General features: G+C 52.4%; 1 protein-coding gene across 1 annotated transcript; it reads left to right on the top strand.

Annotated features, from left to right (window-relative positions):
* The first annotated feature begins 84,721 nt into the window (after positions 1–84,721).
* Positions 84,722–238,258, top strand: SRRM3 (serine/arginine repetitive matrix 3). The gene is made up of 16 exons (XM_067537687.1): positions 84,722–84,802; positions 142,132–142,260; positions 164,558–164,811; positions 186,197–186,298; positions 196,658–196,792; positions 199,357–199,437; positions 201,560–201,589; positions 202,766–202,834; positions 205,882–205,917; positions 208,474–208,524; positions 208,878–208,982; positions 210,111–210,288; positions 229,479–229,816; positions 231,442–231,669; positions 233,041–233,178; positions 238,048–238,258. The coding sequence occupies exons 3-16, from the start codon at positions 164,588–164,590 to the stop codon at positions 238,256–238,258; spliced, it is 1,926 nt and encodes a 641-aa protein (XP_067393788.1). The 5' UTR covers positions 84,722–84,802; positions 142,132–142,260; positions 164,558–164,587.
* The last annotated feature ends 5,535 nt before the right edge of the window (positions 238,259–243,793 follow it).

A 243,793-nucleotide genomic window follows, 5' to 3' on the forward strand; every position in this document is an offset into this window, starting at 1 on the left:
CGTCTGCCCAGGCTGGGAATCACATCTCCTAGCTGCTGTGCAGATATACCGTTGTTTTAGTTCCCCTTCCTATCCCAATTTTGCTGCATGCACCAGGAGGGTCTGCCTGCCTGCCTGCGCGCTCCAGTGTGGGACATTGCTTTGCTTCTCTTTCATTTGCTGACATTCCTACTCTCTCGTTACCATCTTCTACTGCTAATACTAGGTCGCTGAGCGGCACGGATGTCAGGGCCGGGCTTTGATAGACAGGATGATTCCTGCCCCTCTAACACCACACACCTCGAGTTTCATAGAATCATAGAATCATAGAATATTAGAGTTGGAAGGGACCTCAGGAGGTCATCTAGTCCAACCCCCTGCTCAAAGCAGGACTAACCTCTGCTATATCATCCCAACCAGGGCTTTGTCAAGCCGCAGCTTAAAAACCTCTAAGGATGGAGATTCCACCACCTCCCTAGGTAACCCATTCCAGTGCTTCACCACCCTCCTAGTAAAAAACTTTTTCCTAATGTCCAACCTAGACCTCCCTCCCTGCAACTTGAGACCGTTGCTCCTTGTTCTGTCATCTGCCACCACCGAGAACAGCCTAGCCCCATCCTCCCTAGAACCCCCTTTCAGGTAGTTAAAGGCCGCTATCAAATCCCCCCTCACTCTTCTCTTTTGCAGACTAAACAAGCCCAGTTCCCTCAGCCTCTCCTCATAAGTCCTGTGCTCCAGCCCCCTAATCATTTTGGTTGCCCTCCGCTGGACTCTCTCCAACTTGTCCACATCCTTTTTGTATTGGGGGGCCCAAAACTGGACACAATATTCTAAATGCGGCCTCACCAATGCCGAATAGAGGGGAATAATCACTTCCCGTGACCTGCTAGCAATGCCCCTCCTAATGCAGCCCAATATGCCATTGGCCTTCTTGCCAACCAGGGCACACTGCTGACTCATATCCAGCTTTTTATCCACCGTTACCCCCAGGTCCTTTTCTGCAGAGCTGCTGCCCAGCTCGTCGGTCCCCAGTCTATAGCTGTGCATGGGATTCTTTCTTCCTAAGTGGAGGACTCTGCACTTTTCTTTGTTGAACCTCATTAGATTTCTTTTGGCCCAATCCTCCAGTTTGTTTAGGTCACTCTGTATCCTATCCCTACCCTCCAGGGTATCTACCACTCCCCCCAGCTTAGTGTCGTCCGCAAACTTGCTGAGGGTGCAATCTACCCCATCCTCCAGATCATTAATAAAGATGTTGAACAAAACCGGCCCCAGGACCGACCCCTGGGGAACTCCGCTTGTGACCGGTTGCCAGCTAGACATGGAGCCATTGATCACTACTCGTTGAGCCCTATGCTCTAGCCAGTTCACTATCCATTTTATAGTCCTTTCATCCAACCCATACTTCTTTAACTTGCTGATAAGAATACTGTGAGAAACCGTATCAAAAGCTTTGCTAAAGTCAAGGTATATCACATCCACCGCCTTCCCTACATCCACAGAGCCAGTCACCTCATCATAGAAAGCAATCAGGTTGGTCAGGCATGACTTTCCCTTGGTGAATCCGTGTTGACTGTTCCTGATCACCTTCCTCTCTTCCAAGTGCCTTAAAATGGATTCCTTAAGGACCTGCTCCATGATCTTTCCAGGGATTGAGGTGAGGCTGACCGGTCTGTAGTTCCCCGGATCCTCTTTCCTCCCTTTTTTGAAGATGGGCACTATATTTGCTTTCAATAGCTACTGTTTCAAGCCACCTTTTCTGGTGTCTCTTGAACTTCATGGAGCTTTTGAATCCCAGCATAAATCTTCTCAATTAGACCCTATTCTGATGCCTTCCCCACTTGGGTTCCCTTTAATTATTTACTGCACTTTTCTTTCTCTCCCTATCCTCAGTTTCTTTCAAGTGATTATCTTCTTCCATTTCCCTTCAGCTGTGACTCTCCCAGCTTTGCTGCAATTAATGTTCTTTCTACTGAGTTGTTTTTATCGCACCCGGCCTTTTGCTCTCTGCAAGATCTCTCTGTTCATGCAGCTAGCACAGCAGGACTTTTCACATAGCTTCTCTGGCCTGCCTCGTAGTTCTTTCTTGGGATCTTCTTTGTTTTCCTACCCCAACCAGTTTTTCTTCTTGGTCTCTTGGGTTTCTTCATGGCTTTTTTCCTCATCTATGCTACATTGATGGAGCATCTATTCTATTCTATTCTATTCAGGTTCTTATACTACTTACAGATCAATGTCTGCTCTTCACCTATCCTTTCTGTTCTGAATTCTTGTACTCCCAGGGAACTGAGTTAAAGTCAAGTAACTTTTCTCCTGAAGCTACCCAGGATTGTTAATGTGCAACAGATTCTCCATCACTGGCAATTTTTAAACCAAGATAGGATTTTTTAAAAAGATATTGTCTGGTTCAAAAGGAATTATTTTGGGGAAGGTCTCTGCCCGGTATTATGCCAAGTATCAGACTAGATGATCACAATGGTCTCTTCTGGCCTTGGAAGTCTATGAATCTAGCAACAGCATTGGATTTGTCCTCAGCAAAACAGCCTGTTTACTTTGGGCCCTGTGAAATAACACAACCAACCGTGCTCCTTTTCTTGGCAATCCCAGTCAGGTAATGTTCCCACTAGAGATGGTCAGAAAATGAGTTTTTCCTCCTGGAAAATTTAGACCAAAATGTGTTTTCATTTTGGTCAAAATTCTCAGTGGAAAAGTTTGACTATTTGTTGAGAAAAAAAGGGTTAGCTACACTAGCTGGTCTAGTGGGAGTTCATGTCTGGGAGGTGGCTATGTAACCTCACATCCACTGAGATATTTATTTGGAGACAAAAAGAATGAGCGTGGCACCATTCTACAATGTCATGGGCTTTTTGTTCGTGCTTACCTTAATCCTGCAGAGTTCTACAGGAATTGTGACAACCACTGAGGACCACCCATCTCCTGTCTTATTCACAACGGGTAAAATTCACCCCTGTACAGAGGCCTATGCACCACTTATGCTTACGTCCTCTGAAAAAGCTTTGCCAGTGAGACTTAAGGAGAGGACTTGTGTTGCCCTTCAGTGATGTCAGCAGGATCAGTTGGAGAGTAAGGCCTGGTCAACACTGGGAGCGCTATGCTAAATGGATGTGGGAATACTGGCAAGAAAGAGCCACAGAAAAAATTCAAGGGCTGAAGAAAATGCTTTCCAGTGAGAGACTTAAATTACTCCATTCTGTAAAGCTTATCAAAAAGAGGACTGCATGGTAACTTAATGGCAGTGTATAAATAACCACACAGGGAGAAAATACTGGGTAATGAATGGCTCTTTAATCAATCAAGAAAAGGCAGAAAAAGAACCAAGGGTTGGAAGCTGAAGTCAGATACATTTCACTGAGAAATTAGGCACAAATATTCAACAGTGAGGGTGATTAACCACTGAAACAAACTCCAAAGGGAGGTGGTGGATTCTCCACCAAATCAAGACTGGAAGCCTTTCTGGAAGAGATGATTTAGCTAAACACACGTTATTAGGCTAAACACTGGTGACTTGGTGAAATTTAATGGCCTGTGTTAGCCAGGAAGTCAGACTAGATGATTTAATGGTCCCTTTTGGCCTTAAACTCTATGAATCTATGAATGCCTGTGTACTCATGTTGGGGTTGGTCCTGTTTTGAGCAGGGGGTGGGACTAGATGACCTCCTGAGGTCCCTTCCAACCCTCATCTTCTATGATTCTATGATTATACTGGCAAAGTGCTCCTAGTGCGGACGCAGCTATACTGGAAGTACTGCACTTTTGCTGGGATAGTTTTTCTGGCGTCCCATCGAGCCAAACAAGCTACACGGGTAAAAGCACCATTTTGCCAGTATCAGAGCAGCTCCACTTTTGTACAGTGCAAAAGTGCAATGGGATCCATGGCCTAGGCACTACCACAATACAAACAATAAATATATTTAGGGGCTTTTATCGGCACAGCTGTGTCAGTCAGCGCTCACGCCTTCTCACACCCCAACTGACATAGCTATGCTGGCTGAAATCTGTAATGATACTCCTCATTCTACTTATCTTGACTAGATACTTAACATGGTCACGGGGACCAGATATCTGCGTGCCCCACAATCCCTCGTGTGTTTATCCTCACAATCCTCGCTGTGAGGCAGGGAAGTGCTGTTCTCCCTTTTGTACAGAAGGGGAAACCGAGGCACAGAAGGGTTACGTGACTTCCCCAAGGCTGCACAGTGAGTCAAAGTGTGGGCTAGATCCGAATCTCTCTGATTCAGGCCTTGCCTACACAAAAAGGTGGTACTGCTTTAACTCTCCTGGTAGAGTTAATGTGGTACCATCGCCTAGTGTGAATGGTCCCAGACCAGTATAATGGTGTTTATCCCAGAATGAGGGAGACAAGGTCGGTGAGGTAATATCTTTTATTGAACCAACATTTATTGGTGGAATGGACAAACTGTCGAGCATTCCAGTATATCTGTTCACTTATGGGAAGAAGAAAAAGCTATGTGGCTATAAGGCACTTTTAGAGTGGTACATATCCACCCTCATGGTTGTACAGCTATATCAGTACAAAATCACACCACTAACTGACTCAGTTATGCTGGTACAAAACCTGTGCGTAGTCCAGGCTGTAAACCCTGCACTATCCACTAGACAATGCTGCCTGCCTTCCCATTATTTATGTAGACGCAAGAGGTGTCCCCTGAAATCTAACTGAAGTGTGTGTTTGAGAACATTGAGTCAAAGCACTGCCCTCCACGGCTGATCCAGCACTCCAGCCTAATAACGCTTTGTGCTAAAGTTGGGTATTTCCCCAGAGATGCGGCGCGTGGAAGCTGCCGCAGTGAAAATGCTGCAAGAGGCCCAGGCGCTGTAATATTCAAGGTGCACCTGGGTGGAAGAGCTGGCGAGCCAGTTTCTCTCTGATCTCATTTGCTTTCGAAGGCTGCCTGATCAATTATTCAGTGCTGCAGCCATGCCAGGTGGTTATAAAAAGATAACTGCCGAGCGCAGGGCAAGGTGCCCACTCTGGGGACACCGGCTCTCTGTCTGTCTGGGCTCACTTTCCCTGCGTTTGGTCTGTTCTGCTTCCGAAATGCACACAGAAGAGGAATGATCCATGAAGCAGTTTCTTCCCATGAGAGGGCATCTGCTCCCGCTCAGTGGAAGACATAGATGTCAGTGACAGCAGCACAGGGAAAAGAGAGCAAGAGACGTTTGCAGAGAGGCAGCGTGCGGCGTAAATGAGAGCGAGATTCAGCGAAACACAGTCAGGCTCCCCCCCTGGGCGTCTCGTGAGCCTAATTTTGCTGAATGAATGCCAGCAAAGTTGTGTGTGTTTTCTTTCCCTTCCTCTTTCCCCTGAGATTCCAACAGCAGCTCAGAGAAAGCGCTCTTAACTCTTTACCTCCAGGCAGCCCGACCGCCATCCCGGTGGGGCTGATTGCTAGGTGCTGCACATAAAAGAAACACCCCCATAATGCAGCAGTCCCCGCTCCCCAGATTTCTCTTTCATGGAGGTGCCTGGTCGGGGGGGGGGCAGCTGCCATTCACTGTGCACACGTGTCTCAGAGAGGCCTGGCTGGGTTAGTTGGGGAGTAGGAAGGTGTGATTTTTATCCCAGAGGACATGTCTACACTAGGGGAGTTTCAGTGGTATCGGAATACCGGTGTCCTGTACCAACAAAGCTCTCCTAGCGTGGACGTAGCGATAGCAGCAAAGCTGTGCTTTGTACTGGTATGGGAAAACCAACCCCATGAGCAAACCATGCTGTGCTAGTAAATGTGCAGCACTGCGTCTGCACGAGGGACTTCTGCCGGCATAGCTGTATTGGTCAGGAATCTCACCTCTTCACCCTGACGGACATAGCTATGCCGGCAGAAGTTTGTAGTGTAGACGTAATCAGAGAATCGCCCTCTTCCTCCCCCACCCGTCCACGGATAACAGCTGGGTTCTCACTTCAAAATCCTTTTCTTGGTTACAAAGGAGAGATCGGAACCAAACCCGCTGGATCGAAACCCTTCATCACTGGGGTGTCCAGAGTGACCGGAGAGCAAGTGTGAAAAATTGGGACCGGGGATAGGCGCCTATATAAGACAAAGCCCCAAATATCAGGACTGCCTCTATAAAATGGGACCATCTGGTCACGCGAGGGGTGGCTGAAATTCTAACCCAGATCCATGTTCCACGCCTGGCTTCTCTTCTGTATTGGGGCAAATGCTCTTTCGGGCCAGTTGACTTTTCTCCTCATCCCGTTCCCTGTTCTCACGCTGCCAAGTTATGCCTGACCCTGGGAGCTGCTAAACCCTGACCTTGTCCGCTGCTGACAGTGGAAGTTGGGGCAGGGTCTCGGCATCTTGCAGGATCCAGCCCTCACAGCATAAAATCTTTGGCCCAGGGACTTTGTCTTTTTATTTGCAAAAGGCCTGATTCTTTGGCCCTTACTTCTGTTAGTTTCAGGCCTGCCCTTCCTTCATCCACACCCTGCCACTCTCTGGTGCTGAAGGAGGGAGCGGGTGCGCTGGAGACCCAATCCCATTCATTGCAGAGGGCTGCCCCCCTGTGCTTACCCTGGCACCCTGGCATATCTTCCATCTGCAGGCGATAGTCTTGCAAGCACTTGCAGGATCCAGGCCCACATCTGGGCATATTCAGAACAGGCCTCTGCTAGAAGCCAAGGGCCAAGATCTTGCCGGCCGGCCGCATGTGGCGCAACCCCCTCAGATTGTGCTCTTGGCTACCCAGGGACATCAGGAAGCAGAACCTTCACCCCTCAATGGCCCTACACATCCTCTCCAGACCTTGGGTTCCGGGTGTGGAGTGGCAAGCAGGCGCTACACATCTCCGACTCCCCCCCACGTGCAGGCGGGCGAAGAGTGGTGGGGACTGGCTGGAGCCCTGGCTGTGCTCTCCCTCCAACGTGCCAGCCAGTGCATTCGAGCCAGCGCGGCGGGAGGAGAACAGTAATTTGCAGCAGCAAGGAGAGACCAGGGGAGTGGCACTGCTCAGCACCCGCCAGGTTGATGGCATCGGACACTAAAGGGGCTGAGCCAGCAGAAGCCCCTGCCAAGGATGAGCACCGAGCGCCCTGATGCCAGCTGATCTCTCCACCCTGTCTGGCTGTCACACACACAGCAGGGTTAAAATGGAATTCTTCCAGGTCCCTAAAGGAGCAATTAGAGGGAAGAAGGGGGAAGGCTGGCTGCTGTGCTGAAGCTAGCTCGTTAGGGACGCTCAGTTAAATACACTGGGCCAATTTTGTCCTGGGTGTAGCCCCACTAAGTCGGCGGAGCTAAGCTAGGGGTGAGTTTGGCCCCTTGTTTATTTTGTGTGGGGCTGGGGCCCAGTCTATGCACACTAGGCCTCACGTCTGTAAATCCCAAGACCTCAGAAGCAGCCTGGGGGATTCCCCAGGCTCGCTGTCACCCCCGGGGTGATTTGTGCATGCTTTGTCTGAGAAGACGGGGGCCAAACCCAAGTGTCTAATCCTGTTCTCTCCCCGGGGGGATGCCTTGCGATGGAGTGTGCACACCACGCCGGCAGAGAAAGAGTTAACGGGAGCCCGAGAGCAATTAGCACACTCAGGTGCACCTGGAGGGTGGGCCAGGCCCAGTTAAGGGTCCGGCTCAGCTGAGGTGGAGCTGGCAGGCTGAATTAAGGCTGTGTGGCTGCTGAGGGGAATAGGGTGACTGAAAAAGGAAGGACTTGAGGGCAGTAGAAGAGAGGCAGGAGCGAGAGCAGGTGTTGGCATCCTCTCCTGGGATGGGAGCTCTGGCAAAGGGCCGGGAGAGACACTAGGAAAGGACAGGAGAGGAGCATGTTCCTGTGGTGGGCCTTGCTAAGAGAGCTAGGCACCATGGAGGTGCCTGGGGTGGGGGAACAGAGGTAGATCACCCCAGAGAGCCTGGGGAGAGGCAGACAAGGAGCCAGGCCTCGAGCGAGAAAGCCCTGGGCGGCATTGCTTGGTGCCAGAGCAGGGAAGAAGTCTGCAGAGCCTGGCCTGGGGGGGAAGGGTCTGGGTTCCAGCCCAGGAGGCCTGTGGCAGTCGGCTAAGGCCTGCTCCCTCAGAATCCCGGATGCCTCCTGGCCCCTGGGGAGGGTGGTGTGAAAGCCCCCCTAATGCAAGGGGCGTCTGGGCTCTGGAGCCCGGCGTTGGGCTGAAGACCTGCTGTGAGGTGGTGGTTTTGTGGCACACTGTTACCCCAGAAGGGCTGGGACTGAACGTGACACGGGCCGAGTCGTGAGAGGAAACAGCCCAGGCTGGAGCGGCTGTCAGCAGTGCTGGAGGGGAGCCGGTGATGTCACGCCAGCCAGGAGGGGACACGCCAGCTGGTGAGTCACTCTCCTAGATGCTTATTGACATTTGGCTAGATTCTCCCGTGGTGTAAATCCGCTTTGCTCCATTGAGTTCAGTGGGCCAACGGCACTGATGTCAGCATAGCTGGGCTGATTGACGCCAGCTGGGGATCTGGCCCAGTGCACTCTGGTTTATCTGCTTTGCTGGGTTAGCTAGCTGCATATATCTGCCATGTGTGACAGGCCTGATCCTGTGGGGTGCTGAGCCCTTCACATCAGTGGGAGTTAGAGATATTCAGCCCTGCTCAGGATCAGGCACTGATCTGTTCTGGTAAAGGCTGTACGCCTGATGCTCCAGTCACTCACTCACACCTGTGTTCACGCCAGCGTCACTCCTCTAATCGCCGTGGACTCACTCCTGACTGCGGAAAGGCAGACCCTATCCCTGCAGTGTGACTGGGATGAATTCCCGCAGGTCCAGTGCCCTCAGCTAGCCGTGTCGCAGAACCTTGCTCCAGGGGGAGAGAGCAGTCATCTCGGCCCAGATGGCATGGGTGGCGCAGGTGCCGGGATTCTTTGGGGACGCTCAGTGCTAGTTAGGAAACCCTCTCTGCAGTGATGCCAAGGCCCCAGGTTTGATTCAGCGACCACCTCAGTTCATCTGGAGCTGGTGCACTGCTCATTTCATTGGCTGTGAATGCGTGCTGGATTTCTTGCTTTAGAAACTGGAGTGGGAAGGAAATTCAAGTGTATTTTTCATGCACAGCTAGGAAAATCCCTGACTAGCACAAATCACCTGGTATCCTGGTTGGCTAAAGGCTCTGAGATGACACTCTTTTTCCGGTTAGAGTTCTGCTTACCTGCCCTTTCTGGGTTGTATCATCCTAGCATATCGCTATACGTTAGACCTAATAATAACATGGGCGTGATGATGACAGTAGGACTGTATAGCTGCTGCCACGACCGTGTCCTATTGACTGTGTGTTGCAGGGGGTTGAGGTTCTTGATAAAATTCACTGGTTCCAGTAACTTCGCTCCAGCCACAGCTCTGTGAATACATGACTCTCCGCTTTCGCTTTTTTTAAAAAGTCCCTAGCTCTCATGACTGGAGAAAATCTTAAGAATGGGAGGAAGGAGGGCCCAGTGAGTGGAGCATGAGCTTGGGACACCTATGGTCTTGCTGTGTGACCTAAAGCAAGTCACTTAGACCCAGATCCACAAGGTCTTTACGGCTCCTAACTTCCATCGCCATCACTGTGGATCTGGGCTTTAATGACTCTGTTTCTGAGTTCCGCCTCTGCCCAGCGGGGTCGGAGCACTGTCCTTCCTTGGGAAGAGAAATGCATTGACGATTGTGAGGCGCTCAGGTATGATAGTAATGGAGATCCTACAAGTACCTTGGGTAGAATCTGGCTCTAATGCACCCTGAAGGCTCAAAACCCAGATGGTGAAGAAAACACCCCCCCTGCACATTTTAAAAACAAAACCCTCCTTCTGGGGGCCCGACTCCTAGGTTTTGAACATTAGGGGTTGGCAATAGTGGAAGATCAGACATTAATTGACTGTGGTAACATCTGCTCCAGGAAGTGTGGAGGGAGAAACACTGGCCAGCTCTTGATCCCTCCCCAAAATGGCTCCACCCAGAGAATGGGGACAGCCAGGGTTGGATCCTGCCCATAAAAAGCCCCTTCCTCTGCAACACAGGGCTTCAGCTCCCTCCAGAGGGGCTGAGAAGGAGGGTGGGGAAAACACTGAAAACTGTAATTTGAAATCAGGCTCTCTGTGTATGTCTACACTGCAACATAAACCCAGGCTTGAGTCCAGGCTCCAGCCTAACCCTCACTTACATCTACACTGCAATGGCGCTAACCCGGGGCTTGGACCCAGGGTTCCAGGATTCTGGAGGGTCCAAGCTCGAGTTAAGCCAGGACCCAGAGTCCGAGCCCTTTTGCTTTGCAGTGTAGACGCAGCCCCGCTTGACTCGGGTCTAGGGAGTCAGCCAGAAGTATCCCACAATTTCATGGGACAACTTCCTTATCCCTCTTTATGCCAACAACCTGCAAACCGCTCTAGTGAAAATTCCCACCCCCCCTTTGCAAAAGGCGGCAGCTCAGGTCAGCGTTGACCCTTTCTCTTCTGGCCACCGATCTGCAAGCGCACTGTCAGAGAGCCTCCTGGGTTCGCAACGGAGAGTTTGCCTTTGGCAAAGTGAGCTGCTTCAAACCTCCTGTAATGTGCAGGGCGGGCAGTAAAGCTTTCCCACAGTGCACCACAGTTGTAGGGCTAGAGCAGCCCTGGGTGGGGGAAGCGGGGGTGGGAGGGACTCTGGGATAGTGTTACTTTGACTCGGATCGGCGCACTGCAGTGGGGGCACCAGAGCCCTAGGTTTGAGCACAGGCTAGAAAGGCCTTACCGTAGGGTTAAAATACAACATAGATGCTCAAGCCCTAACACGGGTCAGCTGACTGGATTCCCACTAATCCTGGGCTTCCACTGCAGTGTAGACATAGCCTAATAGTCAATAGTGGGTGTGTCTCCATTTAAACTGATACAGTGGCACAGCTCAGTGCTTCAGTGTAGACACAATGATGGGAGAGGTTCTCCCAGCGGCATAACTAATCCACCTCTCTGCGAGGAGGTAGCTAGGTCAATGGAAGAATTCTCCCGTCAACCTAGCACTGCCTAGACAGGGACTTAGGTCAGCTTAACTACGTTGCTCGGGGTGTGGATTTTTCACACCCCTGAATGATATAGGTGGGTTGATTTTTCTAGTGTAGACCAACCCTTACTCTCAATGTCCAGAAGGCTCCTTGGCATTGGTACCAGCGTTGGGTGCGTGAAAAGAGGGATGCCTGGTAGCTAATTTCACAATCTTACTGTAATGCCAGGCTGCTTCCTAATCCTCTTCATCCCTTAGCCCTTCTCTTTTGCTCTTTGAATCCTCTAAGCGTAACAACAGAGCATGACTGTCCAGAGCGGTCAAACGGGGCATTGTGGGATAACTCCCAGAGGCCATTAATGTCGAGTTACATTATGCTCTGTCTACACTCATGCAAAATCAACTCAATAAAATCAAATTAGGCGCTATGCCACTTGTGGAAATGGTTTTATTTCGTCGACTTTTGCCGCAGTTTAAGTCGACGGAACTGCAGTACCAGTGTAGACGCAGGCTTTTGGAGATCGACGTAAGTGACGTTACGTCAATCTCCGTTGCCAGTGTAGACCAGGCCTGTGTGTGTGTGAATTCATAAATGGTTGAAATCCTTGCATGGAAGTGCTTATTGTCTCCTGAGGTTTGCAGATAATGGAAATTTCCAAGAATAGCAGGCGGTATTCCTCTGCTAGTGTGCACCTAGCAATGCCATTCCTTGCTTTAATATGTTCCCTCTGAGTACCTTTTCAGAATTTTCTCAGAAACTTCAGGGTATTTATTCTATACAGTAGAATAGAGCCCAGGAATGGGGCATCAAAGATCTGGGTTCCATTTCCAGCTCTGCGGCTGGCTGACCTTGGACAAGTCATTCCTCTGCTCTGTGCCTCAGTATTCCCATCTGTAAAATAGGGATATTGATCTCCTTTGTAAAGGGCTTTAGGATCTACTGATAGGAACTAGGGTTTATTATCAATGAATCATTTCACAGTGGCATATAATTCAGTGCAACCCTGCATTGTGCTGTATTATTTGGGGGAGGGAGATATCCTTGTTACGTAATGTAGGGTTACCATGTCCCACCCATTGGGGGGTGGGGCTTATCTACTGCTAACCCATCTGTGACCCGTCCGTGCCTAGTAGCCAACCTGTAAATGCCAAGGTCAGGGCAGGCTGCAAAAGGAGAGCAGATTCTCCCAAACTGGTGACTAACATTTCAGTTAGATTCACCGAGTCATGAACAGTGTTCCTGATTTCCCACACTTGTTATCAGGAAGCTACAACAAGAAATGCTCAGCCCCCCTTATTGCATTTCAGTCTCTGGCTCCCAGTCAGCAACTAGGTCCAGTAAAGAGATACGTTATTTAAAACTCTATTCCCTTTATCAAAATGTTCTTCTGATCCCCAAAGGATCAGCCATATTACAGATCAATACAAGTTTGGATCTTACCCAAAATACCACGCTGCCAGCCAATCCTTAATAATAAACCTTTAGTTTTAGTTACATACATCTTCTTTCTTTCTTCTTGTAACTGATTGCTTTGACCATTTAACATCTAAGTGACTATAAAGTCCATATATATCAGATCCTCAGCAGAATTGTGGAGTTGGCAGGCTTGTACAGTCCCTCTGGTGCACATCCAGTACCTGGAGGGTCTCAGTCCTTTATTTCACAGCTTCAGTTGTAGATGAGCGGATCCAGAGGTAGGAAGCAGGAACGAAGACAAGATGGAGATGGTGAAGCACTGGTATGCCATGTGGCTTGTTTCAATCAAACATAAGCTCACAGCACGTGGGCAGGGAAAGGCATTTGCAGTCCCCCTGAGCACAGGTACGTCCCTACATGTCCTGATCATAGGTGCCGTACTGGCTTCTCTCTCCCTGAACTCATTGTAAAGATAAGAGCCCTCGATGAGTCATCAATGCTGACACTGATCTGCCTGGGGGCTGTAACCCAGAAATGACAGCTCAAGTTTGAAATACAAGGATATCCTGCATATTTAGAATTTATAACACAAAACTGATACATACATGTAAACGTGCTAATCAATCTTAGCGAATCATGACTTTTCCATCGGTACCTTGCGTGGCCTAGCCTATACGATATTTATTGCAATTCTGTAATGTTGGTGTCAGTAATATTATAAATGGTCCTTCCTAATGCAGACAGCGTCACACCTTCTTATTCCAGCATGGCTGAATTAAAAGGAAGGAGTGAAAAGTAAAAGACTCCCACAGTTGTTTGTTTTTCGGTGCGTAAATCCAGATGTTTTCAAGATGGTTTGATTCCCAAGGGCATTAGCTCAATAACGTGTGTGATTCTGAGCATCACCCCTATTATTATGACAACGTGCCGTCTCACATGGTTTTGTCAGCTGTTTGTTACAGCAGCAATGTCTTTGCCATAGAGCTAGTCCCGAGTTTTCAAATATCGAGTCCCCCCATTAGAAGATTAGCTTAAAAATGATGAGATTTAAAAAAAAAAAACAAAAAACAAATGTGGGGTTCTCAACGCTGTGGGGTTCTTTCCTCATTGCTGCTTTTATGCATGGGAGCCAATTACGCTGATCTCTCTGCACATAGCCATGGAATTGCGACATTCATGCTCTCCTATGGCCATAAGCCATGGAACCCCCAGCAAGCAGTGCACCCCGGTAAGCAATGGGGGCCTGGGGGTGCAGCTGGCACTGACATGGCTTGCCTAGTTTTGATCCCACATGCCCCGGACTTGATTTCATTGATGTAGAAGTCTGCTCCTTCACGGGCATGTTTACAACCTGGGTCACTTTTACCTCGCATGCAGTTCTGCCACCCTGCCTGCCCCGTGTCCTCGAGCCATCCCTACATTTGGACTAAGGATAAGCCATGGTAAGACAATAGCTGGGCGTGGCTTTGTCCCCTGCTAGCGTCTGAGCCATGCAAAGGGGTCTGTGAGCCAGCTACTGCCTGCAAGCTGTGGGAAAATGTCCTTTTTAGCTCAGGCAGCGAAGATGCTGTTTCTAGGTCCAAAGTTTCCCAGGGTCAGTCTCCACCCATGATCCAACCAGCAGCATCTCTGCACCTGCCGGTGAAAAATAACTGCCGGCTTGTTCCCCCCTCTGTCCTTCAGCTCCCCTTTCTTAGAGCCTGTGCCGATACTGTCAGATCAAACACAACGGGCTGGGAGGTACTGGGACAGGGACAGTGCTGTTCAAACTTCACTCTGATTGTGAGCTTCTCGGGAGGAGGATGGCTGCCCCAGACATCCCCTTGCTGTGTCTCGAGCAAGTACTACATGTCTCTTCAGTGCTTCTCATCAATCACCGTGCAGGGGGAGAGCAATCCCTCAAAACTGAACTAAAATCTTTACCCTGTAAAGCGGGCAGGGAACAGTGGGGACAGGAGAGGTCCCTTTGCACGTTAAAGTCACCCCAGGATGAGCAAGATGAATGTCCAAGCTTGAAAGGCAGATTCCACTCATTTGAATCTGCTGTCCTATTGTATGGAGTCTAGGCAGCCAAGCGATGGCCAAGCCTGGCCTTTCGGCTCTGCACGCGGACTCCAGGGTGAAATCCTGCTCCCATCAGCTTGAGAGAGGATTTCACCCACAGAATATTGGGCCCAAAAGGACTTCCCAGTAGGAATAGGGCAGGGGCTGGAGTGGAACGGCCAAAGAGAACACACATGAGCAATGTGACGTGGCATTCAGGCACGAGATTCTCTGCAAGACCTGGGCAAGGCTCGGCACGTCTGTCTGCCTAGGATGGAGCCATGCTTTCTCCTGGTTTTGGGTCAAGGGGAATCACGACCTGCCAGAATCAGCTGAGCCCATCCCAAACCGGGAGTGATGCTGCTAATATGACCCATGCAAACAGCTTGCTGGCTTGCAGGTTCATCGTTTGCTGTGTCTATGGGAAACAGCTTCCTTCCATGCTCCTTCAGTGCAAGAATGACAAATGCCCCTGCAAGATAAGAAGGGCCACACACACTGTAACATGGGCCCTTCTCCCCGATTGAATCCATGTGGCCAAGAAGGATGTTCTCAGAGCACATAGGAGCAACACACAGAGGCATCTCCTTTCCCTGCCAGCCACCTCTAGACTGATGTTTCATCTTTCCCAACATTAGGCAGTGCTATACAAGACCGATAAAGATCCTTCTTAAAGGGACAGCAGTCTGCCCACCGTGATCTTTAGTTTTGAACCAACTACAAAAAGTGACCATAGCACAAGTTTTTGCCTGAGTGTAGGTTGAAACGGCATACAGATGCAGTTTCCCTTAGTTTGTAATGATTTTCCATCCCTCTAATTTTAGACTAAGGGAGAAAACAAAAGTAAAACGTGTTTTGAGAGAGCATGACACGTATGTCTCCTCTTTAACATGCTGCATTAACCTCACCTCACAAGATGGCAACTACCTTCTGCAAATAGCAGTCTCGTAGACAGTGAGAGGTGCTATTTAGAGAAGAGAAAATATGAGTTATATACAACATGCAAACATTGCTGGGAAACGCTATTCCCATGAAAGTAAACTGTTTTCATTAAAATTAAAAAAATGATTGTGCCAGATGCTCAGAGGATGGAACTGGCCGTAGCTCTGACTGCAAAAGACCGATGTTAATTTCACAAGATGGGGCTCTGGGTCCATTGAAATTAGGCTCTGTTTCCTATTTTTATTTTTTAATTACAATCTAAATGTGAGGCCAGGCAGTGTCCCTGTAAATGCCTCTCTAGTGCAGAGATATTGCAGCCCCATTCCTCTGAGGCCCTTGTGATAACATGAAGCAGAAGACCAGCGGCTCCTCTGAAATTCCTGATACCTGTGGATTTATTCAGATCCTTAGCACTGTGCAAATGGATTTCTCCTCCCCCCCACCCCCTGCCACCTCCACCCCTTTGGTATAATTATGCTTTTAGCCGTCAGCCACAGATTGAAAATGCAAACCCTTTGTCTCTATGAGCAAGAACCTGGCAGTGCTAGAAAGAAATAAGCAATGGGAGGCAGGGAAAGTTAAATGAGCTACAAAGACTTTTTGTAAGAGATGCAAAGCAAAGCGGCCTGTGCACGTTTCAATCCCAAATGCTTTATAAACTTGTCCTACAGCAATGACCCAAACTCTTTTTGTTGCATTCAGTTACTGTGATAGATGACAGCTGGGGAGGGGAGGAGGCACACAGGAGCTGCTGTCTTCAACTGATGTTTGCTGCTAGAATAACCTGCGGAGAAATATGCTGAGACCTCTTGTGTGTTGTGATGCTGCCCACTCCCCGCCTGGCTTCTCTCCAGTCTTTAGCTTCACTATGTATTGATTGGCAGGTTCCTAGAGTCACTCCCCTCCCGGGGACTGGACTTCAGTCATTCAGGGCTAAGGGACTGGAAGAACCACACCCACTGTTGCCAAGTGCTAATCTGAGTCTTCTGGAGCACCCAGATGTCACCGTTTGGCTGGATTTTGGACCCTTCCATCCTTCCCCTGCGACTTCATCCCTGTGCATCCCAGTCTAATCCATGGTATTGCTGCAGCACCAACTCCTGTAGCATCTAGGTGCTGGATATCTCTGCCTGAGGGATGGAAGTGCCCACGTGGGTGCTCTGTACCCAGGGCTATTTTATTTCACGTCAAGTTGGGTAGAACGGGGGTTGCGCTGAGTGTACTGCACCGGGCACAACGGGGCCCTGACTCTGACTGGGCTCTCAAGGGGCTATCATGAGACCCGTGTTTGCTGTGCAACTGTCCTGGATCTAGGGTCATCACCTCCAAAAAGCAGAAAACCCCGATGCTGCCTGCCCTTAACCACACCCCTGATGCAGGTGGGGGGGCTGGTTCAAGGCCTCTTTGCCCCTTTCCTTCCCATGAGCCCCTTCACTCAGCCCCTCCCCAGGAGTCCCTGCCCCAGATTCCTCCCTGTGGGCCCATCCCACGTCCTGGGCCCTGGTGCTGAGCATTGCTGCTAACATGCTTTGGCAGATTGAGGGCCCGGCATGCAAAGCGGGGAGTCTGGTGCTGCGCCAGCTGTGTTCCCAGCCATGGGACGTGCATCCCGTAGCTGCAAGATCGCTGCACGGCTGCTGCTGTGCGTGCAGATTACAAAGCGAACGGGGGTCCCAAATGGCGGGGAGGCACCTTTTCACCTGCGGCCGGCAAGGCAGTACAAAAACCGGCCAGGAGGTGGCCTCACATAGGTCATGAGCGAGCAGAGCAACCCTTCACCATCCAGAAAGTGGTGGAGGGGGCTCTTCTTTCTGCGTACGTCTACGCCAGTGGCTCTCAACCTTTCCAGATGACTGCATCCTTTCAGCAGTCGGATTTGTCTTGTGGACCCTCAAGTTTCACCTCCCTTAACAACAACTTGCTTACAAAATCAGACACAAAACTACAAAAGTCTCACAGCCCACTGTGACTGAAAATGGTTTACAGTCTCATTTTTACCATATAATTATAAAAAAAAAAATCCAATTGGTTTCTTTACAGTTATATAGGCGAGGGCGCTGAGGTGGTAGCGAGAATTCTCTCTCTCTCAATCAGGTGCTTGGCTGGCTGGTTCTTGCTCACATGCCCAGGATCCAACTGATTGCCATGTGTGCGGTCAGGAAGGAATTTCCCCCCCAACCCCTCCAGATCTGACCTGCAGTTACCTTGGAGGTTTCTTGCCTTCCTGTGCAGCGTGTGGGTGTGATCATTCGCTGGGATCAGTTGGTTCTATTTCACTTACTCAATTCCCTTTCTTGGGCACTGATACGCCTCGGTCTGTCCTGTTCTCTGCCTGTGGCGCACAGCGGTTCAGCCTCCTGAGGGCTGTAATGTGCTGGGCTTGATGTGCAGGGGGTGCGTTCGACTAGATGACCCCTTGGTTCCATTTGGCCTGCAACTCCAGGACCGTGGGCACTGTGTGGCCTGAGCATGTACCCAGGGACTGCTCGTGTTTCTGAGACCCGGATGAGGCAGAGGCATGCTCGGCAGAAAGAAGGACTTTAGCCCTCCCTTTTGCCCTCTGCTTGCATCCCTTCTGCCCAGCTCCAACTGAACACTGCGATTATTTTGTCTTTTCCAAGAGGTCACCTTCCCGGCCGCGCTATGTCGTCACGGGGGGAGCGCCGAGGCCCATTCTTCCAATGCACTGGAGCCCTTTCTGCAAAAGACAATGATAAATGAAGACTCCCGAGGGGAGAGTGTTGGGTGTGGAATATTAATTCACCCCCTCTCCCTGTAGCTTCCTAGCATGTTTAAGCCTTTCTCCGTTCATCTTGGCTTATCTTTCCCACAGAGTAACCTTCCCTCCCCTGGTTCCCACCGCAGCCCTGAGAATGGCCATACCTAGCTCCTCTTTGTATTGCACTCCATTTTTATGGTCATTGATCTCTTTATATTCTGCATGACCACAGGTGGAGAAGCCTCCCCCAGGGTGGGGGCAGGGGAAAAGAGGAAGTCCAGCCCCTTTCCGCTTGGTTATATGGAAACTGGTCCTCCGCACATCTCTTCCTGTGCATAAGAGTGGTAAAGAGCTGCTGCTAAATTCCCCTCTCTTACTTTTCCTCTTGCCTACATGAATCACTGCTGGGCAATGCCATCCGGAGCGTGAGACCTAGCTATGCACGGAACAGGGGTGCTGGCAGGGCTAGCGTTCCAGGCATGGCCCTGACTGCGGCCTTCAGTCCTCACGTGCATGGACCACTTCTAGGGCTAAGGGGTAGCTCTGGTCTCTTTGGCCTGTGTGTGGAGAATGGCTGTTATGGGGCTTATGGAACTGGACACGAGATCTGGATTCTATTACCGGCCCTGCTGCCGGCTCAGAAAGCAACTTGCGCAAGCTCCCACACTTTCTCTGTGCCTCAGTTTCCCCATTTGTAAAACAGGAGGAAGGGAGGTTTGATACTGGCCTACATGGGTGTTTGCAAGGTCTAATTCGTTAACTGTTGTGAGGCGATGAGGACCCTAGAAAGGCCTGTGTGTGCACCTCTCTCATTTGGACTGGGAACCCAGACTCCTTTTGCAGAGACAAAGGCGCTGGTCGGACTGTAATGGCGTTAGTGATGTGGAAACACTGTCCAGTCACTGGGCCACATCCATGGTAGGCAAGTCTTGGTGTCACCCCCTTTTGTCACGGCTGCTTGTCGTTTCCGAGATGCCAAGGCTTCTCCATTAGGAACTGAAGTGCCACGCTCTTTGCACAAAAGGGCATCCCCAAGTTGTAACCACATTCAGTCACAGACCGTTTGAACCCATGACTTAGCTGTGAAAGGAATTACAGCCCTGTACCAGCCTGTCCTCCATTTCATGTTAACAACTGCTCCCTTTCCCCACCCCGGTCTGTCCCACTTGGTGGTGTCTCTCTAACCAACGTGACTCAGAAGCAAAGGGAACAAAAGGAAACAAGCGTAGATCCTGCCAGTCCAACCTCCTCACCTTTTCTGAGAGGATAACAGATTTTTTTAGACAAAGGGAAGGCAGTGGATCTAATTTACCTAGATTTCAGTAAGGCATTTGATACAGTTCCACATGGGGAATTGTTAGTTAAATTGGAAAAGATGGGGATTAATATGAAAATTGAAAGGTGGATAAAGAACTGGTTAAAGGGGAGACTACAACAGGTCATATTGAAAGGTGAACTGTCAGGCTGGAGGGGGGTTACTAGTGGAGTTCCTCAGGGATCGGTCTTGGGACCAATCTTCTTTAACCTTTTTATAACTGACCTTGGCACAAAAAGTGGGAATGTGATAATAAAGTTTGCGGATGACACAAAGTTGGGAGGTATTGCCAATACAGAGAAGGATCGGGATATCATACAGGAAGATCTGGATGACTTTGTAAACTGGAGTAATAGAAATAGGATGAAATTTAATAGTGGAAAGTGCAAGGTCATGCATTTAGGGACTAATAACAAGAATTTCTGCTATAAGCTGGGGACGCATCAGTTGGAAATGACAGAGGAGGAGAAGGACCTGGGCGTATTGGTTGATCACAGGATGACTATGAGCCGCCAATGTGATGTGGCTATGAAAAAAGCTAATGCAGTCCTTGGATGCATCAGATGAGGTATTTCCAGTAGAGATAGGGAGGTGTTAGTACCGTTATGCAAGGCGCTGGTAAGACCTCATCTGGAATACTGTGTGCAGCTCTGGTCCCCCATGTTTAAGAAAGATGAATTCAAACTGGAACAGGTGCAGAGAAGGGCTAATAGGATGATCCGAGGAATGGAAAACCTGCCTTATGAGAGGAGACTCAAAGAGCTTGGCTTGTTTAGGCTGACCAAAAGAAGGCTGAGGGGAGATATGATTGCTCTCTATAAATACATCAGAGGGATAAATACCAGAGAGGGAGAGGAAGTATTTAAGTTCAGCACCAGTGTGGACACAAGAACTAAGGGATATAAACTGGCCATCAGGAAGTTTAGCCTTGAAATTAGATGTAGGTTTCTACCCATCAGAGGAGTGAAGCTCTGGAATAGCCTTCCAAGGTGAGCAGAGGGGGCAAAACATCTAGCTGGCTTCAAAACTGAGCTTGATAAATGTATGGAGGGGATGGTATGATGGGACAGCCTGGTTTGGCAATTGACTGATCTTTGACTACTGGTGGTAGATATGCCAACGGCCTGTGAAGGGATGTTAGATGGGTGGGTTCTGAGTTATTACAAAGAATTCTTTCTGGGTGTCTGGCTGGTGAGTTTTGCCCACATGCTCAGGGTTTAACTGATCGCCATATTTGGGGTCAGGAAGGAATTTTCCCCCAGGGCAAATTGGCAAAGGCTCTGAGGGTTTTTTGCCTTCCTCTGTAGCATGGGGCACGGCTCACTTGCTGGTGGATTCTCTGTACTTTTAAGTCTTTAAACCATGATTTGAGGACTTTATTAACTCAGTTATAGGTCAGAATTTTATTACAGGAGTGAGTGGGTGAGTTCTGTGGCCTGCATAGTGCAGGAGGTCAGACTAGATGACCATATTGGTCCCTTCTGACCTTAGAGTCTATGAGTAAGCGTGAAAGGTGCATAGCTACCATCCATCATTACTTCCTTGGGACTCCGCTGAAGAGAGCCAGAGGAATGTTGCTAGGCTCTGTGTGGATGGTAAAATTCAGTTCACCCGCTGCCCCCTGCCCGCCATGGTGCATTACAGAAGATAATAATAGAACAATAAGCAAATGTTCACACAGAGTGTCAATGAAAGGGGTCTGGATGGAGGAAGACACTGGGACTAGCCAAGCTCCAGAGCCTTTCACCTCTAGGTCACTGATTACACCCAGCCCATGGGAACAGTGACTGATTGCTTGCCTCCATGGAGAGTGGCCCCAGTTAACCCGCGGTGCGACGTTCAGCAGCACAGACACTCTCATTCCAGTTTAAGGGTGGCTTTTTTCAATGTAGCTTGAGTTGCCTGGGAACAGGTTTGCTAACCTGCAGTGAGCCGCTCTCGAAGTGGAATAAGAGCATCCCCCCCCAGGGCGCTGCACCCCTTTTACGAGGTGCGTTTAGAACCTGAGGGGTGTAGCTGTCCCCTGGAGACGAGACCTGAGAGTTGTTGCTTTTGGCCACACGCACTGATGGGTCTCAATCCAGTTCCTGGTGGACACATCTCAGAACCCCTTCCCGCCTCATGTATCCATGAGTCAGGCTAAGGGATGCAGGCTGATCCAAAGGCCAACAGAGTCCTTGGAAAGGCTCTGATTGGTTGCAAGGGGCTTTGGACTGGGCCCAGGTGAACCCAGCCACTGAACTAACTAACCTCTTCCCTATAGTGATGTTCCTGGTGATGGAGAGGCTCCATATCCCCTAGAAAAATACCTGGGTAACCGCTGGAGCCGTACAGTGCAGCATAATCTGGGTGGATGCCCATCACTGGGGAATCACAGCGGGGGCTGGGTTGGCCCTGCTGCTCTCCCGTTCTGCAAGCACGGAGAGGCCTCCAAGCGGCAGAGCCATCAATCCATCACCTCTCACCAGTGCTCCATTTCGTCCAAAAACCACTTCTAAAAAACAAAACCAAACCAGTTCCGTTTACTGCATTTAAAAGCTCAGACACAGGTATTGCCAGTGGCATGCAGAATCCCAAACACAAACCCATTAGAGAAGACAGTGAGCAATTCCAGGCGGCTGAAGGCTTAGAGGAGAGAGGCGAGGGCGATGACTGAGAGCTCCGATTAGGGGTCTGGGTTTTATTGCTGGAGCCTACATCTTACATAAAAGAACACGTGCCGTGGCGAGGGGCGCTGCAGAGCGACCCGCCAGCTGGGATACGCAGGGGGACTGTGAGATATGTGAGAGGGATTCAATGGCGAGCAGGCCATCCTCTGTCCCAGTGTGTGGAGGGGCTGATGCTGGATATATTTTCAATGAAAGGGGAAAAAAAAAAAAAACTGGATTCATTTCTTCCTGGGTGTCACCATTGGATAGGCTCTGTGAGTGTGGTGCCCTCTAGTGGCTGGTTCTACTTCCTCACAGCCAATGGGGTCGTTCCCTCGGCTTGTGGGGCGACAGGTCCAGGGTTTCAGTCTGGGGGTGGGGGGTGGGTTGTTGTAGACATGGAAGTAAATATAATGCTTAAAGCAGCTGTGAGCAGGGGAATGGTCCCGGGGGGATTGGCTAGCGGAAGGATCTGAGTCCTTGCTCCTACTCCTTTTAGCCAGTGGCCTGCCTGACCTTGAGGATCCCCCTCCCGCTCTCCCGTGTGGCAAAGTCCTTGTAACCCCAACAAGGCCGGGCCCAGAATTCCTGGGGGCTCGACTCCTGATCTTGTCATGGTCACGTAGGACGGGGGCTAGGGTGTCCTCACTCCGGGATGCTCTCTCCCCACCGGATGCTTACCTGACCCACTGATCATTGCATGTCGTTCAAAGCGAATACAATGTATTAAACAGCCACCAATTAAGGAAAAAATGGGAAAACCCGTAACCCCACTCTGTGGGCACAGAGACACCACTATCAGCCAGCTCTGGGGTGTAAGAGAAGTTCAGTCTGCTCCTCACACGTCCCAGGCCACCTTCCCCGGCCCTGGGGACTGTCAGTGTGAGGGTCCTGGTTTCTAATTGGCCCCTTCCCCTTTCTTTTGGTACTGGGAGATGGTCAACCAGTTTCAGTAAATCCTCTTACACAGCCAACTATTCCGCTGGCAGAGAAAACAGCTGCTATCTTGGAAACAGTGGGGTGCAGGCATTAGTGCTGGAGCTGTTCCCATTCTTTAAGGGGCATCTGCAGTTTAGGGGATGAGCTTCTAGGTAAGGCAACAGACTGGGTCTTGGAAGATGTAGATTCTGTTCCTGCCTCTGCCACAGACTCCCTGGGGGATCTTAGATGAGTCACTTAATCTCTCTGGGCTTTGGTTCCCCATCTGTAAAATGGGGATAATACTCCTTCCTCTGCTTGGAATGGGGTGGCTGTCGCTTTGTATGTGCAGCACCTAGCACAATGGGGCCCCAATCTAGCTGGAGCCTCTAGGAGCTACCTTCCTAATATCAAAAGCTGTGCTTCAGACAATACAGGCACCCTTCCATAATCGCAACCTGAATGAGTGAAACAAGAAGGGATCAAACACAATACATATGTGGGGAGGCAGCAGGGATCTAGTGGATCAGCACTGGACTGGGAGAGCTGGGCCCTGACCTGAGCTCTGCCACTCACCCATTGAGTGGCCTTGAGCAAGTCACTTTCCCTCTCTGTGCCTTTGTTTCCACTCCCAAGCTGGGCCTGTCTTGCCCATTTAGATTGCAGGCTCAGTCTCTTGCCACGTGACTACACAGTGCCCAGCATGATGACATCCTGATCTTTGCTCTGGTCTCTGGCTGCTGTTATAACACAAATCCACGCAATGGCCGAATACTTCTGAACTGTTCTAGTCCAGACCCAAGAAAGCAGCATTTCCCCTGAGCTGGGACAAAGAGGGCCGTGTTTCAGGAGGCACCTAGTTTGCTGTGTCACCAGGGGCTCCGGGACACAAGCGAGGGCCAGTCACCTTCCACAAACTCTCTGCCGCCTCAGCATGTCCCATAAAGATCTCTCTCCTACAGCTCTGCCTGCCAGCACCAGCACCCCTTAGTGTTACTACTGAAACAAACCCAAGCCGGCATTGTTCGCCTTCCTTTGGCCCCCATCCAAATGCCAAAGAAAACCTGACACTCAAGTGCCTGGCAGGGATGTCTCGGGGCAGAAGGAGCCCTGGTAACCGTGCCATCCTGGCGTTATTCTCCCTCCGTGACTGCCGTCTCAAATCCACTGGCTTTGCGGGCTTCAGCGAGATCCTTTCTCTTGGCTCAGCTCCTGCAGCGCAAGTTCAAGCTAGTGACTGTGCAGGGGGACGGTTCCAAGCTGCCCTCCTTCCACTCAGCACCTCCCCAGCTGCTGCCACCAATAAAACGGAGGGCTCTGAGAGCAGCTGGCAGTTTGGTGGATGTATGATGCAAGGTAAGGACACCGGTGGTGCTGAGGGGAGTCTTGCTTTTTATCAGGGAACTGAGTAGCTCGGACTGAGGAGATGAGATCAGTGAGCCGAAATGTGGCAGCAAGAAGGCGGCCGGGGTCAGAGCCTTGCATCTGAGCACTGCCACCTGTCAAAACAAGAGCAGGAGCCCACTGTCTATTGCTTTCCCTGCCCCTGCGGTGTTTGCAGCTGATCCAGAGATGGAGCTGAGCAGATACAGGACTGGAATGAATCTCTAATCCGCTCAGCACTGCAGTGTCTGTGTGGGCCGAGCCAGGCCAATGTAGTGCACGGGGATGTCGGGGTGCGGGAGGGGGGATGGCAGGGGTATGGAGAGGCTGGGGCAGGGGACAGAGGGTGGGGCAAGCCTGGCACTGGAGCGGAGGGCAGCCGGGGAGCTGTGAGCCTGAATACCACACCGCTGTGGGACCAGGCGTGCGTACTCGTCAGCGGGAAAGCAAGGCTGGGTTGGCTTCATTATAAAGGTCCAAATCCAACGTCCATTAAATCCATCCGAACATCTCTCTGTGACGTCAATGGGCATCGGAACCGACTGGCTCCGAGAGGGGAATTTAACCCTGTGTGTCCCAAACAGCAAAACTGGAGAGCCGGGGTCTGAGCCTGCTCCTGCTGAAGTGAGTAGGAGTTCTCCCTGAGTGAAGGCTGCGGGATTTGCTCCACACCCAGCAAATCCTTCTCTCACATGCAGCCAGAGAAAACACTCTCCCACTTGATTGCTAAGAAGATACTCGACCCTTTCCAGTTTTCTTCCACCTCCCAGCCTTGGCATATCATGCTGCTGTGTTCAGTTTCCTGGCATCTTCCCAGCATGTAATAATTAAACTCCATTTAGCGATCAGGCCGGATTTCACTAGGAACAATTCCTTTGTTTGGGGTTTTTTCCCTTCCTATAACACGAAGACCAGCTAAGATCAGCACTCACCAAACTGCAAAGGGAAAGGTAGAGGCCAAATCAGTGTTTAGATTCACAATTAATTGCTGCATCATCTCCTTCCGAAAAGACATCACATTAGGACAAGGCCGTGGCACATGTGATAAATCTGTGCAGTCGTCCTTGCAGCTCCAGCATCTGGAGTTATTACACGCATTAAGTTTGAGCGCTCTGGCAGGGAGCCAGCAGGGCCCTGACTGTCTTTGTTTAGCCCCACTCCTAGCAAGGATCTGGTAATAGTTCTGCGAATTCAAATCCATCATTCAACAGAGCTATCGAGGGTTAGGTCGGGTTCCACAACTGTTCCTTCACTTGATCAGGGGAGGAGAGAAGAAGAAACCATCTCAGCTGGGTACCATGCACATAGCTCTGGCAAAGAGTTATAAAGAGGGGAAAAGGACAGAGCTGCCTTCATGTGGAAAGCTCATTGCATTCAATGGCACGCTCCAGTAGCATGCAGTGACGCTGTATTTGGTCTCTGCATGCACCCGTCTAAGGCAGGAGTTCTCAACCCTTAGGGAGGGTCATGACCAGGGGTCATGCGAATCACTAGATCCTGGCCAGATGGGAGGTGGCCCCCGTAAGGGACAGGCTGAGACGCACTCCTCTAAGTCTGTCTGCACTAGAGAAATGGGTCGTTTTACCTACCACATGCACACCTGTTGCCGGGCCTACCAACGGGGGGAGGACGGCAAGGGGGGCAATTGCCCAGGGGCCGGCGATTTGAAAGGGCCCAGGCGGAGGGGAGGATAGACAGACATGTATCCGCCTCTCCTCCACACCCCTGCCTTCCCCTGACACCCCCAGTGCTCCCGCTTTCCCCTGAGCCAAGCTTATTTAGTATGCACCATGCGGGTTCCCAGGTGGCTGGGCTGGTGGCATCTGCTACTCAGCTTCCCAGGTTCATCCGTGATCTCCGTGGGGAGCCCAAGAGCTCTGGGAAGCTGAAGAGCAGATGCCGCCTCCTCAGCTGCCTGGGAGCCTGCACGGCACATAATAAATAAGTAAAAACTTCCGGCGGCAGCCCACTCGGACCTCAGCCCTCCCTTTCTAGGGGGGCCAGTGACTGTTCTGCCCTGGGGCCTGGAATTGCTTTTGGGGGGGCCTGCCTGTAACACACCTCGTGGGCACATTCAAGTGCTCACAGCAAGTGCCGGACACCATCTGAGTTAGGCTTGCTTCCAGCCAGGCCGTCCGCGCCAGTCTGGATGGAGACCGGCACTGTGACAGCGGCAGTGGTGCAGATGGTCCTCCAGCTACCATCCTGGTCGCTGCAGATGAGCTCTGTCTGGACTGTGCTCTATATTCCTCTGCTCAGCAGCTGCTTGCCTATGCACGTAGCGTTACACGTGTCATGCAGCCCAGTTAGCTACTTCCACGGCCAGTGAATTCTTCTGCCGTGTGCTATCGAACAGCCTCACAGGCCTGTCTCAAGGGAGGCGTTAGATGCAGGCTGACAGCTGGCCAGAGGCTGACGTTTGGGCCAGGAACACTTTTAAATCCAAACGTGAAAGGTATCTTAGCCCAGAAAGGGGTTGAAATGGGAGCCTTTCCGTTAAAATTCATCCCGGGAGCTCCACCCATCAAGGAGAAGAGGAATATGAAGCACCTGAATGACAACTCCCATAAGGGACCGTGGCAGCATTTCTGAATCGAAGTGTTTTGATTTGGGGCCATTCAGCTTTTTGAGGAGAAATCAACCATTTCCCCCGGAAGCAGGCAGTGCTGCGAAAAAATGTGTTTCCTTGAAAACCCTTTTATTTTAGCCAGAAACAGTTTGGATAGACCATTTCCCAGCAGCCCTAGTGCTGAGCTGTGTGGAAGTCCTGCCCAGGCGTCACAGTGGCAGCTGTTTAAAATCCAGCCCGGTTACGGGGGCTGAGCCCTGGAAGTTGGGCCCTGAGAGGTTATCGTCCAGGGCAGTCCATCCTGAACTTTCATTACCAGCTCCAGAAAGGCACACAGCAGCTGGTGCACGATCACATGAATCACAGCACAGCTGTGATTCTGGGCTGATCAATCCCAAGGCTTCCATAGGCAGCAGCGTTTCGGAACAAGAGGGTCTTGCTTTTTCCTCTCTGCTGATGTAGAAGTTCCTCAAATATTAAGAGGAAAATAAGAGTTGGAGAAATGAATGGGCAGAGAGCTAAAGACATCCCACTGCCCGTGGAGGCTGTTCTGTCAGTGTCAGTTCTTTATTGCGCCTAATCTGGGGTCGGGATTTAATTTCATAAGATCTTTAAGACTATTCACTAGATTTGTCCCCAAGATATTTGTAATTTATAAACTGCCAGCCTGCAGAAGGAAGAGCTAAAACACTCTGCAGAAACCAAGCAATTTCGGTCTTTGAGCCATCATATCCTAAGAGTTACAGTGGGAGACAGTGTGGTGGAGTGGTTACGGTTCTGGACTAGCAGTCCACAGGCTTAGATTCTCTTCCCAGCTGTGACTTGGGTAAATCACTTCCCCTGTCTAGACCAGGTTTGGCAAAGAGTTCCCCTCCCCTTTAGGCACCTAAATAAAGGCCAGATTTGAAGTGTAGCCAGGCAGAAGGCAGGCCCAGCATATTGGGTGCTGAGCTTTTCTGAAAGTCTAACCACACTTGTGGGTGCTGAGCCCCTTCTGAAGGTTCTGGGCTCTGTGTCTCAGTTTCCTTGTTGTAAATTGGGGATATTGGATGCTTAGTCACCTCTGCGGAGTGCATGGCAGGCTGCAGGTGAGACACTCCACTATACATACCGAGGATGGTTATTTGATATTTGCATTCTTTAAGTGTTCGCAGACTGACATGTGGGCTGATGTCTGTGAAAGAATGAGGGTGCGACCTTGTGCTTTCCCACTGAAGCCTCGGGGCCAGGAAGAGGTGGCAGACTGGCAGCCCCAGGAACGGTTTCAGACAGTGTGGGCAGTGGCAACACCAGCTCCTCGCACAGAGACGCCTGGACTGCTCAACTCTTGGTTCTTTGCTAAAACCACCCATTGAGGAGCCGGTTAATGCCAGCTGTGGTGGTGCCTTTGCGAGACTGGCAGTGGGAACCGGTCTGAACCCCACCCGTGTATTTCTCATCATCCATACCACAGGCTCAGCAATTCCTGCATCAAGCCCATAACCTACAGTTGAGCTAGATTGTGATTTTAGAGACATCCAACCTGGATGTAAAAACTGCAAGTGGTGGCAAATCCATCACAGCCCTCGGTGATCTGTTCCAGCTCTGATTACCCGGACGGTTACCAACAGGCAGCTCGTTTCCAGTTGGAACGTCGCTGATTTCAAATTCCAGCCCTGGAATCTTTGGGCTGGTTATCACACGGTGACAAACGTTGGCTGGGCTTGGACTGAAATTCCTCCTGCTTGGCGTGATGGGTGCCTCCAGGGCTGGGTTAAGGCTGTCAGGCTAGCTTATTAGCCGCACTTTTAAAAACAAATTCATGTCTGGCCAGTCAAAGCCCTGTTCCTTGGCTATTCATACTCTGTTTGTTTGCCGTCACTTGCTCTCTCCTCTCTTTGGGTTGCGCAGCCCTTGTTCTGGGCTCCTTTTACCAGGTGCTGGCTTTTATTTTTCTCTGGTTCTTTCGTTCCACTGATAGAAACGGCTCAACTATTTGCCCCTGTTGTTTTCATCTCCGTTGTATCCAAGCGTCACTGATACAGACTCTGTGATCCAGGCTGCTGTTTAGCCCTATGCCAGCTTTTCATTGTCACCCAGGGTTCTCTTGTTTTTAAATATCAAGTACAAACAAAAACACCCCAGACCAACAAAAAGCCTACATTTATTTGGTAGAGATCTAGGAACAAAGCTATTGATACTCCGGGGGCCTGGCTCTTGACAGGATGGTGTATGAAGTACAGAGCTACTAATGCAGAGCTTGGAAGAGTTTTGAAGCAAAGAGCGGCTTTGTGTTCTGTGTTTATACAGTGCCTAGCGCAATGAGGCCCTGGAGTGTAACTGGGTCTCCTGGGCCTCATGGCAATATGGATAAGTAAATCATAAGCAGGATGGTATAAGAACCTGAATGGAATAGAATAGAGGGGGACATTAATTTGCCGGCTATTTGGTTTGCAGCTTGAATGATCATGTCCCCTGCTCACACACGCCTGAATGTAGAGAACCTGATGTCCACATTGACTCCAAGCATCCGCTCTGCCCACGTGGCACGGTGCATGCGTGAGTTTCAGTTGTCACACCCTTCCCCACACTGGTGTTTGTGTCTCATCGGAAAGGTTGGCGAGCTGGGCCCGAGCACGCTTTGTTTCAGGAGTCTCGAAGCATTTCATGACCCCGCTGTGCAGAGTTCGCAGACTCCCTCTGCGCGCGCGTATGTGTCCACACGTAAGTGTATGAGATAAATACAAACCCATCAAAACTCAGCTGCCCACTTCAGATCATGGCTGCAGTCGACATTTGGAATGAAGCAGCTTTCTCCTGGAAATCTCTTTTCGATCCCGAGGGTTCCAACCTCTTGTAGCCATTAAAGATCCCGCTGAGCTATGGAAAGGGATTGTGAGCCCTGGAGTCCTGGCTCTGCTCCAGTTGCTTAATAACCTTCTCTTGGCCTAGATTCCACTCGCAGTTTCACCTGGCTGTGTTACTGTGCCTCGCTTTGAGTCCTGAGTGCACGGTTGTTGTGCGGTGTTAAACAGCTGACACGTCCCTCCCCAGAAGTGGCTGCACTTCAGCGGTGAGTGATTTGCCGTAGGGTTGGTAAATCCCCTTAGGATCCTTTGGGATGAAAGGCATGATAGAAATGTATTTAGATTTCCAACTCAGGGGTGGGGGGAGGAAGGAGAGGAAAAAGCTCTTATCCAGGGATCAAGGCTCTCTGACTTAATTTTAAAGAGACAGTAACACAAAACCAGCACATTTCCCCCCCCAGCCCCAAGCATGTATGCATCCAGTGATTATCAGTTCAAGCAGGATACACACAAATAGCAGCCTCATTGCACACCTCCCTCACTCCAAAAGCCTCGGTGAAGAAATAGGCCATGTATCATGCCCTGAAAATCAAGATAGTGTGCAATCAGCTGACTCCTCCAAGCACGGGCTGTGACTCAGGGCTCCCTCTGACACAGGGCCGCACTGTGATTTCAAACTGATTTGGCTAAGCTGGTGAAAAGGGCAGTATAGAGGCTCTTAGAGGTGTCGACACAGAGTTTTGTTCTGATTTAGCTCAATCCGTGTTAGAAACTGACATAATTATTACAGGGAAACCCGCTCCTCTGGATGCAGCTATAGTGATAGACACGTATTGACATCAGAGCTTGTTCCCATACATTTACAGAGGCAAGCTCACATCTTTTGAAGGTATTTTTTCTTTATTTCGTTACCTAGATTTAAATAACCATGAAAGACGCCCCGATGGACAGCTGTCACCGCTAATTAGATTCACCATTGCATATGATGACCATCCAGCTGCGAAAATGTAGCTAGATGATCATAATAGCTAGCGCTGAGATGGATCTCCACGTGCTTTACAAAGGAGCTCAGTGTCGTTATCCACATTGCACAGATGGGGAAAGTAAGGCACAGGGAAGTGAGGTGACTGGCTCAAAGTCACTCACCAGGCTAGTGGCAATGCTGGGAATAGTGCCCTGGAGTCCCAGTCCATGGCTGTATCCACTGCCTCCCTAGATAAATATATTGTAAGCTCTTTGGGGCAGGGACCATCTTTTTGTTCTGTGTTAGTACAGTGCCTAGGTTTGTGGTCTGTACCTGGGGCTCCTAGGTGCTTTAATAATACAAATAATTATAGATAGAGATTAATTAACTTAGCCAGCAAATCAAAGCAGCCCCTGTCAGTCTCCTGGACCATGCCTTAATCTCACCTGGATGTCCTACTGAATAACACTGAGCCATCCGCAGACAGGCAAAGCACATGGCCACACCAGTGCGCTGTGTATAGCAGTCTCTTTCCCTGCTAGCTCGCCTCCTGTGATTCTGCATTCAGTGTGTGGGAAGAGCATGTCTCAGTAAAGGGGCAGTAGGAGTTTTCCTATCGTTTGAACAAGCGACATTCGCTCCGCTTCCAGAAGCTCCTCGTGGCATTGTTCAGCTGCCAGCTGTTCCAGTGATTTGTTTGAGCAGTGATTTGGGTTTTATGTGGACTGGACACACTCCCAGGAGGTTTGAGAAAACAAGATCTCTGAACAGAAAGTTACAGGAAGGGAAAGAAAGGAGATGAAGCGTCTCTACTGGAGATTTTCAATGAAACACAAAAAAGAGTCCGACAAAAAGTGGAAACTAGGTCATAATACAAAGGATCAGTAGAGTGTGTGTGTGTGTGTGTGTGTGTGTGTGTGTGGGAAGGAGTTTCTTTGTAAGGGAGAATGTTAGGTCTGGGGAGCAGGGCTCTGGACTGGGAGAACAGGAGATCGGGTCCCCAAAGGGCGTCTGAACTGATTTCACTTAAAAGCCGACGCATAGGAGGGTCCAGTGCTCCGCTTCATGAGGCAGAACCAGGGCTGGACGGACGCACACAGCCTCTCCTTTGTCCACTATGCGACGCTTGTGATGCTGTGCCTGGCACCGCATTACCCACTGTCGCCCCCTAACGGCCTGTTGAAGTGCCGACAAACCTAAATTATTCTCAAATGTCTCTGCTAAGAAAAGAGGGTGGTTTTCAGAGCTGGTTGGAAATTATTCGTGGAAAGGGTTTTACGAGGAAAATGCTGTTAGTTGAAATCAATGTTTCAAAAAAGTCTCAATTTCAAAGACATTTTTGTCATGAACGCCTCTCTGAAATGCAGCATTTTGTTAATGACGAAATGTCCCATTTCGATTTTTCATTTCAACGTGATTTTTTGCAAGGCACTCATTGTTTTATACATGAAAGGTAAAAAATCAGAACAACATGTTTCCATGTCATTGAAATGGAACATTCCGATCGACACAAAACAGTTTTTTTTAAATTTAGTTTCATGGAAAATTTTTATTATCCCCCCCCACAATGAAACAGAAAATCTGGTTCTTGCCCAGCTCTTGTGCTTTCGCTGCAGCCACTGGCTTTCAGTGTTAGTTTTGGACACTTTACAGGTCCTGGATACTCCTTAAAACAAGATGTTCCAAACCTTTTCCATACCAGGCCCCCCTCCGTCTAGTAGCACCCTCTGATCTAGCCCAGATCTCCTAGGACCCTCCTCCCATTTACCAATATGCAGAGGGCAGCATGATTTTGGCCCCCAGTTTGCAAATACAGTTTGCCGGGAGTGGTTTGCCTTGGAAGGACACTGGTGAAATGTATCTTGAGAGCCCTGTTTGCAAAAGCAGTATTAATACCCGGGCTACAATTAGCAGCAGAACTCCCCAGCTGGCGGGGGGGGGGGGAGGTTTAGCCCAGGAAATGTCAGCACCTGCCTGGGAAGGGACCAGTTTAATCCCAGATTCTAACAGCGAGGCCGTCAGATGGCTCAGGAACCCCTGGCCGCACAGACAGAATGATGTGTAATATTGGTTCCTGGGAGACCTGGCCTTTCAAAGAGTGGCTGGAGCCTCGTGCAACCAGGGCTTCTTAGCTCGTTGTCTCTCAGCAGCACCCATGCACCAGCGTGTGTGTTGGGATGGAGGGATCTGGAATCCAAGGGGTTAATTGTTACAAAATTGGGTGACTGGGCAAGAAAATGGCAGATGAAATTTAATGTTGATAAATACAAAGTCATGCACATTGGAAAACATGTTCCCCACTATACATACAAAATGATGGGTCTAAATTAGCTGTTACCACTCAAGAAAGAGATCTTGGAGTCATTGTGGATAGTTCTCTAAAAACATCCTCTCAGTGTGCAGTGGCAGTCAAAAAAGCCAACTGAATGTTGGGACTCATTAGGAAAGGGAGAGATAATAAGACAGAAAATATCAAATTTCCTCTTTATAAATCCATGGTACACCCACATCTTGAATACTGCGTGCAGACCGGGTCACCCTCAGAAAAGATGTATTGGAATTGGAAAAGGTACAGAAAAGGGCAACAAAAATAATTAGAGGTATGGAGCAGCTTTCAGAGGAGGAGAGATTAATGAGACTGGGACTTTTCAGCTTAGAAAACAGACGACTAAGGGGGGATATGATAGAGGTCTGTAAAATCGTGACTGGTGTGGAGAAAGTGAAAAAGGCAGTGTTATTTACTCTTTCTCAGAATACAAGAACTAGGGGTCACCAAATGAAATGAATAGGCAACAGGTTTAAAACCAACAAAAGGAAGTATTTCTTCACACATCACACAGTCAACCCATGGAACTCCTTGCCAGAGGATGTTGTGAAGGCCAAGACTATAACGGGGTTCAAAAAAGAACTAGATACGTTCATGGAGGATAGGTCCATCAGTGCTGTTAGCCAGGATAGGCAGGGATTGCTGTTTGCCAGAAGCTGGGAATGGCTGACGGGATGGATCACTTGCTGATTCCCTGTTCTGTTCATTCCCTCTGAAGCACCTGGCATTGGCCACGGTCGGAAGACAGGATGCTGGGCTAGATGGACCATTGGTCTGACCCAGTCTGGCTGTTCTGAAGTTCTAGTGCTGAATTGCTGAATTGCCTCTGCCTTGTGTTATCCATCGTTATTAACAAGTGATACACTATTGCAGCAAAAGGTTTTCAGGAGACCGCGTGATTCACTGGCCAGGGCACTGCTTTGAGACCCAGCTGTCCTGGGTCCTAGCCTGAGCTCTGCTGCTGACCTTGGCTGTCTCCGTTGTACCGATACAGATTGCGGGCACTCTGGGGCAGGGCCTGCCTCTCGCTAGATGTTTGTACAGGGCCTAGCACAACGTGGCTCGACTCTCACATCCAAGGGCTTGTTTAGATGGACAGTCAGTCTGCTGCAAGTTCCCTAGCATGCTTTGATCTGCTCTGCATTGACCTGGGAGCAGATCAATAGGCACAAGGCCAGTTCCAGTGCGCCGTGGCAGGGGCCATGTGGACAGTCAGTGTGTGCTGTAGATGTACAGCCCAGCTTACCATGCGCTAACTGTTCGTCTAGACAGGCCCTAAGTGCCTGCAATGCTCCTGCGAAGGACGACGAGGGTCTGGAGGGGGGGAGAGGGCCACCCCACCTGGATGTACCCTCTCGGCTTGCGACTCGGTCCCTTTACCCAGGCTAAATAAAATATAGGCTCCAAGCAGGGAAACTTACAAGATGCATCCCAGCTGGCGCATCCCCTCGGAAGGCAGCCCCTCCCCTGCAGCGATGGCGTGTGAGAGGCAGGCGCAGGCCCTGCTGTGACCAGGCTGACGGTGATTACCGCAGCCGTTAGCCAGCAGGCGAATGCTGAGAGGGATGCGAAGTTCAGAGTCGCCCTCTGCCAAGGGGGAGCTGTAGCAGCTTGCCTGACCCCAGTGCCTCTTGCTGCTGTATCTCTTATGCCACTGCTTATGTGCCTTGTCTCCCTTAGCTTTGTGATCATTGCTTTGGCTTCTCGTTTGGAAAAGGTTTTTCACTGCCTCTGATCATCAGGGAGCGTCTCTAGTCTTCCCACGGGGGTGGGATCATTGCTCCTCAACTTGTCAGGGCTTGTCAGGCCAGGTCCCTCGCTGGCCTACGGGCTGTGCCATTGCAGCTGAAACGCACGTCAGTGCTTTATCTGGGGAGCAACGCTCAGTCCCTGTGTTAGGGGTGAAAGGGTCAGTCCAGGTGCAGCACGGGTCAGGAGCTCTCAGTCGTCACTGGGGTTTGAATTTAGGACCTTTAGCATCGGCGTCCGGCTTGCTCTCACTAGAGCCAAAGGAAACACTCTGTTTACTGGTAGCAGTAGTAGGCTGTTAGCTCTGTGCACGGCAGGGTGGGCTAGGGCAGCGGTTCTCAAACTTTTTAAATGGAGCCTCCCGTGGACTTTTGTGTAACAATTGAACCCCCCCTTCTCCCAAACCTCCTCCCCCCACTTTCAGAAAAAAAGCAAGGCCTACATATCAGAGGCGGAGTTTGGGGGGGGGCAAGGGGTAGCAGCAGCTCCCCCGCAGCTCCGAGCCTGATGTGACCCACCAGAGCAAATGCCACCTGCCTGGGGCTGCCCATGTGAGGCGCCGGGGTCCCCACTGCCGCCTGGCCCCTCTCTCAGCCCGGCGCCCCTCACCCAGCGCCCCTCACCCAGCAGAGGGAGACGGCTCCATCATCATAAGTTTGGTGGGGGCCCCCCAAACTCCACCCATGGTGCCCCCCACAATCCATCTCGCACCCCCTTAGGGCCCACCGCCCAGTTTGAGAACCGCGGGGCTAGGGTACTACTTTACCAATGGCTCACACACAGGGAAGGGGAGAAATGCCCATGGTCAAAGGTCACCAGCAAGACACCCGTGTTGATGGCTCCACCCTGAGCTGACAAGACCGGCTGTAGCAACTAGCTCCAACCAGCCAGCTGCCCTCGTCACATGGCATCCAATGCAGGCGGCACTAAAGAATTGCAGCCTTTAGTGCTGAATAACACTATCTTAGTGTCCATGTGTCTAGCATCTTGCCTTGTGGAGGATCCTAAAATGCATTCAGAACAGCCACCCCTTTATTCGCTACTGAAATGCGGCTGCCTCTGGGTGGAGCGGGGACACAGTTCAACATTGCACAGCAGCTATTATTATTGCTTGCGGCACTGTAGTAGCTAGAAGGCTCCAGCCAAGATCAGGGCCCTACCGTGCCAAGCACTCTGCAAACACAGTCCATGCCCCAGAGTGCTTGTCATCTAAATAGATGTGGCAGAAAGGGGGAAACTGAGGCACAGAGTGATGGGACGTGCCCGTGGTCACCCAGTAGGTCAGTGGTGGAACTCAGGGCTCCGGGCTCCCCGTCAGCCCCGTGCCCAATCTGGTAGACTCCTTTCCAGGTAGGAGCTGTAGCAGGATGCAGAGAAGATTCTCCTACCCAGCTGTAAGTGGAGGGGCGTTCAGAGAGGCAGGATGGAATGGCCCTGGGCTAGGATTTGCCCAGGGGCCACCTTGACATTAAGTGCCAGGGGCTCTTCAATGCCCACAAGTGCTCAGGAACTCAGCTTCCCATCTCTTCCGGAAGGCAGTTCCATGCACTGTGAATCAAAGAGAGATGTTGCTCTGTCACCATAGCGCTCCCCCCTGGAACAGGGCTCCGCGGGGTCTCGGTCAGTGGTAATTGATCTGACTCCAGCCTCCTGAACCGCCTGCGCAGGCCGGGAAGAGACAGCACACATTTCAATTACGTGGCGGAGCGGCGGCCAGGATGAGCTTTCCAGGCAGCGCAATCACACAGCATTTTAATCTCGCTTGGCTGTACCCTCCCACCCGCCTGCCCCTCTCCCCCCCCCATCGGCCCCGTCACCCCCAATCGAATCCTGAGTGAGCAGAGAGCACCCGCCGGTCACTGGCCGGACCCTGCCTCTGTTCTGGGCGGCCTGGCAAACTGAATCCACTGGGAGCACAATGTGATGGCAGCTGCCACGGCCGGGCAGGCCTGGGGGAAGGCATAGCAGTGTAGCTGTGTGCTCTGGGCCTGAGGGTAGTGCGTATTTGGGGGTCTATAGATTTATTTCTGTTTGTGTGCGTATGTGGGGGAGGAGGGTGTTTGGGTTGTCTCTGTGCATATACACGAGTGTGTTTGTGCATGCAGGTCTGTGCGTGTGTGAGGGTGTGTAGCTTCCTGGATGTTTGTGCCCGTGTTGTGTAGGTGTGGGTGCATTCGTATGTGAGAGGCATGGGCCAGATGGACAAGATGCAAAACTTGAGATCAAAACTGGAAGGCATCGTCATTAGTAAAGAGCCTGTGGTACTTTTTGTAAAACTGAGTTGCTAACACTAGCGTCCTCCTGGTCAGATTCCAGTTTGAGCAACTCTGTTCTGTTCTTTTACAAGTGCCTCTGCAGCTTTGATTAGATATTGGGTTCTTCCCTTCCCTTCCCTTCCCGTGACAATGACTTCTATAGTGTTGCTGTAAGGTGCTGAAAAGCTGCTGCCTTCTTGGGAAGGAGCTAGTTTTGTCCACCCACGCTTTGCAAAGCTCTCTGGGATCTCTCAGGATCATCAATGATCCATCGACATTAGATTTTATTATGGGTCGTGTTTGGCCCTTGGATGCAGACCCGTGCCGGCTCTTGACTTCAGTTGTGCCATAAACACAACTGAGTGCAGGCTGGCAGTGCTTTATTCTCACCTGTGAGTCTCACAGCACAGTAAAGCATCAGGAGGATAAATTGAATAGGATTGTCAGTCTGTCCATAATATCCTCAGATGATCTTTCAGGCTAATGCATCATCATCATCATCGTCGTCGTCGTCGTCATGTGATTTGTAAGTGAAAACATTTTCCTGAAAGACAGTTTTGAAGATAGGGACTGTTGTTAAGAACATGAGGAAACCACAGGGGCACAACTGTGTTCCAGATAACCATGTTTGCTGACTATATACCAGGCCTACTGACACACAAACCTTTTGAAGGGGCATTATTCAATTCCTATGCGCTGCAGTGACCTTAAAACGAAACAAGCTCCCATGCATGGATGGGGAACCGACAGCAGTTCAGTAGGTTGGCCTTATACTGTGAAAACGGGAAGCTGTGCTTACAGCCTGTCTGACATGCATGCTGTTATAGAGCAGTGCTTCTCAAAGTGGGGGGCAGGGGTGTGGAGCAGGGGACAGAGCCGGTCCAGCTCCACGCTCCCCAGGGACGGAAGCAGCCGCCGCCCACCTCCTGCAGCACAGCAGCAGCAGCCCTTTGCCGCTGCCGGGCATGCTCCCCGTGCTGCTGCTTCCCGTGTTGCTGCTGCCGTGCTCCCTGCTTCCCACGCTGTAGGCCCTGGTTTTTTTCTGAAAGGGGGGGCCCAGGGGAAGGGGGGCACGATTGTTAGACAAAAGTCCACCAGGGGGGGCTCCATTTAAAAAGTTTGAGAACCACTGTTACAGAGACTGGGTCTGAATAGGGACTGGGAATGGTTCTCTCATTACAAGAAGTAATTGTCGCTGTTCACACATCCTCACCTTCTGTGAATAGGCCTCAGCTACCCTAACTGAATGGATTTTGTTAGCACTTGCCCTCCCCGTTGTTGTTTCTTACCCTTGGATGTATGTATATACACACCTCCTATCTGTGATTTCCACTTCATACATCTGACGAAGTGGGTTGCAGCTCACGAAAGCTTATGCCCGCAGGAATTTGTTAGTCTTTAAGATGCTCCAGGACTCTTGTTGTTTTTACTGTTCTAGAGAGCGGATAAAGCAAGACAAACTTCCCAGAAACAGGAATAGAGCTTGGGAAGGATGCCCCAGAAGGACGATAGTTGATTTCATCCAGCTGCACTCTGCTATATTAGTCCTGTCGTGCCATTTGCTGCTAACGTTGGTTTTCCTGGCCGGCGTGTGGTCTGAATGAAATGCAGGGGAGACTCAGCCATTAGCGAGTGCTGAGCATTGCAGTTTCTGGGGCTAATTTAGATTAACGCTCCACTATTTTGGCCTGTTACAGTGTCTCGCCACACTTTTTATTTATCGTGATGTAATGTTTAAAGCACTGGCGGATCGATAAAGGTTTCCAGATGGCTGCTGTTTTTGCCTTCCCCGTTATTAGCAATAAGTCACGCAGACAGCTCACTCTGTTGTGTTTGCTTTGGAGATGTGGTTTCTTTCTTTGCAACTGTCTAACTTTCCCTCTGCCTGCCCTCTTGCTATTGTTATTTATGTTACAAGTAGAGCCCAGCAAATAACAGAGTATTGTGGTTTGTTGGCACTTCCAAACAATCAGGAAACCAGTTAATATCAGGTCAAATCGAAAATGATTTTGAGGGGTAAATTTTTGGCAAATCGAAAAGTTGAATAAATATTTCTTTGGGCTGAATGCAACATTTCACTTTGACTTTGAGCACTTTTAACTTTAAAAATTTTTTTAATATAAATTTGAAGGAAATTTTGAAATGTAAAAGTTGTCTTGAACAGAAACTTCCCCCCATACAAACAATTTGGCGAAACTGACATGGATTTGTGAAATGTCTTGGTATTGTCAAGGCTGCATTTTTTGCCAAAAAAGAGTTTCTGCTGAAAAATTTTACCCACTTCTAATTACAGGAGTTGCTAGAGACTGTGAGCAACATCTGAACCCCTTGTTCTATTCTATTCTATCCTATCCTATCCTTGATAGGAACGTATGCTGCCCTCATCACTACACTATCTGAGAACCTTTCAGTCCTTCCTAAACAATATGATTTAGGCTTTTAATCGCAAATTATTATTATATTTGTATTATCGGAGCAGCTATGAGCCCGTCATGGACCCCATTGTGCCAGGTGCTGTACAAACATAGAATAAAGAGACAATGCTTGTTCCAAAAAGCTCATAATCTAAGACAGTGATACTCAGACCTCAGTGATTCAGGAGCCAAATGAGCGATCAACATTACCCAAAAGAACCACAGTAGTGTGAATTCATTGCTTCATTTATTCTTTTTATATATATATATATATAATTCTCACAGCAAAATGACTGACCAAGTATTCTACCATTGATTAATAACAGAGTGAAAGGGTTAATAACTTAGATTGGTTAATCATTAAATCACGTGGTGTTTTAATAGCGTGTGCTGCAAAGAGAGGCAGGAGACACATTAAAGAGCCGCTTGTGATCCTGAGCCTCAGTCTGAGTATCACTGATCCAAGACAAGAGCCAGCCAGACAGGTGGAGACAGACAGATGAGAAGCAATGAGGCTGCAGGCTGGGCTGTGAGCGCAACATTGTCAGGTTTTTTTTCGTTGGCATCGCAGCGAAGCTGAGTTTTAAAGAGGAGTATGGAGGAGGAGAATTTCCCCCAAGATCCCCACATTCCTCACACACAAATTTGAAGCTTTCCCTCTTTGATTGCTGAAAAAACATAACAGCAGAAAGAGCAAGTCATGGAGCTGGGGTACTGTGTCGTTGACACGAAAGGAAGGACTCGCGTGGCACTTTGTTTCCTGGCATGGATGATTTTTTTTCCCACTCTCTCATTTTGAGCCTTTGTCGCACATTGTGCCCCAGGTCTGGGCCTTGGCAGGTTGAGAGGTACATAAAAGACAGGCCCTGCTCTGAAGCATTCACATTCTAAACAGAAAAAAAAAAAGGGGGAAATAGATGGATTATTTCAGTTTTACAAAAGGGGAAACTGAGGCACAAAAAATTAAGGGGCTTCCCCAAGATCATAGCAGGTGTCTGTAGCAGAGCCAGGAGCTGAATCCAAATTTTCTGAGTCTCAAGCTCATGCTTTAACTACAAGACCATCCTTTCCTCTGTTGTTATGCATAGATATTGATAACCTCCATGGACAGATCAGGCCATACTGTATCCGGTTGCCTCCATGTAAAGCTAGGATAACTGACGGATGCCAGTTGAATTATTCTGGATTTCCGTGGTGTATGAGACAGCAGAATTTGCTCTAAAGTGAACACAAGGCTGCAACTTGGGGTAGTCTCCTAAAATGGAAGGCAGCCAGCGCTGGGTATTCTCCCGAACAGGTTTTTGCTTAGTTAACTTGTAAAAGGAAGGTTTCCCTGCTGCCAGCACTGCAGAGCCGATAGAGCTGTGCGACACGCTGAGCTAAAGTCCAGACCGCCTCATGCATCATCCCCAAAATTGCCAGCGGAGTTTGCTGTCAGTGATATACAAGGTAGGAGCGAGCAGGGCTCAAGTTTTAAATTCCACCTTGAGCTCGCAGAGGCTGACAGCGAAATCTAATTTGGGCTTCTAAAGCAAGCACATTTAACTGGGGAAGATGCTGCTGAATAATAAATACGTACCACTGGGATGCTGCTTTTACAGAGCAGTCTTTCAAAACCAAACCAAACGGGTATTTAAGGCTCATGAAAAGAGCCAGCTCAACGTCCCGGCAGATTGAAATCCTTCATTCAGCTGCAGAATGGCACAGCACCGGCAACAGCACTGCACGTCTCTCCTGCCACGCCAATGGATTTCAACCCTGCACTGACGTGGACTCAACCAGGAGGAAGGCTGGTGCAGTGGTTAGAGCCCTAACTTCAGACTTAAGACACCTGGGTTCATGTCCCTGCCACGGATCCGTGGCCCCACAAAATCGCGGGACCTCCTCATCGACCTCCTCCTAGCCCTGGCCAAAATGGCCATCTAGAAGACCAGGGAGAGGAGGTTGGCAGGGGGGTGCTCTGCAACTGTGGGGCCTACTTCCGGTCCTCTGTCCACTCACGCATCCAGGCAGAGTTCCTCTGGGCAGCGTCCGCTGTCTCCCTTGACACCTTCTGGGAGCAGTGGGTGCTGTCTTGGGCTCTCTGCTTGGTGTCCCGTTCTGGTTCCCTCTGTTTGACCCTGTGACTCCCACGCCTGCTCCTTTTTTTCATCCTTTGTCCCACATAATCGGTTGTGTCCTGGGTCCAGTGACTCCCCCCCCCCCCTCCAGGGGGAGGGCCCTTTAGCAGTGGGTGGGTGTGACCGGATCACAAATAGTATGTCCTGTGTAATGCTGGGCAAGTCTCTGTGTGCCTCAGTTTGCCATCTGTGCAATGGGGATAATCGCACTGCCCTGCCTCGCGGGGGTGACGTGGCAGTAAATACATTAAAGATTGCGAGGTGGTCAAATATCATGCTGATGGAGCCCTGTAAGAACCTCAGCAAGCTAGTCTCCGTGACCCATTCAGCCCTGGTTGTTCTGTTGCAGAGACAGCCATTTGTGGCAGTAGATTTCATGACTTGGACACTCCCCTAAGAGCTAGAGTCAGATCACCCACCAGCCACTGTGAGGAGGTCAGGGCTGGGATTGGAAGCGCTGACCCAGTCGATCCCCGGACCTGCTTTTTGACAGCAGCCTAGTCAACATGCTGCCTTGAGAGCGATTCCGTCTGTCCTCCCGGCGAGGGGATTTTGTGCAGGGCTGTTCTGAAAAGCCTCTGGGGCTCCAAAGGGGATGACCTAAGGGGCCTGGTAGGGAAGCAGTGACAGAATTGGCATGAAGGGGCCCACTTCCCCGTTCCTCGCCGAGTCCTGGTGCTGGTGCCCCTGGTTCTGTGTGGATGGAGACACGGTCCAGGCAGGAAATGGTTCCTTTTCTCATTGATGAGGGAGCTGGGAACTGGCCTGTAGCAACTAGAGAATCTTCTTCCGGCATCTGCCGGTGAAGAGCACCTGGAACGGCAGGCCGTAGTGCAGCTGAGCAGCCCCTCGTCAGCACAATTAACCTGCTGAGGTTTCTCATGGCTACAGCTGAGGAGTTTCTTAAAGGCCGAGCATGTGGACGCCTGTTTCAATGGAAATGTAATAACCCAGAGTCCTCCCAGAGTCCTTCTGAGCAGTGCAGAGCTCTTCACGAACCGCCCGGCGTCTCAGCCCCAGAGCTGCAGGTGGGCGTGGGCCAGCCTTCTCAGCAAAGCACTCGCAGCTTCGCTCAGGGCATCCAAGCCTGGCGAGAGGGCTATCGCGCCTGAGACATAAAGCCAGTGTCCTCAAAGTGCCCGCAACGCCTTTTTGGAAGTGTTGGCGTGTTAGTTGTGAGCCAAATTCCAGTGAGGGGAACCACATTCTGTCTCCAGCATGGAGCATTTCTCCTTCCCATCTCACATCTGTTCAACATTGCTGTGTGCTGGGCAGATTCCTGCCATGGCACACCCCAGAGGCAGCTGCATTTCAGTGCTGTGGCGGGAGCGATTCCTAGGCGGGTTTATACAGTGCTTTGGGGAATGTACTTGGGTGAACAGTGCTGACCTCTATCATCTTACGTCCTCTCCCAGCATGCCCGTGGTGAGCATGCACCGGGGATGGATTGTTCAGGACTTGGCTCTGATCCAAAGCATGGACGGCACCTTCCCTAGAGATTCCAATCCCTCTTTCTAATGAACTCCTGGACCGTGGGGAGGGACGGGGGACGCGTTTCTTCCTGGTGAGAGCAGGGTGGCAGTGAGCCGCACACTAAATGACACCTGTGAGCCATCAGCCGCTTCTCGCTCCCTTTTTATTTTTAGTTCCTGCTCATTAACGTCCGAGGAGGGAAAATGGATAGCCCCCCGGGGAATGGGGCAGAGCGCCCGCTCTAGGAGCCAATGCTCCATCTCAAGGCTGGTACTGCCACTGCCTGTCAGAAACCATTTGGAAGATGAATAACTTCCCTGCTCCCCAGGCTCGCGGGAATGAGAGTAATCTAGTCACCTTCATTAATTTGCCACTCGGAAATACGGAGCCAAATGAAGGAGGGAGCTGCGGCAGGAATCCAGGTGTGACACACAGCATCTGTAATAATTAATGTCAGGGTGAAAGGCCTTTTCCATTCACGCTTCTCTCTATTTTTCTCAGGAGGCGTGTGTGCGGATGATGGGTCTGTTTGTTCCCTTTTTTCTTCTCTCCCTGTTCTCTGCCTCACAAACTGAGTTGTGAAATCACCGCCGCCGTGGCCAGGCTGTGGGGGAATCTTGGAAGATGTCACACTTGCCGTGTGTTAGTTAGGGCTCTGAAATCATATTTTAAAAGGAGAGACAGAGAGCTGGAAGAAAATAGCAGCCAGCCACCTGATCTGAAGGTAGGAAGGGTGGCTAGTTTTGGTTGGACGTATTCCTAGAGGTTTCATCACATGACATAATCCTTAATTAAAAGCGAATCTTTAATTCCTGGAGATTCCAGCACAATCCTGGAGGGTTGGCAACCCTGCCTGGGGCGGCTGGGTAGCTACAAAGGAACTGCTCTTAATAATAAGCCGTGGGGCTTTAAGGGCCAGATCCTCAGCTGGTGTAAACCAATGACAGTGTAGTGGCCTCCGTGGAGCTTGTGGTTCTCCATCTTCAAATGGACCGACTGCAATTAACTCATTAATAGTGGCTGGCCGTGAGTCTCCCCCTAGGTGTTCAGATCTGCAGATTTATGTTGGGTTTGGACCCCGCTCAGCCCCATAACAAGCCTTGCGAGGTGGGTATTACTAAACTCATGCGAGGGAGGAGAAACTGAGTCACAGAGGGGTGAGGTGACATGTGCAATTCCCCAGACGGGAGGCAGGGCTGGAGCAGAACTTGGGCGCTCCTAGCCCCATGCTCAGCCCACTAGACCATCCTGTCTCTCTAGTGGGGTGCATTCCTCTCCCCTGGGTCCTCACCGTGTCATCCGATTAACCCATGACCCTTGCTGCCTCTCCTGGCCAACTGCTGGTGTGGTGCCTGCTCTGCGCACCCTGCTGCCATTGCTGTGTTTGAGAGAGACCTGACTGGCTGCCAAAGTGGTGCCTGGCTCCTCTAGTGTCAGTCCAACTCCTTATTGCCAGCTGACCCCTGAGGAGAGCGTTGGGTTAGGGCCCCTTTGCGCCAGTCTGCCCCTGTGCCCCGGCTGGGAGCACCCAGAGACCCTGCCAGCACGGCTCTGTTGGCGCTTCTCCCAGTGCCGACCTGATTCGCAGCCGGACTGGTGCCCGGGCCCTAACGTCCCGCCCCCGAACATTCAGCCCTTCCTCAGTGCTAGGGTAGCCCTTCGCACGTGCGTCGTAGATGTCCTCTACCCCCACCCGCTCGGATTACATCTCTTTATTCCCCGGCAGCACCGATCCTGGGGAACTACTGCGTGCGCTTCCAAGGAGAGCAGATCTCTTCCAGCATTAACGACGTAATGAAATCCTGTCGTCATGATGTAGTGCCAAAGCAAGCGCTGGAATGGTAGCTCCAAAACATTCCTAGTGCGTTTGTTGCACATAACTTACCGGAGGGAAGAGAGAAAGTCCTCCATAGCTCCTTACCCTTCCTAGGTCTAGAGCATCGTACTGGCTGCCAAGGTAGCGAAAAGCCGCAGGCCAGGAACTCAGGGGTGTTGGTGGGTGTGGCAGTATTGGCTTCAATGGAGTTAGGAGGCTTTGCACCAGCCGGGGATCTGGCCCCTCCAAGATGACTGGCAGCTGATGGAGGAGAGTCAAGGAAGAACAAAATGCTAATTCATAGGCTGGCGTCACCTCATCAAGCCTGCAGGCCAGACTCAGGCAAAACTCCCACCCACGTTGTAACCGCACGGGATGTGTGACAGCAGAGCCTGCTACCAGGCCAGCCTGATCGCAGAACTAGCCCCCTCTGAGGGGAAATGGGCACAGAAGAGCAGCGGGTGGCTGCAATAAAGGGGTAGAACGAGGCTGGGGTGGTGACGAAGGCCAGCTGGGAGAAGGGCTGGAGGGAGAGCCAGGTAGGATGCTCAGAGCAGGAAGGAAAGCTCTCTGGGCCTGGGAGAGACCCTGGCTGAGCAGGGAAGAGTGGGGTAGGCGTGTAGGAGAAGCCTTGCGATAGAAAGTGGTCCCGGGAAAAACTGCAGCACTGGCGAAGGAGCAGACCTAGCTGCACAGTGCAGGGCCGTGGGCTGGACCCCTACGTAGAGTATGGGACAGGTTCCCTATGGGCCTCAGGGGAAGAGGCCTACAAGCTCAGCACAAGGGCTACTGAGCCCAGCAAACGAGGCTGCAAGCTCAGCCCTGAGGACAGACTGAGGAATAGCTCAGAGAGCGCAGATGGATTTTTTTTCTGTTAGGACGCTTTTGGATCCTTAGTTAGGACAACCGCAACCCTGGAAGGGGTGGACTGGAGCTGGGAGAGGGCTGAGTCCCTGGAAGAGAAGCCACCGCAGTGCTCGAGGGTCTGTTGGTGGGGGGGCGTGAGAGAAGTCGGGGAGCTGCTGCACCACGCTGGGTCGCGAGGGGGTGGCTAGCAGTGAGTGAACGTGGTTACAGATGGAGATCAGTAACAAGGACGTATTAGATAGAGCCTGACCATGGCCAAATCGCTGTCCCTCATTTGGAGCAGGCCAGGAGTGTAATGTCATTATCTAGCCGCTCATCCTGTCGTTACCTGGGTCAGTAACGATGAGCTGGGGCTGTAGGGACACTCGCGCACGAAAACCCATCGGTTATTGAAGCTGAATAAACCCACATCGGTATGAAAAATGAGACCTGATCCCAACAGCACCATGTGGGCTCTTAGTGACGGACTGGATTGGCGGTGGGTTACAGAGGCTTTCAGCACAGATCACCGCCCTGGATCTGGACTGGGCATGCACTAGAGCCAGTGATCAGGGTGTTGTACTGGGCTGGTGCCGAGGACCCGTATATTCTATGGGGTGACTGTGGCTGTCGTCTTGTGCTTCAGAGTCCGAAAAGCCAGTAAGCCTTGAGCCCTCTTGATTGCAAAGATAACCTTCAACGTGACACTCGGGTGCTGTCTTTGGCAAAGGGATGGGGCCAGCGTCTCCCGCTTGTTGCCCGGCTCTGGGTGATGGCACGCCAGCCCTGCTCGGGTGTATCCGCCCATGTTGTCTGCTGGGCTGCAGAGACGGCATGCCGGCCTGACCTGTGAGAGTGAGCGGAAATTCTCCTTTAGCGTGAGCTGTGCAGGCGGTATTCCTGGGGGGAAGGTTCTCCGTTGCTGGCATGTCTATGCAGCGGTCAGTGGCGTGACTGCAGCAGTGTAGACAGACCTGAGAGAGGTTGGATCTAGCTAGTTTGAGTAACGACGGCAGTGAAGCTATGGCAGTACGGGCTAGTTGCTCGAGTACATATCAAGGGTACCGGGCAGGCTTCTACAGCCCTTGCTGCTAATGTTACCGGAGCTAGCTAGATCAAATGGAGCTCAGGTCTGTCTATACCTGCCACACCTCTGTTACAGCATACACCCACCCATAGAGGTAATTGCAAAATCCACGTATGCTTGGTGCATGGGGATGCTGAGGACTGGGAAGCTGAGGATGGCCCTGTCTGTGCAGCCATGGAATTATGTTCTGCAGATGGTGTCTATGGCACATCAGCAGGAGAGACCTGGAACGTGGTGACATATGAACCCCTAAAGGTTCAGGCGTTCGGCTTGGTTCCAGTGGGGAGACCTCCACTTCTGAGCGCAAAGAGGTGCAGGAAATTCAAGGTGTCCAGAGGTCCCGATGGGAAGTTGGGATGAAGGCCCGGGTCAGTTTTACCTTTGTTATTATTTTGACACTAGAGCCAAGAGGGCCCCAACGTGTTAGGTGCTGGACATACAGACAGTCCCTACCCCATTTATCTTGCCGTCCAAACGCACTAGACAAACGAAGGGTGGGAGAAAGGAAGGATCATTATCCCCATGTTACAGATGGGGAACTGAAGCAGAGAGAGATTAAGGCCCAGATTAGGAGCCTAAATACCTTCAAAGATTTGGGCCCAACTGACTGTTTTACTGACTCACACGGGGAGTCCGACCAAACAGGGATTCCTGCATCCCAGGACAGTCCCTTAACAATTAGCTCATCCTGCCCTGAGCTGATGCAGTTTGCCCAGAAGGCACAATTACAAAATGCAGGATTGTTTTCCTCCAATGGCTTAAATTACTTGTCCTTTGCGGCAGGTCTCTAGTTTTAGACATGCTGGCTTCTCTTTGAATGGTTGGTTCAGGTGGGCTAGGAGGTTTTTTGCTAACCAGAGAAATCAAACTGGGCCAGCTCTTGGTACCAGAATCCAGTTGCCATCTGAGCATCTGTTCCTGAAGCATTTCCTCTCTCCTTCTCCTGGCGTGCATGGTCACGCCCTCTTCCCACCTGCACATCAAACCATTTTGGGACAATCGGAGGAAAGAGAGGAGAGTTTGGGAAGGAATGACACAGAGCAAAAGCCTGGAAGGAGCCCGTGGCTGTAAATCCACCACGGACAGGAGGATCAGCACAGTCCATGCTGTCACTGCACTAGCACGCAGCCAGGTTTGGTGATATGAGCAGCTCTCACCCTCAGTCTTACATTTCCAAAGCCCTGGATGGGGTGTAGCTGGGGCCCACAAGTCATGGAGCCCTGCTGCTCAAAAGCCCTTCCAAGTTTAAGTGCTTATGTTCAGGTGTGGAGAGGGTTGCTGTGCTTTCTGCAATAGTGACCTCTCTGGCTGATTCCAGAACCACCGTGGTGGCGGCTGTGAAGGGTGTCCCGGAAAGTAGTCTTGGCTGGAATTTAAGGATGGTGATCCTGACATGGAGAGACATGGCTTCTGGGACACCAAACTCTTTGGAGTATCAGACCTGGGGACTTCTGAGCAAGGAAACTGCCTGCTGCTGTTTGTTTCTGCTGCATTCAAGGAAACAGGATTTTGTTGAAATCACAAGACCTCACCAAGGAAGATACCTGGCTCGTCTCAGTGATTTACTCCCAGCAGAAACAACCCTGCAAGGATCAGAATATTGGCCAACAGCTTCAGCCAAAGGGGTCAACAATATTTATGCCCATGCTTAACATACCAGACTTACACCATGGGCCCTCACCGCTCTCCCCACCCTGATCTCTCGTTTCTACCTGTGACAAACCTCCATCCCCGCTCGTTTTCCTGCTAGGAGCAGCAGACGTGAGAAAGCAAGCAAGCAAAATTGCCCCCTAATAATTTAAATGGAATTTAAGCGGTTTGCTAAAGGAAACTGGGTCTCTTTGAGCAGCTGCTTTTGAACTCCAGCTTCTTTGATGTGTCGCGGGGATGGCATGTCGTATCGAATGGTGCGTGAGCAAATTACCCCGGGCAAAGCTCCAAAGGGATGCTGAGATGAAGGGAACTTTGTGCATGGTCTGTCCCGAGGCAGATCAAAGGAGCTGCACAGCCGGAGACAGAGAAAGTGAGGGAGAGAGAGAGACCTGCTCAGTTCCAAACTAGAAATGAGCGAGAAGAACCGCGAGAGTTTAAACTGGGCCATTCAAGGGTTAGGGGAGGAGAGGGGTGAAGTGGGGGATAGATTCAGGAGTCTGTTTAGATCCCAGGTCCCCACAGCCAGGCTTCCATTCTCTTTTAAGAACGGGGAGTCGTGAAAAAGAAATGGTGAAAGCAGCGGCCTCCGACCCCTGAGCGCTCCTGGGTGTGGGCACTGAGACAAGTGCCAGGGGGTTGATGAGGGGGTGATGATTGTCTCCAAGAGCTCCCAGCTGTCGCAGCACCAGAGGAGAGAGGGACCAGCCCTGCCTATCCTGGAGCTGGGGTCACAGACTCACCCAACTCTGCCAGGTGCCACCTTGGCGAGAGCAGCAGGGTCCTGGGTTTGCTGCCTCCTCATTCCCCCCACGCTCAGGGAACGCCCATCCTGGCCCGCGCGAGCTGCTCTGGGTCAGGGGGAGGCCCCTGAGCTGCTGCAACGCACTCGCCACATTGCCAAGGCCCCAGGGCAGCCAGCCTACCTCTCCATTGCTGCCACTCCTCGGCCTCTCCCTCTGGCTGGCAGCTGACAGCAGGTGGGGTAGCGCCGTTCCAACGCTGGCAGCGCCTGGGAACAGGGAGGATGAGGCTGGAAGGGAAGGTGAGAGTCACGATGGCAGGCTGCCTGCCTGCTGGAAGGTCCAGTCTTCCAATGCTCTGCGCTGATGGCAGCAAGGGGCAGGAACTCCAGTGCAGAGCCCTCTCCTAGCATTCTCGAGGTTAAACAGCTGCTGCTTTTTTCCCCAGAGGTGGATGCAGCTCAGTGGTGGGGGGAGCTACAGAACCAGCCCAATCAAACTTCCATGTAATACTGAACTAGCGATAACACTTATTAGATTGTCCTGCTCATCAGAAGTTCTCCAAGTGCTTTACAAAGGTGGGTAGGAATTCTAATCCCCATTTTAAAGATGGGGAAACTGAGGCTCAGCAGGCGTAACCGACTTGCCTCTTCCTATTGATTTTTCCCCCCTTCTGTCTCAGGCACACATAGATTGTTATTGTAGGGCTACTCAGCAGCAGTGCACTGCACACACTGGTTTGTTATTGTAGGGTTACTCACATGCCAGTTTGTTGTTTCCCACGTGCACTGACCTACTGGGATATTTAAAAATCAGCGGCCTCAGAGCACTTATTCTGCAAACACCCATAGAACCCAGCTTCCATGGACTTGGCTAATACAGTAAATACAACAGAACCTGTCTATTACATTTGTGGCATGCATCCTTGTGCGGGGTCTCTTACTGAGCTGCCTTGCAATGGTCTTGTCACGTTTGACCCCCCCTAGAATTAGTCTTGAGGGTCCCGTGTAAACAGAGACGTCAGGTGCCTGTCATCTCCGAGCTGATGGATGCCTCCGGACCGGGGAGGACGCGCTGCTTGGCTCAGCTCCTCTACCACAGGGAGCTGCCCGGAGCTGTGTTGCAAGAAGCAATTGCCACGTCCCGTGACAGGCCCAGTGAAGAGCCAGAGAGCAAAACGAGTGTGACACTTGTGGAGGATGAGACCGTGACCCCCCTCGATGGGTTCAAGAGAGATGTTGCATCTTGAGCGGGAGAAAGAAAGGCAGGGAAACAGCTGGGGAACGGAGCCTGCAGCACAGTCAGACCCCAGCAAAGGCTTGGCTGTGTGCTATAAACTCCAGCTGCACTGGCCCCTTAAGTGACGCCTGGGCTATAATCTCATGCCTTTCGCATTTAGAAGCAAGCATCATCTCTTAGAGCAGCTGCAGGGAGTGAGGATCAGCAGAGCAAGTGTTCCAGAAACTAGCCTCTTTCCCAAACACCTGTAATGCCCCCGGGGCTGACAGCAGTGAGTCCAGAGAGATGGAAGCTCTGGGCAAGCTTCCTGGTGCCAAAGCAGCCCCCTGCCCTCCCAGGTATTGTCGTTGGGGAGCCCTGCACACAGCTTGGCATATGAACGTCAGTCCTGACATGCAGCATCCCCCCCCACTTCTCTGCTAATGTGCCTGTGACACCCCATTCTGTTCTAGGGACATAGGAATTGCCGTATTGGATCAGAACCAAGGTCCATCCAACTTAGTGGCCTGTCTCCAACAGAGGGCAGCACCAGCTGTTTCCATAGAAGGCAGATGTTGTCTCCTGCTAATTCTAGTGATGGGGTTCCCAGTCCATCCCAACAATCTGGCAAAGTGCCTTGATCTGGAGCTGTAGCATACCCAGCATCCCAGGCCTGGGGATTTCCAGAGTCCAGGTTGCAAGCCATGCTACATTGGGTGTGGCGATGCAGAATTTCCGTGCCCCGTCGGGACATCTATAATACGACTTCAGACTCACGTTGTCAGCTGTCCTGATGATCAGGATTTGAACCCAGACGTCTCGAAATGATTGCACTGCTTTGAGCTCATCAGTCCTCCTCTTCTCATCAGCCAGGCCAATCAGAATAAGAATCTATTGTAAGCAGTTCCTAGATTCCCCCGCCAGAAGGCACCACTGTGATCAGCTAGTCTGACTTCCTGTATAACACAGGCCAGAGAACTGCCCCCAAATCATTCTTAGAGCAGAGCTTTTAGAAAAACATCCCCTCGTGATTTGAAAAATTCAGTGGTGGAGAATCTACCCCGGCCCTTGATAAGTTGGTGCAATAGTTAATTACTTTCACTGTTAACAAATTATGCCTTATTTCCACTCTGAATTTGTCCAGCTTCAGCTTCCACCCATTGGATGGTGTTAGACTTTCTCTGCGAGATGGAGGAGCCCATTATTAAATGATTGTTCCCCATGTAGGTACTTACAGACTGTAACTGAGTCACCCTTTAACCTTCTCTTTGTTCATCTAAATAGATAGACTCCAGGAGCGCAGTCATTCTAAGGCAGGCTTTCTGATCCTTTAATCATTGGTGTCTCTCTTCTCTGACCCTCTCGTCCCTTTTGAATTGTGGGCACCAGAACCGGACACAGTATTCCCAGCAACAGGTACACCAAGTACAGAGGTAAAATAACCTCTCCATTCCTACCTGAGATGGGTCGCGTTAGCCCTTTTGGCCACAGCCTCACACTGGGAGCTCATCTTCAGCTGATTATCCGCCACAGTCTCCAAATCTTTTTCAGAAGCACGGCTTCCCAGGGGAGATTCCCCCATCCTGTGCTCTTTGTTCCTAGATGTACACATTTACCTGTGGCTATATTAAAATACATGTTGTTTGCTTGTGCCCAGCTTCTCAAGTGACCCAGATCGTTTTGAATCGGTGACCTGCCCTCTTCGTTATTTACCGCTTCCCCCACTTTTTGTGTCCTCTGCAAACTTTCTCAGTGATGATTTTGTTTCCTTCCAGGTCATGAATAAAAATATTCAATAGCATAGGGCCAAGAATCGATCACTGCAGGATCCCACTAGAAGCCCACCCATTCGAGGGTGATTCCCTTTTACAATTACATTTTGAGACCCGTCAGTTAGTCAGCTTGCAATCCACTTCATGTGTGCCATCTTCATTTTCTGTCGGCCTACTTTTCTAGATCAGAATGTTGTGCCGTACCAAGTCGAATGCCTTAGAGCTGGAGGCGCGGGAACAGGTAGCCTCTCCTAGGAGAAAGGGTTGCAAAAGACAGAGAGCTCAGCAGTGCTGCCCATTTTCACCATTCCTTCATTATCATTAGGCTCTAACCTAGCTAGCCCGCCCCCATTTCCATTCCACAGGGGAATCCGTTCATTGTCAGCTCGTGCATTGCTTTGCCTGACCAGTTCTTTGGCCTCCGGCCTATGAGCATTGAAACCCCAGATAATTTCCACCACGGGAGAACAAAAGGTGTCGAGGCGCATGTCTGTGCTGCTGTTCACACCTGCACTCGTCGAGCGCCCATTCTGTGATCAATAAACGATGCATCGTTCCTGCTGCTGCTGCACGTCAGCTCAGATGTCGACCCTGGAGCTGCGGAGCCTTTGTGCATGACGTGTGTTCACTGTGGTGCCTTTCCACTTCCTCCGAGGTGTCACTATCTGCTCACGGTGCGGTTTAATTGGTGTGTGCTTCCAGAGTAGCAGCAGGAGTGTGGCTGTGTAGTGATAGTGATGTAGTGTGTAGTGTAGTGTGTAATGATACAGGCCTATCGTGTTCCTCACGACAGAGCTGCTCAGGCTGGCCAGGCTTCAGATCCACGGTCCACACAGACGCAGTTCTGTCCCTTTCTGGGAAAAGACGGGACTAGAATGATTGACCAAACCAGGAGCCTCCACTCGCTATTCACCATCTAGGCCTTTGCTAAGGCAACTCCTGCTATGGCAAGTTGCAAGAAGTTAACTGCCCTTCGGTGGCATAACTTCCGTGGTGCAAGCGGAGCAGTCACACTAGGGCCCATGAGGTTGTGGGGGCCGTCAAGGCAGGACAGTGGCTGCAATCTGGGGGGAGGGGGACCCTTAGGCTGGGGTGACCTCAGGTCCTGGGTGTGAGCAGCTGGCAAGGGTGAACGTTGAAGTCATGGGGGGAATGCAGCAGTGGGCAATCCATGGGGATGGGGGGGACATCCCCCCCTGAGATGGAGCACAAGATAAAAACATTGGCCACTTTCCATGGGGTGGGAGAATGGGGGAACCTGGGAGGCTAGATCAGAGCTGGGAATTGGAGCAGAGCTCAGGAGGCCTGGGTCAGAGCTGGGGGGATGGAGGGAAGTTGGGGACTGGAGCAGACTGAGGAGAGGCTCAGGAGACTGGAGGGGTCTGAAATGGGGCTGGGGAGATCAGGGGAGTTGGATCAGGAGGGGAGATAAATGGGCCTGAGGGCTGGACTGAAGCAGGGTGGGGCACTGGATCAGAACTGGAGAGGAGAAAGGGGAACATGGAGGGCTGGAGAGAAGCTAGGGGATGGGGGGCTGGATTGAGGCTATGGGGCTGGAGAGGATCTGGGGACATGGGGACGGGTTGGAATTATGGAGGAGCTGGGGATACTGGGTTGGATTGGGGCTGGAGGCTAGTATCATTGGCTCTATTTTAGAGAGGAGGAAACTGAGGCACGCACAGGGAAGGGAAACAACTATCCCGTGGGCACCCAGCGGGTCTGTGGCGGAGCTGGGACTCAAACCCAATCTCCTGACTGCCAGTCGAGCCCTCGCGCCACCAGACCACCCTGGCATCTGCGCAGACGCTTGTCATTTGGCTGATTTCCAAATGAACTGAAGCCATTCCTGACTGCGATGGCTCATGAGCGTTCAGCTGGTGTCTGGCACGTCCAGATCGGCTCAGCAGGAAGCCAGCTTGATGCTGAAGAGCCAGATCTGATTTTTATTCTAAAGAGTGATACATTTTTTTTAAGGAAACTTTTTATTTATTAAAATGCTCTGGCTCCAGCTGATCTTTCTTTGCTCAATATTTATTGTTCTTCCACCTGCCTTGAAATGGGAGCTGCTGCTTGCACTTTGATGAATGGATCAAAAGGCTTGTCTGGATTCTTGTCTGCAAGGGCTCTGCTGAGATGCTGCTTCTGACTTCTCATGGCTGAACCTGCATGAAACCTAATGCTGAGTGGGTCTCTGGGTAACTGCAGGGGTGCTTAGACCAGACTCCAGGAGCAAGCCAGTGCTATTTTAATTGGTGTACTCCTTTGGTAATGAGAGGGCAATGGTTTCAAAGTATTCCAAGGCATAGCATCTCTGCATAATTCTACTAAAACAAGATGCTGCAGCAAGACCTAAAAGGCAAGTGTAACCCGCTGGGGCGTATGCCGCAGCTGAGACGAGTCAGTTACAGTCCAAGTCAGAGAGCTTGTGTTCGAGCTGTAGCTTTCCTTCTAGAGGCCCATGGTGTGTCTTCCAAGACAGTGGCCGTCACACAAGCGAGTGCTATTCAATCACCCTGGCTATCCCTGCATCTCATAGATGATACTACAACAGCGGGGTTGTTGGTCCTCTTTTCCCAGCACTGGAGCGACATCAGCATCACAAAACATCAGAGGCCTCCTTTTCGGAGGCACGAGTGTGACCTGCACTAAGGGCCTGGTTTTTTCAAAGGTGCTGAGCACTGGAAGGTCCCATGAGATCCAGCTGGAGTGGTGGCTGCTTGATGATTCTGAGCAACGGGTCCTTGGGGCGGAATTCTGATGTCCTTGCTCATTCTTTATTCAGACAAATACCCTGTGGGCCAAACTCTGATCTCAGTTCGACTGCTGTAAATCTGAAGTAACTCCATCGGTCAGCCGGAAACCAGCACCCCAGGTGATGCTCTGGGTTGTTCCAGCGCCACACCGAAGAGATGCTTAGTGGCTGGTCCTGATTAGCCCAATGGGGCAGGTCCTCGGTTGGTTTAAATCAGTGTAGCTTCGTTGAAGTCAGTGGGCCAGACCGTCAGCTGACTGAAACAGGCATATCTTCACTGAAGTCACTGGAGCTAAGGCAATTGACGTTGACTGAGGGTCTGCTGCCACGGGAGCTTGTGGTCTAGCTGAGTAAGCATAAAGCATGGGCCACATTCATCCTTGCTTTGATCTCCATTGTCATCAAAGGAGTTACACGGGAGAGGAAATGGGCCTTCTATGCCCATAGAGGTGACGGACGGGAATCAAACTCAGGGTCTGCTTGCGGAAAGTTTCCAAACTCTCTGGCTCAGACACAATAAGCTTGGCAGGTGCTTTCTTCCAATCCGTTCCAGCTCTGGGTGGGTGCTGGTCACATGTGGGGCCCCGGCCCTCCAGAGACAGCCCTGTACAATAGGGACATTATCCACCTTACCCCGGAGCATCCCATGCTGCTCAATGCCTAATCAGGATGCCAGACTTGATGGACCCCTGGTCTGATCTGGTGTAGTAAGTCTTACAGGCCAGATCCTCCATGGCTGTAAACCCATATGGCTCCATGGACTTAAATGGGGCTTCTCCAGTTTATAAAAGCTGTCATCTGGCCCTTTGTTGGTAAAATACACTGCTTCTTCTATACACTCTTCTACTCTGATCAGATGTATTCCCCCCACCACCCCTTCGTGGATCCAGAACTCAAATGTTCTTTGCCATCCTCAGCTTTGTCCACAAACACGTCATGACACCATCCATTGGAGATGCTCAAGGACCCAGCAAATTCCAGTCACGTGTATGCAGTGAAGGCAGGTTTTGCAGAAGCCACTCGATAATACCCAGCCAGGATATTCGGCCGCATGTGCTTGGATGAGGTCAGCTTGCCGATGAAGAGCAGCTGGCGGAAGCTGAACCTGCGCAAGACAGAGGTGACGCTGATGGGCGGCAGAAAGCATTTTGAGCAGTTTGCAGCCACGGCGCAGCCTCCTTATGTTGGAGGTACACCTCCACAATCGGTCAATTCAGTCCGTAGTCTAGGTGTTCTCTGGGGCTCCTTGCTGAGGCTGAGCCCTCACATCGCAATGGCTGTGCGAGACGTTTTCTACCACCTCCAATTGGCTAGGAGACTCCATCCCATTCTGGTGGACAAAGACCTGGCCTCGGTTATTCATGCCTGTGTCACCTCTCCGCTGGAGTACACCCAATGCAAGATACCTGGACAGGAAACCTGTAGCACTTAGGACACTCCAGCTAGTACAAAACACTGCAGCGCATCTCTTCAGGCTAGTGTGAGGACATCACGCATGTTCTTAGTTCAACGGCTCAGTCCTCCTCTCAATGGCCTGGGCCCAGGATACTGAAAAGATTGTCTATAACTCTGGAATGAAGACCATGGCCAACATCTTTGCTCTTCTGGCACAATAGAGCTCTCAACAATAAAAGTGTAAACTTATCTGAACGGGATGGGAGACGGCGCCTTCTCCAGGAGGTCCTCTGCCAGGAACTAAGGACCATCACAAACCTCCACAATTTCTACTCCAAGGTGCAAGGTGCATTTCTCTGACCTGGCCTTCTCTAAAATAAACACAGAGCAGCAGATATATTTACTTAACAACCCCAAGAATAGAATAGAATGGGCTGAGGGTGTTTTGTGTGGTATCATTTCAATGGATCTCTGACCTATGTCTCTTTCATCCTCATGGTGCCTTCCTTCCTCTGCTTTTTGTTTGCCTAAGCAGCATCCAGTTGTTGGGGAGGGTGGGGTTGTGTGCGTATGTGTGTGTGTTGCTATCAGCCCTGCTCTAAAGATAAATTCCATTTAAAGCCTTTTATTGTTTCCCTGAGATGGCCGAGATTAAAAAGCATTCAAAGGAGGGTATTTTCAGGCTGCGCTGACCTTCTGTTCCCACTCCTGATTCCTCTAGAGAACGGAGCATGTTAATTGTACAGTGTCTTGGAGATAGATGCCGCTGGAAAAATAACTAATGACTGAATCATCTTCCCCGAGATTTAATTTGTAATTCTACATGTCTGGAATCCCAAAGCCTTGTCTTGGAGACACAGCTTCAGAGCAGAGTCTTGGCTTCTTGGGACTTTAGCCCTGAAAGGTGGCGGTTGTCTGTGGGGAGGGTTAGGATCAAATCATGTCTTATTGTTCATCAGCAAGCCCCTCTGGCCAGTGACTGAGGGGCTGCTGATGGATTCAGGGGATGGAGACCAGGAGGAGAGCCCACTTAGTTGATGGTACGGGTGCTGCAGTTTGCCATTTCTGTGCCGGGGAATGAACAGTGAGGCAGGGGAGGTCTTTGAGTATGGGAACGGCGGTTCCCACAGAAAGAAAGTAGTGATGTTAATGTGGCTGGAAACAAAGGGCATCTTCACAACTCAGGGTTAGCTTGGACTGTTGGCGTGACTGTATCTCCATAAACATACTTCTTTCTCTTGAACACTTGGCAGCTATTCAGAGCTGGATGCCGGACGCCATTCCTAGTTCATAAAAACCACTGTATTGAACCTTGTGATGGAGCGAGTTTACAGGCCCAGCACTGGCCAGGAGGGGGTTAACGAGGCCCTGTGGCTCCTCACGGGGCTGGAGCGTGACCACGAATCCTCTCTGTTGGCCACTCAGCCACCATCAGCTGTGACAGCTTGAATGGAAGGAAGGCTCTTCCAAGCTTGGTTTGCCAAGCCACTCCCTGCTTCTTGTTCACACCTTTCTTGAAGGCCTTCTTCAAGGGTGGAGACTACGCTGCAGCCTGTCCCTTTGTCTGGCTTAGGTGGTAAGCTCTTCAGGGCACTGGGTCTCCTGGTTTGTTGGATGCTCAGCAAATAATATTGAATTAACTGGCACCATCCAGGCAGAGGGGGTGAAAGGCTCTGTCCCCCCTTACCAGGCCTCTAAGCCACGTGTAACATCATGCAATGACCCAGATCAGTGGGTCTTGGAAAACCAATTCCAGGACCCCATCACCCCATCTAGCTATAAAGAAAGGGAGATCAGCGGACACCACCTGTCTGTGGCCCTCTGGCTGATAACCCATGCCCCGGTGTGCTGTTTCTGCTCCTGTCTCCATCTAGTGGCTGATCAGGGTAACTACAACTTGCTGCTTTCTCTGCTTAGGAGTTCTCCTTCAGCTGTTATGGCAGAGGCATGTGTGTTTGGGGCTGAAGGCCCTGGGTTTGATTCCCACTAACAGACACAGCAACAATTTGTTCCACAGGCACAGATCTCTTCTGAACTATCTGAGTTGCAAGAATGAGACCTGCATGTGAGCTCTACCCCTTTCCCACCTGTGCCAAACAGCACAGTAGATGTATAAGCGAGAAGCCCTGGCCTGTAGCAATGACCTTTGGAAAGGTTCAGTGACTGAATGACGGCACTAAGCGAATAGCCACTCATAGATTAGCACAAGGCAAAGGGGGAGGTGTGAAGCTCGACAATGCTGGCTTCTTGTTCTTAGGCAGTGGAGCTCTGAGATCGAAAGGTGTAATTGCTGCAGGTGGAATGGTTCGGAGATGCCACCTGGTTTCCGATTTCCCTCCTGCGGAGCTAGGAATAAGCCTCCATTCTCATCACCTGGACCCTGCTGCCATGGCCTAGTGACAGCCGTTACCTGGAGGGCTCTGTGCTCAGGCAGTCCCTGCTGCAGTCCTGCTAAGGTTCTCCGGGCTGTGCTTGTTCTCTGCTGATCCCTGGATTTGGAAGTTTCCAGTCCTGGGCTGTAGGTCTGATTTGTGTTTTTCTTTTGACTCAAGACTTGGAATTTTTCTTCTTTGTTCCTCCTCTGTCTCACTGAATCACCCACACTGAGTTAAGTGACAGAATCAAATCACCAGGCATGAGACATCAGCCGAGAAACCTGAGCGCTCTGCTGCTGATGGAGGGATTGCATCTCCACTGTGCTTATCTCTGAGCCGGGCACAGCAACAGCACAAGCGTTGTCCAATTCACCAATCCTGCATGCTTCTCTTCTGAGTGGCAGGGACCCCTGCGTGTATTCCAGTAGCACCTCAAGGGTCCAGTAGAGTTCAGGACCCTTTTGTGCTCTGCATAGTGAGAGATTGTCCCTGCCTTGAAAAAAGCTTGCGCTCTAAGTAGACAAGCTGGACAAAGGAAGAATTCTTACTCCTGTCTTACAGAAGCACAAATAGATTAAGTGACTTTCCCAAGGTCACACGGGGAGTTTGTGGCAGAGCTAGGAACTGAGCACAGATTTCCCGAGCCCTTGTTCAACGCCTTAACCATAAGAGCCTCTTTCTTTCATAAGAGGCTGATTCATTGCCACTTGATTTTCGTTGTCTCTGCTGAGTCTTTTGACAGAGAGGCTAAATTGTGCTGACGGGACCTATTCACTCCACCCTCTACTCAACCTCTTCCACCTTCTCATACTCAGATCAAAGGCTGTGTAGGAAGATGCTATAGAAAAAGAGAATCTCGTGCTTTTGGCCCAGCCCTTGTCGAATTGAACAGTGAATTCTATCCATGCAACAGGATCCTATAAGATGGGTCAAAAACCCTGGAGATGATCTCACTCAGTTCTATAGGCTTTTAAAATCCCTCCTAGAGGTCCCAATTAAACCTCTATAGAAGCCCATTGATTTCCTCCCTATCAAATTCTATAGGGTTTTTTTTTTATAGGGACAAAGAGCCATCAGACGGTAACAATTTTCACTTCCTGCTGATCTAGGCTGGAGTCAAATCCATGACCTCAGTGCAAAGGGCCGTATCATATTGCCTGAGTCATCCAGTCCCCATCTCCTCCTGTTTTTCCCCATTAACATTTTATTGGCTCTCTGCAGACAGTTACAGAGGACTCAGAAGTATCTACAGGCAATTACTATATCCCCAACCAATTCAGCAGACAAAAAGGATGCAAACTAGCAGGCGGTAATCAGGAAATGGCTTGGCCTCTTCTTTCTTTTATTCTCTCCCTGCTGAATGAACTGCTACATTCTCAAAGCTTAATTATCTTTTATCATCCTCAAATACTCTTCATTTAATGGAAATAGCTGAGCAGGTTGGAGAAGCAAAACAACATGATCTGTAATATTAAGTCTCAGCTGAAGGACATTTTGCTTGCTTGTGGAATGTAGATCTTGGTATGAGCTATCGCACACATCAGGCACCAGATCCACAATCCCACAGAAGGGCTGGAAAGCCAGTGTAAGTCGCCAGCTATGGACTCAGCGGGGGAATCCCTGGGTTACAGTGCTGGGATAGCTGGTGGCTATATTAAGGCTACCATGCTCCTGGCCCCAGGACAGGGGACATGTGGGTGTGATGCCCCCTGGCAATCCTTAGATGATACACTGGGCCTTCTGCATCACAGTCCAAGGGTGGCGTTTAAAGCAGCCTCGAGGCTGCTCCAGATGATCCTGAGGACAGGGATGGTGTAAACCCCAGGATCAGGGAATTGCAAACAGCTCCATTGCGGCCTATCCCCGCTGCCCCCAGCTCCAACTAGCTGCAGCTGAGGACGGAACCTCTTTTAGGAATAGGTTGGGCCTAATTTTGCTTTCGCACCGGTGCCAAATCCCTGGGCCTGACTCTGATCTCAGGCTGGCTTTGCGTGGCTGTAACTCCACTGAAGACAGCGAAGTTACTCCCAGTTCTCGCTACTGTCAGAGATCAGGCTCAGGCCCATTGAAAACCGGCGTGGGTCGGATCAAGGCCTCCCTGCTCCACTGACGTGGGGCTTTGTTGGTTTAAGTGAGTCCTTTCGGTTTCATTTTTTGGGGGTCACTGTATATTCGTTGGCTTTTTTTAAACACATGAAACATTCTGGATCACGTTTAGCCCAGATACTATTGTCAGGGCTACTGGTGTAAATCCACTAACCTCAGACACACTTCCACCAGTTATACCGAGATCAGAACCTGGGCCTTCGGCCAGCAGCTGTCCAGTGGAAACGAGGGCCGGCTTCGTTCTCTCGCTGGTGTTTTTTCATGATGTGAGCATTGACTCAGTGCAATGAATGATGGGCCGGATCCTAAGCTGGGATAGACAGTGTGGGCTGCATTGAGGGAGCTGCACTGGCTGAAGATATGGCCCTATAGCTAGTGGTTTCCTTTTGGTTACGTCCTTTTGCTGGGTCATGCAGCAGATTCGTATCACGTACTCAGAGGTGACCGTGAAAGTCTTGTGCCTAGCTCAGATTTAGGACGGTGCAGGGGTGGAAACACAGTGACTGGGCACCAGAGGCACCCTGGGTCTGCCATTGACTCGCTGTGTACATCACTTCCTCTCACTGTGCCTCAGTTTCCCCATCTACATAATAGGGGCTGGTGATGTTTCCCTAACACGCAAGCTGGCGCTGAGGCTTAATTATAAGCAGTGTGGCATAGCTGATAAAGCACTGAGTCTGTTTTGGCTTTGCCACTGGCTTCTTGGGCAAGTCATGTCCCCTCTCTCTGCCTCAGTTTCCCCATCTGTATAATGGGGATAATGATCCTGGCTTCCTTTGCAAAGTGCTTGCAGCTCTCTGGATGACAAGCTCTATGTAAGAGCTAGGGGTTGTTGTTACTTGTGATGTGCTTTTGAGACCCTGGGACGAAACATGCTGTGAAAGGGGCAAAAGACGATGACTCTGTTGATTGCTTCACCCCTGTCTAACATTACTGCACGTGGCTCCTCTGCTGTCTGCGAGCGCCGTGAAGGTAAAGTTTGGGGCATGGGGCTGTACCGCAGGGGTGAGGTTTGCCAAGCTGCCTAAGCTCTGGCTGCCCCACATCCTGTTGGAAACTGATGGGAACTGGGCTCCCAAAATCCTAACGGTGGCCTTTGAAAATCCCACACGAGGCGTTTCCCAAAGCCGTTCTCCCATCTCCTGTTTTGTGTCTGGTGCGTTTTCCCCCTCGGCCCCATCTGCTGGGCTCCCGCCGCTTGTTTAGAGGTCTGTGAAAGCGCTGCTGACGGCATTCGGCCGGCAGAGCTGGATAATTCCGCTGCGATTATCCCAGGCTAGATAATCCAGCAGAACAGAACTGCTCCGGCCGGGCTCTGGGAGGGAGGGAGGGAGGGGGCTGAGGGTTCCAGCTAGCGTGTTGCAGGGATGGGGGGGCCCCCGAGGCTTGGCAGCCTGGCCGCGAGCGTGGGCGGGGACATGGAAAAGAGCGAGCCTGGCCTGTGGGAGAGGGTATGGATTATACCCATCTCCGCCCCCTTGTCCCACTTCAGACACACGAGAGGGCAGGGATGGGGAGGGGAAACTGGGACACGCTCTGCTGCGAGCTACTCTGGTGCCCTGAGCAGTGGCTGTGTGGGTGTGTGCGTGTGTGGGTGTGCGGGGAAGGGTTTTGTATCCTGATTTACAGAAGAATCGGCTGTATAACAGGGATAGGGTGTGGGGGGAGGAAAGACAGGTCAGAGATGGGGGTGGGGAGAGGGACAAAATAGGGGGATGGGGAGAGGGACAGAGGGGTGGATTCTTCTCACCCTTACACCAGCGTCCCCAGTGGAGTCAGCCCCTGCTTCATGCTGGCGTGTGATCAGAATGAGCCCCAGAGAGCGATGGTTGGACAAGGGTCCAGGAGACACCAGGCAGGGGGTGACCAGGGAGCAGCCAGGATGTACGGCAGACGCTGGGCCGGAGTCCCTCAGCGCTGGGGAGACGCGTATGGTCTGGGTTCCCCCGTCGCTGCCGTGTTTGAGTGGGATTTTAAGATGGAGATCTGAAGTTCATCGTGCGGGTTCTATTCTGGAGTGACTGCGTTGTCTATTCCTGGCCTCCGTTGAACCGAGCGCCGCCTGAAACTCTCAGCCGGGCGTGTCACCCCACTTCCGTACTGGATTAATGCTGGGGCCGGAGAACGAAATGGCCTGTGTGCTCCTAATCTCATACAGCCCATGGCCCAACCTGCAGCACGGTCCGCCCAGGCAGCCAGCGGGACTCCGCTTTGGCCTAACTCTGCTCCCGCTGGAGGCAATGGTAAAATCCGTTCAGTCAACGCTGACTGCTTTCAAAAATACCCCTACGGGGATATTACTGAAGAAGCTGAGCAAGTGGTTAAGGCCCAGGAGACCTGGGTGTAGAGCCTGGCTCCACCACAGACCCCCACTTCTGACCTTCAGCAAGTCACTTAATCTCTGGCCTTAGTTCCTTATCTGTAAAATGGGGATAAGAAACCTTCTTTTGTCTGACCTGTCGGTTTAGCCTGTAAGCTCTTGGGGGCAGGGACGGGTCTGTGAAAAGCCTGTCACAAAGCCTGTCGGATCTCAGCTGGGCCTCTAAGAAGCCCTGCCACAATACACAGAGTGAGAAAGGAGCTGAATCCCACGGGCATTCCCAGCTCCTTGGTGAGGGAATTCCCTTGTGTTCCTCGTTTCGGGGCCGTGACTTGCATCAGACCCCACATTTGCGAGCTGACAGCATGACGAGTTCAACTCCACAGGAGCAAAAATCCCCTCCTGTTGCGGTGGGGAACCCGTCCGCTGCCCATGCTATGCCAGTGCCCGGCACTGTCTTGCATTATTGTCCACCAGGTGCTCTCCCCCTCGCTAGCAGTGGGGAGCGAATGCAGCATTCAGCTCACGTGTGCGTCATCAAGGAGCGAGAGCTGAGTGCTGGCAATGCAGGGTGTGTTAACTCGGCGCAGACGTGATCCAGATACAGACCCACAGGGAAACTGCTCCCATGTGGATTCCCCAGCAAAATCATCCCGCACACCACACAGATTCATTGACGGACGATTCCTCTGCTTAGTGAATTAATTCTGCTTCCATCTGTTCTCAGGTAACAAACAAATCTACTCTTAAGGGGCCACATCCAGCCATGGTGTAAGGAACTCCAGGGGATTGTTTCACCTGAGTGAACTGAGCTGGGCCAGCCTCAACCATGCATAGGTCTTTGATTGGAGTGTTCCCTTCGAGTTTCAGGCATTCATGAGCCGGGACTCACCCAGATTTGTCCCTGGTGCGGAAGAGCCAGCTGGCTTAAGGGATGCAACTAGTGGTGAATGACTGTGAGAACGTGTCCTGGATGGTCACGTTTGGGCAGAGCAAGTGTAGCAGGGCCGGGCCCCTCAGTAGCAGACACGGAAAAACCTGCCCCCTTCATTAGGTTTCACCCTGGTCTCTAATAGTCGGAGATTGACTTACGCCCTGAAGAAGGAGGTTAATATCCCTTCCAAAAGTGGTGTCGTTAATTATGTTAACTCCAGCTATTCTTGTGATCCATATACACAGTGAATCCCTCCATTCTTGGCCCTGCCACCTTCCTGCAGTAGTGAGCTCTGCCATCCAGTTATAGGTTGTGTGAAAACAATTGTCCTTTCATCATTTTTGCAATGCCCACCTTTCACTTTCCTTGGCCAGTCCCTTGCTCTTGCGTTATGAGACAGGGAACTTCTTCTGCTCTCTCTAGCTACGTTTGCTACCCAGGCACTATTTTATACACTTCTACCTTGTTCCTCCTTGTCTTCTCTCCAGGGTTACAATCCCAATCTTTTCAATCTCTTCCTTCATCTGAGAACTTCCCCCGGCCCTTGATCATTCGCCTCGCTCTGCTCTCTGAACCCCCTTAAGTTCTGCAATATCTATTTTGAGATGGCGTGGTCAGTACTGCATGCGGTATTCTAGATGAGGTAGCATCACCTCTTTCTATAAAGCCATCAGAATATTCTCCACCCCATTCCTTATGCATCCTCACAGCATGTGAGCTGCGTTTGATCACACAGCAGAGGCCTTCACTGAGCTGTTCATAGTCACGCCGAGTCCTTTTCATGGATTGATGCAGTTAATTAAAAAACGTGGTGCCTTGTCTCCAGTCAAGACAGGAATTTGCCCCGTTCAGAGAAATCACTCCTTGGAGCAGGGCTGGTAGCGGAGACGCTGACCAAACCCTTGGATCACAGCACCACCTTCGGATCTGGCTCAGGGGTGAGGTCCAGGAACATGCAAGCAGCTTCCATCAGGCTCTTCCAAAGAGCTGCGTGACAGACTCCCCTCGTTTTCCTGGCTGGCTGACAGTCCAAAGGGGTTATTTATAAATGGGCGACACCCGATGGTGCTGTGCTACGCAGAGACCAGCATGGCCTGGACGCTGAACCAGAGGCAGGGAAGGATTTTTCTTCTGCTGTTTGGAAACTTTGCTTGCACATTTCCTGTGCAGGGCACCTGGAAAGGGGTGGTGCTAGCCGGGAGTGGGTGGCTGCCATCTGGCAAGTTTACAGGGTGAAAGACAAGAGTTGCTCTGTAAATGGACCCAATCCTGACCTCCTCATCCTCCCCTCCCTTCCGTCCCATCCCTTAAACTCTCCTCGTACTTCCATCCCTTCCCCTTTCCCTCAGGAGCACCCGCTCCAACGGTGACACAAGCCGTGGTACCCAATGGCCTGGTTCTGCTCTCTCTCACACCCGCGTGAATCGGGAGTCACTCAGTGGGGCAGATCTTTAGCGGCTGTAAATCAGCAAAGTGCCATGTAAGTTCCGCTTCTCAGTGAGAACTGTTGGGGCCAGTGGAGCTATGCCAATGTGCAGCAGCTGTGGTGAGCTGGCCCTCTACTGGTAACGGGCCAGCTGCTGAGGCAATGCAGTCGATAGGAGTTTGCCTGAGTCAGGGCTGAATCATCGCTGAGAAGGGACCCCTAGGATCTGGCCCAGTAATAGCAATAAACACGCCTAAGTGAGGTCAAAATGCGGAGCCCAACCCCCTGGCACCCAGCTTAGTACGTTGCTTTGTGGTCTAAAGCAATCAGAGGCCAGGGACCTGAGCGAGGTGTGTGTTAACAAGCAGTCTGGGCCAGGCGGTTCTGGGTGCTCGCAGAAAGGAAGGTGTGCAATGCTCAGCGCCCCTACCCTGGCCTAGGTCAAACTGGTCTTTGCCTCTGGCTGGAATCAGTCCCAGGGAGTCGGAATCCTGGCTGTAATGAGGCAGAGGGGTGTGAGTGTGAGCGGTTCTGTCTAGCTGTGTCACTGACAGCTGGAGGGGGCCTGCTCCTGGCGCCTGTGGCACAGAGGTCAGGGCCCGGGTTCAAATCCCAGTGGGCGCCCAAGAGTGGTCTCCCCTTGCATGTCACTGATAGCTGGGCCGACTGCAACTTCTTAACTGTGATTTCAAATTCTCTAGGCTCAGACCATACTGCTAATGCCTTGCCCTCCTGTGGTTATTCACCTAAGGAGCACCCAGTGCTTGGCAGTTCATCCTCACAACACCCTGCGAAGGTAGCTCAAGGATGTATTCACTGTTCTCATTTTGCAGGTGGGGAAACTGAGGCACAGAGGGGCTGTGTAATTGCCAGGGTCCCTCAGTGAGTCAGTGACAGATCCAAGAGTCGAACCTAGTGTCTGGATGTCTAGTGCCCCGCTCCCACCATTGCACTGTGGTTATATTGTTTCCTTGCCAGAAGCCCATAATAACCCTGCTCCTGAGAGGCCTGGACACCAGACACACACATGCAGACACACCGCAAAGTCGCCAGCTCTGCCTCTCTCCACAGAGCACTCTCTGGAATGGCTGGGGCGGGTGGGAGGAGGGTGCAGGCCAATGGACACTCTGGTGGCCCAAACTCTGGGGGATAAATAAAGGGAGAGGAGAATGGCATGGGGACCTGGAAATCCCTTGGCAGAATTGCACGCCTGCTTGGAAATAAAGGATCGGGGAGATTGCAGGCCTGTAATGTTATGCAGGTCCATGGAGGGCAGCTCCCATCTAGCCGGCTCGTCAGCTCTCTTCTCCTCTCTCCACTACTGCCCTCTCTTCCTTCATCCCCTCCGCCCCCCCAGCTAGGCCATTGAATTTCTCAGGGTGGGACGGCCCCTTAAGGGAGGTGCGATTAGTTCCACCTTTCAGTATTTAACTACCTCCTCGGTGACCGGTCTGAAGCCAGGGACTGGTGATGGCCTGCAGCTCACCTGGTCCTTAGTTAAAAAGCCCCTTGTTTCCCTTGCTCCTGTGGAGCCCCTGGGCCAGGGGAATGGGGCCAGGCAGCATTTCTCTTGCAGTGTGTTGGGTTTGAAGCACCAGCCTGTTGCAGGAGACAGGCACTGAGGTTCCGCTGCTGGTGGGAGCTGCAGGTGATGCTCTGGCTGACGAGTGGACCGCTGGGAACAAAACTTTGCGAGGAACCTCAAGACACATTTCTTCCTCTGTTTCAGTTTTGAGGCTTGAGCCTTAGCTGGTCTCCTCAGCCCATTTCCACCAGCTAAACAGCTGGCCCTCTGATGGTGTCTCTCCGTGTCATGGCTTGATGGCAGCAGGTAATCACGGCTCTGCTCGGGGGCGATCAGCCAGAGTCTTGCCTTCTGGAGTGGAGAAAGTCATTTGTCTTCTCTTCCTATCTATCAGCTGTCGCTGTTACCACGGTTGCATCACCTGCAGGTTAATGTCGAAGAGGGAGGAAAGCTGCCCCGGCACTCAAGGAAATGAGAATGAATTACAGCACGCCGCGCCCGTTAGCTCTGGCTCATTGTCTTTGCCACAAAGCATTTGTGGATGGCACTGCCACAAGCTGCCCAGGATTGGATGGCACTGGGTGGGATGGGGAGCAGAAGCAACCAACTTCAAAGCTTCCGCTGAGGGGCAGAGAGTCTGTGGGCATGGAAAGACGAGCCGTGGACAGGCACAACTTGGTGAGTCTTTCCCAGCCCCACGTAGCCTCTTGCCTTCTGCAAAGTGGATCTAAAACACTCCTGTATCTGGGGCAGGAATGGAGGTGAGGCTGGTGTGCAGGCTAACGCCCCCTTCATGCTCCATGATACAGGAGGCCATGCAGGGGTCTGCCTGGTGCAGGAGTGAGTTTGAGCAGCCTTGGGGTTGCTCTACCTTACACTCTGCAGCTCATCGCTCCCAGTGGGCTTTGGGAAGTATTGCATTCCAGCCACAATCTCCCCCTGCATCTGGCCTCTATGGCAGAGCTTGAGACCAAGACGGGTGCAGAGCACTTCTGCTAATTCTGCCCTGGCTGGGACTATTTCTGCTTCATTTAAGTCCTCTTTACATTGCCAGAGCAGCATCAAAGGGGCCTGAGAATCAGGCCCAGCTGCTTTCCCGGTACATTCACAGGTGTGGCTGCTGACACAAGGCAGGGCAGACAGAGGTTCTGTGTATCTTCCAGCCTCCATCCGGTGCCTTGTCCTCATGTCACCTGCCTAGAAGCTAGAGTGAGCAGGGCTCCTGAGAGTTTTCTGCCTCGGGGGATTCCCCTGAATCTGAACACGCCTCTTGTTTTCATCCTGGAGAAAAGGGGGTAACTTGGCAAACGTCCGTGAAGAAACTGCAGGGAACTGGGGCCCAGAGAGGCTTGATGGTGTCTGTGTCACAGCAGCGCCCTGAACCCAGGTCTTACAAGCCCTCGGCCAGTGCACCCACCCTTGTCGCCCCCCTGTCTCTACGGAAGTTCTGATGGGACCAGCCACGAAGTCTGCTCCTGCTTTATGGCTCTGAATCGTTGCTGGCAGGAATCGCATTAAGCAACATTTCAGTTGCTCCCTTCCACAGCCGGCTGGTCCCACTGAATGTGTCTATGCCGCAGCTGAGACAGCCTCCCTGTCTGGCACTTGCAGGGCTCCAGCGAGCACGCTAAACAGCAGTGTGGACGGTGCCGATGGGGGCTACCAGCGCTGGGGCTCCCAAGCCCACGCAGCCCCCTCGCCACTGGAGCTGCAACCTTCGCGCTGGAGCCCGGCTAGCACAAGTCCCGTCCAGCAGGGCTGGGAAGCTCGCACCCAGCTGCAGTGTAGACATCTCCCTAGGGCGTTAGCGGCATGCAGGCTCCTGTCGGGAGCTCTCAACGCTTGCTGGTGGTGGAGATCAGAAGAGGACAAGGCTTCCTCAGACACTCTGCTGCAGGCGGCGAATGGGGTCAGGAAGGGCTTCACCCATTGCACTTCTGTCTAAAAGTTTTTGCCTTCCTTTGGGGTCTCAGATGCTGCAGATTATTAGACTCCAAGGAGCAATGATCCAATCCTCCGCCGCAGAGACAGCTCCATCTCTCCAGAGCAGGGAGCGTTCCTCCGGGAAGCAGACAGTTTGTTGTTAATTATTCACCCCCATTAACCTCCATCATTTCACATGGCTGCCCTGGCTGCCGCGCTCCCCTCGGCGTGGCTCTTCCCAGTGCTGCGTGCATGCGGGGCCGGCAGGCGTCCCAGGAGCTGTTCTTGGATGATCGTGTGGGGCGTGCGGTGGGGCCGCGGGGAGAAGAGCTGACTGAGTGCTCACCCACGCTCATCTCACGTTACCCCTCGGCTGGGAGAACGTCTGGATAGGGGCTGCAGAGAGATCAGCACCAGGAACCTCGCCTCGGCTCTGCAGTGTGGTGGGGAGTCTGCTGCCAGACCCTCTGGGGGCCCGGCCCTTTCCCCGTTACACCAGTACAACTGGAGTTACTCTGGATTGACACACGTGTCAGAGAGCTGATTGAGGCCCTAGATTTGCCATGCACTAGTAGGCACCGGCTGGGGGCTGCCTCCTGCCACGGCCCCAGCCTTCACCACCCAGCACGGTCCTGCTCGTATCCTGAGACCAGCTTTCCTTGTGAGGTGCCCCCCATGTCCTGAGTCTCGAACCCCTGATGGGGAGGATCCTGCAAGAGGAGGAGAAGCCATTTGAGATGGAGACGTGCCGCGCCTTGTTAATGCTGACGATGTTCCTATTCTATCACGACAGCGGCTCCTCGCCCTGGGTGAGATCAGGACACCAGCGCGCTAAGGGCTGGACGTTCAGGCAGTCCCTGCCCCGCTGAGGCTACGGAGACAAGACAGACAAAACGTGGGAGGGGAGATGGCTTGCCCCAGGTCACGCGGCGGAGTCGGGTCTCTGGATGCCCAGGTCTCTGCCCCGTGTGCTGGACCCCGCCGCTGCCCTGCTCTCCATTTGTAGATTGTCGTTAGCTCCTGGCGTTCCAAAGAACCTGGGAAGCATTAACTTGCTGAGCCTCTCTGAGAGGAACCCCGGCGGTGCCTGCACCGGGGTCAGAGAGCTGCCCAGGAAGTCGCTGGCCGAGCTGAGCAGAGAAGTCCGGGGTCCTTCATACGGCCTGCAGGCGGGATGACGCTTAGGAGGGGCAATGGGGTGGGGAAAAGGAGGCTGCCGTGCTTGTCTCAAATCTAAAACATCCCCCTTGGCTGGATCCCCCGTTAGATCCCCCCGGGGGCCGTGGGAAGAGAGGTGCATTCTCTAGGGGAGCACGAGGCTGGGCAGGTCTTGCAGGTGCCCAGCAGCGCTGGCAGGAGAGGGGGAAGCAGCCGGCAGCAGTATGTGTAAGCACATCTGGCAGGGCCGAGGCCCTGGCCCAGCCAATTTCCAGCAGCCCTTGCCTTCTGCAATGAAACATTCATGAAGCCGGCGGGCGAAGGCTGTCTGCGTGCGTCTCTTTTGGGTCAGCGCAGCGCAGTCCAGCCCAGATTCCACGCCGCAGCTCAAGGGGGCTCGGTGAGCCAGCTCAGGCGAGCCGTGCTGCTTCTCTCGGCCGTGCTTTGCCCGGCGCCGGTCTGCAGAGGGACGAAGGGGAAGGCCTGATCCCCAGAGAAAGGCAAGGGGCCAGCTCGGCGGGGTCTGCGGTCCAGGCCTGGAGCTTTTCACCGCATGCTGCAGCAAATAGACAGCTCAAGGAGCCCTGCTTGCTGGATGGAGACGAGGGCATGATGCCAGGCAGGGCGAGTGAGTGGTGGGGAAAGATGGCAGCGAACCCTCGCCCTCCTGTCTGGGGAGGAGCCATGCCAGGCAGCTGACTGAGCACATCCCCCGCCTATGGAGCTGCTGGGGGAAGTCAAAGGATTGCCCTCGGATGGGGTGAACCCCACAGGTCACAGCAGGCCCGGCTGCCCCAGGAAGCTCCTCTCCCCACAGCAGCCAGGCTGAATGTGGCCTGAGACATGTCTCGTTCCTACTGCCGTGTACGCAATAAAGACAGGGCCGCATCCTCAGCTGGTGTGAATCAGCAGAGCTCCACTGGCCGTAATGGAGCTACACCCAGTTACACCAGCGGAGGCTCTGGCCTGCAGGTTTATTACTTCCACTGGAATTTCTCATCCCCCCTCCAATTTCATTCAACGTTTTCTCTCTCTCTCCACCATCTCCTCCTCGTCTCAAAGTTTCTCCCGAGTGGGGCCTGGCTCCCTTCGCATTTGAATGGAACGTTCTGCGCTGCTGTGTTTGGAATTCACCAACACGAGTCCCTCCTGTGTCTCTCTTAGCCCCTTTTTGCCCATCGTTTCCTCTCAAGATACATCCCAGTTCCTATTAGGGAAGTAGCGTAGGGCACCTCTACTCTGCAGTTCACCACCCGTGGCTGGCTCATGGCAGCTGACTTGGCTGACGAAGCTTTAGCCCAAACCCCGCAAGTCCGAGTCAGCTGTGCTGCAGGTCTTTTATTCCAGGGTAGATGGACTCATAGAGGCCCTTGGCATGAGACGCCATGTAAATAAAGAGTTTCAAGGACCCAAGGGTGCCCCGACCGAGGTGGAAGAAGGTTCCTTGAGCTCAGAAGCGGCGCTGATATTTGATAGGGTTGCACTAAACAAGTTGGTGGGCGCTAGTTAATATGTTAGTTTCTTGTCTTTTTTTCTCTCTCATTGGGGTTGAAGGGTTATTATCAATTTACTTCCTTATTGCCTTAACTCATGAGAAAGGAGCATCAGTGTAAACTCTATCGTTTGATTAGTAATTACATGTTGTCATTGCTTTATTATATGGGGCATCCCTCTGGACTAATGTGTCACGGTTCTATGGATAGTTGGTGGCTACAATAGTTGTAATGTTTGGGGCCCCAACGGCTGTGAAGATCTCCAGTTTCACCTGATCCAACCACCCACTCTGGGGGAACATCTACACAGCAGTTAAACACCCACAGTTGGCCCAGGTCAGCTGACTCTTTTATTCCAGAGTAGACATTCCCTCTACGTCGTGTCTATTTTTGGACTGTTTAAATAGATTCTTCTTTTTGATGGTTGGTACTAATGTGTATTTCTCTCTCCACGATCTTTTCTGCTTTGTTTTTTCACTTATTTAATTCCTCTTTTGGTCCCACAGCTGTTACCCTCCCAAACTAGGAATTTCCTTCCCACTCCTGTCGAATATGAACTGGGAAGAGACGCCCTGTGCCCAGATTATATAACTTTTTATTCTTCGATCTGCAAGAACCATATGCTGCTCAGGAAAATTTGCAATTTCTCTTTTATTCACAAAGCGACTTTATATTCTATGAGGAATATTTTAACTATGATGGCTCTGATAATTAAATGTGTCTCCTGGTACATAAAGGATTTTAATAACCCTATTAAAAGAAAAAATATATACTCGGTGCTTAAAAAAGAGCATGTTGACATTGCTATACTCCGGAAGACATATCTGACAGAGCTTGAAGCTTGTAAACTGAATAGAAATTGGATAGGCCTCTTCGTTTCTAGTTGCTTTAATTATGCAGGGAGAGGCGTTGCTATACTGATACATAAAAAATTGAATGTTAATATTCTGAGCACGAGGGCTGATAGGAAGGACAGATTTACTGTCCTCAAGGCTGAAAATGGCAATTCTATAATAATCTTTGCCAATCTCTACGGGCCAAACCAGTATGATCCCAAATGTTTTTCATACATTTTTTATGAGTATAAATGACGTGGGCCATCATCCTATTATAGTTGGAGACTTTAACAAAAGTCTAGACCCAGTCCTTGATAAATCTTCTCCATCTCCATATAAAACCTCTAATACTCATGAGGTACTTCATACATACATGGCTGATTTAGTTTTCTTTCTGCAGCTCATTCAACATATTCAAGGTGTCACAAGATTTGATCAGTTTTGTCACCGATTGTGGCATCGGTAGTATTGATATATCTGGCCGTGCTCCTACACATAGGTCTTTGTAGGCTCCCCTGGTGTGCACCCCCAACTAAAATGGGGAGATGAAATACCTCTTTGCTGTTTGAGACATCATTGGTTAGTTCTTTCTGGCAGGAGTTAGAACCTTTTTCTAAAAAACAAATGCCCTCACCGCTTAATCAGCTGCTGTACTTTGGGAAGCCTTTAAAGCCTTCTTCAGAGGCCATATCATTTCTTATGCCACCTTTAAAAGAAATAGAGAGAATATAGAAATGAAGACCTTGAATGTGGACTGTGCTTCTGCTCTCTCTCCAGAGAATGTCAGAACCCTCATCAATTTAAGATATGAAATCAACAAACTTCTGTCCCCAAAGTCTGAGTTTGTTTTATTCTGTTTGAAGCAAAACTGCTGGGAATCTAGCGAGAGAGCTGGCAAGCTACTGGCATATATACTTCAACAAAAGGCTAAGATTGCTGCTATTCATCACAGTATTTAATATAAATAAATTACATACAACACAGGCAGCTATCAATAAACAATTTCAACAGCTTTATTCAAAACTTTTTGTAGCTGAAAAGGGAATCAATAAAGAAGCCCTAGATAACTTTTTTTGTGCATTGTTTCTGCCACAGATCCCTGACTCTCAGAAGGAACTTTTAGCGGCCCCTGTAGAAATCACAGAACTGATTCAGGCTATAAAGGAAATGAAGGTTGGAAGGATGTCTGGCGCGGATGGGTTCCCAATTGAATTTTACAGAAAGTTCTCTGAAACGTTAACACCTAGATGATTGAATATGTTCAATAAGGCCAAGAATGAGCAAACTCTCCTACCTACTCTAAGAGAAGATGTAATTTTAGTTATTTCTAAACCTGGAAAAGACCTTAGACTACGTAGTAATTACAGGCTAATTTCTTTAATCAATTGTGATGCTAAGATTTTAGTTAAAGCTCTTGCTATGTGATTGGACAAAGTTCTCTCATGCATTATAAATCAGGCAGGCTTCTTTCATAATAGAGACGGCTCAGATAATTTGCATCAGCTGACTGATATTATTGCCACTTGGAGAGATTCTAAAGCACCCTTAGCTGTCATTTGTTTAAATGCCAAAGAGGCCATTGACCGCTTAGCCTGGGACTTTTTCATGTGTTAGCAAAATTTGGATTTGGTAACCAGTTTATTGCTTTGGATTAAGCTTTTTTTATACTTTAATCCGACTTCCCGGGTAGTTACCAATGGTATTGTTTCTGCCCTATTTCCATTACAGAGAGGTACGAGGCAGGTCTGTCTCCCTTCCTCATCTTCTGTTTGATTTACTTCTAGAACCTTTAGCCGTCGCCATCCAAGCAAATCAACATATCCATGATCTCAGAGTATGCCGGAGAGAGCAGAAAATTATGCTCCGTGTGAATGATGCTCTTGTATTTGTTTCTTACCTAACCACTGTTAATAAGTTTGGACTCCTCTCAGCATAAAATATGAATTGGGGTAAATTGGAAATAATGCCCACAGAAAGGCCTTTTCTCAAATTAGGACTTCCAATGGCAATTGTTTTATATGAAATATTTAGGAATACTGATTCCCCAAAATATTCAGGACATCCCTAAGATAAATATAGAATCAGTTATTGCCCAAGTGGCTAACAATTTGGGGAGTTCGTTAGCCCTCGGTTTGTGGGGTAGAATTCGTATACGCCCAGAATTTTGTATGTCCTGAAGGGTCTCCATATTTCTAGTTCTCAAACTTATTTAAAGAAATTCAATAATATTTTCACAACGTTCCTTTGGGGTGAAGGTAAGAAACCTAGATTGGCTCTGAACAAATTACAGCTCCCCTATCCCTGGGAGGATTTCATTTTCCCAACTTGGAAAATGATTATATCTCCTTTTTGTTAAGAAACGCATCAGTGTGGCTGTTAGATATGACCACAAAGATCCCCCTCCGTTGGTTCAGATTGAATGAGAAGTTGTATACCCGCTCCCCCTTTCAGTCATTGTAGGATCAAGTTATGACAGCTCTGATGTCGCCAGAGCTCCCACAATAATGGGTGTGAGGGAAGCTTGGTTGAACTTGGCTAGAAAGTTCTGCTTCCAGCCATTCTTCCACAGAGAGGTTGTCCTATGGACCAAGCCTATTCTTAAAATCAGTGGCAAACCCTTGTGTGTGTGTGTGTGTGGGGGGGGGGGGGGGGGGGGATTGGCCGGACAGAGGAATTATGACTGTGTCACAGCTAATTGACAATGACAAATTAAAACCATCTGTAGATCTTCAGCAACACTTTGGCTTGCCCTGCTCTGAAGCATGGAAATATCTGCAGTTAAAGCATTTCCTTATGCATGTATTTGGACCGGATGCATCGGGTGCTCCAGAACCTCCAGGACTTTTATTATTTTGGGGGCAACTTCCTGGATTTTCTCAGCTCCTTTTTATGATTTTCTGGCCCAAAAAACTCTGCCAAAGATGAATAATTTGAGAGTAGCTTGGAATAGAGATTTGGATACACAAGTATTTCTGACCCAAAGGAATACAATGGTACCTAATGTTAAAAACGCAGCTATAGACCTGGGCCTTTGGCTTATTCACTAACAGACACTTTTTTGAATATACTGGTCCCCACATAGGCCAGTAGTAAAATGCAGCTCCCTTGGTGCTACATTGCCTCATATCTGTGAGAGTGCCCCTCTATCAAGAATTCCTGGTAGGAGGTGGATCAAAGGATCAGTTTGATATTGGCTGTTGAGTTGGAGGCCTGACCCTAAAGTTTCATTCTTGGATGTATCAAGATTACGTGGTAATAGGCGGTGTGGTTCCAGTGTGCAGCTTTGGTCACTAAAAAATCCGTTCTGCACAAATGGAACCGTTCATCCCCACCAAATATGTCTGACCTCGCCGCGACCGACTGACTGGCATTCTGCAGAACGGGAGTGCCCAAAAATTCAACCCAGTTTGGGGCTGACTTTTTAAAGGTCTCTGATTAATGTAGACCCTGAAGATAGATACTTCGCTTCCCCTGCCCTCCCCTTATCCTAACCCTCTATATTTACGTTGTGTAATCTGATGAATCTGGTAATTTGGTCTATTGATTGAATTTGGAAAATTCAAGAAGAAATGATAACTAAGCCCCCAGGGGATGGGTGTGAGGTGAAGGTGCTGCTTGATGTTGACCCTGAGAAAAGGGTTTGATTTAATGGTTTTCTTGCCACTTCTTTCCCGCTGTCCTGCTCCTGTCACTGCCTGCAGTGTCTCCAGATTGCCCCACTCACTGGAAAACCTCGTCTCTTCTTCCTCCAGACAGCTTCAAGGTCTGAGGCTGGGTGGGTTTTGCTGGGGGCGGGTTGACGATGTTTGCTGCTTTGCTTTCCCACAAGGTCCCTAAGTGTTTCACTGACGCGTGCTCTTTAAAGCACCCCAGCTCTCTGCTCTTGGAGTTGCAGAGGTCGGTGCTCACCACTTCTTTTTAATGCAAAAGTTTATTTATCATCAGTTGTCCAGTCGGCGAGGTTTTAGAAGGCTTTGTTCCATAGCTGAAGCAATAGCTAGTGCAGCTCTGAGCAGAGCCCAGTGCAATGGTCTGCCCCTCCTATGTGCAATCACAGATGGAAAGATGGCACTCTGCATTCATCGCCACCGAGGCCACCAGAGCCAACACTGCTGGTGAAGAGAACGTACCAGGGATGTGGAGCAGGCAATAAAGGCAGTGGTGGAAGGCAGTACATCAGCTCTGAAGCTAAATGTCAGCAAAACAACTGCATCTGTCAGGTGCAGGAATTGATGCTGGAGGCTCCAAAGTCCTGGTGAGGTACCAACATGCCTAGCGAATGGCTGGATCAGCCCTGCATGCAGGATTGGATGAGCAAGCACATCCAAAGGACTGGAGCCCTGCCAAGGGCTGATGTATTCGGTCCAGGTTGCACTGAGCATTCAGACAGACAGATGGGACCAAAGCACCGACACAGCTCCTCCAGGCTGTGCAGCCCCAGAGAGAGGAAAGGTCCTGGCAGAGCCCCGCTGACATTCTTTGCCCAGATTATAGACAACCTGAAGAACTCGTATTTGTGGAAGGTTGTTGGGTCAAATCCTGTGGCTGGTTTAATCAAAGGCCAATTTCTGAGAGTTGCTGTGCACGTGTTCCCAGGGGAGTTGCTGGCACTCAGCATTACTCAGAATTTGACCAAGTATATTTTTATTTATGCTAGGACAATTCAGTCTCATGCTTCAGGGTTTAAAACTGATCTTTGCAGGGGTCAGGAAGGAATTTCTTCTCTTGTGTATCTCACTGGCAGTTCGGGGTACTGTGCAGACACGGTTTCCTTTCTTCAGAAGCATCTGTCATTTAGCCACTGCCAGAGGCAGATACTAGATGGTGGAAAAGTACTTCACAATTATTATAACACAGCAAACAGCTGTTGCTTGATGTCTGATAAACTGCTTTTATGCTATAGTATTCAGCAGGTTCAGTGGTGGAGTGGTACAAAGGCAGCCAGTGGGCAATGCCAGGCAGGATACTTGGCTCAGCATAGACTTTATAACATGTCCTTCACTCCTGGTCCATGAGGATTAGGCACAGCCATAGACTGTATCAGGGTCAAGGTGACTTCTAGTGGGCCAGCGAGGTTACACCCTCCCCTATGGACATTTTAGGACTGGGGGTAGAGGAAAGCTGCCCACACGAGCTAAAAGTTAAAGCATGTGACTGGATTGCCAGGTTGCGGGTACAAATCCTGTTGTGGTGGAGGTTCTCCAAGCCCTTCCATGTGATGGAGATGGGTGTGGTATGCAAACCTAGGGGTGGGGCAGGTGCTCCCCTGCTCTTTGAACCACCACCCTTGGCTTATTCAATGGCAGCTCTAAAAACGGTCCTCCAAGAGTACAGAGTAAAGTTGGCACAAACAAAGGCCGGTGCCGTTCTCAGTGCCCAAGGGGTGAGGCAGAGCTTCTGTTCTCAGCCTGGGGACTGCAGCTCCCCATCTGTCCTTCCCGGTCACAGGGGCGGGGGCATGCTGCTATGGAAAGGCTGATAACCACTGGAGTAGGGAGACTATTTCTGGCCTATGGACAGATCCCTCATGCCGAGTACAGAGAGGACTGATCTGGGACAATCTTAAACCTTCTTCTGTGCCACTCTTTCACCGGAACAGGGTTTCACTGCCTGGGAAACTGTCGAGTGGTGCCACTGGAGCTACAAATGGGGGAGCAATGGCGGAGGGGGAGGGAATACAGGCAGCTCAGTGTAGCCTAGAAGATAGGGCACTGGACTTAGACTCAAAAGACCTGCATTCATTTCTTAGCTTTGCTGCTGGGTGTCCTTGGGCAAACCAGGTCTCACCCCGTGCCTCAGTTTCCCCATCTGCAAAATGAGGAGAATGATACTGACCTCCTTTGTAAAGAACTTTGAGATCTGCTGCTGCTAAGAGCCAGGAATTATTATTATATATGAAAGAATTCTTCTCACTGATCATTAACCTCTGTACTCCAAGGTACCCCATGAATCTCTCTCTTTGTATGTCTTGAGTTTTATAATGCAGCCGTTGCCCTGTTATCTCACTGCCATCTTACTGTGAAATGGATACATCAGCAAGAGCTTGAATCAACCTTGGTTTTCTCCGTGTATGTATACGGTGGTGCTCCTTCTGGCTACACAACACCCTGTAGTGGATTCACAGTGACATGGAAAAATAAGTATTGCTGCAAGCAGATTCCGATTCAAAGCTTGCTCTGTGTGTGAGAGATCTGGGCTCCGGGTTCAGCCTGCCAGAGCTGTGTTGTTTGGATCTGGTTCTAAACGCTGTCAAAGCGTCATGTGTGCAGCTGGGGAGGTGAAGGGAGGGAGAGTTTAGTCCCAGGGTTCTGGTCTAGCCTGCTAGAACTATGCAGTGCGGATCTGGTTTTGAACGCTCTCAAAGCTTAGTCTGTGGGAATGGGAGGGGAACACTGGTCCCAGGTTTCTGGGTTGGCTCCACTAGACCGGTGCAGTTTGGATCTAAGTCTGAACCTGGCTCTGGACACCCCCAAAGTCCAGGGGTTTTCAGATGCAGAGTTATGTTCCAGGCCCATCCCTGACTGGCTGCAGTAACTTAGCTGCTAGAGGAAAGACAGAGCCTTTGGCTCCCCTCCCAGTTTGCACAGTCTGGCTCTTCCAGTCAAGCCCTGTTTGCAAGAGATTTTACTTGCAAATTAATCCAATGTGATTTCCTTCACCAACCGCTATAATGCTGAGGTTTTCTCTGCCTCCAACACCAATAAAAATCATTTCTTCCCAGATTTATTCAGGTATTTAGAGATTTTATGTTTCGTATTTATTGGTTTATTTAGGGATTTTAATTTCTGTGGCTGTGATTTACCTGCTGCCCGGCAATGCATGCTGGCTTCTCCTGCGTGATTTTAAAGTTTATTAATACATGCCAAGCAATATACAGGCTTCCAGCAGTCCTATTTGATTACACGTATTTCCTTTTTATAGATGCAAGGCTATATTTTCAAGACAAATCTATTACTTCTGCGGCATAACATCTCTGATACAAGCCTACAGGTATGATAATGCTGCACAAACATCTGACACTAAACATTTCTAAGCTCATTAGAACATTAACCATTTGCAAACCACAGACAGGTATACCGCTATACCTAGAGAGGATGGATGCTTTGTGGTTAAGATGCTGTTCTGGGTTCAGTTCCCTCGTTTGCCACTTCCTGTGTGACCTCTGCCTCATTTCCAGTCTATAAAATGGGGTAATACTTTCTTTATCTTCCTTGTCAAGTTAGATTGTAAACTTTCTGGGGCAGGGACTGTCTCTCACTGTGTGTATGTACAGCACCTAGCACAATGGGCGCCCAGTCTCGGCTGGGATCTACTGTAATGCTAATAGGTCATTCTACGCTATTATTTGCTTGGTAGTTAGGAAAGTGTCAGTACTTTGGAACTCCTGGTCCTTCAGTCTTTTCATACATTCCAGGGCTGGAAGGGACCACTATGATCATCTAGTCTGACCTCCTGTGTGTGCCACAGGCCAGAAGTTCTCACCCAGTGACTTCTGCATCACGCCCATAATGTCTGTTTAAGCTATTGCGTATCTTTTAGAACGACACCCAATCTTGACTTACACAGTGCAAGTGATGGAGACTTCATCACATCCCACAGCAAGCTGTTCTAATGGTTAACTACCCTTAATATTTAAAAATTCATACCTTGTTTCTGGTCCAAATTTATCTAGCTTCAGGTTTTGTCACTGGTAGACGAGACGCCCCCATCCCTCTCTTGGGAGGCAGCAGCGTCTAGAGGTTAGTGAATGAGTCTGGCAGTCAACGGATTGGGGTTCTTATTCCTGGCTTTGCTATGGCCTTGCTGTGTGAACTGGGGGGAGTCGTTTCATCCCTCCTGTGCCTCAATTTCCCCACCTGTGAAATGGAGTGAAAAATAGCTAACTTAACTCACAGGGCTGCTGGGGGCTTAATGTGCTAAGGGGTAGAATTCACCCCTGTGCAGACAGCTTCATCCAGTACTGAAGTCCTACTTAAGTCCGAGGTGGAGGATTTAAATGGTGCACAAGCCTTGTACTGGATGCTTGGCACAGGGTGAGTTTCACTCAAGGGTCTGGGAAGTGCTTTGAGATCCCCAGCTGGCATGCACTGTAGAATCACAAGGCCAGTGTTATTATTGTACTGAGGCTCCTGGGTGCTGGGCCCTGGCGCAGGCCGCTTGTGTCACTGGGCATGTCCACACTCACCCTGGATCTTGGGTTCCTCATGCCATCGTGAGACTGGGGCCGGGGGCAGCCTCCAGCCCATGAGAGAGCACTGTCCCTCCAACAGGAGGCGCTGGTAGCAGGCGGCACAGTCGAGATCAAATGCTGACTAGACTGTGTCGGTTGCCCAAAACTGGGGGCTGCCGTTCTGCGGAGAAGATAACATAGTCTGAGACAGTCTGTCCCTGGAGTGGGAATCAAAGCGACCTTGCTAGGTGTGCGGGCATCCGCAGTTGAGATGAGCGCCCCAGAAGCAGAGGGGAGACACGCAGCCCCAGACGTCTGAGCAGCCCCTGTGCTAAGGGCTGCAATGGCTGCTTGGCTTTCCGGCATGTGGAGGGGGCGGATCTGGGGTTCTGCACCTCTCTCTGCCTACCCTGATCTGCCCCGATGCCCAGTGCCCATCCAAGCTAGCCTGGGGCCCCTACCCCACACTGGAAAAATACACTCTTAAAGGCAAGACACGTCTAGTCTCAGCCGAGTCGTTCCAGGGTTTCTTTCGCTTTCTCCGGAAGCCGGCACTGGGGGCAGGACTCTGGACTGGATGGGCCAGCGTCAGCATGGTACAAGATGATTTCAGAGCCCTCCTGTTCCTGGCGTAGAGGGAAGTGGGAAAGTTCAGCTCTGCACCATTGGCAAGCCCCCGGTAGCCTGACCCAGGCATGAGTAACAGGAAGGTGGGCCAGGCTCACATCAGCTCCAGATGTGCAGGCCTTGGATTCTTTTGTCCCTCACTTGCTTGGTTCACGTGCCCAAGCGCCATGCCTGCACCAGCGGCCTGCGGCCCGTGGCTCCTCGCTGCGGCTGACATTTCACTAGCAAATCCGGCAGAGTGTCTCAGTGCAGATTTGCTGGATCGATGTGAAATATCAGCCAGGCTGCCAATTTTGTTGGCGCTGGTGGCTGCTGGGGGAGCCTGGTGCTGTCTGGGAAGAACGCTGACCCCTGGCATGTTAGCTCATCTTATGTTTGACTTGGGCGGGGTGGGGGATTGCGGCTTGTCCATTTCTTGCTGGGTTGGAGGCAGGTATTCCAGATGCAGCTCCCCCAGGCTGCGTCTCATCTCAGTACATCCTTCCCCTGGGCCTCGCCGACACATTCTAACTGCACTAGCATTTGAACGCGGGCGTGTCTTGCTGTCTCCGTCCCAGGGCGCTGCACATGTACAAGAAGCACATCAATAACACTTAGTGCCAATACAGCCTCGGCTGCATCACAGAAAGTCATTACCGTTGCTACAGGCCAAATTGAACCAACTGGCCTGGAGTATTGATTGGAAAAAAGGGTGTGGGGAGGAGGAAATAGCTTTGCCTGGTAAATATCAACTGGGGAGATGCTTTCCTCTCCAGCCCCACTCACCTGGATTGTGTTGAGCCTAATTAAGTCTGGTGTAACTCTGTGAAATTCCATGAATTTGTCTTTAGAAGTGGCTGGTTTTTATCATGTGAAATCTCTATAGTTAAACTAATCCGTTAAACTAAGCCTTACTACTCCCCTGTGTTAAGTATCATTATCTTCATTGTACACATGGGGAAACTGAGGCATGGAACATGGCAATAATTTCCTGGAGTCACAGTGGGGCCACTGACAGAGCCAGAGGTAGAATCCAGGTCTCCTGATATCCAGTCATGCGCTTGAACCACAAACCTGTCCCTCCCTTAATAGCCTGGCCTGGGAAATAACATCTGTGATTTCTCATCCTGGACAGTCGCGTTACCTCCCCAGATTAAGTTTTTAAAAACATGATCCGTTATTGTCATCCGTGCCTTTAAATCGGGAATTCCATGGCACCTCGTTAGCTGGTGTGATCAGCTACTTTCACCGCCCTGGCACGGGCAAGCTTCTGGCAGCAGCTGGCTCTTAGTGATGGACTGGCAGGAGGGCATAGGGGGAGCCATGGCCCCGGTGCCCATGAGCTTAAAGAAAGAGTAAGTGGCAATCCCTGCTCCAAGTTGGTACCTACTGAAGGTCTTTACACGGTGCCTGTTACCACCGAATCTGAATACTTTCTAATCTTCAATGTGTTTAGCCCAGCCATACCCCGTCGAATAAGGGAGTCAGAGATAAGCTCAGTGAGAGGTACGTACCTTTGAGGGTCTGGGCCTGAGTGACTTGACCAAGGTCACACCGGCAGACTGTGGCAGTGCAGGGAATTGTAAGTCCCAGGCTAGTGCCCTAACCACTGGACCAGCCTTCCTCTCTGCATTATAAAGGCGTGTGTTCGTTGCTGCGGGAATTGTTAGTCTGGTTTAGTGGTTCAAATCCAGACAAATGGAACAGGAAAATCTCCCATGGATAGCTAGTTGAATTTTTAAATGAATTTGTTCCACCTCTGCCACTGACTTCCTGTGTGACATTTGGCAAGTCCCTTAGGCCAAAGTTTCCCAAGGTGATTAGTGATTTTTGGGTGCTCTGATTTTTGGGGCACCCAACTTCAGAGACATTCGAGTGGGTCAGGTGTTCAGGACTTTCTGAAAGCCAGGCTCCTTTCAGGTGGCGCACCCAAAATCACTAGACACTTTGGAAATTCTTGGCCTGCATCTCTCTCTGCCACAGTTCCCTAGCTATAAAATGGGATAAAAATCCTTCCTTTGTCAGTCTTGTCCAGTTAGATCGTGAATGCTTCAGGACAGGGATTGCCTCTTACTATGTGTATGTACAGCGCCTAGCACAGTACGGTCCCAATCTCAGTTGAGCCTCTAGTGCTACCATAATGAAAATAAATACTACTACTAATACTAATTCTAGTCAAGATTATCTACTAGAGAATGCTTGCGGAGAAGGAATTATGGATTTGCAGTTGTGAGCATTTGCACCAGCTGTGCGTTCTAATCAGGGAACCGAAATGTGCGTGTGCCATCCAAACAGCGGGCAGTTTGCACACTTGCAGCTAGCTGCTCACAAGCAAGCTACAGACTGGGAATTGTTCGCAGAAATGATCGAGCAAATCATTGCAAATAACCAGTAAATGCTGGGGAATTTTGGTCAGTGTGTGACCAGAAAGAGGCAAAAACCCCATCCTCACCATGAATTATTGCCTAGCTCTTCTCTCAATGCCTGGGTTCCACCCCCAGCACTGCCACTTACTAGCCATGTGACATTATTTTTTAAATTGTTATTTCTATTGTGGTAGCACTCAAGGGTCAGACCAGACCAGACCAGAGCCTCACTGTACTCAGTGCTATGCAGACACAGACAAAAAGACGATTCCTGCCCTGAAGATCTTATAATCTAAATCCAAAAAAAGTCTTTAAAAAGACTGTGTGTGAGTCAGATGTGCCTCCATTTACTCCTCTACAACTGAGGGCACCAGTGCTTTCCTTGCCACACTGGGGGCTTTGTTCTGCGAAGTGCTTTGAGATCCTCACATGAAAGGAGCTATGGTAGGTAAGTGCAAAGTATTATTTATCATTTGTACAACTAGCACCGAAGGGCACCAGCCATGGACCAGGACCCCATTGTGCTAGGTGCTGTACAAATACAGAACAAAAAGATGGTCCCTGCCCCAAAGAGTTAATAACCTCCTAAGTACAAGGCTTTGCATCTGGTCCGCAACAGCTAAATCAGGGTTCGAACTGCAACCACTGGCATGCAGAATACAGCACTGGCCGCTGCCCCCCGCACCATTGCCGTCATGGCACAGCTTTACCCTTTGAAAAACATTTAACACCCCCTGTCTTTCTTGGAGCCAGTGGGGAGGTATTGCGATCTCGTCATTTGGATTGCCAACCATTCAACAGCCTCCGCCTCTAGAAACCACTCTCTAATTTCTGTTCCTAGCCTCGTACTTTACCCTTGAGCTCACTTTTCCGCCCTGAAACCTGCAGTAGTTTGCCCCCAGCTGTAACCCCTGACTGGTTTTGCAAAAGTTGATCTGGGGGGGGGTAAGGGGGGGAGCTCTGCTTTGCTGCATCAGCCCCTCCTGGGCTCCAGGTGGCCCTGTGGCTGAGGATGTGGTGAGCAGGCGACTTTCTTGCGCGAGGCCCAGAGGCCCGCTCGCTGGTACTGAGCTGTCCAGCATTTCAGCTTTTGCATTGAGCACAGGCTGCAAAAGGGATCCAGGGACAGCGGGCTGGGCAGGGGTGCGGAGGCAGGGGCGAGCGCTGCAGGGGGGCAGGGGGGGAGTGGGATCCAGAAGGAAGGGTGGCAGGAGACGGCTGTAGAGCGAGGGCGAGGGAGAAGAGCTCAGACCCAGCAGCAGAGGCTGGCACGGACACAGCCGCCCTGCAAAGCCGAGGCGCAGCCCAGCAGGATTCTCCAGCGAGGTAAGGCGGGCAGGGCCGGCTGGCCTGGCTGGCAGCAGAGGGGTGCATGAGGAGGCCGGCTGCAGAGCCTTGCTGGGAGCAGAGCAGGGCCGGGGGGAGGGGAGATGGATTTTGGCTGGGATCCCATCTGTCGTGCATTTGTCAGGGCATGTTTTTTCTCGCTTTCCGACGGAGCGGTGGGTGGAGGTGGGGCGGGGTGGTGGCGGCTGTTGTTCTGTCTCCGAGGAGTCCTGGGGGAAAGCGGGGCCCAGGCGGAGACCGAGGGGTTTGAGTGAACCATGTTCCCCTTGCGCGTGGATCGGCGGGGGGTCTTTGGTGGCACCGGCGGGATGATTCGAGGCTGCCGGGGTCCAGAGAGCGTCTTCGCTGCCGGGCAAAGGCTGAGCTGACAGACGGGCGAGGCGCCGACTCCGCAGGGAGACTCTCGGATGTCAAACTACAGCAGTTTCCCAGCTCCCCTTTGCGGCGTGGCAGGGAGCGAAGGACGGGCAGCTCTTCTCCTGGAATGGATAAACCAGACCAAAGAGGCTGCCCACGGGCAGGGGTGGAAGGGCCTGGGCAGCAGGGGACCAGGGCATTCCCAGAAGAGAAGGTTTGCTGAACCAAGGCCGTACCCCTTGGCTCGGCCCTTCAGCCCCCAAGTCCCCACTCACCCTTGGTGCAGTTTAAACCCCTGCCGCTTCGGAGGAGCAGGTTGCTCAGGAATCCGTTTTGATCCTGGAGTGTGATTCTCTCCCCCGGTGAAAGCTTAGAACCATGCCAGCAGCTCGTCTGAAAACCCAGAGGGACGGGCAAGGAGTGGTGGGGGGCAGGAGGATGCAGGTAAGGGGGCTCCACTGACTTGTCAGAGGTGTCTTGCACGGCTCCTTCCTTGGGGGCTGGAGAATTTGACTCCTCTAATTGCCTTGGTAGGGTGCTCCTCAGTCTAGCTGGTGGGAGTGCTGGAGCACTGGGGGCGGCTAAAGCGGAAGTTTAGCAAATTTCAGGTTGGCGTGTGATGTTTCATTAATTAGTCCATCAAGGAGAGGGAGGGGCCTGAAATCTTCCTAGGAAATTGCCAATTGCAGTTTGATTTGTTTGGTTTTTTGCAGAGTGAACAGTTTCTCTTTAAAATAATACGGTTTGGGGTTTAAAGAGTTGGGCAAGGAACATTTAGGTATTATCCTGCAACAATATCGGCACACACGGACCATGGCAACACATCGTCAAGCACTAACAATACAATGGATACAGTAGAAATCCAGTATAGATGTGTGCCTGCCGCTGCTGGGGGAATGAGTGTTAGATGATAGAACGGTGTGGATGTGTACGTGTGGATGTGCATAATACATGTGTATAATGTGTGTACACATGCACACAGACACACACGCACACAGCATGTTCTTAGATCTAGGTTTTCTTCTCCTTGCTTTGGAAGAATGCTCTTTTGGCAGGGTAAGACATGTTGAGATCCAGACCTGTCTTGTGCTTGGCATTTGTACTGATGGCTGAGGCTAGCGATAAAATCCTAGGGCTCTAAAATGCACCAAAATACCGTAGCCAGCCAGCCTAAAGCCCCACACTGTGCTCTTTGGCTGGCTTATGCATAACTAGTGAAAGAGTAGGCTGGCTGGAGGGATCCTCTGCATGCCATCCAGCCTTCCCTTTGGATGCGTTGTTGTAACGGGAGACCCCTAGCATCTGAAAACGAGTGCTTGTATCTTCCAGTTCCCTCTGAGCCCTGACTATTGTGTATGCCAAGGGCAATAGCCACCTTACGCCCGTGACTGCAGGAGTCTGAGGTTGTATTTTGCATGTTTCTCCTTGTTCCAGGCTGCACGTTTACTCCCATTCCTCTTCATAATCACATAATCTGTCCGACACGTGCAGGCAACTCGCATATGTGCACACTTGGACACATATGCACGCCCTCCCTCACTCTGTCACGCACAGCACCCGCTTTGAATGACCCTTTGACTCCTCCTTGCAGATGGAGCCCAAGGAAGTTCCTCTGTGGTGACGGGGGAACTCCTGAGTTAGCCACGAAGGATGCAGAGGAAAAACGCAAGGTGTTGCTTCTTACCATAGACTCAGAGCATCCCCAGCCAGAGAGGAGAGAGTCTTAAGCATGTGGCTTGGTCTCCTAGGGGAAACCACTTCACCTTCCCAGCTGAGTCACAAGATAGGCTGCCCTCAGACGGCTCTTCCACTGAGGAGGGTGCAAGCGGGAGCTCTATTCTGCCCTCGTAGGTCTAAGACTTCCATGCAGACTCTCCTTTCTCTGGCCAGGGCATGGCTGGGCATGCTCTGAATCTCTGAAAGAAGCATTGTCTCGCATTGTTCCTCTGCATCCCTTCGCGACTAGCTGGAATGACCTCTGTGGCTTCTGCGTGGTGCTTATTTACACTTTTATTGCGTGCGAGGCAGAGACGGTGGGTTTTTTTTTAAAGCAAAGTTTACATAAATCTGCCCGTTTTTAAAATAAAATTTCCTCTTTGTACATTTCCTCTCTGCGGCATGAGAGAAGTGGCAGAGTTCAAGACTGGCTGCTTTTCAAGAGGAGACGCCACCCGTCATCAGGCTCGGCGCAGGGCTCAGTGACTGATGTGCTCTGGCCAGGGTTCTGCAGGTCAGATTAGATGGCCAGAGTTGTCCCTTCTGATGTTAAAATCTATGATCCAGTGGCCAACTAGCTCACTCCCCTGCCTCCCGCTGGACCGTAACTAGTCTCATCACTCACCTCCTGCCAGACCAGCTCAGACTACTGGCCCGTCTTATTTGGTGTCCTGCGTTTTGCCAGCCCAGAGCCATGTGGATCTAGTTCCATATCCCGCCTCGTGCCAAACTCGAACAGACCCAGGACCTGTCTAGTCAGAGCCATCCTGGCCTGTGTGATGTGGGAGGAGATGCTCACAGCAATCCCGTCTGGCCTTGACATCTATGAATTGACTCTGCTCCCTTCCCGACGGGAAGACAGCAGTGGCCTGTGTAGTGTGGTCCCCGGCCGTAGCCACGCCAGAAACAGACCCTTGCTCAGTCAACTCCCGGACCCTGCTTGTGAGAGCTTCAGGAGAGGATGCTGCCCCCCACCCCCACCCCCACCACGCTGCACACCACGGCTAGGGCCTGTGTCTCTCCCACATGGGACGAGTAAACCTCCCAAACCCAGCGGCTGCTAAGCATGCCCCGAAGCATGCGGCCCAAAAGCCCGTAATGCTGTTACCATCCCATCCTCATCCCTCCCATCCCGAATGTACTTCTCCCTTGGCCATGCAGCGCACGGGTTCATCACACGGCCAGAGAGCATTTTCCTTCCTGCTGCTTTTGAATTTGCTGTCTTTAAATTGAATGCAGTACCTCCTCTTTCTGCTTTTATGGGATACGGGAAGAGGCGTAGCTCCCCTTTCTGAAGCTCGACAGTCACACGTTTCCCTGGCCCTCCTATTCACGTGGCAATTTTGGATTCCTGACTACCGCCTGCCTCGGTCCTGCGCTTTCAGTGCGGATTAACCGGCCTGGTTTTGCTCAAACCCAGCAACATGGCCTCACAAAGCACCGTTCAGGCCCAAACACCCCTGTGTCTTCCACCGGCATCTGTTCTCATCTGGGAACAGCATGTTAGTTCCTGGCACTGTTTTGATTCTAGTGTGGGTGCTGCAGAAATAGGGACCGTTTTTGATGGTTTAATATTTCACAGCAGTGTTTTTTCAGAGAAGTTTGCTGGCTGGACAGGAACATGACTTAGTGGTCAATTATTGCTATTCCTGATTTGTATTGCAGTAGCATCTAGAACCCCCAAACCATGGGTCAGGGACCCTTTGTGCTAGGTGCTGTACAGACATATGGCAGAGAAGACAGTCCCATGGCCCCGATTGCTCACAGCCTTCGTGTCAGCCAAGGCACGACAGGTGGACGAAACAGATGAATGGGCTCAGGACAGGTTGAGAAGATGAGAGAACCATAAATCCAACAGAGTTTAGCAGGGAAGCAGAAGTCCCGGCTTACCACTTGCATACCCTGTGCCAGATGGGAGTGAGATGTAGGCACATGACAGAAGTGGCTTTCTAGACAGGGAGCCTTTGCCATGCATGGGGAGGGTGGCATGCGACAGTAGGGAGGGATTTGGAGAAGTGTGTAGGCAGGCAATTGAGGCCACCATCACTGGCAGACAGGGCCTGGGGGCTTGATTAATGGTGGCAGTTCTGACTGATAGGTTAAAGGATAAGTGGCTTCCCATGTCCCACAGTGGGGCAGGAATAGAGCCCAGCCCCTGCTCTAACCACAAGCCCATACTACCCCCCATAAACCACTAGCCCTGCAGGAGGGTATTAGTTACCAGGCCCAATGCCACTTATATTGGGCTGTTTATTTTCAAAACACCTCTCAGACATCAACTAGTCCTGGCAGCATCTCGACGAGGGAGGCGTGCAAACATTACTTTCGGGCTTGTGTTGATGGGGAAACTGAGGCACGGCAGGGCTGAATGCAATGTTTTCAAAGGTGGCCACTGATCTGGGGCCTCCCAGTTTGGGTGCCCCAATGGAGACACCGAAAGCCTGATTTTTCTGAGGCCCTGGGCACCCACGGCTCTGAGTGAAAGCAAGGGGAAGCGATTTCTTTCATGTGATGCCCACAGACACCATCTCAGTTAACCACTGGAACAGCTTTCCAAGAGTCAGGGTGGATTCTCCATCACTGGCAGGGTTGGATGTTTCCCCTGAAAGACCTGCTTTTGTCAGAGGAATTATCTTGGGGTAAGTTACACAGGAGGTCAGGCTAGATGATCACAGTGGTCCCTTCTGGCCTTGAAATCTATGAATCAGGGCCTGGATTAAGGCGTTTTAACTCCCAGCCTCTGCTGTAACCACTAATCCAGCAGGGTTATGCTACTGGTGTGTCTCTGAAGTTCCTTGCTTGGGCCCCAGTTCAGGGCAGTGCCAGGCTGCCCTGACTGGGGACGTTTTCCTGAATCAGCCTATGTGCTAGCAAAGCTCTTCAGATAAAAACCTGACTATAAACTATGTGTGGATTGCAGGCTGCGGGGTTAGGAGCGGGATAATCTGTCTAAGGGATGTATCTGGCCCCCCATACCATAGCATCCGAGCAGCTCTCAACACTCAATGTATTTATGCTCCCAACACCGCTGGGTGTAGGGTAGTGATGTCCTCCCCATTGTACAGCTGGTGAACTGAAGTACAGACAGATAAAATGGCAAAGAGGGGGCTTGAACCCAGGGCTCCGAAGTCCCACATTAGAGCCCATCTTTCACCTCTTCCTTTGGTTCAGGTGTTGCTCTGGGCAGAACTTTGCTGTGGTTGGAGGCCACTCTAAACACACACAGGGCTTGGCAGCTGGCCAGATGGCATGTCACAGCGGAGGAAATTATTGCAGGAAGGCCGATGGTACAAACGAGGGTAATCCAGCTCCCCGGCATGTCCCATCCCTCCTCACTCCTCTTGACAGGTGGCATGGACACTTATATAATCGCATCAGCACAGGAATAGCCGCCTCTGTTATGTAACGGTAATCGATGGGAGACACCTCCGGGGGGAGAGCATTTTGCCGGGGAGAGGGGCCAGGCAGCACCAGGCTTGTGCTGAGGCAGTCCCCCAGGCTGAGTGTATTTGGGTGGCTCATCATTACAAGGAGTTATGTCACTTGTCAGGGGGCAAACTTAGAAAGTCGGTGCAGAGAGAAAAATAATCACAGACTCACAGAGATGGTGAGCTGGAAAGGACCTTGAGAGGTTATTCCTTCCGTTCCCAGCTCATCAGCCCGTTCTTTTCACCGGCTGGTGGAATGTACTGAAGCTGTTTCCCTTCTGCTCCTGCGGTCCGCGAGTACGCGCGCCTGTACGTCTGTGTGCTCCAGCAGCACCTGCTGTCGCTGACGTGCTGAGCTCTTGCTGGCAAAAGCTGAGGCTGCCAAGATCGGAAACCCCCCAGGTGGGAGGGATTCAGCCCCGCGGGGGGAGCGCTTCCTTTAACACACTGTGAATGACGCGCGGCGGACGGGTGCTCGCTGGACAGCCCTGGAGACTGAAGCATCTTGTTGGCCACAGAAGAGGTCCAGCATGGGCAGCGATGGTAATGCCACTGTGCAGTGGGAGGGAGAATGGTCCGGTGGTTAAAGTGCTGCCCTGGCCCTCTGCTAGACTTGGGTTTGCTTCCTGCTCTGACTCATGCTCCCTGCCCGACCCTTGTGCCTCAGTTCCCCAGCTGTAAAATGGGGTTAATGTCTGCGCCTGCCTCCTAGTGGTGCTGTAAGGATAACATGCTAACGCTGGGAGGGGCTGAGGGGGCAGAAGTAGATAGGCAGCAGCTCTGCCAACATGCCTCACAAGAAGGTAGCTTTTTCTTGGCGGTCTAGTCACCCCTTCACCTCTTGAAGGGGGACCAATGACGGAGACAGATTCTGCCACCAGGGACCCACCGCCTCATTTCACAAAGGCTGCAGAATGGCTGCTTGTGGTCTCTGCTGACCGGCTGGGTGTGTTACTGAGATGAAAGGGTCTACATTCCCTCCCCAACCTCTGCAGCCTTCAGATACTCCTGACGAGGCTCCTCTGGGGCCCAGCATCCCAATTAAGTGGAATTAGCATCCCCGATAAGCAGCTTGTCAGCATTGCTCTGAAGTGAGCTCCTTCAGAAAGGCCCAGGTACAGGGGCCTGACGTAGTGGGGGGGGATGATTCCCCGTGTCACACGGTGCTGTCCCTGCAACGTCTGGGCAGCCAGGCGTTTTCCAGCGCTTGCGTGCCCTGGAGCCTGAGTGCAAAGAATGTAACAGTTAGAGGGCCAGAGCTCAGAGGTGCTGCGTGCTCACAGCGGGAGTTGCTGGCCCCCCTCTGCCACTGGCCCAATAATTCATAGCTCTTCTACAGCACAACGCACCTCCTCGGCGCTTTGCTGATCTTCACACCGCTCTTCTGGGGGAGGCATGAGAGGGTTATTACTTGCATGTGAGCACGTGTTTCATATACATGCTACACACGTGTATGTCCACCACACGCATATATGTCTGTGTACATCACACGCATGTGTGTGTTTGCCACATTCACATCTGCGTCCAAGAGTGTGTGTACGTCACAGGCATATTCATGTTCCTGCGTGTGTCCAAGAATGGGTTGGTCCAGTACTCGAGGAGCCAATATGTCCGTCAAAGGACTCGCCCCTTGCCTACTCTACAAGGCTCAGGGCTGGTCTACACTGGGAATGTACAGCGACACGGCTGTGTCTCTCAGGGGTGTGAAGGATCCAGTCTGATGGACATAGCTAGACTGCTCTAACCCCCGGGGTGCACAGTGCTAGGTCGATGGAAGAATCCGAGCCTCTCGGGCAGGTGGATTACCAACAGCCGTGGGAGAGCTCTCCCGTCACTGTGGAGAGCGTCTATGCAGCAGTGTTTTAAGTGCAGACACAGTGGCTGCATTGCCGAGAAGGCGGCTCTTGGTGGCTTTGAACTGAAGCCCTTTGGATCTTGGTTTAAAGTGCGCCGGTGAGAACGCTCGGGGAGGGCTTATAGCTGGTAGGGTTCCTCTGGCCTGGTGAACGTCTGCCCAGCTAGAATAGTGGGGCGTTCACATGGCTAATGGCACGTGGAAAGATAGTGCGGTACAGACAGTGCCTACTTGTGGTGTTTTGCACTCAGGAGAGACTCGACAAACTCGCACACGCTCGCTGTGAAGTCCTTGATTCCAGCATCGGGTCTGTTGCCTCCCGCGAGTGCCGGCTGCGTGTGGCAGGCAGGAAGCCTGCCTCTCAGGTAGGGACCAGGTTAGAAGAGCAAGGACAAGGTCCTCAGCTGGTGTTAATCTGCACATCTTCCCTGAAGTCAAAGAAGCCTCACAAGGTCTCTCCCTGCTACTCTACAACAGCCACCTCTCCTTTCCTCCATGCAAGGAAAATGCAACTTCCCAGGAAGGGGCTGAGGGGGTTTTGTTTGCACAGGGTCAGAGACCACTTCCTGCCTGTTCTTTGGCACTTGGTTTATCCTCCAGCTGACTGGGAGAGAGGCAAGTCACACGGGCAGAGGAGGGGACCCATGGTCCCAGGAGGGCACCGAATGAGAGAGAGAGGTGGGCGAATGAATCTGGGGGAAACATTCTGCATAACTTCCAGTGTTATTCCAGGCCCTCCATCCCAGCTCTGTTGATTCAGTTCATAGCCAGCACCTAGCACTGCTCCATTCTCCACAACTCTGCCATGAAGTCCCAGTTTGGACTTTCAGCACCCTCTGCTGTTGCAGTCCTGGCCCTCCAAAGACAGCTCTGCTCATGCCCGTCTGTCCTGTCCTGTAGGCCCCTTGGCTATTCCCTAGAATTTAAGGCCAGAAGGGATCATCCAGACTGACCTCCTGTACATCACAGGCCACCAACACCACCAGCACCTGCACCCTGAACTCAACACAATCCACCCTTGGCCTTTCGCCTGCTCTGCTCATGCCCCTCTGTCCTGTCCTGTCCTGTCCATCCGCCCCCCCTTATTCCATTCCTGGCACCTCTGGAGCAGATTCCTAGTCATGTGCAATCAGGCTTGGTACCACAGTGATTTGGCAAGATGCAAAAACAGGGATTGGGATGAGAGCCACCCGGCTCCTATCCCCATGTAGCCGCTGGAACCCAGGTCTCTGCGGGCGAATGGCTAATGTAAGGACCCCAGCACCCGTCTAAAAGCACAGCAAACTTATGGCGCTGTGGGAAGGAGCTGGGACATCTGTCCAGCACGACTCCAATTCAGGTTGGAACTTGGCAGAAGGTTTCCCACTGTCGGGGGTGAGGTTCTGGAAGAGCTGCTCAGTAGGAGTTGTGGGGGAAATAACTTAGTTCGTTTTAAGAGGGAGCGGGACAGATTTGGGAGTGTGATTGTGGAGTGGGGTTGCTTGTGGAGGTAGGGAGCAGCAGTTCTGGGGCTCTGGGCCTTCCTGTTTATGTCTCGTGTTCCTAAATCTCACGCTTTGTGGTTTCAACCAGCTGCTGGCAGGGGTCCCCCCGCCCCAGCATATTCAGCGTTTTGGGTTTTTTAATCTCCTTTCTTTGAAGCATCAGGAACGGCCACGGCTGGAGAGGGGACATTGGGTGGGATGGATCGGTGCTTTAAGATGGGGCTGAGCATTTTCTCTCCTGGGTGCTTGGCTGGCTGGTTCATGCTCACGTGCTCAGGATCTGTCTGATCACCATGTGGGGTCAGGAAGGAATTTCCGCCCAAGTCACATTGGCAGTGACCGCGGGGGTTTGTCGGCTTCCCCTGGAGCTGGGTGTGCGGGTCACGCGCCAGGATTATCTGGGTATATCTCACTTCATCAATTCCCTGCCATAGCAGGGGCCTCGGGCACTGCCACACCTCAGTCCGTCCTGTCCTCTGCCTGTGCCACAGAAAAGCCCAGTCGCCTGTAGGCTGTGAAACGTTGGTCTCACTTTAGTGTGTGGGTGGTGATGGTGGCCTGTGAAATACAGGGGTCAGACTGGACCATCTGGTGGTCTCGTCTGGCGTTAAATTCTGTGACCCTCTGAAGTGAAGCTCAGGGCAGGCCAGGGGTGAGGAGGCGAGGAGCAGCCCGTGCTGCCGTGCGCACTGGTGTGATGCCAGGTGGAGAGGCGGGGAGCAGGTGTTCCCTCTTTGCACGCTCGGAGCCCTCCGTGCTGTCTGGGCGAGTTCCCGATGAGGCTCGTAGTACTGGCAATTCAGCTAATCGGAGGAGTGACCTCGCCAGGCCCTGACAGGTTTGCAACGGGTCTCGCTCCCCTCCCGGACTGCATGGGCAGGTGACGGCTGGCGGCTCGCTGGCAATGCAGGCAGCGCGCTGCTGGGGCTCGCTGGGGGCCCCTGGGCCAGTGGGATCTGTGCGCGCTGGGGCTGGGGAATCGCTCGGGGTTGAGAGGCGGCCCTGTTACCATGGCGAGAGGCAACCGTCGCACTAGCGGGCTGCTCTCCGGGGCTTTCGCCCGCGCCACACCAGCTTCAGATTGCTAGCGGCACTCGGCAAGGGGGGAGAGACTGATGCAGGGAGAGGGACAAGAGGGGGGGCTGGAGAGAGGTCTCCCCTGCTCACATGGCTGCAGACCTGGTACCCCTGTCCTGAGGGAGCCCCCTTCTCACCTGATCCCGTTAGCCCTGTCCTGAGGGGACCCCCCTATTACCCATATGCTGAGGAGTCACGCTAGCCCTGTCTGCAGGGAACCTCTCCCCCCTGCCCTAATTTAGGCTTCACTAGTGAAACTTGTGCCGTGTCGCCCGTTGTTCTCCGTCCTCTGAGCAGGCCCCGAGATGCCCTCCTGTGAAACGATGGGCCAGCGGGTCCCACGGTGGGGCAGAGCTCGCCTCTGCCCTGGAGGATGTTCTACAGAGATCTCCGGCCTCCTTTACCAAACCCTCCCTCATCAAGTGTTACCCTTCCTATGCTGGTCCCACCTAGAGGCCTGGGCCGAGACTGGGCCCCGTGGTAAGTGGACAGCAGGGAGTCTGGCGCGCCTGTTGTGAAAGGCCTGCAGAAGCACGGAGGTGCCCCCAGCTGCCAGCCAAACAATGACTCAGAAGAGGGTTTTTTGGTGTTATTGCAGTAGCCTCTCCCCCTGCCAGGCCCCCACTGAGCTCAGGGCCCCGTTGTACCAGGCACCGCACATACACCTGGCGAGAGCCCCTGGCCCACAGAGCTCACAGTCTAAACAGACGAGAAAAGGGACGGATCCTCGTCCCCGTTTCACAGATGGGGAACTGAGCCCAGAGCACGGGTGACTTGCCCAGGGTCACACAGAGCCAGGAAGGGAATTCAGCTCTTCCTAGTCACGAGGCCCTCTGTCCTGCCCGGGGCTGGTGCTCGCCGAGCGGTGCGCTAGCACGGCCAGCACCTGCCGGGAGGCTGCTGGTTTGTTTATTGGGTTTCAATGATGTTTATTAATTGTTAATCCGGGTATCGAATATTTGCTGGGCAAACGTGGCTGCACAGGGACTGTGCGCTGCCCATCAAAGTGCGGATGGCTGTGCTCACGGCATCCTATCCAAACCCACTAAAGAGCGTGCACCGAGACGCCCACTGGCAATGGGCTGGTGGTCGACGCCGCCCGTGGGGCTGGCGCACTGCCCCTCCTGCACTTCTCTCTGCTTCCTCCTAGGGGGGCTGAAGTTCTTATTGGCAGTGCTGGCGTTTTGGGGGCCCTAGGGTTGCCCACCCTCTGAGATTTGTCCTGGAGTCTCCAGGAATTAAAGATTAATCTTTAATTAAAGATGATGTCATGGGATGTAACTCCCAGGAATACGTCCAACCAAAACTCGCCGCTCCTAGGGGATGTGTCAGCTGAGGGGGCGGAGACTTCCTCGGAGGGGGCGGGACTGGCATGCCACTGGGCCCTGCCATCTAGAAGGAAATAAAAGAACCCATTAATTAGGCTACCTTAGTGCACCTGCCGGGCTATGAATAGGTTTCACAAACAGCGCCTGCAAGGCAGATCAGTTTCCCAACAGCTGGAAGAATAGAGGTGCAGCAAAATGAAGTGACATGCTCAAAGTTACGCTAGGACAGCGACAGACCTGCATGCAGGTGCCTGGATCCCCAGCGCTGCTGCAGTAACCAGTAGGTCACGCACCCTCGGCAGGGCCCCTGGAAGGGCATCACAGTGTTTTTTGCCGTGGCTCTGGCCCTCCCAGCTCTCCATGGGGCAGTACTTCCCCTGGGCGCATTGCTGGTGCTGCTCTGTGTGTTCGTCTACCCCACCTCTCTTGCCCTGGCTGTGGCACCATGGAAGAGCTGCCTGGATTTTCCCAGCGCACCCTAGCGAGGCCGCGCCGTGGGGGTGAATGCAGAAGCACAATTGTCCCGTGATTGTGCTGAGGGGGGGAGGAAAACGCCGGGTTGACACGGCTTGCCCAGGTGTGCCGTAAACAGGGTCAGACGTGAGTGTTGCAGGCCAGTTGCTTGCTGTGTTGGAGAACATTAGCTCTCACGTATCCCTGGATCAGGCAGCGGCTGAGGTACAAGTGAGACATTGGGGTAACCATCTTGGGTGATGACCAAGTTTAATCCCCTGGGAACTCTGCGCCCGGCCTCCTCGCTGTCCTTCTTAGCGTCAGTTGCAATTTCGCAGCAGGGAGGGAGGCTCTGTGAGCTCACTGGGGAGGGCAGGAAGGGCTCGGCACTGTTGGGGAATTTAGTGGGGGAAGAGGAGCTTCCTGGGCCCTAGCGTTTCCTAGGGCAGGTTGCAGGTTGGCCCCTTGCATGGATATTTGATTGCTTTCCCTGTTGGTGGGGAGGGGGTGACGTGACGTGTCTTCCCTGCCCCCTTCTACATCCAGTTGCAGATGTATGTGGGCTAACTTAATGGCTAGCCCAGTGCACCCACAGCACTGGACAGGGTCCGTGGCAGCAAGCTGCAGGGCTGGTCTGGGAGCTAAAGGGCCCCCCATCCCTGCAGGACCGGGGCAGGCTAGAAATCAGGCAGCATTAGCATCCAGACAGGAGCTGTCAGCCCCATGTCTTAGCCAGAGCTGGGGCTGGTTGGAGTGGCCTGTTACCACCAGGAAAGTGAGCTGGCAGGGTATGTGTGTGGGGTGTGTTGTTAACCCCTCGTTAACCTGACAGCATTCACTGCATGCTAAGATGAGCATGCTAAGCAGTGACTGATGGAAAGACAATGGTTCCCCACCAGAGCTCCGTAATCCAGCTCCCTGCCACCTTAGTACTACAGGGGGGAGACGGAAAACTTCGGGGCAGGACGGGGCGGACTGTGCCTAGTGCTGGAGGGGTGTGCAATGGGACAGGCGGCCCACGAGGCCTTGCTGTACTCTTGCACCGCCCTGCAGGGGGTAGGCACACAGCTGCCCAGCACGCTCCTGGTGCGCGAAGTCCAGGGCAACCCAGCGCCGGCCTAGAGCCAAACTCCAGCCCCGTTTGCCCAGACAGCCACATCCAGGCTCCCTTTGTGACGTCCCCCCACCCCTGCGCCTGTGACTCGGAGAGCAGTGTCCTTCGGCATTGACTTTGTTAGATCAGTTACATGAAGAACCCCGGACGAGAGTGCCGGGGAAGGGGAGCCGCTGGCTCGCAGATAGCACGCGCACACTGGGGAGAAGATAGGGGCACAGCTGGAACATCTGGCTTCTCGGCAGAGCCATGTGGGACGGCTTCGGGGCCCAGGGCGCAGCCGAGCTCACAGCACAGTGCACCGGCTGTCCGAGCTGCTTTTTCTACCTGCATGCCTGGGCCCGACCCTGAGAGATGGCTGGCCCCACGGAAACCAGTGGGCATGGCAGCTGCTCAGCACCTCAGTTCAGGATCAGGCCCAGCGCGAAGGCCGAGTTTGCAGCCCCAAGCTTTAGCCCTTTTATGTAATCCCCCTACAACTTCTTATATTTCTGGCATCAATCCCACCATGCTATTTCCAGCCCTGTAATACCTCCCTTCTTAGTGTCTCAGCTGCTGACATAAATCCCCCCCACACCCGTTTATCCTGGCTCAGTTATAAACCCCTCCCTAGCGTCCAACAAAGCACTGACCCCTCTCCTATTGCCCCAGACTGCTTGCTCTGCCGTAGCTAGGACACTGGCTTTAAATCCCTTTGCATCGCTCAGATGGTCAGCAGCAAGGACTTATGCCTGCAGGCACCTTCACTGAAGGTGAAGTGTCGTCTGCCATCAGTAGCGCTTAGCATCTAAGGGTCTCAAAGCATGACCTTTACAGACGGGGAAACTGAGGCACAGAGTTAATGTGACACAGCTGAGGTTTTTTGCTGTCAGCTGCAGACCTGGGAATAGAATCCCCCTGTGACTCCCGTGCCTCTGCGCTCACCACTGTTGCTATTATTATTAATAATCATTATATTGCGCTGTAAATGAATGTGGAGCTGTGTGACTCAGACCCGGCCGTCCCACACTGCTGCAGAAGTCAGCTCAGCGGAAGGGCTGGGAAGCCGCGTGGTGATAGCAGACTAAAGGGTGGTGCTGCTGCTAATTGGGATTATATATATGTATATGCTGGAGCGCGTTCCCCCCACTGGAAGCGTGGGAGCCCCGCTGTGGGCCTGTGTTTGCTGCCATGAGCTGTGTGCGTCGACTGCTGATGCTTGCACGAGGCTTGTTTCTGTGTTGAAAGCAGTGTGATCGCTGGGAACTGGCAGGCTGCGCTGCCCACATCTGGGGCTGTGTGCTGCCTGTGGAGGAAGACACAGGTTTTCCAGCTAGCCGACTCCACCAGCCAGTTGTCTGATTATGCAACACCACGTCCCTGATTTGACAAACGTGGAATTGGCCAAACTCCTTTTAAACTGCAGTGCCTGAGAGTGGGATTTTGTTCATCCCCTTGATTTTTTGAATGTTTCCAGGGTCTGTCGAGCAGAGAATGACTTGAAAAAGCACCATGGAGTTGTATGGAAAATGTGAGCATCCACAGTTACATTAGACAAAGAGGAAACAAGGTTTAGAAGGGATATATATTTTATGTGGAAGGCGCTCAGATACCACGGTGATGGGTGACAGTATAAATTCCAAAGATGAAGATAAATCTCAGGGCTTATGCTTCAGGGCAAAGCCAGCCACTAGCTGATAGGGGTCAGGAAGAAATGCTTCCGGTGGGCAGGTTACTCTGTAGCTGTGGGATTTCTTAGCTCTTCCTTTATAGCACCTGCTGCTGGCCACTCTTGAGAGTCAGGATACCGGACTAGGTGGACCCGGGGTCTGATCAATGACTGGCAATTCCTATGGTGCTAAGGCTTCCATCAAACCAGAGTTCTAGCTGGCTTCTTTCCGTAACTGACAATTGCCTCTCTGCTGCCCTTTCCCTGCCTGGTCCATGGGCAATGGACACTCTGACTGCATAAAGTTATCCAGTCCTTTTGTTTTGTCCATGTGTTAGAACATGGAGATGGGGAGCCAGGACTCCTGGGTTTGATTCCTGGCTCCTCCAGTGACTTTACAGTGTGACCGTGAACAAGTCACTTTAATAATTCTGTGACTCAGTTTCTCTGTCTGTGAAATGGGAACAATACCTAGATGACAGGGTCGATCTCTCTCTCACACACGTTGATTTCTCTATTTAATAATAATAATGTCATAAAATATCACATTTCTAACACTCTGCACTTCCACAGTACCTTTCATCTCAGGCACTTTGCAAAGGTTCCCTAAGCACCACCCCCATTTTACAGCTGGGGAAACTGAGGCACACAAAGACATCGCTTGCCCAAGGTCCCGCAGAGGGTCAGGAATAAAAGTCTAAAAGTCTAACCACTAGACCTGCGGTTCTCAGCCTTTCCCTTACTGGAACTCCATGTTATGACAGAAAAGTTTCAGGACCCCTCTTGCTCCCATCTAGCCATAAAGAAAGGGAGGGTGGTTTTGTCTCCTCTGGACCGGTGCTTAATTGCCATGGAGGAGAACCCATTCTCTAGGCATGCCGTGTTGTTTGTCTACCTGCCCGGGAGAGATATAGCTATGTAGAGTGACTTCTCATTGCTATACTTCTGGGCCAAATCATCTGCTGGTATCGACGCTCCACCGCCTCCAGTGGGGTTACACCAGCAGGGACTTTGGCCCTTCTGAAGCTGCCTGTGTAGGCCCAGTGAAATGCACTGGATTCGGCTCTTTACCCCTGGACTATGGGGGTGGGGGGAGTGATGGGCTCCAGCTTCTAGGCCCTAACACGTGTTAGCAAGCGCCCCAACGGTGGCTGCCGATGGCAATAGCCTGTCAGCTGAGCTGAGCCTGTTCCCTGAGGGGAAGCTGACAGCGGCTGGCCGGTCTCTGGGGTCCCCACATCACTCTGGAGGCTGTTAAGCTGGGGACGGTTTTTCTCTCATCTTAGAAGCGTGATCGTTGCATAAGGAATCCGGTCGCTGGGCTTGAAAGTCACAGGATGTTCTGGGCTCTCCCTGAAGGCCGGCTGACCTCCGGGCTGGAGATATGTCCATTAGCATATGACTTTCCCCCCATATTACAGCCCATTACTCTGGGGCTGGCACCCTCCCCCCGCCCCCCACGGTTCCTGCATAGAGGCCTCGCTCATTCATTGCTGCGGGGATTTCCAGACGACTCTAACCCCCTTCGACTCCACGTCACATGAACACCCCCTGCCATCACGTCCCTTTCACGCCGATTGGGGTGAGCGCCCTCCACACACGAGAGGCCAGCGGCCATCAGGGGGGCTTTGAAATAGCTTCTTGCACTGCCTGTGTTTTAAGGAGATCTGCTCCCTGAAACCTGTCAGGTGCCTGGCCTGTAAGCTCTGCACCTCCCGGCCCGGAGGGAGGAAATCAAGGTCTGGGTTCTCAGCCCCTTTGGGAATAATGTCACATTGAAGCCTAAAGCCTGATGAACTCACCCATAGACAGCGGCAGGTGTATTAGTGCCTCTGTCTCTATGGCTGCGAAGCAGCATTTGAAGAGCATGCTGTGTAATCGCTTTACCCTGAAGCACCTCGCCTCGGCTGGGCCTGGACGTGCAGAAGAGGGTTGCCTGTTTTTAGTCTGCCCTGCCTGCCTGGGATGGGCCTGTTATCTCTGGGAGCAGATACATTGGACTAGCCGGATGGGTCAGCTGTTCAGTTAGCCAGGAGAGTGGTCTCTAAGTGGCTGTGTATGGTCAGGGTTTTGCTGCTAATTCTGGATCAGAAAAGCATAGCTATGCTCCAGGGCAGACCTTTCTCACCTGGGGAGGGGGGTCTGAAGGGGCTTTATTCCCACTGTGCAATGTGCCCCTTGCATTTTGTTTTCATTTGACTTCCTCTCAGGCCTGGGGCCCAGGCTGGGTCAATAATGTGTTATTCAGGAGGTCAGGCTAGATGATCTGGATGGTAATGTCTGGCCTTAAAATCTAGGGTTTGGAATCCTGGCCCCATTGAGTTTTGCTGTAATTTTCAGTTGGATCAAGATTTCATTTTACAATGGGGTGTAGCGAACCCACGCTGGCCAGGAGGAAGCTAATGAAGGCCTGTGAGACCAATCAACCTTCTCTTCTCCACCTGCAGGAGTTGTGGGGCAGGGAGTATGAAGGAGAGAGCTCAGGCCAGCTGGCCCCTGATCAGGAAGAGAGCAGAGCTCTGCCTTGTCCTGCGTGAGAACAGCCTGTCTATAGCTAGGACAGCTTCCCCTGGGACAGAGAGAATGCCTGGTTGTTTGAAGACAGGCCCTGAAGAGAAGGGACCTGCCAGAGCCTTGCTGGGTGCCCCCCTTGAGTTCCCTGTTTGGGGCTGTGACACACTGGAAGGGCAATAACAGGACTGTGTCTTAGGCAGAGGACTAAGACTCCACCGCCCGGACCCCATGAGACGTGGCAGTGACCATGCGAGATCCTGCAGCAGGGTGAGTAGTGCCGTGAGCATGCTGGGCCATGAGGCGGCTCCCCCTGCCACAGACTGGTATGGCAAATCCTCTGCTCCTAAACATAAACTTAGCCATGTGGCTAATGATGCCTGGGTGGTACTAATTATCCCCACATACTGATTAAACACTGCCATGAAACCCACAGCCAATAGACACAGTGGATCTTGCCATATCCCAAATTATGTAGATAATAAGCTACATGCTGTCTAGATACCTCCCTTAAACTCCTAACTTGCCGTGCCTCAGTTTCCCCATCCGTGAATTAATGATAAGGTTACACTTCACATTAAGGTTCCATGTGTAAATACCTTATCAAAGGTCAAACAATGAACAGATGCTTTAACGTTTGAGGCGCTTGTTTGTTGTGGAGTCTAAGAGGCTGCTTACAATTGCCAGTGGCTGCAAGACTGTCGAGCGATGGCTTATAACCATCCGTTCCATTCATAGACGCCAAGGGCAGAAGGGGCCCTTGTGATTAGCTGGCATGACCTCCTGTACAAGGCAGGCCAGGGGACTTCCCCACAAGAATTCCTAGAGCAGATCTTACACGCTGCTCATGTCTGTAACATGCGTAGAGCACCTGCTAATCATGTGTTCACCCTTGTAAACGAAACCTTCCTGTTCTTCCTTTCTCTCACTGTGTGTGTGTCTTGTCTATTTAAACTGGAAGCTCATTAGGGCAGGGCCTGTCTGTCTATGTAAAGGCCTAGCACCAGGATGCCTTGGCTGTGGAGGGGGAAATTTAGGGACTGCTGTTATATATTCTACTCAGGATCTAGGGCCGAAGCACAGCTTTATGGCTAGCAATGTGTCTGCATTAGGGACCATACACGCTGAATGCATGTGCTGTGTGGACTGAGTCTTCTTTATTAACGTAGCCACCTGCAGACATGCTGGCTCCTCCCGCCTGAGTTTGAAAAGGCAGGTGGGCCAGTCCAAAACCCTAGATCCAACCACCCGCAAACCTCCAGCCCCAGCTACAGAGGATTCCTCTCGCCTTTAAAAGGCCCGTCTCCTTTGGGCCTGGGTGGCGGTGGCGCCCGCTTTCCTCTTGCCCTCAGCGGTAGAGGTGGAATGGTTTGTTCTCATCCCAGCTGATTGGTCTGGAGGTGGCGGCAGGAGGATGCTGGGTGGGAGTGAGGCATTCCCTGCTGACCTGCATCTGAGCCTCACGTGAGCTGTGCTCAGAGCTGCAGGGCGAGCATAACATCGATTCCTTTCTGCAAAGCCAAATTAACTCTTCCTCCAAGTTTTCTCCCTTCTGAGATGTGTTGCTCCCCCAGCCGTGGGCAATGCAGTAAGCCAGGAAGAAGCGCTGTTGCTTAGCAACCCTCCAGCTTCTGTACCAGACGACTGATCTATTTTAGAAACGGGTCTGTATATTCTTCCTCCCCGCCCCACTGGTTCCAAAGCCCTGGTGGCAAGTGCTGGCCAAACGAGCTGGGTTTCTTAGCAACCCGGGAGAGATGTCAATCAGGGGCTATAGTTCCCGCGGCATGCCGCCCCCAGAAAGGCCTAAAAAAACATCCATTAGCCAAAGCTTTTTTTTTAAAAAAAAAAAAAGACCGAAGGTTTGATCCTCTTTGTCACTTACACCGATGTAAATCTGGAGCAATTCAGTTGAAGTCAGTGGAGTTAAACTGGTGTAAAAGAGGTCAGAATCAGGCCTCCACGGCTCTCAGTCACCCTTACTGGTGCTTCATGGCTCCTCCCAGGAGCACACGCCTCTCCTCTGCGCTTCCCTTTGTGCACGCCATCGGACGGGGGCGTTTTCTGTAACGAAATTATCACAGGAAAAGGAAACCAGCCGGCCAGCCGCATGGACTGTTCTTCCCGTGGGCCAAGGTTCAACAGGAGATCTCGTCTCGGCTAATTTCACACGTTATAAACGACCTGCCCCCTGCGCCACAGGTCACTGCTTGCTGCGGACAGCAGCAGGCCTGGCTGGCCACCAGAGAGCACCAGGACCATGGCTGTAGGCTTTGACTCAGGGGATAACTTGGCTCAGCTGTTCACAGCCTCGGCACTGTGGTGGCTCCATCCTGTATCAGCCTATCGCAGGCACTATCCCTGCGAGATAGCCCCGCTTGGTGGGCCTGTGGCATTCACGCCCCCTGCAGCTGGCTCCAGCCCTCTTCCCTGCCCCCCTGACTTGCACTCAGGAGACAGCAGCAGCCTGCGGGGGTCTATCTCCGCAGCGGGACGGCTCCCCACCGAATGCAATATGGCTCTCAGCGGGGTGGCCAGGCGGGAGAGGGCTGAAGACTCGATGTGAAAGTGCGCGGGCAGTGGGCCACGGGGAACGCGTAAAGGTTACAGCACCGCCGGCCCAGAGAAGAAAGGCTCAGGCCTTGCATCTCGGTGACACTGAGGCCCCTTTGTGCTGCTCTGGCAGGGTAAAGGGGTGGAAAGAGCCTCCGGAGGATACCCTCTGCATATGGGGCTTCCCCAGCATGGGGGGTGGGCTCTGCTCCAGGCACTAGCTGTGCTGGGGGCATGGCTGGAGTGCATTTCCCAGAGCCTGTGGTGAACTGAGTGTAAGTAAGAGCAGCCCAGAGGCTGCTCTAATTTAACCCAGGGGCTGGGCAGGCCGCACCATATAGGGGGCATACAGATGCCTTGAAGCCCCTCCCTCTGCCCCAAGCACAGGAGTGACCGAGAATCCCAGCCTGCGTGCAGTGAGAGGAGGGTTTCTCTAAAGCGCCCCCTGCAGGGATGCACAGACAGGGTCCCAAAGAGAGTCGGTCAGCTCAGGCGTTGCACGCTGTTCCTTTCCCATGAGCGGGGCCTTCTCCAGATTGTCCTCTCCCTGCTGCTCCTTTGTGCCACGTTCCTTCCTGCCCCCTGCGCTTGGGGAGCAGTGCGTTCAAGGGAACCCTGAATTATGGGGAACTGACAAAGGGGTGACCACAGCCTGGGTGGAGTGGAGTTAGTTCCAACAGAACGATCATCGTTGATTCCTTTATTCTGGAAGTGACTCTGCAGCGACTGCCGGGCCTCTCCCAGAATCCCCTGGGAGGCGCTGGACCCTCCCCTGGGAGGCTTTTTATGGTCGCACTCAGGAAAACCCTCAGCTGAGCAAGCCTGCTGCTCTCCTTTGCACAGCACCTTGCTCCCGGTTCCCTGCTGTCCTGCCTCTTGTGCAGCCATTTACCCCAGTGCAAAAGCCGCCGTGCCTATCAGGGAGCATTTCACGCCGCCTGGTTTAAAGGGGTGGGGGCCAGGCCACTGGATCCTGCATCTTTGACTCGGGTTTGGAGAGCTTGGGGGTCTGGCGGGAGGAGCCGAGGAAGAGCCAATCTCATCCTGCTGGGCCTTTGCTCTTGACACGACGACTCTGGCACTGCTGGATTCCAAATGACCATGTTTGTGAACGAGGTGCAAATGTACCAGGCCTAGCCACTTCTGTGCACTGCTGCCCTGGCCGGGTTTTGCTGGTTTCTGCAGTAGCAGATGCGGGGGGGCCCACGGGAAGGTTCTCAGACTCTACAAAGGGATAGCGGCGCCATTCGTGTACACTGCACCTCCCATTAGATTTCCCTGCGTCGTCCCAAATCTATTGATCCAGGAGGGGACTTCTAAGGTCTGTTGTCTGGCAGTTGTCGAGCCTGGCAGCTCCACAACCCCATGTGGACGCAGGCTGCACACGCTCAGTTCACCCTCCAGCCTAGACAAGCGGTGCTTGGTAGGCATCAAAAAAGGCCTACCCCTGCTCTCGTTGAATTCAAGGGGAGTCTTGCAAAAAACCAGGGAAGATCAGATTTACACACCCGATGTTTGGGTAAGGGCAAAAGAAGCCTGAAGGGGTGTAAAATTTTCCAGGTTTTTTCACCACCAGAGAATTAAAAAGAAAAAAGGCACAAGCCCAATTTTAAAAATTCCTTGGCAGGTCACCTTAAAAATGCAAAAAAAAATCTCGATCCAGGGCTAGCGTAAGGATCTCTGAAGCAGGAGATTCTGGTACCATTTTCAGCCCTGCCACTGGCTCTATGGTTGACTGAGTCCCTTGACGGGTGTGTGTGTGTGTGTGAGTGAGTGAGTAAAATTGCCCACCTCTCAGAAGTGCATGGTGAGGATAATGGGATGGTTAGAAAGGGCTTTGAAAGCTTCAGATGGGAGGCCCAAGGAAGGAGTTAAGAACCTGCTCGTCATGACATGATGCCAAGATGACATGACAAGACGCAAATTCCTGCAAAAGTAAGGGAAGCTTGCGAATCCCCTGCCAGTGCGTTTGCCAGTGTGCGAGGGGATCCAAAGGCAGTTCCAGATTTAGACTTGCTTAGGTCAATGCATAATCTGAAGTGAAATCAAGGAAGAGAAAGACCTTTAAAATCCACGCGGAAAGGTCAGTGTCCCCGCGATGCACGCAGCAATTTGCCCTCTGGGTTGACATATCAGCCCTGCAGTCCCCAGCTGCGAACACTGCAGAGGCGCCTGGAAACAGCTGCAGGAAAGGTGACGTGTAGTGACTGCTCCATGTCAAGCAATGCCAAATGTACCTTGGCTTTGCTATATATGAGCACGCAGGGCAGTAGGGGCCAGGCGCTGGTCTAGTCTAGGCATGCTCTGTCACCCTGCTGGTGCAGTGTGCAACTCCCTCTAGGGTGTGTCTACACTTCACACTAAACCCAGGCTCTGAATCAGGTTTGAGCCCAATCCCCACTTCCATCCACACACCAATCAACCTGACTTAGATCAGCAAACATTCAGGACCCGGATCCTAGGACCCTGCTGTGGGTCAGAGCCTGAATCCTGCTATGTCACTTTGCAGTGTGGACAAAGCTGAAGCCGCAGACCCGAGTGAGATGGTCCGCCCGGTGCAATACGGACACGTTAGTTTAGCTGTGAGAGCTGGGTCCAGCCAGTGTAAACCCAGGTTTACACTGCAGTGTGGACACTCAAGCGTGGGCTTGGAAACCCCAAGTTCTCAGGCCCGGGCCTCGTGTGCATGTGGACGTACCATTAAAGGGCAGCAAAAGGCCCTCCTCCCCAGCCCATAACCTCCTTAGAAACTGCTGATTGCTTAAAACCCACCGCCTTGGTGGGACGTCCGTGTGGCCCACCGTGACCCCTAGCTCTGCCATCCAACTGCCGGGTGACCTGGGGCAAGTCTAGTCCCCTCTGTCTCCCCTTCTGCAATGTGTCTCCGTTGCCAGTGCAGAGTGTCAGCAAGGTGGCCTGGCCCACACTTAAATATTCTGTGGGCATAGCTAGGAGTTGCCCCCACCCCTCCCCGCCCGGATAGAATTAGGCCAGCAAAAACCCTCGTGTAGACACGGTTACACCAGTAACCAAGCCCTTTTGCCAACGTAGCTTGTTCCTTTCAGGGAACGGCTTTAAGTTTTGCTGCAAAACCATTTGGAAGGCACTCAGCTGTAGTAATCCGGGCCAGCTAACCTGCGATAGGGGCGGGGGCTCAGGACGCCTGGGTTCTACACCTGGGGCCAGCTGCATCTGCATGAAAGGGGAGAGAGGTTTGCTTTTGCTCCAGATCCCCGCTCTGTATCTCCATGATCTCCCCCTTTCTCCCCCCCCACGGGAAAGACCTGGTACGTAAATGCCTGATGTCTCCTGCTCTGGGTAAATCGTTAACAGTATAAAGAGGCAACCCACGCTCTGTATTCCTTGGGCGGGAGGGGGAATCCTGGCATGGATCCGAACCTGACGTACTCACTGTTGTGGGCAGACGGGCTGTGGCCAGGTGGTGTGAGCGATTCGCTGCGCTTCCCCTCCCCCAGCCTTTTCTCTGATGCCAGAGGAGGCCCAGCTGTGTCAGCAAGCAGGGCCCCTCCCTCTCCATGCCCTGCTGGGAACAGCAGCCTGCGATGCCAGCCCGTGGCAGAGCCGGGCCGGACTTTCCCTGACTGCCCGCCTCTTGTGCTGCCCTTCCCTAGCGAATCTGCCTCTGACCTGCACCCGGGAGCACTCTCTTCCCCCCTGCCGACAGCGCCAGCCCTCAGCGTGACCTGCCTGCCCGCACCCCCTCTAGGGGCGTCCAGGCTCCAGGGGTGCCCCTCTGCCAGCCAAGAGGCCAGGGGTATCCGTGCGCCTCTGCCTGACCCGCTGCAGGCTGTGCCCTTGGGCCCCGTGCCAAGCTGCAGACAGAGTCTGTGGCATCTCTTCCCTGGGGGATGTTTATCCGCAGGGTGACCTGGGGACAAAAAGCTCTGTCCTGCCACGCACAGGGGCACAGACAAAACACCTTAATGATTAGCTTGGAATTATGTATTAGTTATTGGCTGCATTTGCTCGGAGCCCCCCTTCTTCCACTTCTTCGCTGGCCAGCAGGGCTGGCACCCGCTCCCCGGAGCCCAGGCTGTGTGGAGCCTACGGTAAGAGGCCAGGGCTGGGAAGGGAACCCAGCTCTCTCCCAACACCGGCCTAGTGGCTGTGCTGAATGCTGCCCGTGGCCCTGCATCCCTTTCTCGGCAGCCTGCCCCCCGTGCCAAAGGCTGCCCTTGCCCCTGGGCTATTGCCTGCTCAGTGGGCTGCCTCCAGCTAGCCCGGGGCACTGAGCCTGAAGGGGCCGGGGCTGCACCAAGGCACCCCGAAGCCTGGCCCTCCACGCCGCAGGGTGGTCTCCCGCTCTCAGACACTCGTTCGTGTAGCAGAAAGGAGCAGCGGTGACATGCCATCCTGCATGGGGCACTGGGGTCGGGTCCTCCGGTGACCTCCCCAGCCAGGTTCAGCCAGGAGCTCTGCTGGCGTCCCCTCCTCCACCCAGGTGCCCACCGTGCTGCTAGCCAGGCCGGCTGTTAGAGCCAAGCTCACGTGCTGTGCAAGGAGCTGCTGAGCCAGGAGGATCCCCCTGCGGTGAGGAAATTGCGCTGATCCGCTTGAGTGGAACGAGAGGGAAGCACCCAGGAAGAGGGCTCTTGGCTTGGCCGGTAGCCCAGACTGCTCTGTGGGCCGTGTGACTGGTGGGCCGTGCTTCTTGCTGAGGGCGGGCTATAGACCCGTGCTGCTGGCAACGCTAGCCTGTCCTTCTGTCCCTGGCTTTGCTGCCCTCCTCTTTCCTCTCTCCAGCCCCAGTTTTCTTTTTGGCAACTCTCCTTTGGACCGGTAGCAAAATCTCTCGTGACCGTTGCGTTCGCAGCCCGATCTCCTGAACGGAGTGCGGGGTGGGGTCTGGGCCCGCTGCAGGCAGTGCTCCTGGAGGTGTGGAGGCGGCTAGCATGATAGTCAGACTTGCCTCTCCCGCTTGAGATCCTGTCCCCCTGACCGGGTCCAGAATGCCCAGCTGCTCCCTGTCCGGTGCCGGCATGCCCTCCTCACCCCCGTGCGATCGCCTAAGCATCTGGCTTCAGTCGGTCAGTCTCCCAATACCACCACGGTGCTCACCTCAGCAGTGTGTGATTCGCTTCTTTCTCAGCCCTCTTCACATGAGCAATTAACGTTCCATCAGACTGTAAGCTCCTCGAGGCAAGGGCTGTCTTTTTGTTCAGTTTTTGTACAGCACCTAGCACAATGGGGTACTGATCAGGGCCCTCATATAATAAAGGTCACTCTGTAGTGCTAGCTTCCTCCCTTCCCCAAGCAGGTAATGCCCAGTGCTTTTCAGCCGTCTATCTCAAAGCTCTTTACAAAGGAGGTCATTATTTTCCAGCTGGGGAAACTGAGGCACAGAGGGGGATGTGACTTACCAAAGGTCACCAGTAGCAGTGCCCAGAACTGAACCCAGGACTCCTGAATTGCAGGCCAGTGCTCTAGCCACTAGGAAACACTGCTCCCACAGTGAGACAGTGATGTTCAATGAAGTAAGGTGCTAACTGGCTGGCACCTGACATAGACCAGGGCTGGCTACGGCCAAATAGCACCGAGGAAATGCACAGTGCGGAGGGTGAGAGGAGCAACGGAGGCACTCAAATCCATTTCGCACAGGGAAGAAATGCCAGACTGGGTTAATCCAGGGAACGAGCTGATGGAGTGTCCCAGGACAGCTAGTGCTGTGTGGAGGAATCTAGGTCACAGCCAGCTTCTCCAGCCCTGGCTCACGTGAGAAGATCTTAACAGGCCAGGTCCTCGCCTGATGTAAACTGTCCTCGCGCCATTGACTGCAATGCTGATTTACCCCAGCTGAAGATCTGGCCCTTAGCCTTAGTCGGGTTCAGGCTTGTCTTTCCAGTAGCTGGATTCCAAGCACGTTGCATGCACACAGGGTCATGCAGCTCCAAGCCTCTGCCAGGCCATGCAGAGCAAAATGCATCAGCTACGACAGAATGGGGAGTGGGGACTCTGCTTCTCTGAAGGGAGCATCATCTCAAGGTCACGTCCAGGACCTTCTCCAGTGGGGACAGATTTTTGCTTGGGAACATCACAGGTCCAGAGGCGACCCCTGGTGAAGTCTGATCCGATGTCCCATGGAGCAGAGCAAGGACTCCCTCGGTCTCCTTGTCTGCTTGGAGGAAGGGTAGGTGAAGAACCTGAGATGGATTTCTGTGTCCATCTGGACTGGATTCCAGGTATAGCCGGGGGTGTGTGAGAGGGGGACTGGGTCTCTGGGCCACACAGGCATGGTCTCTGGGGGGAGACCCTAGGATCCTAGAAATGCAGGGCTGAAAGGGACCTGAGGTCATCAAGGCCAGGCCCCTGCGCTGAGGCAAGACCAAGTAAACCTAGACCAGTCTTGACAGGTGTTTGTCTAACCCGAATCCTCCAACGATGGGGATTCCACAACCTCCCTTGGAAGCCTCTTCCAGAGGTGAACGACCCTGATAGCGAGAAGGTTTTTCCTCATGTCTACGTTAAATCTCCCTTATGACAGAGATTTCTCTTAGGGAATCGGAGAACCTATGTTGAGATTTGGAACCCACCCGAAAAAATAAGTTCTAGCTTATGAGTGTTGTGGCTTCACAGGTTCTGCTTCCGTTTGGCTCTAATAAAATGCAGGCTGTAGGCAGCTTCGTGATTTGTTCCCTGGAGAACTGGGCAAGAATCCCTGTAAAGGAGGGAAATTTTTCTGTTTGCCTGGCGCAGGCTGCCAGCTAGAGACTTGTTTTGTTTTCTCTTAATCGTGGGAAATGTGATTACACAAGCCTTTAAAATTGAAGGGGAATTAGCCACCAACTCCAAAAAACGTCCTTTGAACTTCAAAAACAGGGTTCTAGCGATCCCCTTCATCTGCAGCGTGGGGCACAGCTTGCTGGCTAGGACCATCCCGGTACGTCTCACCACGTCAGTTCCTTGCCATTGCCGGGCCGCGGGCACGGGCTGTCCTGCCCTCTGCATGTGGGAAATAATAGTTTGGTCTCCTGCGGGCTGATTTTGGTTGTTGGGCTTGGGCGTGCAGGTGCTGGGTGGGTGGTGGCGGCCTGTGATTTTCAGGATCTCAGATGATCAATGATCTGGGACTTGCGCAGGCTTGTCTGCACTAGCACTTATGCCGGCAAAACATTTGTTGCTCAGAGGTGTGAAAAAAACACCCCCTCCTCCCCGGAGCGACACAAGTTTTGCCGGCATAAGCGCTAGTGCAGACCAAATTCTCCATTGTGCCCAGCTGTGCCTGGGCTGACATCCCAGCCCCATTGAAACCAAGAGCAAAACTCCCACTGACTTCAATCGGGAAGTCGCAGCACTTCACCCCAGTCTCTGTTACTATGTGGAATGCTGCAGATTTCACTCAGACGAGTCCCGAGAAGATCAGAGGTAAAATAGTCCTATTGATTTTTCTAACAGGGCTGCTTGTCTTTCTTGTTGCAAAGACCTTAGAAGTCTCCTGGGAACGGGTTTGCTCATGTTACTAATGAGATAATGGGGGCAGATAGAAACTTTCATTGGTTTGAAAAATACGGGTCTTCTCAAACCAGTGACAGCGCTCCCATGATGACTGCTGCACCTTTTGGACATGACACATGTGGTGTGGAGCTCCTCTTACCTGAGGATCTCAAAGGGAAGCATAAGTAAGTAGCATCGCTCCTGTTCCAGAGGTGGGGAAACTGAGGCACGGGAGGGCCCAATGCAAAATTCACTAAGTCTCGGGCTCCAGCCCAGACAGGGGAAAATGCATTGTCCTAGCGGCGCACACAGCAGGAAAGGCAAGGCTGTAAACAGAATCCTGGAGTTCTGATTCATGGTCTGCTGCTCCGCCCACTAGACATGCTGTTCCCAGCCCAGAGCAGCTCAAAGTATCCCCGTCCTCCTACTTCGGACGCAGCTGAATGGTGGAAGGGAGCAAATGTAAAGGGCAGAGAACTTCGGAGCCTCTGCTTCCCCTCTAGCTTTGCAGGAAAGGTTTGCGCTGCTACAGCCATTTCTCCATCGTTAGCAGCTGCACCCGCCTCAGCGGGTCTGTCCCACGTTTGGGCCTGGGCCCATTCAGGTCAGTGGCTGAGCTGGCACCAGAGGGGACCTGTCTGAGATGGACGACCCTCTCAGCTATACCATTCTTCCTGTCATGGGGCTGTCAGCGTTGCCGGCAGGGAGAGGATGGATTGTCTAGTGGTTAGGTGCAAACCTAGGACTGGGAAGACCTGTGTGCAGGTCCCTGCACTGCCACAGATTTCCTGCGTGCTCTGGGGCAAGTCACTTAACCTGTGCCTCAGAGGGGGCATGAGGATGAACACACTGATGGGTGTGAGATGCTGCAATATGGAGGGCCGTAGCAGTACCTTAATTAGATGCGGACTGAGCTCTCTGTCTCTCCTTCGTGTGGCCGGCTGCCCTCCTTCTGCCCGAGCCAGCGAGCTGCCCCCACCGGCTGCATGGTGGCAGCCTGCCCGGTGCGTTTCCTGCGCTCGCCGCTGACGTGACCTCTTTCCAGGCATTTGGAGCCTGACATTTTTGCGTCTGGTGCATCTGGATGTGGGGAGAATTAATTAAAGGGCTCGGCTGAGTACCACGCGGGAGCAGCTTTAACCAGACGCGGACGGTCAGCTGAGGATACCTGGGCTCGGGGTTGTGCGATTCGCTGTGTAGTTCTCTGGAGAGGTGGGGCTGATATTGAGGCAGGTGGGGGAAACCCAGGAGACGGGTCTTACGCCATGATGGAGCAGGGGCAGGTGCCCTAGCTGGAGAGATGCACGACAACCCCACTCCTTTTAAAGGCTCCACATGCGACTCAGCTGTCCTTCCAGCCAGGATGGTCTAGATGCTGCTTCTTGATTGGCCAGAGAGGCTTACTTGAAGGTGCATCTGCCTCTCTTTCCCCTCAGGTGCTCCGATGCCCTGGTGATGGGCTTGCTCTGAGAACATGGACAGAGCAGATCACTGCTTCTCAGCCAGCCAGAGCCCTGAGGAATAAAGCCGGAGGGACAGCCTGGATTCCCTGCCTGCCAGACCGTGTAGCCAGCTCAATAGTCACATGCCTTGAAGGCTGTCAGTGTTCATAGGATCACAGAAATGTAGGGCTGGAAGGGATTTGAGAGTCCAGCCCTCTGCGCTGGGGCAGGATGGGACCAAGTAAACCCAGCCCGTCCCTGACAGGCGTTTGTCCAACCGGTTCTTATAAACCTCCACCGAGGGGGATTCCACAAACTCCTTTGTGCCTGTTCCAGAGTTTGTCCTGCTGTAGAACCTGTTCCCTAGGCAGCCTGGTCTGGTAGATCCAGGGCGCTGGTTTGGAATCTGTCCCTGGCTCTGCCTCTGACTTGCTGGGTTACCTGGGGCAAATCACTTTCCCCTCCCCATGCCTCAGTTTCCCCTCCTACTCTCTCTTGTCTGTTTAGACTGTAAGCTCTTTGGGGCAGGGACTATCTCTTGCTAGGCATCTAGAGGGTGGGGCCCTGATCTCGGCTGCAGCCCTAAGTATTGCTACTAATAGTCAAAGGACCTCAAAGCACTTCACAAAGCCTAATTATAACTGTCTCCCATCCTCCGTAGTGTGGAGGCAATATGAGGTAGCTGGGTATCAGCTCCCTGACACCACCAGCCTTTCAGCCATTCGCACTCCCCCCTGGGCTATGCCAGCCATCACTTCGCTGTGCAGGTTAACGATAGGTGCATTCCGGTCCCCAAGTCCCTTTGAGTCATTCCCTTGTGATGTCCAGCCCCTGACACTGGCTACTCCTAGAAATTCCAGGCCCTCTGTCCCCAAAGGAGCAGTGTACGCCAGTTTTACCCTAAAGCACTGATCCTGGATGCCCCCCAGCACTTGTGAGCGCACATGATAAGACAAAAGAAGGTTTAGTTAAGAAAGAATAAAGATTTCACTAGAAGTGAAAGGAATTAGTCAGCCTGTGGAACTCACTGCCAGGGGATGTTGTGCAGGCCAGCAATATAGCTGGGTTCAAAAAAGAATTAGATAAACTCATGGAGGATTGGACCATCAATGGCTAGTAGCCAAGATGGTGAGGCATGCAGCCCCATGCTCCAGGTGTCTCTCAACCTCTGACTGCCAGAGGCTGGGACTGGACAACGGGATGGATTGCTCAAAATTGCCCTGTTCTGTTCATTCGCTCTGAAGCATCTGGCCACTGTCAAAGACAGGATACTGGGCTAGATGGACCATTGATCTGACCTAGTATGGCCGGTCTTATGTTCTTAAAGTGATCGAAACAACTGTTTACAACCCACAACAAAATCATTAACCTGGGTCTACACTTCTCAATGGTTACCTTTCCTTCCTACCGGCTGGTTTTACAAGAATCAGGATCAAATTTTCACAAAAGCCACCTCCCTCCACAGTGCATAAGGGGTTTCCTCAGTGAATGGATACGGAGTGCTTCTCCCTCTTCTGTGTTATACTGCAAACAGACTTTTGTTTCTATTCCCAGACCGGGCGAGCTACTGCCTTGTTGTCAAGTTTCTTTTTTACCTTAAAATGGTTTTGATTGTTTGTTGCCTGTGATGGTTTCCTATTGAAAGTGGTAGTATTACGCAAGGCAAACAATTGAGCTTTGCTTTGCATCTCCGGCCAAACAGTGTGGAATGAGAACTCCCCCTTGCCTGAATGGGCCGTCAGAGAGGCACATTATCTCCTGGTGACTCATTTCTACTCCAAGTCCATAAAGCAAACTTTCAATATAAATACATTAGTCCATAAAAATTACCTCTGGGTGCCTCTCACAATGATTATGAACCGTGACAAGTTATGAGCTTTTTGTTACTCTTGCGTGTTACTCTTTATGGATATATCTCATAGGAGACATGTTTGGTGCAGTGAATTTGTCAGGTCTGAGGTGAGAACTGTTTGCAAAGACCAGGAGACCCTTTGCTGAGGGGTCTCGCTGACACGCATCCCTCTTTCTCAGCTGGGGAAACTGAGGCAGGAGGTGGTGACGTGTGACTAACCCTAGGCACAGAACCCAGGCATCCTGATTCCCAGCCCCCTGCACTGGACTTTATGGCCACATATAGGCAGCATTTCTTTTGGGACTCCAAGGAAGCAGAAAGCTTCTGAAGTGTGAGCTCCACTCCTTCCTATATTAATCAAGAATCCCCTGCCCTGCCGGGCAGTAGCTGCTCCTCCAGCCCCCATGCTGTCCTGCAGGGCTGCTTATCAACCTCTAGTACCTCATTACTTGGGAAATGTCAATATGCTGCTGTTTCCCTCCATCCAGGCGAGACGGGAGGCAGAGTGTCTGAATACCATAACATGATGCGCTCGAGCTGGGCGTTTGTTAAACGGCTGCTTGTTAATTTAGGGGAGGAGGTGGGAGGCTATGCGGGGACTTCCTGCCTGGAGCCCAGCAACACAATCTGTCTGCTGGCTGCCACGAGCCAATGGCTGGAAAGAGAGGAGGTGTTGGAAGCATCGGCTGTTTTCACATCAGCCCCTCGTTGGGATTTTTCAAAGAGAGCCGGGCCCATTCAGGTGCCTAACTCCCTTAGTTCATTTGAAAATCCACGTGTGTGTGTGTGTGTGTGTGTGGGGGGGGCAGTGTAAGGGCCTGATCCTGCAGCCTCTGGGGGCATTTAGCTCCCTTTGTAGTCCTCAGAAATAGTTAGCCAGCCTCTGGACTGCTGCTGATTTCAATGGCAGTTAGGTACCTCGATCCCTTTGGAGGATCAAGGCCTGAGTTAAGGCGTGCAGGATCGAGCCCTATAGTATACTAACTCCAGGTATTTTACAGGGCCTGATCCTGCACACCCTCCCTCCGGCCTCTCTTTGCACTTTCCATCCGTAGATGTCAAGGCACTTCACAAAGGCGATCGGTATCATTACCCCCATGCTACGGATGGGTAAACTGAGTCACAGAAAGGTGAAGTGACTGGCCCAGGGTCACTCAGCAGGCTAATGCGGATCCAGGCACAGAAGCCAGGTCTCCTGCTGGCCCGGCCACTGCTTTGTCCCCAAGGCTGCACTGCCTCCTGTGGGGGTACGTGTATGTGCAGTGGATAAAGTGATGGTTGGGGGACCCAAGTACTCTCTGTCTATGGGGGAGGGAGCGGGGCAGGCTGTGATGCAACAGCAGATTCTGATCTCTGCCAAATGCCTGCCGCAGGGCTCGGTTACCTTTCAGATTTGTTCACTCGTTACACAGCTGGCAACTCTGCCAACACAAGCAGCACAAGACAACCTGTCTGCAAACCAACCCTCGGGGTCCTGAGCCCGATCTCGATTGGCTGTGCCCCACGCCCCTGTCTGTATTTCTCTCCTCTCCGTGCCCCAGTTATGTGCTTTCCTGGGGAGATTCTCACTCTGTTCTTCTGGGTGCAAATAACTATGACTGCAAGTATCTGGACCTGCAAAAATGGAGGCTGAATTTTTGTGCCTATTGGGGTTCTGGATTGGGCCCCTCTCTGGCCACGATACAGGCGTGGGATCCAATAGGGTTGACTTCCCTGTAGGAAATAACACTTCTGGCCGTGGGTAGCCACTGGCAACTACATGTGATTCAGGAACATGCCACCAACCCTCTCCCCAGCCCAGTGCGTAAAGCTTGGACGTGGAACAATATTGCTTACGCCCATCCTTCTTCCCCTGGTTAAGGGCATGGACTGCCGGAGGCTGTCACAGGTAACGGCATGCCCTGATTTGCATAACAGCTGTTTAGAACCTGTCATCTGCTTCTGTGAGGCCGACATATTTACGGGTGCCCTCGGCCCCCTGGGACTTAGCATGGTTGATCTCCCGAGCAGCGGGTAGGATCTGTGTGCCAGTGACTGGATTAGCTGCATTAGCAGGAGCCAGGCAGTTGGGACCAGCAGCGTCAGATCACGGATTGCTCATTGTAGGAGGTTGCAATCGAATTGGGTGGCATCTTCAACCTGTCCCAGGCCTGTATTGTATTCAGAAGATACGCAGCACTGTGCTGCATGAGATAACAGGGCCAGAATCTTCTGCAGCCTCCTGAGTATGCAGCAGTGATGTCCCGCCTCTGGCTGCCCAGCAGATAAAATTCAAAGTCCTGATGTTAACTGTTAAAGCTCTCAACAGACTAGGGCCTGGTTAGGGACCATCTTGACCCCTTGAGGCACCAGGGATACTGAAGCTGTAGGTGCCTGAGGCAAAACTTTGGGTATTGTGGCCCAGAGGCCAAAGGAAACTGGACTGAGCCCCAGCGGCTCTGACGTCAGTAGCATTCAGAGCTCATTGCAAAGCCCCACCTGTCTGCAGCAGCACTCTCCCAGCAGAGCAAGTGAAGCAGGGCAAAACACCCTACTTAACAGGGTCTGCCGATCTTAGGAGCAAGGAAGGGCAGACCCTGATTGACTGACATACTGCAATGCGAGTGCCACCCGGCTAGGTGCAGCCACTCGCTGTGGGAGCGCCAGCCCAGCTGCTCACAGCCGAGGGCTTCGGATATGCTGCCTTCAAAGCAGCTGAGTCCCTGGGCGTCTGTGGCCAGTCTTAGGGGCTCTCTCATCCCATGTCTCTCTGCTGTTGTTGCTCCGTGGGTGATACTGAGCCAGCCGATCCTTTCTGCTGCCAGGCTGGAGCTGCGTGCTGCTCTCTTCCAGCACTGCAGTGACTTCGAAGTCAGCCTCTCACTTCAGCTCCGTGCAGGAGAATCATTCAGCTGAGAGAGTGGCGTGCCTGGGCTGTAGCCAGCACCACCTTCTCGCGCCTCGCCAATTAACAGGAGCCGGGGAGGGATTCGCAAGGCAGGCCTTCGCCCAAACGCCTTTCAAAGAAGGTGACCCGCTCTGTTCGGGTCACCCTTCTCTTCTCCTGGCTTGCCTCCGGCTCCCTCCAGCAGTCTGCTCCCTTGCTGGCACAAGGGCTGCGTTGGCACCAAGGCCCGGTTGTCGGTTTATAGCCAGCGCCGCACGGAGGGACTGGATTAGTGGCGTGGACTGGCTGCATTCGCCCCTGCGTCTCTAGCCCGAGCATCCGCCGCCCTCAAGCTTCAACCCGCCCTCGCTGGCTAGTCTGAGTTTAAAGCACCGCCTGCAGAGATTTGGGGGTGGGCCGGGGCTGAGTTAAGGGAAATCCTGGAGCTACACCTCACGCTAACGCTGCAGTGAAGACGAGCCGGGGAGACGCAGTCATGGGGTGGCTGCCATCTCGGCTGATACCTCAGGGATTGATCCGGAGATGTCCGGAGCTCCAAGCACGAGCCGCGTGTGGTAACGATCACTAGCTGCAGCTGTAACTAGCTCGAATCATAGAAACGTAGGACTGGAGGGGACCTTGATAGGCCGTCTGGCCCAGTCCTCTGCACTGAGGCAGGGCTAAGTATTATCTAGACCCGCCCTGACAGGTGTGTGCCTGATCTGCTCGTAAAAACCGCTAATGGTGGAGATTCCACCACCTGCCTAGGCAATTTGTTCCCATGCTTAACTACCCTGACAGGACGTTTTTCCTAAAGTCCAGCCTAAACCGCCCTTGCTGGAATTTTAGCCCATTGTTACTTGTCCTGTGGATAAGGAAAACAATTTATCACACTCCTCTTTATAACAACCTTTTGTGCATTTGAAGACTGTTATCATGTCGTGTGTGTGTGTGTGTCCGCCCCCCCGGGTCTTCTCTTCTCCAGGCTAAATAAACCTGTTTTGGGTGGTTGTTTTTTTAAATTTTTCCTCATAGGTCATGTATTCTAGACCTTTCAACATTTTTGTTGCTCTTCTCTGGACTTTCTCCAATTTGTCCAGGTTTTCAGTGAAAGAAAATTAAAAAAAAAAAAATTGTTTAAAAATGTAACTTAAAAATATTGCAGAAAATTGGCCCATTTGGATCCCTGCAAAATGGAAACAACTTTGAAACCTCAAACTTCCCTGAGGTGGTTTCCCCATTTTTCAGCCAGCTTTAGTCTCTAAATTACACAGTTAAACGCAAGAAAAGCAATCTGATCAAAAGAGTCTCCTGAGGTTCCATATTTCTTCCCTCTCGACAACTTGTGCATCGGATTACCTCTGGTGTCCCAGGTGTCGAACACACGATGCTGCGGCTGGAATTTAGACTCGTACGTGGATGCAAGCAGCAGAATCGAATCCCGCTCGGTCTCCACAGCTGCGTCAGGCCACGGAGGGCTGCCAGAGCTCATCTTCCTCTCGATCACTCTGAGTACGCAGGCGGGGCAGCCTGCTCCGCTCTGCGAGGGTAAGCGGGAGCTGTTTTGGCATAGGATGCTGACTATAGCTGTGCACTTTCAATGAGACCTTGCACTAGAAACTGGCTGCACTCCTCTACCTGCCCTGCTAATATCCCTCTGCACCAGCCATCGCCTGCCGCTTGGTAGCAAATCCATGTCCTGGGCATTATGGCACCGTGGGTCGCTGCAGTGACAGTAGGATGCTTGGGAAGGAGTTTTAGGCACCCGCCGCTCTGCCTAAATGTCTGGAGCCTGTGCTGGGCTTTGCCCAGGGCCGCTGAGGTCTCCAGCGTCGCAGCAAAGGGCCCTGCGGCCTGAGGAGCGGTCCATGAGTCCGTGGTGCCGACGTGGGGAGAGACGGCGTACATGAGCTCTGAGATGGACAGTGCGGCTGGGGTCACTGCCAGGGCTGGGGCACTGGGAGTGTATTTCCAGGAAGGGGAGTTTCCCTCAGGCTGGGAGTATGGGGAGGCGGGGGCGGTGTCCGTGCTGGGGTTGGGCGGGGAGGCGGTTCCCACAGCTGGGGCTAGCGGGCGTACACACGTGCCCATTCGCCCATGTGCATCCTCGCACATACTCGGAGGTACCTGCCCCCTGACATGTACGTGCACAGATACCAGGCCCCCACCGGGTCCCCCCTGCACAGCCGTGCCTCTGCAAACCGTGCTGTGCCTCCCAGCGGCCGGGTGCCCCCTCCCTGCCTGCCGTAACCCCCCAGCGGGGGCACCCGTGTGCCTTCTTGTCGGCTGCCCCTCACCCGGGGCCGCAGGTGGTCCAGCCTGCGCGGATGGCTGGCCGGGCGAGTGACGGCTGCCATCTCCCCGGGGAGCTCTGCGGAAGGGATTAGCTGGCTTGATGAAAATGAATAATTTAGTTGGATGCTTTTACTGCTGCCTCCCCTTTTGTTAACAAGGGGCAGCTATTCCCAGGGGAGCCCCCAAATCGGGAGGGTGGATAAGGTCGCCATCTGGTGAATGAGGTCAGCTTTAACCCCCGGAGTGCTGGGATCGCCTCTCTCGATGGCACGGCCAAGCTATGTAGCATGTTCGGGGCGGGGTGTGGGGGGGTAGGAGCCCTTCACGAGCAAGACTCAACAGTTGCCAAGTTATTCGGGCAGTTGCTGCCTGTCTGTGCTTTGTGGGAATGCACTGGCCCCCATGGGATAGGAAGGAATTGTTTCCATAGCACTGAAGGATCTGCAGCCCCACCGGAGACAATCTGGGCCAGTTCGGCTTCTGCTGGAGTCCGTGTTTGCCTGCTGGCTTCGGTTCGAACGTGTCTGAGCTGTGTTTGCTGTGCCTATGATAAGGGACGAACACCGGCAACCGCAGCTGTGTTCTCCATTGTTGCTGGGGCTGTTAAAACAACGTGCTGCAGTTTAGGACAGGAAGTGAAGAAGAATCTAGTGTCCTGTTGAAAGTGAGGTGGGGATGGAGGCAGGAGTGGGGGGAGAAACCTGAATGGGGGTGGCTTTCTGCTCATGTGCGACTTTAATGTGGATCCGTGCAAAACCTACTGGAGGGGTTGTCTGGGACAGCCCATAGCATGCAGTAGTAGTGAAGGGTCTCCCATGCTTCCCTGGAATACCATGATCAGACCCATCCGTGGGAGGTCAGGGCCGATCTTTGCGTCTTGGTGGGACTGGCATTCGTTGGCAACACCCCATCCTTCAGGAAAATCAGCTGGAGGAAAATGTGCCTGTAACTTCTTATGGCTCCATGGTTCCCCCCTCCCTCAAGGCTGTGTCTGGGAGTGGTTTCTCTGCTGTGGGGGGTCCCCAACACACAACACTGTCCCAGTGCCCCAGATGGGTCAATATTTGTCTCCTCCTCCCCTGGACCCCACCCTCCTGGAGTTTTTCCCGTCTCTTATTAGTAACTTTTCCTTGCCTTCAAAGATTCTCTTCCACTGGGCTGGGTTTGCGATTGCATGTCGGCGGCGGAGACCTCGAACCGGCCCTTTCTGTGAGCTGAGGAACAAAGCATTAGCCCGCAGGCTTCTTCACCAACGGCAGGGCCTGACCCAGTCCCCCTGTACGGCCCATTGAACTCCTTTTAGAGGAAAGCATGTTCTTTCCTTGGTTATCCTGATGGACTTCTGACTGGTTTGATGCTCATTGAAGCAAGGGGCCTGGCTCCTTGACTAGACTGACCTCAGATCTAACCTCCGGCTTCCCCTGCCAGCCCCGTGCGGGGCTGCCCAGACAGCTCTGCCAATGCACCTAGTCAGTGGCGGCAGAGCCTCCATCTTGACCTGCAGCCCCTCCTGCCATGCCTGCGCCGTGGCACAAATAGATCACCAGCGTCGGCCTTGCCATGGGAACTGATCCAGGGTTTGAATCCATGTCTCTGGAGGGAGGCAAGGGGCTGATGCACTAATACACACTATGCTTACCTTAAGCCTTCGATAAGCTGCTGCTGTCATTTCAAAGGACCTTCTATGGGGAATTATCTTTGGATCATTATTATCATGGTAGCATCTAGCAGCCCCAGTCACAGACCAGGGCCCCATTGTGCCAGGTGCTGTACAAACACAGGGGATGTTTCCTGAACATTGCTGGTCTTTGACCTTTATAAAGAGCCGATCTGGTTCTGAAGGCGTTTGGGAAATGGCTGGCTGGAAGGGAGAGCAGCTCTGCCACCTGAACTGCCCCGTCTTTGTCAGCTCAGCCTGAGCTGGGGCATGGTCCAAAATCCTCTACAGTCAAAGGGCTTTGGATCAGGCCCAGACTGGTGGAGCCATGATCCTAACTTCAGTTGCTTCTTTGATGCAGGGAAAATGTCCTTGCAAGATTCTCTGTTGGAAGCCAGACTCCTCCTGGGACGTTGGGCCTGGATCAAGTTGCTCCTGTGCGCTTGTCATTTTGCAAGTGAATCCCCAACTGCCTCCTCAAAAGGGCACTGCCGAGGACCCGGCAGAAGGAGACAATCCCGTGAACCTACCATGCCTAAGCCTGAAAATGAAATTGGAGCTCGTCCAGGGAGGTGTATAACTGGTTAGAAAACCGTTCCCAGCGAGTAGTTATCAGTGGTTCACAGTCAAGCTGGAAGGGCCCATTGAGTGGGGTCCCACAGGGATCAGTTCTGGATCCGGTTCTGTTCAATAGCTTCATCAGTGATTTAGATAATGGCATAGAGAGCACACTTACAAAGTTTGCAGATGATACCAGGCTAGGAGGGGTTACAAGGGCTTGGGAGGATAGGGTTAAAATTCAAAATGATCTGGACAAACTGGAGAATTGGTCTGAAGTAAATAGGACAAAATTCAATAAGGACACATGCAAAGTGCTCCACGTGGGAAGGAACAATCAATTGCACACGTACAAAATGGGCAATGACTGCCTAGGAAGGAGTAGTGTGGAAAGGGATCTGGGGGTCATAGTGCATCACAAGCTAAATAGGAGTTAATCGTGTAACGCTGTTGCAAAACAAGCTGACATGATTCTGGGATGTATCAGCAGGAGTGTTGTAAGCAAGACACAAGAAGTAATTCTTTCGCTCTACTCTGCTCTCATTAGGCCTCAGCTGGAGTGCTGTGTCCAGTTCTGGGTGCCACATTTCAGGAAGGATGTGAACAAATTGGAGAAAGTCCAGAGAAGAGCAACAAAATGATTAACGGTCCGGAAAACATGAGCTCTGAGGGAAGATTGGAAAAAACTGGGTTTGTTTAGTGTGGAGCAGAAAAGATTGATGGGGGACATGAGAACAGCTTTAAAGTACATAAAAGATTGTTACAAGGAGGAGGGAGAAAAATTGTTCTCGTTAACCTCTGAGGACAGGACAAGAAGCAATGGGCTTAAATTGCAGCACGGGCAGTCTAGGTTGGACATTAGGAAAAGCTTCCCAATTGTCAGGGTAGTTAAGCACTGGACTAAATTGCCTAGGGAGGTTGTGGAATCTCCATCACTGGAGGTTTTTAAGAGCAGGTTAGATGGACACCTGTCAGGGATGGTCTAGATAATGCTTGGTCCTGCCTTGAGTCAGGGGATTGGACTAGGCGACCTCTCGAGGTCCCTTCCGGTCCTACAATTCTATGATTCTTTCTCCTCCCCTGTGGAAATTTTTAATAAAAATTAGAATTCAGTGTTTGTTGAAATTTGCCACAAAAGTTTGAGTTTTCAGACTAAAGATTCTGACTGAAATTTGCCACACTGCGTTGACATGTTGCAAAAAAAATTGGTCCCAGGTTTCTGTCAAAAAAAGTCTTTTTGACAAAGTTTTTGACCAGCTGCGGTTGAGGGAAAAGCCCGACTTTTGGTGATTTCTTTGGATTTCAGGTCCCACGCCCAGAATTCTGCCCTACAATAGCCCTGTGCTCACCAAACCTTAAAAGGGAAATTCCCCCCCAGCACGACGGCTCAAGCCCTCTGCTAGTTAAACACTTGTTAGTGCAGTATGGTGTGTGCAGGGGGGCAGGTTCTACAGAAGGTGTCTAACCATCAGAGGGGTGCGGTTCTGGAAAAGCCCCCCATAGGAGTTATGGGGCAAATAACCTAATTTGTTTTGAGAGAGAGCTGGACAGATTTATGAGTGCAATTGTATGACAGTGTTGTTTGTGATGGTAGGGGGCAGGGCTCAGTTTGTCATCTTTTCTTAAATCTCATGTGCTATATGAGGGGTCAGAGGAGATAATCTGAGAGCCCCGTCTGGCCTTAAACTCTGTGACCCCCTGACTCTATCTCCTATGCTCTGGAGACGGAGAGCTTAGTGCTGGCCCAGAATAGGTTAATGTGGAGAGACGACTAGTCTCACAGCAACATGAATTCAGTGGCTGCATGGGGAAGGTTTGTGGATGGCAAAGAGCAGGTGTGGAAGGCTTGTCCTGCAGGCCAGCTGGTTGGGGAGGGATGTGCTCAGCTCCCCCAGACACAGCCCCATGCAGCACAGCTACAGCAGTCATACCGTTTAAATCATTGGGCGTCCCTTGGATTTCCACAGGGGTCCCTGAGATCAGAATCTGGGCCTAGTTCCACAGCTTCCACCTGTGCCCCATGGACTGTTGGATGCAAAAGTAGGAGTTTGGCTAACCGGAGAGGAATACTTAAGCTTTAAATATCTAAAGAGTCTGTAGAGGGGTGCAGTCATTTGGCGAGGTGGAATTAGTGCAGCATGTTCAAGAGGAGATGCACATCCCATGCTCTCTCCTGGACACTTGGCTCTTGTTCTCCTTGAGGGTTCCCCCCCTTAATTTACAGTGACATTGCGGGTCTCCCCCTTAATTTACAGTGAGACCATCAAGCTAGAAGCGTAGCTTTGCTTTTTGTGTGTCAGGAGAGGAAATCTACCATCCCATCTGCTCCTTTTCTCTCTCATTAATGTAAACCTTGTGAGTTGCAGAAAGCAATTTTACTGCTGGTGTTACATGATTTGTGTGTAATTACAGCATGTTATGAAATATTTAGCCACTCTGTTTACTAGTGTCAGTAACGCTGATTCAGGGAGAAACCTGCTGGTGTTGGTAACTTCCTTCTCCCACTCATGGAGGGCTGTCCGGGGGTGTTTTTCAGAGTGATGATGGTCCCAGTTCCATGATGCTATTACAGCTCTGCTGCCATGTTTGCAGCTTCACACTGCTGGACTACAAAACCAGAAAATGTGTCCCCACACCAGGCTAACGTGTGAGGCAGAGTGGTCACAGGGAAAAAATCCCTTCTCCCTCAGGCTATGCTGTCTCTGCAGAACCAAGGGCCATTTTAACAGGTTGCCGGGACTAAGCCTGTGGGACACCCTGGCACGTATGAATGAGCTTTAAAATGTGACCGTCCCAGAGCTTGAGGCTGTGTTTGTAGAGGAGGGGACGTGCGGTGTGGGGAGAGGACAGGTGGTCCAGGTTCTAGACTCCTCTCTTTTATATCTGAGCTTGGGTAAATCACACGGTCTGACCTTTTCCGCCGTAGTCAGTAGCCTGATGTTCAAAGCCATTGAGCAGTCACCACTCCCACCCACTCCAGCAGCGCTTCTGCCCCTCTGATGATCAGGCACTTCCACTAAGGTGAATTATTATGGATTATTTACTGATTTCCACAGGGGTCAGCATCTGGGCCTCAGTGGACCGTTGGACGCAAAAGTAGGAGTCTCCAGCTAGCGAGAGGACACAAACTTCATCCGGAGGGTTACTAGAGCCCTGCACAGGGTGAAAGAAAGCAGTGTGATTAACAGAGGTGAGGTTGCCTGTGTGGACACGTGAAGACCGATGCAAAGAATTCATTTAGTTTCTCCACAATAGCCTCATCTTCCTTGAGTGCTCCGCTAGCATCTCCATCGTCCAGTGGCCCCACTGGTTGTTTAGCAGCTTCCTGCTTCCAATGTACTTACGCATTTTTTGCTGTTACTTTTTGAGTCTTTGGCTAGCGGCTGTTCAAATTCTTTTGGGGCCTTCCTAATAACATTTTTACACTCCACTTGCCAGAGTTTACGCTCCCTTTCTACTTTCCTCAGTAGGATCTAACTTCCACTTTTTAAAGGATGCCTCTTTGCCTCTAACTGCTTCTTTTACTTTATTGTTTAGCCACAGTGGCACTTTTTTGGTCCTCTTACTATGTTTTTTAAATCGGGGCATACATTTAAATTGAGCCTCTGTTACGGTGTCTTTACAAAGTTTCCATGTAGCTTGCAGGGATTTCACTTGCGGCACTGCACCTTTTAATTTCTGTTTAACTAACTTTTCTCATTTTTGTGCAGTTCCCCTTTCTGAAATTGAATGTTACCATGGTGGGCTGCTTTCGTGTGTCCGTCCTCAACAGGGATGTTAAATTTTATTACGTTAGGATCACTATTACCAAGCACCTGCTTGTTTGTCTCATCCATCCATTGTGTCTCATCTTCTAAACTATAAGGTCTTGGGGGAGGGACTGTGATTTTTTTTACATGTTTGTACAGGGCCTAGCACAGTGGTGCGCAAACTGATTGCCACCTTTAGGCACTACTACAGTACAAAGTTGTGTTAATAGTGTATAGTTCATAAAGCACTTTGGGATCCTTTATGTTGTGCAGAAATTGTTACGTGGAGCACAGCAATGCTACACAGTTACGTGTGCCTACCACAAAGAGTCCTGAGGCGATTTACAAACCATATTCATAGAGGGATCTCTGCAGCTACTTCTGGGGTGGAACACGGCGGCTGATTAACAGTACACAGTCATGCTATGGGATTAGCAGGCTCCTGGGCGGGGTAGAAACTCCCTGCCCTTCCCAAAATGGCCCTTCTCCGCAAAGGGCCGCTCGCTGAGTTGTCCAAGCCTCCTTTGAAGATAACGGGCATCTCACCTGAGTGAGGACCTCAGGAATTGTTCCTCTGTTCCTTTTGCCGTCAAGACATAGATCCGCCCCATTGGAGAAGCCGGTCTCCATGGCGTGGGAGAGGCAGGGCCGTGCTTCGGAGGCCCTGCATTCATTTGTGAGGCCTGCTGAGGCTTTTGATTTCTCCTGGGCACCTGGTCGGGTGTGTGGATCGTAGCCTCATTAGCAACCGATGCCAACTCTTGCCAGTTACTGATTCGCTCCCTTGCCAGCCCTTAGCGCCCAAAGGCCAATAATATTGTGACGCACTTGACGTCTGCTAGCCCGGATCCTGGCAGGCCTTTTCCTCTGGATCTGCCTTTGGCTGTCCCATTAGCTCAGCAGCTATTCCCAAAGCAGCTGACGAATTAAAGCCAGGTTCAGATGCAGCAGGGAGAGCCTGGTGCAGCTGCCCTCCAGCAAAATAATCCTGCCCTGCCCAACCGAGAGCCGCCTTTCCTCAGCAGTGCTGGTGTGCCGAGGATGGCGCTGGGGCGCGTGGCGGTGGGATGGGACCAGCTGTGCTTGGCACTGCCAGGCAGAGACGAAAGGGGTGACGGGACACACCCAGCATTGCTGGGCTCGGACAGAGGGAGACGCACGGCGCTCAGCTGGCGTAAATCTGCATCGCTTCATGGGTGTCCAAAGGGCCAGTGCAGTGGTGGGCGGTGGGCTCAGGCTGTGAACAGAAAGTAGGGCCACCGGCAGTGCTTAACTTGTGGTGAAAGAGGTGCCGCCGCTCAAGCAGTTCGGTGCCGGGGCTCATAACTGAGGCACCACGCCCAGAGGTGCCGGGCTACGAACTGCCACGCCCAGAGGTGCCGGGCTACGAACTGCCACGCCCAGAGGTGCCGGGGCTCAGCCCTGGCACAAACTAAGCACAGGCTGCTGGATATTTTCCCCCAAGAGATAATTCAGCTCTTATTTCACAACAGGCTCCCCACCATCGTGGGCCCTCTGAGCCACCATCTCCTGCGGCTGGGGGCAGGCCAGGGTGGCCCGTGTCCCCTGCAGTCCCCATGCAGAGTTCATTGCGGAGTTTATTGTGCCTTTCTGAGCTGCACGGCTCCGTCGGACCCTCCTTCTCCTCCCTGTCTTCCTTCTCTGTCTCTCCCCTTCTTACTCTTCTGTCTTTTTCCATCATCCTTTTCCCCTCTTCACAGCTTCTGGGTGCATCTTCTCCTCTGCATTTCCTTCCCTCTCCTTGCTCTTGGTTTCATCCCCCTCCACTCTCTCTTTCTCTCTTCCCGCTTTCCCATTCTTCGCTCTCAGAGTGGGCAGGAACTTCCATCCCTACACAAAAATCCCAGCTGAACTTCCTCGGGTTTTCATGCTGCTCACTTTTCCATCTGACTCCCCCCGATTCCTTGCCTTTACGACTGGGCTGTGTCCGTGGGAAGCAGCGAGTTCCCAGCCCCAGGCATCCTGGTCCCTCTCAGTGTCTGGAGACAGGGCAGTTGATGTCTGTGTGTCTTTAGCTCATGTCATTTCATAGCGACTGTGGCTGCAGATGGCACGTGTCCGACTCCTCATTACGTAACGGCGCCGAGGGCTGGGAGCCATTCTGCTTGGCTGTACCTGCTGGAGGAGGCGGAAAACCTGCCTGATTATGCATTCACCCAAGCCACGGCTCTTCTGGTCTCTTGGGCAAACACACGTCCTTTCAAATGTCAGCGCTGCAGCTGCAGCTGATCAGCTTTGGGAGCTTTCACATGGGGCTTGCAGAACTGAGCTGAGCAGGGAAGAGAGAACATTTCTCCATCGACCGTGGCTGATCTTCCACTATCCTGGGGTGTCCCACATGCTGCGGTCAGGGCCCCTCCCCCACAACGCAGAGTGCCCCTGCACTTAACGATCATGACAGTGATTAGCGATCACAGGACATAGCCCTGCTGTAGGCGGGTGCAGCTCCCTCGACGTAAGTGAAGTGGGGCCTGCTTGCACCCCGTCTAAATTTGGCCCTGGAGCTTCCCAGCAAGGAGCGGATTATTCACGAGTTGGGGGTGCAGCCTAGTGGTGAGGGCACCGGTGTGGGGGTTGGAGGACCTGTGTTGTAATCGTGGCTCTGCCATGGACCTACTGAAGGATCTTGGGCAGGTCACTTTACCTGTTTCTCCTCTCTGGGCCGTGTCTGTCTTGCCTGGGCTGTCCCTGCAACCCACGGGTGGGTGTGTGTCGTGGGTCCCTGATCCACCGCGGAGGTGAGTCTGTCACAGCCTGGGCTGTGTATCTCAAGCTCTGGTACTTCAGGCTGTTAGGCAGGGGACCGTGGAATTAGCTTAGCTGTCAGACAGCGCAGGTCAGGTGGGCTGTCCACATTTGAACCCTGGTTTGGTTGGGAGTGTGGGCATCGGTCCGCCATGATCTAGGCTGAGCGCGATTCCCTGACACATGTTTATAACTGGTTGGTCCTGTCCACCCTGCAAACAAACAGCTGTTAGGACACGGATGCCCCTCGTTGTCCCAGGCCTCCATGGACTCGTGCAGACAGGCCCTAACGCAGTCATTTTCTTTGGGCTCAGTCCAGAACCCACTGACATCAACAAGCACTTGCATTGATTCCAGAGGGCTGAGCCTGCCAGGTGCTAGACGACATCAGTGAGAGCTGACGGTGCAGGAGCATTGGGACTAGAAAGAACAAGCCAAGGCCAACTGACGTGGGTGGGATGCAAAGTCCCGACATTCGAGGCTTTGTCTTATATAGGTGCCTATTACCACCCCCCGCCCCAATCCCTTGTCCTGATTTTTCACACTTGCCTTCTGGTCCCCCTCGACAGGAGGGTTGATATGGCGGGGAGGGGACTGGATGGGAAAGATTTGTAGCTGATCTGCTCGAGGCAGCCATTTACCCTGACCTTTGAAAAGGGGGAATTATCACAGCTCCTTGGAATTTCGCCTGCTGTCGGCATGAATTGAAACAGGCCGGTTAAGAGATTAAGTGGAGCATGATCATCATCCTAACTGCTACATTTGAGCTGTTCTTCCCTTCTCATCCAATTGAAATCCAGGATGGTGTATCCATTTATAAGCAAAGCACAAGCCTGGTGCTCTCAGCCCTGGGAGGCCATGCGTGGGCAGATTGGAAGCTGCTTTTGGGTGCACGACTGTGGCAAGGACCTGGAGCCAGAGACAGCTGCCAAGCGGTGGGATGTGCATTTTGATCGGGTCCCATTGTCAGTAGCGTGCTCTGTCAGGACAGCCTGATTTTTGCCTTGTGACGCCATCCAGTCCACGGAGGTGAAAGAGAAGCTTGTGTCCTGCTACTTGCCCAGGGATGATCTCGTCTGAACAGCAGAGGAGCTGAAGGACTCAATGAAAGAAGGAAGCACTTGCCTTTCCTTTGGGATCCTGTACATCATGATACGATTGTGCCAACGTAACCAGGGAGTGGATAGCAAAGTACTGACAGCCTCAAAGCACACAACACGGTGTATATTTACATGGCATCCTTCAAACCGAGTGTCACCGAATGCGTCCGAGAGAGTTAGTCCTACCATTGTCTGAGGAGGGGGCGGAAAGGAACGTTTCTAGATGATACTGAAAAGGGCACGTGATTTAAAAGCAGGCAAAAAGCCTGCTGTGGCTATAGATAAAGACATTAAATAAGTACATTAATTAATTAATTAATTAATTAACAAATGAGCCCTCACACCTCAGTGCTGATTGGCCAAAATGTTCAGGCCCAGATCTTCAAAGATATCTAGGCACCTAACACCCATGGGCTTCAGTGACTGGTGATTTCAAGGCCTTGATCTCAGGGAGCTTCTTCTGGGGTGTCCTAAAGGGGCCTGAGTTTCAGAGGGGGATTGCTCAGCGCTGTCTGCAAATAAGGGTCTTTTAAAGCATCTCAAGTTGATCACTAATCATTTCTGAAAATCTTGGCCAGAGCAGTGGAGAGGGGCAGGGAAGTAGCTGGGAAGTGTGGAATGTGTGAGCGGGCTGGGGAGAAGACGGCTGGATGGAGCTAGACCATGGAGATCTCTGAACACCATTTATAACTGGCTGCGGAGAAGGGGAGGAAACCAGGAAAGTGGATAGCAGATGGGGGCAGAATTGTCCTGCTACTTGGAGCTATGTTGTGGAGCTCTCTGGCTGCAGGGCATTGGCTCCTCTGAGGGATAGGGACTTGGGAAACACCAGAGAAGATTCACTCGCAGGAACTGAGTTGAACACAAATAAGGATTTCAGCAGAGGCAGTGTCTAAGTAAGGGTTGATGCTGGTAATGCTGGGCTGTAGCGGGATCCGAGGAGAAGGAAGTGTCTGTGTGCCTGGTGGCAGAGATGCTGTGTGTCTGTCTGATCACCACACAAAAAGCATCACGGTGTTCTCGGTGATCCATGGATAGGGTGGCGAGCGGGTGAGTCTGGAACCCTGGTTGCCAATCATCTGCATCCTCTGCAGTAATTTGCAGGGGAAACAGGCTTGTCGTCTGGATGAAAGGTCCAGTAGATGGAAGAAGCCCAGCCCACCGAGAAAGAGGATGTGTCTACACTGACTGTGGCACCATCGGCGCTGCCTGATCGAAAGTGCAAGATCTGAGCATATCCTGTTGGCCAAATGCTGGGGAAGAGATAAAAGTGAGGGTATCAACAGACAGACAACTTGTGATGGAATGATAGATATCGCCTTCCTCTACAGAGCTGCACTGTGTAGAATAGCTGTTCCTCTCTGCATTATACTACACCTGTCTATACTATAGAGAGGTAGTCGCCGTTCCATGAAGCTAAACCTATTTGATCTGTTGAGGTGTTTATGACATGCTATTCGGGTATCTTAGAGCAGATTATATCTATATATATATTCCGGTTATATATATTATTATTATTCCACATCTTAATGCTGTTATCTATCAACAGTCCTGGAGCTGTAATAATTATTTGTATTCCTTTGCATTGCAGTGGCACCTAGCAAACCCACTTGCAAGCCAGGGCCCTGTTACGCTAGGCACTGTACAGACACAGTAAAAGACTGACGCTGCCCCTTAGGAGCTTAGCATCCAAGGTCCTGATTCAGCAAAGTATTTAAGCACATGCTTTACTGAATTGGGGCCTAAATGGACAAAAGAAACAAGGTGGGAGAAAGGTTGTATTATCCCTATATTACAGATGGGGAAACTGAGGCACAGAGCAATTAAGTGACTCGGCCATGATCCCACAAGGAGTCCGTGGCAGAGCTTGGCATCTGTCTTGCCAGGGATTTCCATTGCATAACATTAAGCTCCTGTTTCTTAAAGTGAAGGATGCTTCCTCCTGGTAGGACAGGTGGGACAGGAGGCCTGCGGGAGTGCCTGAAGTGTTTCCCAAGAGCTGAGTGATGGCTGTTGTACGCTCCATGCTGCGTTAAACTGAAATGACTCTGCAAAACGTTGCTACATTAAATGTGGAATTCGCCGGGTATTTAAGCCTAATGGACTAGACAGGATGCGTAGCGGCGGAGACGTGGGGGTAGTCTCTTTTGGCTCTCATTTCCGTTATGCCCCACTCTGGATCTGTGCCCCTCCCGCACGCGACTCTCTGATGATCGCTCATCCCCGTTACTGCCTGTGGCGGTGCAGAGCATTCGCATGTCGCCACAGCTCTCAGCTCGGTACCAATTCCTGGTGGTGGGGGTGTTATGGAGGAAGTTCGTTACACTGATCTCCGGATCTATCCCCGGGGGATAGACTGCGAATCACTCCATTGGGGTTCAATCCGAATGACAATTTATTAAGGCGACAAACGATAAATATAAACCCACTGACGTCAGGAATAAGTGCGGGGATTAACCCCAGATCCACGACCCATCATGCAACCCTTGGATCCCTCAGGCTCTCATCAATAGTCACGGTTGGTTCTTCGCTCCCTCCCAGGAGTGTTGGTTTCGATCTGGTCAGTCGTCTGCTTCGGCTCCAGGTCCGCCGGTGGCGGCTTCTCGTCCCGGTCCGTGACGTGCGCGCAAATAGACGGATCGCCCTCGCCACTCTGCCGCTACGGCGGGCAGCCCCCGGTTGTGGCGCTGACGGCCTTAAATCAGTTTGGTTTGCTCTCGTGCCAGCCAATCACTGGCTAGCATTTTTCCCGCTTCGTGGGCGTTGCACACGGCACCAGTCTTTTGCACACCGCACTCGGGTGTTATGCACACTGCACTTTAACCATGGCTTCCTGCCTTTTTTCCCCTGTCTCTGGGCGGACTTGCATTGCTGGCATCCTGCCAAGCATCTTTATTTGGACAGCTCAGTGTCTGACTCCATATTGGATATCAGATCCAATCTGGGGTCTGGCTTAGTCGCCATCTTATTATTATCCAGGAGTCATCAAACCTATCTACAAACACACTAAAACAATTCCCCAGCAGGGGACGGTCCAAAGCAGTTGCATTGTTGGCTTCTCTTCCAGGAGGGAGCTTGCATAACTTGCAACTAACCCACCTCTTGGGGTCTGGGAGACCTTCCTTTGTAAACCCAGCTAGCGCTGATGCCCCAGGTTGAGGCTTGGTGCAGTCAAAGCATCAGGTGATTATTCTGTCTCAGTTATGGGTAATAACAGATGAAAGGCTTGATCATGTTGCAGGCCGTGTAATGGGGCAAAGGCATCGTTGCAGTCAGCGGTGCAATAATTGCAATGGCAGTGATGGTCGTGCTAGCCAGCTGTTATGATTTAATTTCCAGTAGCAGTTGAGGCCTTGTTGTATCAAGTGCTGTAGTGCGTACAGTAAGAGGCAGTCCTGAAGAGCTTGTAGTTTAAACATGCAAGACAAACAAGGGAAGGATTATTATCCCCTTTTTACAGAGGGTGACCTAAGTTCTCAGAGACAGTGAGTCATTTACTCAAGGTCATAAAAATGACCCACTGCAGAGCTGTGAAGGATGGTGTGGTGGTTACGGTGCTGTCTTGAGGTCTGAGTTCCAATTCCTTGCTCTGCCACAGACTGCCTGTGTGACCCTGGGCAAGTCACTTAGCTGATCTCTGCCTCAGTTTCCCCCATCTGTACGATGGAGATAACAGCCCTGCCCTGCCTCCCAGTGGGGTTGTGAAGATAATTACCTTAAAGATTGTGAGTTGTTCAGATCCAGTGGTAATGGGAGTTGGACAAGTGCTGTATATCTCCTGAGTCCCAGTCATGTGCTTTTCCCACAAGACCTTCTCTAAGAGTGGGCGATAGCCTGAGTGCCATAAGGGTGGTGACTGAGGAAGTGGTGGGATCAGCTGTGTAATAATACTCTGCTCTCCTCTGGGATGGAAAAAGGCTGAATGATTATGAAGAGATGATACATATCCCACCCAGGGCACGTTTGTCTCCCAGCTCGCTGCGAAACAAGAATCGTGTTTTGTGGAAAATGGGACGGTTTTTGGCATTTCATTTTGTTCCACATCAGGGCAAAAACCAAGAGCATGCAACATTTTTCACAACCAAAAAAAAAAAAACAACCCAACAGAGAGAGAGAATCCCCAGAATAGCTGATAGCCTGGTGGTTAGGGCGCTCCCCTGGCAGACCTGGCTCAGAGCAGGGCTCACGGCTGAGTACCCCAATGAACGGGCTATAGAGTCTGTCACGGGGCCGAAGTAAGAGACGATTTCATTATTTATACGAAGTGGCACGGCTCCAACAGGCGGCAGTCCACCCACAGTCGCCAACAGCTGCTTTGCTAGGGCTCCCACAGGATCTGCCTAACCCAGGTTCAAGTTACGCTGTTCCAACGCAGGGACTTGAACCTCGGTTTCCCACATCGCCATCCCGGAGGGGGCTCTCCATCCCGGACCTGACAGACCTTCCTGGCAACAGTTGTCCTAGATTCATAGCTTGCACGGCTAGAAGGGGCCATTGTGATCATCTAGTCTGACCCCCTGGATAACCCCCAAGGCCAGAGAACGTCCCCAAAATAATCCCTAGAGCAGACTGATACAGGTGTGTGGAAAGTTTCAGTTCTGATGAATTGACGTTTTCCAATAAAAAAAGTTATAGACTCATAGACTTTCAGGTCAGAAGGGACCGTCATGATCATCTAGTCTGACCTCCTGCACAACGCAGGCTACAGAATCTCACCTACCCACTCCTGTCATAGACCCAGAACCTTGGGCTGAGTTACTGACGTCCTCCAATCAATATTTAAAGACTTCAAGGTATAGAGAATCCACCAGCAAGTGAGCCGTGCCCCATGCTGCAGAGGAAGGTGAAAGACCCCCAGGGCCTCTGCCAATCTGCCCTGGGGGAAAATTCCTTCCTGACCCAAATATGGTGATCAATTAAACCCTGAGCACGTGGGCAAGACTCACCAGCCAGACACCCAGAAAGAATTTTCTGTAATAACTCAGGACTCGCCCATCTAACATCCCTTCACAGGCCGATGGGCATATTTACCACTAGTAGTCAAAGATCAGTCAATTGCCAACCTAGGCTGTCCCATCAGACCATCCCCTCCAGAAACCTGTCAAGCTCAGTCTTGAAGCCAGCTAGGTTTTTTGGCCCCACTGCTCCCCTTGAAAGTTTGGTCCAAAAATTCCCCCTGCCCAGATGGGCTAGAGACAAGCCATAGCCCTGTATTTTGGGGTGCTGAACCCATAGCTAAATGGATTGTGTGATGCCTGGTGATACAATATCGGCTCTGTAAGCCATTCCCCTAGGCACAGAGAGCTCATTCTGAGCCAGCACCTTTTATGGCTGCATTCTGCCGTGATTGTCGCTGGGGGTACTGCTACCTGTCAGTTTGCTGTGGATCTGCTCTCTGGCTATTTATAACAGGATTGCATTCGCGATTCCTTTAGCTTCTGTTGTGTTCATGCCTGCACCTATGCCTTCAGTCCAATGGCTGTTTTTGTTACCTAGTATTATTATTTCTCATGTCTGGGTATCTTTTCCCCCTATTGTCCTAAATCGCCTGTAACAATCCAACGAGCCTTCAAACAAGAGAAGAAAGAAACACAGAAACACCAGCACAGAATGAGTGTCCGTGACGCTGCCGCTTCTGCAGCCCTAACGCAGAGCTCTGGGAGCAGAATAAATCACAGTTAAGTGGTATTGCAGTGGTGCATCAAAAACCCGAGTGAAATTAGAACCCCATGGTGCTAGGTGCTGTATAAATACATAGTAAGAGACAACCTCTATCCCGAAGAGCTTACAGTCTATGCAAATGAACAGTGGGGGAGAAAACAAAGAGTGGCCGTGATTAGAAATGGTAGAAACTAGAATTGCTGTCTGCAGGAAATGGTGAGATTTCAACAATGAATCGGGATGAAAAGGTGAAATCTTGGAATATTTTGTGGAATGAAACAGTCCAAAGATATTTTCTTATGAAGTTATTGTTTCCGCTTATTGGCTGGCCCAGGGAGCTCGAGCGGGTTATTTCAGTCCCGTTCCTGCTGGGCAGTTTGTAGATTGATAGATGTGAAGGCCAGGCAGGACCATTATGATCACTTAGTCTGTCTTCCTGCGTAACACAAGCCAGGGATCCTCACCCAGCGACCCCACCAGTGGAAGGAGAACGGGTAAGGGGGCTTCACAGTGGGGCCAAGATGCAATGACCAGGTTTGCTGCTGCGGGGAAATGTGAGCTGTGTCTGCCCAGGTCCAACCAGCATGAGACACCTGGTTGCGTTGCCTGTAGGAAAAACCTCCCATCAGTTTTCTTCTGCTCTCCCCCTCCAAGGCCCAGAGAGAAGGGAGAGCACCAAGGGACAGAGCCTCAAATGTCGTGAGTCAACCTAGCTCCATTTAAATAAACCTCTCCATTGAAGTCAGAGGAGCTATGCAGATTTACATCAGCTGCAGATCTGGCCTGGCTGAGGGTTATGTCTACACTGCAGTGTAAGCCCAGAGTTTGAACTCAGGCTCAAGCCTAACCCTCCTTCCGTCTACACACAAAGTGCGCAAACCCAGGGCTCAGACCCAGAATCCTTGGACCCCATGAGTGTGGAGAGTCCAAGCCTGAGTCAAGCTGAGACCCAGGGTTCAAGCCTTATTGCTTTGCAGTGTAGATGCATCCCCATTGGACCTGGGCTCTGGAGTCCACCGAAAGTATCCTACAGGCTGGCTTTCTTCGTCCTCTGGACAGTCAAGTTTGATGGACAGTCAGGTTTTCCCACCCTACACCATGAACAAAGGCTAGAGCAGACGTTGTGGGAGGGCGCTCGGAAGTCTGGGATACAGGTGGTTGGACTCAGGCCCACATAAAGCAGTGCAGACACTGGAGCCCCAGGCTGGGACCCGGGGTTCAACCATTCCTAACCTGGGGTTACAGAGGAGTGTAGATGCTCAAGCCCTAGGTTATAACAAACCTGCTGACATGAGTTCCCTTAGCCCTGGGCTGACAGTGCTGTTGAACACCTGCGGCTGGCCCACGTCAGCTGACGCAGGCTAGGGGGCTGTTTAGCTGCAGTGTAGACGTTCGGGTTCGGGCTATAGTCCACGCTGTGGCACCCCTCCCGGGATCCCAGAGCTCAGACTGCAGCCTGAGCCCAAATGTCTACACAGCAATGTTAGAGCCCCGTAGCACGAGCCCAAGTCGTCAGACGGGGGCGGGTGGCGGTTGTTTAATTGCAGTGTAGACAGACCCGTAGAGACCTAGGCAAACCCCGGCAAGCGTCAGATCAAAGCTTGTATTAAAGCTGATTCACGTACAAATGGCTGGTGTGTGCACACCTGCGTGGATTTTCCTAGCCCCACGTTGCAATCGTGGTGATTTAAGCTCTGAGTTTCTCACGCCTCCCCGCCGTGTCCTTCAGACTCCTGGCAACGTTGCATCGGCTCCCAGTCTCTCCCTTGCCTCCCAGCAGAGCGACAGTGTGTTCTGCAGACCCTCGCGCCGCGCGATCTACATGTCGATGGCCATCTGAACTGGCTTTGGGCCTGGCTGCCCTCAATGTTACTCGGCATGCTTTGGTTCACTTGGCTGCTCTTCTCAGCCACAGAGGCCGTGGTGGGGGTTTTGTTGTCGCTGCCCATGGCTGGCTTGAGAGGAGCGTGGGTCTGTGTTTTGAATTCGTTAAGAGGATTTGGGCGTCTGAGTTCCTGGAACTGCTTTTCAAAGCTCCCCCTGTCATGGGCGTTTCAGGAGCCAGGGTAAGGAGGTGAGATTTCCCCGTCATTGAATGCACGACTGGCCTTTTACATACAGAGACACGGCGGCTTTATTTTAAAAACCGGGCAGTTGTAGGAGGGATGCAGGGGTTTAAAAACGTGTGTGCTGATGGGAGTGAGGAGGTAATGAACAGTGCAGGCGAGGAACTGGTACAGTGCAGTGTCAATTCCCCAACCCCATCCTGAGCTGCTGGCTCCCCCACGCCTGCTCTGCCAGTCCTGGGCTCGGCCCCCACAGCTCTGCCAGAGCACCTCAGTCCCAACCCCACCCCCCAGCCCCTGTTATCCCATTCCTGGCCTCTGCACACACCACGTTCTGCCAGCGCCCCTCCATCCTCCTCTGCACCCCCTGCTGCCCAGCCCGCAGCTCGCCTTGAGCAGAAGCAGCCAGCTTTCATACTTTGCACAATTAGGGGAGGAAGCACAAGACACCAAACTCCTGCCCCGTCTCCTCCCCCTCCACCCCCGGATCTAGGGCAGTACTTGGACCCCGGCCTGTCCAGTTCAAAGCCTGGTGTCATGGCCCACAGAGCTGCCCAAACCCGTTCGGAGAAAGCAAGGCCCTGATTAAAAGCCTGTTCGATTGCAGAAATGACCCATCAGCACAGCCGTGAGCGATCTCCATTCTCCCTCACACGAGGCAGGCGCTTTGGGGATCTGCCAGCCACCCCAGTTCATGCTGCAGTGTGGAAGGCGGCGCTCGTCAGGGAGATTTCCCCAGCCCTGTCCAGCTCTTCTCCTGTCAGGTTCCCAAGGCTTACGCTTGCCAGTTGCTCCAACTACAGCCCGTGTATCTGGATGGCTGCTGTCTCTGGAAGGTTGAAAGCCATCGGAGGCCCACAGGAGCATACAGCATGGGCAAGTCCCCCCCGTCACTGAGTTAAATAATCTGACTGGCGTTAAACCAGCCCCGGCTGCATTACCGAGCCGGAAGGGCTGCTCCTTCTAAGCAAGGAGCATGGTCGTTCGGTTCCGCTTTCCCCTCCGGCTAGATTAGCCAAGATGTTGGACGGAATTAGAGCCACTGTCCACAGCACAGACAACTGCTCCAGCCATGGGGCCTGAGCCAGGCCTGCAGTCTGCGTCTGTGCAGTTTTGCTGGCTTTGTTGCTCTGAGTCTTTCTGAGCAGAGACTTGCAAGTGGTTAGGGTCCCAGCTGTGCACTTGAGAGACCTGCCCTTGATTCCTTGCTCTGCCACAGATTTCCCGTGTGACTGTAGTGTCTCTGGGCCTCAGTTTCCCACCTGTGAGAAGGGGATAACTGTTCTTCTTCACCTCCCTGGCTGGCTGGGGGGCAGAATGGAGGCCACGTGACGTTTCTGCCTTCTTGGGTTTGCTCGGCGTGGAGTTGTCCCCTCAAAGATGATAACTCCTCGTGGATCTCACGTGCTGGGAATTTAGCACTTGGGGCCCAACCTTTATGAAGTGGGAAAGTGCCTAGGGGGGACCCGTAACATTATATGAGTGCTGCACCATTCCTAAAACTGGTAGCTGCGTGTCAGTGCTATACGAACGGATTCCTTTATCTAGCTGTATCTACTGTGCCCATCACCCTGGTATCCGAGAGATACAGAATACAGCTTAGCTCGCTTGGCGCTCGGCGTCACTGCGTGGTGGGTGCAATCAGCTACCCAGACATCCAGAGGAACTAAATCATGTTCACAAGTAACATTGGTGCAGGACTGCGTCTGCAGCTATTTCTGCCCGCTGCCCGCAAGCACAGACAAAGAGGCCCCCCTGAAAAGCTGGCCCCAGCAGAGTGCGCCGGGGGCTTTTGGGGCAGAAGATACAAATGCACAGCACTGCTCACCCCACCTGTCGCACAGGAGGAAACGGCATTTGATGGGCATTTGATGGGATTTGATGGGCATTTGATGGGCAGTGGGGGTCCCTGGGCACGCAGGAGAACGGAGACCCCTTTGAATCACCCCGTCTTTTTGGATCCACAGGCAATTCCCCCGGGGAAAGATCGAGAAGACAGAGAAACAATATAACCTCAGACACTGGGTGGAAATCCTGGGGTTCAAAGCTCCGCCCTTTCCCGCAGTGACACATTATTGCAGATCACAGGATTGTACCCCAGCTGCGGGGGTAGCTGGTCCCTGCCACCTGCTGTACACAGAGGCAGGAAAGCATGGGCTGCTGTATATATGCTCCCTGCTTTAGCACTCAGAGCAGAGCATGGCAGTCAGGGTTCCTGGGGCCAGCATCCCCATGGCCCTGAGCCTGGCGCCCTGGTAACCCTCAGGCTTTATCCTGTAGCATCTGAGCTTTTTTTTTCTTGGTCCAAAGGAAGGGAGAGGAGCAGGGGGGAGGATACCTGGATTTTGGCTGAATGTGTGCAGAAGGCAGGGTAGGGCAATTCAGAGAGAAGGGGCCGGGATCCTCCTTAGGTAAGTGTGGCAGTTCGTGGACACACTCAGTAGCTGGTTCTGAAGCGTTCATTGTGGGCCAGCTGTCAAGAGCCGAGCCCATCAGAGCTGAGGAATGAGGGGGCAGGTTATAAATGCAGGAATTAATGACAACTGTGGCTGATCCACGTGGGACTGAGACGTACCTGCTCTGAGGGTGGGGTCCCAATACCTGGATCACTTTGGATACAGGCTACAGATTCATCTCATCAGGCTACGGAGCAGACCAGTCAGCTGTTAACCCACGGGCAGGAGCGTTGCTGGGAAGGATTCCAGGCTGGTGGCGTCGGAGCGTTTGGAAAAGGACAGGGATGCTGCTATGCCTCTCAAGCTCGGAAGAATCCTGGTGACACACGCTACATGTTATAGCCACACTAGAGAGACCGAGAAATCATTTCTGCAAGCAGAGCAGAGGGCAATGGTTTTATTGGTGTGCGCTGAAGGAAGGAAGCGTAGATGTCACGTTGAAATGCCACATTTAAATACCTGTTACAGCAACAAAGTGGGGACCTGTGTATATGAAACACCAGTAAGCAGACTTACCAGCTAATAGCTTTTGTTTAAGAAGTTATTCATAAGTATCTCTTTGAAGCTGACTGGGAACTATTAACACCTACATTCAGGGCTTTACATACAATAGCCCCGAAGTTTAACTCTGTGGAACGCTTTTTGTAAAGTCCTGAAAAGACGGAGCTCCGGCCTGTGCTTCAGAGAAGCGTTCAGATCTGACGAAGTGGGTTTCTGCCCACGAAAGCTTATTCCCAAATCAATTTGTTAGTCTTTAAGGTGCCACAGAACTCTCACTGTTTTGCTGAAAACAGACTAACATGGCTACCCCTCTGGAACTCGCCAACATTTGTCGTTTAAAAAAAAAAAAATCTGATGATTTTTAAGCCAACTTCATGCCAACAGGGTTGGCAGTGCTGGTTTACACACCAGTCCTATTGATTCATGAAGAGTGGCTCAGCAACATGATCAAATGGTTCCCAAGCTCCAAAATAAGCAGGCCAGAAAACAGAACCTGTGGCTTAATGGCTTCCCATGGGCTGTGATAAACAGACCATCCTGTTGGACTCGAAGGCTCATTCTGACCTTCAAATGGATCCGTTTCCCGTGACACACATGCACCTCTGCACATGGCAGAACTCCGGCCACCCCACTCTAAAAATGAATCAATGCGATTTTCGGATGACAAATGTACCCAAAAAATGGTGGCTTTAGAGCAAAACAGCAGATCTTGGTTCAGGGAGCCCCCGTGTGTGACACAGACACCTGGCAGGAAGACAAGGCTGGGCTAATGAACAAGACATCAGACATAGTTTTATAGCTGGGTTGGAAATCACTTCCTGTGATTAGTGCTGCTGCTTTGGATTCAAAACACATGTAACCCACCGTGACACTGACAACTAAGAAAGTTCTCCTCAGCTGGGGCTGGATGGAAGGGGAGGGTCTAACCCCCAGTTTGGAAGAGAAGGATTGCCTTTAACTGGGCTGCAATGGGATGATGCACTATATTGCTGTCCCATGGCCTTTCCTTCCAGAAGCTGCAGTGGGATGTTGGCTTCCAAGATGTGGTGTGGGGGAACTGTGCCTTTAAGGGCTGAGCTTCCCAGCCAGAGAGACTGGGCACTGCTGCCTGGCTTTGGTTGTTATGTGCAGCTGACTGTAATCTGACGCAGAATAAAGCAGATCTCTGGCAAGTGCCTTCAGCACTGGGTGATCCCTGAGCATCCCACAGGCCTGGCTTCTATCTTTTCATCGTCGGCAGGCAGCTGCGCTGGGGAACGTGCTGGCCGCTGGCATGAAAAGCGGGAAATGGGAGGGCAATGAGAGGGAGAAAGAATTCCAGACACTTTGGGGTTAACGGTTCTGCTCCCTGCCTTTCTCCCAGGTGTTGAACCCAGCAGCACTGGCGCAGTCGGCCTTCTACAGGAAGAGGCTGCTGTGGGCAAGAAGTTCCCGAATTGAACTGGCTGGGACCAGAGCGGTGCAGGGGCTGATGGACCGTGCCTTCTGAGAGGTGAGCCTGGGCCCGGGCGGTCGGAAGTTGGGGCGGGCGGGTGAGTTGTTGAATCTTACTAGGGTGCTTCTTCGAGCTGTGCTCCAAGTTGGGGACACGGACGAGGCGCTCACCGTGAGAACGACTGATCAGCTCTTGAGGGAGACCTGCACGGTCTCCTCTCTGCCCTAATCTGTGGCCCCAGTCATGTCCCCACCCCTTGCTCTTGTGTGGCCTCCACTCAAACCAGCCGTCTGTCGATGGTTCGTTCGTTGCTGCAGCCACACCAGGAGTGAAATCCTAGTTGCACTGAAGTCACGGGGAGTTTTGCGCCTGCCATCAGTGGGGCCAGGGTTCTGGAGCAGTCTGTCTGCCCCGTCCCTTGTGAAACACGGATCGGAACCCAGCCGGTAACAGGCATGGGGAAGGCTGGGCTTGTGGTCGGAGTGCTAGACTGGGCCTCTGGAGATCTAGGTTCACTCCCCAGCTCCAGCACACACTCCTTGTGTGACCTCAGTCATGTCACTTAGTCTCGCAGTTCTCCATCTGTGAAATGGGATAATAATCCTCCCTTTGTTAATTGAGATTGTAAACTCTTTGGGGCAGGGACTGTCTTACTGTATATTCACAGCACTTACCCGTGGGGAGCAGCACTTGGTTGTGGGTATCTAGTTGCTACTATGTGAGTAATGATGAGAACCTGTCAAAACCTCACCGGGTCCCCTGTCCCCCTCCCCGCCCCCAGTGTCTCATGACACTGTGCATCATCACGCCATGGAGCCGTGCTGATCTGTGCATCTCACTTAGCGCCGCTTTGCCCCCATCACGGCCTTGCTGACTCTCAAATCCAGCTGGTGCCTGGCTCAGCAGGCCTCATGCAGTAAATATCTCCTTTAAGCAGATTTACTCTCCTATCGATCTGTTTTTTCATTCAAGTGGATTATCTGGAATTGCGAATAAGGAATGGCTCTGCTGTCCTCTCCAAAGGCTGGAGAGAAATATGGCTTCAGACGAGGGCGTCCCTGACCGCCAATTTCCTGGGCTGCAGCTAGGGTTTTCAGTGACACTGGATTTGCGTTCTGGTGGAATGAATTGAATCTGAAATTCCCCTGGGAGTTGGAAAAGGGGGCAGTGCCTAGGCAAAAGGTGGTGAGGTATGACTGAGCAGGGCAGGGATTGGAGGTGCATTTCTAAAAGCAATGGAGGCCCAGAACTGGGTGGAAAAATGGCTGTTCCATCCCTCAAGAGCTTTTGAGATTTTGAAATATTTCCCCAGCCTGAGTCACAATGAAACAGCAAAATCTCAAAATTGTTCAGGCACGGATACCTGAAATAAACTCTGGATCGGGTCGCTCAAAACGCTTTGGTTTTTTTGAGACCGTTGAAATGTTTTGTTCTGATTTCGACCTTTACATTTTTTTTAAAAACTTTAAAAAAAAGAATTAATGCACTAAAATTTCAAACCAATTTGGTCATGTCCAACTGAAAACTGAAAATTTTGTTTAAAAGAAGAAAATCAAAATGGGACATTTCAACCATTTTGGAATGTTTTCTTTTTTCCAAAATCATTTGGAATTGGGAGATTTGTCAGAACAGATCCTTTCCCATGAATAGTTTCAACAAATTGGCATTCCCCGACGACAAAACTTTCCTCTGAAAATTCCTGCCCCGCTCTAGGGAGAGATTCTTCCCCGCACTGTAAAAGCCCAGGGCAGAATTCCCCTGGTAGCGGCACTGCATCTGCCAGCCAGAAGTGGCCCTATGTTGCCACCTGCCATCGTAAACCTTGGCACATGGGGCAACCTAGGGTGGGAGGGAGCATCTCCCTAGTTCTTTAGGCAGCTCTTGGGATGCTTATGCAATGTTCAGCAACCCCTGGCTATTCTGATTGATGCCACCCCTGGAGAAACCCAGACTGGGGGGGGGGGGGACACAATGATGCCCTCTCTGAACCTTTTGTTTGGCACAGCACTGAATCTCAGCTTGCCCCCCACATCCTCAATGATCAGAGCCTCATTTAACCCAGATTCCCTCTCATCTGAGCCAGGGTCATGTCAACCCACGTGTCTGAATTGCATTGAATGTTCCCTCAATTATCCAACACCTCAGTTATCCAGAGCTGTCCTCTGTGACATCTCTGCACTCAAAGCTGCACTGCGTTCATGCTTAGATGAGCCCCTGCAAAGAGCTCCACTGCCAGCATTAAAATAAACAACTGCACGGATCTGCCAACTAATGGGGATCAGATTGATGCTGCAGGAAGGGTCTGTGGCTGACCGCAGAGTGGATAAATGCTGCACTGTAAGAAGATATATGCATAATCTAGACTGACACCGAACGTCCATGTTCCTCAGTCCTGTGGTCTTCAATCTTTTTTCATTTGCAGCCCCCTAAAAAATGTAGACTGGAGGTGTGACCCTCTTTGGAAATCTTAGATGTAGTCTGTGGACCCCCAGGTTGAACACCACTGTTTTGTGGTAACAACAACCTTTCAGACCCCTTAGACATTGTCTGTGGATCCACAGGAGTCCGCAGACCACAGGTTGAAAACTGCTGTCTAGAGCTTGAATACGTGTGCTCTTCAGACTGATAGTGCTACTCCGGTAAAAGCTCCGTGACACTCCTACAACACAGAAAATGCCAACATCCGGATGAAATAGACCTACATGCTCCATCAGATCTTGTGCATGCACAGTAACCTTTGGCCAGAACCTTGCGGTTTTCTCCTATGTTTCCTCAAACCCTCTCTGAAAAATCCCCAAAGTTAGGCCCCAGGCCCCTCTCACAATGCACGTTAGAAATCCCTTCGGATCTTGTTGGAGTGTTAATCATTCCGCCTACCAAAGCACTCCATGACATCTCTTTCAGTTCACCTCTCCCCCAAACCGCCTTCCAGTAATGGCTGAGTCTGGAGGCTGCTTTATGAGAAGTGAATGCAGAGGGTATTTTTATAAAGTTCAGGTTACGACCCCTTTACTCATATCGGGGGGCACCTACTAAAGTGATTTGCATCTGTTTGTCTGTCTATCTATTGCCATATGTCCCCCTCCATCTATCTGCCTGGTTATCTCCATATGTCCCCATCTAGCTAGCTAGTAGGACAAATATTATGGAACTATCATAGGAATTATTTTACTGCTCTAAATCTACATGTCCTGTTCTCTCACTCTTTGAGGTAAATAATAACATAATATTCTAAGTTCTTCTGGACAGGGCTTCTATCATTTTAAAAGTCTATGCGCCATGGAAACACAATAATAGGCTGTGGCATCAGTATTTCATAACCAGATTTCAAAGCACATTGCCAAGTGAGTAGGTAGCATGATGCTTGACACTGGAATTCATTCAGGGAACTCCTAAAACTTGTGTTTTGCAGGAGGCTAGACTAGATGATAGTGGTCCCTTCTGGTCTCCGAATCTGTGAGCTGTTCCCATTTTACTGATGGGGTAACAGAGGCTCAGAGAGGAGAAGTAACCAGCCCACGGTCCCACAGTGAACATGTCCAGGATTTCATTCCACAGCTCTTGAATCCTAGTCCCTTACTTGTTTTTATTTGTATTCCCGCAGTAGGCGGACGCCTCAGCTGAGATTGGAGGCCCATGGTGGTAGGTGCTGTACATCAAGAGAGTGAGAGATAATCTCTGCCCTGCAGAGCTTGCAGTCTAAAAAGACAAGGCGGGTGCAGGGCGGGAGAAAGGAAGTGCTTTGGAAGTGCCAATGGAAAAGAAAGTAATGCAATTTTCAAAAGCCCACAACCAAGGATCCTACGTCTCATTGAAAGTCAGTGGGACTGAGCCTCCGGGAGGCCAGATTTGTAAAGGTATTTAAGTGCCTGAAGATGCAGATGGGCTCTGAGTGGTGTTTTCAAAAGCCCTCCGGCACCTAAATCCCCTTGACATCTTTTGGAAATGGGACTTAGGTGCCTAAGTCATTTGGGGTCAAATTTTCAAAAACTCTTCAATGATTTGCCCAGGGTCAGAGTGGAACGTTTGGCCAAGTCCCAAACTGAATCCGTATCTCTGATTCCCTGTGCAGTGCACAGAACACGAGAATCCCTCCTCCTGCTTCCTGGTCAGAAACTTTGCAAGAGAAAATGCCGATTCGACAATTGAATGGGTACGCGTCGATCTCCGATTTCACAGGAAATTATAGACGCATTTTGAACAGTATGGTATGGATTCAGTTTGGGGCTTGGCCAAAGATTCCTTTGTGCAAGTTACTTAGAGTAAGATGTCCCATTTTCAAAAGATTTCAGCGGGAATTAAGTGCCACGGGGTTCCTGAAACTCCACTGGACATCTACCTGCCTCTTTATAATATACATGAAAGTCAAAACAAACCCCTATTCTCCGCCTGTGGCATACAACCGTTTAGTCTCTGGAGGGCTCTAATACTTTAGTCTGATGGAGGGAGGCATGGCAGAATTTGATTTTTATTTACTTTTTTATTTAGATAGATAATATCAAGGTTTATTTTAAGCACTTATTTTTATTTTTATCACACTTTAAATTTTCCCAACTGCAGGAAAATATGGGGGATCAGACATTGTGGGAGGGGAGACAAGTTAAGGGCAGTCGATGTGGAGATTCAAAAAGCTGAAGTTTTATAAACGTTACAACATAAATTGTTAACGTCACATGTCAAAACAAATGCCCTTAGATCAAACTTCAGTATGTTCTCAAGCAGCTTTTTCTTACTTTGCCTTGTTGTAAATGTTGATGATTATCAATGGCGGTATTTTGTCTTTGGTTCACGTGTGTACAGTGAAATCGACATTTACTGATAAAAGATCAAACCCTTCCAACCCGAAATATGGGCTATTGGATTGAATGGGCCGGGTTTACTGGCCTGTGATATACAGGAGGTCAGACTAGATGATCTGATGGACCCTTTTGGCCTTGAACTGTAGGATTCTCCGGTAAGGTTAAAACAAACGATTTGGGGAATATTTCATTTAGCCAAATATTCTGAGATTTTGACACTTCAAAACTTGGAAATCTTGGGCGTTCTCCCACATGGACATGCTGAGTTGTGGCTAGCTCTGCTGCCCACATCTGTCCAGCTGCATGCAGGGCCCAAGCATAATTTTTTCGGGCCCAGTGCAAACTTGTAACACGGGCCCCCTCCCACACACATACCATAATCCCTCATCCCAGACATGCGATCTCATGAGCCATGAAAAATTTTTCCCTCATGGTAATGGGGGTTGCAGCCTGGGCCAGGCCTCCGGGCCCCGGTAAAGTGTACCCTACCCATGTGGGGGCCCTAGCTGCGTGGACGGGGCAGAGAACCCCCTCTACACCTGGAGTAAAAAACCCAGCAAATGCTGGGGTGGGGGGAAGGGGAGCTGTATGCAACGTGTGTATTGAAGGAGGAGAGGCAGGCTGTGTGTGAGTGCATGAAATCCTGTGGGCAGGCTTGTGGCATAACAGATCTTCAGGGCATTTCCCAGCTCATTTGGGAAAGCGCTCTGATAAGGGACAGGCAATAAATACAGCTGCCTGCCTTCGCTGGTCTCTGCGGCAGCAGAATTGCCAGCTGATAGCGGTGCAATAAAAAAAAAGCCTTGTAATTAAGCAATCAGACACTGGCTTGGGAGGCAGAGTTATCACGTGGGGCAGCCCATTGCAGAGGGAAATCCAGGGATGTTCCCCAGGCGGTGAGGGTCTCTTATCAGACGGGGCCTCTCCTAACGTCTCTGCGCGTGCCGTGCCGGGCTGCGGTAGAGAGACCCTGCTTTCCATGGTGCGGGAGGCAGGCTCTTCAGTGAGGTTTGCTGGCTGCTCCAGAACTAATCTTCTCTCCGCTCGCTCGTGGCCGTGAATGAGGAGCAGTCCCTGGGGATCGGGATCGTTGTAAGCTGGCAGAGATTCAAGGCCTCAACTGAGACCAGGGCCCTGTTGTGTCAGGCACTGGACGGACAGAAAGCGAGAGACCGTCTCCACCCTGAAGAGCTGACAGTCTAAACAGATGAGACGGAGACACAGAGAGGGGAGGTGACATGACCAGGGACACCCAGCAGGCCAGCGACCGAGCTGGGAATAGTACCAACATATCCCGACTCCCACTCCAGCGTCCCACCCACTGTAGCTCCCTGCGCAGTGGAACTCCCCTGCGTCAGTGCACCTTACCTCCTCTGCACGTGACGTCCCGGTGGACTATGCCGCCATCCTCCGCTCACACACCAGCCTCTCCCTCCAGGTGCCCTTTCAAACGCCCATGGGCTTCGAATCGCTGATTTGAAACAAAGAGGCCATGTGGAGCCGGGCTGTGTCCCAGGGAGTGTTTCACAAGCGCTCGGAGCTGAAGATGACAGAGATGATGAGCCGGAGCTGGCCGTGGAGTTTCACTGCATTATGAAAGCCCATTGATTTTCCTAGCTGACACGTGGAAATCAATGAGGTTAAGTGGGATTTCTACAGAACTGTCAGCTACTGGCTAGTGCGTGGCTAATGTATTTACATACAGATGCTGTGTATTGCGGGCCATCCATATGTAGGGGTTCTGTTCTGCAGGCCCAGCGCGAAAGGGAGTGAGGGAGACAGAGCAACTATATTTGTCATGAGGCCTTGTCTGATGAGCCTAATCTCCATAGATAGACTAGGAGACCCTGGTAAGCAGCCTCCTGTCTCCCCTGCTGGTGGAGTAATTGCTGACTGCACATGATTTCCATTGTGCCGGGCAATGGGAGAAGCATTTTTTTCAGAAAAACAAGAGTCTCTGAGCAGTGAAGCCAAACGACGGCAGGAAAACAAAGTGATCTGAGCTAAAGGTGGGCGACAGTGGGTGTTGTTAGGTCCAGTGCAGAGGCTGGTGAGATGCTCCCAGTCACCGGCCCTCTCCCCAACGGAGCTAGCCCCGATTTCAGCCTCGTGCTCTTCTCCAGAAGAGAACTGGCCCAGCCCTCAGCCAGCCTGGGCCCCAAAGCGGTATGAAAATCCGAGGAGGTGGAACTGGTCTGACCCCTGGGCCGAACCTCTGCCCTGTCTCTGAACAGCAGTGAACCAGCCTGAGCCCCGGTCCCCTCAGTGCCGACTTTGGGCTCCATACAGAGCTAACCGGCTGAACTTGTGTGGCCTGTGGTAGGCGGGAGGTCAGAAATGATCCCTTCTGTCCTTACAACCCGGGTGTTCTCCTGTTGGTCTGTAGGGCTCATTTGTGCAGGTTCTGGACCAGCGTATGCTGCTGGAAACCTTGCCTGCAGGCCCAGCTGGCTGAGGGCACAAGGCCGCAGCTGCAGAGCAGCCACCATTTCCCTTCCTTCAAAGGGCGGCACTAAAGCAGAGCAGCTCCAAAAGTACTAGGCGGTGCTTGCTCAGGGCATAGCCAGGGCACTTGTCCCAGATGCTGGTTTAACCCCTCCTCTCCTGGTTAAAGGGGGAATATCTGAGGTGAGCTGGCAGGAGTTGTCTCTCCTGCCCTTTCTGCAGGACCTCGTGGGCCCCAGGAGGCAGGATCTATGCCACTGGGCACCAAGCTTTAGAAATCTCATCCCTATTCAGCAAAACATTTAAGTACGTGCATAAGTGCTTTGCTGAATCCGGGCCTCAGTGAATCTGGCCCCAGGAATCTCATTAGGATTCAGATCAAAGCTCGCCCCCTTTTGCTGTTTGAGGATAGATTATCCGGGAAAGCCGCAGAGCCGGGGAGGTTGATTTCATCCATCTTTGAAAGGATTCGGCGACACCTGTACAACGAACATTTTGCAGCCTTTCAGGAAGGCTGACTGCTGTGTAAAACAGGACAAAACACAGATGTCTGCACTGCTGCTGTGCATGGGAGATGTATCCCATGTCACAGCGACAGATTAAAATGTATTGGGGCAGGTAGGACACCTGGTGGTTGGGATCCGAGCAATGTTTCCGCAGTTAGAGTGATTTGGGCAGGTTGGGAAGTTTCAGAGCTGCTGGGAGGTAAAGCTGAGCGAGCGCGGACCCTTGTGGTGTTACGCACAACTCTAATCCCTTCGGTATACTGGGGAACGCAGGCTGCTGCAGGGAACTAGCAACACACGCAGGATGACGTGGCTGCAAGCTGCTGATTTGTATTCGCTTTGCGATTGGGCATCCTTCTTGTCTCTGAATCGGAATATATCTAAATAATGCCTCAAAAAGGGAACTATACTGAGGAGTGTGTGGTGGGTCTTTTTCTCTTAGTCGCTCTTTCTTTCACCTTCACTTTTCTTTTCTGTTTTCTCTCATTCGTGCTCCCTCTTGTCTCCTTTTTCCACTTTCGTTTTCTCTTTTTTCTTTTCTTACATTCTCATTCCTTTTCTACTAATGCTTCTCCTCTCTTTCCAAATCCCATTCTCCCTCACAACCACACCGTTTCCCCTTCGTCCCCAGCAGCTCTCCCCACGAAATGCCCCTGTGTCAGCACTTCACCCCATTCCACCAGGCAAGAGGCCGTAGGTTTGACTGTCCCCTTGAATTCAAGGAAGGAAACTGAGGACAAGATGCTCCAACTAATACACAAAGGGGTCTGGTGCTGATCTCACTGACACTGGCTTTGCACCACCAGTGTAACTGCATTGGCTTCAGTGGGTTTTTTCTGATTTACACTGGTATAAATGAGATAAGACTGAGGCTTCTAGAGGGGGTCTAAACAGAGGAGGAATTCACCTAGATAAAAGCCTAGACGTGTCTGGCATCTTTAACAAACTGCATCATCAGTGACAAAACCCACTGACTTCAATGGGACTGCTCACCTCCATCCATCCATCCTGTGTTCATCACCGTGGTTTAAAATGCTGGCAGGTCGGGCTGCTTGCTCAGAACCACACTGCAAGAAAAATTTCACTGTCGCAAAGTTCTGCGGAGGCAAAGATTCATGTCTTTTTGTCCAGCCCTTAGCGCAGTGGAGCCCAGATCCTGAGTGTGGCCTCCTAGTCCTGTTGTAATAATAATAATGAATGGATCAGACTCGATGCGGGAATAATGAGCCTGACCTCCTTTGTAAAACACTTTGAGATCTACTGATGAAAAGGTGATTAAGCTGTCACGAGAACCTATATAGAACAGAAAGAGCTGGATATTTTGATGATGATTATTTCTTATATGGAGATAACCATATCTTGAAATCAGAGGTCATATCTGATTACTGCAAATCTAGGGAAAATTATCATGCCACAAGCACATGCCCTGACCGCCAGGCCCTAATTTTCTAGGAGGAGCTCATATCCAACTGCCCCTACTTTTCAAGTGTCCAAATTATAGGCTGGATGCTTGAAATGTAGATGAATTGAGTGGGCTTTTACCAGAGTCTGCACTGGGAAGCAGAGCTGAGGAGTTCCCATTAGAGAATGAATTATTTTTTCAAGTGTCCTCTTTTTTCCCCCTCTCTTTTCTCTAGTCCTTTCTCTCTCTCTATACATATATATTTATAGAGAGCGATAGTGCTTGACTGGCACTAGCATGATTATGTACAGCAGTGCATGAGCAATATAGTTCAGATGACTGTCTAAGAGCACTCTGATGGAATAATGAAAGAAAAACTAGTATTCTACGAAAGCTTTGGCGTGCATTTTTTACCCCGAGGTTTAGTGCTGAATAATTGGCCAGTTATATTCTCCTATTTACACGTGTCTTCCTTGAAGCATGTCTGTGTTATTTATTTATGTATTGCAGTGCAGGGATCAGGGCCCCATCGTGCTGGGCACTATAGAAAAACCCCATAATAAAAAGAAGAGTTTCATCTCCCAGGATGTGCTACCTAGCTCAGTCAGAGGCGACCCCGTTGCTACATGGGAGACGTAGTCCAGCCAGCGAGCCTGTCCTGTAGTGGAGAATGGGGGTTTCAGGCAGGTAGAGAAATGCAGTTTAATGCTGAACTGACTCAAAACAAAACACTTGGGCTCATCTCAGCCAGCTGCGAGGGCTCCGTTTTATTACCCCCGTTTTACAGATTCGGAGACACGAAGAGGCCTGCAAAGCCCTGGGCACCTGCTGAACTGTTCTCACATGAGTAAGTCCTATTGATTTCAGTGGCAGTGCTCGGGTGAGTAAGTGGACCATTTGCAGAATCAGGGGTGAAGTGACTTGCTGTCACTCACACAAGGAGTCAGGAGCTCAGGCAGGCCCTACAGAGGAAGGATGGTCCAATGGTCAGCGCAGTAACCTAAGACTTGGGTTCAGTTCCTTAGTCAGTCGCTATGGGACCTTGGACAAGTCACTTAGTGTCTCCCGGGGCCTCAGTGCCCATCTGTGCAATGGGGATAAGAGCCTTGCCCTGCCTCCCCGGGCTGTTGTGAGGATACGCATAGCTGATTGTGAGGTGCTCAGATTCTACAGGGAAGGGGGCATATAAGCACTGCAGCTAGAGCGCTGGAGTCCTGTGCAGAGCTGCCACCGCCTCTGAGTGTAGTGTCCATGCCATGAAGTTTAAAAAAAAAAAGATTGGGTTCCCATCGCTGGATCTCACTGTGCCCCACAAGCCAGGTGTGGGGCGGTGGAAACCAGGAGGGAGAAGACTGGCCACGTGGCCTGGGACCCCAGTTCAGCTATCCAGAGAGAGACCCCAAAATTCCTATCCAGCTTCCCTGAATGTTATGGACGCAGACTGTGAGTGGCCTACTGATGGCTTGCAAACAGATCAGACTCCAGCCAGAGCCCGGGCTGGGTGTATCTGAGCTTCAAGGCAGGTAGTGTTAACACCACTAGTCCTGACTCCCAGCCCTGTCCTCTAACCACTGTGCAAGGCTGTCTGACATCGCTTTACCGTCTGTCCCTGAACGATTGCAAGCAGCAGTGACTTTCAGTCCCAGGAGAACCCATAGATAATTTCCAGCAGGGAAAGTGGCGGGGAAGCATTGTGGGAGGCTGTGCCGTTCCACAGTCGTGTGTGGGAGTCTGTCTCCCCCCTCTCCCCGGACGGAGCTATGCTGAGATCTCTCATGATCATGCACATCTAATACCATCCGGCTTTAAAAGTCATGTTCCTCCATCCAGTTCTCCTCTGGCACATTCAGCACTGCAAGCCTGCAGACTGCTCTCACTACCCTGTGCAGCCAGCTCTGGCCTCCCCAAACCGGCTGCGAGGGAAGGAACGTTCTCGCAGAGAATTTGGCGTTTCACGTCAAGACTCATCACACCCACAGTTAAGCTACTTGTACCATGCGTGAAAAGAAACCAATGTTTGTTTGTTGCTCTCCTTTAAAACCCGCAGAACATTACAGCCTCATACCTCTAGACCTGCCAATGCTGGGGGTGGAATCAGATAGAGGATACAGTGATGGATGGATGAGTGGGGGCAGAGAAAGAGAAGGATGTATGAGAATAAATAGATCACAGTCTAGTTTTTATTTGGAATGGCTGGCTCTTGAATCCTGCCTGTCTGTCCTCTGTGGTTCAACTTGTGGTTATCCCACCCCTCCCGCCCTCGAAAGGCAGGCTGCTCTCCCAGCAATACATTGTGATTAAATCCTGCAATTTTCACAAATTTAATTTCACAAAAACAAACTAACTCTGCTTCTTTTTTTTTTTTTTTTAATGATCTGACCAGCTCATTTAAATGCGCTAAGTGGTTATAATGGGCTCTCTGTGGTTATGTCTACATTGCAGCTGGGAGCCTGGGTAGACAGACGTGCTAGCGGACTAAAAACAGTGGTGGGGATGGTGCACTGCCAGAGGCTCAGACTAGCCTCCCGAACCTCAGACCCAGCGTAGACATATGCTGTGCGGCATCTGTGTGTGCTCTAAAGAGTTGCATTGCTAACCAGTGGGGATTATCCTAAAGGGGCTTGCATCCGGCCCAAGGAATCACAAAAAGTTTCAGCCGAGATTTGTCAAAGATTCAAGGTGTCTCGGTTTTTCACTGTGCAATTCCTGCTGTCGCAAAGGGGCCTTGATTTGCAGAAAGTACTGAGCGCTGGCAGGGCCCACGCATAATTTTTTCGGGCCCGGTACAAACTTGTAACACGGGCCCCCTCCCACACACATACCACAATCCCTCATCCCAGACATACAATCTCATGAGCCATGAAAAAAAATTTTCCTCGTGGTAACGGGGGTTGCAGCCTGGGCTGGCCCGGTAAAGTGTACCCCTTTCCCCCCCATGTGGGGGCCTTCAGCACTGGCCCACTGAGAAGCAGGCCCCTGACAAGTGTCTCAGGCTGGGCCACCAAATATTGAAGCACCTAAAATGACTAGACGTTTTTAAAAAGCTCGTCCTGCCGCTAAATCCAAGATGGAATCTGGGGAGATTTTTGATTATTCGCTACATCAGACCTCCCCATTTTTGGTGATTTCTTTGGCAACAGAAGGAATCACTGAACGTCAAAGGCAAAAGCAAAGACTCCCTGTTCACAGATTTGATTGTATTATTAAGAAGAACAATACATCCCATGAACACCAAGCACTCAGATAGGGCTTTTCAGCCAAGAATCCCGCAGCATTTTACAAAAGGAGAATAAGATGGGGAAACTGAGGCACAGAGCAGGGCAGTGACTTGCTCACAGTCACTCCCGGCAGAGCTGGAACTAGAATTCAGGGCTGGGATGTGCAAAACTAGTTACACCCCTAACTCCATATGTAGGCACCTGAATAAGCACGCAGCAGCAACTATTGACACCAGTGGGAGGTGCTGGGTGTGCTGCACTTTTGAAAATCGGGCCATTAGAATTCCTAATCACTGGAGCATCCTGCATCTCCAAATCAGGTTGTGTCCCCATTGTACAGACAAGACAAGGTTCTGCGGCTCTACTTCCTGGGTCCTGCTGGAGTTGTGGGTAGGAAAAACAAAGTGCGATGTTGATCCCCAGAAGACGAGAGCCTGACTTTCACACCAGGACAAGTCCGATCTGAGCCTAACGCAGTTGTGGATTGAGAACGTCACACCCTGCACAGATCCACAGGCTGAGCCTCTCATCTTCCTGATTGAATCAAGGCAGCCTGGATCCAAACATGTTTACGTCTCTCCTCCCGGGCCTGTGGGAACGTCAGCTGAGACCCGGAGTTTTCATTACGGCTGACGGAGCTGCTGGTTATTTTTGGAGCAAAGGAAAAGAGAATCAAATCTGATAGTGGAGGAAGGAGGCAGGGACACGTGAAGGTGAAAGAGCAGCAGAGAAAAGAGGGGAGGAGGGGGAGGATGAGAGGACAGACAAGAAGAATCGTTTGTCTTTCACTGGCTCGTCCTCTCCCATGGAAAACAGGTGCCGGGGAGGTGGGTGGCGTTGCAGGGAGACCTTGGTGCCCGTTTTGTCGGGGGAGCCTTTCCCCGGTGGGTTAGACGTGATGGGTGGTGACTGGCCATTCAAAGACTGTCCATGGATTAGATGGCAGCCGGCTTTGTGACCAGCACAGAATCGTGACTGCCTGCACTTCCACTTGTGCCTCCTTCACCTCCGCCACGGCGCTGGCTATTCAAAGGCATCATTTCCTCTCCCCCCCGCTAGCATGGTCCAGCCATTCATAATCCGCTGTTGTGTAGTGGGGAAGGCACTGGGCTAGGATTCAGAAGCCCCTGGCTCTGCCTGTTGTGCCACATGGGCAAGTTGCTTCTCCAGGCCCCAGTTTCTCTTCCCAGCCCCTGTGACGCCGATTGCGAACTGTGCAGGGCGGGGACTGTGTGCAGACCCCGTGCAGCACCAGGCGCCCCTGATCTCGGTGGAGGCTGCGAGGTGCTGCTGCAATACACACAACAGCAACAGCGACTGGCCTGCAGAGCTGTAGCCACTTCTGGGGTGGTGCGTGGCTGCTGTTGAACAGCTCATGACAACCCCATCTGATGGAGTAGGGCAGGCAGTGAAGGGTGATGTATCCAATGGGAACCACCGGGTGAATCTGAGCAGGTCGGAAGCAACCTCTAATGCTGGGATTTGACAGAGCGGCTGTTTGGGAGTCACAGAAACAGGCTAGAGGGGTCCCCCTGGAAGGCTGCAGGAGGAGGGGCTCCATGCCCATCCGAGGTCCCTGAGCAGCGCTCCTCTAGATGTGCGGGGGAGAAAAGCAAGGATGTGGGAGGACAGACTCCCTCGGGGAAAGGTGGAATTTCAGGGATGGGGGTCTTGCTTGGAGCATCTAAAGCGAACCCCACCAGGGGCCTTTAGCACCCCTCATCTTCCTCACTAGTTTGGCAAAAGACCTGCCATGGGAACGTCAGTGACCACAAGAGGGACAGCCAATCCCTCTGCACAGATCCCGAGGGCCGTGCCGAGGCATTAGGTGAGCGCCGGATCCGAGGGAGGGTTGCCCCTTGCCAACTCCACCTGGGCTTTCCCTGAAGGAGGGTCTGGAACAAAGCAGCCAGCAGGCTTGGCCCCATGGGACCGCAGCACTAAAGGTGGAGCCGTGGTGTGTCCATGGCTGATACGTTCATGACAGAGCATAAAAGGGAGGTGCGTGGATCTCTGTGCTTTCAGATCAGCTGATGGAGAAGGGGTGGGATGCCAGCGCTTGGCACGGCAGCCTAAGGGGCAGATGTTCCAACTTCCAGCTGCACCATGCGATTCCCAGAGGGGGATGGAAGGTCAGATGCAGCTGGGTCTCCCGGCTCTTTAATTCCTGAGGCCGTTAAACTTTACGGAATTTAGGGCCAACAAGATCAGGGCCCCAGTGCCCGAAAGAAAGACAACCCTTCTTCGGGTCCCAGCACTGGACAGGGAGACGGGGCCAGCCAATGAGCTGCAGAGTTGGCTAGGGATGCAGCTCTGATGGAGCATCAAGCGCATCCTGCCTTCTGTTGGCAGTCCGGCCTGCTGCAGAAGGCCTGGCGGTGGGAGCTATTTCTTCCCCCCGCCCTGCAGAAGTTGTACCATAAGCTGTGGCTGTGAGCATGAGAACACCACGGAGGGCACTGGGGGTCAAACCCAGGGAGCTCCTGGAGCTGTCACTCCATAGCAGACAGCTCTAGACACTGGTAGAAGACCTCCTCCCGTGCACTAAGCCCATTCAGTGTACGCACATGGAGCCTGGGGGTGCCCCACAGAACTCCTGGCTTAGCTGGGGTGCGGGGGAGCTGGTAAATGAACTCCAAGCAAGTGCTGTGAGAGATGAAAAGTTTAAAAGAGCATGTCTAGTGCTGAGCATTCAGCCTCCTTTATTCTAGTCTTGGCTGGGCCACTGCCTTGCTCTGTGACCTTGGGTGAGTCACGTAACCTTTCTGTGCCTCAGTTTCCCCGCTTGTCAAAGGAGGATAATGTCTCGGAAGGGGATTGTGAGGCTGAATGAGTGAATGATCGTGAAGCCGGGACATGTTTCTGTTGTCTGAGAACATTTCACTGGCAGGCTGCACCAATGCCCTCTTCCACCGATGCGCTTTTCCACTTGAGCAGCAAACGACTGGGGACCTCACTACAGCTGCATCAGAGTGCCCGAACCCCTGAGATTTGCGGTGGGGCAGGGGATGCTCCCTCTCCCCCCGTCATAGCCTGTGACAACTTTCTGTAGCTGCAGTGATTTGCTCTGAGAAGGTAGCTGGCTCCGAGCCCCACCGAAGGCCTGCCATCTCCCAGATAAGCTTTTCCTAGGTCTTCGCTGGACGTGCTGCTCCCCCACGAGTGATTATCTCATTAGTGTAACAGCTTTCCCCAGCCGTAGGCGAAACTTTGGAAGCCGATTGGGTGCCACGTTACAACGGGGCCATTTCACCTGCAATTAATCTTCATCAAAACGGCATTGCCTGGGTGGCCACTGCTGCCCCCTACACGAGTGCCTCTTGCCCCTCTTCCTGGCATGGCCCCGGGGAGAGGGCGTCAGGACCGAACTTGGAAGGGGGTAGGATGAAAAGCAGAAGAGCTGGGGTCTCTGCTGCAAGGGGAGGATGTGACCTGGGCCCAGTCATCATGGAGTCAAAGCGCGAGCACGAGTTAATGTGCAGGCAATCTGCTATTTCCGGGATGCCTGTGTCTTCCAGCCAAGTGTTCTTGCCTAGCAGTACGCCTGTGAATGTGGATCTTTTGGCGGGCACTTGCGTGTGCGAGGAGGGTGGGGAGGAGATGGACTAGACCCTGATGTTGTGAGCTGAATGCATTCCTGGTTTGCAGAAGGCTTGTGGCTGGTCGAATCACAGAGCTGGAAGGGACCTCAAGAAGGTCATCTAATCCATCACGCGGGGTCAGGCTTCAATTCCCATCTCTGCTGTAGACTCGACTGGCGGGGGCCAGATTTTTCAGAGCCACGCATCCAACGTGTTGAGCCCTTGAGAAAATCCAGCCATTAATTCTCACTTACCATTGCATCAGAAGCTCCGAATTTTCAGCTGCCCGCTGGGGCTTTCTGTCTCCAGTTTAACATTCCAGCCTATAGGAGCATCAGCTTTATCCAGGCCCAGTTCACAGGCCCTGGAAATCAGACGAGTTAATATTTGATTATAATATCAATAAACAAAAACTTTTCTTGAGACAAGAATCACCCACAAGAGAGACACAAGAGTGGGAGACTTTGTTCTGGCTATTTGAGCTAGAACAGGCTGTGCTGGATTCCCTCTTCCTCCATCCCCACAATGAAACAGACCCCCACTAAAGTATGATTTTCCTGGCTCTGACCAGGTTGGCCTTCCGGGTGGCGCCTGTGCTAAGCGGTGTGGTTAAGCCGAATTGTCCGCCATGGGCTGCGGTGACTCAGCCTCGTTTTGCTCATGCAGCTTTTTGCTTGGCCAGTGTCGGTCAGTCCCCAAAGACAAATTGTGCCATGGAAAAGGGCTGAATAAAAATATGGAAAGGGAATATTCCTGGGCCAAAGCCTCTGTGGGTGTAAATCAGCCTAGCTCCATTGACTGCAATGGAGCGATGCTGATTTACACCAGCTGTGGATCTGGCCCACTAGTGTTCAGGGCTATAGCCATGGTACGAGGCACCTCTGCAGAGCAGTGATCAGAGGTGCTTTGCCCATGGGGGCAGGGACCATTGGCCTCCTGGCATGCCGGGAGGTGTTAAGGGAGCTCCCCAAAAAGCTGGCATGCACCCCGCTGACTCTCCTTGGGAGGCAGAGCTCTAGGGTAGTGGGCAGGACGCGGGGCTAGCAGCCAGGAGAGCTGGGCTCTAGTCCTGAGTCTGCTTCTTACTCGTTGCAGGACCGCGGCCACGTCACTTCTCCTTTCTGTGCCTCTACTTCCCCTCCAGCCCTTTGTCTGTGTAGAGCGGGGTGGCGTCCCGCCCTGCTGCGACGATCTCCATGCCCGCCGTGCGGTCCCATAGCCATGCGTTGTCCCTGGGCAAACGGAGCCCTTGGAGGTGGGCCCGCCCCACACCACGGCAGGTCATGGCTGGTCCTTCCAACACCTGGCCCTCCTCCGCCCTCGACAGAGCGCCTGCGGCAGCCAGCGTCTCCGTGCACCGGGCTGTGGCGCTCCGGCCTATGGAATGGGAGGGGCTGGCTGGGGGAGGCAGCGGGCCTGGGGGAAGCATTTTCTGCCCAGAGTTGGAGCCGTCTTTCTCACATCCCCCCCCCAAACGTCCCTGCCCTCCCACCTCCGACAACGTCCTTAAAAGCTTCCGCACGGGAGACAACAGCCGGCTGCGTTGCCTGGCAACCGGCAGTACATTGGATGGAGTGAATTAAAATAGCTCTGGTTGTTGACCCTTCGCAAATAAAAACTGGAGCAGTTAACGAGCCCCGTGGCTGCCACTTATCCCTGGGACCCGCTTTTGGCCCAGAGCCAAGCTGCCAGGTAGCAGCCAGCCGGGACCTGGGGGCCTGACTCAGCCCTTCTTCAGGCCAAGCCACAGGCCCCGCTCCTGGGGTGAGTTACACCCCCATTCTCCGTTCTGCCAGGCCCCTTTACCACACCTGGGCCGAGCACCAGGGCCTTGAAAAGGGGGGAACAAACCGCAGGCGATGCCTCCCCCCAGCCCTCACAAACACACCAGCCTCCTACACCAGTCCTGCGCCCACGTGCTGATGACATCCAAGGGAGCATTGACTTCAGTGGGCTTTGGCCCAGGCCCTAGCTCCGTGGGGCCTAGGTGAATGAGCCTCAGTAGCCCCATTTCACAGATGGGAAAACTGAGGCACAGAAAGGGGACAGGCACCCTGCTCCCCAGCTCAGCCCTGCTTTACAGCGCTACAGATGCCCCTCTCCCCTTTAGCCCTCCCACACAATGGTGGCTCGCTGCCACACTCCATTTCCCTTGTGACGCAAGTCATCTAAGACATGACACGGCCCCAGCACCCACCCTCGTGGCTCTTCCGTGTTTCATTAGTGCCCCGCTCACCTTTCCGAGTGTTGTTTATTGTCTGGCCTGTGTCTCCGTCAGCTTCTCCAGCCAATTTCTGTTTTCCTTTGTGCTCAAAGCCGCTGATTCCTTTGGCCTTTCTGTGTGCCTCCTTTCCTGTCCCTTTCTCCAGCCCAAAGACGTGGTGACAAAGGAGCATCTTTACTGCTCAGAGCAGAATGTGCCCAAAGCGAAGCACCTTATCCCCCGGGAGAGGCAAGAACAAAGTGCAAAGCATTCAAGGACACGAACAATTCCTGATCTTGTAACAAGAGGCTTATAAACTGTCTGAGCGAAAGCCCCCAGGGGAATCAATATGCCGTGTGCATCAGACCAGTGTGTGTGTATGGGGGCAGGGGGATGGACAACTTTCCTTTAGTAAAATCTGGATCGAAGTCGTCTTTAAAACACCCCTTGACTTCCAGCCTACTTCTGCGCCTGTTGTATTTTGTACCAATGAGTCAGGTCGTTTAGTTGAATGATACTTTGCATTTCTCTGGCGCCTTCCATTCGAGGGTCTCAAATAAAGGCACCAATAAATCCAATCTTGCAACTTCCCTGCGGGGCGCGTCGGTATCATTCACCCTCCAGCGTTACAAATGGAGAAACTGAGTCACGGAGCAGGGCAGCGACTTGCCCAGAGTCATAGACGGCTTCTGCGGCATGGCTGGGAACAGTACCCAGTTCTCTGGAGTCTCAGCCTGGTGCTTTAACTACTCTGTAAAGACAAGAGGGCTCAGTTTGTTACCCAGCTTTAAAGAAATGCTATTCAGAGCTATGTGGGGGACGCGACAGAGAGGGCAGCAGCATCTTTGAGTGTACGCTGTTCTTAACTGGCGCCTGTAAGTACAATTGCCGTGTCCATGAGAAATGGCCTGCCCAGCTATGCCCTCTCTGAGACGCCGAGCCCTGCTGACTTCCCTAGGCAGGCCCCCATCACGCTCAGGGCATGGGAGCCGAATGGTTTTGGCTGTTCCCTGCCCGGATACGTTGGAGGGGACGGCATCCCAGCACCTCTCCCCGCCTCACGCGCTCACAGCAGGGCAGTCCCAGTCTGGCCCAGGGCACCCAAACCAGGAGTCCCACTCGTTCCCATGTAGCCCACCAGGGTGGACCCCTGGGTGCAGGCTACCTGCAGAGCGGTCCCCAAGGCTCCTTAGGAAGCGGGGGAGGCAGCAGCTGGCCCTTCGGCCAAGACAGTCTGGAGAAGTCGCTCCCTCTGGTCTCCATGAGGTTGTTTCCTCTCTTGTGCCACCGGGCTCCTGACCCCTCAGCTGTGGGCATTTCTCTGCTCACCGGCAAAGTGGGCCACAGCGTTGGGCTTGTGCTGGACTCCTCTCTGCTCCCGGGTGCTCAGGTCGCAGCAAGAAGAGCTATTGATGCCTCTGCCTGGGGCTGGCTAACGGATGGTGGGTGACCTAGATTTTCCCACAATGCACTGATACAAAGACGCTGAAGCACAAAGCAGGTGGACGCATTCTAGGGCCGTAGGTGAGCCTCTTTGTCCAGACTTCTCACTAAGCCCCGGCTCTGGAAATCACACACTAAGCAGGTTTCCTCGTCTCTGTCCTCTAAACATGGAGAGGCTGCAGGGGTTATGGGGTACTTCCTCCCTGTACTGAGAAGATCTTCCTGCCTTTAATCTGAGCTAGGCAACCTGCACCCCTAGACTTTTGCAATGGGCACCTTATATTAATAATTAAGTCTTGTGCTTAATTTCATAGCGTGCATTCCAAGAGACACACACTAGCCAGATTTCAGCTGCAGGCTGTAGGGATATGGGAGGCTGCACCGTGTGCCTGCTCATTCGCAATCTGTGCCTAATCGCTATCTCAGCTTGCAGGTAGCCATGACTTTCCTCCCAGCACGTCCAGCTCTCTCAAACCTTTATCGTTAGCAGAGGAGCTCAGCTGGGGTTTTCCTGCAATGAGGATTCAACGTAGCCATCACAGAACCTCCTAGACTTCTGCAAAATGCATGGTTTGAGCTTGTGCTTAATGAAATAATCCAGTTAGCAAGATGACCTCAGGGCCGACGGGGCTTTGCTGCAGCCAGGGAATCAAAAGATTCAGGTTGGTTCAGCAGCACAGAGAGATCTCTTCTCCAGTTGGGGGGGTCGGATCAAATCAAGGTGTGGGGAAATGGCTCTGAAGGAGGTCAAATGCTACCGCGACCAGAGGGGATGACTTACTGGTATGTGCCCACCCCCCTGCTCTGGCTGTCTGTAGCACTGGACCAGGGACCTCTGGCTCTAAAAGCATGAACTGCCACGATGTGATCTTAATAACCAGCACTACTAGCTCTTAGCCAATGACAGATTCATACAGCTCTGTGCATGGTCCAGTTTCTACAGGGAGACAGAAGAGCCACGTCGTCAGCCTGGCGATAGCTCTAAGCACCTGGGTTGCCTTTCCTCGCCTTCCTGTGAAGGCAGATTTGAATCCTAGCTGGGTCAGGTCTCCTTAGATTTTCCAGTGGTAGGTGAAATGCAGCTCTCCTCCGATGAGCTACGATATTAAGTGACACAGCCCCGCTTCCTTGTGTGTGTCAGTCGGATCTGCTGGCTTTAGGAACTAAAATGGGTTCTGGCTACATTTCACTCCTGTTGGCCCTGTGGAGTCAGCCCTCCTGGTGCATCCGCAGCTGAATCGTTTGCTAAGTTTGCATCAGTTACACTCGGGGAATCTCGTTTTAGACCAGGGGAGGAGGCGCACAGTTGTCATCTAGGGCAAATAGGAAGACGATGGAGTTGCACAGATGTCACCAACAGCATAGACAAATTGGAGGGTTGGACCAAACGAAATCTGATGAAGTTCAACAAGGACAAGCACAAAGTCCTGCACTTAGGATGGAAGAATCCCAGGCACTGCTACAGACTGGGGCCCAATGGGCTAGGCAACAGTTCTGCAGAAAAGGACCTGGGGGTTACAGTGGACAAGAAGCTAGATATGAGTCAGCAGCCCAGAAGGCTAACGGTGTATTGGATACATTAGTAGGAGCATTGCCAGCAGATCGAGGGAAGTGATTATTCCCCTCTCTTCAGCATTGGTGAGGCCACATCTGGAGTCCAGTTTTGGGGCCCCCACTACAGAAAGGGATGTGGACAAATTGGAGAGAGTCCAGCACAGGGCAACGAAAATGATTAGGGGGCTGGAGCACATGACTCAAGAGGAGAGGCTGAGGGAATGGGGCTTGTTTAGTCTGCAGAAGAGAAGAATGAGAGGGGATTTGATAGCAGCCTTCAACTACCTGAAAGGGGGTTCCAGGGAGGATGGAGCTAGGCTGTTCTCAGTGGTGGCAGATGACAGAACTAGGAGCAATGGTCTCAAGTTGCAGTGGGGGAGGTCTAGGTTGGACATTAGAAAACACTTGTTTCCTAGGAGGGTGGTGAAGCACTGGAATGGGTTACCTAGGGAGGTGGTGGAATCTCCATCTTTAGAGGATTTTAAGGCCTGGCTTGACAAAGCCCTGGCTGGGATGATTTAGTTGGGGTTGGTCCTGCTTTGAGCAGGGGGTTGGACTAAGATGACCTCCTGAGGTCCCTTCCAACCCTCATCTTCTGTGATTCTGTGATAGTTTGGCCAGCAGAATCTTAATTACTGGTGATGATGTGCAAGAAGGAAAAGAACTCAGATTGACTCAGATCCCAGGCATTTCCTAGTAAACTGACCAGGTTTGAGCTGGAAATCCTATCGACACAACAAACCCAGAGCCCGGTGCTGCCATTTCTACTGTCTCTTTGCTGAATAGGACCTCGCTTTTTAATGCTGCGGCGAGCAAAGCCAGCCAAGTTGAACCTCGCCGCAGCTTGTCCAGGGATGGAATCACCTATTGAAGGAGGGTCTTTCACGTAATGCTTTTATTGCTGGATTACATGGGGTCTGTACCCACTATACACTGTCCTTTCAAGTACACCACCATGGTCCAGAACCCCTCCTGGATTAGTATTGACTTCTCTCTCTGACTTAATGGCAGTAGCCCTGCCTGGCTGCCAGCGTGCGTCCCCAATGTACTGGGAAGCAGATTAGAACAGCTCGTCCCCCATTAAGCTGTCAGTATTAATTTGGTGCAGTGGCTTAGTGCTCAACTGTATTTTTTCCTTCCCTCCTGGTTGGCACTAGGGAGGCTGGAAATGACTTACCATGAATTTGTTTCCATCCCTCGCAGGGGCTGCGGAGTCGGAGGGCGCACTCTGGGATGGCCCTCTATAACAACGGGGCCAAGATGCCTTCCCCCCAGGAGGCGGCCAATGGCTTTCCCCAGCCCGGTGCCTCTGGCACCTGGCACAAGCCGGAGGAGGAGGTGCGGCTGGTGGAGCCCAGCATGGTGAAGAAGGCTCACCGGGAGATCCTGGATCACGAGCGGAAGCGGCGGGTGGAGCTGAAGTGTATGGAGCTCCAGGAGATGATGGAAGAACAAGGGTAAGTGATGTCCTTATAGAGGACCGTTTCTCAGCTAGCTCCCTGCAGTGCATGGGCCTTGGATGCCACCAGAACCGGGCCGCCTGCGACCCAGTACATCGCACCCCTGGAGCAAGTCATTAGCCATCCTCATCCACAGCAGGGCAGGGTCTGGGGGTCCCTGGTCCCCAGCCCCATCTTCAGTCCATGTCATATTTCTCCACCACACGCCCCGCTGCCTTCTCGGCCAGGGCTGCTCACATTACGGGCCCGGGACCAGCAGGCCTTTCTGAAATCCCACCCTTGTGCGGCTAAATGTGGATTTTGGAGACTAAGCTGAGGCTCCTCTGGTTGGAAATATTGGCCATTGCTTCATTCCACCTCTGTGAGGAAGGGGGGTCAGTGTTATCTGACACAGGTCACGGCAAAGGCCCAGCTCCTCAAGGGGTTGAGCTACCCAACTCCTGTTGATTTCAACTGGAAGTGAGGAGCCTCAATAGCATTGAGGATCTGGGCCAAAGCGACTTAGCCCACGACCACAGAGTGAGTCGGTGTCAGAGCTGGGATCAGCACTCAGGATCTCCCACCACCTAGCCCCTTGCCCATTCCTGCAGAGCTGCTTTCCCGGGGGCCTGTCTGCTGGTCAGTAGGAGGATGCAATGGAGAGGCTGGAGCGGCCGAGAGGTTTGGGGTGCAGGATGTCTCGTGCGATGGTTTCTCTCCCTGACATGGTGCTTTGCAATGTAAGACCGTGAAAGCACCAAAGTTAAGCTGTTGCTACCAAACCAGAGGTCCTGACAAGTACATGTTCCACCCTGATGCTCCCAGATCCTGCTAGTGCATGTTTCAGAGCACATCGTGTTCTCCTAGGAGCACAGCGATCGGACCTATGGCCCATCTAGTCCAGAACCCTGTCACCAAGATGACTAGCATATACCCCATGTGGGTCTCTTCTCCTTTCCCCCTTCCTCTGTCCAGACTGCTATGCTGGTCTACATCCACTGGGAATCTGTCCCAAAGTATTTTGGGGCCAAATCTTACCGATCCCAGGCCGGAGAGTGCACTGCAGAGTATGATCAGAGATAGGCAGACAAACTGAGGGGCAGTGAGAATTGTTGTTAACCCAAAACGTAACATGTCCGTGTTTTCCTATCCTTCTCAGAAGCTACAAGATGGCTAAGTGGCTGCCTCCTGGTTTTTAATACCCTCTCACTGTCTGATCGCAGGGCAACCATCTGTCGCTTCCTCACACGACCCTTCCTTTCCATTTCTGTCATTTTCTCCTAGCCTTTTCTGACAGCTTCCCACCGTAGGCATTTCTCCAGCTGGGTAGGCAGGCAAGAGGGCATCTGCACTGACAGCACCCAGAGCTATCTGGAGCCACCAGTGTGGGAATTAACACTTAGAAAAATAGAGTCGTAGAAGATTAGGGTTGGAACACACTTGGAGAGAGGCTGTCTCCATCCTTCCATCTCCGAAGGCTGGTCCAGAGAGCTCTGGACCCATGCCAGGTTCACTGACTGGAAGCATGATGGCGCAGGGTGTATCTTTTATCGGGAGGGTAGGTGGGACTGGAGAATCCAGGCAAAGTTGAGCCACAGGAATGAATCAAGAGAAAATGCTGAGCAGACTGAGGTTAGGACAGCATCCCAATCAAAGCAGGCATACCTGGGGGTACCTAATCATTAGAGCTCTTGTCAAACTGGAGGGTTTGGTTTGCGTTGGGGAAGGAGTTGGATGATCACATTTCAATCAAAGACATAGGAAACTCCAGACTGGATCACATTCATGATCCACTGCATCTAGGATCTTGTCTCTGACCGTGCCTGGCACCAGATGCCTCACAGGAAGGTGCAGGAAACCCCACAGTAGCGGATAATCTGCCTTCATGAAGGTCTCATCCTAGTTAGAGGTTGGTTTAAAGCCTGATGCAGGAAGTTTAATATCCCTTCCAAAAATGTATTAACATTAACTGTTATAACTCTGGGTATTCTTGTTATCCATCTCCATTTCCCTTCCCTCTTCGAATCTTCCTAAGTTCTTGGCTTTAGCCATGCTGTGGCAATGAGTTCCACTGTCTAAGTATGTGTATTTCAGCCCCACTTGTTCCCTGTCTGTGTTAAATTCTCTGTATGGGTAGGAGTCCTTAGTCTCCGTGCAAAGATCAGCTGGAATGCCTGAAGGTATTTTTGAGAGACGGGGCTGTAGAAATGCATGTGTTTCCTGTTTGCTAAAATTTTCTTCTCCCTTTTTGAGGGGGGCAGGGAGAGATGTGGGCACCTCTCTCAGAAAGTCATTGGCCTTACAGAGAACAAAGGCCAAATGCCTCGAGCACCTAGAGTTCATATTTTCAAGAGAGTGAGTGGACCCTGGACATGTGAAAATCTGGCCTAATTGTGGGGTGTTGAGCTCTTGAACATCTGTCCCTGATCTCTTCTGAAAACTGGGCTTTGATCCTGGTTGGCATCCAATGCTCACAGGGCCTTTGACAAGATTCAGGTTAGACATTCAGTGCTGCAGGAATAAAACAGGTGAAGTGAAGAAGGATGGAGGGTCAGCGGTGCTGTGGGTGAGGTGCTAACTAGAGTGGAAGGATGGTTCAGTGGTTTGGTTTCTTGCTTGCTTGCAAGAAGCTAGACCTGAGTTCAATTCCCTGCTCAGACCCACACTGCCTGTGTGACCTTGGGCAAGTCGCTTAGCCTCTCTGTGACTCAGTTCCCCTATCTGTACAATGGGGATAATAGTCTAACCTCGCCTCTCCAGAGTGTTGTGAGGATAAATGCATCACAGATTGTGGCGTGCGGCTATTAAGGGAATAGCACATCAGTACCAGAGTTGCTCAGACAATGGGGTTGTGATTTGTGTTGCAAAGTTCTCTGCCAAGAAATCTTGAGCTTTCAGATGGGGCACTGTTCTGCTCTCCGATCACCACAGCAGCAGGGATTCTGATCTCCCAGATAAACATTTCTCCCTCGGGTTCACCAGCTACTGGGGATTTGCACTAGAAACCCTCTTTGAAACCTGATCTGGCCATGGCGTGGCTGACCAAGTGTATTAGACCCAACTGCGTTTAAAGCGAGCCCTCAAGCTCAGTGAAATGGCCAATGCTAAGCACAGATTCAAATCTAAATGATCTCTCCGTCTCCAACTCCCCAAGCCCTGAATCTCTTTGTCAGGATTTTCCCCAGAGCCTGTGTCAGCTCCGCTCCTGCGCAGTGCATACCCCCAAGGGCTGGTGCTGGGCCGGGCCTGACGTCTGCCTGGCCTGGGCCCCCACAGCCAAACGATGCTTTGAAGCGCTCCCTCCTCCTGTAGTTCACAGGGCTTGGCAAAGAGGCGGCAGAGGCTCCCAAGCCCAGAGGCTGCGGGGAAAGGAAAGCAGCTGGGAGACATCTGAATGCTCCCCGGCTTGGTTTACAGTGGAGGTGGAAGAGGGCGTTGCTTGGCTTGCTTTGTTTACTGCTGCTCTCGGTGAAAGTAGCTGATAAATTATTGAGTTTTTCAATTATTCCCAGGCCTCGGGGGGGGCGGTGTGTGTGTGTGTGAAGGAGGCAGGGACTTGACATGCTCTGAATGCCGGGTGAGATTGGATTTCACGCTCAGCCACAGAAAATGTTCGGTGTGATTCACCCCGCTTGGCTCTCCAGCCCTCCCCGCTCCTAGCCCGGGCCTGGCTTGTGTTGTCTTGTCTCTGCAGCATTTGGGCCTGTAACAAGAAATAGCCGCAGAGGTGAGAACACAACCCCACGGGTGGCAGGTCTGGTGGAAGCCCAGGGCTGGCTTTGATAGCCCTTCCATGGAACGGTGGGGGGATGACCTGGGGGGAAATGTAACGACTACTCATTCAGTTCTGCATAGACTTGTCTGCCATGCTCGTCATCTGAGCACCTTTCTGCCATGAATCAAGCAACATGGCTAACACCTGCCATGTGTTTGTTCATCATCGAAATCCACTGAGCCCGGTCTGGTTCTAGGGATGGGGGAACCCAACAGCCTTTTGGGCGTTGGAACTGGTTTTGAGTCTGAATTAATCCCTATTACCATGGGATGGGATAAATTGGACTTTATTTTTCTGCCGCTGATCAGTGAGTGTTTAATCAACTGGCTTTGTTGCACGAGGCTGTGTGGCCTGCCATTTAGAAGAACTGGCTTCTGTCGGGTAATCTTGGGCAAGTCACGTCACTGCTCCGTACCTCAGTTTCCCCATCTGTAAAACAGGGATAATGATACCGATCTCCTTTGTAAAGCGCTTTGAGATCTACTGATGTAAAGTGGCATATGAGTAATAAGTTCTGCCCAGGGTTTTCTCAATCCTTAGTTTTAGGGGGGTTATATTTGGGGGTTGATATTGAACTTTGGGATCTAGAACTGAATGGAGAGCTGCCTCCTTAGACTCCTTCTTAGAGTTTATACAAGGACTGATAAGTTTTAGTACTAATTTGATGATTCCATTCCAGTCCAATACGGAGACGGATTTGTTTGATTTGATTTGAGTTAGCTTTGCTAGTTGAATTTTGAATTTCACAGTATTAATAAAAGCTCTGCTCTGCAGAGACGTTTTCTAGATCTGTTCAGTTTGTTTAAGAGATTTAACGTTTATTTTTTTAAAAAAAAACCCTATTCTTGGGTCACTTTTCCCCCTATAAATAACATGGGTCCAAAACCTTCGATGGCCTGGGGTGGATACGAGCCAGTCAACCTAAAACCCTGAGCAGCTCCCCCGAAATAAGTCTGTGGGTTTATCTACAGTGCAGTCAGAGGTGCATACTAGCTCCAATAACACACAGTGCAAGCTATACTGTCCGCCTGTGACCCTGGGTATGGACTCAGGCAGCTGGGCCAGCTGTTGTTGTTGTAGCAAGCCAGGTCAGAGCTAGCACGGGTCTGGCTACACACATTGCAGTCACACCTCTGATTTGCAGCATAGACATACTCTGTGGTTCTCGCATCATTGGCACCCGTAACAGGGACCCTGCTAGATTATGAATTAAAAGTTGTCCTGTGTTCCTTCTTGGAACACTGGCACGCAGACCCAGATGCCATGAGGATGGATGGCAATCTAAAACCCTGAGATGGAACCGTCATTTATCCCAGAGCCTGTCCTTTGAATCAACAGACTGACACGGCACCAGCAAGCCGTCCTGCGAAAAGCAGAACCGACATTAGTTTCCAACAAGCACCCTTTAGTGGTTTTGTGAGCGACAGAGTCCGGCTGAGAAACTGCTTTGGATTTTTTCTAAATTGCTTTATTGATGATCTGAATTTTAGCTTTGAATTACAACGGGAGGGCAAGCTCTCCAGTGCGACTGGCAAATGGACTGGGATTTAAATACTAGCAGGCTGCCATTTCTCTTTGTGCAAGGTGCTTCCTGAATCGAAACAGACAAGCATGTTCTGACACGTAAAGGGGTTTCACGCTCGTATTTCTGCCTTTGCCAGCACGTGCATTTGGAGACGCTTCGGGTCACAGAGGAAGTTACGGCTAAGAAGTCTTTGGTTCTCCTAGCAGCGCAGGATCCTGCCTTCATGACTCTTCTTGTTCAAATCACTTAACACGGCCCATCCAAACGGGTGTTAGGCACCCAACTAGCTGTCTGGGATTTGCAGCATTGCCCGTTTGTGCTTAGGACTGCAGACGTTGGCAGGTCCCGTTTAGCTGACAATGTGCTGAAATGCCCGTCCTGGCCCGGCGTGGAGCTACAGCTGGGAGAAACAGGTCAGAAGATTTGCAGAGATCACCTTTAAATAAAGGAGGAGGGAAGTGGAGCTAGAGACTGGATTATCTTCGCTGGCCGCTGGGTGTTGCTCTTACATCACAACAATGCAGCTGCCAGCACAGGTCTCTGGCTGTAAAGTAGGAGTCCCGAGAGGTGGATTGAAGGCATTCCATGCTGCACACCAGACTTCAGGGACGCCAAACTCGGTCTCCTCTGATGAGGTGCAAAGAGCTATCAGCTCCTTAGGTCCTCTCCTCATAGACTCGTAGACTTTAAGGTCAGAAGGGACCATTATGATCATCTAGTCTGACCTCCTGCACAATGCAGGCCACAGAACCGTGCCGCCCTCCCCGCTCCCACTGCTGTAATAGGCCCCTAACCTCTGGCTGAGTCACTGTAGTCCTCCGATAATGGTTTAAAATTCAAGGTACAGAGAATCCACCAGCAAGTGAGCCGGGCCCCACGCGGCAGAGAAAGGAGAAACCCCCCGCAAGGTCTTTGGCAATCTGCCCTGGGGGAAAATTCCTTCCTGACCCCAAATATGGCGATCAGCTAAACCCTGAACATGTGGGCAAGACTCACCAGCCAGACACCCAGAAAGAATTCTCTGCAATAACTCAGAACCCGCCCATCTAACATCCCTTCACAGGCCACTCGGCATATTTACCGCTAGTAGTCAAAGATCAGTCAATTGCCACATCTGGCTGTCCCATCAGACCATCCCCTCCATAGACTTATCAAGCTCAGTCTTGAAGTCAGCTCGGTTTTTTGCCCCCACTGCTCCCCTTGGAAGGCCGTTCCAGAACTTCACTCTCCTGCCTCTCCGAAATACCTCAGTCTAAAAAGGTGTGTCCTACTGGTATATAGCATAGCACCATAGACCTGAGGGATGGGCAGGACTCGTTCAATCAGCCAGTCTATCTCCCTGTGAGTGCAGGATTGTCCCCTAGAGGAATGCTTGGCCATCTACATTTTCTTGTTTAAATCTGTGCCCACTCAGGGGTGTTTTCAGGGCTTTGGGATTTTGACAGGAAAGACACTTAACCAAACTGTACCTCGGTTTCCCCAGCTGCAAAATAAGGATAATGAGGCTGGCTTTCCTCTGTGAGGTGCTCTGAAATCCAGGGATGGACATTTCTCTATAAGAGTGAAGTATAATTTATGAAACAGACTCAACAGTGCAAAAGATCTCCAAGGCAGCAACTGTCTTTTTTGTTACTTGGCTCCGCAACGCTTTGTGGAGCCCGGATCTTTGAGTTGGGTTCCTAGGGGCAGTCTGGTCTCATGGAGGGAGGACTGGAGTAGGACTCAGAAGACCTGGATTCTACTCCCAGCTCTGCCAACTGACCTGCTGGGTGACCTGCGACAAGCTGCTTCCTGTGCCTCAGTTTCCCCAGTGGTTTGATGGCTACTGGTGAAAACTGCTATATAAGAGCCAGGTATTATTATTATTATTATTTTTAGGCTCTACTAGAATAATCATTACTAAACAGAAAATACTAGCGTGCACACTTAAATAAAAAGGAATACAAAATACAACCTCTCTCTGCCTATCTTAGGTGTTTTGCTGGTATCATCCGTCCAGGACTAGATTTACATATCTCAGCACCCACACAGCCAGATTTGTAGCCGAGCTCAGCGCCCATTTAGGCACAAAAATAAGAGGCAGCACTCTACAGGTCCCTGTGGGACACAAGGCCAGATTTTCCAAAGGACTCAGCATCCAACGGACACCCAAGGCCCGGAGGCTCAAATCCTCCAGTCAGTGGAAGTTAAATGCCTAAATACCCTTGATGTGGGCCAGAGTACTTTGGAAAACGTGGCTTATAGTATTGAAGTGTGTGTAAACATAGCACACTCCCCTCTATATCCCTTTTCTGCATCTCCTGGCTTTGTTTTGAACCCTGCAGCCTTCCCATCAGATAGATGTTTTGCATTTAACGCTTTTGGAAGGGAAACAAGAAACTTTCAGCCCCCCTGGAAAGGATTCACTTGAGAGAGGTACAAAATACTCCAGGAAAAGCTCAGTCACTGTCTGTTAAATAGGCAACAAACCAGACTGTAAGTAATGGGAGAGTGGCAGCCGTGAGATGGAACTAACAGGAGGTACAGACAGCATTCAAGGGGGCAATTGAGCGTCTGAGTCTCCGCTCAGCCTTTTATGTTACCAAGCAATTTAGTCACAGGAGATCTGTCATCAGGCAGATGCAATTTGCTCTTAGAGGTCACCCTTAGCTGCATAGGATGCAGTTGTGGCCTGCCTGCTCCAGACCTAGCCACAGATTGATATAATATTGTTATTTGTAGTACTGCATGTGCGCTTAGACGCCCCAGACTAGGCTCGTGGCCCCATTGTGCTCCCTGCTGTGCAGGCAAAGAATGAGAGACAGTCCCTGACCCAGAGGGCTTAGAATTGAAATAGGCAGGAAGGTTGGGAGGAAAGAAGGGTCATTACCCTGCTTTCCAGATGGGGAACTGAGGCAGGGAGCAAGCAAGTAGGCTGTGAGAGAACCAGGATCTGACGCTGGTTCTGCTCGGAATCCCAGGTCACTGCCTTCCCCATAAGGCGCCAACACAAGGGCTGCAGAACCAGCTCCTAAAATTCCTCTCCTCAGCATGCATGGAATAAAAGTCAAACCCCGAGTTAGCTCCGTCCCTGTGGATATCACACACACTCAGCAATGTGGTCCCACTTCTCCATCACCTGCTTCAAAAGCCCTGAGCAACTCGAGAGCTTCCACTCAGCCGCATTGGCTCCTTCTGCAGGCTGCCTCTGGATGATTTCTGACACCAGCCAGCAAACAGCCATGCGCTGCGCAGTGATCTACTGAGGCACTCACCCGGCCCCAGTGCAGCAATATCTGAATGCCTCGCGGTCTTTAATATACTTACTCTTCTAATACCCCTGGGGGCAGAGCAGGGCTGTTATCCCCACGTTAGAGATGGGAAACTGAGGCTGAGTGTCTTGGCCAAGGTGATGTGGGCAGTCTGTAGCACAGCAGAGATTTAAACCCAGGCCTATGACCTAACCACTGGGCCGTCCTTCCTTCTTATTTCCTATCGCCATTCACAACCTACAGAGATGATTCCACAATACGTGCACAGCAGGGCAGCGATCCTGTCCCACCCGGTAACTGACACGGGCCAAAGTCGGCCTAGGCTAATTTCACTGACCTCAGTGGGGGTTAGACCCGGGAGGAAGGTCGCCCCACTTGTTCTGGGTGTTAGGGTGTGATGGCAGGGATGGGGTTTACACAGGATTTTCTGGGTTGGATCAGATTGTCGGTCTCGCTGATTTGGAATCCAGGCTTTGCAGAGGAAAACGAACGTGCTGCTCATGCCCCTGCTCTGTGGGTCAGTGTTGGGCAGGGGGAACATCTGCGATCGTTTCGTGCCCTGAAGCCTGGCCTACAATCGCCACTATGCTATCCATCGCCCTTCGATTACCTGGCCCTTTTTAAAAGCAGGTCTCGCAAAGCGAGCTGCCCCTTTAAGAAGGCTTCAAGGTCCAGCACCTGAGTGGCCCAGGAAAGAGGCACTCTGGGGACTTCTCAGAGGATCCCTGGGAACTGTAGGCTACACCAGCATCGGAGCTGAACCCCGAAGGCCTCTCAAAGGGACCTGCCTGCCCTGTGACACCCGGCTCCTCCTGGCATTGGCCTGGGCGACTTTCTGCAGCAGTGAATTCCCCTGGCTGGCAGATTGCTGCCTAGGGAGCGACTGCCTTATACTGGCTCCTTAGATTCACTGCCCTGCTCTTGCACTGAGCATTCCCTTGTTCTCGTATCACAGGGCAATGTAAAGGCAAGGGACTGATCGGCTTGCATGAGGCCCTCGATCATTTTCACTGCCTGACTCAAGGCCCTTTTAACTCTTCTCCTTCCCGAGCCAAATCATCCTAGTCCTGGCAATTTCTCGTCACCCCAGGACCTCTCTGAGCCTCTCTTCCCTTGAATCTCCCTGTGGCCTTGACAACAGCACTGCAGCTTTGCTGGCCCACAGCCTCACGCTGCTAGTCTGCACCAAGCAGTGCGTTCAGAGGGGAGTAGCCATCTGCTCAGACGGAGCCTGGAAGACCACATCCAGGCCTGCTGCCCCCTTTGTCAAAGGACGTTGAAAAACTGGAGAGGGTGCGGAGGAAAGCCCCACAAAGAATTCAAGGGGCTGGAGAAAAAGGCCTTACGGCTAGTGACGTACAGAGCTTGATCTGTTTAGTTTATGAAAAGGAAGATCAAGGTGACTTGATTGCAGGGTATAGGTACCTTCATGTTAGAAGCAAAGCACAAGTTTTTAGCAGTGACACATTAACCGCGGGAGCAAACTGCCAAGGGAAATGCTGGCGTCTCCCTCCCTCTCTGAATGTCCGCAGGTCCAGCCTGGAGGCCTGTCGGGAAGAGATGCCCGCCAGTCACTGGGCTCGATGCTGGAGTGACTGGCTGCAGTTCTCTGGCCTGTGATACACGGCAGGTCAAAGCAGCGGATCCAATGTCCTTTCGGTTTTTGAAATGGATGAGTCTGTGCAGGGTTCTAGGTGACAGGCTCAGAAGGGGGCTTCTCAGACCCTCTGGCTTGATGCGCTTGCTGCAGGCAGGAAGGACATTACAAGAGGGCGGGGTGGGAACGGCTGCCACGGAGGATGAGATGTGAGAAAAGAGGCGAAGGAAAGGGTGGAAAAGGCCCCTTTGAAGTGTCCAGTGGGATGGTCTTTTTGTCCTGAGTTTGTCACTTCTCTTCACCCAGGTGAAAACACAAACCTTGTGATTTCCCTGTAGGGTTCTGGCAGATGGCACGCTGGGAACTCCGGTAAACAAGAGAACGGCCCTGCCTCATCCTCTGACCAGGCATGGCACTGAAATGGGACAGTGAGAGGGGATAGTGGAACTTAGCAATAAGGCACAAATGTTCACCAGTGAGGGGATTTATCCACTGGAACAACTTCACAAGGCCATGCTGGATTCTCTTCCCTGGCAATTTGTTAATCGAGATTGGCTGTTTTTCTAAAAGATCTGCACTAGTTCAAACAGGAATTCAGGCCAGCAGGTCCTGTGGCCTGTGTTACACAGGTCCCGACGAGATGATCTCCGTGATCCCTTCTGGCCTTATATGAATCAATGTCCTGCAATGCTGAAACAAGGACTTGGTCCATTGAAACTGCCAGTGATCAAAACCTGATGTCTCCACTGGGCTGCACTCACTGGTTTGTTGTTGTAGGATTACCCTTAAAGGCTGAGTTTTGCCCATCCATTTGTTGATGCAGGGCCATACATGGGGTCTTAGCTTGTTGGTAGCAGGTCTTTTTTTTAAACAAGAACATTAGGCTATTGAGTTTGGAGAAAACGCAAAGAAAGAATTACCGGGTTTTAACCAAGAGATAAGCTGCTCTAAGGACAAAAGGTCAGACAAAGGTTGGACCGAAATAACTCAAGGAGGGTGGCATGCCAACCAAAATAGAACAGACCAGTATGTTCCTTTAGGAGTGGGGGGGGGGGAGTTGGTGGGGGTGGAGAGAGATGAGATGTTAGGGACGCCAGGAGAGAATGGTTCTGCTGGCCAGGACACAGCTTCAGCCAGTCAGAGGCTAAAAGCAGAAAGAGCTTCCCCAAGACGTCATGAGAGAAGGAAGCAACTTAGCAGGGGCTGTACAGGGAGAGCTGATGATCTACTGACGTCTGACCCCCCGTCTCCCAGTAGCATCCAATGAATGGATGAAGTGTGGCCACGGCGGAGGGGTGCGGGGCTCGGATCAATGTGTGTGCCGACAGCCAGGCTCTGAGAGCAGAACCAGCATTTATAACACGCCATGGCACGCCTTGGCCTTTTCCAGCAAACATTTTCCTCCCCTCCAGAAGTGAATGTTGTGTTTACTCTCCCCGGGACAGACGGGTCATGTGGTTCCAACAGCTCTGGGTTCGTTTTCTTCTATCTACCCACGTTAACTGCCCATCTAGCTTATTTACGTCTGTCTAGCTCATCTGTCTGCTCGGGTTTCATCTATTACCTATCTAGCTACTTATGTCTTCTCTTTCTACCTGACTTATCCTATTGACCTGTATCTACCTATGCGTGTTCGACGGTTAAACAAGCAGGAGGTACTTAGACACCAAAGTGTTGAGATAGATAGATAGATAGATAGATTGTATGGGGATGGATGGATGGATGCTGGGTGTGTATGGAGATGGAGAGAGAGACTTAGGATAGCACGTTAGATGGACAGTCTGGTTGGACAATAGACTGGTCCATGGATGCAGCTTCCTGCCAGGCCCTTTGGAGATGCTGCTCTCTGACCTCCATCCCTAGCCTGGCATATGCCCGCGACCACCCCAGCCCACTGGGCAGCATCCCACATGGGGCCCAGCTGCCTTTGTGCCTGGCCCTGACACGCGGGCACTTCTTCACACTTCACCTGCTCTGCTCCCTGCCCTGCATAGTAGCAAACCCGCTGACTTCCAGCAGCTAAATCCCCCCACTTCACGTCACCTCGCTGCTGCTCTGGGGGTTTGGAACTCTGCCGGGAACCTGACTGCCTTTGTGCAAAACCTCCAGCTAGTCCTGGTGGCCTTGAAGAATTGTCCAGTGCAGGGCTGGGGTTATCCCAGAAGAAATGGGGGAAATGATGTCTTTAGGACCGGGGCGGGAGGGTCCGCACGATGAGGCAGGTTTCAGGAACTGTCACCAGCTGGCATGCTAATGAGGCCGTCTCAGTACAAAGGAACTCATTCATATTAATTTCTTCCACACCCCTCCCCATTTTCACGAGGGGTTCTGTGAATTTCACACTTTCAAAGACAGTTTTAGGAGATAAAATCTCCATATAAAATCTGGGAAAGGGAAGGGCGGCCAGCGGTTCCGCCTGGACCCAGCCCACAGCCCTGGAAGAGGAAAAAGCTGTGCAGATCTGCTGGAAAATGCTGACCCCGTGATGGAAGGGCCTGGGTTGCTCCTGCCGAGATCCTCGCAGGCTTTTCTTTCTCTCAGTGATGGATCCTCCTTTAATCCAGCCTCAGACCCCAGGAATGGGAGAGAAGAGCTTAGCAGAGGGGAAATCATTTCTGCAGAGTTCCAGGCTTCCCTGATGGATTTTTATTTGTTTGACAGTGACTCCCAAGGGCAATCGGGGCCCCATTGCGCCAGGTGCTGTACGTACACATGGTGAGGGAGACTACGTGTGCCAATGAGTTTACAATCTAAACAGACAAGGCAGAGTAAGGCTGGGAGGGGAAACTGAGGCACAGAGGGGGGGAAAGTGAGTTGTCGAAGGTCACACAGCACGTCTGGATCAGAGCTAGGAATAGCACCCAGGTCTCCTGACTCATCCTATACACTAGACTAAGCGCCATCTAGACACAGAGCCCATGTGTGGCAGATCTCTTTGTAAACAAGCTCTACCTGGAGCCTGTCGCCGGCTGTTTCACTGCACAGCACAGAGACATTTCAGGGTGTCTCCCAGGCATCATTCTTTTATGACACAGACCAACTTTTGGGGGTCAGCAGAGGGAAAGTTGATTGAGTATGACTGCAGTCGTCAACTGCTTCCACTCAAGGGGACTCATCACATCTGAGGACGGTTTGAATCAAAGCGTGGAACCTCTGTGAGTGAGGGCATCGAAACTTTCTGCCTTCTCTGCCCCACTTATTCCTGCTGAATAAGTGGGGGAATCAGGCCCTCCTCTGGGGCAAATTGGCATCGCTCCACTGGAGTCAATGGGGCCGTATCCTCAGCTCATGTAAATGGGTGTAGCTACCTTGGAGTCAGGGGGCCGGAGCCCCAACTCGTGTAAATGGGCGCAGTTCCGTTCGCGTAAGACTGAAGCGTGAGGCTAGGTGGCAGGGTCACGCGGGAGGTGCCTGGTTGTCGGGCTGGGCTGGGCAGGGTGTGAGAGGGGAGAACTCCGTGCTCCGCCGTGAAGAAGGCTAGCACAAGGCCTGAACCTGGCTGCAGGCCCAACCCCGCTCTGTTCTGACAGATAACTACACAGACAGCACAGGTGTTATTGATCCTGTAAAAGCAGCAATGTGTCAGAGCTCCCTCTGCGGCAGCAGACGTGGGGGTCGCTCTGCGGGAGAGGGGACCTGAGCTGACCCAAGCAGAAATATTTTTCCAATCTTCGGTTTGCACAAAACGTTCGAGATTTCGACTTTTCTTCCCAGGATTGGGAATGGGAAAAACGGTCAAAACCTCGAAACACTTTCCAGGACGAGAAATCCATTTCCCGCCATCAATTCCACGGGGAAATCATGCCGAAAGGTATTACGGAAAAGAAATTATTTCGAAGGAATGAAGGAAATTGCTATCTTGGTGCCTTAATTCTCCTCCCCATCCCACCACCACAACATTTCAAAGCGATGCCAGCCATTTAAAGTCAGGGCCAGCCCAGCGTCCTTGCATCCTGCTGTTCTCGGGCGGAGCCCAGCTTGGTGCTCGGCTCCCGGCAGCTGCTCGCTTCGCAGCTAGCTTCTCTTTTCCTGCTGCGTGTTTCGATCTATATTTTAAAGAGCCATCAGTGAGTCTATTACATTCCTCTGCCTTTTCCGCTCCTGCTCCCTCCTTCCCCGTTCATTCCGATGCCTGGCCTCGCGAGCTCCCTATTATCTGACAGCCGGCCTGAAACGGCGCTGAGCCGCAAAATGTTTTCATGTGGCTCGTGTCTTCCAGATGCGGCGCTTCAGAAAGCCAGCGAAGGAGCAGGCTGATTGGAGCCCAGCGCTTTATTTATTCAAGTCTGGGCCGTGACTAAATCACTTTCTCTCCCCCTCCTGTCATGTCGATTACACAAACTGTTACTGAGCCCTGGCCCGCAGAAGCCGCACAGAGGGGGTCTGCCTGCCTCTTCCACGCGTTAAATTCAAAATACGCACTTTCAGAGCAGGAGCCGCTCCTTGCAAATGGCTGAGCCGGTTAATGAGCAGGGAACACAGAGTGCTGCTGGGCTGGTGGGGCCTGATAGATGGGGGATGCTGAGATGGGCTGGCTTTTGAAATGTGACAAATTCAGCCAGACAGGGGCATCAGCGCAGGCCTCTCCTGAACCTCTCACACCTGTTAGCTCCAGCTGTCACCCAAGACAGGATCTCAGGGAGGACGAATGTTAACTGCTTTATCCTCCTCTCCTTTGCCCTGGAACAGGCACGGGATACATCTGTGGAGAGACAGGCCTGAAACCGGATCCAAAAACCTTTGAATTCAAGGAGGGTTCCAACTTTGAACTGAATTTCTCAGCTGGTTTCTGGCTATATTCTTTGGCTCCCTGGGAACACATGACGTGGGAAGGATCATTTGCAATGGGGCTGGGTGCTGGGGGAAAGACACAATCTTGACGAGGTTGGGGAGGGATAGGATCCAGAGTGACCTAGACAAATTGGCGGATTCGGCCAAAAGAAATCTGATGAGGTTCAAGAAGGACAAGTGCAGAGTCCTGCACTTCGGATGGAAGAATCCCATGCACAGCTACAGACTGGGGACCGACGGGCTAGGCAGCAGTTCTGCAGAAAAGGACCTGGGGGTTACAGTGGACAAGAAGCTTCTTTTTTAAAACCAGTTTTTATTATATTGGCACAAAGGGCCATGTAGACTGACTTATTTTGGTTTAAATTAGCCTTAATCTAGTTTAGTTTAAATCAGTTAGGCCATGTCCCCATGGGAAAGTTGCACTGGTTTAACCTCAGTGTGAATTAAGCTGTTGTAGTTAAACCGGTGCAGACCTCTCTGTGGATAATCTGATTTCAGTTTCAGAGGGTTTTTTTCTGTTTTGCTTCCATTGATTGGGGGCAGCTTTAAGATAAACCTCAGTAAACCACTGTTACATAGAAATAAGAGCATCCACACAACTAACCTTGTGCGAACACACGTCTTGAGGGGCTGTCAGAGCTGGGACTAGAACCCCCTCATCCCATTTTCCAGTACTGTGCGTAGACCACGAGGCCTCACATAATCTCTTGTAGAAGCACCTGGATTTAGAAATCACCTCTCATCTGCTCTGTGCTAAAACTTCCCTGGCTCTCTCCCTATAGCAAGCATGTCTTTCAACCATAGCCCTCCTCTTCAAAGCTCTGCTGACTGACTTCCAGATCCAGCGCTCCGGCTTTTCACATCCGTGGGGCGTTTGAAGTTAGATGAATAGGAATAATTCATTTCCTAATTACCAGAACTTCCACATTTAGGGCCAAATCCTGGAAGGACCCTGCGTTACTGGAACACATTGCGAGTGCTCTGCGCTGCTCAGGATCTGGCCCTTAGAAAATGGTCCCAGGAAAATTAAGAGTAGGTGGGTGAAATTGCATTATAATACAGACAGGCCAATGGGACAAAAAATCAGTAGCTGAATCAGCCTCTAGGGATTTCCTCGCCCAGGTTGCTCCAGACAAGCGTGCCGCCTCCTAATCTTGCTCCAGACCCTGTTTTCTTTGCACGCTGGGCGATAGCTTCCTCATACACCCCTCCCTTGGGTTGGTAGGGTTGACTAAGAGCTCCAGATTCCGTGCTTCAAGGCTGTGGCTAGAACTGGTTCAGGATCCTTAACCCCTCTTCGGTTCCGCCATGTCCACGCGCAGCGGATGAAATCCACCCCCGTGCAGAGGAATGAATTGAGCCCCTTAAGCCGTTTAACTCCCACTTACACCAAACAATGACCATGTCCCTGAAACCGCTCCCACATCTGCCACTGATTTGGTCCCTCTGTGGCAGCCTCATTAGAAAGGCCAAGGAGACCGACTTCCCGTAATCGGCCACCCTTTTTCAGACACATTGGCAGCGGTGTGCGGGAGACTTCCACTGCTGTTCCTTCTCCCACCAATAGCAAAAACCCCAGCTTCTGGGGCGGTTGGTCTGGTGCCTTTCAGTCCCCCCGGCGGAGAAAGTTCCGTAGAAGGGTGTAGATTGTGCCTTCCCTGCTGCAGAATGGAATGCGTGAGCTGTGGCTGGTGGTGGGTGGTGGCCCACAAAGAGTTCAGGTGCGATACAGCCCTTGGCTCTTCTAATTCCACCTGTCTGGCAGGAGAGTCCCGGGACCCCAGTGTCAGTCAGCCGTGTTACCCCTGGGGGACCGGGGCTCTCACACAGATCACGCAGAATGTTAAGTACAGCTGGGAGGAAATCAGCTGATGGAAAACTACCTAGCTGGAACACGCCAATTTGTCAAAAGTGAACCGTTTCTCAGAAATGTGTTATTTCAAGGAAACTTTGTTGCTGGGGGGTGGATGGAGAATTAATAGGGGGAGGGTGGGGAAGCTTTTCCAGAAGGTTGAAAAATTGTGCTGACGTTTTTGGACCTGAATGTTTTGATTTTTTTTTTCTTTGTGTTTTGTTTTGGAACAACTTTGTTTTCAAATTTCTCTCATCTTCTGTTTATTTTTTTTTTAAAGTCAAAATCAGTGCAAAACGTTTCAATTTTATCAAAATGAAGCAATTCAACTGATTTTTTTCCCCACGATTTTGTTTCATGGGGAAACTTTGGGAGGGAGGGAAATCGCATTCATTCCATTGTGGAACGGAAGCATTTTCCAAATCCTGGAATTTCCTGCAAGACAGTAAATCTGGCTCCCATCCAGCTCGACGGCTCCGGTACTGTGGCTTCTCTACCTGAGACGTGGCTGAGTCACAGACTCACATTAAACTCTCCCTGCAGAGAGCTGGTGTCTCTGGCTCACAAGGAGAAATCGCTTTTCCATTTGTCACTTGCGCAGAGAATAATTGAGGAGATGGATGTAAAATAAACAACCTGGGCAGCATGTCTGGGATTGATTCAAGGTTACCCGAGTGCTGCCACGGATGCTTGGAGATGGCAGACGTGGGGCTTGACTCCGTGACGGGAGGAGGTGATGAGCCATGCGATGAAGGCTCTGCTGAAGGGATTGCCTGCCTGCCACCCAATTGTAAACCATCCTTGGGTTGGGATTTGACACCGAGGACCACTCAGGGGGCTCTCCAGGCTCTCTCTGCCATTTTCTGACAGGAGTAAGATTTCCGCAGAGAGCAAACCCTGGAGAACCTCCTTGCCCAGGGCCCTGCTCGAGGGTGAATGGCATGTGGCGAAGGCACTGGATGGAGCCTGGGAGTTTGTGAGTTCCAATCCCAGCTGTGCCAGTGACCTTGGTCAAGTCACACAACTTCTCCTTGCCTCAGTCTCCCATCTGTACTATGGGGATAACAAACACCACCTTCTGGGGCTGGGTAGATCCTGATGCAAAGCTCTTTGGTGCAGGGGCCGTGTCTGTACAGCACCTAGCACAGCGGGGCTATATCATGGCTGGGGCGTCTGGCCACCACTGTCATAGAAATGATTAGTGATAGCAATGCTCCGCGTTGTTAGTGGAAAGGCACCCATTGATTTCAGTGAGACTAGCTCATCCTGCCCTGGCCGGCTGGGAAAGCTGGAGGCACCGGGGGCGTAGACCATCTCCACTGAAGCCCAGCGAGTGCCCGGATGCCACGGTGACGGGCACCAAATACATGCTGGTGACAATACAGGATAATAAACCACACTCTGCTCTCTTTCAGCCAGTCGTGCAGAAGGGGGAGAGGTGAAACCGGGAGACTGAAAGGAGCCGAGCCAGCTTACCATGGCAGGTGGTGGGAGCTTTCCCACTGAGGTCTGTGGCAGATGGCCCAGGCAACAATTTGCTCTCTGCCCTTTTGGCTGTAGGCCAGACACAGCGAGCTCTGTTTGTCCTGCCTCTGCCCAAGGGAGGGGCTTCTCCCTGGACACGCACCCCCCTCCCCCCCCCCCCCCCCCAATCTGGCAGCAAGTCAGGCCTTGGTGGAAAAAGGACATCATTGCAGAGGCGGCCGGTTCACTTGGCTGCCTGCATCCCTAGCAATTCGCATCAAGCGAGCGGCTGCCGCAGCCTGCCCCTGCCATGCGTGGTCCCCTGCCGTCGCCCAGAGCGACAGGACCGAGGGTCTGGCGTCTGCTCAGCACGAGGGCCTGGAGAGTCAGTGCCCAGCGCAGCAGGATGATGAGCTGTCTCGAACCGTGTCTCCTAGGTGCCGTCTGGGTTCTCTGGCGCACAGGACACGTTGGACACGCGTGTAAAGTGGTGTTTTTAAAACTCTCACCACCTCCCGCTGCTCTTTTCAGGGCAGCACAGAAGGCTGAGATCCAGCGCGTATGTGACGGGACCCAGTGCTCACAGCTGGTACTGCGGCCCCCCCGTGAGGCAGGATGAGCATTGCTCTCAGCAGACTCACACCCCTGTGGAAGCTGGCTCCGTGCCTGGATGTTCCTGGAGGGCTCTTGGGATAGGCGCCCCTCTGTGCGGGTTGCAAAGTGGGGGCCTGGGACCCTTCTAGCCATGGAGATTCCATGGCCCCCTCACCCTAGTATCTGAGCACCTCTGACGTATTTAGTCATCACAGCCCTGGGAGGCAGGGCTGTGCTGTTGCACAGATGGGAAACTGAGGCACAGAGACCAAGTGACTTGCCCAAGGTCACACAAGGAGTCTGTGGCAGAAGAGGGGACTGAACCCGGCTCTCCCGGGCGAACACCTCACTCATTGGGCTGTCCTTCCTCTCCTCGAGCCCTGCGCTATCTTTGTGCCTCTGCAATCGCGTACGCAGGGGCTGAGACAAAAGCGGCCCAGGGCAGTCAGCACACCGAGGCCTCTCAGGAAAGACACAGGCCTCGAGAGTTGCCAGGGACGAATGGATGAGGATGGTGGGTGTGAAAGCTCCCTGGGGATCGGGCCAGATTATCCCTTTCACGTAGCATGGGCGATCAAACCCCGGCTGCATTTTCCTTTGTTGTGGACGGAAAGGCCGCTCTGGGCTCCCTGCTCCGGTATTTACGGGGTGATTCTCCCTCATTTTCTAGCTTGCACAAATTGTTAATCCTGAGTTATGGCCTCTCAGCTGGCACGGGCCATTTTTCCAGCCACCGCTCATTGGCTATGGGCTCCGGCGGGGTCCCTGCTTCCCTGCTGCATCTGCCAGCTGGTCGATCTCTCTTGGCTCGCGGTGTGTGCAGATGTGAGAGAGAGGAGAGGCACCTGTTATACTCTGCTCACTCGCTTTGCTTCTCTCTGAGCAGGCAGAGCCCTTGGGGGGGGGGAGAGCTGTCCATCCTTTCCTCCTTTGTTCTGCGAGTCCGGCAGCAAGTCCGTGTGAGAGTGTGTTGGGAAGCGGGGCAGTCCAGTGGACAGGATACTGCATTGGGACGCTAAAGACCAGGGCTCATCTTATTCTTTGTGTGACAATAGTGTGCACAGGCTGCAGTTGTGCGAGGCGCTAGATACACACTGGGCAGGAGACGGTTCCTGCCCAAAGAGCTCAGAGCACCTAGCCAAACAGACAAAGGGTGGGAGCAAAAAGAGGGGCCCAGGGAGATGATTTGATCAAGGTTACACACGCAGCAGGCTGGTGGGATTAAACCAGGTCTCTATCCCTGGCTCTGCCACCGACGCCCTGTGTAGCCTTGGGCAAGTCACTTCTCTCTGTGCCTCAGTTCCCCAGCTATGAAATAGCGATAATGACACTGCAATGCAGGGGCAAAGTGCTTTGAGATCAATGCCCTGTTTCAGAGGGTGCCTGCTTTCCGAGCGGGAAATACATGAATGGGGGGGTTTCTCTGCCTGCGCAGCCCAGCATGTGCCCTCACTGGTGGGGGAGGAAAGGGGAGAGACGGTGACCCGGAGCCTGGTGCAAAATACTCCAGTGATTAGGAACAACAGGAACAGGCCAGCTGCAAAACATGAAGCATCAGAATGGAGCTTTCTGCTGAAATTTCCTGGCAGTCAGCGAGGCAGAGATTAGCTCAATCCTAAAGAGAAGCCTCCCGAATGCCTCTGTGAAGGTGCGGCCCCGGCACTTCGTGAGCTCGGGAGGAAAGGGGGGAATGTGCACTGACCACTGGGACCATCATTCTCAGGTCAGCCGGACGGTCCTCTAAGGAATCCTAGGGGCGCAGTCAGCTCTGGTGCGTGGGGCCGGGAGCTGGGCCTTGACACTGTCTACACAAGAGTTGAGTTTATCACTCCAGCATAAGATCTACACAGCAGGAGTTAGGGGCTAGGGCACTGGACTGGGACTCAGGAGATCTGCATTCTTGGCAAGTCACCGCACCCCTGGCCCCTCTGCTTCCCCTCCCACCCGTGGTTGATTTGGGGTGTCCTCACTGCAGAGTGCAGCTGGCTGGAGTGGTCACCCTGCAAAGCCATGCTCAGGTTCCGGCTCCTCGCTGGCGCTGCCCTGGCGCATGCTGGCCAGCGGAGCTGCGCTGTGCCCCCCAGGCGGCGTAGCAGTGTGGGTGCTCTCCCCATGGAGCAGGCTGCGCTCTCCGCCGAGGCAGGGCCCACGGCTCAGCTTGTGCTGACACACGGGGAATGCTGGGGAAAGGGGCCAGATGGAGACTGCGGGGCCCTGCATTTCCACGGCTGGGGCACAGAGCTCAGCCACGCACGCATTATCCCGCCCTGCTGGCGTGACGCCCCCTGAACCTCTCGGGCTAGGGAGCGTGTTCAGTCTCCATGGCTGCCCTGCCAAGACCGCCAGCCAGCCGGGCCGGGGGACGCCCTGGCGCAGGAAGGTGGCTCCAGACCCAGGGAAGGGTGAGCCGAAGGCCTGGAGGGGAGAGTGGGGCAGGGAAACAGAGGATGCGCCCAGGGGTGCGGGGGAGGGCGTCGTCGGTGGAGTGGGACGTCCCCAGCGGGCCCTCGTGGCGATGGCGTCCCTGACTCTCCCGCTTCTCTCTCCGCCCCAGCTATGCCGAAGAGGAGATCCGGCAGAAAGTGGGGACCTTCCGGCAAATGCTGATGGAGAAGGAGGGCGTGCTGACCAGGGAGGACCAGCACGGGCGCCAGATGTGAGTATGGAGGGGTCCCTCGGCCAGGCAGGGGACGCATGGGGGGGTTGAATTCCCATCTCTCCCCCTCTTCGTCTGCGTGATCTCTAGTCACGCGAGCCCTTCTGAATCTCTCTCCCTCTTGGGAGCGGATCAGGGCTGGGATCCACTGAGCCAGGGCAATTCCCCTTCCCGTCTCTCCCCACCTAGTAAATACGAAGGGCCCCATTTAACTGGCATCAGTCCAGTTTGAGGCTGGCCTAACCCCTTGAATTTGATGATATCCCACTGGGGCAGCCCCTGGGGGAATCTGCCCCCAAGCGAGGCAGTTCCTGGGATGTAGGAGAGCTGTGTTCGTTCAGTTTAAAGCCTGGGAAGGGGCTAATGCGCAGGGCTGACAGTAGAGGCAATGAAGGGGTCTGAGGTCCCAGAGCACCTTGCAGGCACATAGATCCCGGCTTTCTAAACTGGGTCTAGAGTCTGTGGTCTGGCCCAAGCAATTCTGAAAGAGTCCCCAACTCCCCTGGGAAATCTCACTGCGTGGAACACTTCCGAGGGTTACTCAGATGGATACTGGTGAAGTGGGAGGATGAAGAACGGTGATTTCCCTTCACCACAGCAGAGGTAAGAAATGGAAAAAGCAGGGCCTTCTGTGCCCTTCTGTCCATGGAGACTCCCTAGCTTTTATATGGCCTGTTCATCAGCAGATCTCAAACCAAGGCGGTCAGTATCAGAACCCCCACTTTACAGATGGGGAAACTGAGGCTCGGGGCGGGAGGTGACTTGCCCCAGGTCACCCAGTGGCACAACCAGGAAGAGAACCCAAGTCACTTGAGTCTCGGCTCAGTGAGGATTTCCCATTTCCCGTCACGCCAGAAAATCTCTCCTCTGCTCCTGTCCTCTCCGGTCCGTCATTGTCTTTTCTGCGTCCTGGGTGCTAAGGACCGGTCGGGTGGAGCTGTCTGTCAGCACTGCTGCTGCCCCAGGGGTCCAGTTCTGTGCTGCATGTCAAAGGTGAACCTCCCACTGACTTCCATGTAAACGGATGGCAAACCTGTGCCCCAGGTCTGTGCTAGAGAGTAAGGCATAGCAGCTCTGGGTCCCTCGCCGCCCGTTCTCTGCCAGTTCGGGGCAATGCTGCCGTACGACATGGCATTCCCAGTGCTATTTGTATCCCTGCCCTTTGCAGAGCATTACCCAGACCCTTGAAATGAATCGCCAGTGCAGCGGGTCAGATTTGGGTAAATCTGGAGTAACTCTGTTGTTAGAGTCAGAGCCTGATGTCAGTTTCTGCGGTGTAAATTGATTGGCCCTACTTTGCTCGGCACTGTACTGGATTTGGTGTGGTTAGGGTTAGATCTGTAAATCCAGAGTTCCCCCACTCACTTTCCCTTCATATCTGGTGTAAATCCAGAGTAACTCCACAGACTGCACTGAGGCATGTAAACACACTGATTTCAGTTACACTGGTCCACATTGGGAGTGACTCCTCTGAAGTCAGAATCTAGCCTAGGATAACTCCCATCCTGTGTATGTGTGTGTCTCTCCGGGATGGGGTGGAGGGGTTTTTCCACTCTCAAATCATACATGCAAGTGGCACAGCTTGTGTTGCAAATACCCTGGTTCTTCAGTTTTAATTTTGGTCCCTCCTCCCCCGGGTGCCCTGGTGCAGCTCCAGGAATATCTCTGTCAGCTCTTGGTTCTGCCCCAGCTTGATTGTGATTTATCTGCAAAATGCTTAATGGCACAGCAAGCACAGTTGGCAAGCCATACGTAATCCATCAGCCTGGAAACCAGGTCACGCCGGGACAGGAATAGATCCTGTAGGTTCACTGAATATTAATGCTTCATCAGGGTCAAAAAATCAGGGCAGCGCGAAAGAACTGCAGCACCGGTGCTGTGGGGAACGTCTGCAAACACACACACCTGTCGCAAAGCAGGGCGGGGTGCGGCTGAAAGGGGAGGTGGGGTTCAGGGTGGCAGAGCATCACAAGGCTCTGCTGAGATCTGGCTCCTGGCGAGCCTTCCTTGTTCGCTCCCTCTAGGGGCTGTTCTGTGAAAGCGGGTGGAAGGACTCAGCAGGCAAATCCAGCTGCAGTCAGCAAGGTCTCTTCCCCAGGGAAGAACCAAACTAAGGCACCCGCAGCAGAAAGTGCAGAGAAAAAATACTTCCCAGTTTGGAGATCATCCCAGTCCTCTGGTCCCTGGGGGCAACGCCCGGGCCTCCATCTCCACTCTCTAAGCAGTCAAGATGAGCTAAGATTAACCCCTTGTTCACTGGGACCCTGGTTGCACTCATGCTTTGCAGGGCTGCCTGCAATTTTGCAGAACTGAGCTGAGGGGGGGCCGCATCTTCGGCTGGCTTAGACGGGCATTTCTCTGTTGTTGCTGCCAGGTTCTACGTGCCGAAGACCCGGGCAGCTCCTGCTCCCCATCTCTCTGCAGTCTGTGTGTGCAGTGGGGTGAGCAGTCGGGAGCACTGGCTCTAATTACAGACTTTGAAATGTCCCCGGGAGTAAGAAGGGGAGAGAAGGGCTGTGAGCTGTGCGTGGCACACTGGCTAGGGTATGGAGCTGTCTGCCCCCAGCTGTCTGTAAATGCTGCCAGTCACTGCACTGCTCTCTCCAAGTTCACTCGGACAGAAATGGGGCTGAATTTTTGGCCCGTTTTTTCGGGGCGTGCTGGAAAGCAGGCAGCATTTAAGTAATAAAAAAGCCATTTTATATATCACGCTCCAGCTGATGTTAAGGTGGCAGGAATCTCGAAATTTAGCGCAGGATTAGAAAATGCCTGTTTGGGGAGGAACTCAAGTGTCGCTCTCAGGTTACACGGGGCCGAGGGGGCGCTAGACTCTCAAAGAAGAAAGCCGAGCTGGTGATGGCAGTAGCACCTAGGAGTCCCACTTCTGGACCAGGACCCATTGTGCTAGGTGCTGTACAAACACAAACAGAGGTGGCCCCTGGCCTCATTTAGGTTGATGTTATTAATGTACTTGTTCCTTTGTACTTCAGTAGTGCCCAGGGGCCTCAGTTCTAGACCCCATTGTGCTCGGTGCTGCACAGACACATCTCAAGAAGACAGTCTCTGCTCCAAGATGCTTACATGCTCCGGCTGTAGTTTTACCCTGCAGAGGTGTCTGTTACGTGCTGATGAATTTGACATTTGGCAGGGGGCGTCCTTTGGGCCAGGGCTGTGCCTTTTGCTGTCCCCGTGGAAATCTCCCCAAATTTGGCCAAGTTATAAACCTCTGAAAAATTGCAGCTTGCGCATGTTCAGAGACTAGCTAGAACCCAGGCTAATTTTTGAAGAGTCCGTCCACACTGAGCATGTGCTAACCCAGAGCCGGGGTGACCTGAGCCGGTCTTCCCCTGTATTATACTCTGCGCGCTGAAAAATCAGATCCTAGATGTCCCAAAGTGGAAGTCTCAAACGTTGGGTGAGTGGATACTTTGGATTTTAATCTCTGTGTGCCTCCGTTCCCCATGTGTAAAATGGAGATAATACGACCCCCGTGCCCCACAGCGGAGTGGTAGAGGAATGTTATTGGTTGTGAAGCACTCGACATGCTAGTGATGATGAGCACCATAGAAAATCCCACATGGAAAATAATTCTGTCTTCAGGTTTGGGTTTGAATAGCGGCCAGTAACTAAGGCCTGGGGCTACACAGTGAGCAAGGAGAAGACGACAAAATATTGAGTGACCGCTGTCCATCCCATTGACTGAATGAGGCCGGGGGCCTGTGGAAAAAATAGCATATGATCATGGAATTAAAGACTGGCTCGTACTGCACCGGTGCAAAGGGGGTCGAATTCAGATCATCTGGACAATTTTAATGCTGGCCTTTCCTAGTTTCCGAGTGTTTGACTTGCCCATCTTCATAACGTTCTTTCACTGCACTTTTAGTGAATGTGATATATAACAATAGCATAGAGCTCTTTGCTGCCATCAATCTCAAAGAACCATAGAAAGCAAGTCAGCATCATTCTTCCAATGGGGAAATCGAGGCATGCAGCAATTAATATGATCTACCCAAGGTCACCCAGAAGGCCAGCGCAGAACCAGAATCAGAACCCAGGTTTTCTGACCACTGAACCATGCTGCCTCTGAGTTCCTGCTCCAGTATTTTTTCCCTAAGCCTCTCTAGTCCAGCCAAGCAGTTCTCCTCCCCACCTGTTAATGTCCTGAGGGGCCACCTGCTGTTACTGGCAAAAATATTACACAGGATTTAGGAGGAGATAAGAAAAAAATCATCCAGGCAGCGCAACCTGGTACAGAACAGTGAAGCAAAGCTACTGGGGCAGAAGCTTCGGCTGGGATGATTTTAATAAAAGACTCCTTGGCTGTGAGCTGTCCGTGGTGCTCAATGTTCTCACCTGGCCACGCTGACAAACTCCAAGAAGTCATTATATTTATTTACTTGAGAGGCATTTCCTGACTCACGTGCACATCCCGGCAAAAGTTATTTTGAAATGTCCCACGACCCAATCCCCTGGAGACACGTCCTTGGAAAAATTAAGGCAGATAACCTAAGAAAAGCCTTTCTAATCCCAGCCACCGTCCCTGTCTCTGGCTGGCAGCTGGGGCAGCCTACTGGGATGAATGTGAATTTGCAATAGAGCGGAAGATGGCGCGTTTGTACTTTGGGTCTAAAGCCCCCTGGTTTTCACGCCCTTAAAACAGGCAATTCTTCACTCGGCTCTTAACTGGGTGAAACTCCCCAAGTGACAGATTTGTGTGTGGGGAGACGCTGCCGCTTGGCAATCCCTGCTCAGTGGCTGCAGAGGTGAAGAGGCTGGTTTGGAAGAGCATGTATCAGCCTTAATGTAAATGGCATAATAAAAATACGTTCCCAGTGGAGTCCAAGGGGATGCTTTGCTGGAAGCCCGCACTGGGTCCCGTCAGTTTTGTTAAATCCAGTTCCCAACCAGAAGGGTTGTGACACCAGTTCCCATGTTTGTGATGCTTCCAGAGAGTCCACGGAGCCATCTTCCAAGCACTGGATTAGCGTCAAGGCTTCAGGCCTGATTCCTCCCTCAGTGCTCGTTAGGAGTCAGTGAAATTGCCCCAGGGGAAACTGGTGGAGGATCTGCACATCGCACTTGCTCTGCAAATCCCATCTCAGCACTGGAGACAACCTCTGAGCAGAGCTCGAGCATCTAAACCTTCTCTTCCCCACCTTCCCTTTGCTATGAGCTGGGTCAGGCCAATGTCTGCCACCTCCTTCCAGCAAACCAGATCCTGCCCCCTCCCAACCGTAATTCCCGAGGCGTGGCCTCAGCCAGCAGCTTGCCCTGGGTATCCCACACAGATTAGCCTCAGGCGACATTGAAACCATCCCACCTTCAAGTGGCCTTACGTGATCTTCAGATAACCTTGTCTTGCCACTCGGGCAACCCTTGGCATTCACAGGTAACCCACACGGCTGCTGTGAGCCGCCTGCCCCCGCCAGCAGTGAGATCTGATACCCGAGTGATTCACTTCCACAGGGCCACAAGGAACGCCAGGTGGCCCGAAGGTGACCCTCAAGGAGCCCCAAACGTCCCTGTCTCCCCCTCTGGTGACTCAGGGGAGCAGCTCAAAATCCTAGGTCCTTTTGAGCGGCTCCTGCCCATGACCAGATAATCCCGCTGAATCTCCAGATTGCTGTTCAATCTTCTTTGCCCTCCAATAATCCATCCCGGTTTTTAACAGAACACTGGCTAAGCCCCTTCAGTGATAACCTGGCATAACCCTCGCCCGCTGATCTTCATTGACTTCTTCACCCCCTGCTAATCCCAGATAATCCTTCTCTGATCTACAGAGGAATGCACGAGCCCCAGGGAACTGCGAAAATCCTGGCTAACATCTCTGGCAACTCCAGATATTTCCTGGGCCCCGCACAACCTCAGCTCAATCCTATTGACCCCAGCCAGTGGGGTCTGACCCGCATTGAACCTTTATGATGACTTTATTTTGCTTTCCACATAAATCCATACAGCAACCACTGTAGTGATCTCAGACAGAGCCCTCAACATCCTCCGGCTGTCTTTACATGTTCTAGCTGATTGTTACAGTTGCATCCCTGACCATCTTGGTTAATAGCCATTGATGGCCTTTACAGCATCCCCTGGCAAGGAGTTCCACAGGTTGACTATGCATTGCGTGAAGAAATACTTCCTTGTGTTTGTTTTAAACCTGTTGCCTATTAATTTCATCCTGTGACCCTTAGTTCTTGTGTTACGTGAAGGGGTAAATAACATTTTCCTATCCAAGGAGAGTCCTGATCTGACGAAGTGGGTTGCAGCCCACAAAAGTTTATGCCCGCAGAAATTTGTTAGTCTTTAAGGTGCTACAGGACTCTCGTTTTTGCTGTATACAGACTAACACGGCTACCCCTCTGGAACTTTCCTATCTTGTTACCTCTCCCTTTCCCAATGGTTTCCAACTTTCTGTTGGCTTTTTTGACTGCCGCAGCACACTGAGCGGATGTTTTCAGAGAACTATCCACAGTGACTCCAAGATCTCTTTCTTGAGTGATAACAGCTCATTTAGACCCCATCATTTTGTATGTATAGTTGGGATTATGTTTTCCAATGTGCATGACTTTGCATTTATCAACAACACTGAATTTCATCTGCCATTTTGTCACCCAGCTTTGTGAGATCCCTTCATAACTCTTCGCAGTCTGCTTTGGACTTAACTCTCTTGAGCAATTGTGTATCGTTTGCAAACTTTGCCATCTCACTGTCCACCACCTTTTTCCAGATCATTTATGAATATGTTGAACAGCTCAGGACTCAGTAGAGATCTTTGGGGGACCCGGCTATTCATCTCTCTCCATTGTGAAAACTGGCCATTTATTCCTACCCTGTGTTTTGTATCTTTTAAGGAGAGGACCTTCCCTCTTATCGCCTGATTTACTTCTATTAGAGGAGCATCTGGAAGCCTCAACTGAGATCAAAGACTCACTATGCTCAATGCTGTACACACATATAGTAAGAGATAGTCCCTGCCCCAGAGAGATTGCCATCTACAGAGACGAGACAGAATTATTATTGCCATTTTACAGATGGGAAACTGAGGCAGCTAATAATGTGTCTTTGCAGGTTTTCAGCCTGGGAGGCATTTTAAGGGGACAATAACTTGCATTTATTGAGCGCATTTCCTCCAGAAGGATCCCAGAGCGCTTACAAACCATGCACCAATGCACACGCCCGGCACTGAAAAACGCAGCCGTGGAGAACGTGCTGCAAAACAGCAAACGGGGACACATTTTGGCCAAATGTGCCTGGACGACTCCACACAGAGGGTCCAAGATTTGCCCTCTTACCTCTGTCAAATGGCTTTTCCGAGTCACAGCTCTGCACTGTGCTCCCTGCAGCTTCCGCCATGGAGGAAGAGCGGTCCATGCACTGAGACCCTCTCAGCTGGCATTGGAGCCATGGCAGTGGTGCCGCTGGGGTCGGTGGATCAGGCCTGCCCGCTCCAGAGGTCACCAGCCATGCCAAGCACATTCTGCAGAGCCTGTCCTTGCAGCTGGGCGACAGGGCTGATGTTTGGAGCAGCAGTTTTCACGATCTAGCCCTATCCAAGCTCCCAAGACACTAGTGGGATGCAGGCACGGCTAGAAAAGCCATTGAAGCCAGGAGTAAACTGAGTGTGGGTCATTTCTATGGAGGGGAAAGGGCCTGACGCTCCCAGGGACAGGACAGAGACGTGAGGCTGGCTGGGCCGAGTCTCCTCTCCCTAGCCAGCAATTCCTTGTGGCTACAGCTGCCAAACTTCAGCAGCCAGGGCCTGAAATCCCCAGCCCAGCTATCTGCAGGGCAAAGACAGGAGGCCCATTTCCACTGCAGCGCCTAGCGCGCGTAAGCCCGCACCTGGGGCTGCTGTGCGTCTTAGAAGCGTGCCTTGCCCCCAGGGTTTGCCCAGAGCCTCTCTCACTTGCCTGGGGCGCCCCCTTCATCTTTCTCAGCCACTCACTGAGCTGCAACGTCATGCCCTCCCCCGGCCGGCTAAATTGGCAGGCCCCGCTCACTGGCCCATGTGTGTCTCTGGAAAGGCTGCCTCCCTTGCTCTGTTCGCGTGGCGGGGGGCCCTGCATGGGAACCCAGCTAACAAACGGGGAGGCGGAAGAGCCGAGATCTAGTCCAAGAGGGGGCACCAGGAGAGAAGCAACGTTTGAACCCCCAGCTAGGCCCTCCCTGAATACAGACCGCCAAGCCCGCTGAGTTTGGGACACAGGCCGCTCCCCTTGCAGAGCAGGGCGGGACGCGAAGGGCTGCGTAGTTAGATGAGCGATTTAACGGGGTGCGGGGGTGTTCTGTAGCTGGGCTTTTGCCCTCATTGCTCTGCCCACTGCTGCTCCCCCCAGGGAGGGGAGACGTCCCCTGCTGGAATGAGCCCGGTTTCCCATCCGAACGTGGGGCTGTAAACAAGCCGTGCCGGGGGAAGGAGGAGCATGTAGCTCAGCCGTGAAGGCATCTGGCGGAGATGCTTGATGTCAGCGGGCAAAGCCGGGGGCGCTGCAGGGAGCGTATGGAGGCGGGCACTGCTCCTGCTGGGGGGTTCCCGCTTTGAGGCGCTGGAGGTGGTGCGTTTGGATGCATTGCAGCCGCTCTTCACAGCCGGTGTAGAAACGACGGCTGATCCCAGTGCAGGAACACGCTGCGCATTCAGCCCTGGGGAGCCGCCGCTGGTCGGAGCTGGGGTGGCAGAGTTCTTCGTTCTGGTGCCTTCTGCGCCACCCCCGGGAACCCCCACTGCCTGGGTTTAGCATGCTCCAGAGGCCAGGCTCTAGCCTGACTTGTCCTGGTGATGACGCCCTTTGAATGGGTTCCATGCTGCTGAACGCAATCCAGCGGCTAAAGCGGGGCTGGGCGTCGGGACTCCTGGACTCTGTTCCCCTCTCTGCTGCCGCCTCGCTGTGCGACCGGGGACAGCTCCCTGGGCCTCAGTTTCCTCATGATGCCCCCTCCACCCTGGGAAGCTACAGACCCGAATGGGTGAAATCCTGGCGCTACAGGAATTAACGAGAAGACGCCCATTGGTTTCAGGGCTCATGGGCCACTCCGCGCTCTTTGGTCGGAAGGAGCCAGAGGCAGATTTCTGATTCTTTAGAGATGGGAGCAGAGCTGTGTGGGAAAGTCCCATGGGCCCTGTAGCTCCCTGTGCCGGCATCACCCCGAAATGCAGAAACAGGGGCCAGAGGCCCGCTGAGGCCTTAGGGCTTGTGTAGGATTTACTGGTCCCGAGGCCTCGGGCTGGGTAAGTTCATCCTCTGTGATTTAGATCCACAACAACCTTCCGTTGTAGCAAAGGCGACAAGGGCCAGATTGTGAAGCTCGTTCAAGTGGTGCTGGCAGGTCTACGGCCTCTTGGGGCATCGTATGGCTAGTTATACGTGTTGTGGTAGCGCCTAGGAGCCCCAGCCACGCACCAGGACCTCCGTGTGCTGGGCGCTGTACATTATTTATTAGGTGTATTACGGTAGCGCCTAGGAGCCCCAGCCACGGACCAGGACCTTGGTGTGCTGGGTGCTGTACGTTATTTATTAGGTGTATTACGGTAGCGCCTAGGAGCCCCAGGCACGGACCAGGCCCCCCTTGTGCTGGGTGCTGTGTTGCCCCGATCAGTCTGAGCGGGAGCCCCTGCAATACAAAGGGATGCATCTGTTCTCCCTTGGGACAGGTCATCTCAGGCTAACGAGCAATTGAGGGAACTGCTCCCTGTCATTGCTTTCCAGAAAGGGGCCGGCGCTCCGGCAGGATGGGGCGGGAAGGTCTCAGCTGCATGGCAGGGGGCTGCTGCCCGGCGCCCAAGGGGTTATCAGCCCCATGTCGCTCCTGAAATCCTGCCATCTTTGGGCCCTGATTTGCTGCTGCTGCTGCCAGGGGCATGCATGTGCCATTGAATAATTCATGGGTAATTAGCAGTCATGTCTCAATGAAAGGGGGGCCTCCAGGAACAGTCGTGCCTGGGCTCAAGGGAAACCGCCAGCTGGGCGTTTGCACTGCTGATGCGTAGGGAAATGATCTGTTTTGGGCAGGAGCCCCACTGGGCCGGAGGACAGGAACCCAGTGGTCAGGGCACTAGCGGCCGATCTGGGCTCAACTCCCCGCCGGCTGCAGACTCCCTGCGTGACCCTGCGCATGTCACTTAGGCCCAGATCCTCCCAGGTATTTAATCTCCTAACTCCCCTAACTCCCACTGATTGCACTACCATCTCCGTGGCAAGAGTCGTCCCCCCCCCCAGGTCTGGCCGAAGGGGAAGGCATCTCAAGCCGGACCTTTGGAAAGCTGCCCCCTTCCCAAGGACAGGCTAGGCACAGGCCTGTTCTGTGATCAGTGACCAGCAGAGAGCCCTGGTCTGATCAAACTGCCTCTTCTCCCTTGGCCAGAGTGATAGAAAACCACCACGCGGTGGCCGGGGAGGAGTACGCCATGGAGTACCCGGCGTATGGAGAAGGCTGCCTGCCGCAATGTGACTGCCCAGCCGACTGCTACCGAGACCACTGCAGCCACAGAGAGTACAGGTGAGTCCCTGGGGCTGCCAGAGCTCCTAGGAGAACACGCTCCCGTTCCCGCACACACAGCTTTAAAGGGTTTGCGGGCAGCCAAGAAGACACCTGGGAGCTGAGCGTTGCGGGGCCAGTGAGCGACTCTCAGCCGTGGAGTCGACAGATGTTCAACAGGGGAAAGACATAGGAGGCCTGGTTTGGAAAACCGTCAGCCTGGGACTATGCGGCCAAATGGGCAGGCAAACGGGTGCCTACTATACTATAGCTGCAACAATGGCCCAGGCCCAGCGGCAGCTGTTTGCAAAATAGTGTCCTGTCTGTGCGCCAGAGCATGGGCATTGCATGTGCCAATCAGGTGTGCAATTGCACATGCATTTAGTGTGTGCAAGAACTGCTTTCAAAAGGAGACATATGGGCTCTCCTGATCCGCCCCTCCCCACTGCTCTGGATTCGTCCCTCCATAGGGGACCATCTGGTTTCCAGTGGCCAAACAATGGAGCGTCTACTTCCCTAGGGACCCTACAATGCAGCTTGATACCTCCCAGCACTGGGCTGCTTTCTCTACCTTTTGCCCTCAATCTTTCTTTCCTTATTATGATCCCATTGCTTCTAATCTTCCCCCCTCCCCCCGCTCAAGCCCGGAGCAGATTTCTCTCCCTCCGAGCTGTTTACAGCCTTCCAACGGTTGCTGACAGTTGTGTGCCCACTTAGACATCACTTACCCAAGCCGTGCAGCGTTAGCTCTTTGAATCTTCCTTCTCAAGTCAATCCTTCCAGCCCTTTGATCGTTCTGCTTGTCGCTGCTCTCTTTGGTCTCCCTCCTTCTGGTGGTTAGTGCCCGGAACTAAACGGAACGGGAAGGGGGGGGGAGGGGATTAAAAAGCCTGAGCTTTGAGATGAAAAAGAAATGCTAATTTCAGTACTGCCAGCCCGGTACCGAATCCCCAGAGTTTTTGCTTCCTGCAGATGGTTCTGCCCTGCCGATGCACTCAGCCGTTGGAAGGGGTTGCCACACAGCCCTGTGTAAGGACCCGGCTGTGCAGCTGTCGGCATTGCCGATGGGCATAGAAACCCGGGGCGGACAGAACAAGCCGTCAGCACCCGAGGAACCTGTTTTGCCCCCTTCTGCCTGAACTAAAGGGCCAGCGGCAGGCTGTGAGAGTCTGCTGGAGCTGGCCCCGATCCAAAGCCCATGGAGGGCAATGGAAGTCCTCCCCTTGGTTTCCAGTATCTATTGCCCCCGTTGCATTGCCCCAGAGGGCCCGGAGCAGATTGCTTCAGAAACCAACCCTGGCGTCTCTCGCTCTGCAGCCACGTCTGCTAATTTGCGCATCCCTCATCTGCCGGGGGTGGGGGGGAGCACGGTAGGTGCCCACGGTGCGCTGTACCGTGCACACGCCACTAATTCATCTCCTCAGCAGTGATAACCTTGCGGCTCTCTCCTGAGAATCCGAAACGGCCTCCCCTTTCCACGCTGGGACCGTCAGTATCACAGTGCTGAGCTCTGCCAGTGGGTAGCAGCAGTAGGTTGTTATCCTGGTGCAGTGGTTCTCAAATTTTTTTAAATTGAGCCCCCCCGGTGGACTTTTGTATAACAATTGCACTCCACACCCTTAAGCCCCCTCCCCCCCACTTTCAGAAAAAGAACAGGGGAGCGGGGGAGGCAGCAGCAGCAGAGTTGGAGCTGGACCGGCTCTGTCTCAGGGCAGGTGTTGGGGGTGGGGGTGCTCAGGAGGGGAGCAGAGGTGGGGGGAGGCTGCTGCGGGCAGCAAGCCTGGCACGGCTGGTAGTGGCAGGGGAGTGGGGAGCAGGGGTGGCAGCAGCTGGCAGAGCTGGGGATAGAGCCGGGCCAGCCCTTCACCGAGCATGCCCCCCAGACTCCGCCCCTGGCGCCCCCTGATGATCCATCTCACGCCCCCCACTTTGAGAGCCGCTTGCTAGTGGGTAGCAGTAGTAGGTTGTTATCCTAGTGGGTAGCAGCAGGAAGCTGTAGGTTTAACGGGTGCTAGCTGGTTATGAGAAACGCTGACATCCCCCCACACATGCTGAGATATAAACTGCTGTGTCTACACTCGGATTGTAACGTGTTGGTTAACGTGTCACCAAAAACAGGTTTAAAAACACCTTTATCCCTAACAAACACATGGCCAGATAGACACACAGCTCCCTCCACACACACACACACTGTTACGTGTATACATCCACTCATACACAGATACAGCAACACACACACACAATCTATGTGTATAAATCCACTCACCCACAGAGACACAGCATCGCACACACACACACAATCTGTGTGTACATCCACTCACCACAGAGACACAGCAACGCACACACACAGAGCCCCCCTGCAGTGCTAAGTGCGTCGCCCCACCGCCACCCGTGCACTGTCCAGCACACACAGACGCACAGTCCTAAGCACACACCGCCCCCTGCAAGTGAGGGACACTCCCCTCCGGCCCCCGGCCACCCGGGGTGCTGGGTCCATTGGGGCCCAGCAGGCTCTGCACCGGGGCTGGGTCTTGGGGGGCGCTAGCGGTTGTCCCTCCCCACGCTGAGCCTTTCTGCCCCCACAGGCTGAGGAGGAGGACGAGCAGCTCCACCTCGCCGCCACCCAAGAAGAAAAAGAAAAAGAAATCGGGTCATCGCCGGAGCCGGTGAGTCTCTGCCCGCCCCTCCGCCCTGCTGTGGCCAAGTCCCTGGTGCTTGGGGGACGGCGGGACAGGCCCAGGCCACGCGCCCCAGTGTGCCCGTCACTGGGCGCAGGATACACGTCTGACCCCAAGCGAAGCCGGTCCCGCAACCCCTCGCCTGGGGACCCCCCACTCGCTTGCCTCCCCAGCCACCCTTCCTCTCTCTGCCCTTCCCACTCCTTCTCCTCCCCCTTGCTAGAGCAGAGCAGCCAGCGCCGTGGGGCCGGGCCAAGGGGGCACAGGGCTGGTACCGTGGAACCGCCTGGTCCAGGCCGACAGCTGCCCCTGCGGTGCCAGAGCAGGAACTGCTGCTCCCTCCCTCTACCACTGCAGCCCCTGCCAGGATGTCCCCCCGCCTCACGGCCAGGGCTGGCTCTTGGAAGGCGGGAGGATTCCCAGGGGCCCGGGGGGAAGCAGGGTAGGTCATGGGTGCTGGCATTCTCCCTGCGTTGTACGGAGGGACCCCCATGACCTCGGCTTCCACCTGTGACCTTGGACCAGATATTCTCCAGCACGCAGCTCCTTCCCAGGCACCTGCCAGGCCTCCTTTCTTTCCCCATCCATGCAGCAGCCTGTCCCCCCTTCAGCCTCCTGCCCCCCAGCTCCCTGCCCATAACGACCTGACCTGCCGTGAGTCAGCCTGGCCAAATGGCCGACGCTGCAGCTTCCGCAGGACTCCTGCTGGTCAGACTGCAGGGAGGAGAGGAGAGGGGGAGCGACGCGCCCCAGGGCGTCTCCTTTCCATAAGCCCAGAGGAAGCAGCGCGGCACCAGGGTGGTGGGGGGAGGGATGTGGCCCAAATGAACATCCATGGGTCGGCGGCCCTGTTTGACCTCCAGTAGCAGATCTCATCTCGGGGGGAACATTGCCAAACGCGACCAGGAGAGCTCAGCGGCCAGGATGCTCCCCAGCGCCTGGAGACTTTGCTTTTTGTCCGGCCACCAGCTGCCCTCCTCCCTGCCTCTCCTTCCACTATTTGATCCTCCCTGGGTTTGCCCACGGACCAGCGGAGAGGGGCCAGGAGGGGACGTTTTGTAGCCACTTGTGCTGGGGATGCGGGAGAAGAATTTGCACCCGCAGCCAGATACAAGGCGTGTTAACAGGACTCCCGCACTAGCCACATTGCCCCTGAGTCTTAATTTCCACCCGCCCCATCCTGAGTCAGCACCGGACCCACTTACCCGTGAGTGGTTCGACTCAGCTGCGTGTCATGGCTTCCAGCTGCCACAGGGTGGCGGCATCTTCCCAAGGTGCATTGTTCTGCCAGGCCTGGCCTGCGCTGGTGCTGGACGGCTGGGCGCAGACGGGGCGCGGGGGGTCAGCGCGCGGGGGTACAGCTGCCTAGACTCAGAGGCTGGGAACAGACACAACACAACACAACAGAGCTAGAGAGACTCGGGCAGTGTGATCTGCACACACACACACAGACACGCAACAGGGACGCACACACAGAGTACACACCCAAAGAGATACACAGAGAGATAGAGATGGCGCACAGCACCAGACACACACACACACACAACGGACAGAGGGAAGGACACACATACGCACCCGGACACATGCACACACCTTACAGTGTGTGTGAAAGGACCATTTGTCACTGCTTCCATCACCTCGTTGTCTGGGGCGGCCCGACCCTCCGTGTCTGGGAGCTCCGGCTCCTGGGAAGGGAGTTTGTGTGTTTGTAAATGCCTTCCCCTTCCCCCCGTGCATGAAATGCAACCAGCCCCGTAAGGTTTCCCCTCTAATGAGGCAATTACTGTAAGTGCATGTGATAATCATCCCGTGTAATTATGTCGTTAGGAGACGCTCGATCACCCAGCCAAACACACTTCTGGGCCCATGCTGGGAGCAGGCCCGGCCCCTCCAGTGTTGGGGGACTGATGCTCAGCATCTGGGTGGTGTTAACTGAGCAGGATTCGGCCCCGGAGCCATACAGAAGGGTCTGCATGTAATGGAGGCAGCCAACGAGGTCCCCATCCCGGCCCAGTCCCTGCTTGTCTCCTGGGTTCTGGCCCTCTGCCCACCGGAAAGATGCTGCCGCTAACATGTGGTTTGTCTGTTTCTCTGCCTCCCCCAATGTCAGCAAAAAGAGGAAACCTGGATCGGAGCGCAGGTGAGTGACACGGGAGACCCCTCCTGCTGGTGGGCGCCACCACTCAAACGGAAGGGATAGGGGTGGGGTGGGACGGGAGGAGGCTGGGGGCTGGCTGTTACTTCCATCCCAGTGACTTCCCCTCACTCCAGGCAGGTCCACGTTCCCAGGGCTTCGGGCAGAGGGCCAAAACCTCAGCTCCCTTCCCAGCTCCTGCCCTGCCCGCCACTATCTATCCAGCCGCCTCTATCTGGGAAAGTCTGGGTGTGCTGGCGTCACAGTCCTTGGCTGCAGAGCAGAGACCCGCCGGGTCCAGTGAAATGCTTTCATTCAACAATCTTCTCACCAGCATGGGGGATTCAGAGCCAGATCCTCAGCTGGTGTAAACGGGTTTGGCTTCAGGGAAGACAGCAGGGCGGCACTGAGTGACACCCGCGGCTGACTACTGAGCCCCTAAACTCTGGCTCCAGAGCCAGAGTTTGCAGAAGGGAGATTTCCCACTGACTTCAAAGAAAGCAGAATTAGGCCGACGCTGAGTGCTTTGGAAGATCTGATTCCGGCTGGGTGCTGGGCCCTTGGGAGTATTGAGGTTACTCAGCCTGGAAGCTCTTTGGGGCAGGGACTCTCATTTTGGGCTGTATTTGTTCAGTGCCTACGATTAGCATAAATCATCATACGAATTAGGAAACTTGGGCCCTTTGGTCTTCGTGGCCCATTTCCTGCTAGACCTTGCCGGGGCCACAAGGTGGTGCTGCGATGCAGCAGGAGACGTGTTTTTAGAGCCAGCCAAAATGTTTTAGAAAACAACTTGTCAATGTCATTTTTTAAGCACAATTTCAACCAAAAGACCTCCAAGGAAATCCTTTTCCCCCATTCTGCAGACCAGCTTTAATGTTCTTGAGTCTGTTTTTACTAAACGCTGCGGCTGAGACTTTCCAAGCCAGCTGGTGGATTTGAACACCCTAGCCCCGTTATTGGGTGTCCGAGTCCATTCAGCCACTTGCAGGGAACTCGGCCTGTCTCTCTTCCACCTCCTTATACCTGTGTCGTGCTGGGCATGCTCCGGCTCACGGGGCCACGACGCTGGCTGTTTGTTTGGGCGGGTTTGGGTGCATGGCGGGGATCCGGCTCAGAGGCTCCCTCCCCCGACCCCACCACTTCACTCACCACTCAAAAGCCCCCGTGTTTGCTTTCCAGCTGCGACAGCTCCTCGCCCCTCCGGAAGGAGAAGAAAAAGAAGACTAGGAAGAAGCACAGACGAGACAGGTACTGGGGTGGGGGAGCTGTGCCCCATCTGTGTGTGTGACCCTTCCCCTCGCTTCTCCATCCTCCTCTCCCGGGCTCACGTTTGGGTCCTGTTTCCTTTGCTCCCCGGTTGGAGAATCGAGCAGCCTGATCCATCCGCCCCACCGGGGGTAAAGCAGCCTCCTAAGTGGGCGGAGACCAGGGCAGAAGAAAGCAACAGGGAGCAGAAAGGGTTAATCCATCCGTGGCTAGGCAGGAGAGGGCCAAAGCTGACCTTGGTGTATTAGACCGACTCACAGCGGGGCTGGCTCTGGCCCTGTGTGATGCCCTGCAGATCTCCGGGTTGTGACTCATGGCAACCAGCCACTCCTGCTCGCAAAGCCCCGCCGCGGCCGCGGCGGGACAGACCTGCACTCAGCGCTCACCCCTCCCCTCCCCTGGGGTCGGACGGCTGCGGGGTGTGATACGTGAGCAGAGCAGAGCAGAGCAGCCTGTATTTCACCAGGCAATTAGGACATCGCTGGGGACGCACTGTTGGCAGGAGGGGTGCGGCGTCCCCTGTCTTGCAGGAGAAGTAGGACTGGGCTGTAACCAATACAACGCAGGCTGCTGCCCCCCAGTGGGTCATCGGATCAAACCTGGGACCTCAGGCTCCTGGAGCAGGAGCGTCTCTACCACCTGAGATCAGAGAGCCCCCTCTGTCAGCAAGGGCTGTAGCTGGCCTGTTGATCTTGCTCACAGCACGCCACGCTGTGTTACTCTGGGCACCGTGTCTCTGGCTCTCCGTGGGCACTGCCGGGCGTCACCCCGCAGGGGCTAAGTCCTGGACTCCGCAGTCGCAGAAGGAGCTGCCGGCCGTGTGGCTGGGGAACGGGTTATCCTGAGTCCCTCCTGATCTGGTGAAATCCCACCTCGCCGGCCCCATCTCCCCTTGAGCCTGGGCCTCAGACTGGATGGAGTTTCACCGGGAGGTGGCGCTCGTGGGGCTCAGCCCTGGGGACAGAGAGCACCGTGTCTTAGTCCATGGCGCTGCCCACGGGCCAAGCAAGAGCAGCATCGGTAGGGTCCAGATGGAGAAACCCCCAGCCCGCCTCAGTTCAGACTGGGCTGGGCCAACGCAGAAAGAAGAAGGGAGGGAAATTGTTGGGGAAAGGAAGAGGTCAATCAGCTAGGGTCACCCCCCGCCCCGAGAACACCCAGGGCAGGGTTGCTTTCCTTCACTTTACACACCCACCCGTCTGATTCCTGTGTCCATCTACAACCAGCGTCCGCACACTGGGGGACATCAGAGACAGCTCAGCCAATCCTGCCGCTGACTGGCTCATTTGCATCCTGCCCTCTTATTGGGTTACACGATTCCAAGGTTGGAATAAATCAGCATTCCTAAATCTTTCACCCCCCTCCTTTTGGGAGGTGACTATCCCCAGGGAGGCGTGACCCCGACAGCACCTGCCTCGTCCCAGCTGGACCAGAGCCAGAGAAGGAGTTGGCCAGACACCGTTACGGAGGAGCTGGCTTAGGTCCAGGACTCCACAGGTCACGTTCTCCATTGTTATCATAGAAGATCAGGGTTGGACGGGACCTCAGGAGGATCTAGTCCAACCCACCCCCTGCTCAAAGCAGGACCAACCCCGACTCAATCACCCCAGCCAGGGCTTTGTCAAGCCGCACTTTAAAAACCTCTAAGGATGGAGATTCCACCACCTCCCTAGGTAACCCATTCCAGTGCTTCCCCACCCTCCTAGGGGAAACGTTTTTCCTAATGTCCAACCTAGACCTCCCGCCCTGCACCTGGAGACCATTGCTCCTTGTTCTGTCAGCAGCTTCTTCCTTTCCGCTTGGCCCAGCCCAGGTATTGTTGCAGCAGGCGGCCATGCCGAGGCATTGTTGTAGTAACGCCCATGGCGTTATGGCAGTGGGCAGCCGTGTTGGCGTGCACTATAGTATGTAGCCCTGCGGGGGCCTTCGGCAGTGCGCAGGTGTTGCTGTCGTACGTAGCCGTACTGGGGGCCTGCTGCAATATGTAGCTATTCTGGAGTCTGCAGCCCTCCAGCCGCACGCTGGTATTCCCGGGGTGCGCTGCACTCGTATGTTCCTGTGGCAGGTAGACAGACTTGTACATGACTGTTATGCGAAGCCTGGAGCTGCGAGCCAGTCACACTTCATAAACTAACCGGGGCTGGGCTGGCTCAGCCCTGGAATATAACCCTCCGGGTGCTGGTGGCATTGTGCTCTCTGAGTCAGCGCTGAGCTGGTGCCCCGGCATGGTGCTGCAGGCGCTGTGCTAACGAAGATGGCTTCTTTGAGCCCAGATGTCAAATCCAGGTCTTGGCCAGCTGTGCTCAGCGGCAATCCCCCGGCATGTCTCTTTCACACGAGCTGGGGCGTTAGTCAGGTAATTGTCCTCGGAGTTAAACCCCTCACCCCTTTCAAATGGACACAAGTTTCTTCTTCATCCCCTGTTCTAAGCTGCTGTGCAGTGGGCTGTTTACACAGCTGCCGCCTCCCTCCCACATTGGGCTGCAGGTCATTTGCGTGTGAGATTATGTCCCCTTCGAGCCGGCAGAACAACATGAAAATAGATTTGCCTGCAGTAGATAAATAGGTGGGCATATGTGGGGTGGTAGGGATGGCCAGGCAGGCAGGCAGGCATGTGTGCAGATGGGTGGATAGAGGGTTTGTAGGAGGGTAGATAGATGCACCACTGAAATATGAAAGAGAAGCTGGGACGGGCCGATGGGATGGCTCACTTGGTGATCCCCTGTTCTGTTCATTCCCTCTGAAGCACCTGGCACTGGCCACCGTCGGCAGACAGGATACTGGGCCATACGGACCATTGGTCTGACCCAGTCTGGCTGTTCTGCTGTCCTTATGAAGGCATTATCTCCCCCGCCCCGCAGCATTAGGGTTCAGACATCCATACCGAGGACCACCCCTGGATGCCAGTTTCCCCTCCCTCGGGGCGTTCCAGTAGCTCCAGAGCTGCGGGGCTGATCCCCTCCGTGGCTCATCTCAACTGCTGTCCTTTGTTTCTGTCTCTTGTTTCTCTCCTCCCTGTCGTCCCCCAGGTCTGAGTCCGGATCCCGGAAGAAGAGAAGACACAGGTGAGAGCGAACGACGCAGGAGCCTGGCTCCCTAGCTCGGCCCACCCCACCCGCTGTTGCCCCCTGGCACCCTCTTCTCCCGCCTTGCCTCTGCCATCCTCTGCCCCGAGGGACAGTCACTCCCTCCCATTGGACATTGGGGAATCGGCCGGGTGGGGTCAGCGAGGAGAGGAAGCGGGCAGGGACGTGTGCCCCCGGCTGTTTGAGCGTGTCTGCACCAGGGACACCTCCAGCCTGCAGGATTCCCACTGGGAGCCAGGAACAAAGGGGGGCTGGGGCGGGTGCTGCCAGGCTGCCCGGGCTCCATCTCCATTTCACCCACAGCCCCGATCTCCTCCCCTGCTCCACCAGAGGCCACCGGTGAGTCACGTGCAGAGTCACCTCCAGCACGGGGCAGTGCGCGCCGGCTCGGCCCAAAGCAGGCCGCCTTCTGGCCCGGCGGCTCCCGAGCTCCTGTGCAATCGGAAAGCCCAGGCCTCCGCTAATGAGCTGCATCTGCGCCTCGGTTTGCAGCAGGAACAGCCTCTCTCCTCTTGGAAAGGGCAATGGGTCACGGCAACCTGGGAGCCACCAGGCCGCTTGTCTGCAGACGGCAGACGGCAGGCTTGATGCTTCCGAGGAAGGCAAAGAAATCCACTGTAATGGTCTGCTCTGCCTTCCTGATTCCTGCTCCAATTAGAGAGACAGGTGCGGGAGGGGATGTCTTTTGCTGGACCATCTTCTGTTGGTGAGAAAGAGAGACAAGCTTTCGAGCGTATACACTACCCCCAGACCCCGGATCCCTGCCCTGCCCCCCAGCACCCCCGCAATCCAGGATTCCTCTCTCTGCCCCCCAGCACTCCCCAGACCTAGGATCCCTCCCCCTGCCCCCCAGCACCCCCCGATCCAGGATCCCTGCCCCCCAGAGATTCAGGATTCCTCCCCCTGCCCTCCAGCACTCCTCCCCCCGAGCCAGGATCCTATCCCTTGCTCCCCAGGCGCAGAAGATCCATGCCGTGTTTCAGGTTGTCCATACAACTCCAAGCCCATCACTCCACTCCGGCCAGGAAGACGAGGTTTTCCCCTCTGCCTGGTGTTTTGAAACTAGGCTCAAGCGAGGAGCGAAAAGCCAAACTCTCTCTTGGCTGTTCCACTGGGAGTCCATGGGTCCGGGCCCAGGGCCCGGCTACACTGGAGCCGGAGGTGTGATTTCCAGCTCCAGGAGACACACCCACGCTGGCTCTGACCCAGCTAGCACACTAACAGTCGTGTGGCCATGACACCTCCAGGTACCATCCCGTCCAAGATGCTAGGGATGCTCAGGGCAGCTAGCCCCCCCACCCCCACTACACTGCTACTCCTAGCCTGCTATTTCGATCACGGCTAGTGTGGCTTTGTCCGACAGCCTCCGGCTCCAACGTAGACGTACCCCGGGCGTCCTCGACCCTTGTTCCCCTCTAAACCTTCCCCACGTTTGTTCCTGGATGTGGGGCTCCATCCCAGCTTCGCCCGTCTGTGACTTTAACAAGCCCCTCTCCCGTCGTTTTAAAGAGGGTGAATCCCATTCGTACACAGGGACGGGGGTGGGTTTTAAGCATGTTGCCTTGTCAAACCCGCTGTCTGGCTTTGTGTTGGTATGCTGTTGTCTTCTGGTGGTGGAAATATACACGTGGGCGAGAAAAGGTCACAGCCCGGAAGAAAACGGGAGAGAGGGGCGGAGGTAGAAAGCGTGGGAAGCTTATGTCACGTGACCGAGCCCCTGAGACAAGCGTCTGGCTTCGGGGTGCATTGCTAAAGCCAGCAGGGATCCTTGTTACCATCTATTCTGATTTCCTGCGTAGCAGAGGCCAGGGAACTCACCAAATGATTCCTGCACCCCCTGGCTTCTGGGGTGAGCGGGAGCATGTCTTTGAGACAGAGACACCAGCTTGATTTAAAGAGCGCAGGTGATGGAGGATCCCCTTGAAACGGAGCCAATGTGCACTGGAATGGCCCAGTGTTTGGCTGTAGTGGGTTTCGCATCGAAGCCAGTGTAAATCTCCCCTTGTGTTGAATGAGGTTTGCTTTGAATTTGGAGAGCTGGGGGGGACCTTTGAACCCAAAAATTCAAAGGGGTGGATTTGAAACCCTTGCAAATCACCATATGCTGGAAATCCCCAAGGATGGACCATGGCGAACCTCCACCCAGCAGCTCCGTGGGGTCTCAGCACACCAGCATCGCGTTCGAGTGAGTCATTGTAGTGGTGGGGGGACACATTCCCCATTGACGTCAGTGGGTGAAATGCCATTCGAGCTGCTTCTGTTGACACCAGCAGAGCATTTGCCCCAGCGTGGTACGTGCAGCCGTGTCGATCTCTGCCCACGTTCATAAATGGGGCTGGGCATGGCAGAGGTCCTTAGAGCCCCTCTTTGGTTCTGCTGTTGCCTCTCCTGGGGCAAGCCCTCGGGTGGGCACCATGCTGGGGGACTGACCAGCGAGACGATAGCTTAGAAGACAGCCCCTCCCCATCCGCACGTCCCTCTCAGGGCTGGGCCACGCGCTGACGTCTGTGTTTTCAGTTCTCCGCTGTTCCCTAGGTCCAGGAGCCCCAAGAACAAAAGGAAAGAGAAAAACAAAGAGCGAAAGAGGTGAGGTTTCAGCTGCCGGCCCGGATCTGAGGGGGGAAGGCAAGCGCTCGCCCGTCTTGGCCTGCTAGGGGACACTAGAGGCCCACACGGACACTGTAAGTGAAGTGGACAAGGTCGTCTGGACATCACAGCGGGTTGTTCTGCTGGGGCCGGCGTTCCGCTTGCCGCTCCGGAAGGGAGAGCCCACCCCCGCTGTCCCCTTTCTTCTCCGCTGGGCCTTAGCCGAAGATTACCCATTGGGCATCTTGCCACTGCCCCGGGTGCATTTTGGATCAAGGCCTGTGAGAGCAGGGCATTGATCTCTGGCCAGGTCCTTCACGTTCCTCCTCCTCTCCCTCTTCTCTCTCTTGCAGATCCCACAGCAACTCGCCCGCCCGGAGATGCCACCGGCACAGCAGCTGCAGCACCCACAGCGCTTCGTTCTCCTCCGATTACAGCCACTCCAAATCACCCGGCAGGTAGGCCTGGGTCCCCAGGGACTTGACCCGTCCTGACCTCCAGCAGGTGGGACGTGGGGAGAAACTCCACCTGTGGGAGGAAGGCTTAAAGCAGCCGCTTGAGACATGGGGTTGGGGGGCTGGGAACGGCTGGGTGGACAGAGCGCAGGCAAGGTGATCAGAGGTGCATGATAGTGTCACATGAGTCTCCATTCATCTGCTGGCTGCCCCGTTTAGACCTGCCTGCCATCTCCACTTGCATTTTGGGGCGAGAAGAGGGGGGCTGATTCTGATCTCACAGCAGCATGCAGCGCCACCAGGTCTCACGCTTTGATCCCAAGCCGTGTGGGTTCTTCCTGAAAGCCCCAGCTCTTGGAGTCAGGGGACATTTTTAGCCCTGGCGGATGTGGAGAAAAGCTTGAAAACATGACCCGGAAGGCTCAAAAACCAAAAGAGACCCAAATGATTTGGGTTTTTCTATTTTTAATCTCCTGATTTTTACGCCAGTCTCATGATTTCGGGAGGCCTGACTCATGCCTTTGGAACAGTCAGGCTGGCAGTGCTGACAGGGTGACCTCAGTGGAGTTCCAGGGATGTAAAACATAAGATCAGAATCAGGCCTGTCGCATGCGTCCATGGGTATGTGAGTGTACAGGTGTCTGTGGCTGTGTATAGGTATCTACGGACGCATGACAGGGTGGCCTGCCCCTTTAAGGAGCAGGTGACCTCGGACCAGCCAGCCCTGTTATCTGCCTCTCAGCCTGAGGGGGCGGAACTAATGGGGCCAGGTGACAGCCTGATAAACACCTGGGCTTTAAAAGGGCAGAGAGCTGAGTGTGGGGTGGAACCACAAAGAGCAGGTGAGCTGCTGTGGCAGGCCCTGCCGGGGGGTCTGGAAGGGATCCCGGAGGGCTGGGCTGAAGGAGAGCCCCCAACGGGTGAAAAAACCTTTTCTTTGTTTGGCTTGTGCTACCCTGGAAGGGGTTATGGCTGCGTGAGTGGCTTGGCCAAAGGAATCGGTCGCAACCCCAGCTCCAGCCGGTGTGGGAAGGCAGCGGGGGCAGGGGCCCACCTTGGAGGAGGAAACTGAGGCAGGGAGCATCTGGGAGCCTGCCCGCCGTCAGCTGCCCTCCGCTCTCTCTCTCGCAGGCTCACCCCCAAGCACAGAGAGGAGGGACACAAGCCCAGCAGCCTCCGCGCCAGCCGCAGCCCGTCCTCCTCCCGCACCCGGCACAGCCGCTCGGCCACGCCGCACCAGAACGGGCACAAGGGCAGCGCCCAGAACGGCCGGCACAGCCACGGCGCCCCGGGTGAAAAACAGCAGGATGTACGTATGCTTTTCTTGTACCACGGTTCGCCCCCCTCCCTGCCCTGCCTTCCTCCTGCCCTCTCAGCCGGGCTCCATCCCTCCGCTCCCCGCCAGCCTCACCCATCATCTACCCTCCTCCTCCCTCACTTCGCTGGGCGCGCACACAGCCGGGGCCGGCAAACCCAGCCGTGCGCGGTCAGCGCGCCCGTGGGAGCGGCCTGGCTCTCGGAGCCGGGTGGGGCCAGAGGCCTGGCCTGCGTCTTCAGACAGGCCGCCCCCCAAGCCACCCCCTCTCCATCACCATTGACATCCGCGTAGGGAGGGGGGAGGGCATGTGGCGCGGGTGGCAGCAGGAAGCACTTTTATGTCACGGTTTATTTCACGGTTCACGGTAAGATTTCCCTTTCTGTGAATGGGAGTGACCAATAACCGCCCCTCAACCCCCCTCCGAGGGGAACAAATAGCAGGGCTTTGCCGGCCGGTCCAGGCCTGACTGACTTCTCCCCAGGGCACTGAGGCGGGGCTGGGATCCGTGCAGCCCCCGCTTGGGACTGTTTCATGCCGTTGCCTGCCCTGCATGGAGCTTCCCGGGGGGCCCGATTCGATAACAGAGGGGGTGGCTGCATCTCTGATACACGGGCTGTAATGCATCTGGGCAGCCGGCTTAGCCAGAGTCGGGGGAAGCTCCCTTAGAAAGAGTCAGGGAGGAGGGGGAGTCCGCCGGGATCCTCCCCCCCCACCACCCTTTGTCCATGGGATCCCCTTTAACCCCACCCTTCACTGTGGCCACGGCCTGCCGCCCTTACTCCATGGAAACCAGTGGAGAAGCGAGTCCTGCAGCCTGGTGTCACCACGGCCTATCGATCCGGCCGACCAGCCTCAATCCTGCAGGAGCCGGGGCTGAAGAGATGTGGGCTGTCCCCTTGCGTCCGGGGGTTTCGCGCCCTCTTTGGAGGTAGCCTCCTTCCTCGTACAAAGCTTCGGGCCTTTCCCGAGAGCCACTGGGCCCTGGCGCTTGGCAGGGAGGTGAGGAGGGGTCCTCCGCTTCTCTGCGGGTGACGCTCGGCCCCTGGGAGCTTCGAATGAGCCTGAAAAAAATCAAATGGGGTGGAAGCTTCACTTGGTAGCGTGCTGAGCCCGTGAGAAACGGTGAGTCCCCCAGGAGCCAAAGCCGGGCCCTGCTCGCTCCCAACTGGACCTGGCTTGGGTCGGAGAACCTTGGCGGGGGTTCAGGTCTGTCCCCAAACCGGGCGAGCGTCGCGTGGCTTGGGGGTTTCAAGCCGAAAGTTGCCCACACTCCACAGCTGCTGTACGAGAGGACTTCTTTTCCTGAGCCCCACGCCAGTGTGCTACAGGAACGGCCCACGCCACCACAGTATGTGGAGCGACCATTGTAGAATACTGGACTGGGTCTTCGGGAGGGCCGCCGGCCTGCTCCCAAGGTGCGTCAGGGAGAGCCATCCCTACGATGGTTTGCCCCTCGATCTCACTTTGGCCCCCGTCGCCACAGCGTCCGAGCACCTCACAAGCTTCGAACGCGTTCCTTAGAGCTGGCTGGAAAACATAATTTCCTTCCCGTAGGAGAGTCCAGTTTTCCACATTTTTCCTGCTCCAAATTTGGAGCGAAAAGTTGAAATTTCTCACGGGCGGGGAAATTCTGTTGCTGAAAGGAAGGGTAAATTATGTGGTTTCAAAATCTCCCGTGCGGACTTCAGACAGTGGTCTTAGTGAAGCGGGATTCCTGGGTTCTGTCCCTGGCTCTGTCACTGATTAACTGTGTGGCCTTGGGCAAGACACTTAACCTTTCTGTGCCTCGGTTTCCCCATCTGTAAAATGGAGATGATGACTGACACTTGCCTGGAGGCTTCTTTACCTAGTGCCTGATTCAGATCTCACTCCCCCTGCTTTAAAGCCAGAGAAAGTCCCCTGAAGTTAGTGGAGTTGCTCCAGATTTCCATCCATTTCTCTGAGGTCAAAATCCAGCCCTTGGTGTCTGTGAAGTGCTTTGAGCCCTAGTGATGGAGGGCGACGCAGGCGTTCAGAACAGTTATTGATCATGCTTTATGATCCGCCTCCTCTCTGGGGCTCCCTCCTCGGGGCCCTTTGAGCAGCCTTGGGTCAGTCGCCACAGGAGCCGGTTCACACTGAATCAGTCAGGTCAACACACAGCTTAGCCCAGGATGCAGGAGCACCCGTAGCACACCCTGGCCTGTGTGCAGCTTGCACGGCGCCAAGAGGCTCCTGCACTGCGCCGGGCACCCAGCCGTGTCCCTGGAGCCTGATGGCGCTCACCGCCTGACTGTGGTGCTGGGGGCACTGGGTCTGCAGAGGCTATGGCCAGTCAAAGCTTCCAAGCCGCGTCCGCACCACCCCCAGACATGCTCACCGAGCGCAGGCAGCTCCTTTGTGTGTTCTGGGGGCACCAGGTCTCCCACTGCCCAGCGCTCCCCACGGGGGCAGCCAGGACTCAGCTCTCGGCAGCAGACGGATGAGAAAACCGACAAAGAGGGACTTCGCTGCAGGGGGGAATCGCCTTTCCACAAACCCAAACTTCTAATGCCGGGAACTCCCCAGCCTGCTTCGCGTCAGCCTTCACCGGGATGACAGCTGGGCCCGAGAAGGCTCCCTGTGCAGCCGGGCTGTGTTTCCACTGCAGAGTCGCGGGTGCTGGTGGGGCTTTGTCCGCAAACCAGCACCTGAGCTGGTTCGTTGTGCATGTGCCTTGTGGGATAGGCTGTTCCTAGCTTTCCAGCTCTGACAGCCCAAGGGCCAAATTTTAAAACTCTGCCGTTACTTCCCCCCCCCCCCAAATTAATCCTGGAATCCAAATTGCTCCGGCCCGTTACACCCTGGCAAGGGTCATGTGAAACAAAAGCACCGGTGCTTCTGAGACAGAGCGCCAGCTGCTCAGGGGACATCTGCCGGGGCCCCATCCCGTTGGCACATGGGGCGCAGGACTCTCATTGAAGCCGAGGGGCGGACGCCTGCGGGATCGCTCCATCCTCAGGCTGGAGTTACCAGCCATGATTACTGACAGTCACACAGGGGGGTCCCAGCGCCTCGCCTGGAGCTTGTCTCCAGCCTGGATCTATCTAAGTCACGCAAGAAGTGGGTTAAAACTAACAAACCCCCCAACTGTTTCCTGTTACCGCCACGCATGAAATGTCAAAGGCAGCTGGGTTCATAGCTGGGTTTGGAGCCAGATGTGGGGATTTGTTTGGGCCCAGTATAAAAGTTGGACCCAGCTGCAAAGTTTGGACCTCGACTCCCGCTTTCAGTGGTGCTCAGCACCGAGGTCTGGATGCAGGTCCGTCTCCCTGTTGAACAGCTGCATCTGTCTCTGTGGCCCAGCCTCCGCCGTCCGAGGGGTGACTGAATCATTTGGGATGCTGGCCGTCTCTGCTGAGCCGATATTTTCAGCGGATCCAATTCTCTCATTTACACCAGTGTTATTCTACTGCCTTCAAAGTTTGCCCCAGCTTGACAGAAGACTCTGCCCCAGTGTAATTCACACACCTCTGGGGCCATGAGACTGTTTCAGATAAAAGGACCTTTTATGGGTGTTTGAGGTTTGGGGAATTGGAGTGGAACTGATTTCTGTTGCGTTGGTGACAATCCCTTGTAACCCCCTGCAAGACAGTGGAGCTATGAGTGTGGAACCAGTGTAAGCAAGATCAGATCAGGCCTCCTAGAACTGTTCCAGGAGTGCCTTTTGGTTTGGAACCATATTTCCTGCCCAGTGAGACCTGTCTGGTGAAGGAGCGAGGCGTGTGAAGTCTGTATGCTGGAGAGGGACCTACAGACCAATCAGCCACTAAAGGCGACATAAGTCAAGTAACCGGGAGATGAGCACATGTAGCTGAATAGCAGCTTTGAATCTGTTTGCAGATTACCGTGAGAGCCGGCTCGAAGCCGGGCATGAGGGAACGCTGCTGCTGAAACAAATCCGCATGCCTAGGCCTGCAAATTGCCTCTCTCATCCCCAGCAACTACGTGCCCAAAAGCGAGCCTGATCCTGCGTGGTGCTGAGCGTTCCTACCACTTAAGAAAGGATCTTATTCGGTGTAATGCAGGCATTCACAGCAGTAGGCCACGGTCCCTTTGCGGTCAAATGGTGAGCTGTTTACACCGGGGAATTGCTGTGCACGTGCGATGGGTTTGGTCCATACCTTGCACGAGTGCACGGATCTGTGCTAGCAACATTCTGGCTCAGCGCTGTGGGATTCAGAACAGACACTGACCCTCCTTCTTATTCAGACCGCGGCCCAGCTGCACTGCTCTGACAGTGGGCGTTACATTTACACGCAGCGTGAGGTCCTTTTACACCGGTAGCACTCGGCAAAAGGGTCTTAGTGTAAACAAGAATCCGATCGCACAGGAGCACAGATTTGGAATGGAACCATCACGTCCCCGTGCGTTCACACATCGGGACTCAGGATCCCCAAAAATCAAGAGATTGGCTTAAAAATGGAGAGGTTTTGAAACGAATACGTTGGGTTCTTCTGGTTTGTGCGCCTTTAGGGCTTAGGGCAGTTAAGAATTCAGAGCCAGATCGTCCGCTGGTGTAGACCAGTGTAGCTCCCTTGATTTCACTCCGGTTTGACGTGGTGCACCACAAGGTTTCATTTTCACTGCCTCGAGGCGATTCCTGTCACCCCTCTGCAGCAGAACTCGGACTGGTGATGGATAGTTGCCCCTCCCCTCCGAGGACCCTCACCTGGAAGTTGAAGCGAGACCAATTCAGACTGGAAATCAGGCGCCCATTTCTAACGGCGGGAGTGATTGACCCCGGAACGACTTACCGAGCGTGGCGGTGGATTCTCCATCCCTGACTATTTTGAACTCAAGACGGGATGGTTTTCTCAACCATCTGCGCTAGGAATATTTTCGAGGCAGTTCTCAGGCCTGTTAGACAGGAGGTCAGACGAGTGCTGCCCTCTGGCCTTGGGATTTGTGAAGACCTCCAGTTCCCAGAGGGATCATCGCTGTCCCTGCGTCTCTTCAATATCTACTTGAGAGCATTGGGGGAGAGGGGGAGACGTCACGGGCTCAGCTGCCAGGAAGATGCCGGTGACACTCACCTGTGTATTTCTCTCTTATTCTCAACCCACGCAACCACCACCCCACTTGACAGGTCAGAATGCTACAGGAGCCAGTCCTTGGACGAAGAGCTGCTGGTTCAAACTGAAAGCGAGCGAGACCGACATGGTGCGTGCTAGAAAGGGGAAAGGCTTGGAAGGGCTGGCCAAAGTGTTCTCTCCCTCTTCTGTCGAAGGCTCACAGGCCCCATGGGGGATTGCGCTGTGGAGCCGCAGGCTCCTGGTTGACTCCTCGCTAAGCTTGGGTGTCCAGCGAGGGTCCGTTTCTTTCATCTCCAGCTCACCCCAAATGCCATCCCTTCCTCCCAGACCAGGACCTGGCCACGGTGACGCTGCATCCATCAGCTGCAGCTTGGGTCACTGTATCTGAGGCTGAGTGTGAAAACGATGTGCAGGCTCCAGCTGGTACAGAATGCAGCCACCTACCTCCACCAACAGGCCTGTGTGCCCGTCCCTCCACTGGCTCCCACTCACTTTCTGCTGCCAGCTGAGGGCCGTGGTCCTAGTTTTCAAAGCAATTAATGGATCAAGCCCCAGCCCTGTCAAAGACCAAATTCCGTGCCAGCTGCACTCGTCTGGCAGAGCGCAGGTCCAAAGCCCAGCAGGAAGTGAGCTAGGGACAAAGCGTTCCCTGTCCAAAGCTCCCCCTGCGACCCAGTCAGCCCTCCCAACGAAACGCTCTCAAACGGAATGGCGGTAATACACAAGAGACAGGACTAAAATGTAAAAACCAAAAGACTTTCCCCGGCAGAGCTTTTACCCTGAAATGGGAGACGTGCCACAGACTCCAGGGAACCCACTGACACCTTTGCTGTTGCTGTCGTGTACTGGGAAGGTGCTCAGATCCTAGGGTGACGGGGGGCTGTACACAGCCCTAAGCCAGACAGACAGACACAGTGTCGCAGTTTCAGGGCAACTGCCTCTGTGTTTTCCCCTCGGTGCTCCCTCGACTGCACCCCTTAAAGCTTTCCCGCTCCCAGCCCTCTCCTCTCCTACGCAGAGACCCACGTCTGACCAGAGCGTTTAAGGCTGCAGAGCTCCTTGGTTTACACCGTGATGTCCCCAGACTGCCAAGCCAGGCAAGTGCCTGCCCTTTGCTTTCTCTCCACGGGCTATGACCAGCGTATTGCCAGGAGTTCAGGTTACCAAACAGCTCCTTCTAGGCCAGCTTATTTATTTCAGAGCTGAAAGCATTGCAGAGAAAACCTATTCAAGCAGGAAAAGAAACTGCAGACTTGCCAAAAAAGCTCCCCGGGGATCACCCCCGACTCCAGCCTAGGGCTCGGGTAGGTTTGAGTCCTTCAAAACCCACAACTGGGTTTAGACAGCTCAGGTCTTTGAACTCGGTCTTTTGTAGCAGTTACTCAGCAGCCCGTGACCCTCTCTGCAGGAGGTAACCTCAAAAGGCTGGGGTTGTGCATAACTGGATTTGCGCTGAGTTTCCTGGGGAATCCCTAGGGAGAAGTCACTTAAGACTTGTTGTCCTAAAAGTCCATACTCGGCTACATCGTCTTTTAAACTCCCGGGGTCTCACATCTGTCTCCTCTCCCCCCGAGGGAGGTGACATACAATCCCGGCCCACTGTAATACATCACTTAATCCAATAAGGTTTTTCACAGCTATTGCAGAAAAGTGGCAGCTCTGTGACCCCGATAAAGGGGGATGTAGCGGGGTGGATGGCTAAATAGATAGGGGCACATGAGGATGGACAGATGGATTACTCCCGCTGAGGTACGGGCCCAGTGTGTGACGGTCCGTCCTGTGCGCAGGATCCGCTCTAGGCCCGTGTCTGACTTCAATGCTCAAAACAGGGCCCACGTGGGACTTCCTGGTGCACAGGTGTCAGGCTGGCCCTCTGCACAGGGGTGAATTGCACCACACACGAGCTCTGAGCAACGGCCCTTTCCCACAAATGCACATTGAAAAGTTGGGGAGAGATCGAGGTGTTGAATGCCAGGGGGTGAGCGGTGCCTGGTCCTGGGGCTGGCTGTGTGCGGGGAGGCGCTCGCCTTGGTGGGCCGACTCTTCCGTGTGCCCGGGCAGAGCTGGTCGAGTTCTTCGCTGCCAACGACAATGGGGCTGATTGAGGGCTGGATCCTGCCAGGGCGGGTGTGGCTCGGCGGACGGGGCTTGCGTGCCATCTTCCCTCTTCTCTCACGGTCCCAGCGCCCTGCCGCTGCCTCGTGGACCCAACAAGCTGCAGCCGGACTTCCCCAGCTGCACCTGGCGGCATCCGTGCCCTGCCTCTCGCCCCCGCCATAGTGCCCAGCCCGCACAGAGAAGAACCTGACATGAATACAGAGGGGCAGGGACAGGGGCAGAAGAGGGACACAGGGAACAGGCTGGGGGCATAGGAGGAGAAGGAGCCAGGCTGGGGACACCAAGGGTCAGGCTGAGATGATGGGGGGATAATAAGAAGCAGGGACAGAATGGAGAGTTTGCCCCAACAGCTGCCCAGGACGCCAGGCTCCTCCCACCCCCCAGTTTGCTCTCCTGCCTCTTTCTGCCTCCCCCATAGTCCCCCCTCAACTCCTTCCAAACCCCTGCTCCCCGTTGGCTTCTCCAGGCTGCCCAGTCACCCCTGGCTCTGCCCATCCAGCCTGCATCCGTGGGGTGCAAGGGATGGGCTGCTGCCTCTCCCTACCCATCCCGCAACGCAGGGACATCCCCAGGGGGAAATCAATGCCTGTGTCTCACTGTCCTGTCACGTGACAGAAGAGGTTGCTTAACGCGTGCCAGCTCTGCAAAGGGAGAGGCGAATTCGAGACCTTACGCCATTCAGTGAGCAGGGATTTGTGCAGACAGATCCCTTTGCAAACTTGGGCCCGGCTGTAGCCCCTTTGTCAGGCAGCCAAGGCCCTGCACGGATCCTGATTTCCATCCAATGCATCGTTATTCATTAGCAGTTGGCAAAGGATCTGACATAAATCCCAGTAACAGAACCCAGCGCTTTTATTTGCAAAGATATTTGCAAGTGAAAGGGGTTTTTGCTTCTCCACCAGCTCTGCCTGATAGATACAGTTCCTCTACATGCATCGATCCTGTTTCGCCAGCTCTCACAGTTTTATTGCAGGTCTCATGATATTTGAAGTTTTTCTTAAAACCCCACCTCCTGGAGTCATGTGATTATGAAAGAATCTCTCTCTTTTTTTTTTTTTTTTTTTCTTGGTAAATTTCTAGCCCTTGTGGTTGTGGAAAAATGCTTGAAATGTGAAACCTAAAAGCTCAAATAAGAGGCAAATGAAAATACCCAGCTCTTGTATAGCACTTTTATTCTTTAGGGCTCAAAGCGCTTCACAAGGGCTGTCAGGATCATTATCCCCTTTTTACAAATGGGGAAACTGAGGCACAGAGAGGCAAAGTGACTTGGCTGTAGTCACCCAGCAGCAGAATTAGGAATTGAACCCAGTTCTCCTGATTCCCAGTGTTGTGCTCTGTCCTCTAGGCAACACTGCTTTCCATCCGAAAGAACCCTGCATTTATTTATTTTTTTTAAATCTCATGGCTTTTTAAGTCAATCTCATGATTTTGGGTGGAGCTGACTCCTGGTTTTTGAGTGTTTTCATTGGCAGTACTGCCTGTCATTAAGGAATCCTTTCAGAAGATGCCCCTCTGCCCCCAGCAGAAGGCCGTAATGAAGTGAGCTGGTTGGAAATTTTCCATTGGAATGATTTTTGATTTTTGGAAAATGTAGTTTATGCAAAATCAAAATTTTCTGGAAGAAAATTTCAATTTTCCCTCAGGAAAATGGAAACAAAATATTTCATTTTGGGCTAGTTCGCCCAAATATTTTGGTTTGTTGAACCGATCCAGAATGTTTCCTTTTAAGTCCGTTCAACATTAAACTACAGCATTGCCTCATGGGACTTGTAGTGTAGGGTACCTGAGAGCTCTTTCTTTCCTGTGGGTCAGGCACCGTGGCTAGACTGTATCATCCATGATGTAACATGTTTTCCCCTCTTACTGAATGGTGTGGTGCATCATGGGAAATGTAGTCTTGCCGTAGAACCCGCCCGTAGAAGAGAATGGGCATGTCTGACCCAAACTCCCATGAGGCAATGCGGCACAATAGGGAAATGCCGTTTAACGTTGAACTGACTCAAAATGAAACGTTTTGGGTCATTTCAACCAAACTGAAAGGAAACGTCTCAATTGGGGAATATCAGAAAGTTTCATTTCCACCAAAACTGCCGAAACAGAAGCGTTCACCATTTCCAAACTGGGATTTTTCAGAACATTTCAAGTCCATGAAAAATTTCAACATTTTCCAGCTTTTCATCCCAGTTTGGGACAAAACCAAATGCTGAAGTATCAGAATTTCCCAGGGGGCAGAAATCCCCGTTGTCAGCTCTAAGTAACGGAGAACTTTGCTTTAGGACAGGTTTCCCCAGGGATTTCTGGCCGAGAGAGCGTCTCCCAAGGGGAGTGCTCAAGGAGCCGCCCTGTGCCAGGGAGGCGTGTTCTGCCTTGAACTCTGAACTGTGCTTTCAAGCTGTGCATCAGAGACCTCCTGTATTGTCTCCAGTATCAAGGTGCTGCCTGATCCAAAGCCTGTCGAAGTCAGCGGGTGTCTCTGCATTGACTTGCTTGGGTTTTGGAAAGAGCTGGGGCTGGTTTCCTGTTCATTCCACAATGATCAGGACGTGATGAGAAAGGCACTGGAGCTCTTAATGCACCGGGGGGACTGTGTGTGGTAGCCTTGTACAATCCAACAGCTCTAGTGTATTTCGGCAACCAGGTTTTACATTTTCATATTCCCCTTCCCTTTCCTTCCCTCCCTTTCCCAACCCCACAGCCTTGGAGGTGAATCCCCACGAAGAATCATATTGCCCAACCTAGAGACTTCAGTCCAATCCCTCTAGCTGCTCTTTGATTTCCTCTATATTGTGTTGGTTTTTTAATATGGTTTATTTTTATTGTGATTCTACGCCCCCACCCCTAGCCCCCCATGACAAACCCGTGGGGATTTATCGATTGTCATTAGTCTTTGTGACCCCCCTCCCTGAAATCCTGACACAGGATCAAAGGTTACGTGTGGCTGTGGCAAGCGGCTGAGCATGTCATTTGGATAACAACGCAGAGATTACCCAAAACGGCCCAGCGTCTCTATCTCCCTTCATTGCTGCCCCATCATATCAGAGTCGCGGCTGAATAACCACGAGTTCCTTTTGTTAACGAGCACTGGTGGTGCTTTTCTCCGACAACTCTCTCTCTCTCTCTCTCTCTTTTTTTTTTTTTGTGTGTTTTCTTTTTAATCCCATCTGTGTTTTTCTTTAGCCTCCCGTTTGAAAAACGGTAATATAAAATTCCATTTCTTGCTCAGCGGAGGCAGGGATACGGGGGAGGGAAGGGCAACTTAACATGCTTTTTCCTTGTTTAGTTTCCTTTTTTTTTTTTTTTTTTAATTATTGATTTATTTTTCCGTCATGTACAGAAATGCAAACTATATATTTCTCTATTTTTTTCCTGTTGTCGTCGTGTTGTTCTAGAATTTTTTGCTTTGCTGTGTGTTAATGTGGAGAAGAAAAAAAAAAAAAAGCAGCTGTGTTATCTTAATATTGACAACCGTGGAACATTGTATTTTCATCTCTCTATTTTGAACAGAGAATTTAAAAGGGAAGATAACTGCAGATAAGAAAAGTCGCTGGGCTTATTTCAAAATTCAAAATCTAACCCCCCCCTAAAAAAACCAATGTGTCCTTTTGTTTCTGTTCTCAAGTTACAAAAGTCAGTCACTGGTTATAATTATTATTCTTGTTATGTATTTATTTATTTGTATTGTGGTAGCACCTGAAAGCCCCAGTCATGGACCAGTGCCCCATTGTGCTAGGTGCTGTACACACCCACAACGAAAAGACAGTCCCTGCCCTGAAGGTCTTACAACTCTAAGATCACCTGTCTGTCCATGGCTCTTATGTATGTTAGCAACCCACTGTGTCCCGCTGAATAAGAACACACACGGAGCTAGATCGTGTATCTAATGGGCCTCAGTTCAAATTTCATCATGGCCTTAATGATGGCTTCTGGTCAGCTTCAAGCTTTGCTCCACAGCCACTAGGACCAGAACCTGTCCTTGATTTTTAAATGACACCTGAGGTTCTCACGTGTTCATGAATCCCGGACCTGGAGCTTTGAAAAAGCCCCGCAAAGCCCACCAAATATCACGAGCCTGGCGGTAACACCACAAGATTTGGCCTCGCTGTAATTTGCCTAACTGCTTTGGTGGAGTGGACCTTGACACGGGCTAATGCAGACAGGAGCCCACATTATCCGTCACGCAGTGGTGCTGTTCCTTCAAACCCCAGAGAACGGTCTGGAGCTTGGAAACTGGGGGAGCGGGGGGTTGTAGTGATTGAATGCGTCTCTTGAGCTGTGTTCACCAAACCCCACCCCCCAAATTAGACTGGGAGGAGTATTGGCCTGTCGGGGACAAACACACAATATTGCCAGTGTTCAGGTGGAGGTTGACTTCCCTTTTAAATGGACCATTCCCATTTTCATCCCATCCTTTCACTCTGGTTGGCTTCCCTTACGGCTCCCTCTCTTCCCCTCTCTCACCCACACTTGCTTTCTGGTATCTCTCTCTCTCTTTTTTTTTTTTTTTCTGTGGGCCACTCCTAGCTTATCCCAGTGCCAAAACGACCCAAAAACCTTGACATGTTCTGCCATCATCCGTTGCTTTACTTGCATGCTCTTGGGGACTTTGTGACGTTACGTAGAGACTTTAAAAGCGGAACGAAGCGCTGCTGTTCAGAGGGCTGGTTAAACGACCAAACCAAACCCCAGCATGGCCCGCCTCGTTCGCTCGCCAAACTATCAGTGAAAACCAGAACAATGCGGACTAGCCAAACTAGCTCAAAACAAAACCAGCGTTATCAGCAAAGGGTCTGAATCACATTACTAAAGAGTCATTGTCTTTTTCCCATTCTGCACTCCAAATGTGGAGTTTATTGTTTTCTTTTTTATTATTGCATTCCTGTCACTGACAAAGCAGAAGGTAGGTATTTTGTCCGCCTCTGCACGTTCTCTTCTGCAGATGAGCCTGTTGAAAAGCACCGTAGCTTGATTTAATGTTATTTTCTCTCTCTCTCTCTCTCTCTCTCTCTCTTTCTCTAGTTCATTTTGTCTCTTTTTGGTGGCTCTATATAATTTTTTAACTTGTATTATTTTTTCCAATTAGCTACAAAGCCATGCTTTTCTTTCACTTTTTTTTCTGTCCATGTAATTTTTTTTTCTTTCTTTCCTTTTCCCCCCGCCCCTTTTCTTGTTCCGTTGTTAGAATGCATTTCTGTGTGTTTTAGCCCTCCAACTTTGTGTTTGTTTCCATAAATGGTACAATTATGTCTAGTCAATTTGATTTCCTCTGTGGTTTTTTTAGGGGCTGGGTAACAAAACAAACAAATGTAATGACAAATAGAGACAAAACCAAACCAAAAAGGACCAGTGATTCTAATGATTATTCCAGCGTGGTTATTTCTTGGTTTATTGGAAGCTGAGGAAGTTGAGTCCATTAGATCATTGAGGGGAGGGGGAAGAAGACAATGCAGAGATGTTCTTTTTATCATCTTTTAATCAGCCTCTTGTTCCACTTGTGACTTCTGGCTCAGGCTACGCAGCAGTTTTTTGGTTGGGCTTGGTCTTGATTCAGCAAATCGTCCCTCTGTGGAAAAACACGTAAGCACATAGTTAACTTTAAACACCTGCTTATGTGCCATTGACTTTAATACATGCGCTTTGCTGAATTGGGACCGGAGAGCATGTTGTAAATTATGGGCCTGATCAGGTGGGAGGAGGAGGGCACGACTTTCAAAGACGCACGCCTAGGTTCCCAAATCCTTACTGAGGCGCCATGTGAAAACTCCGACTCAGGCCATTTCCCATTGAGGCAAATGGAAAAATTCCCACTGAGCTCAGTGAGGGTGGTCCCAGCCCCCTAGGGATGTGCCAAGATCAGACAGAGGCTGGGCCGCAGTGGTGAAAAAAAGCGCTGTTAAATTGGGCATCACCTCTCTGCCGTTCCCTTTGCGGCAATTAAACCCTTCAGGCTTTTGCTTTTCTGCAGAATTTGACAAAATGCCGATGGATAATTTTAAACCAAAACCCTGTGAAATTTCAAAGCTTTTGACTGGGCGGTTTCGACATGCAAACATGAGCAATACCAGATTTTGGCTCAGAATGATCCAGTTTCCACTGGAAAAGGGGCCCGTCTCCAGGGGGAAAAAATTGCGAACAAGGCCAATTTATGGCACAACGAGCTGGACTGTGCAAATATCCACGCCCTGGCATAGCTTTTTGGTGGATCTACTCTCAGTCTTAACGTTTTGCAGAATTGGGCCTAAGTGTGTAACAACATGTTAAAAATAGATCACAGTCAGATTTGTTGGTGCAATTATTTAGCAGAGCTCCCATTAGAAGCTTTTTCCCCCATCACTGAAGTTAAAATCATCTTAAAAGAGATTGCCAGATCCCAGTTTCAGCACTAGAATGACACTGAAGTGCTGGTAAGGGTCTGATTCTAGTCTCACATCCGTATCGTTCCATTATGGCCACCAGTGGAGATTTACATGCTTGTAATTGAGAGGAGAGTCAGGACTTACTATCCACCGCATCCTCCAAGCATACTGGCACATCTCTCCAAGGACAGGTCCCACATATCCTAGGGGTTTTCCCAGAGCCCTGCCCACCTTGCCGGAAAATCCACAATGCCAGGTGATGAAGGGAGCAGACAGACTAGCTCACTGCTTCTGGGCTCAGCTGGTGAAATTCACCCCTGTGTTTCCGGCAGAGATCAGTTTGGGCTTGACTGATGCACAAGGTGAATTTCCCCCTCGATGAGGAGTTCTGCAAGCATAGATGGCAACTCCCAGTAACCTGCTGACTGAACGCAGGCTTCGAGCTGCAGGTGCCGTCGCTTGCCATGTCAACAGCACACATCGGCATTCAGCCTTCACACAGGAGGCCGAGATGTGTTACCAGCCAGGTCACGGGGCTGATCTTTTCAGAAGCGACGAGTGATCTTGGAGGCCTCCATGTTGGCCTGCCCGGCTTGAGATGCTCCGAAGGGGCCTGGTTCTCAGTCGGCATGTGGCCAGCTCTGGCTGAAATCCAGACCCCTTGATGAGATCATCAAATCATAGACACGTCGGGCTGGAAGGGACCTTGCCAGGTCATGTCGTCCAGCCCCCTGCACTGAGGCGGGACCAGCCCTGACAAATGTTTGTCCAACCTGTTCTTAAAAACCTCCAATGACGGGGAATCCACAGCCTCCCTTGGGAGCCAGTTCTCGCTTTACCGTGAGAAAGCTTTTCCTAATATCTAACCTAAATCTCCCTTGCTTCAGATTAAGCTCATTACTTCTTGTCCTGCCTTCAATGGCCATGGTGAACAATTAATCACTGTCATCTTCCAAGCAACCTTCTACACAGTTGGAGGCTTATCAGGTTCCTCCCCCCCAGTCTTCTTTTCTCAAGACAGTTTTTTAGCCTTTCCTCACAGGTCAGGTTTTCTAAAGCTTTGATCATTTTTGTTGTTCTCCTTTAGAGCCTCTCCAATTTGTCCACATCTTTCTTAAAGTGTGGTGCCCAGAACTGGACACAGTTCACCAGCTGAGGCCTTGCCGATGTCAAGCAGAATGTGACAATTACCATCCGTGTCTTACGTACTACCCAGCATGACATTAGCCTTTGACATCCCGACTGCAGCTCGTTGGCTCCTGTTCAGTTTGTGATCCACTCTCACCCTCGGATCCTTTTTTCAGTGGCACTGCCCGCCCAGCCATTTCCCATTTGGCATATGTTTGCAAGTGTGTTTACGAAACACTTGGGGAATTATGCGGATGCTTTGTCTAATGTGACATGATACCGGAATTTGTAAAATGTTAGCCCCTTGCAGGTGAACTAGTTAAACTACAGACACAACACCAGGGACTTGTCTACATGAATAACCAGTTTGCGGCAAGCTGGAGTGTTCATCTACCCCACACTAGCTCACTGCAGCCCAAATGCCCATGGGGACCCCGCTGACACAGATCCCCAGCGCTTTGATCTGTTGCAAAAAGGGCTAGCTCATAGCACATCGGTCAGCACATGTCAGCAGAGTCCACACGAACAGGTAGCTTCAGACCCCAGCTTGCTGCGAACTAAATGTTTGTGTAGACAAACCCTACGCTCACTTGCCTACTCATTTCGATGTTGAGTCCTTCAGTAAACATCCAAAGCACGGTTATTAATAGACTTACTTTTAAAATGAGGGAATCTCTTAGTGTAGAAACTTTTTTTACACTTACAGGAGAATTCACCTTCTTTTTGTTACTGTAACGCTAGCAACGTCCTGCCTATACATCCTCAAAGTAGGGTTTGAGTGGGGGCATAGGTGCACTGGCTCTTTGCCCTGGGAGAGGGGTGGATTTCACCCTTAACTTCCCCAGGCCCCTGCAAAGGTTTGAGCTGCTTGAAGGAGACAGGTGTTCTAGTTTTCCAAACTCTGGTGCAGCTGCCCAAAGAGAGCGTGGCCTCCAGTCACTTTGCAGGCTGCTCCCGGGCCAAGGGCGCATGCTAGCGGTGGAAGGTTACTCACGAGATGATGGGACGCGTGCAGGGTTTGTAATATCAGGCTGAGGCTACGATGCAGGCACTATAGTGGCATAGCGACAGCGCCATAGCTATGCCGGCACACGCCTGAAGCACAGAGTCGGCCTGAGGTGATAGAAGGGGTTTTCCTGTTGCTGTAGGAACATCGTCTCCCTGAGTGATGGTAGCTAGGTCGGTGGAAACAGTCTCCCATTGAGCTAGCCGCGTCTGCACCCGGGGTTAGATTGGCACAGCTGTGGCACTCGGAGGGGGAGATCATGAGCATTAAGCTTGTACTCACTAAGTTTGTGCAGCAGATTCCCGCGCTGTGTCTGAGCTGTGGGTAAAGAGAGGCTGTCAGTTTGCAGCGCTGCCAACCAGGTACCGCTCAGGGCAACCCTGTTCCCCGTTGAGGCGGCTGAAGAGTGCCTTTTGCCTTGGTTAAGGGGAGCCTCAGCCTTTCCCCACGGGAGAGCTGAGGCTGCCTCAAGCGGCAGTGAATTTTTCACTCTCAGGCCAATCTCTAACCACCAACGGAGCAGAAGCTGCTCGACGCCGCTGGCAATCTCTGCTTGGAAAGGACCGTGGATTTGCAGAGTGCCCAATACTACGGGCATAGGTAGACCAGTGTGGAGTCCCAGGGCTGGACTAGCAGGGGCTAATCCAGGCCAGGTGTAAGGTGCATCGGCAGAGCTATGTGGGGTGCCGGCAATGGACCAGCAGGGGGTCTGCCAGATCAGAATTAAGGTGTGTTGGCCGCTTGGGTAAGTGCAGGTCTGAATCCAGCCAGGGGGTGGTTCCTTTATTCTCATCGGCCCTCTGCTCTCCAGCGAAGCGAAGAATAAACAGCAGTGTGAACTGTAGGACGTGTGGAAAGCTGCCCTGGGGAGAATGGAAGTCAGAGGTGTGACTAAACCAATCGTATTAGCAGGTGTGAGTCGGCAGAGAGCACTAGTGCAACAGGGAGGTCAAGATCGAGGCAAGGTGAAAAGAATGTGAGAGTGGGGCAGAGTTAAGGATAGACGTGGGGCAGAGTTAAGGATAGACGTGGGGCAGAGTTAAGGATAGATGTAGGACCCCGTTTTGTGCTTGTTAGCTCAAATGCTTTTCAGTGTCCTCTGGCTGCTCATAGGAACCAGGCTGCAGCCGCTTGCAGGGATTCTGGAGATATTCAGCCTCATAAAGCCTGACCCAAAACCCACTGAATCAGAGGGAGCCTTTCCACTGACTTTAATGGACATTGGATTGGCCCATAGTTTACTCTTGAAGCAAGATCAGCCGTAAGTTCTATAACGTGTATTTGGGGCGGTTTGAAGATACATCCTAGTGAAACACGCGAACATTGCTGTGACTTACAATAGTATATATCTGATGATTCCCGCCCCAATTTGCCATTAGCCTCCAGCACTGACAACAGGGACCATTGCTAGATTTCCATTGTCAGTGTATCACGAGCTTCCCCAGGTTGTACAAATGGGCGGAGGGTGAAATGGAAGCCCAAGCGCCAGACACTCAAGTAGTGCGGACTAGGGGAGTGAGCAGAACTGCTCTGTGCCTCAGTTTTCCCATCTGTGGAATGGGGACAGTAATGCTGACCTCCCCCCCAAAGGGGTGTACATTAGCTAATGTTTAGACAGTGTCACTAGATCCCAATAGGCAAGCGAACCAATTGGGCAGGGATGTCATGAACAGCATAGCAGCAAAACAGCAGCCACCATTTATTGATTCCCTGTATTCAGAGGGATGCACTGGACTGATCACACTGTCCTGTGCAGTCACTGGCCAGCTGATCTGTCAGCCACCACTGGGCAGCGCATCTTAATCAACAGGGTGCGTCTGCACCCAGTTGGAATGAAACGAAAAGGCTGCCACGCCTGCAGGTCCAGACGGCAGCAGTGGCGTTGTCTCTCACTTTAAAATCCGGGGAGAAATTGCCCCTTTTCCCCCTTTAGCTTCTCTGATGTACTGCGAGGTGTCAGAACTTAGCTTCCCATGGACAAATCCGCGTGTATATTTCATATCGAGCGACGCAATTCCATGCCTAAGGGATTCCAGCCAACCTGCAGGCTCCCGCCATATCGTAGTTAAGATTCAATGTGAAATTGTACTGCTTTCTCATAGGCCTCTCTTGTGCCACATGGGCCATTGTTTAGACTTTGGAATATTACCATTGGAAAAGAAATCTTGCTGGTACCACTGTCCTACTACCCCACTCCCATCCACACCATGGGATTTCATTGCCTATAAAGCGTGTCCTGGACAATTCTTGCAGGCCTTTGCTCTATCTGGCAGGCTGATTCCCTGCTATTGAATGTCCGAGTAGCAGGGCACCAGGTGAAATATGCAGACACGAAAGGCTTTGAACTTGATTTTTTTAAGTAAAATCCATCAAACAAACAAACAAAAAAGGTGCTCGTACAGTGAACTTGCTTACCAAACAAAGCAGAGCTTATGCAAATGCAAATCCAGCTAGAGTTGGTTTCTCACATGGTTGATGTTTCCGAGGCCTAGGAGAAGCGAGTTGTTTCGTTTTATTTCTCTTCTTTCTCTCTTTCTCTCTCTCTCTCTCTCTTTCTCTCTTGCATTTTTGTGAATCTAATGATGCACTTATATTGCCCCGCTTTTCCCTTCTCTTCATACCTTACCTACTAAAGGAGGAAATACCACTTTTTTGGTAAGTGGATGTTAACCAAGAGGGACTTAAAAAAAAATAAAAATCAGAATTTAACGAAAAGGAGGAAAAAAAAAAAAAAAAAAAGGAAGCAGAAAGCAGGAGTCAATGTAGAGCGCGGATGAGAACTCAGCAGAGCTCTGCAGTGACAGATAAAAATGTTTCCCAGGAAGAGTTCAGAAACATTCGTTTATTTCAGTAATGATGACATTTGTGGAGTTTTCTTTTTTTTTTTTTTTTTTCTTTCTTTCTTTAATGTTTCTCTTCCTTCTTTTTGTTTTTTATACTTTGTTTTCCCCATTGCCCTCCCCCCACCCATTACCTCCCGGCCCCTACCCTTCACCATCTTTTTGTGCTGTCTTCCTCGCACCTTGATTTGTTTCAAATCAAACACCGTATACAAGACCCCCCCACTTCATTCCTGCTCCTCAGCCCCATTTCCTCCAACATCCTGGTTTGGTTTGGTTTTTCCTCGTTAAGTCCAATTTATTTCTCCCCCTCCAACCTCTCACTTTTTTTCTTTTTTTTTTTTTTAGTTCGTTTGGCGTTTACACACAGTTTATTTTGGGTTTTTTTTTAAACTCCGTTTCAGATGATTTTTCATTTGAATTCTCCCTCCCTTCTTCCAGTTTTTGATTTATGGATTTATTTTGTGTTTTGCATGCGGAGATTTGCATGAGCTGCATCGTTGAGGTTGAAAGGCTGAGCAGGAGGGGCAGATTCAGAGTAGAGTTCTGTGTAGCCTGCCTTATGCAATGTGCGTTGACGTTGTGAATTGCACGTCTGGCTGGGGGTTCCTCTTTAAAGACCTCTTTCCCCTTCTTTCTTCTCTTCTTTCCTCCCCACCCCTGTTTTCTTTCTTCCTGTCAGAGGCTGGACTCTGCGTCTCCTTCTCCCAGGGCGCACGTCAAGACCGAGCCGCCATCCCCCCGCTCCAAAGGCAGCAGACGAGGCCCCAGAAGCCTCAGGTCGCTGGAGAAAGGAGGCCGATGCTCCGGAGGAGCCAAGCACCTCCACCGACGTCGCTCCCGGTCCGGGTCGCTGCAGAAACACAAGGGGAGGAGCAAGGCCAAGCCCTTGGCCCAGAAGGAGTCCCCCCGCTCGCTCAGCCGCACGGACTACAGCAGCGATTCGGAGGGGTCAGGCTGCTCGCACCCCTACCCAGCCACGCTGGGGGCAGAGAAGAACCATGGGGCGCACTTGAAAAAGTAAGAGTCGGTGCCATGAAGAAGGGGGTGGGGGAGGCCCAGGGACCTTACAGTCCAGTCGCTGCCTGAAGGGTTTGATCCTCTACCGGTGAGGTCAACTGGCATTTCACCCAGGGCTCAGGAAAGCTGCGTTCAATTCCCTGCCCTGCCGTGAACTCCCTGCGTGCCCTTGGGTGTTGCTCTGTCTCTCCAGGCCACCTGTACAATGGGGTGAACAGCCCTGCCCTGCCTCGCCGGGTGGGTAAATACATGAGAGGCCGAGACACCACGGGGGGCATGAGAGATAGACAGCCGCATTCAGAAGAGGCGTCTGCCATGGAGACAGCAGGGCCTCTTCCCATGGCTGTGGTGTGATCGCCCCAGCACACCGTGTTCGCTTTTGAGCACCTGGTTGCCAGAAAGGTGGACGGACAGGGAGAGTGACGGAAATGATCCTGGCGCCGGGGGAGCTGTCGTGCAGGGCACCAGTCGGGTCTTTGGGCTTGGCGTGGCAGGTCCTAAAGGCAAGGAGTGAGAGCAGGCGCCATGGATCCAACGGGCACTCACACCACGGATTGCTCTGGGTGGGTGGCGTAGTAGGGAAGGGGGAACATAGGCTGGGTATCAGGCGTTCAGTGCACAGGATTCGCTGGCCCAGTCAGAGAGAACCACCTGCCCTGCCTTATCTGCCCCGTCCATAGATTGGAAAAGGGATCAGTCCAGAGCAGGGCCGTATCCAGAGGTGCGGGTTTCAGGTGTGCACGTTCCATCTTTGCAAGGATTTGCGCCCAGAGGCGAAAAGCTGCTTCCAGTTTATTCTTTTCTCATCTGCCTGTGGATCACATGGCAACCCCCTGAGAATCAGGATCAGACACCATACACAGAAACCCAAAGACACTGTACCTCCATTTCCCAGTACTAGGAAGACAGGCACCGCCAGGCTGTTGGTCCATATCTGACAGTGGCTGGCACCAAATGCTTCAGAAGAAGGTGCTAGAAACCCCCTCGTGGACGGTGGTGGAATAGCCTGCTCCTGTGGGAAGTTTCTTCCTGACCCTAGAAGTGAGTGGCTGGCTTATGCCCTGAAGCATGAGGATTTGTATCCCCTTCACAAATATTTGTCCTATCTGATGGGCGTGTTGAGGTCCCTATTAGTCATATGACTGTCTCAGACTTTTTGGAATCCTGCTAAAACTTGGCCTAAGTATTCTCTTGTGGCAGTGAGTTCCATAGGTTAAGTAAGCCCGGTCTATGGAGTGCATTGGCAGCAGAAGTAGCTATTCTAAGCAAAGAGTAAAATGACGATTAGCCCTACTTTAGTCATTGATGTGCAGGTTAGCAGCGCCTTGCTTATTGACACAGTCGTGTGGGCTCACTGCACGTTCATGGCCTGATTTTCAAAGCACCCAAGGGTCCCATTGACTTCATTTGGAATTATGGGTGACCAGCACGTCTGAAAATCAGGCCCTGACCCCCGTTGCTCCTGGGTGCCCACACGTCATTGTTCTCAAGGCTTCAGTTGGAAGTGGGTGGTGTTTTCCTGTCCCCTTGGAAACGTGGTGAAAGCCAGCGGGTGATGGGGAATGTGGCTTTTGAGCTCGAGCTGGATGAGACGGTGACTGGTTGTCTGATCCAATGGTCTTCAGAGAGAAGGACAGACACCACCGAGGCAGGCCAAATAGCAGCTCCCAGTCCCCGGTCAAGCACTCCCGGCACAACTCAGAGAGAAAGAAGAGCCTGTCCCGGAGTCCCGGTCACAGGAGCAGCTCCTGGAGCTCCAGTGGTTCCCCGTCCAAATCCCGGTCCCGATCCCGGGAGAAAAGAGCCGTACGGAGCCGGAGCCGGTCTCCGTCGCAGAAAAAAAACGCAAGCAGGTAAGACACCAGCAGCATATGTCTGCCGAGACAGGATCACGGGGTGGGAGAGGTACATGGGCACAGAGACACGCTGGCACAGGCGTGCGTGAAGATGCCAGCACAGATATGCACATAGTCCGTGTTCACACGCACACACAAGGACACCAGCGCACACATGAATACAGGTATGCACACAGACCATGTTCACACACACACAAGCGTACAGATGGAGACAGATGCATCCAGGGGTGTGCACAAGGGGGGGCAAGCAGGGGCACAGGCCCCCCAGTAATCATCAGGGGCACAGAACTCCTCCGTCCCCGGGCATCGGGAAAGTGATCACCTGCCAGGGCCAGGGCGGGGGGAAGGGGAGAGCAAGCTCCTCCCAGGATGGGGAAGGGGGGGTGGAAAGAAGGGTGGGGCACGGCAGTGCCCCTCCAAAAGGGGTCAAATTTAAATTTCTGTGCATGCCCCTGGATGAAGACACGTGCCTTACACACCAACCCAGCCAATCAGGAGAGGCCTGAGTAAAGAAATGCGCTTTCAAGGTGGCCAGAAGGGCAACGGTCTCTGTCAGACCAAGATGGGGGAAACCATTCCTTCACTGAGAACATCTTTTCCCTTCTCTGCCTGTGCCAACCTCGGGGTAATCAGCTCCAGCAGCTCAGTGGCTGGGGCAAGGCAGGCAGGGAGAGAGAGACCGGCATCTCTAAGAGGCTCAGCACCCAAACCATCAGCAAGGGGGTGGTGAATTGCACCCGGAGATGTAATTGATGGCAACCAGGGCAGCCCTGCGGTACACAAGTGGGACCAGCTCCATAGAGATGCCGCCGCATCCTGCCCTAGCTGAGGCTTCTGCGTGGTCCCCAGGGCTAGCCCTATGGCAGCCAGCTTGCTCACACGTCGGGGTGCAGAGACACACACATGCACAACCACGGAAGCCCCATCTCTTGAGCCAGGCAAAGCAAAGCATTCAGAGGACACACTGTAGTGGTCCTACACTGGATCCTGTGAGATGGACCAGATGGGACCTACTAGACCTGTTCCATCGCTAACGTTTATATTGCACAGGGAAGCCCCAGATGTAAGGTGTGCTAACACGGTGCGGCTCTTCGGCATACCCGTGTGGCTAGACAAGGTAAGGGATTTATGGGTCTGCTACTGCTGCCAAACTACTGGAGCTGCTCCTTTAGCTCACCCAGGAGAGGCTTGTGTTTTTAACTCCACCGCTCCTGGTTCTATTCCTACACGGGGTCAGCACAAGTAAAATACGGACTTACACAGACGCAAATCATGCTCAGGGCCACACAGGACATACGTATAGGCCTGTAGCAGACCTGCGCACCAGGGTGCATGCAGCCCCAGCTAACACGTGTGGTTTTGATCCAGAGAGAAAGACAATGAGCCCCGAACACGGCATAGTGACACGGATCCTGCCCGGGCCAGGCGCCGCTCCAGAAGCTACTCCCCTATCAGGAAGAGGAGGCGTGACTCTCCCAGCTTCATGGAGCCCAGAAGAATTACAAGGTAGCTATCACAGTGCCGGGGCTCAGCCCTGGGGGTCCGTCTCTGGCTAGGCACATGGGTTTTACTCCTTCACTGATAGCCTCAAATCCCCAGTGTCCATCCCAAAAACTCGAGACAGAGCCCACGCTGCTGCAGCTGGTCAGCAGAGAAAGAGTTAATTCAATCTGTTTCCCCCCTTCTGTGTTAAAGGTACACTTCCTTGTCTGCACTAGGCTGTTAACGTGTTAGCTAGCACCTTCCAAATCCTAGTCTAGACAAGGCCTCGTGGCAGCCCGTGGTCCCATGATTAGATAGACCGATTACATTAGATACCAACATTACAAGCTTCTAAGCTCCTTCGAAACAGTCAAAGAAAATATGTCTTTATTTACTTAATGCTTTATTTATATTGTAAAGCAAAAGATACTGCCACAAATACGTTTCTCTCCTGCACTCGAAATGCAGAATTTCCCCCTCCTTGAAATTACACAGATCACAATCCTAACCTCCAAGATGGGCGATATTTCGTCCTAGGCCAGACACAGTTAGAAAGTCTAATGTCTTGTTGGCATTCAGAGCTAGAAACTTAAACACCACGCTGAGATTCTGCCTTTAGTGACCTCTTTGTTTCTAGCTATTGTCAAGTGCGAGCTACTGGGCCGTAATATTTGGACAGCTGGATTTATGGAAAACCAGCCGTAGGTCATGTGGTGAGGGTTACTTTTACCACTAACTTGCCCATCACAGGCTTAAGAGGCGGAGAAGAGAGGAAAATTAGTACCAAGGCAATGAGCTAAAGCTCCCTGTGGATTTCTCCTGTAGTTTTCCTGGGAAGCCAACAAAATACATGATGTGAAATGACGACATTATTGACACCCATAACTCACTGTGGCTTTGCTACTCCAGAGCAGTGCAGTCCTGCCTTATTATGGGACAGATTCACCGCTGATGTAAACAGGCAAAACACCACTGAATAAAAGGAGTCTGCCCCCATTTACAGCAGCAGGAAGTTTGGCCCCATATCTTTATAGCGCCACAGGCCCCAGACGTGCAAAGACCTACGTAACCATGTAATGTTCCTGCTTGGAGTTATGGAGGGGTGTGCTTGCAGGATGAGCTTGATGAAGCTAGTCAAATAGTTACTGCCCATGTTGCAAAGCGACACCACTGGAAATGAAAGTAACAGAGCAGTAACTTGCTTAACCACACCTGCGATCACTGTGTGTATAATCCGGGTTCCTGCCATGCAGTAAATACCATGGCTTATTTGATACGCTACTGTATAGAGTTCACCTTGGTTCCCACCCCACCCACAGGTGTCATTACGCCATTGTCTCTTGAAGCTGCCTTTAGATCTAACGGGGTTTTTTTTCCTCCGTGAAGGGGAGCTACTGAAAGTTTGCCAGATGAATTGATTCCTCAGTCTGGATGGCTGTGAAACCTGCAGGGCCTGGCAGTGACACTCCACAGGCACGATGAGATGATAAAAACGTGCTGTATTTTCAGTTCCCTGAGATTTTCGAATGCTTCCGTGTGCTCTGAGCCCTTTTACACTGGAGCTGTGGGTTGTAATGGCATCAGCCATGGGGAGGTGGGTGTGTGCGTGGTGGTGGGGGGGTGATGTCACTGGTGGCTTCCCTTTCCACGAATGATAGAGTGATGCTGCCATGGGCACCAGCTCCAGGGTGCAAGGCGGGGACCCAGCCATCTGGCTCATTCTCAGCTCTGTAGCGCAACCCGCTGGATGGAAAGGGCAGCAAGTCCCCGCTGTATGACCTAGGCCAGTTTCAAACCATGGCAGCCCACTTTCCGGCCTCACCAGAAGCTGGATTTCCAGAATCAGAGGGAGGTTTTGGGGCTCGTTGCCAAGTGCCGCTGTTCCACCCCAGCACCCCACGCATCAGCTAGAAGAGAGTCCAGGGTCAATAGTAACAGGGCCAGCTTGCTGCTGAGTTGAACTTCAGGCATCCCCCAGGAAGGCCATGGGGATTGTTACTGGTCAATGCAGAACAGAGCCCCTAGTCCTGTGTTGGTGCTGTGTCCTGCTCCTCCAAATCACCCTGGATACATGAGCTGCTGTGCTGCTTCCCTGCCTCCCACAGGAGGACAGAATTGTCGCAGACGGGACTTGGGTGGGGGGGTCCCACCGTACTTGTGGATGCCAGCCCCGGTGCAGCCTTGCCCTGCCTCAGGATTTTATTACCAGTCTTGCAGTCCTTGGTGTTGCTCTGAAAGCCCCAGCTGCTGGAGCCCCGTGATTATGCAAGAGACTCAGCTTTCATTGTTTTGAAAAGGAAGCTCTTGGCCTTGTGCTTGTGGGAAAAAGCCTGAAAACATGACCCCCCCGAAGGCTTTAAAACCCAGGCAGCAACTAAACAGATCCTGACACTGTAATTACCTCCTGTGAATTTTTTTAAACCAATTTTATGATTCGGGGGGGGGGGAGGAGAGGAAGGGGGGAGGGAATGTGAGTCTGGATCGCTGAATGTTTGGGGCTGGCTAGACTGGGGGGATGAATAGAGGGAGAAATGGGGCATTGGGCCCAAATAGGTAGAGGAAGAAGGGTCCAATGGTTAGCGCATGAGCCTAGGCTTGGGGGCCCTGCGTTCAATTCCCTGCTGTGCCCCAGGTTTGCTGCGTGACCTGGGGCAAGTCACGTAGCCACTCTGTGCCTCAGTTTCCCGTCTATAAAAATGGGGCCCACAGCCTCGCCCTGCCTCACAGGGGTGCTGCAAGGAGAAGTACTTTAAAGCTGGCGAGGGGCCCAGATACTGCAGTGATGGGGCCATGCATGTACCTAAGAGATGCACGAGATGATGACTCAGGGCCTCTTCCTTGTAAAGGAGTACCAAGCCCGCCTCAGCCTGCGGGAAACGTTCCCCAAGCGCCTGGAGTGCCCTAGTTTGCCTCTGAGTCTCCCTGTGTTTGTCTGGCCTGTTCCTCCGCCTCCGTGATTGATGCCAACCTCTCCTTTTCCATCTCAAGGTGCCCCTCGGAGAGCGTCGCCGCGGGCCTGGTTACCATGGTGCCCAGGACCCTCCGTGTCTCCTTGAATTCACTGCGTGAGGCCTTCAGCGCTAAGCTGCGTCTGTGCCGTGTGTCGCGCTCTGTCGCTCCCACTAACACCGCTCACCGAGGCGCGCGGGGTTCCTGGGGGAGGGCTCGGCTGGGGGGACGGGGGGGTTGGTGACCTCCACTCCTCCCTCGTCCGTCCGTTGCCTGTCTCCTGCGCCCGATAGCCCCAGTGGGCCGAGCCGGCGCGCGCCAGGGTCCGGGGGGCGGCGCTGTGACTCCTGGGCAAGTGGCCACCATACCGAGGGCTTCCGGAGCCAGCATCCTGGCTCGCTCTGGGACCCGCTGCCATCGCTGCGGGGAGACGGGGAGACGGGGAGCTGAGCGGCTGACGCCCTGAGCCCCCCGCGCTGGAGCTGCCCTCGCCTCTAGCGTGGGGCCAGGAGGGCGTGACTGGAGCTCAGCCAAAGAAGCGGGTCCGAGCACAAGGGAGGCTGAACGGGGCCCGGGCTGCGGGGAGGGTGGCCGAGGCAGGGTTAAGGCCCGGGGGCAGCGTGATGAGGAAGTGGAACGGGGTTGGAAGGCCATTGGGGCATGTCTTAGGGCCCCACAGAGAAAAATACCTGGAGGTCTGCAGAAAAGGACATGGAAGTCCATGGGGGAACATGCTAGGGGGTGTCTGGAGGGCTAGGGGCCCATGGGGGAAGGGGAGCTGCCCCATGGGGGAGGAGGGGAGGTCTAGGAGAGAGGTAGGTGTGTGTGCCAAGGTAGGAGGATATGGAGGCCTGTGGGACTAGAGGGGATGTCTGGAGGTCTGCGGGGGAGTATGGAAGGCCATAAAGGAGCATGCTAGGGCATGGAGGAAGGGTTGGAGGCCACGGAGTCCATGACGGAGGGTTTGGAGTCACAGATCCCATGGGGGAAGGATTGGGGGCCACAGGGCTCATAGGAGACGTTTTGGAGGCCACGAGGTCCATGCGGGAGGTTTGGAGGCCACGGGGCACATGGAGGGTCCCAGGGACTTGTGGGGTCAAGAGATCCAACCCCACCGCCATCCTGCTCTCCTTCCTCAGTTCTCCTTTCCTGCTGTTCTTAGCTTCCCTTCGTCTCCTCCCCTCCCACGTCCGTTTCCCCAGCACGTGGCAAACCTCTCGTCTTCCCTCTGGGCTGCAGGGGGAACCCAAGGCCAGGTTTGTTCTGGGCTCGCCGCAGGGAATCAGCAGCGGCGGCTCAGCCCTTCCCGGGGTCCTTGGCCCCAGCCCAGGCCTGATCTCGCCCTCCCACTAACTCCTAACTTCTGTTTTTCAGCAGCTTTCACTCTTTGACATCTGGAAAAAACCAAAAAAACTCAATTAACCTTTTTCGCACTCTGTCGTAGCTGCCTAATCCAGGACTAACCCCAGAGGGTGAGGTGGCTTGGGCACTGGTGGGGGCAGCTGGCAGTGGGGTGTGGCCAGCTGATGCCTTGGGGACAGACACAGGCCTAGGAGAAGTGCAAGGCATGAGGCAGCTCGTTCCCGTGCTGTGCCTGGCACCGAAGGGGTGTCAGCCATGGCCCCCCGGGTCTCTCGGCCCCTGGCAGCGACGCCGGCTGCCTGCCGGTCCTGCCCTTCTGGAGACGTGGCCTGAAATTCTGTCACGTCGGGGCGCGTTCTGGCCTTGGTTCCGGCCTACTGAACCAGGGCGTCTGGATCCAGATCTGAATCTACAAGTGCCCATCGTTTTGGGGAGGGTGAACGTGGGGCTCAGCTGGCGCTAAACTAGAACCGCCCCCCCCCCCCACACTCAGCTTCCCCCCTCCATGCTCAAGCCAAAGCCCAGAACCAAATCCGACCCCCGTCTTGCCCAGCCCTGACTCAGTTTCCCTTTCATTTGCAGTGCCCGCAAGCGCCCGATCCCCTACTACAGACCCAGCCCGTCCTCCTCCAGCTCCCTGAGCAGCTACTCGTACAGCCGGAGCCGCAGCCGGACCTACGACAGCTACAGCACCGGCCGCAGCCGGACTCGCAGCCTGGAGAGCCACTCTCCCAGCCAGAGCCCCAGCCCCAGCTACAACAGCCACAGCAGCTCGGAGAGCGCCGGGTTCTGAGCCAGCAGCAGAGGGAGCCGCCGAGCCGAGCCGAGCCGAGCCGAGCCGCTGCCCCCCCCCCCCAAGCAGCAGACACAGCCCCTCTCGCCTTCCTTCTCTCTCTGCCCCCTTCGGCTCTGGGACGCCCAGGCCCCATTCATCACCAGCCTCCGTGCCCAGCCCTCCCGGTCCTTCCAGCACCTCCTGGCTTATCTCCCTGAGGAGGGAGAAGGAGCCGGCCCAGGCGTGGGCTTCAGCCCGGGAGCCATGACATCTGGCCAGGAGGGCGCGGAGCAACTGGGGCAGCTGCTAAAAGACAGACCTCGAGGACAGAGGGTGGGGCCCGGACAGCGCCTAGGCACCTGCCGGAGGGTGGAAGAGGCGGCCAGGCTGGTGTTAGTCCCAGCAGGTGGCCAGGCAAATACGACCTGCTTGGGCAGGGCGGACTCCAAATCGCCATGATTTTTTTGGGAGGGGGGGGGGTGTTTCTCATTTCTACAAACAAATGCCGGGGCCGGGGAGCCCGGAGCAAGGGAACAAAATGTTTAACAACGACCTTGGACTGGACCCTCCCTGGGGAGGGTGGGGAGGGGGTGGGGGGGGGCCTTTCATGAACAAAAAGTTCGTGGACGCGAGAAGGGTTTGGGCTGGGCTATTTCTATTGATGTGGCTCGAGCCAGTCAGAGGCACTTGTGCTTTATTTCATTTCATTTCTTCTTTTTTGAGCACAACTGTACAAATTAGGGGGGGGTAGCAGGTAGGATGAGGTGGGGGCAGGGGAGGTTGAGGGACACCTGCCCAGCGGGATGGATGCAATCCGGAGACGGGAACCAGATCTCACCGGACATTGGCAAAGAAGAGGACTCACTGCTTCCATGTAGCATCACCGGCTGAACTGGGCCGTCTCCATTTGCTGGGGACTGCAGTGGCCCGTGGGAGGCGTCGGGTGGGGTGGGGGCCATTTGGGGGCATCCCCACCTCCCAAGCGCCCAACGCACTCGGAGCCTGCAATGAACAAAGCTCTCCTCCACCGTTCTGCCGTGGAAGCATCCAGCTGGGGGTGCTGGTGTCAGCGGCAAATCTCTGTGAAGGCAGACGACGGGAGAGCACCCCAGAGACGGCCGGATGCCATGCGGCTCCCCCCTCGCCTGGAAAGTCATGGGTGGAGAGGCTGTTTCCGGTTGTGATTTGAAGGTCTGTTAGACCCCAACGGTGCAAGTCAATGCTGCTGTCTCGTCGGCCCCGAGCCTGACCCAGCCGATCCCACACGTCCAGCATGGGAGCTGGCCACGTGCTTTGCAGAACCCTTTCCTTCTGAACTGCCGCCAGCGGGACGAGCCGGGCACGACGCCCACCCTAGAGTAGCACCACTCTCCTGCATGGTGGAGGAGTCCTCGGCATGGCCTAGCGCCAGGCTCCGCCCATCGGAACTCACAGTCCCATGACCTCAGCGTCATGCTGCTGGCTGATGGTGATGTGATGCTACCAATGAAAGGCCCGTGCCGGGACCTGGTCCCCAGGTGACGTGTCCCCCAGCATGGCCAGCTGAGCAGGGACGCTCACCTTCCATCACTGGTGCTGCCTTTCTGCTACTTCTCCAGCGCCTGGCTCCCTGGCCCCTGCCCTGGTGAGCTCAGTCCTGGTGAGTAGCCGTTCCTTACCATAAGGGGGAGGTTGCATAGACCTGAGCCATACACTGGACACCGGGCTCATCTTGGGCCCAGGCTGTGAACCCTGCACTTGCCCTGGGGGTGAGGGAGGAGAGAAGCTACCAGTCCAGGACATTGAGCCGGCAGCCCTGGCAGTGCAAGGGTTAATTACGACCAGGTGATCTACATTATACCATGCCACAGATTGATGTGGATTAACAAGGAGCCAGACTCCAGCAGGGTTTCTCCCTTTGTGTGTCTTGCTTATTTAGACTGCCAGCTCTTGGAGGCAGGGACGGTCAATCACGGTGCATGAGTTCAGTGGCTCTAGGTCCTACCATAACGTATAAACACCCTCAGAGTTATGGGGAGGGAGGTTGAAATCCCCCCCCCGAGTTCCAAAGACATAGACTTGCTTGGAGATCCCCCTTCATACACTACTATCACAGGCCCACTAGAGTGCCGCTAAGCTGGTTGGGAATTTTTTGCTGAAAAATTCTGATTTGTCAAAACCATCCATGAAATCTCTTGATTCAAAACTTTTTTGCAAACAATTCCACTGACATTTTTTAACAGGAAAGTTTCCGTATTTTTAGACGAAATGACTTTGTGTTTCAAAATGTTCATGAAAAGGTGAAAAGAAGGTCAAAATACATTGCCTAGGGAGGGAGGTTGTGGAATCTCTGTCATTGGAGGTTTTTAAGAGCAGGTTAGCCAAACACCGGTCAGGGATGGTCTAGATATTGATTGGGCCTGCCCGTGGGGACTGGACTAGTTGACCTCGCGAGGTCCCTTCTAGTCTTACAATTCTATGAAATCAAAATGAAACGTTTCAATTGATTGAAACCGAAAAAATGTTGGTTTGTCGGTGCGTGAAAACTTTCAACTTTTCATCCCGGTCCAGGATGAGAACATTTTTCAAAATCTTAAATTCTTGTGCAATGGGAAAACCATTGCCCAGCCAGCCTTATGTGCTACCACCTCTGTTACCTTTACTACTGCGAGCTGCCCATTCTTTCCTAGCTAGAATTTTTCCAGGGGCTCTTCTTCCAAACTTCCTTTGATAAATAAGTTCAAATGCCCAGTCCGTGACATTTTCCCTGGTCACTTACAAGAATTTGACTCACAGACCTTTGCTTTCCTGACGTGTGTCAGTGTAACCGTCCAGGGCAAAAGCGCCTCTCCCATAGGGGGAAATTCACCAAGGCCTGGTGCAAGACCTTCAGCTCTGGAGGTGCATTTCCCCCAATGTGCATACACTGTACTTCTACTTTTCTTGGCCGTTTTATAACCATCCTTCTTGCATTTGTGCTCTGATATATCAGACGGGTGAACTTGCTCCTGCACTGGCATTTATTCCTTTTTAAAATTCTAGTTCCTGATTTTTTTCCACTTTTAGAGTCTTTTTGGGTCATTTCTTCCCTTATCACTTATTGGTCCTTCTTCCTCTTGCTCTGCAGAGCTTTCCAGGGTTCTCTTTACACCTCTGTTATGAGCTGTTCCTTCTCCTCACGTTTGCTTAGGGAATTAATCGGCTCGGTGGTGTCTAGAGGTGCCTGACATCATCTGCATTAAGGGAGTATGAGACTTTGTCCTGCTGTAGTCCCTACAAAAGGATAAGAGTGTTTTACAGCTGCTTCCTAGTAGAGTCATGTCTATAGCTCGCTCTTTAAGAACTGGAAGTCCCGAGTTCAAACTCTGATAAGGGCCCAGGATGGTTGTCAAATGTCTTTGTCCTCCTTCAGGTCCACATAAGAGGATAACAGTCCTCTACTGCTTCCAGCAGATGGAGTCATTCCTTTTGCACAAGCAATATAGGCACAATCTTTTCGCAGTGGAGGTCCAGCTTCAATCCGGTTGATAGCCCGTGTGGGCGTATAGTCCCATGCTCCAACTGGTGCTACGTTTTATAATTAGATTTCACCAACCCAGTAATAAATGTGAATGCCCAAAGTACTACAGTATCTTAAGATGGAGTCACAGACGGTCCCTCTAGAGATGCCAGGCTATCTTGCCACTCAGGTCCCTTTCACCAAAAATCACAAAACATCAGGATACACCTAGTGGCACTCACCAGGCTGATTTGCATCCCAGATCTCACACTAAAGATAATGCTGGTAGCCAATTCTGTAGTAAGTTAACTTAAGGTTTATTAGCTAAGAAAAGGGAATGAGAGTTATTGAAAGGTTAAAGCAGGTAAAATAGATCTACAGGCGAGTCACACTCTATAATTCCAAATGGTAGCAGAGACGTAGTAATCTGCCAATTTCCCAAAAATCTCTCAGGGCTACCCAGAATAACTTTGCGGGTCTCCATCTTCTCATTTAGTTACTCTGCCCTGTTAGAATCCAAGCAGTCCAAAGATGAAGAATTTTTCCTTGTGTCTATACTTACAGCTTCTTCTGACAGAAAACAAGCTGACAGGGTCACTACCCACGTGGGCTCTTTCTTTGAGGGCAGAGAGAGAGGAATGCATGTAGAGTCTTTGACCATCACACACAATGACCACATGCCTCCAAATGCACAAGCCGTAGCACTTCCCTGTTAAAGTTCCGCATTTGCATTCCACAAGGCGTCTTTCTCGTTTGATGAGTTACAGGGGTACACACAATGTAAGAGTTTGCTATTACCTTATCATGGGATGCAGAGAAGTGAAAACAATGCATGCAGCACCCCATTAGTTTTCATGAAGTTTAAACATCAAACACACTCTTATGTGGTGAACAATCACTTGATACACAAGTGAATTGGCCTGGCTTCCAGCTATGAGTTTGTCAGTTCTCAGCTGACCTAGGCCTTGGCCAGAGCTGGCACTTGGTTTACCGGCGTCACAACACCTAAATGAATTTTCCCTGCCTCAGTTTCCTCACCATTCTGGAGAGCTCTGGGTAAGGAGTATTATGGGATGGAGCCATGCCCCACCTCTCCCTTCAGTGATAGTTTCCTCTCCACTTTCTTGTGATGCAGTTAAACAAAGCAGCAAGTTCCCACCCTGCAGTCTCGTAAGTAGACTTTTTTTTTGGTTGCACTTAGTGGTCCCTTTATACAACATGTGGTTCCGGTTCCAGGTTGGATCTGAATGGGGAAGGGCCCTCCTTTCTTGTTCTGATTTGGATGGGACTGAAAGCCCCGCGGGATCAGCTGATCTTGTGAGATTTCCACCACTTGGTGCCAAAACTTCACAAGAGATTTCAGAGCTATCAAATCCCCATCCTTGCCCTCCACAGTTCGGACTCCAACGCCAGCCAAAGCTTAGCCCAGATGTGAACCTTGGCCGAACCATTCACCCCCACACCCTGCACTCAGCTTTAACTGCCCCAGGCCCCTTTGCTCACCGATAGCGCAGAGGTCTCCTGTTGATAAGGAGGCTGCTGCTCTGAATTTAATTGCACCAGCTCAGCCCAAGGAATGACAGCGGAGTAGCAGCAGGACAATGCACTGCCTGGATGGGGGCCGAATTTGAAGAGGGCCAGGGTGCCCTGCAGAGGGGTTTCCATGTGCTGTCGATGGCATTTGGTTGAGAGGAAGAGGGGCAGGGATAGGGGCAGCCTGTGGACCTGTTTATGCAAAGCTTTATCTCCTCCTCATCTTCAGTAATCGTTCTGGCGGCAAGCAGGGGAACTGAGGCTGCTTTCAAAACCTCCTTCCGCCGGCATGACAATGCGCTGTTGTTGTTTTCACTTAATCTCCGTGAGCCATGTGTTTTCTGCCTGGCTGGAGGGATGATGTATAGAGCGCGTTGGCAGAGGGAACAGCTGCTGAGGATTAGCCTATTGCCTGTAGATAAAAGGCTGGGCTTTGTTGTTCTTTTTCAGAGTTCGTTTGTAGCAGGCTCCAATGGCTCACGGGTTTGAGAGGAACCCACCATCTCTTTGAATCCAGCTTGGGTTAACAGTTCACTGGCTTC

The sequence above is a fragment of the Emydura macquarii genome, unplaced genomic scaffold (genome assembly GCF_026122565.2).
Source record: "Emydura macquarii macquarii isolate MOO-44397 ecotype Brisbane River unplaced genomic scaffold, CSIRO-AGI_Emac_v2 contig_450, whole genome shotgun sequence".
NCBI classification, from domain to species: domain Eukaryota; kingdom Metazoa; phylum Chordata; order Testudines; family Chelidae; genus Emydura; species Emydura macquarii.

What these genes read in the sequence shown, in the direction of transcription:
- SRRM3 (XM_067537687.1), top strand. Translation starts at nt 164,588, where the DNA reads ATGGCCCTCTATAACAACGGGGCCAAGATGCCTTCCCCCCAGGAGGCG. An exon ending in TGCAGCCACAGAGAGTACAG is followed by an intron (nt 196,793 to 199,356) that starts GTGAGTCCCTGG and finishes CTGCCCCCACAG; the next exon opens with GCTGAGGAGGAGGACGAGCA. An exon ending in CGGGTGAAAAACAGCAGGAT is followed by an intron (nt 210,289 to 229,478) that starts GTACGTATGCTT and finishes TCTTCCTGTCAG; the next exon opens with AGGCTGGACTCTGCGTCTCC.